The following is a 288358-nucleotide window of genomic DNA, read 5'->3' as shown; positions in this document are numbered from 1 at the left end:
TGTTTTCTTGGGTATTTTGTTGTCTTTAGATTCAACTGTTGCAATAGTTGAAGCCGAGGGTAAGTGCATTTGTACTGCGTAAACTGAGTTTTACCCCCTTGAAGTTTGTGAACAGTCCAGTGATATCTCGAGATGCCTGGTCTGACTAAGTTTGGAAGAATTTGTTGCTTTGGTTGTAATAGGGATCCCCGACTTGAGGACTCTTGTCCGATTCCTTCGGTTGGAACTCCCACATATGAGCTCTATTCAAAACATGGTATTGGCCCCATTGCCTTTAACGAGACATGGACCCAATACACGAAGAAAGATGGTGTTCTAAAATGGTCAGAAAATGGTAGTTTTGATCCTGATGTGCTAGATAATTTAGAAGCAGTTTTATTTAAAAGAAAAGCCCGGCTGGCAATGTTTGACTCTTTCCGCCTCTGGCGTAAGGAAGCCAAACAGAAAGAAATTAAGCAAGCAAAACGAGATAGAAAAGCACAGGGTATGACAATTATACAGGCTGCCCAACAGTTTAAAGACGATGAAATTGACAATGCGACTGAAATTTCAGAAAGACGGCATCGTATGGCGATAGATAAATGCTATCCGGTGTTGCCTGTTTCCCCTTCTGATAATAAGAAAGATATAGAAGGAGATCCCCTAATGTCCCACGTATTAAGGTTGCCTCCGCCCTATGCACAAAGTGCCAATGCACCTCAGCCGTTACAGCCTGTTCAGCCGCCAGCGGTACTTCCGCCCGTTCCGGCTCTTCCGCACTTGCCTCCTTCAGTATTACCGCCCTTGCCGGTTTTACCGTTAACTTCATCTCCTGATCTTAGATCTCCTTTGCCTTCTGCTCCTCCTGCAATTATCGGTTCTCCACCTGTCAGTTCTCCTAACACTTTGTCTCCAATTCTCATGTCTAATTCTCCGTGTGCGTAAGCGTCTCACAGACACAGTTACTGGTATTCTATCTCCTTTCTTCTGAGCTTTAAATGTGTCTCCGGCTTTTGCTCGAAGACAGTCTCGTAGTCAGTTCCCAGATTTTGAAGAACGAGAGAAGTTGGACTCTCTTGCACGTAAATGGATCAAAAAGTGTCCTCAATACAGTGTGCTTGATATCATGCCTACTTTCTCACAATGGAATGCGCCTACGCAAAGATATGTTTTTAATACAATGTGCGACACCCTCATTAAAGAATGGGAAGATGTAAGTTCGAGTCCGATCCCACAAGATCTGTTAGATGTTCAGACTGATTTTGATAAAGGACTTATTGTGGGTTCTAAAGTTGAGGAAGCTGTAAGGACACTTATTTCTTATAGATCCTCATTGTCCTCTCAGGCTTTCCTTAATTCTGATCCTTCAGTTAAACTGACACTGAAAAATGATCCTATGAGAGAGGTTCCTCCAGTATGGAAGGAAGAGGTTCCAGCAGCAGGCAACGTACCACTTATTCCTGCTCATTTTCAGCGTATATGGGTACATGTCCCTTGGAAGAGATCTGAAGTTTTGGCCCTTAAGCAGACTCTACCGGATCCTCGTAAAAACCCTGTAGGTTATTATAAAGAATTATCACAGACAGTTGATGCTTGCATCATGAACCTAGCAGATATTGACATGCTAATGGGAAATGTAGTCCCACAGACAATATGGGCTAAGATTCGTAGAGAGGATCACGCTCTGGAACTAGGTGCTACTTGGGATGTTATAATTACTACAGATAGAGACCAAGTGGGTGGTGCAAAGCCTGACGCTTTGATTTCGGAACTTCCTGGTAGGATTATTACCTTAATGAAAACTATGATGCCTGCATTGAGAGTTAATTGGGATAAACTAGCAGCATGCAAACAAAAGAAAGATGAAAGTGTCTCTGATTTCTTTACTCGTTTCGAGGAGACATTTATCGACCACAGTGGTCAAGATATGGCTACAGAGGGTGGACAGCGATTATTTGTGGACAAATTCGTATTCAATTTGCTTCCCAAGCTGTCACACAAATGAAAAGATTCTGAAAGTTCATGGGCAGTTTCTTCTTCTGCCCAGATATTGGCTACTGTGCAATATTATGAAAACAGAGATAAGGAGGAAAAAGAAAAGCACGAGAAAAAGACGAAAGAATTAAAAACGAAGGTTCTCTTGCAACAAGCCTATCCTCCACGCTATGCTCAGCCTCAATTTCAACAGCCTCCACAGTTTCAGAGGTTGTATCAAAAACCTGAGCCATACATTCCGCGACCTTTGTTAGGACCTAATCAATGTGCCTATTGTAGAGAGGAAGGTCATTTTAAGAATAGTTGTCCAGTTTTATTGCAACGCAATGGAGCATTATCTGCTCCACAAGGACGTGCTGGCCTCCAGTCAGCAAACAGAGGTAGAGGTCGAGGTGTGTTGACTCAAGAACAGTGTGCCCTTCCTTCTCCCAATTCCGTGAACTACTTTGATCAGCAAAATGTTAGGTCTGCACAGTATTACAATGAAGACCATTATATTGAAGGCGAGAATGAAAGTCTTCATGCTAACTAGGACAGCCATGGACAAAGTAAGGGAGTTGTGTTGATTCCAGTAGATCTGAATGGACCTTATGTTAACGTCACTACAATGGGTGTTTCAGAGCCATTTCTTCTAGATACTGGGGCAATGAGAAGCTCTATCATTTATTCTAAACTCCCTGGGGCACCTTTGTCTGGCTTAACAAATGTTTCTGTAGGGTTTTCTGGCGCCCCTGTTCGCAATCCAGTTTCTTGCCCCTTGTCTATTTCAGTTGGTCCTTATGATTTGGAAGCTCTACTTCTGTTGATGAATGGTTGCGGTGAGAATCTGTTGGGTCTAGACCTATTGAAAAGAATGCATGCTACAATATATTGTTCTCCTTCTGGTGTACATCTTACTTTAGGACAGAAATTGATCTCCCCAATGTATTTGTCCAGAGATCAGTTTCCACCTGAATAGCTTTCTCTTCCAGCAGCGCTTTGGGCCACAGGTCCGAACGATGTGGGTTGTCTTGAGATTCCACCTTATGTTGTCACTCTCAAGCCCAATGTTGAATTACCGCGTATCCCGCAGTATAGAATCTCTAATGAGGGTGAAAAAGCGCTTTTGGAAATCATTCATGACTTGATTCGGAAGGCTGTAGTTGAAGAAACAAGAGGTAATACATGCAATAGTCCTATTCTTCCTGTTCTCAAACGCACTGATCCTTCTCAACCACCTGTATATCGTTTCGTAATTGATCTGCGGGAGGTAAACAAAATTGTTGTCCCACAATTTCCTGTTGTTCCAGATATCACTGCTCTGTTGACAATGATACCTTCCACAGCGACTTGGTTCTCTGTTATCGATCTAAAGAATGCCTTCTTTAGTATTCCCATTGCAGAAGAGAGTAGAGGCATGTTTGGTTTCTCTCTTGGAGGCCGAAGCTTCCGGTTTAAGCGCGCACCTCAAGGCTATTGTGAAAGTCCCTCTATTTACAGTCAAGCTTTAAAATGTCACCTTGATACTTTTCATTTGCCGTCTGGTGCAGCTCTTATCCAGTATATGGATGACTTGTTAGTCGCTGCTGATTCAAAAGATATTTGCAAAGATGTCACTGTTGCATTATTACTAGGCCTTTGCTAAAATTTCATTCCGTTCGCGGAAATTGCGATAATTTGACATTTTCGCATTCCGCGGAGAGCGCGAAAATGTCAAAATTTCCGCTTTCCGCAGCTTGGCGATAATTTGTATCTTGCTCGCGCTGTAAAATAATACATTCTCGCGCACGCGCGATCGCCTTACCTGAAGCCCTGCGTTCGCCGACAAGTTTTCTTGATCCGGTCGCGTTCTCCATGAGATGTTGTATTGTTTTTAGCCATTTGCGCTGTCTCGCGACAGTTCGCGCCCGCAGTGACGTCATGCGTCGCGAGATCACGTCTTTCTTCACGCGATCATGCACCGCGAGACAACTCAAAACAAGATGGCCGCGCCCGCGAGCAACCAGATGGGTAAGTTGGCGACCCGCAACCATGCAGAAAATCTCGCGAACATGCGGGAAAAAAACTTCCGCATCTTCGCGATATTTCCGCTTGTTTGCGATAATTTTAAACATTTTTGCGATCATTTGCGGAAGTGGATTTCGCAAATTCCGCCCACCCCTAATTATTACGCCATTTGTTTAATCTGAATCACAAGGTTTCACCTTCCAAACTACAATATGTTTGTCGAGAGGTTACCTACTTGGGTCATCTCCTATCAAAGGAGGGACGACGATTGACACCAGAACTAATTCAGGCGATTACGCAAATGTCTGTACCATCCACACAAGGGGAAGTACGTGCCTTTCTGGGCATTACTTCTTATTGTAGACAGTGGATCCCTAACTTCTCTCTAATAGCCAAACCTTTGTTGGCACTCACTTTAAAAGATACGCCTCAGCCCCTTCCTTGGACTGATGAGTGCCAAAAGAGTTTCACTGATTTACGTACCGCTCTGTGTTCTGCTCCTGTACTAGGCACCCCTGATTACAATAAGACTTTTTCGCTCTATGTTCATGAGAGAGAAGGTTGTGCATTGTCAGTTTTAACACAGCAATTTGGGGACAAACAGCGGCCATGTGCCTATTTTTCAGCTACGTTAGATCCTGTAGCTAAAGCATTGCCCAGTTGTCTCAAAGCGACAGCAGCAATTTCTGCTGGAGTGGTGTTGGATAACACTATCATTGTCATGGTGCCACATGCAGTGGATACTTTACTAAACAGAACGAAAACGCAGCATCTTACGAGTGCGCATCTAACTGGATAAGAGCTGACACTTTTGTCTAGTCACGTACACATCAAACGATGTAATACCCTGAATCCAGCTACTCTGCTGCCCCTTCCAGATGAGGAAAATGTTAAAGAACAGCATGATTGTTTCTTCCGTACTGAGGAAGAGACAAAAGGAAGAATTGACTTGAAAGACACACCGCTAGAGAAACCGGATGGAACTCTATGGGTAGACGGTTCTTGTTTTAAAATGCCTAATGGAGATACAGTCTCAGCCTATGCTGGAACTACTTTACATACAGTTGTGGAAACTGCACGCATTAGACATAATTCAGCGCAAGCAGCAGAATTGATAGCCTTAACGAGAGCCTGTGTATTGTCGAAAGGGAAGAGAGTGAACGTGTACACTGACAGCCAATATACTGCTGGTGTAGCGATCAACTTCTGGCGCCTCTGGAAGGAAAGGAGTTTTCTCACTTCACACGGCACTAAAATACAACATGGTCAGTTAGTAACTGATCTTCTCGAATCACTTGCTTTACCCACCCAAATAGCAATCGTGAAGTGTAGTGCACACAAAAAGATTACGGATGATGTTGGTCGAGGAAATGCATTTGCGGATGAAATAGCGAAAAAGACAGCGAGAGATTCAACAAGTCGAATGTATGTGGCGGGTCCTGCGAATTGGGTCAGAGAGAGAGGAATGTATGAGGATACAGTGGAAAGTATAAAAGCGATTCAGAAAGAGGCTTCAGAGAGGGAGTTGAGCAAGTGGAAAGAAAGTACAGGAATGTTGAATGAGATGGGTTGTTGGGTAGAATTATCGGAACATCAACGTTAGCTGTTACCAGATGCCTATGTACTCCCAGTAGTTACTATGGCACATGGTCCAGCCCACTTAAGTGCAAAAGGTATTTGTAAACTTCTGGCTCCAGTGTGGCAGAATGAAGGTATCCCAAAATGCGCAGACAATGTAGTGAAACATTGTATTGTTTGTTTAATGTACAATCCAGGAAAGGGAACCCCAACTCCAGCAGGTCACTTTGCTCCTCCGACATATCCATTTGAGGTGTTGCAGATCGATTATATTCATATGGAGCGATGCAACAACCTCAAATACGTTCTGGTGGTTGTATGCGCCTTTTCAAGGTGGATAGAAGCATACCCCCTAAAAGATAACACAGCCTTATCCACAGCTAAAGTTCTACTAAACTAATTTTTCCCCAGGTTTGGTTTTGTCTGGAGTGACAATGGGAGCGAATTTGTTGGCCAAGTCATGCAAAAGGTTTGTGCAGGTCTTGGTATCAAGCAAAAGTTCCATGCGGCAAATCATCCACAGTCAGCGGGTTTAGTAGAATGTTACAATGGAACCTTGAAGTTAAAACTAGCAAAGGTTCAAGCGAAGCGAGTACAGGACTCAATTGGCCCGATGCTTTGCCATTAGCCTTGCTATCCACCAGAACTGCAGTACACTCTCGTTTGGGACTTAGCCCTTATGAAGTGGTTTTTGGACGCCCAGCTAATGTGTGGGGAGTCCCTTGCCCTAAGAAATACTCAGAATTGCCGTATCCAATATTGACTGACTATCTGCATGATCTTACGACTAAATTGCGTGTTCTCCATCAACAGGTTCAGAGTGCTCTGCCGAAGGCCTCCACAGACCCAGGTCATTCCATCCGACCAGGAGACTGGGTCTGTATTAAAAACTTCCAGAGGACAAGGAATTTGGAACCCAGATGGCGAGAGCCCCGGATGGTTTTATTAACTACGAGAACAGCAGTTGAAGTCGAAGGAAAGAAAAATTGGATTCACGGTGTGCATTGTAAGAAAGTGCCTTTGCCTTTGCCCTACGATCAATGGATACGCAGGGGTATTGGTGACTGTGAAAGTGAAAAGGTTCCACGATTCGTACCCTTTAGTGATGCACACCTGAATGGGACACTGTCTGAGAAAGAGGACGACGCCGTTTTGCAGGAAGCAATACCATCACATCGTCGCTTGGATATGACTAATCCACGAACATTGTTCCAAGACCAGAGCGTTCCTGGGAGGGAACGATACAATTTGAGACCTAGACCAAAGAACACTTAAGATTTCTCTCTTGTGTAGTATTCTGTCCCGGTTGCAGGGTCACGGTAGGAGTCTGAATTGCGACCTGAGTAGTGGCAATAGGCCTGCAGGATTTGCAGTGTCATAGGACGGCAGACAATCGTAATTGAGCGAGTGAGGAAGATTACCGTGAGCATCCATTAGAAAGATGGAAACTACACTAGGCAAAAGAGAGAGAAAAGAAGAAATAAAGAAAGATTCTTGTAAAATAATGTACAGCCGTTTCAGTATAACTTTATGTGTTATTATATTATTATGTATTGTTTTGGCATTTACAGGTTGGATTACTTATGCTCTGCAGCAAAAAGTTGTCTCTCTGTCTGCTTCTTCGTCTTCTTCAACTGTCTCTCCACATCTCTTTCATACTCTTCCTCAACATGAACTCATTAGAAGAACTGAATATTATAACAATTCCTTTATTCAGTTATTGCATCAACATCAGTTAGTGGTCAATACAACTAACTGTTGGGTGTGTGGACTTATGCCACACAGCACAGAGAAAGGAATGCCATATTTAGTTCTCCCGTTTTCTTATGAGGGTTCTGCTTGGGCTTATTTCGTCATCTTCTCCAATGCTTATCAAAGCAAATTTAGACGATCCGCTAGTTCACATGTTAGTGATCCGCATTTTAGTCATAGTTCTTTGATTAAGGGAATGGTAGCTATGGCTAAAATCATGGAAAATAGTAAAATCTCCATTGATGAAAGAAAAGCGTACACTAACTGGAACGTAACCCAATATATGTCTAGTCTTAGTGATAAAGTTAAGAAAGGAAAGTCTTCACCCATTTGGACTATACCACATCAGGGCAACTTCTGCTTACAGATAAACTATCGCTTTTCTAACACCATACAAAGGAATAACTGTTCCTACACATACGTTTATTCCTCTCAGAACTCGCCTCCTCTAGTGCCGTCTCAAGGCACCTATTTCATTTGCTATAATAGAGCTTATACATGGTTACCAACGGGTTTTTCCGGTACCTGTTATATAGCTTTTCTTCTTCCCCCTACTTACACCACTTCCGCAAATCATCATCGAACCAGATACGGCAGAGGGATTATTGATTCGAAGGACACAGCAGGACAAGAGGGAGGAGATTTCCTCAAAGGATTTCTTCCCTTCTGGGGTCCAATGGCCAACAGCAGAAATATAAGGCAACTGGTCCGTGTCGTAGAAACCACAATAGACATCACTGTAGGAGCCTTAAGTAACATCACGGCAGAACTACAGGCGGACCGTCTTATGACATTACAAAATCGAGTTGCCTTAGATTTTTTTCTTGCCGAACGTGGTGGAGTGTGCAAATTGATCGGGTCAAGTTGCTGTATTTTCATACCTAATGACGCTCCGACAGTATACCAAGCTATCTCCAAGTTGCACATAATCTCTGAGTCTATTCATCAAGACGAAGGAGATTGGTCTTTTACGGAGTGGTTTTGGAGACTACTGTCCAAATGGGGTTGGAAAGTATTGACATTTCTTGGTATAATTCTGACCATTATTTTCTCCTGTTGCCTTTGTATGCACTGTGGTCCCTCTATCTGTGACCTTTGTGCTACTATGTGCATCCCAAAACCCAAACCACAAGTAACAGAAAACATAAGAATGATGTTGCAGCAACAGCTCGATGACCTCATGGCTATCGATATTGACTCAGATTAGCATGAGTCTATTTTGCCTGAGTTCTGGCAAAAGGAGGGTCTGAGGAACTTCGATTTCTGATCGCGATCGAATCGACCCGCCATTTTGTGCTCCGCCGCCATTTTGTGTTGCCATCAATCAGGCAGCACGGCGAACAAAGTCTATTCTGCTTTTTCTGGAGCCTGGTGTCGAAATACGCTTTCTGCCTCTATTTGCAAAGCTGGTGTTAGGACTGGCCGAGTACACTAATCCCTGTCTGGCTTTCCTAATTCCCGTCTCAACTATCTGTTGATTCACACTATTCTTTCCTGACTTTATCTTATCATCTGGCCTTCACTGTCTTCTGCTAGCATTCTCTCGTTTCACAACTGTCCTCCAACCCACACAAACGTATCTCGCCACCTGCAAGTTAGTTACGAATCTGTTAATGAATTAGCTTGAGGGAGGGGTGACAAACATAGTTGGAGGAGAGGTTTCTTCGAGTCATTTGACACTTTTGTTTTCCAATTTCTTCTATTGGTTCTATCCTGTTTTCCAACTTTCCTCATTGGCTCTTTCTTGTGTGTTCTGAGAGTGCATTTGGTTAATGTATATGAACACTATATAGTATATAACCCTGTGCGCCACAGAGTGAAGTGGCAGTCTCCTGAGAACCTACTTTGTGTACTTCTGGGATAACTGTACTAGCTGCAGCTAAATAAATCTGATCTTCTAACGCCGACAGAGTGTCCTGTGTCTCTGTGTAGCTTGGCAGGAGAACTCCGGAGACTTGGGCGTACCCTGCGCCGCCAGGCCCAAAAGGTTCTGATTCTTCATGACCCTCCCATAGGTGGGTCCCCAGAGTTTGTCCCACCCGTTCAGGGTATAAAGTAGGAACCTCTGGCTACAGGACTTTAGATTTACCTGGACAAAACTCTGCTACAGAATCCCAGAACTTCAACTATCTACACAACGTTGGATGACCGAAGAATCTCCCTTGGAGTAAAGGAGTTACTCCCTTGTAAGGCAGGCTCCAAAGACGCATCTGTCTAGTTTGCAACTACGCAGCTCCTGAAGAACTCCGAAGACTTTGCAACACAGGAGGTGGGTTTCCAAACTTCCCCGAGGCCGATCCATGCTCTCAGCAAACCTGAGATCCAAAGCCTTTCTGAGGACCGTGCAACCCGAAACCCTGGACACTGTGCACATTTGCAGCAGCATATTCTTTTTGCCGATCCCTGAGGCTGTGCTTTGGGCTACTTGTAGTTCAGACCCCAAGCAGTGATTCCACTGAAGATTACTGGCCTACAATCCTCGAGTGTCCCGTAGGCTGGTATTTAGTGATTCCTCATGAGGTCCCTTTGCAATTCCTTGTCCATCAACTAGTGGGTCCCTGAGAAGGGTACTTTAACCTTCAATGGGCTTACCTTGTTGCTCCAGACGTGCCCTGACTTTTCATCACTTGGGGAGTCCACAGGACCTTGCTGGTCCACACCAAAGCCGTTTTACTCTCACCGCATGGGTTGCCGTTGCCAAGGCTTGTTGGTCTCCAATCCGGACACCGACCCCCCAGGACTCAACATCCTTTGTGGGACAGCTGGCCTGTGGACTGTGGTTGTCGTCGACATCTCCTGGTCCCCGTGGCAGTGGAGTCAAGCTTCACCTCTTCACCTCTTCGCACCTGAAACACTCAACATTGGTCGGCATTGGTCTACCATGCCCCTGGTCACCCTGAAGTGACCCAGACTCTGTTCCCTCTGCCTTCAGGTTCTTCACATCTCTGATAAAGGCTTGGATCACACTGGACACTTTTACTCTTCATGGCAGCAGCACTTTGCGGCAACTCTTCACTGGAAACGACGAAGATTCCCGACACCATTTGAAGCATATGCATCCCGCTTCCCTGGGCTAGGTAACACGAGTACTCCGGTGCTCACATGGGTGCTGGCCTTAGAACCTTCTAAATCTCCAAGGGTTTGCTCCAAGTCCTCTCCGAAGTGTCCTTAATCTTTAAAATTCCAACCGTGACTTTCCCATAGGATTGTATGGAGCTCGCGGCAGCCTTCTCACACTGCACGCGTCCCCCGTGGGTCCCCTGTGTCACTACCTTCGGTGGTTCCATGGGGTTCCAGCGATTCTACATGCTCTAGGCACTGTGTCTAGTCAAGTCGTGGTTCTTATACCACTTTCTTAATGTATGGTTTGGTCTCCCCCTTGGGCCCATTGTATATTGTGCTATTTACTGTCGTTCTAGTGCTTTAATATTGTGTATCTTGTTCTCTAATCTCCTAAAGAGGTTAGTAGAGAGTGTTTAGTAATAAATGCATATATTTTATATATATACCTTGTGTGGTTCTCATTTCATTTGGTCATTCAGGAGGTTATAATCTGGTAAACCAAGCTGCTTTAAATTCCTTCGAGACTTAGCCTGAAGGCTGCTCTCCATAGCTACCACTAGGATACCTTTCAATAAAGGATGTCTTAAACCTAATTATTGATAAGGGTTGTTTGGACTGTTGCAAGGTGCCCGCTGTAACTAGTGCACAGCATATACCAGGCCAACTACTCACAGGGTCACCCTTCAAAACTTGTTCCACAAGCTCCATGTGTTCTGTGATAGGTCCTGACTTCAATGGCGTGCCATCCAAGGCCAACACTTTTTCAGGTATCTCTCTATGCATGCTTTGTAAGCCCAATCGTTGAACCAACCCACAGTTGATAAAGTTCCCCGTGGCTCCGGAATCTATCAATACCCATACCTGGTGCATTTTCTGTCCTGTCGTAAGGATCATGGAAAGCACTACGTGTGATTCGGTACTTTTCACTTCGGTGATAGCTAAGGACGGCAGTTTCAGTTCTCTATCCTGAGGCTTCTCTTTCGGTGTGTCTGTCTTGCGTGGGTCCCCATTACCGGTGGAATCAACTGCCACCATCGCCACTTTTTTACTGGAATAGAAGGTATTCTTTTTCTTGGGCTTATGTGGGCATTCCCTCACGAAGTGGCCTTTCTTCCCACAATACATACTAAGACCTTGTGCTGTACGGCTCTCTCTCTTGGTATTAGATAATGGGGCCCTGATAGCTCCCACATCCATGGGTTCAGGTCCCTGTCCATTAGAGGAAAATGCTGTCCTGTTGTCTTTTTCTGAACAAAAGGAAGGCCTCTCTCCTTTCCTATGCTCCCCTCCCCTTTCAGCTAACCGATGATCCAACCATAAGGTAAGATCTATTAAGTCTGTGCACGTGGTGGGTTGTGAGTCTATTTGCGCTAGCACATCCTTCATGTCGTCCCTTAGTCCCTGATAATAAAGCAACATCTTCTTCTCCTCTGGCCAGGCGGTTTAGGCTATTAAGCGGTTAAAGGAAGTCAAATAGGTTCTCAAGTCTCTTTTTCCCTGTTTAACCTCAATAGCTTTCTATCAACGCTATAAGTGGTAGCCCAACGATCAAAAACCCTTTCGATTTTCCCTACGAAAGGCAGTCCAGTCAGAAAGTAAAGGATCATCATTTTTTACCAAAGGGACTGCCCAGTTGGCAGCGTCACGGATCAAGTATGAAATGTCAAAAGCCAGCCTTGAATGGTTATTAGGGAAGGAGGCCGGCTTGCTGGAGAAGTGCAAGGCTATCTGAGTTAAAAAGGTTTGTATCTTCAAAGAGTCTCCGGAATATCTCTCCGGGCAAGCCAAAGGAATGGGAGGAGATACCGACACCTGGATCTGGGGTGTTGCCGTGGAAGCGTCAAAAGGGTTCCTAGTCTATCTATCCACCCTCTCTCTGAGTGCGGCTGTTTCCGCTCTTGATGTAACTAATTCTTGTTGTACCGTTACCAGTGCTTGCAGCACATCGTCCAAGGACGCCATCTTTGCGAGTGGCCCAGACTGGGAGGAGTGAACTTCGTGGGTGCGTAATTCTATCACGTTCACAGGGACTCCTCAGGATCTGGGCGATGCACAAAGGGGTCCACCTCTTGACATCCCCAACTCTGACTTAATATGCACAGAGTATTGAGGCGATCAAGCGAGGGATAGGAATTAGGGTAGGAGCAGCGGGGGAATGTGATACCTGCAACAAAAAACACAGGGTTATTAATGTATTACAACACTGGCTACTCCCAAAGAGTCTCACTAGATGAACCAGTACCTGTTATCAAACTCTAGCAGCTGCATGGGTGTCTTCCTAATAAGATAAGATACCTCTCTCACCTGGAGGAATTTCTACCCTTCTTTCATTCCAACAAACCAAGAAAAGGAGGATAACAGAAAAGAAAGGATAATGTCTCCTTTAGTAGTTTCGTGTAGATGCTGGTAACCACTTAGTCCAATTGATTGGTCTCGTAGCCCAAAAACGAAGGCTGAACCCAAAAGAGCCAAAGAAACTGTGGCTCCGATTCTTCCTCCTTCCAAATAAATTGATGAATGTTAATGAGGCAAAAATACTGAATGCAAAAAGGTTGCCTCTCCGGAAGGAATCAAATGTCAAAGTACTTCATGCCAAAATAAAGTATTAGTGCACTGAAAGGTTTGACTCTCAGTAAGAAACCAATGTCAAAGTGCTTAGTACAAAGAAAAGTCTGCCTCCCACGTCGGGACACCAACCAAACGAAAAACAAATTGCTCCCCTGGGGAAACCAGCCGACAAGACAAGATAGATTGCCCAGGTCATCCATTGGAGGGCGCGGTGCGCATTACCCTTAGCGTGAGTATTATCGCTATAGGTTGGCATGTATAATAACAGTGATGTGAATAATTAAAATGATTTTTCTCAGCATTTGTTCTACAGCAAGGATTGCAGTGCCACCTAGAGGCTTGTTGAATTTTATGTGTTACAGATATATCACATAATATACAGGCTCTTTATGCAGTTAAACTTACCACTGCATTTTTGGGGGTGTAAAATGTGAAAAGGTAAACAGACGCATATTTGTTTTCCTTTGGTTTCTTTAAGAAAACATAATATATCTCTGACTATTTATTTTCATATTTTCACCTCCAAAATGTAATAATAAAAACTATGTAAAAAGAAAGTGTCACACAAGTAGTTAAATAAAAATGTGTTAAACTGTTCCCATTTGGAACTTACACGCATTAAATATAATAAGGTAACTCCCATGCTAACCAATGGATGAGGTAGCATTAGTGAAAAATGAATTTAAGAGATGGTCCTTACCAGGACATTTAAAACCTAAATGTACATGTCCTACTTTATTTAAAACATTGCACCCTGCCCTCTGGGCTTTCCAGGGCCGACCCTACGGGTGACTAATATATATTAAAGGGCCTGGGAAAAGATAGTGCCACTTTACAAGTGATGTGCAAGTAAGTTAAAGATGCCAATTGGGAATAAGTCAATTCTAGCATGTTTAAGGAGATAGCACAAGCACTTATTCATTGGTTAGAAGAGATAACGTGTGCAGAGTCCTAGCGTCAACAAAAATGAGTTCAGCAAAAAATAGGAACGGGAAGGAAACATGTCTGGGGTTGTCCCTGCAGAAAGGTCAACACCAACACTAACCATGTAATGTGGATGGAACCATTAACACATACAAAGAATACTCAATTACAAACACATTCAGAGTATACTGGGGAAAACACACACATATTAAAAGAACATACACAAACTTTTAGGCTGCGTCCTAGTTATCTGTGGCTCCCTGGCTGCTTCGCATGGTGCCGCCCACACTTTGAAGTTTCATAGGCTATGTTTTGGCATCCGACACACCCTCTTTCAGGAGCTTGACCTGGTACCACCGCCCACACTCCTTTCCTCACAAATTCCACAAGACACACTCCCAGCAGACTCTCCATTTGTCATCATATGCAGGTTCTCCAGGCTCTGTAAAACACATTTTGTAATGCGTCCCCACCTTCTACATATTTTTATCACACTAGGCAAAATCTGGGAGGCAAAATGAGACAACCCCTTTCCTGACTATAGGATTCTATGTCCAAGCGTCACTTTGACCCATTTACCAACCACACATCCAAGCCCCTTCAACATACCAGATTTTCTTGCCTTTCTTTTATTGCAGGGACCATGTTTTGCTGACTTTCAACTTTGCCTAAGTTCTGAATAAAAATTTCTTCCATACATAAGTTTGTAAGACATCTGTCCCATGGCCTCGTTCAGTGTAGTGCGATACACCCACACCAATTTCCTCATGGCCTTACACCAGTTTTTTACTCACATAAAGCCAGCTGTACACCTTCTTTCAACACTTACAGGCCAAACTAGTCCAGGAATTTCTTCATGTGATGAACACTAGTTGTACGCTATTGTCAATAATCAGTTCTGCAGGTATTCCTTTTCTCACAAACAACAGCTCCAAAAATTCTATATCATTTCTCCTTTCAACATGCTTGACAAACTTAAGTTTAGACCAACATGAATAATAGTCTAAAACTACCAGAGTGAACATGGATCCTGATCCCAACGTATGGAATGGTGCAATTTTATTCCATGGATTTATTTACTGTGGAAGATACATGGTTCTTTTTTAGTCTTCTCACTCTACATGAAAACCAAACAATGTCTCCCCATGGTCTTTACATCCTTCTTCAGCCCTGGCCAGCATATGCCCACTCTGATCCTCATTCCAACATGGCCCTTCTAAGCCATTGCCATGGTTCTCTTCCTCTATATCGGGAGAATCCCAAACACTTCCCTCTTCCAGAAAATCCCCATCTAGCCAAACAACTCTATTTTTAAATTGTCATTAAACATCTCTTGCTCACCATGGAGATTTATCCTAGCCCATGGTGTGTGCCCATACTCCCCAATATTTTTCAGCACTCCATCTTTCTTTTTTTCCACTCAACCATCACACAACCTCTTTGCAATGTGGGGTGTTGCTTTTCCAGTACCTTTCAAATTGAATTCATCAACTAACAGTCTGTGATCAGTCCGGACAAGAAAATCCACACTCTCACATACTGCCTAAAATATGCAATGCCCTGCCATCAGGCCAATGCTCATTTCTTCACCACTGAGTAACTTTGTTCTGCCAACCTCAATGGAGTAAACACATGGACCATTTTAACCTTCCAACCATCTCTCACTTGCACAAACACTGCACCCAGATTGCAGTCTCTAGCATCTGTAACAATGAACTTGTTAATATTTTGGCAGTACACATATCTCACATCCTTTTACAACACCATCAGCACAAGAAATGAGTGAATTTGCTCATTATTGCTTGCGATTCACTTGATGCCCTCACCAAACTTCCTTTCAGCCTGGTGCCCTCACAATGTATATGATGGCCTAAGTAATGTACACGTTTGATACCTGGCCTAAGTTTTCGATATTTAATTGTGAGAAAAATAGTAAAAACACACACCATTTTGAGCATCACTTTCTGAAATATTGCCAAAGTAGAGGCCAGACAGTAAGGCGCATAACAAAGCATAACAGTGCCTTCGTGTGCGATAAAAAAATGTCAGTGGTTTGGAATTATTTTCCATTGTGATCTGGTGGGAGGCAGAGGAGAGATCCAGCATTGGAAACACTGATGGTGCCTTAAATGTCCGTAACATTTCATTAATGTTTGGTAAGGAATGCAATCAACCCAGATGTCTTGGTTGAGGTCCCTTAGATTGACAAACTTTATTTTGCCTCTAGCCTTCCGTGCCAGAACCACCCTTGGGCTTCAATTGGCTCTTTGATACCATTGGTGCACAACCTATTGAGCCCTTCTTTGATTTCTACCCTCAGGTCGAATGGAACAGGTATTGTTCCCTCCTATAATATGATTCTATATTTAAATCCCTTCAGAGACCCATGCCACTAAAGATATTTTTCTCCATGCATTGTATACTTCCCTTGGTTCCTCCTAACACACACTCAACACCTGCTTGGTGTGACTGAGTTCTAAGACTGCTCCCATTTTTTTCTTTTGGGGTCATCCCAGTAAACATTGACCATCCTTATTCACATAAACTTTAGGGCAAACCATACACCCCTCATGTTCAATAGCTACACTACACCCAAGAACAGCTCTGGTTTTCCTACTGTAGGACATTAACTTGATAGATCAATCAATCAGGGGTTTGTTGAAGCGCGACTACTCAGCCGTAAGGGTCTCAAGGTGCTAGGGGTGGGGGGGTTGCAGGTTCCATTCCATCAAGGTGGGGGTCTGTCGAAGAGCCAGGTTTTGAGGTTTCTAGCGAAGATGGGGAGCGATGTTGTCTGCCTGAGGTGGAGCGGAAGGACGTTCCGTGCTTTGGCTACGAGGAAGGAGAAGGAGCGTACTTATCCAATCAAAGCATAACGAGGGTTGAAGTTGACCACAACTCGCACAACGTTGACATTCATCCTCACATAGCAATATGCGGCATCAGTGACTCCATAAACCTGCAAAATACCTTCTTCCTCTATCTTTCTTTCACTGTTATTTACTAAACGGCCCCTGGTTTGCGAATATTTGTATATTCCATAATTTCTTCCCCTTAGCCTCCAGTTCCCTGACACACTTATTCAAAACTTTCTATGGCCCTATCTACTATTAGATTTTTGGCCAATAGCAACTTATCTTGTGTTCTTTTACTAGCGATCATCTGCACTTGTTGGTCTTTTAGTGTTTTGCCACAGCAAGTCTACGCTAAGCAGCCACTCTAATGTTCTTCTCATCATACTTGAGACCCACTTCCTTTATGGCAGCCTCATATTCACCAAGCTCCTCTTGCTCGTCTGAAGGATTCAGGAGATGTTTCAAGATTTACTTTCCCTATGCACCTAAACAGTGCACAGGGTTGGACTGGCCTACAGGGTAAACGGGCAATGCCTGATTGGCTGGTCTGAGGGGCCACTTTGTGGGCTGGTTTTTAGGCTCAGACCTCCCTTTTCTCTGTCCAACCTCATTACTTCCAGTCGGACTCTGCTCTGCTTTCCCACCCATACCAACAAGACAAGCAAGCTGTCTATTTCTCAAAAGACAGTACTCAGTATTGGGTGCATGGCGTTTTGCAATACATAAAGGGGTAAAAGCACCATTTGTGCAAATACCACTCTCTCCATTATAGAGAGTGGGAGCATGTTCCAGAAATCTATTGAGGTCCTAAGTCCCCGCAAGACCTTGCAACATTACATTGCAAGTGCGTCATGGCGATACGAGTCACCCACACACCCAGTTGTTGAAACTCATTTTTGTTCTCATTGTATACTGTCATTTGGCAAATCCGATTGGAGAGTGTCTCCCAGTCACACCAAGGAGTATAATACAATCTTCTGTCTATTAATACAGAGTCCTGAGATCGCAGTGGAGAGATCAAGGTCCCGTAGGAGAATAGGGTTGGATCAAGGGACCGGGTCAGAAACACCAAAGTGTCATCAGCCTACATGAAGACAACATAGAAGGTGTCTCCCACTCTCATCCCCAGGGCTGCATCCTCTATTGAAGTCTTATAACTAGGGACCCCATTGCTAACACAAAGAGCAACGGGGGCAAGGAGCATCCCAGGTTTGCACCCAGGGCCAGCTCGAGGGTGGTGCGACCAGTGCCGCCGCACCGGGTGCTGGCTTCCTAGGGCACCGTGTTTGCAAGTTTATCATGTTTTTAAAGGACCGGCTGCCGCGCTCCTTTCCTCCAGCAATTACCAGGCATCACAAAAATGCCAAGATAACTCCTGTGATTAATGTTCTTCGTAGACGGAGATCGGAGTTCAGTATAGTTGTGGTTTTGACTTATGTGAAGGTAGTGCAGGGGGTTAATATGCCTGCTCCAAAGTACGTGTACCATGTAGTCTACAGATTGCATATAATGTAAATGGGTCAGCAGGTTACTGTTTTTAAAAGAGACATATTTTTGTTACTAGCAATTTATAACTTAAAGTCTAAATATGGAATAGTGAGCTATTAACTTTCATCATAGAACTGCATACACACTGCAAAGTATACATTAGAGCATAGATTAATGTTGCAAAAAGGGTTCATTTGGGTACAAATCAATTATTATTAAAGAAAACTCCCTACTATGCTGTTGCTTTATCGAATCTGAGTTTGTTTGTGCTTCTCCACACCGAGCACTCCTAAACTATACTGCCTACCAGTATGGATGACATGTGACTCCTACACTTTGGCTTATATCACAATTCCTATGCACAGATTTACACACATATGATTGAGTGTCTCTGTGTAATATGTGTGTGATGCAAAGTGGTCAGACATCCTTTACTGGTATGAGTGCCACTATATAACTAATTCAATGCATCTGAGAGAAAGTGATTATGGAGACTTGGTCACTGTTAAAGGGTGGTGGTAAGAGAATCCGTGGTGGAGGTGGTCATTGGGGGCGCCAACTAACATTGTCGCTCTGGGCACCACCAGTGCTAAGGACGGCTCTGTTTGCTTCCTTCTCTATGGTCCATTTCTGTGAGAGTATGCCACCTAATCTAACTCGTGCCATCGGTGCCCTTTGTAGGAAGTTAATTCAGTTTATCAGTTTAGGACCGAACCCATCTAGGTAACGATCTCAAGCATACATTCCAACTAAGGGAATCAAAGGCTTTTTAAATATCAAGCGCAATCAAGATACCTTCCACTGGTAAGTCCTCCATACAGGCTATAACGTGATGAATGCATCTCAGACTCATCAACATACTGATGCTTGGGATGAAGCCGCATTTGTCCTTGAGTACATGGGTCCCTATCTGAGTAAAAGTCTACTTATTAGTATTTTAGCGACCACTTTTGTATCCAGGTTTAGCATACAAAAGGGTCTACAATTGCCAGTTCCACTAGATCCGTCTCTGGTTTTCGTACCATAACAATGATGGGCTCCCACAATGTTTCCGGTCGGGTTGACTTTTGGTAGTCTTCCAGATAGACCTCTAATAATCTGTCTACTATTAGGTATGCATACATCTGGTAGAATTACAATAGAAGTCCATCTCACCCCAGGGCCCTCCCATGTGGCAGCTTGCTGATGGCCGCCAGTACTTCCTTCCTTGATATTTCCAGATCTAAGTCCATCCTTTCTACTTGGGATAATCTCAATATCTCTAGGCTGTCCAGGAAGTTCTCAGTCTGTAACGCCTCCCTCACCCCTGGTCTCTTATGTAGGTGCGTAAAGTAGTCTGCTGGCATTTTGTTTATGCTCACCTGAGTCACTGTTGCCATCCCATTTATTCGGTGAAAGTATCAGGGGGATTTCCCATTTTAAAAATGCAGGCCAACAAACAACCTGATTTATCCCTCTCCCTGTGCAGTTTCTGCAGGTATTCCTCCAGTGTAAGATTGTCTAGGGTATCAAATGTCGCTCCTATGTCACGGCTAATTTCTAGGAGTTTCTTCACTTGTGTTGGGTCTGTGCTCTCCTGTATCTTTGAGTATGTCTGTTTTGTCTCCTGTAGGTTCAGGGTTAAAGTAGGTGCATAAGATCCCATATGCCTAAAACATAATTTCCCCCCTTAGCACTGACTTTAGTGACTTCAACTCAGTCACTCACGTGTCTGTAGATCCCCAATTGTGCTTCATATATGTTTCTAGGGCTTCCTTAGTATCCCCAAAGAGCGATACATTACTCAGGGCCTCCGAGTTCAGCCTCCAAGTATGGTGCTGTTCAGGACAACCACTGCTCCCATAGCCTATCAGTGCGGTAGAGTGATCAGACAGTAGAAGAGTATTCAGACCAAAACCTATTTAAGTACTGCACTTTTTGGATTCTAGTCCAGATCTCTCTGGTCCCCAGAATTCGATCTATCCAGCTTTAAGTGTCATGTGTAGATGAGTGGCAAGAGTACTGTTTAGTTGTTGGGAGCTCTGTTCACCAGATTTTAATGCACCCCAGTCCTGCTCTGACCTTTGATATGGTGCAGATCATTCCTGGATTTGTGTGGAGTCCAGAACAGTGCCTATCCATATTCCCTTCTAAAATATAGTTGAATTACCCTGCCTAGATGAAAGGCAGGTCAACGTATCACCATACTTTCCCCTGCGTTTTCAAAGAGGAAGTGATGTTATGTTATGTTATGTTATTTGTACACTTCTATAGCGCACGGCCACTCCACTGGAGTATCCCGGCGCTTTAACGAAGACTCCCAACCGAAGATGGGGAAAAACATAACACCAAAAGGGCATACAAACACAGAAACAGCATCAAGATTACGGGAAGAGCAAAGTCTTAAGAGCCTTGCGGAAAGACAGAAGACTAGAAGTCTGTCTTAGAGATATTGGAAGATCATTCCAGGCATGAGGGGCTAAGTGACGAAAAGACCGTCCTCCTGCTCTTGCTCGTTTGATAGTGGGAACACTCATCTTTGATAAGGACGAGGATCTAAGAGATCTGGGAGGGGTATACCAAGACAGTCGTTTGGAGATATATTTGGGGCCTATGCCATGCAAGGCCTTGAAAGTCGTGGTCAGAGTTTTAAATAGAATCCTTTTTGCAACTGGGAGCCAATGCAATGTGGCAAGAAGATCCGTGGCTCTGACTTTCCTTGGAAGACCAAAAATGGCTCGGGCTGCAGAATTCTGGGCGATTTGCAGACGCCTGACCAAATATTTGGGAAGTCCCAGAAACAGAATGTTTGCATAATCCAGCCTGGAGCAGATCAGTGCCTGGACAATAATTTTTCTGTGCTGGATAGAGACTAGAGGGAGAAATTTGCGAAGCATCCGCAGGATGCCGAAACATTTCCCAGTAAGAGATGAAATTTGTGGTCTGAAAGATAGCTTGTTGTCAATCACCACTCCCAAATTTTTGGCTTTCACAGACGAGCTAGTGGGAGGAGACATATCTTTCGGCCACCAGGTTTTCCAATCGGGTTCAGATGTACAGCCAAAGAAGAGCAGCTCCGACTTGTCGGCGTTGCACTTCAGCCCATGGCGTCCAAACCACTCAAAGACAGCACTCAAACATCCGTTGACCTGGACACTATCAAACTGACCATCCCTGTTACTTACAAAGAGGAGCTGGGTATCGTCAGCATAGCTGACAATCCGGGCGCCAAAAGCCTCCGCTGTCACCGCCAGGGGGGCCATAAAGATGTTGAACAGGAGGGGGCTCAAGATGGAACCTTGAGGGACCCCCACTTCAAGTGGACCCCTTCCCTTTTGCGAGTGCATTACCACCCTCTTGAAGAGTGTGGTAATTTGCGAGTGTTTTGCGGCTGCAGTTGCGGTCGCAAAACATTCATACATGACTTTGGGGTCGCTATTAGGAAGGGTTTCCAGAAGTGCCCCGTAAAAGATTTTATCACCGGTGTTGGGCGCAGAGGAAGTTGACAGACATATTTCTACCCAATCCAGAAGACCTGTGCAGCAATACAAACTTACCCTTCATGTCACCATGAGTGAACCTATGCTGAAAAGGGACCCCTTGGGTCCATCCATATCATGGACTATAGTGCATAGGAGAAGAACGTAGAAGAAATCTTCAGCCCCCTCTACTTCTTTATCAGTTTTGCTGCCTCCTCTTCTGTCAGATGTGTCTCTTGCAAAATGATGAAAAGATCAAAAAAAAGGGGGGGAGGTAGAGGGAAAAAAACTAGGTCCACTCAGACAGAGAACCTAGCAGGAAATGATCACTCAAATGTTGGTGAAAATCAATGAGAAGAAGAAGGAAAAATGTCCTTTCTTGAGTCCCCTCAATTACCAGGGTTTCCCCACGGTGACATGCTTCATCATAGGAGCCATCTCAACCCGCTGCGGGTTGAGGCGAGCTGCAGAAATATGTAGGAGACTATGTGTGGTGTGGTGATGTGTTTGGAGTGGAGTGAGTTTAAAAATGTCTAACTAGTGGGCTAAATTACTTTTATTCCTGCTCCTAGTTGATATATTAAAAAGGGGTGAGTCCCTAGGGGGTCTGGCTGTAATGCGTCAGATGTCCCTAATGGGTGTCAACATGTTTCGAGCTTCCCTCAGCTCTTCTTCAGGACAGCTACAGGGTCCAGCCGTATGCCTTCCAATCCTTAAGTTACCTACATAGGATTAAAGATACGTGCTGCAACTAATAAGCATGCGCGTTAATACATACGATATCTTAACGTTGTATATTGGTTAGCGGTCAACAATGCACCTCATGGTGCTGGAGGGGGAGGGAGGATCTCGAGCGTTGTCGGAGAAATCCTCTCTGGCTTGCTTGCCTAGTGTGACCCTCGAGACCGCATATTGAAACCCTGGTGAGTGAGGGGACTCAAGAAAGGAAAGGACTTTTTTTCTTCTTCTTCTCATTGATTTTCACCAACATTTGAGTGATCATTTCCTGCTAGGTTCTCCATCTGAGAGTTCAGATTTTTTTGATTACATCTCTTGCAAAACGGACATTTTCATTTCATGACCCCTCAAATAAGTGCGAATGCTCGCTGTCTTTTGGTGTAATCATTAAGGGCCTGATTTAGACTTTGGCAAATGGGTAACTCTGTCACAATGTGATGGATATCACGCCTGCCATATTACAAGTGCCATAGGATATAATGCACATGGATGGGTTATCCGTCCCATCTGCCAGTCTCAAAATCAGGCCTTAGGTCTCCTACTGTTCCAGGAGGCTGTATGAAGTGTTCCTGCAGGGCTATCTGTCATCACTAAAAAGCCCTGTCAGGTGGACGTGGCCATGCTCCCGCCAGCTTTCAATAGGAGTGCAATCCAGCCCAGAACCAGACATTCGTGCATGTGATGTACCGTGTGCAAGTAAATCTCAAGTAAGTGTGAATCTCCATGTGCATAAGTAAATGAACAATCCTCTCCACCCTCGGGGTGCACCCCACAAACACATAACTTGCTTCTTTCCCATAATACTTTTCTAAGAAAACGAAGTGTGAACTAAATGGTTAATCGAGGGAAACTCCTATGATGTTAAACTCCTACTAGGTATACCATTGAGCAGGTGAGTAGTTGTTCGATCCTGTCGCCCGCTAACCAATTGGTCAGCAGTGTTCGTGGAGAGTGGGACCCCAGCGTTATGATTCACTACTCCTAATACAATCATTCTTTACAGGGTCTTTCACTGCCGAAGGGGATCGCCACCTGGATTAACATTCTACCCATTTAAGTTAACAGTAATTGTCGTGTAACTCCCCCCAACATTTTTGTAATACATCTTCTCTGTGTACATCTGTTAGCCTATGAGACACTACGGGCCAGATGTACGACCCTTGTATATTGGGCCTCGCAATTTGCGCTCGATTTCAAGTCACAAACTGCAAGGCGCAATTTACAATGTACCAGAGTGTCAGAGACACTGATTATGATTCCCAAATGAGTCGCAAAATGCGAGGCTCATGAATATTAATGAGCCACTCGCAATTTGCGACCCCATTGGGAATGGCAGGCCCTCCCAGGGATGGTGGCCTGCTGGGCTCAGCAGAGCACCATGTCTGGGACTGCTTTTAAATAAAGCTGTTTTTTTTTAATGCTGCCCGTTTTCCTTAAAGGTCCCTGGGACCTCTGCCTGCCTCTAAAAAATATTTTCCCCTGCATTTGCAAAGAGGAAGTCTTTTGCGAGTGCATTTCCACCCTCTTGAAGAGGGTGGTAATTTGCAAGTGTTTTGCGACTGCAATTGCGGTTGCAAAATATTCATACATGGCTTTGGGGTCGCTATTAGGAAGGGAACGCCGCTTCCTAATAGCGACTCGCAATTTCTAAATAGCGAGTTGCAAATAAATTGCGACTTGTTATTTAGGAATTGTACACGGCCCTGATACATTTTGCATGAGCAAACGGGTCGCTAACCTGTTAGCGCATGTCAAAATAGGGTCATACATTTGGCCCTATATGTTCATACATGACTCAGTATTCCATATGAAAACTGAACCTAGCTGTTATTTCAGTCTTCAGTTTAACGGGGCCTTTGTTTAGCGGTCTCATGCAAGAGAGACCGCCCCAGGTAGCCTTGTTATCCCTTAGGGTGCTATGGCATGTTCCAGTGAACTCTCCACCACGTTTTGCCAAGGTTTACCAGAAGCAGAAGGCTCCACGGCATCAATCCGTTTCTGAGGTACCATCCGACTGGACCCTGACTCGGGTGACAGTTCACTCCACCAACACGTTTCATCTACTCCTTTATGTTGAGTCACGGGGTCTGCTGCTCTTCTTGGGTTTTCTCTCCTCTGTCCTGGCTCCCTGTGTTCCCTGCTTTGCCAAACCATTCCCACACAACCTCTGGTTTTGTGAAGAAGTGTGTCAGTATCTTCATAGATTTCTCGCAACTTGGCAGGGAACAGGAGCCTTTGGCGTATGTTGAGTTATCACAGTTGCTGCTTCTCTGCCAGGTACGACTTTCTCTGGGCATGCACATTCTTTGTAGATGCAAGGTTTCTTTAACAATTTTCTTCCACAAGTTTTATTGCCACAAAAGTGAAAGTATGCCCAAGGCCAGAGAATCAGCCCAGCAATTGCCTCAATTAATGCTTATGACATGGTCAACGTTGAGCATATCAGGCCATACCACTGAACATCACATGGAAGATCCCACTATAATCCTGACGGCTCCCAGCAATACTCTGCAAACGCTGCATAGTTGTTGAGACTATGGGGAGATGAAATGAAGGGGCCATGAGCAAATTAAAGAAGGATAATGGTGAATAAAGGAGTTGTTTTTCAACTAGGGTACTGAGTGACATCATAGTTAACTGGAGCTCTGTACTCCTTGTGTATTTGATTTGACGTCAATGAAAAACACCCCCTTTATTCACAGTTGCACATCTATAATTATGTCTGTATGCTAATGTAATGGTATCAGGCAGTCCCTTTTATCTCTTTTTATTTTTACAGCATTTTTAAAAACAACTACAACTCCCATAATCCTACTCACCGAAGCAGAAAGTAGCAATAACAAATACAGGTAGAAAAAATAAACTAAGTGTGTGATGTGGGAGCTTGACTATTGGCTTGGAGCTTATTTGCTGTGTGGTTTTAGCGGGAAGGAACAATGTGCTTGGGTTATTATTTGACTTAGCTGGGTTGCCACTGGCGGCAGTTTAACTTGTAACTTCGCGGTTGTTTGTTTTCATTCAGACATTTCGCAGGTGCATAACTTCATACAATGTATTTCTGGATCAGGCAAACCTGCCCTTCAATAATGTCCCTTCCTGTTGTCAGTATCTATTCTGCTTCAGGCTACAAATTCTTGCTTGACAGAACAACTTGCTACGTTGTATTTCTGGAACAGGCACTGGAGGCCAGGCCTGCCTTAAGCCCTGTCATTGCCAGCTGCTAGGATGCAGCCTGCTTCACGCATCACACTTTGTTTTGATACAAATGTGCAAAGGGGGAGGGTGTGGCTTAGCTGTAAAGCCGTAAGCCTTCACACTCTTATTTGGGTTTGAGGTTTAATATAGCCTCGGCCCCTTGACAAAGGTATTATGCCTGGCAGAGGAAGCAAAAACCCCGCAGACCAGCTCAATCAAGAGCAATTTCCAAATGGGCCAGAGAGCAGTCAGCTTTTTGGGCAATGTGAGCGCAGGGCTGTCCTTTAAAAGATGGAAGGGGCTTCTGTTGACAATAGACACTAACTTGGGGCACTGTAGAGTATGTATGTATGTGTTTTTTTGTAAAGCGCACTGCTGCCAAGGCTTCGTGGTGCTGTAGACCACTGGGGAACCCGTCCTGGCTATCCCTGTGAGATGGTCCCTCCTGGGTATCTCCAAGGTGAAACCAGACATCCCCAGCGAATGTGGGGGGCTGTTGTGGAGATGAGGCAAGCTAATGCCCAGAGTTGCCAAGTGTGATCCCTGGTTAGAGTAGGCACCGAGGTGAGAATTATCGAGTCCGCTGGCCCTGGTCCACGACCCTGCCGCGTCGGGAATTGAACCCTGGTTCCGGGCCGTCCTCTGTTTCCGGGTCTGCCGCCTCTAACCAGTGAGCCACACTACTCCACAGAGTCAGAGGTCTTTGTGAAATCTGACGTTACACTCTTTGTGGACAGTTTAATTAGAGAAATTGGTTGTTATGTAGAGGCCTTGGCATCATTGGACGAAGCCCGTTCCTCACTGATGAAGGTGTCTGGTCGGGTTTTCCTTGGATTGCCAGATACAGGGACTGTTTTGCTGACCGTTCAAACTATAATATACCCAACTTCAGGTATATTTTATTTAGTAAAAAAGAAAAACAAGAAGTTCAGGCCAGTGATAAACCTAAGGTATATCCTGCTTCCTGGGGAAATAGATGATGAGTCTAGATGTAAAAGATGCCTTCCTAATGGTGCCAATATGTTACAGTCACAGAAAGTATCTCAGGTTTATTTGGCAAGGTCAGGTGTACAGGTTCAAATTCCTACCTATAGGTCCATCGTCCGTTCCTTGATGTTTTACCAAGCTATTCAAGCCGGTGTTAGCGGTCTTCTAGACCCAGGGGCTGAGGATGGAGATTTATCTGTATGAAATAATATTCATTGTTCAGCAAAGGGATTGTTTGTTGACGCAAGTGCAGGAGGCAGTAGATCTAATCCACAGGTTAGAGTTTACCATAAATGTAGAGAAGCTGGAAATGACACCAGCAAGGAGAATGGATTTTCTAGGGTTCTTTGTAGAGTCAGATAAAGGAATGCTCGTTCTCCCATATTCATAGCTAAAAATGATCAGTAAGGAATTGAGGATGACATTGAATTACTCACAGATTTCCCTGCAATCTTTGATATGAAAGGTGGGTCATGTTTTGTCTTTCCAGGTCCTCTTAATTATACGACGCTAACGCGGCTAAAGATAAGGCATTTCACAAAGGGTTTGCAATACTCAGAATAGGTTCCATCAGATGCAGAGGCAAGAGAAACTGTAAGTTGGTGCTTGTGTTACTTAGAAGTCTGGAATGGCCGGGACATTTTCCCTATGTACTCTGTAGAATTAAAGTCAGGTGCAAGTTCTCTGGAGAGGGAGATGCCAGTTGTGACTTGTGACACTTTCTTGACTAGAGGAAGACGGAGTCAGCAATTCACAAAAACGTTTTTAGAGATTCATGCAGGTTCCTTTCCAATCCAGATCTATGTAAAAGGCAGGGAAGATATTCAGTTATCCCTCACATGGGCAATCTGACTGCGGACATAAGCAAATTGGTTGGAACAAGGACATAGCTCCAAGCAGAGTTAGCCAAAGCACTGTGAAATTTTCAACTTCACTATGGAATTTCCATGACAGTAGACTATCTTTTTTTTTTTTTTTTTTTTTTTTGAAAACCTTTATTGACATTTCAATCAATTACACATATGGGCCTACAACCCCCGGGGCCGGCCGCTAAACAGTCAGAATAACAGAAAACAGGTCTATCACAGTCAGTACCTCGGGGAGCAAAATCTCGACGCTAGCATACTCTCAGTCTCTGAACAGCCCAAGTAGGAGACCAGGATAATAAAGGTTTACATTTTATAATAGAAAAGGATGGGAGGATCAGGTGCCAAACAGTTTCCCAGCAGCGAAAAATGGCAGGCAGAACGATGAACGTAAACAATACACAGCAGTCTATCTAAGCAATGGCGCTGAAACAGGAAGTTCAGGATGTGGAGGAATGACACGGCCATTTGCGCCTGCAACCCCCTGCCCCAAGACCCAGGAAACTCCACGGAAATTATGGCACTCCGGAAACAGCAGTGATTAACAACAAAGGAGTACTACCATGCTGATCCCAGAAAAAGACAAAGAAGAATAAGAGAAGAAAAGGAGGCCATAGGAAAAGGAGGTGAAAGACTAAAGGATCCCCCCCCCCAACCCCCCACCCTGCACCTCTGCAGATGAGTACGGCCCCCCCCCCCAGCAGTGTGCCTGTCGCCCCGGAACCAGACCCGAAATATAGAAGAAACAGAGAAAAGAAGTGGGAAAGGAGCCCCCACCAGACGGGGGGGGTAGAGAGAGTATTAATAAACTGGAGGAGGGCCTGCAAAACACGCCCCCGGTTTCTCCCTCCCGCACCATACGTTTTCCCATAAAGCATACAATAAAGAACACAAAATCGACCCTGTCAAAGAGGAGTAAGGAGGATTACGCACTTGGTACACTAACAGTTATGCCGTGAGAGCACACAACTCCCGAGCCCGCCCGCCGAGTAGGTGACCACCTCGGAAGGGCCAGCATCATCCTTGGCCACTCTTTGCAAACCCACCCATGCATACCCCTCGTCCCAGTGCCATGTCCAATGTTACCAGGAAAAGAAGTGTCCAATAAAACTCAGGAAGCGACACACACAGGTAGGGTAGAGGGCTCTGAAGATCGACACAGTCAGCTCTAGGGAGGATCGTCTTTCCCAGTGCCGAGCCAGGATTTACACTGCACACCAGGCCCAGGAAGGCGGAATCAGCCAGGGCGGGCGACCATTGCGTGGACGTTGCCTGGGCCGTCGGAGGCCGCGCACGGGACAAGGCCACCACCCCCCACTCAGGTCCGAAACCTCCGGAAGAGACCAGATCCACAGCCAGCTGATCGCACGTTAATATACTGTCCGGAGAGTCCAGGCGTGCACTATTCACAGGGGCGGCCACGACACTGTCCCCCCGTGCGCGGTGTGAGAAGTCCCAGTGTACCTGGGGATAGGCAGGCGGCAACTGTTCCGACGCTGATATCACTCCATCGAGCTTGCTCCCCAACACCCAGGCGCCGTGAATCAGGGTGGAGTGAAGGGCACCGAGAGCCTCGAGAAGGTCACCGTACCCCAGTACAGCTCCCGGCGCTCGCTCCGCTACGTTCCTCAGAGTCGCACCCTCCCGATCCTGCTGCGACCCGGTGTACAGGATGGTGGACTCTGGCATACCAAAATGGCCGCTGGGTAGGTCAATCCCAGATCGGGACCGGGGCTCAGACACAAGCGCCTCGGGTTCCATGGCACTGGTAACTGGGTTCCGAGGGCAGGCAAATAATGTGTTCGGTGTGTGGTCACGGGCCACAGTCGTCCCCACCACGGACCAGCACCCGCGAAAATCCGGGAGCAGCCCGCAAGAATCGGGACAAGTTACGGGCGGCGTCCGGGCAGCTCACCGGCGAAGGCTGAAGCAATCACCGGAGAGTCTTGGAGTTGCCACCCCGGGCACGCACTCGTTCAGCTACGCTTAGTGGTAGGAGCGACCACGGCGAAGCGCAGTCCGACATTCGCACCACTCCGACAGTCCGACCCCACCCAGTCACCAAAGGCCGTTGTTGTTGCACTGCCGCCCGGCCACGGCGTCCACTCGAGGTCCCGGCTCCAAGGCTGCACAGGCCGCAAACTTCAGACGGACATTTCTCCGGCGGTACCGCTGCCAGAAACTTCGGGGTCACACGGCCGGTTGCCGCTCGCGTTCACCAACACGGGTAGATAGCGCAGGCTAAGGATCTCGTTCAGGATATCTGTGCGGGGTGCGGAGGTTCACGGAGCCGGGAGCCTACGCTGCCGTCCCGGTCGCCATCTTGGCTCTTCCCTAGACTATCTTCTGGGGTTGTCCAACAGAGTGGCGGACTGTTTATCAAGGAATGTCTTTGACAGCAGTGAATTGAGTTTAGACTGCCAGTTTTTCAAAACTCCGAACAAAGTCTTTGATCCATATAATATAGATCTGACTGCATCCAGGGTGACAACTCAGCTGAAGAAATTCCTCAGCCTTCAGCTGCAGCCCAGATCAGGAGGCTTTAGTGTTAGATGCAAGGAGTGGTTTGGCGGGAATCATAATGCCATGCCACCCTTTGTCATCATTTTCTCAATCACGGTATCCTACTCTTTTGGGGTTGTCAGCAGATTGTCTAATTCATCTTTCAGTCTTTCTGCAGATTCTGAGGAGCTCTTCCTGCAAGAATCAAGATCTGTTACTACAGGCTAAGTAGAAGTTGGTAGCGTGGAACCTTTCAGGGCATTCACAAACATGCCAGGACTCTAGAAAGTCTGCTTTGGTGTACATCAGTGCTTCAAGGCACAGTCAAAGTCTATAGGTCAACCTAGTTTGGAGTGGCTGGTGTATGGCATAGGGTATGGATTCTATTTCATCAGGTGTCACAGGGGTACTAAATTCTTCTCCTTGGCTTGGGGCAGAAGTACTACAGGACAATCAACGGCTAAAGACAAGCAGTGTCAGCAGGGCAACAAAACGTTTCACAGAAACCAGTCGGGAGTACCTGCTAGCCTGTAAGTTGCTGAAAGGGATCAGATCCATGAATACCCCTAAATGTTCCACTATGTAGGATGTAAATTGGGTGTGCAGTTGTTCCAATCAATCAATCAGGGATTTATTAAGCGCTGCATATTATCCATGAGGGTCTAGAAGTGATGTAGAAGCTAACTGCTTCATAGCAATTTCGTAGCAATTTGTTAATTCGAGCAGCCAGGTCATGAGTTCCTTCCTCAATTCCCAGAGCAATGGTGCGGTCCTGAGATGCAGGGAAAGGTCATTTCAAGCTTCGGCCAACATGTGTGGGAAGGAGCGTCCTCCGCTGTTGCTTTGGTGGATCAGGGGGTGTCTGAGAGAAAGAGTGAGGAGGATCATAACTGTCTGGTTGGTTAGTGGAAGGTCATGCATTTGCTGATGTATGCTGGTCTTTCGTTGTACAGGACTTTGAATGCGGGGTCAGCATCTTGAATTGGCATTTCTTCTGGATCGGGAGTCAGTGCAGCTTCTTGTTGTAGGTCTGTCTGGGGGTGCGGAGGATGAGTCTTGCTGCTGACTTTTGGATTGTGTGTAGTTGTAGGAAGGTAGGATCCTTATGCTTGGTTACCTCAACTTTTAGCCTGGTTTTTGGCTAGTCTGACTGGGATCCTGCTAATTAGGACCCCAGTCTATCTGCTTTCTCCATAAACTGTTGTGTTCTGTACTTCTTCTCGACACTGTCACTGACACCATTTTCTTAATATATGGTTTGATTCTCTCCCTGAGATCCACTGTGTATTTCATGCTAATTACTGTATTTCTTGGTAAAGTATTATGTGCATTGTGTTTATCTCCATGTTGGAGATACTTAAACATTCTAGAGAGTATTATATAATAAAAACATCTTTTTATAAATACTTGGTGTCATTCTTTTCACTTAATCTATACTATAAGATTGCATTCTGGTGAAAAAGCTGCTTTACATTCCATTTGGACTAAGCCTGAAGGCTGCTCTCCCCAGCTACCACTTAGAGAGCTTTCTACGGTTGTTTAAGACCTCTTAAATCACCATAAGGGTTGCCTGGACAAGTGCAAGGTGTCCACTTACTTAAGTGTACATCATATACCAGGCCAGCTTCTCACATTGGTGGCAGCGGTGGGAATCGAACCCACGCCTTTGAATAGACTGGAAGAATTTGGGACTAAAGTCCCATTCTGGTAGCAACAAGTTACCTAGAATTAGAGAAACTTCTTTTGACCATAGGACCCTGAACAAGATAGTCCATCCCTACCATGTTGGGGATGACATCCACAAATGGATAACTGCTTTGGAAAGGGCCTGTAATGTTCAGAGGGTCCCCCAAGAGCAGTGGGCAGCATGCTGATAAAGGTAGAGATAAGCTCCTCACTGTTAGAGAAGAGGATGCTGATAATTACTCAGTTTTAAAAAGTGCTCTCATTGATGGATTTGGCGTAACCACTGAACAATATAGGATTAGGTTCAGAGACACCCAGAAATCACAGACCCAGGACTGGGTAGATTTTGTGGATAATGCCACAAAGGCTCTGGAAGGTTGGTGACATGGTAGCAAAATACATGACTAATTAGGATTGTACAATTTGATTATTAGGGAGCAGATCCTTAATAATTGTCAAAACCAGCGTTTGCATCGGTATCTGGTGGACTAAGATCTGACTTCTCCCCAAGAATTGGGAAAGATAGGAAGATAAATGGGTCAGAACCAGAGTAAAACAAAAGAATCAGGGTGGCTGTGGTGACCAGAAGAAAGATACTTCCAAAACCCCAGAGAAAGGTGGAGATACATCTAAAGAGAAGGCATCTGAATATCCCCAAAAGTCCTCTGGGGGTGGGTCCCAAACTCTTTCTTCCCTTGGAAAGAAACTGTATTGCTTTGTTTCTGAAAAGCAAGGCCACAGGAAAAATCATGCAAGTTGCCCCAAGGCCAGCAATAAGGAAAATATTCCTCCTACTACTACAGCACCCCGAAGTGCATCTGGTAGTACTCCACCAGGTAGTGGTAGCACACCCAAACATTTAGTTGGGTTCTCATGGGGTACTCAGGTGGATACTGGCCTAGCCAGATCCCTCGCACAAGCCACATTAGTCTGTGATGGTGGCATGGTGTTTGCCACTTTAATGTGAGTCCCAATATTTGGGTAAGTACAGACAGGAGCCTCTGATCAATGGTCAGAAAGCTGTAGCATATAGGGACACAGAGGCTAATGTCACCATGGTGACAGTAGACCTAGTGCCCCCAGTTCAGCTTTTACCTGAGTACAAGTATGAAGAACTGAAGGCCCATCTAGAGATGTTAGGCCTCCCTGGGCAAGTTGGTGTGACCCTTAGAGCCCCAGTCCAACCACAGGGAAGTTCAGGAGCAGTAGATCCTGAAAGAATGGCCCACTCTGCTCCACCAGAGAGGAAAGGGGATGAAGAAAAGTATCCCCCCCCAGACTATAGGTAAGGGTCAGCCTCCTCAGGGAACTGACCCTACCCCTTGTGAAGGAACTGCCCCTGAGGTGGTCAGGCCTGTCCTGGCAGAGCCACTGAGAGCTGAGGAACCTTCCAAGGATGTAGCCAGTCTGGAGCAGGTAACCTGCCCCTCTCTATCCAGCCCCAGTCAGCCTAGGGCTGCAGAGCTCAGGGATGTCAGTGGATCCCATATGGCCCAATGCCAAAAGGAACCCCCTCATCCACAGATTAGGGACCCCCAGCTTAGTAGTACCAGCAAGGGGTTGACCCCTGGGGATAGATACAGGGCAGTAATGAGGAGAAAGGCCTCCATGGTGGCCAGTGCTCTGAGGAAGATAAGACCAACCATGTGCGGGCCTCACTTCTGTAATCAGACACCCCACCAGCCTCTCTCTAGGCTCAAACACATTGCAAGTAGACACCACAAACTTTTGAAAGGATCCAAGACCCTACATTGAATGAACTTCTCAGTGGACCATAGGGTAGGGAGTATCCATGTAAATGTAGGATCTTCCTCATATCTCCCCTTAAGAAAACAAATGTCTCAACTGGGGAAGGTTAGCCTAATTTCCTTTCGTTTGGGGTGGGTGGGTAATGTAGGAAGATAGGATCCTACTGCATGGTTACTCTCACTCCTGCTAATCAGGACCCCAGTCTATCTGCTTTCTCCCTAAACTGTTACGTTCTGTACTTAGGTACATCCCAGATTGGATACTGGGGTACCCTTGTCAGTCCCTAGTATATGGTACTAAGATACCCAGGGCATAGGTACCCCAGAGGTCTCCCATGGGCTGACGTGGTATGCCACCCATGAGAGACCATACAAAATGGAACTATAGGCCTGCCATTGCAGCCTGTTTTAGTTGGGGCTAGTGCCATTTACTAAAGATATAGGTTTACTATATCTAGGGTCACTGCACTTAAAATCTATAATTCAAACCTCTAGCAGGCCTTTGCAATCCTGAAGGCAGTGTGCTTGGTTCTAAGTGAGAGGGTGCCCCTGCATGAGCAAGATACCCCTACAGCCTACGGAGTCCATTCTCCCGGGTTGTCAGTGAAGCAGCCGTATAGTATATAGAGGGGCACCGCGCAATGACCAGCAATGACCAGCAATGACGGCTGCAACGAATCCTATCATGTTTGGTAGCAAACATGCTGGAATCATACCCCCACACCGTGAATGGTGCAGGAGGTATGAAGAGCTCTCCTCTAGGCTCTCAGTGTTCCTGGTATCAGCCTTCTTGACCTGAACAGCACAAATTGTTGCTGCCGAAAAGAGACACATTTCTGCCCTACTGCTGCTGAGCCAAGCATGAGCAGGGGAAGGCAGAACAATAGGCATCCTGTCACAGGGAGGTGTGACCACCTCCCAGACAGGATTTAGTGTATTGGGATGGAGTGGGTGTCATTACCAGCATCATTCATTCTGTATGAGGGGCACATTCGGTATCTGTGTGCATAGTCCAGTTCAAACCAATCCTAGGATCCGTTGGCTTCCACTCTGGTGCAAAACTGGACAAAGGACATGGGAGTAACCTCCTCCATGTCCAGACTCTCCCCTGGTAGGGTCCCCTGACTCTTCCCAACCCTTTCTCTAGGGTACTTAAGGGATTACCTGGGTGTAAGTCCCTAGATTCATCATGAAATAAGATTCAGATCAGACACCACTGCACTTCTACCGTCTGGGCACTCTGGGTTTCGTTTCGGCCTGACTATGTCTCACTTCCAGTCTGCTGCATTGTCTGTGCCTGTGCATCATACAGGATCCTTCCAAGGCCTCTGAAGCATCAAAGACACTTGAAGAAATCTCCCTTGAAGTGAAGGAGTCACTCCCCTACATTTGCAGGCACCGCAACTAAGTCGACCGGTCTGCAGATCCTGAGCTCCTCCGGACTCTGTGGGGTCTGCAACACAGGTGGTGGTTTTCCACAGCTCACGAGGCCTGCCCTTTCACCAAGTTTGTGACCAGTTTCGCTCGTGGGGGTTGCAATAACTAAACCCCTGTGCAACTCATCCAACTTGCTGTTGCAAAGGCTTGTTGGCTTCCTTTCAAGAACATCTTCGAGCTCCAAGTAGCCCCATCTTTATGCACCTCCTGTGACCAGAATCTTCAGTCACACAGCATCGGGTGGATCGTGGCCTACATCTTTTGGTGAGCTGCTTGAGGTCCTCTCGCAACTCCAGTGCCTCCGGCCTGTGGGTCCTTTTGAGGGTCATACTTGTTTCTTTTGGGCTCCCCTCATTTCTTGGGGCCTGCCCGGCTTCCCTGCCCTTAGTGAGTCCCTTGGACTTTGCTGGTTCCGACGTTGCTCCTTCTTTGATTCCTGCGTGGCTTGCCTTTGCTAAGGCTTGTTGGTGCTCCCGCCAGACACCGACTCCTCAGCACTCGTCATCCTTCGTGGGACAGCTTGTGCATGGCTCCTGGTCCTCACAACTGCAGAGACAAGATCATTGTCATCCATCCTGCAACACCTGACATCGGAGGACATTGGTCTTGCAAGTCTCCTGGTCACCCCTGAGTGACATAGACTCTGTCCCCTCTGCTTTCATGTACCTCTCATCAAGTATCTACTTTTGGATTCCACTGGACACTATCTCCTCTTCCAGCAGCTGCACTTTCCTGAAGTCCTCCACTGGGTTCGATGGTGATTTCCAACACCACTTCACACGTATGCACCCAGCTTCCCTGCTGTAGGTAACTTGGGTACAAGGTGTCCATGGGTGGGGTGGCTCTCCAACCTTCTGTATTCCACAGAGTTTCTTCAGGGTCCACTGGGAAGGGTCCCTAATCTTTAAAAATCCAACCGCGACTTGCACATAGACTTGTACGGAACATGCACACTGCACACACTCTCCGTGGGGTCCCTATCCACTTACCTTGGGTGGTTCTGTGGGTCTCAACTCTGTCTTGATATGTGGTTCTTATACTACTTTCTAAATATATGGTTTGGGTCCCCCCCTGGGGTCCACTGTGTATTTCGTACTATTTACTGTATTTCTTGCTAAAGTATTGTGTGCATTGTGTTTATCTCCATGTTGGAGATACTTGAACATTCTAGAGAGTATTATATAATAAATACATATTTTTATAAATACTTGGTGTGGTTATTTTCACTTAATCTATACTATAAGATTGCAGTCTGGTAAAACAAGCTGCTTTACACTCCTGCTGGGTTAAGCCTGAAGGCTGCTCTCCACAGCTACCACTAAGAGAGCTTTCTAAAGTTGTCTAAGACCTCTTAAATCACCTTAAAGGTTGTCTGGCCTGGTGCAGGGTGTCCTCTTACCTAATTGTACTTCATATACTAGGCCAGCTTCTCACAGTAGTCTATTCAGAAGGTGTATGGTGATTCCTATGTAGAGTTTGTTCCTGTAATCCAGCCTGCTGGTGATAAGGGCCTGCACAATGGTGCTTCTGGCGTTGACAGGGATCCACCTGGGGATTTTCTGATCTCTCCAATCATGGGCTGATAATAAATTAATATTTAAGGTATTTTCTTCAAAATTGTTAACTCTGTTATGCTTGGTGTCCTATAGAAGGGTGTTTGATGTAAGTGTACTGTATATTTCTGATATGCGCTTTTCCCCTATTGGGGTTAATTTTGTTATCACAAGACGTATTACGAATGCTTACCCACAGGGAGGTCCCATCTTTCCTCTTTGTATCCCAAGTTGTTTGTGGTATGATAGCTCACAGAGCATGTTCATGTAACTCAGAAGTTGAAGTCATCTGGACCAGCTGGTTATAGCTTGACACAAGCATTTGCTCTGGTATCTTCTACTACATAGAGTAGATGGGTTAAAGGGACATTGGCAGGTGTAGACACAAGTCACTGTGGGAGACACTCATCTATAGGTTTCTAAGGCTTACTGGGATGGGGCAAGGTTCAGAAGCAGCCCATACAGGTAATAGCGGCAGGGCGGAGTGGGGAGGACTCTCCATGCCACTTGAGTCAAGCTATCCTGGCTGAAGAGGGGTGAAACCCCGAAACCGGTCCTAGGATGCTTGTTTCCAGTCCAGGGATGACATGGCATGGCAGTTTGGGCTGGACTGTTCCCATGGGGCACAGGGTCAAGACTGATTTGCATATGGCTGGGTTCAAATTGGAATGGCATGGTAAGCAAAAAAACAATGGATTTAGGCCCAGATCTCTGTACTGGGGTGAATGTATGACATTGTTCTGCATTCTGTCCATCAATTGTTGTTTTTGCATTTGTCACCCGAGTGGGACGGGTATGCTCATACGTGGGTCCCGTGCTCTCCGTGCCACTGTAGTCAAGCTATCCTGGCTGAAGAGGGGTGAAACCCCGAAACCGGTCCTAGGATGCTTGTTTCCAGTCCAGGGAGGACCTGGCCTGGCAGTTCGGGCTGGACTGTTCCCATAGCGCACAGGGTCAAGACTGATTTGCATATGGCTAGGTTCAAACTGGAATGGCATGGTGAGCAAAAAAACGATGGATTTAGGCCAAAATCTCTGCATTGGGGTGAATGTATGACATTGTTCTGCATTCTGTCAATCAATTGTTGTTTTTGCATTTGTCACCCCGGGTGGGACGGGTATGCCCAGACGTGGGTCCCGTGCTCTCCATGCCACTGGAGTCAAGCTATCCTGGCTGAAGAGGGGTGGAACCCGGAAACCGGTCCTAGGATGCTTGTGGCCAGTCCAGGGAGGACCTGGCCTGGCAGTTCAGACTGGACTGTTCCAATGGGGCACAGGATCAAGACTGATTTGTGATCAGCCGGTGTGGGTGCAGGTGTTGTAGCGGCGTCAGTCCTCATGGCGTTCGCGGGGCCCAGGGGGTCTGGCGCTGGGTGTGGACCGGGCGCGGACGGGCGCAGACAGGTTTGTCTTAGGCGTGCCTTAGGCGCGCCAGCTGTGCCGTCGCGCAGCGGCGGCCATAAGAAGGGGAGGTTGGAGGGAGGAGCAGCTGGGAGGTGGAAGCTGGACAAATGGGGGAGTGGGGGCAGGGCCGCAGGGGATGCAGCAGCGGGAACAGGAAAGCAGAGCGGGCGGAATTAGCAGAAGGGCACAATAATAGTACAAAAAGTAAGAAGGAGGAATAAAAACAGATTACAGCGCAGAACAGAGAGCAAATTCACAGCGGGCAGACAGGGAAAAAAAGCGGCAGTGCGAGCGCACAGAAACCTACTGCCTACCACTGGCCACCAGGGTTGAGGCGCAGGTGGTAGCCTGCGAGTGGAGGAGGGCCTCAAACTTACAGCAGATGCAGCAGCGAGCTCAGAGACACGGGCACAACAGGTGGTGCTGTGCGGCGTGAGGAGCGACCTGCCTGTCGGTTGAGGCGAAGGAGCGTTGCCCCACTAAAAAAATTGCTCCCAGCAATGGAAAAATAAAATAGTAATGAAGATGGCCAGCCTGACATGTTTATCTCAACCTCTCTAACCCAGCTGTCTTAGACAACTGAATAAGAGGCATCGTAAGGCTCCAGTGTCCGTGGGAGTGCCAAAGGGGGCGCTCTCTCCAATCCTGGTGCTTCTTTCTTACTGCATGAAAGCAGCCCTAGGGTTGGTTATTGCAATTTCCTGAGTCCTGCTGGAGCCTGCCTTCCAGGAGAAGACTGGAGTGAAAAGGACGATGCGTCATGAAGGTAAGTGGAATTAATTTTGATTTTATTTATGTTTTACTTTTATTTTTGTTCCCTTCCCCGCCCTACCACCCTCCTTATGTATCAGCCGCCACCGGCTCCACCATTCTTTTGCTAACATCATGCGGCAACTTAAGTTCCTCTGATAAAGCTTTTGGACGTTTATTACCCCACACTAGGTTGGCTACCTTACTCCATATCATTAAGGCATGCCTGCCAAGTATCACGCATCAGGTGTGACGCTCACGCATTTCAGTGTGGTGTTCCGCATCAACGCACTAAATGCGTTGTCACGTATTTAATGCCACTCGCCAGCGCGCGCCACCGGCGGCGCTTGTTCACCTGTGCGCCGGCTCTGCTGCTCCGAGAATTGCTGACAGCAGCTGCTTGCTGGGATCAGTAGTTCATAAATAGTTAAAAATTGTCTGCTGTCAGCACTGGAGTGGCTGAGAGTGCTACAATGTAGCAATTCATTACTCTGCCCGCCCTGTCTTGCCTGGCTCCAAGCTGCATGATTAATTCCTGCAGCACGCCACGCGGCTTTGACACAAGTGAAGTCTCTTAATGAATGCTTCGTGACTCCAGACCGGAGAGCTGCTGCCGGAGTCAAGTTTGAGCTGGCCAGCCCGAGGTACCATGTCTTGCTCTGCTAGACTGCAACTGACATTTATTTATTGATATTTATTTATTATTTATAATTTCTACATGAATCAATTAGATAATTATTAGGGTACAATATAGGAACTTGTCATTAGCAAAGATATCGGAGTGCATGATTCTTTGTAACGAAAAGCAAATAATTCCTGAAAATCATGTCAGAATGTAGTCTGCTTACCCCCGAGTCTTGTGACTGAAAACTCAGTTTAGGGCAGTCCTAGATGACGAGTGGAACGGAATATTGCCAGGACAAGAGTGATTCCCGCTCTAATGAAGTGGAGGCAGGATAATTACTAACAATCTGAATTGCATTTGCTCAGCCCTTCCTTGGTCTGGGAGGCGGCGTAGTATGATAACAGTCACTGTCCGCTCGAGTAACCTGAACACGAAGACACTGACTGAGCTTTGTAAACTTGAGCAGTGACACCGAGACTCGGAATGTGGCATGCGTTCTACAGGTAAACGCCAGTGAATCAATGCCGGTTTGCACGGAGCAACTGCAAAGGCATGGTGGACCATATTGTGAACTCATGACACAATGTAAATATGTAAACTCCTTTTAAAGTGCGTGTAGGTGGAGACAAAGCTACTACAGCATGATCATGTCTGTTACAGCTCTGCAGACTGCTTAGCTTTTTCTGTTGGATGCACTTGACTAGGCCTCACATTGTCCGGTGCCCATGAGCCACTACTTCAGTCCAGATCGGATTCAGTTAGAGGACTAGCAACTCTGGTACACACGGCATCATAAGCCCAGCCTCATTAGCAGTACACTGTGTGCTAGCCAGCCTAGAAAGGATCGGCGCCATTGACTGGCACCAGGAATGTTACATATATCTTTTACATGTTTTTCTCGTGCATGCATATTATTATTGATCAATTTCCTTTACCACGCATTTCTGAAATGTTAACCAGTGTTGATGGAGCAAATTTTCTTTTAACTATTGATTTATCCACAGCTTATCACCAGATTGAGTTACATGAAAAGAGCAAAGACTACACTGCATTCTTTACCTCTTTCGGGTGCTTCAGGTATAATAGAATGCCTTTTGGATTAGCCTCCGCCGCAGCTATTTTTCAACGGGTCATGCAGGATATTTTGAAGAATTGCAATAACGCAGTCTGTTTTCAAGACGACATCCTTGTTTTTGGAGGAGATGCCCAAGAACATTTAACAGCATTAGAAAATGTACTTAAAGTTCTTTCTGATCATGGTTTGACCATAAAACACTCCAAATACAAATTTGGAGTGAAATCTGTAACTTATCTAGGACATGAACTGTGTGAGGAAGGAATTAAACCCAAAACTAATTTGGTTGAGGCTATACAATCTGCTCCACAGCCTAAATCTAAGGATGATGTAAGGTCTTTTTTAGGTCTTACTGAGTTCTATTCAAGGTATGTACCAAATTTCTCTTGTCGTACATTTAATATTAGAGAATTAATTGAGATCAAGAACAAATTCATTTGGTCTATAGATTGTAAAACCAAATTTTTTGATGTCAAGAAAGCAATTTGTGCAGCTACTGCTCTTTCAGGTTTTGACCCGTCACTTTCTTGCATTGACGCTAGTTCAAAAGGTTTAGGGGCGGTTCTGGTGCAAAAGTCCAATTCTGGTAGGGAATGTATCATTGCTCATGCGTTAAGAGGGCTCACACCTGCAGAAGAGAAATATTCTACCATAGAAAGGCAGACTTTGGCATGCGTGTGGGCTTTTGAGCACTTTAGAGTATTTGTGTGGGGTAAAGAATGTTTGATTAGAAGTGACCATAAACCTTTAGTACGTTTATTAACCACAGAGGGCATGTTGAAAGCTTCAGCACGTATAGCACGCATGTCTCTGCGTCTTTAAGATTTTATTTACACTATTGTTTATGTACCTGGCAAAGAAAATGTAACTGCTGATTTTTTTTCTAGAATGCCTTTACTGCTCAAAGAAAGTACTCACAATGAGTGGGATGATTTTCAAATTCCTTTGGTACACATTGAAGACTCTATGCCCATTGACCAAAATGTATGACGTGAAGAATTTGCAAATGGTCCTTTATTAAAGGAAGTTGAAAAGTACAAGACACAGTATTGTTTCCCATGGTCACGAAGGTCATGGTGGTATTGTTAGGACCAAACAAAAGGTAAAAAATGGTTTCTGGTGGCCAGGTATGGATATTTTTATTGAACACATTGTTAGGAACTGCATCAAATGTGCAAATGTTGACAAGACTCTGGTCACTCTTAAACCTAATTTGGGTGATCATGTTATTCCTGATGATCCGTGGCATACCATCCCCATGGAAATCATGGGATCTGTAGGTCCAAATTCAAAGTATATTCTTGCAGCAATTGATGTATTCTCTAAATGGCCTGTCATCAAAATTGTAGAGAAAGTAGACACTGATATTGTTTTTTTTTTTTTTGGATGAAACTTTCACTGAGGAAGGGTTACCAGTACGTCTTATTACAGATAACGGTGTCCAATTTCTTTTTAACAAAGCAAAAGCGTACTTCAAAAGAGTTGGTTTAAATCATTGTACTACTTCTCTGTTTAATCCTAGTGGCAATGGTGTCATTGAAAGGTTTAATAGAGTTCTCAAGAGTGTGGTTCAAGTTGCTGGAGTTGACAATGATAAATGGGAATTACAGATTTTCAAAACAGTATGGATGTACAGAACCTCGACCAATGTCATGACTGGTTATTCTCCTTTTGAGATTATGAGGGGTAGACTTCCCAGAACTAAATGTAATCCTGCATGGTTAGCTCCCTCTACATTATCCAATATAGACATAGTGGCTGTAAAGGAAAGCCTTGTTCAAAATCATGCTATTAATAAAGAACGGTTTGACAAGAAAAAAAATTTGAAACAAGATCCTATTGTCAAAGTTGGTATGCTGGTTAAAGTTTAAAAAACCTTGGAAGGTTAAAAAAGGTGAGAGACAATTCATGGGTCCTTTTGAGATTAAAGAGGGCCTCAAGAATTCAGTCAGATTTACCAATAATAAAGTCTGGAATTTAAGCAGAATTGCTGTTCTCAAAGGTGACAAAAGTGTTTATTTTCATTCCGAGAATGAACCAAAGTCTATTGACAGTTTTGATGATGAAGACTTAGTTGAATTCCCAGTTCTTAGTCCTAATTTTGTCAATGTTTCTGATAATATTATTAATACTGAAGAACTTGGTAAACGTCAATGAAAGAAACCAGGTTGGATGTCTGATTTTGTCTCTTTTATCAGAAACAAATTTGTATATTAAATGTTTTTTTATTGTTTATTAAAGGGGGAAGATGTGTTACATATATCTTTTACATGTTTTTCTCATGCTTCCATGCACAAGCTTGTTTCCATGTTATTTTCTAAAGTCTTGATTCATGGCATGATCAGTATGTTCTAGAATAGAACTTCTGATCTGTCCTGAGAATCAAAACAGGCAGTTGTACGGAGCCAGCCGGAGCCTGAAGTCTTGTAACCGGTGGTGCTTTCTTTTATTTGGATTAAACTTCTATTTATATACTTCTGAGTCTACTAATCCTTCGTAACAAGGAAGTTTTGTATTTTAGTTCAGAATTCTGCCGGCCTGGCCCCCAGGAAAGCATCACTGTCACCTGGCCCGCCCGCGGGAAGAAATCAGAAGAAAACAGATGATCGAGTCGTGTCAACACCTGCAATCCTCAAGATGCTAATTTTGCAAAATCCTGCCAACTCGGGCCCCCTGTGTGGTGAAAGAGAAGTAAGCAGCAACCAGGCAAGTGCTGCCTGAGAGAGAGTGTGAGATGTCATGGCCAGACAATGGAAGCAATATAAATCTGTAGCATTTGTGCCAGAATTAGATATATAGAATATAGCTTTTAATTCTAAATACCAGCATAATGCATTAACACCATGTCACACTCTAAATTGCAAATACGCTGTATATAAAAGAAAGGGCCAAATGAAGCATGACTGAATTAAATCTAAATGCCGATAGGGACAACAACGTCCATGGTGAGTCTCTGCTAACACTTGGTGGAATAAGACAAGGGCAATATATTACGAGGCAAGTTGTTTCCTAATGAAAATAAACGCTAAGCACCGAAGCAGAGACGGTGCGCTGCAGCCACTTATAGACTACTGGAGCACCTCCAGCAAGCTCTCTTGACCACCTGCCCAAGTGCCAAATAAGCTCTCAGTCTCAGTCTGGCACTGTGCGGAGAACTTACTTCTCGTAGCAAAGATGAGTCCAGCAAGGGAGCACTTACTGATCTGTGCAATGGGGGCGATGTCTGTGAGTGTGTGGAAGCGGGGCTAAGATACTTCTAGAACTTAATTTCTCAAGAGGGATTAATTTCTGATATTAATGTCTTTCCGTGCATTTCATTGCTTGGTTTTACTCATGAGAAATTGCTCAAGTGCCACACGTTGGACAGTTGAATGTCACTTATAAGTGCACTGAAACCATACAATTTCATACCTATGGCATATTTGCAAGCAGTATGGCCTCTCACATCCTGTTTGGTACAGTGGGGTCTCAAAGTGCCCTTCCATTTCCGGTGCTTTGTGCTTAGTGTTTCTCGCTGCTCAAATGGGTGTAATTTCTGATATTTAAACGTTCCCTCGTCTTCATTGCTTGACTTTGCTTGCGAGAAGGTGTCACTCATAGTCATTGAATGTCACTCATAATTACACTGAAATTATGAAAATGTCACACATGAGCAGTCTGAAACCTTGGCAGCTATGTTAAGGACACTACATCTAATCCTAACTTTTCACCCTCAATTCACTGATTTCAGATATGCTGGTCTGATAGTTCAATCGAGGCAAAGCAATACTACGAGATAAAAAAAAACATGCATTAGGCTAGCAAACGAAAGTACAACACTGGAAACATAGCCGTCATGACTGGAGTGGAGGGAGGTAATAACTCCATCCTGCGCCTCATCCTCTCTCCTGGCTAACGACCCACTGTAGTAAGTGTGTATTTTATGTTATTGCTTTATTTAGTATGTGGTTACTTTAAGATGAAGAATTCATGTTAGTGTTCTGCGTGACTCCGTATGATTCTGGAATGTTACTGTGTGACTTCCAGATGAAGACTGAGTCGCGGATAGAGCACGTCGTGGGTCAATTGTTCCTGAAATAAACTTCTCCACATTTAAAGCCTTTCCGAGCATTTGGAGTGTTTACTGTCGTTTCAACTGAGAGACGCTTACTACATATTTTGGCGACGCTAGGATTTGTGCGGGAAGAGCACATTCAAATTACGGAGGCGTTTAACCGGATATCACTCCCAAGTGGATAAAGAAGAGAAAAAAAAAACCCACCGACCGATGCATCCTGTGTTTAATGGTACTTAATGAACTTGGCAAATGTGAGTACGCTTGTTTTCACTCACCGGTGGCTTTCAATCCAACGGCTTACTTGGTGCCGGTTGGCTGATGAGGCATGATTTGAATCGCTCTCTGGATTCCGTGCGCATGGTGCTGCGTGGTCTGCGCTGGTATTCTAACTCCAGCTGATCATTCGAAAGCCTGCTTACTTGTTTCACGTCCAACGTCAGGGACACGACAACGCGTGATTGCATCATCACGTTTGGGCGGCCATTTTGGTGGATTGGGATAGTTTCTATTAGAAAGTATTGGAGTCACGTCGTATTTTCGGATGGTTTTTTTTTCTTCTCGTTTTTTTTTTTTTCTCTCTTCAGAATATCGAGGACAGTCAAAGAAAGATAAAATTTAAAAAAAAAAAAAAACCAAGGGAAGAGTAAACTGCTTTATTTGTAAACTTTAATATTAACAATGCCTAATTCCAATGAGAGCATTGTGGCTCCACCAGCTTTTCTGAAGGTTGCAGGTAAGCCACCTACGCCTTGGCACAAGTGGTTAAGAGTGTTCACCAATTATTTGGAAGCAATTGATGCACTTGAGTACTCGTCTTCAAGGAAAAGGGCTATATTATTTAACCATCTTGGTGATGCGGGCAACAGTTGTTTGATAGTTTACCTTCTGTTCAACATCCAACCTCTGATGACTCTTGGAATGTTTATTCGGAAGCTTTAGCTCGCACGGGTAACCAATTCAAAGATGAGCCTTCCATAATGGTTGAAAGACATGTGTTTTTTAAACGGAAGCAGTTATCAGAAGAATCCATAGAGGATTATTTGGCAACGTTAAGGGTTTTGGCTGCAAAATGTGATTTTGGTTCCTATTTAGATACTGCACTCAGGGATCAATTAGTATTTAACTGTTTTAACAAAAAAATACAGGAACGCATTTTGACTTGTAAAAACCCAACCTTGGATGAAGTTATTATTATCGCAAAGAGTATCGAGTGCTCCGTTACATCGCAGAAAATTTTATCGGAGACTGCTTGTGCACCAAACAACACCAATGTTATGAGCTTATCGTCTGACAATAGTAACCAAATGGAGATTAATGCTGTTAAAAATCGTTTTAAGGATAAAAAAATGTTTGAGCGTAAACCTAACATTTTTTGTTACAGGTGTGGTTCAAAATTTCATGTGGGTAATTATCCCAATTGCCCAGCTCAAGGCAAACGGTGCAATAATTGTAAAAAAAATTGTCATTTTTTTACTATGTGTAGGGCACCTAAAGATAAAAACAGAGTGAATTATGTGTACACAGATGATGAAATTTGCGAGGCCTTAAATGTTTCTTCTTTATCAGTACATATTAATTCACTGGATGATAAAAAAGTTAGAGGTCCCAATTGCAAGGTTTTGATAGGTCAAATTGACATTTATGTAATGGCTGATTCGGGTTCGCCAATCACTATTCTAGATGAGAAGACATTTTACAGGTTATGGCCAAATACTGAATTGATTTTTACTGATGTGAATCCCAAAGCGTTTGGTGAATATGACATCATCATGCGCGGGTACTTTAATGACACCATTAATTTTAAAGGACGGGTTATTGACACAAAAATTTATGTTGCTTTGGATGGAAGGGACATTTTGGGTTGGCGTGACCAAGCAGGGTTAGGTATATTTTCGAAACCTGGTCATCCTGAACCTGTTGTTCTTGGGGATTTTCCTGTTCTATCTGTTGATGGTAATACAACACAGGATTCTATTCTTAGGGGATTGGTTGAAAAATACAGGTCTGTGTTTAGTTCAGAGATTGGCTTAGTCAAAAACTTTGAACACACTATAAAATTGAAGGAGCAGGTTTGTCCCGTTATGCAAAAGGTACGTCCTATTCCACTTTCAGTTAGAGATGATCTAAAGAAACATCTTGATGAGCTGTGTTCCCAAGATATTATTTGTCCTGTGGAGTCGTCTGAGTGGGTTTCGGCTGCGGTGGTGGCACGTAAGCACTCTGGTGATATTCGTTTATGTGCGGATTTGAAGGTTCTCAATCGCAACATTGTGGGGGATGCACATCCTTTACCCAAAATTCATGACATGCTTGCAAAGTTGGGTCGCAGCAAATTTTTTTCTACTATTGATTTGCGATCTGCGTACCATCAGATTCCTTTGTCAGCTAAGTCTCAGCCTCTAACTACTTTTGTAACTCCGTTTGGGGTTTATATGTATAAGAGACTTCCATTTGGGATAGCTTCAGCTGCTAGTGTATTTCAGAGATTGAGGGATAAAATTTTTGATAACTGTCCCGGTATTCAGGCTTTTCAGGATGATATATTAGTGCACTCTGAGTCGTTAGAGCAACATTACATTTTAATTGAGAAGGTGTTGAAGGATTTACAACACATGGCATGACTGTCAACAGGAAGAAGTGTAATTTTCTTGATCAGAATGTGGATTACTTAGGTCACAATTTATCTAGTGAGGGTATCAAGCCTAAAAATTCTTTATTAGATGCCATAAAAAATGCACCAGCTCCTTCTGATAAGGATTCTTTGCGAGCATTTCCTGGGTTAAGTGAGTATTATGCTCGTTTTGTACAGGGATATGCTCTTGTTGTGCAACCCCTTAGGAGTTTGTTGAAAAAACATGCAAAGTTTGACTGGTCTTCAGATGTTGACGAAGCTTTCACATCAGTTAAAAAGTTAATTGTTAATGCACCTGCAATTAAACCATTCACGTATGGAGTTCAGAGTATCATAACAGTTGATGCTAGCGCAAAAGGGCTTGGGGCTGTTTTGAGTCAGATTGTGAATGGTCAAGAGTCCACGATAGCTTTTGCTTCTCGTACGTTGACCTCTGCTGAGCTCAACTATAGCACCATTGAGCGTGAGGCATTAGCTTGTACTTGGTCAGTGGAAAAGTTTCGCATGTATATTTGGGGAACTAGGTTTCAGCTTTTTACTGATCATAAACCGTTAATGTACATGCTTGGTGGCAGTTCTAACAAAGCATCTTCTCGGCTGGTGAGGTTGTTAGCCAAACTTCAGGAGTTTAACTTTGAGATTAAATATATTCCTGGGGGCAAAAATGTTAGGGCTGATTGTCTCTCACGCATTCCTCTTCCTCACTGACAAACAACCATTGATTCTGATGATGAGCTTGAATGTGTCTTTTTGGTCGAAGATGTTGTCCAAAGTTACAAAATCACACAGGAGGATTGGATAAAGAGTTTTGAGCATGATGATTGCTTGCAGAATGTTAAAAAGTTTTTAGTTAAGGGTTGGCCTTCGGACAGGAGTCTATCTATGGAAGAAAGACATTTTTCACAAATCGCTTCCGAATTGTCCTTTTCTAATGATATTTTGATACGACAGGATAAATTTGTTCCTCCTAGGGGTATTCGGGACAAGATAATTTTTCTGGCACATGAGGGACATCCTGGTACCACTGCTACAGTTAACAAAATTAAGCAGATGTACTGGTGGCCTGGTATTGACAATCAAGTCAAAACTCATATTAATCAATGTCCTCAATGTCTCTGTTCTGACAAGCATTGGAAGTCTGCTAGCTCTCCCCTGTGTCCTGTTCAATGGCCTTCTGCAGCGTGGAAGAAAATTGGGTTAGATTATTCTGGTCCATTTTCTATTTTCAATTCGGATAAAAAGTATCTTATTGTTGCTGTGGATTATTTTTCGAAGTGGATTTATTTTTCTTTTGTCAAAAATGTAGATTCTGATACAGCCATTTTATTTTTGCAACGTTTGTTTTACACTGAAGGAACACCTGATGATGTTGTAACGGATAATGGTTCTCATTTTACTGCTCATGATTTTAATTTGTTCTTAAAAAATTTTGATGTTAAACATACTTTAGCTCCTTTGTACAGCCCAGCTACAAATGGTCTGGTTGAGCATACCAACAGGGTGTTGAAAGATGCTGATCAAACGGCCGCTAGTAATGGTCTAAACATTCCTTCTTTCTTGTTTCAGAGAGTATGGAATTATAATACCACACCACACACTACCACTGGTGTTTCACCGTTCATGTTGTTGAGAGGCAGCATACCTACCTCTAAACTTAATCCGTCATGGTTATTGGAGAAAACTTCTAATGTTCCTCTTGATGTAAACAAAATCAGAGAGAATGTAATCAAAAAACAAGAGAACTATAAGCAAAATTATGATACACGTATGCATGTTACTGATCAACCTTTATATCCTGGTGATTGGGTCTTGATCAGGAAACCAGTTAGAGTTTCTAAAGGTCATTCTAAATTTTCATCTCCGGTGCAGGTCTTAAAGGTTTCTCGTATGTGTGTTCTTTTGCAAGATAGGGGCTGGTGGAATAGAAATGCACTGATTAAAATAACGTGTAAACAAGCTGATATTATTCGTAGTAACAAACTTAACACTGATGTAACTGGAAATTTGAATTCTGATTGGTTTGGTGTCTGTGATGATATTGGTAGACGCTCACAGAGTCTCTCATCTCCTGGTGATTCAGGTCCATCTGATAGGGGGGGATTCTAATGTCACTTTATCTCATCAAATCTCACCTTCTTTTACACCTCAAAAAGGAGAGGGTGATGGTAGTGTGGGCACTTCTGTTGGCTGTGGAGTAAGGTCAGCTCCTGGCATTTCTGTTAGTTCGAGGGTTAGGTCAGCTCCTCTTCGTTTCCGTGATTATGTTATGACTTAGTTTACTTATTTATTCATTTAGTTATTTTTGTTCTCTTTGTGGATTATCTTTTATGGTTTATTTCCCAAGATAATTATGTTCTCATAGTTGATGTCTATTTCTATTTTGTTAAAGGGGAGGGTGTGTAGTAAGTGTGTATTTTATGTTATTGCTTTATTTAGTATGTGGTTACTTTAAGGTGAAGAATTCATGTTAGTGTTCTGCGTGACTCCGTATGATTTTGGAATGTTACTGTGTGACTTCCAGATGAAGACTGAGTCGCGGATAGAGCACGTCGTGGGTCAATTGTTCCTGAAATAAACTTCTCCACATTTAAAGCCTTTCCGAGCATTTGGAGTGTTTACTATCGTTTCAACTGAGAGACGCTTACTACACCCACCGGAGCGCTCTGCTTTCCTGGTGGGTCTGGTAGGCGCTACATAAAACTTTATAGAGCTAAATAAATAAGCAAGCGTTGCAATGTCACCTACGTTAGCTTTATATATATATATATATATATATATATATATATATATATATGTATATATATATATATATATATATATATATATATTCACTGAAAAAACCATAGGTTTCACACACGTTATAGTTAGGAATTAGCATTTAAAAAACCTTAGAAATTCAGTGAAAAAACCATAGGTTTCACACATGTTATAGTTAGCTGGACATTTTACTCGTAAAAAACCAATGAAATTGCCCCGTTATAGTTAGTTCAGCTAACTATAACTCGCGCGCCCGCAATGCACTGCTGATGACGTCACATATTACATCACTCATGACATGGTCAGTGACATCACTCATGACATCACTGATGACATCTCAAATGACATCACTGATGACCTCACTGATGACATCATCCTTGTGATAGAGTGGCAGACCTCCTCTCACCTTAATATAAGCTTTGATACACACATTCAAAAATAGAGACTAAAAATTTCAAAACAATGGACATACCAATACCAGTTACAACAACCTCTTCAGTAATTCTAAGATCCACATACACATCCACTCATTCACCAACAGTCCTATACAGTCACTCATACATGTACTCACTCATCATATGTACTCATACATCTATACATCCTGTTACACAATGCCACTCATCCATAGAGTTACTCACACACATAGTCACTCATGCTAATAAAGAATAAAACATACATTTACTTGCATATACAGTAATACACACACCACCATACTTACTTCTACGGAAACTTACACATACTTAGTCTTTTAAACAATCACTTATAGAAACACATACTTATTCATACAGGAACTCTTTCAATCTCTCCCTCTCACATATACTCACATATATACACCAATAGTCACATATACTAGTTAAAAACATATGTAGTTACTCCTGAAGACACTATTGAGACAGTCATTCACTCAATAACACACCCATACACACACTCATCCACACATACAGTCCTGCACACATGCTGTCTTCAACACATACAAACAGTGAGTCACTCATTCATACACCTATGCACTACGTAATACCCCCCACCGTACCATACAGACACTCAGACTGATACTCAAAAAAACAACTAATAACCTATATAGACACCCATGTAGCTACTCACCAACCCATGCAGCCACTTATACACAAAGTGAGAGATACACTTAATCAGTCAGTAACACAATCAATTTTTCAAAAACAAATCATCCATTTAGACACTTATATACCCATTTATTCTTCCATCGACCTTGAGATACACATATATAAAACATATTTAATTTTCAGAAAAACACACATTCACTGGATGATGTCATCAGTGATGTCATCAGTGATGTCATTTGAGATGTCATCAGTGATGTCATGAGTGATGTCACTGACCATGTCATGAGTGATGTAATATGTGACGTCATCAGCAGTGCATTGCGGGCGCGCGAGTTATAGTTAGCTGAACTAACTATAACGGGGCAATTTCATTGGTTTTTTACGAGTAAAATGTCCAGCTAACTATAACATGTGTGAAACCTATGGTTTTTTCACTGAATTTCTAAGGTTTTTTAAATGCTAATTCCTAACTATAACGTGTGTGAAACCTATGGTTTTTTCAGTGAATTTCTAAGGTTTTTTAAATGCTAATTCCTAACTATAACGTGTGTGAAACCCATGGTTTTTTCAGTGAATTTGCAAGGTTTTTTAAATGCTAATTCCTAACTATAACGTGTGTGAAACCCATGGTTTTTTCAGTGAATTTGCAAGGTTTTTTAAATGCTATTTTTTTTTTTTATTCTTCATTTTTTTCAAACATATTTTTAATTTAATTTTGTTATCTTTTATAAAGACTATGCTTAAATTTTTAAAATCCTTAAATATTTTTTTTATATATATATTTTAAAATAAACATGTAAAATTTATTTCCAGATTTTTTTTTTTTTTTTTTTTATAGTACGCGTACCGTAAGCTCACGGTAAGCGTACGGTTTACGCAACGTCCGTAATCTATCTACGCTGCTTACGCATAGTTACGTACTTTGCGTAGCCGCGCGTACTGCGCGTGGGACGCGTGCGCGCTTACGCCACACGCGCACGTTACGCGGAAGTGCCGGGGAGTGACTGTTATGCGCATGCGCGAAAGCGCGTGTCTTTTTTACGCGCACGCGTACTTTTTGCCGTAAGCGTACCGTAAGCGTACCGTAAGCGTACGGTAGGTCATGTGATCATGAAACACAACTTTTGATTGGTGGAAACTACTTTCAGTTCTAGAACTCTCCTACACCACACCCATTCCCCTCATTTCTGCTTGTGATCCCTTGGAAGAAGGAGCTGGTTTGTCTTTGGGATACGATGGCAGAACAGCAGAGCCCTTCTGAGAGTGAGGCTAGCACCAGCAGCACTGTCTTGAGGCAGAGAGCGAGGAAAGTAAAGCCTTCTTATGTTTGGGATTATTTTACTTTTCCAGAAGGCCAGCAAAAGGTGAATGCACCCTTAGTTACTTGCAGGCTGTGTCAGCGTGTACTTTCTAGAGGTAATCCTGACAGGAAGTATTCCTTTGGGAATCATACCATGATCAGACACCTCAAGGATGTACACAAAAGGACACATGGTCATCTTTTTGGAGGTAACTCTTCAGAAAGACGAGCCAGTACATCCACAGCAGCTCAGCCTGGACCATCATCTGCAGGGCAGACTCCTTCTTCTGCAGGTCAGGTGAGCCCTTCATCTGTGGGGGGAGAATCTCCTTTTGCTGGCCCTCTGGAAATGAACCCTCGGTTTGCGAGGGTTGAAGTACGGTGCGCCACTTGTCACGATCTAATTACTTATAGGGAGACCAGTATTTCCCTAGTGAACAATAAAATAGATCAGCACACTTGTCGTACCGTCTAATATTCCCAATCTTTCTTTCCTCTGTCCCTGCATGAACACAACGGCTCTTTTAAGAGCCAACCTTATCTTTCATCTTTTTTTTACATATGTTTTTAAAATCTTTTTTTTATTTTTTTTAACCGTACGCGTACGGTAAGCGTACCTTTTTTATTTTTTTTAAAAAAAAACACTAAAAATCATTTATCACATTACATTGACTTACCATACTCACTCAAAAAAATATTTATTCATTTGTTTTTTTTAAAAATAGTTTTTAAAATGGTTGTAGTTTTCGAAAATTTTCTATATCGATCTGAAAAAAAAGAAAAAAGTATTAATATTTTTATAACAATTTATAATACAGTACACATATTTACATTTTTTTCCCAAAAATATTTTTGCCTCTTTTAACAATTGGAAATCACTTTTACAGACTGACACATTATGAAACCACTATTTTTGATTTATTTAATTGCACGTGTCCAAGCTGTTTTTTTTTCAGACCACCACCATGTGCATTCTCTGTGACTGCCTACACTCCACCAAGGGCAACCAGCCTTAGTGATGCTGAATGTATTTGCATTACAGACTTAAACCTGAAAACCCCACTGGCTTGTAAATACTGTGCATGACTATACACGGCAAGGACATGGGTGTGTGCTAACCCTCTGCTTATTCCCCCAAAAATTCGCTCCCCCTTTCCATCTAATGCAACTGTGAAATCACCAGAGCAAGACGCAATAAATCTCTGCCTATAATTCTTCTATGCACACAGAGTCATATTTTCACATTAGTCCCAAAACGAAATTTCTTTGCCAATTTGAAAGCACACTTACTGCTCTTTTTTTTTTCAGGGGCAAGTGTAAATCACTTTTACACACTGACACATTATGAAACCACCATGTGTAACTACAACAAAAACAATTCCCATTTCTATTATTCATTTCTTAAGTTACCACATACATCCCCTCTCAAACTGTAAACTCACCTTTTAAATTAGTTAGTTGTGAAAGAAATGTGGCACTCAAACAGCAGATTATCAGAGCCAGGATCTCTGTTGTGTTCACCTCTCTCCTCTCAGCAGAACCAGATAATGGCAAACTTTCCCTCTATTTTTCCACACATATACATGTAAGTTTCAAATCTCAGTGCTTCCCCCTTTTTTTTCACATGTAATCACACATTTCTATTGGTTGAAAACCAACCCTTTTCCAACAGTACCCTTCCCCCAACTTGACTTCTGCCTAGTACCCTTCCCCCAACTTGACTTCTGCCTGCTACCATAGCAACAGCTCATGGAACACTGCTGTGTGCAGTTAGGTCAGAAGTTCGACACCCAATGTTTCAATTCCACAGAGCAAGAGTGCTTGACTTTTCAAACCTAACAGCAAATCCAAAGTACTGTTCTTTGGTTACACATTTTTTTGTACCAATAAAAAACATGTTTCTATTAATTTTCACATACAGCCTAGTTTTTATTCTGGAATGGTATGAAACAGCCAATCAGTTCTTTTTGTTTTGAAAAAAATATGTATGCCTCCATTTCCAAACTGTCTTTCTTTTCATATTGCCATTCTACTGAAAGACACCTCCTGAGTGCATCCAGTTCTCCTTTGAAGATGTTCACAGTGTGGATTGTAGGGCACAGCTATGTCTTCTGGAGTGAAAAGTTTGCAGAGAAAACAGATATGGTGAGAGACCTTGCTTTGCCAAATGTAGACATTAAATGGATTGGTCAGAGAGGGTTAAAGTGGCACCAATTGATGCCATTGGTGAAATCCTTCATTCAAATCCAACACCCTGACCTCATAATAGTGCACTGTGGTGGCAATGACCTAGGCACTTTGACTGGGGTAGGTCTGGAAATGCTTATGAAGGACACCTTTGCACAACTGTTTACACTTTTCCCTAAAACTGCCTTTGTGTTTTCCAACATATGCCAAAGGCAAAAATGGAACTGGTCCAATCATTTCTGTCCACAGATTGACAAAGCAAGAAAGCACGTCAACAAATCTGTTTCTGCTTTCCTCCGTGACTATGGTATGGGTGCCATTTACCACAACAACTTGCGTTACGACATGCAAGACATTTATAGAGGAGATGGTGTGCACTTCAATGATGAAGGGAACAGAGTCTTCCTCTTGAACCTTAGACTCTGCATCGGTACTTACTTGTAGGTACCACTAAAAAAATGACTCCATAAACACAACAGCTCTTTTTAGAGCTCCCTAATTTCTAAACTCTTAAATCTGATTTTCATTTATTTTTTATTTTTTTTTTTTACCGTACGCTTACCGTAAGCGTACCCCGTGATTTTTTTTAAAATCAATTAATGTTTTTTTTGTACTTTTCTGTCCTTCTTTGACCCCCTTACAAATGTTAGGGGGTCTGTAACTCTCCTCATTGCCCCCTTTTCTTCTTTTCACTCTTTTTTTTTTCAGAGTGAAACAGAAAATGGCGGCCGCCGCTTCCTGGTTTCGGCTGATTCGAATGTTTACTAAGATCTAAGAGCCAATCAGAATCGCGCTCGCGCACGCCACCGTACGCTTACCGTAAGCGTACGGTAAGCGCACCGTAAGCTGGCTCAGATATATATATTGATTTAAAGGCTATTTTCTCAGAATCTACTGAACAGATTTACACCAAACCTACAAAAGGCACTTCCTTGACCTAGGGACTACCTCTCTGCCAAATTTTGAGTAATTCTGTTCAGCCGTTCGGGCTGTAGCTCGTTCTAAAGGTCCTATGGAAAAATGCATGGGAAAAACGCGTTTTGGGACCCCCCTTTTATCTCAGCCCCCGCTTGACGGATCCCCCCGAGACTTTCAGGGTAGGAGCGGAGCGTAGCGCCCCACCTATTTTGAGAAATTCGCGAGGATTCGTCGACCGGCGCCAAAGTTATTCAAAATAGAATGTTGAGGTTTTCCTATGGAAACGTGGTCCTAACTATAACTACCTACTGGCGACCGCCAGTAGGTAATATATATATATAAAAAAAAAATACGCAAATGTATTATGAAATATGATGTGCATAATGCACCGTTTTCCACAAATACCCCCCAACCCCCATGCAGAGGGCGTGATCTGACAGAAAGTAAGAGAAGTTACACCTCGCTTTGACTCTCTGTCCGGTCAAGTGTAAACAAACACGCTGAGAAGCCGTCTCAAGACCAACTGCTAGTAAGGGCCCAGCATGGAGGCGTAGGGGGCGGGGCTCGGAGCTGGAGGCCGCCCCCAGCGCGAGAGATGCGAGTCCTAGCGCGGTGATAGGCCCAGGGTAGGAAAGGAGCGGAGCTCGGTTCGGAAGCGTTCTCCCCGCCTGCCGCTGTGAAAGGCCCTGGGCCCGTGGCATAGTGGCTAGAGAGGCGTGTCCTTGTGGAGGTGAGGCCTCTTCTCTCAGATGGGAAGGGCTGCAGGCTCTGGTATTGTTAAGCGCGGCCCCCAGAGCTCACACTGAGGAGCAGACTGCTCAAAGCACGCCACAGCCCGCGAGGAGAGGAGGCAGAATCCGTTAATACCCCGAGGCACCCAGTCCGACCTAGAGGTGAGGCCTCCCATACGCCGCTTGTGTCATTACCACGGTCTCTTGAGTGACAGACCTGAGCCCGACGTCTTCCAATATGCAGCGTTAGGCTGCCTGGTGAGTGGGTGGGCGCACTCGGCTAGATTTGGGGGACACAGGGATAAGGATGGACTCCCCGCGCCTTGGAAAATAACATGTTGGGGGTCTCTCTTCATGTAATTAAGCCACGGGTGTTAAGAGGGGAACACGGCGGGTTTAAAGCTGTTCCTGTCCGTCTGATATGTATTTCCAACGGTGTTTTGTTGGGCGTGATCCCTCTTACCACAGTGAAAATGCATGGAAGACAGTGTATGAATGTCTGTTTTTTTTTTGGGTGGAGTGCAGAAAAAAAGTAAAAAATATTATATTTACTAAATCAAATTGTACTGCTTGGCGAAATATGTAAAGACATGCTATACACTTAATGCATGAACTGTTCTTTATATTTTTTAAGGAGCCTAACTTCTGTGTGTCCAGGGTCTTTAATAATTTCATCATAATGGCACATATGCTGGTAGTAACATTCAAGACGTAGATCGTAATCGATCCAACCGCGAAGGTATTAATTAGATTTATAAATAGCTTCGACGTTGAGCGAAGATATAACGTTTTGCTTGTAAGCTGATCCTGAGAATGCATACACATCCACTCCAATGATCCCAGAGGCATGCAGGGCACAAGTCTTCAAAAGAGAAGTAGGGGAACTAGCCGAGTTAAGCAGTATGCAAGTGACATCAATGCGCGTGATAGCACTGTGGTAGACGACAGTGCATGACATTACACGTGGCGTCACTGAAAGTTACCTCACAAGAAGTGACATCCTTTATTAAGACCTCACACGCATGCTTAGCAGTTCTATCATGAACATTTAAGTGCTTTAGGAGATATTACAAATGAGGTTTTCCGTCTGGGTTGTGCTGAAAAAGTGGCGCATGCTTGGGGCAAAATCTGGGCCTCAACAAATATATTTGTGTTTTACAACTCTACCAAAAAGAAATTGCAACCAATTAAGCAGAACAGCTCAATTGCCATGTTTCTCCTCGTTGCCAAAGTCTACATTTTAATATATCTTATGAGGTTAAGGCACTTGTTGCAGAGATACTTGTGCGCCCAGTAAAGCTCACGGTAGGATAGTAATGGTAAGATAGCTTTGGAGGTTAACGTGTTTGTCTAGTCCCAGATTTGTATCCAAGTAGTATAGAAGGCCAATGTGTGTCCTGTAAAAACATATTTAAAATGCAGATGACTTATATTTTTATTTTATGTAGATTGGTAAATGGGTTACTCAGTGCTTAATTTGTGCCGGTGCTTTCTGGTGCCAAGCACTGGCACTTATTTCTCAGGGCAGGGTCTATAGAATTGAGAGCCATGGGTATGCTGCAGAGGAGTGTTGAAGGTGCTGACTTTTTAATGGTGGATGTTCTTCCGTTGCTTGTGCCAGTGAATTACCTGTACAGAAAACTCCTGATGTAGTCTGAGTCGGTTGAGGTCAATAACTTTAACTGGTGAAATAGGCTGCAAGCCAACCCTCCCTCATCAGCGGGAGGTGTGATTTACAACCAGTGCTTAGTTTGAGCAGTGGTCTCCAGTGCTTAAATCGGCACGTAATTCTCAGAACCAGGGCTTGTGACAGCTGCCACAAGGTGGCGCTGTCTGACTAATTTGGAGATTACCACAACAGGTAATTATTCATTCAATAAACATTAAAATGACTATTACCTGCCTCCCCAGCCATTCGTATAGGTTAAGGGGCCTGAAATAGTCAGAATCGTCACACTTGTGGGAGTGTGATGGTTACTTAGTACTTATGGTGTGTCTATCGTTGGCAGCATAGCAGGGGCTATTTGTGTTGCAAGCTGCAGTGGCCTCCTGACGAGAGCCCCAGCACTTATTATCTTACAAATTAAGCACACTGGGTTTACTGCTTGTTTAACTCAGAGACCCTTTTGTTTCCTGCATTTCACAAATTGTAATCTTTCTAATATAGCACTGAGAGCTATGAAGGGCATGTGACTCCTACACCTTGTAACTCTCACTGTCGTATGTAACACATCTTGTATGTTGATTTACACACATGCTTTATTGTTAATGTATATTGTGCATACTATGTACAGAGCTCGGACACCCTGCATTGGGATGAGTAGCACTGTAAAAGAAATAAAATAGTGGTTCAATTATTTGTGTAAACCTTGGACAGACCAGCACATCGGACATTCTTACAGTGCATGTATATCTCTTATATTCAGTGACTGAACTAAGTCAAAAGCAGGCTTCTTAAGTACCGTAAAGTAGTAACAAGCTGTTTTCCTTTATTTCCCCTCCATTGTATTTGCATCTAAGTGTTCGACTCAGACTCCACTCAGGCAGGATCATATTGGAACAAAAGAAGGCATGATGGCCCCTTAACTTTGGCCTTTATTTTTGGCCCAGCTGGAGGTGAAAATAAAAAGCCCCCACCCTGCCTGCAGGGTGGAAGGCAGACCACTTGTAGGCACTGGTGAATGTGTCCTGGTGTCTGAGAAATACACCAGGGAAACGTTCAACATATTTCTTAGGGTTGAACTTCTTGGCAAGGGAGATAGTGTCTACCCTGTGAAAATAGTGGGTGAACGCAGTCTACCTATGTGTACTCCCGACTTGTGCCTTGGAGACATGCATGCAGTCAATAAGCATGCCAACAAAGACGTACATTCACAAAGCATACATAGAGGTGAAGAGGATGTGGCGTTATGGACAGAGTCAACTTTGGAAATTAGGAACCAGGTTCAAGTCCAGCATCCTCTCAACATCCTAAGATTCTGAGCAAATCACTTAATCCCCCCAAAAAATACTATGCAAAAATTGCAACAAAAAAAGGCAAAATAGACAGGGGGTGGGCTGGGGTGATTCATGCGTAAACCGAAGCCCCTATGCAGTGAAATTACATTTTTCTTAAAGAGTGATTACTAGTCTGGCATTTCCTTAACAAATCCATCCTTTAAATGTGTGCAAGTCTTTAACTAGAAAAAGTCCCATCATGTAGTAATTAATAAACCTGAAGCAAAGCCTCTGCTATATTTGTTAACTTTAGTGTGTTGTGCTATTTATATATATTTACACAAAGTATAGATTTGGTGTTACATTTTTGACGTTTCAATGATAATGGCGAGTTTTATGCAAAATTATATGAATGCAATGTGATTTACAAATAGTGAATTCAAGGCATTCTGTAGAGAGAATTTTCTGATGCTAACATTTGCTAATGTAGGCCTTGATTTCAAAATGGTGATGGCGAGTTTTATGCATAATTATATGAATGCAATGTGATTTACAAATAGTGAATTCAAGTCATTCTGTAGAGAATTTTCTGATGCTAATGTAGGCCTTGATTTGAAAATGGTTAGTGCTGCTTGCATGTCTTACTATACAATCATTTTTGTTTCTGTCTCGCTCTGCACGCAGAGAATTCATGAATAAGCAGCCTTCTAAGCAATGAGATGTAACCTCCTTTTCCCAGGTACAGAATATTTCTTTTTTAGAATTCTGTAGCACAACGTTTCATTGAGAGTAATTCTTTCCTTGCCCTCAAACATGCGCTCCTGCTGTGCTCTCAGGAGTGAGTAAGCCAGACAAGTAATACATGTGAAAGCAATTCAGTTGTTGTATTGCGATTAGGACAAAACTGTGAGGATGCTGGGGTGCAGTGCCAGGTACTTGTAAGGGAGTGCTGGGGAAGGGTGCCAAACCTAAACTGGGTGTATAGTTTCCTGTCGTTGGTTATCTGAATAATATCTAGGTAGCTATTCGGGTATGTAACCAGTTTGAAGTCAATAAACTCCAAGGTTAGCTGTTTCCATGATGTATAACTGAATTCAGTCTGTGCTACCCAATCCCAATACTGTGATTTTCCAAGATCCTTATTTGGGAGCAATAACGGATCCGTGTTGTCCCAATGCTCCTGTTGCCCAGTGCAGCACCTAGCCTTAACTTGCCCACAGGTGTGTCCCAACAGACAGACAGCAAGCCGCAGTGACCAGTGACACTGGTCAGGGATGAGACCCAGGCCTTATGCCTCTCAGGGCCCTCAAACCCCTGTGGCATCAGAAGGTGGGGGGCAGTAGCCCCAGGTGCTGGGCACCCTTTGTCCACTTCCTTTCCTGTCAGGTCGGGTCTGACAACCTGGCACTGACCGACCAGCCCCGGGCCTGTATCCGGTGGCTGGACAGGAGGCTGGGGTAGGCTTTTCCATACCCAGTCCTCCTCTTCCTTGGGGCTCTGTACCCCCCCACCTGGAGCGGTACCCCCTTCTAGAATAGTCAGGGCACCTGCGGCAGGTGTCCTGCACCATTCACCCACCAGTTCAGGGGTTCTATCCTGCAACTGGGATCCCAGGTCAGGGGGGACACCCCGGACCTGGCCCTCCAACCTAGGGTCTACACCCTCCAGGTGAACCGGGGTCAGAGGCGAGGACTCCCTCCCTCTGCACCCCCTTCCAGAATTCTGCACCCTCCTACTCGGAGTGGTACACCTCCAAGACAAACTGGTAGAGACACTGCTTACAGATGTCCCTCCCTCCAGTTCAGGACCTCTCTCCAGCAACTGGTCTCCCAACCTAGGGTCTAAACCCTCCGGTTGCACACCTGCCTGGCATGCCAGGACTTCTGGGGACTCACACAGTATCTCCCCGAGGGTGACACATGACTCATGTGTCTCGTGACAGTCTGCCTGGCGCAGATCTCCCGGCCCCTGTCCACCGGACAGTGCGCGAAGATCCCCCAGGACAGAAGTGGTGTCACCATGGTCACTCCTAGGGGACTCAGCCCTTCTGGCTTGTCCCTGACACACTGGTTCTCTCACTGGGGAACACATCCCCCTCTCACCCCTCAGTCTGGACTTCTGCACCCTCCCAACTGGAGCGGTACCGCCAGACACCAGAACCACTGGAGCTCTGTTTACAGAGGCTCCAGGTTCTCCTGACACTAGGAGATCCTCCTCAAATGGCCTACTAGCACCGTCTAGGCCCCCAACCTGGTGTTCCCTTAAGAAACCCTCCAGGCCCTGAGACTGGGTTTCGGGCACCTTGGGACCCACAGTCCCACACTCACCCCTTCTCCACTGAGACAGGACGTGAGCCCCTACACCCCTCCCACTACACTGGGACCTAACCGGGCTACACTGAACCTCTTCCACCTCACAGGCCTGGAAGATATCTGGGCCACTCCTTTTGGGATCACTCCCCAATGCCTCTCCAGACCTTTTGGCATCCAACCAAAGGTCTGCCTCCAACGCAAGCTCTCTTGAACCAGAGAACTCACACTCCACCGGGTGTTGGCACAGCTCTGGAAAACAGGGACTTAAAATATGCTCTCCAACAAATGAATCACACAGCCCCCCACAATTGTTAACCAAGCTACCGTTTGCCTCACCCTCCAGTGCCTCACACAAGTACCCCACACCACTCTCCTGAGATTGGCAAGACAGTACCTGACTGTCTCTGTCACACAACTCACACTCTTCTGGGCGGTCTTCACACTCACACACCAAGGTTTCTACCATGGGGGAACCCCTCTCCCTGTACCTCTCATCTAGGGTCCGTAGATTGTCCCTCCCACTACTAGGAATATGGTCCCCTGTGCCAGTTCCCCAATCCACTTCAGGGACACTGCACTCCACTGGAACTACATCATAAACCTGAACCCCCTGGTGTATGTCAACCCCCTCCCTCAAGTTAGGCGCCACATCTCTGGGTGTTTGTACTTTTCTCTCAGCACTGGATATTACAATCTTGCTGCCACCATCTGAGCTGGACTCCACCTCCAACTCAGCAAAGCTCACTTCTTGAGCTAACCATTCTTCTTCAGCTGAGACACTCATGGCCTCAAGCCTCTCGAGCTCCAAATCAAGCTCCCTCATCCTCAACTCATGAGCCAGAAGCAATTTCTTCTCCTCCAAGGCACGGGCATTCCTGCTCTCCTCCGCCGCCTTGTCTACTTCCGATTGCTTCATTTTCATTTTCATTATTTCCAATTCATGGTTTCTCACCCTTTGATTCTCCTCCAACTCCTCTGGAGTGAGCCCCCTACTGGAATGGGAGCTGCCAGCCCTTGAGACTGCTCTGCCCACGGGCAGATCTTGGGGAATAAAACCATTCTCTTCATCTGCATCATCTTCCTCTTGGGCCTCCCAACAGGCCTTCAAGAATCTTTGTAGCACATCCTTTCTAGATCCGCTTTTCACAGGGCAACCACGGTCTTTGCAGAATTGCTTGAGATCTTCAACTTTGTATGAATATAAATCCGCAATGGAAAACTCCAATTCTGCCTTCTCGCTTGTTGCCACCTGAGACATGATGCTCTTGAAGAGTTACTCAAAAATAGAATCAAAAATATAGTATGTGGTTGTCTATTGGTCTGCACTTAAACTAGTGATGTACACCAATTACTGTGGGTCAAGTACAAATACAAGTTCAATCCCACCGCTGCCACCAATGTTAGATCTGGGGGTCTCTAGTTGGCAGGGTAGGTACCACTGTCCAAGTAGGGACCCTTGCTTCTAGTCAGGGAAAGGGGGATACACTGTTAAGATAACCCCTGCTCACCCTCTAGGTAGCTTGGCCTGAGCAGTCTAGGCTATCAAAGGCAATGTGTAAAGTATTTGTACCAACACTCACAGTAACACAGTGAAAACACCACAGATTTACTCCACACCAGTTTTAGAAAAATAATGTATCTTTACTAAAAACTTCACAAGACCACATATTACAGACAAACCAACATATAATTCAAAAAGGTTACTTTAAGGATAGTTCAAGAGTTTGCAGAAAGTACTCCAGGATGTCAAAGTCAGTGTCCTGCACAATGCGACTCTCAATGCACAAAATGCGACACTTTCGTGCCCAACAGTACCTGTAGTTGCGATAAGGTTCCCAAAAGCTATAACAAGGAAGATGGCAAAGGCGATGCGATGCTCCTGAGATCCTGGGGAGGCTTTGCAGCAGCCCTGCTTCACGCAGCAGAGGTGGATGCGCCGGCTCCGATCTGTAGGGGGAGGATGCGATACCTTTGGCTTTCGTTGCGTAGGTTTCTTAGGGGGAAGCTTCACGCACAGGTTCGATGCGACACTCTTCGATGTGGTGCGATGCGTGGCGCAGCGTTGCCTTCCGGCGCCGCAACTCTCGATGCGCCACGGAACGGGACTCTGCGTCGACGCACGCAGCGATTGGAGACTTTTCACGCACCGGCAGTGGTGCGGCCCGCAAACTGGTTCTGCGACAACCCTCGCAATGGCAGGAAGCTTCACGCTTCGGGACGATGCTCGACGCACTCGGCGATGCGGAGACCCTGCGTGTTGCGATGGTGCCGCGATGAAATTTTCCACGCACTCTCGTCTTGCGACACGCAATCGGATGATGCGCTGGGTACCAGTCACTCTTGTTCACGCTTCTGCTTCCCAGCTCCCTCAACACAGCAAAACGACCTCCTGAAGCCCCAAGACTGGGCAAGCACTCCAAGGCAGGTCAGAACTCTCTCAGCAGAGTTCCAGGGGAGCTGGTGGTGAAGTCCTTTTGTTCCTGGGACTTCTTAACAGGGAGCCAGCTCTTCTCAGGCCCTTGGAGATCAGAATCAAAAGAAGGGGACACAGCAAAGTCCTTCCCCTCTCCTTGGCAGCAAAGCAAAACAGCAAGCAGGCAGTCTTCTCCTCTTCAGTTTCTTCCAGCTTTCTCCTTGGCAGAGGTTTCTTCTTAGTTCCAGAGTGATCTAAAGTTTTAGGTGTCTGGGGTCCTCTTCTTATACCCCTCCAAGTCTTTGTCTCTTGTGTTTCAGTGGGGGGATTCCCCTGCTCAAACCGGTTCCTGGGTGTGCTCTGCTCTGGAGCACCTGGTTCCTTTCAGAGTGAGGGGCAGGGTCGTTAGACGCTCAGCAGGAGGTGGAGCCTTCTTTGTGCCAGCAGAGGCAGAGTCCTCAGCCTGGCCAGCAGGGGGTGGAGCCAGCTTTGTGTTTGTCAGGGGCAGCCCTATTCAGACCCAGGGACTACTCCTCCCACCCATCTAAAGCAGATCTCCCTATTCACCCTGCTGCTGACTCATCCAGGCTCCTGGAGCCACCTAGCACATCACCTGACACCAGTCAGCCAACCAGCACACAGGCACACAGGAAGGTTAAACAGGAGAATAGCTACTTTCTAAAAAGTGCTATTCTCACACAGTGAATTTAAAAACCATCTTGCTAAAAAGATGTATAATTAAATTCTGAACACAGAGATACCAAACTTGGATTTTCTATCTTGCCCTTATGGGAAGATAGGCATGTAAACAGCCTTCCCCATTCTATCCTATGGGCAAGATAGCCTCTCAGCAGTGAAAAACGAAAATGGCTGTAATTCACTACCAGGGCATGTTACACACCTCAGTACATGCCCTACCTTTCAGATACACTGCACCCAGCCCAGGGGGGTACCTAGGGCCACCATAGGGATGCCTGACATGTACAGAAAGGGAAGGATAAGGCCTGGTCAGTGGGTGCACTGGCCAGGTCGACATGGCAGTCCTGGACTGCACATAGGCACTGCAAGCAGGCCTAAGACATCATTTTAGCGCTACTCCTGTGGGTGGCACAATCAGTGCTGCAGCCCACTAGTAGCATTTGAATCACCAGCCCTGGCACACGCAGTGCACTTTACTAGGGGCTAACAGGTGAAACAAATATACCAATCATGGATAACCAATCAATATCACAATTTATACAGAGAGCATATGCACTTTAGCACTGATCAGCAGTGGTAAAGTGCCCAGAGTCTTATTGCCAACAACCACGGGTCAGAAAAAATGAAGGAGGAAGAAGCAAAAAGTTTGGGGATAACCCTGCAAAAAGGGCCGTTTCCAACACCCAATATCAGCCAGTAGGCGTTTCACGTTATTTATCCTGACTATCTTGTTGTATTTGTCCAGAGAGCTATCTTCCTTGAGAGCAATTCAGGAGTGCACCTGATTTACCGCAAGAATAAAAGCGGGCATAGGTTGGCCTTTTCTGCGATAGATTTCCTGCCCATGTCCAGTCTTAGGGGATGGAGAGGTGTGATCTGTGGTCGCAACACCTAACTCCTCAGGAACGAATTCTCGGATCTGGAGATGTCGTCCATTCTATCAAAGCCTCACAATTGGCCCTGTATAGTGCAGAGCTCAAAGATTTAGAATCGCAAATCTGGTGGGCAGCTGCAACAGGTTTGCTAAAGGAGGTGTGATGCTCTTTTCTCAGGGCCTCAACTATTTGCTTATGCTTCAAAGTCCTGTTGACCACATGTGGTTTCTAGGTCATATCTTCTGATAACTTTATGCCCAGATAATCAAAGGTACTGACCCTCTCTAGTGGGACACCACCTAGAGTCGGTCTCCCGCTGTATGATTTGTGAGGATTTATCATCAGGAATTTAGTTTTTGATGTGTTGATTTCTAGGCCTCACATTTCATATAAGTGTTTGTCTGAAATCAAATGGAGCCCCCCATATTTTTTTGACACTAGCAAGGTGTCGTCCGCAAACGAGTGTCACAATTTTTGCCCTCCCCCGCATAGGTGCAACCGTTGGAAACTGAGATAGACTCCACTACATTGTTCATAAAGAGAAAAAAAGTGCAGGTGCCATTATGCACCCATGGCGTACTCCCCTGTTGAAGTTGATTGGGTCGATGAGCTGGCCTTGCTCTACCCAGTACACAGAAAAAGTGTTTCATAGAGGCGAATAACTAAGGATAAGTACTCAGTAGGCAGTCCCATGTCTTTTAGCACTTGCCACAATTTTTTTATTGGGGCGAGATCAAAGGCTGTCTTCAGACCAATAAATGCTACACACAAGCTCCCCTGGCCAATAACCACGGTTTTCTAGAATATCAGAGGAAAGGGAACCCCTGATCTAGTGTTCCCGTCTTCTGTCTAAAACCAGCTTCATATGGGGTTAAAATATTGTTATCGCTAATCTAATCCTGAATCTTGGCCAAAAGGGTATGGCAAAACACTTTTTGAATAGTCAATGATACTAATAGGCTTGTAGTTGCAGGGTAGGTTCCTATCACCTTTCTTATATTTAGTATTCACCTATGCTCCCTTCCAGTAATCTGAGATTGGGGCTTCCCCTTCTATGGTGTTGTCAAGATGTAACTTGACCAGCTTTCCCAATCATGTAGAAAGAAATCGCCGGGATGCCATCAGGGCCCGGGGATTTTGTTTAGAAAATTGAATCCGCAGAGACCTGCATTTTGCTCCTGGTGAATAGGTTCTTGGAGGTAGTATGGGGCAGGTCAAGGGGGGGCCGATACGTGAAATAGGATGTTAAAATGATCATACCAAGCAGAGATTGGGATATTATTGGCTAGGGCAGGTAGCCTCGTTAAGTCCCCCCTTGTGACTAAGAGCCAGAACTTTTTAGGATCTTTGAGGGAACATTCTTACCCAATAAGCCTCCACCTATTCTCGTCCCACTCAGTTTAGCTCTAGATAGAGCTAATCTGTAGGACCTTCTCAATACTCTCACAGAGGCCATGTTCTTCACCCTAAGTGCTGTGGAAAGTTGCCTGCACTCTTGGTTGAACTATGCATGCTGCGATCTTCTGTTCGATCTGGATGAAGAAATCGCCGGGATGCCATCAGGGCCCGGGGATTTTGTTTAGAAAATTGAATCCGCAGAGACCTGCATTTCGCTCCTGGTGAATAGGTTCTTGGAGGTAGTATGGGGCAGGTCAAGGGGGGGGCGATACGTGAAATAGGATGTTAAAATGATCATACCAAGCAGAGATTGGGATATTATTGGCTAGGGCAGGTAGCCTCGTTAAGTCCCCCCTTGTGACTAAGAGCCAGAACTTTTTAGGATCTTTGAGGGAACATTCTTACCCAATAAGCCTCCACCTATTCTCGTCCCACTCAGTTTAGCTCTAGATAGAGCTAATCTGTAGGACCTTCTCAATACTCTCACAGAGGCCATGTTCTTCACCCTAAGTGCTGTGGAAAGTTGCCTGCCACTCTTGGTTGAACTATGCATGCTGCGATCTTCTGTTCGATCTGGATGAAGCAGGGGGCAATAACATGCTAGGCCAGCTGCTTGAAGTGACTGGATTGGATGTCCAAAATCTCATCCAATCCTCCTGGTTCCTAGATCTGGGCTGCAATCTCTGAAGTGCACGCTAATAAGTATTGTTTGATTAGGTGTAGCTTGCCTTTGTCCAGAATCATTTTGTGCCACTTGGGCTGGCAATTGTTGTTGGTTGGGTATAACTCCCTTGATGTTATTTGGACTTTAGGACTATTAAATGGGTTACCCCAAGGAGATGCAAGCTCAGACATATGGGGTTATGGTCGCTATCAACTCTGGTGCCCACAGTAATATCTATTATCGAGGGCCAGAGCCTTAAGTCTAGCAAAAAATAATCAATGCAGCTCGTGCCGATGGTTCTAATTAAAGTATTTGCTCCCACTTTGTCTAATTTAGTCCTCTCTTTTGTGGCCATCAACCCAGCGGCTCAAATGTCACATTGAAGTTGCCCGCTAGGATCAGGAGGTATGAGGCATCCATTTCGTCAGGAGCTCTTCAAGTTCTAGTAGGGTAGCTGATCCCCCCCCCCCCCACTACACTCCCGTTCCTCTGGCATAAACATTGTAAATATAAGAAGAAAAGGGAACATACATTATCAGTCCTGTGGCTATGTGTGTTGGATTTCTTAATATATGGTCTGAATGGCCTTCAAGTTGGATTCCTAGAATGTCTGGGCTATCCGAGGGGAGCTGGAGGATTTTGCAATACAGCACATTCCTAACCCATATCAACAGTCCTGTTGCGGGATGATAGTAAGATACAAAGCTTGGCATGGATGCTGGTGTTGTACGGAGGTGACATTTTCTTCCTCACCCCTGCCAGCTTGGGTAAGTCCTCGTGCAAATATGGAAATGAAAGGTTAGAGCCTGCCAGTAGGTCACCTACTGGGACATGAATGTTAGGAGAAAGGATGAATGCCTCTCCTCTAAGACACTCATCTGTTTCCTACTGGCCCCCCTTTTTGCCAGGTCTCCTTGACTAAAACTGGCCTCAGTGTTATCCTTTTCTGGCAGCCTATAATTTCAGCGAATTCGCTGGCCACTAGTGGGTAGGGCTAGATGAAACTCTGTTTCTGGGCGAGTGGCTCAACTCTGAACTCCATCGTTTAGGGCTAATATGGAGTCTTGACCAAGGTGGGTGGCAGGAGTGTGATCAACAGATATCTGTGGGCTTTGTACTTAAATTGGAGGTTGCAGGAGGTTGCAGGAGGGCAGGATCTTCATTCAAAGTAATTAAGTTATGGACAAGCCCCCCCACCCCCACCATCTGCCAGGCAAGATATCTTCCCTAATTACAGATCTGTAGCCTCTCACGTGGGAGATCCAGTGGATTGTTTTATTCCTAAGCAAATCCTCTCCTTTGTGTTGTTTGCTTCCCTAGGATGTTGCTAGCTAGAGATTGCTTGCCATGGGATTTTCCATGATATTCGGAAACTCCCTTGACTGCTTGCAGTTGCATGGTTTATTTCGCCAATGATTTCCTATTTGTGACTATTTCAGAGAAGCTTTGTTTGACTTCTGCATTTAGCAGCTCGAGTGGGAAAGTGGCAGTGCCCTGCGGGTACGAGAGATTTGTCAAAGTGGGTTGTTGTTCGGAGGGGGCAGTACTTTCGTTTGTGCGCTATCTCCCCAGCTTCTTGCTATGAGTTGGTTAACATGCCCTGTGAGGTCTCCTATTGTGGATCTGAGAGCATTGATTTCTTCTCTCTGGTCACATATGATCATGAGAACGTCTTGGTTGGGTGGGCTGGCCTCTTTGGCGTTGGAGTCTCTCCCCCTTCCCCCCCACACACTCCTTCTCAGTTGTGAATATAGTCGGACATATTTAAAAGGGGTGTGAATCTGTTGCTGCAAGTGATATCTGATTCAGGTGGGCCTTGAGCAACTGGAGTATCTAATTTTGCTGTTTCCATGTTAGTTGGCATACGTTATCAGTCCTGTGGCTATGTGTGTTGGATTTCTTAAACATGTTAGCGATGCATTTTTGTGTTGTAGAGCTTGCATGTGGAATTCCTTGTGAATGTGACTGGAGTCTGGCCCTGGCGGGTCTAAAATCTCCTCACATTCTACCAATAAGTTGTCAATGCAGCCAAGTACACAATTCCCACCAGCATGCTATAGGGCTTTTTTTAACTTGTTTGGTTTTACGAGCGCCACCCAAGCCCCGATGTCAGCGGCTTTCCTTTTTCCCCTCTCCCAGCCTAAGCTCTGAAGTTTGGGGGGAATGAACTGCAACCTGCTGCACATTGGAATACAATAAATTGAACAGTATACAGGTATTTAACAGTGAATATCCAGATGACCCAGTACCCTGAATGACCGAAGTACAAACCTTAGTGTGGTGGCCCATCCTTTTCCGGGCAATGACGAGTGCAGACGGGCCTGCCGTGGCCCGGGTTTTGCCTGAGCACATCCCGCGCAGCAATAGATCATTTGCTGGCTTTATGCGCCTACTGGCGTGATGAGGAAACGTTGGACGCCAAACTGCTGCGGGTAATGCTGGGGCTTATGGTGCAAGCCCCCCTCCTGCTGGAAGAAACAATTGGAGAGCTCTGAGAATCAGTGCAAGCTCCCTCCATTTGGATGACTGTCCAGTTTCTGTCAATGTTCATGCGTGCCAGTGTTTCAGAAGATCGCTTACTGCTGGCATCTGCCATGATCCCCTGAGGAATAGGAGGGCAGATGAGAACCCACCACCCCTTTGCTTAGGTTCTCAACCCCCAACTACTGCTTTAGTTTGAAATAAACCATTTGAGTCACCTGAACCTAGGTGTCCTAATCCTAAGAGCTGGGACCCCACAGGAGATGAGTATGAGCCACGAGGTGGTACAAATGAAGGTGAGGACACAGGACCAACAACAGAGATGCTGTCTTGTTCCCCTGCCCACAAAGTACCTCGCAGTGGCTTGGTGCAGGGAAAGCAGGAGAGAGAGACAAGTCATTAACCTCTGATGACATGCCGCTGAGTGGAAAACCTTGCCCTAGTGAATATGAATGTGGGCCCTGATGAAATTAAGCTGTTGAAGGAACGAAGAAGGACTTTTCTGTATTCAGGAGGTGTTGTAGGAAGAAAGAGGCACTTTTCTCTATTCAGGAGGAAACCATGGATCTCCAGGCTGCCACACACCCCCTGAACAGCTTGACTGGCCTTAGAAAAAGAAGTGTTACAGATTAGCCAATCTTCGATATTGGGAAACAACAACATTCCAAAGGAATTAAGGTTCGAACCAGAGGATCCAGAGTTTTTGTAAACACCAAAGGTGCTTACCAAAAGGTCAAATGCAGAATTGAAAGTTATGTCCCAATGTAGGGAATCTGAAAAATTTCTGGGAAGCAGGTTTAAAAGGAATGTGCAACTAGGCATCAATCGGATCTAATGAACATGCAAAATGCCAAGATGGGGGGAAAGGGCAGTAATTAACCTACAACAATGCTTCGGTCTGGATTGAAAGTCCAACTGTCATTCGCCTATTAATCTACACCAATATTATTCTACAGTTCTTTGCTTCCTTACAAATACATATCCATCCCCATGCTACTTTCTTGTTATGCTTCGCATTATTTTACATGGTATAGTCAGACCTATTGGCATTGCCAATATAGTTTTTTCTAAGCTTTCAAACAGGACCAGTTCTAGAGGGTAAGCCAACCCCACCCAAACATGACCCTTGGCCCTCTCAGTAACTGGATGAATGCCAATGGAAATTGCACACATGTGGTGTCTTGCTGACCTCACCAGCCTCATACGGGCTGTGTGTTCCAGATTCCAGGGCAGACAGTTTGGCCCAGGCTTTTCAGAAGAAGCTGATCTTATTCTCCCATGAAGAATAAAATATCTAACCTTTATTCCTGTGTGCTGTGATCCTTTGGAGCATACTTTATCACACTGGCAATGACTGGAAAACGTACCTGTAAGCCTGGACCCTTGCTGTGAGCAGACCCCGAGATCATCCAAGGTAAAAAGCGACTTCGCATCTTCCACTGAAGAGGTTGTCAACGATTATTTATCCTGACGAAAGTCGCTTCAAAATCTGAGGTTGTGCTGAGATTTAATTTAATTATTTGCGCTTTGCCGTTCTTTACTTCGACTCGCACATTGTTTATCTCGCGCTCCTCCTGGAATCTGCATGCACCATTACTCGCGCAGTGATCACGAACACGCTACCTTTAGTGCGCGTCAAAGAATTCTGATTACAAAAGCGGAAGCGTTTGTTTTATCGAAAGAAGCATGTGCGCGCATCACATGGCAAAGTAGAACGCTGATCTCCTTTATGTTAAATACAAGACCACTGACTTTCCCCAATTGTGGTCCAGCGTGTTGTTCATTGGCGTCTCGGCGATACGCACGGCAGAGTCACTTTCTTTAATATTAAGCAAGCGTGTTGCTGTTTTGATATCTCGGTGACACGCACGCCCATATTATTTACAATGCCAAGAATGAACATTCTTTTCTAGCATGTTACTATCTCAACATCTGGGCGACACATGCGCCTATATTTTCAATAATACCAAGTAAACAGCACGCCTATATTTTCTATAACACCAAGTTGAACAATCTCCTCCAATGCTGTACATCCTGTACCTGTTGTACTCATGCTTTGGTTTCATATATGCCAATATTGTGTTCATCATCACAAATTAGTGTTTTAATGCACCTGCACAATTTTTACCCTCTCCTGGTGAACCCATTCTAGAGTGGAAACAACGGAAAGAAGGTTTGGAGACATACACTGAAGGATCTAGGATATAGAACCGCACTTATTTAGCTTCTGGGAAATATAGTCACATTTGGTGTGTTGACCAAGGAGAACTAGACCCTTTTGGTTCCCTTTGTTGTGAAGGAGCCTTCCACAGCAGGCCATTACAAAAATATTTTGGTCTGCACACACGACAAGCAGTCTGTTTATTCAATGATAATTCACACAGTTGTATGTTCCTTCAATCTTTATTTTCAGATTACTCTTCTCAGTAGCCAGCGCGTTTCCTCCTGTTGAAGGACTTCTTCTGGTTCCGACGATCCACGAGAAGGTACTTCCTTTGGTGATCGCGCTCCTTCCAGCATGTCCCTTTTTCTGCACTTTATAAGGACTGTGACATATCTACTTTGAACGGCATCTTAATAGGTAGCCCAAGAAAATTATGTCTACAAACATAGGATTATACTTGCATAGCGATACAGAAGAGGGATCTGATTGTATTTCCTGTCGTCAAGAAGAAAGGCTCTCAGTGGGACAGATGCATGGATTGAGGAGCCCTGAAAAAGTCCTTCAACAGGACGAAACGTGTTGGCTACTGAGAAGAGTAATATGAAAATAAAGATTGAAGGAACATTCAACTGTGTGAATTATCATTGAATGAACGGACTGCTTGTCGTGTGTGCGGACCAAAATATTTTTATAATTGCATACATTGAAGCCATTGGTGGTGATGATTATACGGACAAGAGGAAACTTGCTATATTGAAACATTGTCTAGGCGCTGAAGGCAGGCGTATTTCAAGTCCTTTATCACCAATTACTATAAATCGCACATCGTCATCAGATGACGATATTGGTGTATTTGAGGAGGCTATTAAGCAGTTAGATAAACAATATGTAAAATAAGTCCATAAGGTTTTTGCACATCATAAATTTCTTAGCAGAGGTCAACTGGTTAATGAATCTATAGACGTTTTTGTCAATGACTTGAGAATCTTGGCATCCTAATGTAATTAATCTACGTTTTATGACCAGATGATACGTGACCAACTTTTACAAAAAGTTGCTGATGTCAAGCTTCAAGAAAAATTATTAGCTGCTGAAGCCTTAACACAAGCTAATGACATAGCTAATCGCTTTGAGTGTATGAAACTTGGATTAAAAGAACTTGCTGAACAGAAGGTCTCGGAGGTTAATTTAATCAAGAGGTCTAATCCTGATGAGGACACTTCCAGCAAATCCAAATCTAAAACTAATTTCAACCAAGAAAGAAAAGACTGTCTGTTTTAAATGCGGCATTCCAGGTAATTTGGCCAATGACAAAAGGTGTCCTGTCATTGGTCAAGTATGCAGATATTGTAAATTAAAAGGACAATATACTAGGATGTGTAAGAACAAGAACAAATCCAAGAATACAAATACTGACTATAAGACCCAAAATGCCGAGCAAGTAAAAGAGGTTAATTGTGATATCGAGGATGATGAATTTTTATTAGCTGTTTATGAAGTTAACAGCAATATGACAGATGCTCCTTTTTGCACTGTTCTAATTGGTGATAAGAATGTAAGAGTTATGGCAGACTCTGGTGCTAGACATACTCTCCTTGGTGACGAATGGTTAAAGGAATTTCCCAATGTATGTTTATCTCCTCCAGACATCAAACTGGTTGGTTACGGGACAAAACCCATAGATGTATTCGGATTTCGCACAACTACTCTTAGCTTTAAAGGGAAGTCCATTTCTTCCAAAGTATATGTTGTAAGGGAGGGTTCATGCCTTTTAGGGTGGCCTCAACAAAGAAATCTTATGATCACCCTTGACCCCAACCACCCTGACCAGGCACTTGGGTACTCTGATTTAATTCTTCATGTTGGAATCGATCCCGCATCCGAGTGGGAAAACGGTTTCCCAGTGTATTCTCCTCTTCTAGATTAGGTCTTCAGAAAAATTGTGTTCCAAAATTATTTTGAAACATGATGCTGTACCCAAAGTTCACAAGGTTAGGAATGTTCGATTACTTTTAAGAGAAGCTGTGAAGAAAGATCCAGAAAGATTATGTATTCTTGATGTTATTGAGGAGATTGAATCCTCAGAGTGGTTTCCTCCTGTTGTTGTTGCACACAAACCTAATGGCCAAGTCAGATTGTGTGTGGACTTAAGCGATCTTAACAGTGTATGGGTGGACAGACATCCCCTGCCCAATATTTGTGGGATGTTTACGAAACTCAAAGGTGCCTTAGTATTTTCGACTCTTCATTTGTCTAACGCATATCATCAAATCGCTCTCCATGAGGATAGCAAACATCTTACCTCATGAATTGCATCCGCTGGGGCTTTCAGGTACAAGAGAATGCCTTTTTGTTTAATATCTGCATCATCTGTTTTTCAAAGACTAATGCATAAATTGTTTAAGGACATCAAAAATGTATTATATTTTGCAGACGATATTCTGGTTTTTGCATACAATTCACAAGAACATACCGATATTCTCCACAAAGTCTTGTGTATATTACAGGGCAATGGTCTGACTTTAACTAAGGACAAATGTACGTTTGGTGTAACATCTTTTGATTACTTGGGTCATTCCATTAACAAACACAGTATTTCTCCCTAGCAAAATATTATCAGAGGCATTGAACAAGCAGCAGAACCTCAAAATAAGGACCAACTTGGATCTTTCTTAGGTCTTGCAGAATATTATGCTAAGTTTATTCCTGTGTTTTCTGATAAAACTTTACATATGAGAACCCAAATGAAGAAGAACAAGTCTTTTTTGTGGGATGACAATTGTGCTAGCGAATTTAAACAATTGAAAAATTAAATTTAATCGGCACATTCTTTAGCCACGTTTAAAACTGTGTACGACTCTGTAATTGTCTCTGATTCCAGCAATGTTAGTTTAAGTGCTGTCCGAATGCAAAATCAAAATGGTCGGTTAGTCACAATTGCCTTTGCATCTAGACCATTAAAAGGTGCTAAAAGCAAATACTCTACTCTAGATAAAGAAACTCTTGCATGTTGGTGCAGCATTGAGTATTTTAGAAAATATGTTTATAGCACTGTTTTCAAGGAAAGGACTGACCACCGTCCTCTTGTAGATTTGTTTACAACAAAAGATTGTGGTAGAGCTATGTGGTATTTCCCTTAGGCTGGGTGTCCCCTCCCTCTAGGTCAAGTACTATCCACACAGTTTGTTGGTTTTGGTGTTCGTTTATTTCTTTCAGGGTCTCTATGTTGGTATCACATAGGTATGCTATATAGCGGAGTTTCCGGGTCTCTAGGTGTTCTCGGGCGGGTTCTTCCACTTGGGTCTCTTCACACAGGTGTTCGTGGGGTTTAGTCACGTAGGGGAAATGAAAGAGAAGAAACCAGGCTTTAGCATACAGAACAGTACGGGTATGGGTTTATCAAGGAGGGTAGGGGCAAAGGTAGTGCTGACCGTCACCAGGGCCCTGTCGCCAGTGATTAGGTGCCTAGGGGAAAGGGATGTCAGGTGACTGTTTGTGGATGCCCCTCATGCGACCCCACAGCCCACGAAAGACTCCCAAATACCCGCTCGGCACTTGCCTGCTGCCGCGACCCTCCCCCGGGGCCGTGGTGATGGGAGACCCAGTCTCCTGGCTTTCTGGGAGATCAGCGGTCTCAGGGGCAGTGCTCCACGAGCTGTTGTCGTCCTGTTTCTCCTCCGTGTCGTTTTGCTCTCCACTCTTCCTCTTTCTCGATCGCTCTCCACTCTTCTGCCTCATCGTCGCTCGCTCTCCGCTCTTCTTCCTTCTCGAGCGCTCTCCACTCTTCTTCCTCTTTCTCGATCGCTCTCCACTCTTCTGCCTCCTCGTCGCTCGCTCTCCGCTCTTCTCCCTCCTCGTCGCTCAGTCTCGCCGGTAGACAACCTCTCGTCTCCTCCGGCCAGCCTCTTGTAGCGGAAGCACCCGCCTCTTCCTGGGAAGCGACTAGTCTGTCTCCCACACTTCCGAGAGTACTGACGGCGGCCATGTTGGGTCTGTCGCCGCCGGCGTTGCGATGGTCAGGGGGTCGCTCACCACCACACTGCCCTTCCCCCGGGAATGGACGTTTGGGCCATTCGAGCATCGGGACCCGGTAAAGATAGTCCACGTTCGTTTGGAGTTTACCCGGCATGTGAAGGGTTTCGAATGAAAGGCTGTAAAGAAAGAAACCACCGTAAGATCTTGGGATTGGAGTCTTTGTGGAGAGAAAGCCAGGTGAGAGGAGCATGGTCAGTGAGTAACAGGAAGGGGCGTCCCAAGAGGTAATACTGTAGGGCCTCCATCGCCCATTTAAGAGCAAGGCATTCTTTCTCGATTGTGGCATACTTGATTTCCCTGGGATATAGCTTTCTACTGAGGTAGAGAATGGGACGTAGGTCACCGGAGTCATCCGGTTGGGACAACACTGCTCCCAGGCCCCTCCCTGAGGCGTCGGTTTGGAGTACAAAGGTTTTCTGAAAGTCCGGACATATAAGGACGGGGGCTGAACAAAGAGCTCTTTTTAACTGATGGAAGCTCTCTTCTTGAGGTGTGGACCAAGGTATGCGTTTTCCACTATAGGCTTTCGTGAGGAGGTCGGAAAGGGGGCTAGCGATTTCCGAGAACCGGGGGATGAACCTCCTATAATACCCCACTAGTCCAAGGAAGGAGCGTATAGCTTTTCTATCCGCGGGTCGGGGTATGTTTGTGATAGCCTTGATTTTGTTGATTTGGGGTCTTATGCAACCGTCACGGATATCATAACCCAGATATTCTATATGGTTGTTACCGAACGTAGTTTTCTTAGGATTGAGCGTCAGACCGGCCTTCTCTAAGGTTTGTAGGATAGCCTCTAGATGAGTGAGATGGGTATTCCAGTCGGGACTATGCACAACTATGTCGTCTAGATAGGCAACCGCGTATTGTCGATGTTGGGTCAAGAGGGCATCCATCAACCGCTGAAAGGTAGCAGGGGCCCCGTGTAGGCCAAAGGGTAGTACTTTAAATTGAAATAACCCAGGGGGGGTTGAGAAGGCCGTTTTCTCTTTGGCTGTTGGGGAGAGAGGGATTTGCCAGTAACCTTTCGTTAGGTCGATTGTGGTCATTACTTTGGCCTCTCCTAGACGCTCGATTAGCTCGTCTACCCTTGGCATGAGATATGCATCGAATTTGGACACCGAGTTCACTTGGCGGAAATCAATGCAAAAACGAATGCTGCCATCAGGTTTTGGGACTAGGACCACGGGGGACGACCAAGCGCTATTGGAGGGCTCAATTATGTCTGCCTTTAACATGTCTTGAACTTCTTGGTCTACTGCTTGTCTTCTGGCCTCGGGGATGCGGTAGGGCCTTAGTTTAATGGGGTGGTTCGTGTTGGTGATGATGTCATGTTCCACTAGTGTCCTTCTCCCTGGGATTCCTGACAGGACAGAGGAGTATTTAGCACACAGTGTGAGCATTTGGTTTCTTTGGGTCTCGGTAAGTTGGGGTTCCCAGCTGTAGGGGTGGTCTTTCGTTCAGGTCTCTGGGTGGGAGGAGTACTTCTAGTGGCCTGTTCTCTGTAATGTAGCGGACGGCTGTCTCCGTGCTAGAGGTGTGGGCTGGGGGTTCCTCCCAGGCTTTTAAGAGGTTTATGTGGTATATTTGACCTACGTCCTTTTTGTGCGGGACGGCTATCCGGTAGGTGACAGGGGTTACCTTATTCACTACTTTGTAGGGCACTTGCCAGGTGGCTAAGAGTTTCTTTTCTGAGGTGGGTAAGAGGATAAGTACCTGATCTCCAGTAAAGAATTCCCGAAGACGCACATGTTGATCGTACTGTTTTCTCTGTCGGGTTTGTGCACTCTCCATGTTGGAGTGGACGTCCTCCCATAGGGAAGATAAAGTGTCTTTTAGTGAGGCAGAGTATTGAAGGAGGGGTTTTCCTTCGTCCTCGGTCCACTGTTCCACGGCCATATCCAAAAGAGTTTGTGGACTTCTTCCAAACAAGAGTTCGAAAGGCGAGAACCCTGTGGACTTTTGTGTATGCGTCCGGATAGCAAATAGCACGAGAGGTAGCTGCCGGTCCCAATCCCTTCCTGCTTTGTCTATGCTTTTCCTCAGGATGGTTTTTATCGTTCGATTATAGCGTTCCACCAGTCCATCCGTTTGAGGATGGTACACTGATGTACGTATTTGTCTCACCTTCAGAATGTCGCATATCTGCTTCATCAGGCGGGACACGAACGGGGTTCCTTGATCGGTTAACAGTTCAAGGGGGAACCCTACACGGGAAAAGAATGAGACCATAGCATGGGCAACCGCTGTTGTTGTTATGGATGACAGGGGTATGGCTTCTGGATACTTTGTGGCGTAATCTACCAATACTAAAATGTACTCGTGTCCCCTAGCAGATGGGATCAGGGGTCCTACCAGATCCATTCCCACCCTTTTAAACGGTACGTCTATGATGGGTAGGGGTTGGAGTGGGGCTTTAGGTATAGCAGGGACGTTAATCAATTGACAGCGGGGACAAGCCGCGCAGTACCGGGCGACTTCTTGGTATACCCCCGGCCAATAAAACCTAGGCAATAGGTATTTTAGTGTGTGTTCCTTGCCGTAGTGCCCTCCCCCTGTTTGGCTGTGGGCTAATGCTAGTACCTGTTCTCTAAAGGGGCGTGGGACTAACAACTGTTCTTTTCGTTTGTCCCCCTCCAGGGATATTCTGTATAATAACCCCCTTTTTATACAAAAGAAGGGTCCTACCTTGTCTGGTTGTTCTTCCTGGACCTGCTCCCAAGTGTTCTGTAAGGTGGTATCGTCTTTTTGGGCCGCTCTGAAGCTCCGTCCTGTTTCTGGGGATAAGTCTGAGGAGGTAAAGACAGGGGAGGGTAAGACAGCTCTGGTGGAAAGATACCTGATTTGGTCTTCCTTCTTTTCCCTTCGTGTTTTTGGTGTCTTGGGGGAAGCTCCCTGTAACTCTTCATTATAAAAAGGGGCATCACACAGCCATGTTACTGGGTTTGAAGAAAGGGTGGATGTCTGTAGATAGTCGTGGAATCTGGGGAGGTCTGTTCCTAGCAAGACTGCTTCAGGCAGGGCTGATACTACCCCCACCCTCCTAAATAGGGATTCTCCTTCTATATCGAGGAGGACTTCGGCTAAGGGATACAAATTCTTCTCACCGTGAATACAGGTCACCTGTATACAGTCGTTGCCTATGTATTGGGATTCACGTACTAGGGTTTTGTCTACAGCTGTGTGGTGACACCCCGTGTCTAGAAAGGCGAGAACGGGTTTGCCGTTTATATGTATTGTTTTTCTATACCGGTCAGGTGCTGTTCCTGTGACAAGTATACGTCCCCGAGTATACCCTACCTCCATGGGCTCTTGTTGGGAAGGTCGGGAAGGACAGTGTCGGGCAATGTGTCCCCACTCAGCACAGTGGAAACACTGGGGTCCGGACGGGATTTGTCCGGAGGGAGTAGTTTTGACTGGAGCCCGAGGGACCGCTTGCCCTCTCTGTTCAACGTAGGGGTTGACGGGTTTACTTGGAGGTTTTTGGGGACCTACATGGGTTCGGGTCAGAGGAACTTTGAATTCAGGGGAACGGTGGTAGGCACAGGCGAGGTCCACAGCTACCGTAAGCGAGAGGTTGGGGTGTTGTTTGACCCATGCTCTGGTGGTATAGGCCTCGAGATACTGCTCGAGGTACACTTTCTCGGTAAGTTCGTCAACAGAGGAAGTGGTGGGTTGCAACCACCGATTTCCCAGATCCCGTATACGATAATATAGGGCCCTTGGGTTGTCACCTGTAGACCATTTCTCTTTCCTGAATCGGGACCTATAATATTCCTGGTCGCAACCCAACCTTTCCAGGATGGCCCTTTTGACATCGGCATAACTGGTGACCCCGGCTGGGTTGGCTGCTTGATACGCAGCCTGTAGCTCTCCCGACAAGAGAGGCGCTATGTATAATCCCCATCGTTCGGGTGGCCATGCGGCAGTAGATGCTACCCTCTCAAAGTTTACAAAGAAGTAATCAGGGTCATCTCCTGGTTGGAACTTCTGCAACACCGACCCCGGAACATTTGGGTGTACCCTGGCGCTTGCTATAGTGTCTGTAAGGCGTTGGATAGCTGTATCTTGCACTTGTTGGTTGGCTGTCAGGAGGGTTGCTTGATCTTTTACGGCGGTCTGCAGAGCCGCTCTGTCACGCTGTGCTAGTTTGGCTTGTTCTTCGAACACAAGCTGCAGATGGCGTTGCCCTTCTGCCAACTGGGTAATTATGGTCTCCATGGTGGGTTTCTATCTTTTCCCAGACAGAGTGAATCCCACTTCTGACACCACTTGTGGTATTTCCCTTAGGCTGGGTGTCCCCTCCCTCTAGGTCAAGTACTATCCACACAGTTTGTTGGTTTTGGTGTTCGTTTATTTCTTTCAGGGTCTCTATGTTGGTATGACATAGGTATGCTATATAGCGGAGTTTCCGGGTCTCTAGGTGTTCTCGGGCGGGTTCTTCCACTTGGGCCTCTTCCAGGTACCCCGGTCTCTTCACACAGGTGTTCGTGGGGTTTAGTCACGTAGGGGAAATGAAAGAGAAGAAACCAGGCTTTAGCGTACAGAACAGTACGGGTTTATCAAGGAGGGGAGGGGCAAAGGTAGTGCTGACCGTCACCAGGGCCCTGTCGCCAGTGATTAGGTGCCTAGGGGAAAGGGATGTCAGGTGACTGTTTGTGGATGCCCCTCATGCGACCCCACAGCCCACGAAAGACTCCCAAATACCCGCTCGGCACTTGCCTGCTGCCACGACCCTCCCCCGGGGCCGTGGTGATGGGAGACCCAGTCTCCTGGCTTTCTGGGAGATCAGCAGTCTCGGGGGCAGTGCTCCACGAGCTGTTGTCGTCCTGTTTCTCCTCCGCGTCGTTCGCTCTCCACTCTTCCTCTTTCTCGATCGCTCTCCACTCTTCTGCCTCCTCGTCGCTCGCTCTCCGCTCTTCTTCCTTCTCGAGCGCTCTCCACTCTTCCTGGATCGCTCTCCACTCTTCTGCCTCCTCGTCGCTCGCTCTCCGCTCTTCTTCCTTCTCGAGCGCTCTCCACTCTTCCTGGATCGCTCTCCACTCTTCTGCCTCCTCGTCGCTCGCTCTCCGCTCTTCTCCCTCCTCGTCGCTTGGTCTTGCCGGTAGACAACCTCTCGTCTCCTCCGGCCAGCCTCTTGTAGCGGAAGCACCCGCCTCTTCCGGGGAAGCGACTAGTCCGTCTCCTACACTTCCGGGAGTACCGACGGCGGCCATGTTGGGTCGGTCACCGCCGGCGTTGCGATGGTCAGGGGGTCGCTCACCACCACAAGCCACTTCAAGGATTGCCAGATGACAGTACAAGTTGCAAGATTTCCATTTCAAAGTTGAGCATTTCCCTGGGGTAAAAAACATTCTCGCTGATTGTCTATCAAGACTACCAGTGGATGATTACAGTGTTGTTGAAGAGGATGAGTATTTAGAAAAAGTAATTTCGATATGTGAAGTATCCAAATGTTGTATCCAAGAGAATCAGTGGAGATTAACGTGTGACAAGGATATGGTTCTTAAAGAGGTCATTGGTTACATTAATTCTTCATAGTCTAGGAAGACTGACATTGCAGGAAGTCTTCTTCCTTTCTTTTATGTAACTCACGAGATATCTTAAAAAAATTATGTGTTAATGAGAGGTTTGCAACTTGTTGTGCCTCTAGATTTACAACAAACCATTCTTCATCTGGCGCATGAAGGGCACCCTGGTATGACCAGTATGAAAAGAAGGATTAAAAGTGAATTTTGGTGGCCAGCAATGGATAAGTGTATTGAACGCAAGATCAGGTGTTGCATTCAATGTTGCACTAGTGATAAATCTAAAAAAACTGTTTCTTATGAACGTCTTCCCATTTCTAGACCGTCCCGTGTGGGAATATGTTTTGCTTGATATTGCTGGTCCAATGTGTCTGGGCCACAATCCTGTCTATGCCATAGTTCTTATTGATCAACTATCTTAGTGGCGTGATATTAGATTAGTTCCCAACATTACCTCGAAAGTGGTGATTCAATTTTTAAATGATGTATTTGAAAGAGAAGGGTTTCCTGAATCCCTTCTAACCGACAATGGGGCGCAATTAACATCCACTGAGATGAAATATTTTCTTGACGGTCATGGCATTGTTCACAAACTTTCATCTGTTTATTATCCCCAGAGCAATGAAATTGCTGAGAGGTGGATCAAGGTGTTCAAGGAGGGGTTACAACTGGCTATTTCTAATGGAAAATAATTGTAATAAAGCCATCAAAGAAATTCTTTGGAGTTACAGAAATACTCCTAGATGTATTGGTGATCTTTCTCCATTTGAAAAAAATGAGGGGAAGGAGTGTGCGCAACATGTGTCGGGCATGGATGAGGGATTTGCAAAAACAACACATCTGTGTCTGTTCAAGATTCTCTGTGTAGAGATGCCATTTCTCCCGTCAAGATTAATGATTGGGTACGAGTTAAGAAAGGTAGATTTGTTAAATCTGGTGAGTCTCGGTTTTCCCTTCCTTTGAATGTGGTCAGAGTGTGTTGTCCGGTTGTAGAGTTATCTGATGGGAATGTTTGGAGTTTGTCCAAGGTAGTGAAAGTTCCTCCGTGGTTGTGGCCTGCTGAAAAGATCACTGATTCTTCTGTTGCGATGTCTTCCAAGCTTTCATGCAATGGGACAAATTGGAGGAAAGCAGTTTCCCAACAAGCTGGAAATCCAGATCGATACCATGTGCAAAGACAACGTCCTCATCCTGTCTGGTGTAAGGATTATCATTTGAACAAGTGATTTTCTTTGCACTTTATTATTATTGATATGTTATTCCTGTATGCATTACAATGTTTTCTTTATACATCTTTTTTTTGTTTATTTTCTTCTTATTGTGTTTTCTTCTTTTGTTGTTGGTCTGCTAACGAAGGGGGATGTGTGGTGTGTTGCTGACCTCACCTGGAATCTGGAATACGGGTTATGTGTTCCAGATTCCAGGGCAGACGGTTTGGCCCAGGCTTTTCAGAAGAAGCTGATCTTAGTCTCCCATGAAGAATAAAACATCTAACCTTCATTACTGTGTGCTGTGATCCTTTGGAGCATACTTTATCACAACACTCTAAATTAAAAGGTTCATCTGAACGTTCCATTCCTTCCTCCGAGTCACCTGTTCCAGGAGTTGCGTGATTGGGCCGGGGTCTCTGTCTCAAAGGAACCCCAATCACGCTTCTTCTTTTAAATAGGTGGGCTTTGTCCCTGCCCAAAAGTACAGGTTCAATAGTGGCATGGTGAAGGCGGCTAATCCTTTCCTTTGGCTCCGTAACAAATTCTTCCTGCCACCCTGCTGCGTGGATCACACTTTGACTGTTTAGCGCTGGAGAAAAGAAGTTTATCCTGATACAGCTACACCATGCATGACATCTGCAGTAGCTGCTTTCAGATCGCTCTGCGAGGCAGAGTTTGACATTAACTTTCCAAGCAAATACCAGAATGTTGTGGGAGTGTGTGGCCATTTGTTCATGTTTTTGAAATTCTTCAAAAGCACTACCATGACACATACTTCCTGTATGCTTCATTTAAAATCATTCTGTTTTTGTTTAAGTAGCAGTCGGGTCATAAGGGAAATTGTAGAACATATTTTCAAATGATTGATAATTATATTTATTATTTTTAATTTATGTATGAAGGGAACACTGTATGGCCTTAGGTGATTTTACTAATGGTTTTATTGAGATTAATGAATTTGGAGGGGGATGGGGGCTGATAAGGTGCTTGGGCCCAAGGACCGCTGTTAGATAAGTCAAACAAAAGAGGAATGGTTGAAAAGTGGATGATCTAGGTTGGAAGGGAGTGCGCTGCAGAGTCCGGGGTCAGGTGGAGATAGTAATGGAGAAGGATTCTTTCCAAAGGCTGGCACACTTGATGAGTGTTACCATTTAGAAGGAGCCTTAGTAAATAGTGTATCTTAATAGGCCTTTTATAGCTTAGGAGAGACAAAGAAGGGACCTGAGGCAGGCCAGGCTAGATGCATAGGCCCAGCTCTAGAGGTGGGCGAACCAATAAATTAACAGGAAGATCTGAGGCAGAGGTGATCCAGGTGTTTGGCTGGGTTTAAAGAGCCTGGCAACAAGCTGACCCCTGAAAATGTCTGCAGTGTAAATTGTACAAAACACCTCATGTAAAACTAATATAAAATCTAATAGGCAAAAAAAAATGCTTTTCTTTAACTTGCAGGAGTGATTCTCCATAGTACATCAGGTTATATCACTGCATTGATAGACATTTATGAAAAAAGATTTTTTTTTAATCAACAAACATTCGTGCCTGCATAATACCCTTTTAGTAAACCAAAAGGTAAGTCAGTTTTCTTGTGCGCCCTACTTGAGGCTTCGAAGCTTATTGCAGAAGAAGCACCATTATATTAGACTAAATCAAACCGAAAAAGATTTTTTACAATGCACATCCTAAACACATGCATTTGAAGGTGCACTCATGTGCTGATCCAAAAAATGTGGTCACGCAGGGAAGCCAGGATCCCAGATTTTTTAACTTCACTTTGTTCAACTCATCCACTAGATAGGTATCTCCTTATAGATATCTACTTTTGTTTTGCATGGAATATTAATGCTTGTCTTTAACTCTTGGTGTATGACGTTTCGCCCTGGGCAGCAGATAGAAGCCAATTGAAAGCTCAGCTTGTTTTGGGCTCGAGAGTCCTAGAGGACATTGACTTGAACCAAGCAAGGCATCTGTCTCTAGCCTTCATTGGCTCACCCACCTCTATCCAGCTCTTATTAGAGGCTGCCCAGGGCCTTCAGAAGCGGGCTTCTATTGGTCCCACATCCGCCAAGTCCCCCACGCCTCTTTGTGGTGAAATGCCAAAAGAGCTAAATGGCAAATCTGTCCCTGCGACCACGTACAGAAGTAGGGAGTTAACCCTTATCTCCTCTAGTCGTCAGGAATCCCCTGCGTTTCAGAGCAGGCCAGCAAAAGGGCTGGCATTAATGCCTATCCGCTCTCTCCAGGCACCCATGTGTGTGCTGCCACTGTCCATGTCCTAGGCAGTCAACTGGAATTGGATCGGGAAAACTTTAACGAAAAGTATAAGCATATAGACAGCCTTACTGCACTGCAAGATCCTTAAACACAAAACAGCTTTGACTGGTATTATCAAATTCTTGTTAAGTTATTGAACATACATAAGCAGACTCCGAGCCCCCACACAGAAGCATATATAATTGAAGTGCAGAGGGACCCTCACAGCCTCAGTGAGGCTGCATTATACTAATGAGATAGTGGCAGTGCATTCCTCATTAGATGAGCAGGCATGAGGAAATTTTACATCTGTTTCCCGGTGCCCCTCGTACAGCAGTTCCATTCACTCTGAGCTGCAGTTTTCATCAGAAAAAGGTCTGCTAGGGTGAACAACTGTCATGGGTGCAAATTCAGGACGGTGAGTGTAAAATTTCAGGACAGAGGATCAAAATTAAGGGCAAAAACTCAGGACAGGAGGTCAAAATTCAGGACTATCGGTAAGTGGTAGTGCAATAGTATATAGGTAAGTAAATAGAAAACCACTTGAGTACAAGTGAAAAGAAGTTTATATTGGGTTAAGACAATTGTGCAGTCCATGGTTTTTCAGTATGCACGCAGCTTTGAGCAAATGTGCAGGTCTTCTTGTGATAACAATCCCCCCCCCCACCTTTCCAGCCTCCCAGGGAAACGCCCGATGCACGGTATGGCCAGTCCGGCCTGGCTACCACCCTCCAATGGTGACCCTCCTCTTCACATAGACCCTGTCTCAGGTGTATTTAATTTTTTTATGCTGCTACTCATCCCAAGTAAGTAGGACAGGGTGTCGGAGTGTGTTACATCACACACATATTTAGAGACAATGACTCCTATAAATGTGAAATCAATCTATAGGGAATGTACTTAAGATAATGCGGGGTTACAAGGTGTAATCATTCTATCATCCATCATTCAGTCTTTCATCATTCATTCTATCCTTCCATCTGTGTGCCCATCCATCTCAATATTCAACCTTTTTCAAACCTATTCATCATCTATTATTCTGTCCATCCATAATTCCACTTATCCATCCCTCCTTTCATCCTTTCACCTTATCCATCCGTACACTCATCCATCCACTCTTCAACTCATCCATTTACTCATCCATCCAACTATCTACCTTTTCACCCATCCAGCCATCCTTATTCTTACTCGTTCAGCCACCCAGTCACTCATCCTTCCACCCATTCACCCATCCATCCTTTCTCCATCCCTCTTTCATTTAGCCATCCATCCTTCCATTTACTCATCCCTTCATTGACCATATCACTCATCCATCCTTTCACTCATCCATCCTTTCTCTCATCCATCCACCCTTTCACTCATCCATCCACCCTTTCACTCATCCTTTCTCTCATCCAGCCACCCTTTCACTTTTAACTCATCTATCCACCCTTCTGTCCATCCACCCTCCTTTTCACACACCCATCCACCCTTTCACTCATCCATCCATCCATTCACCCTTTCACTTATCAATTCATAAATCAATACATCAGTTCACTCATCCATCCACCCATTCACTCGCCTGTCAACCACCCTTTCACTCACTCATCCATCCATCCATCCTTCTTCCCGTCCATCTACCCTTCCACCCATATAGCCATCTATTTACCCTTTTTCTCACCCATCCTTCAACTCACTCATCTGTCTGTCTTTTCTCATTATCCATCTATTCACACGTTCATTCATCCCTTCGCTAATCCATTCAGAAATCCACCCCTCCCTTTACTTATACACCTTTTCACATTAATTATGAGCTGAGCCTTTGTCTGCTGAGTTGCAGACAGAAGAGGCCCATCAAGGACTTCATCCCTGCTGTAGTTCCTAAAGCAAGGGGTGGGGCGGGGGAGGGCTCACTATGCCCCTGTACATAGGCAATCCGAAAAAGTGGATGTCCTGCATTATGCACAGTGCCACACTGATATGGTGTTGCTTCCAGGTCTTTAAGTGGGAAGGAAAAACTAGGGGGTCTCTCCAAGGGGGTATTCGATTTAATTAAGGGCATGGCTTAAAATACCTAAGCTAAAACTGTGTGCTTAGCATAGTGAGCCGCCCAATTAGTAATTTTCTGCTTCTGTCATTGCATCCGATATATAACACAAGTAGTGTTACACCTACAAGCCCAAACTATTGCCTTTGTCAATGGTTGCTAGTTGCATACAATAAATAAAAAAAGCAGCAACCATGGCTTTGTTGAATATAACATTGAAAATGCGTCCGTATTAAAATGATGAGACTGTGAAAGACCGATAACATGTTTTTTTTTTTTTTTAAACTTGTTTCACCACCTTTTCATGTACTGGATTGTCGCCTAGCAGCATGGACGGTTTTGTTCATTTCTTCCACCTGACTGAATGTCCTGCCCTAGACCGAGGCAGGAGGAGGGCCACCACATGCAGTAAGAGCACAGACTCGCCAATTGTCATTCCGTTTGCACATATCTACTCCCCACCTACCATCCCTTTCTGGTATTCCCTTTCAGGTTGGCTAGCTCTGCCCTCTAGTGCTCAGTCATTCTTATACTTTTCCCACATGGTCCAGACTTTCTCCCATTTTTTGGGGGCATCCCCTACTCTCATGGACTACTTTATCAGCCTGCTGACACCAATCCAAGTCTCGCTTCCATGCACCCACTGTTGGCAGTTCCACCGCCCCCACACTCTTGCTATGTTCCTTTTAGCCACCCCCGAAGCCAGCGCCAGCCATATTTTTACTTATTTAGGCCAAACAATCTCTCCCGTCACACTTGGCAGATGCCATCTTGCCTCGACCGGGACCCGTGAATCAACCACTATGGCCATCACTCGAGACACCCCTTCCCAGTATCTCTAAATCACGGGGTAGGCCCACAGAATGTGGAAAAAGGTGCCTGCATCCCCTAACTGATTGACTAGATTCACATCGCCCCAGTTTCTGCTGCAGGTAGCGCGCCAAGAAAGATCTATGCAAAATCATAAGTTGCACTAACCGAAACCTGGCACGCATGGCCAATTCCCTAGGGCTTTGTATGGCTTCTGCCCAGTCATCATCTTCCAGTAGACACACATCTGTTTCCCACGCTTCTCGTAAGGGACCCAGCGGGTCCGCTAGATTGTTCATGAGCTTACAGTATATTAGCAATACTGCCTTGCCCACCATCGGGTTCAGCAACACTCTATCTTCAACGGCGAGTAGTCCGGAACTTGTACTTCTCCCTTTACATGACATTTCAGCACATGTCGCAGCTGTAGGTACCGGAGCCTCTCCCCCTCTGCTAACTTATACTCTGACTAAAGATTCTCAAACGTACACATCTCACCATTGCGCCAGACATCACCAAGCTTTTCAATCCTGGGAAGAGGTGTGGCGCCGCGGCCAGGGCGACTGACTCTGGAATCTGGGGATCATTGTTCGATCGCCGGCGCCAGATTAGCCCAGCACCATGTGACTCTGGACAATAGCTTGCTTAATCTTCCCGAATGCCCCCAGCGCCTAGAGACCCTTACGGGTGATTGTTCGCGCTTTACAAATGTGGATTATTATTACTAATCCCACTGAGGTTTCATCTACGGAATCCCTCCAGTCGTCCAACCTCTGTCAATTGATCACAGTCCTACAATGGGGACTGTCCAGTCAGCCATGCCTCCCACCCCAGTAACGCCAACTAGATTAAAACAACACCCGGCCAATAAGTATCTGGCCATACAAGTAAGGCGCCTGATGGGGGAGAGGGGCAACTTTCCCAGCCGTGGAAACGACCGGGCTAGACCCCTGTGCAGTTTGGGGCGGGCAGAGACCCTCCTGGCCGAATTATACAGGGGCAGACTCGGGCCTACAAACAGAATTACAGGCCTGCAGCAATGTTATAGAAGAGACAAGCCATACCCCGGGGGGAGTGACCCCATTTGAAATCACAAATAGCAACCAATATGAAGAAGGGAACTGAAAGACCACCCCATAGAAAATGCATACCATTTGATATAGGACACCATGGATCGGTAGCAGCACCGCAAGGAGCAGACGGTATACTTCTCCATTCAGTGTGGTCATGTGAGGTCCTGAATAGATTCTGGGGAAGGGTCCTGAGCTGTCTCACAGACGTTCCAGGGTGGGACTTTCCTAAGTCTCGTAAGCTAGTTCTATTACAAAGCACAGATGAGATGGGAGGAAACCAGTACAAACGCCACCTCCTTATTTTTAGGCCTCGCACTAGCAAAACTGGGCATAGCTCAATTATGGACAACGGAAACCTCTCCACATATAGGGACATGGAAAAAAGGGATGGACTTTTGTATGGTAATGGAAGAGGCAGTCTTTAAAGCATGGTGCTGCCCCCAGAAACACAGGAAGATCTGGCAAAGATGGGCAGAATACAGAGGGCTCATTCTTAGATCCCTGATCTACCAGAAAGACACAAAGACGGAGAAATAAGGTCATACACATAAAGAATGCATATACCCCAAAAAGGCAACATCAGAATATACGGACGATACTTGGAACAAATAGAAGAGACGTACTACACCGCAGCAAAGTTGCAGTTGCATTGGCTATAGTTTGTTACACTGTATGAAAAGTACCATGATACCTTCTGTTTATCTCTATGACAATGTGAACTGTCTTATGGTACGAAATGTAATACAAATATGTTGGAAAAAAACAAATACAACAGTAAACCATGTTCAGTGAACACCTGATGCCACTGTACCTCCTGCACCAATAGAATTTACGCCTTGCACACTGTTTCTCCCACTCATCATTTCACCTTTGGGACCTCCTTTACTATCATTGACTACACATCACTGACCTTTGTGATGTTTTCCTATTACTTTGTGTTTTTAAGAACGTTTTTCTGCAGAGCTGTCAACGGAGCAGGCTCATAATTATGTGTCAACACCTCTACTGGGATGGGGGAGGGGACGGAGGTGGGGGGAGTAGGGAGGGGGGGCTGTGTGTGTCTGTGTGTGTGTGTGTGTGTGTGTCTGCCTGCCTGCCTGCCTGCTCCCTAGAGGCCCTGGGAGTGTTAACCAGCAGCCGAGCCGCTGTATTTTGAACAGTCTGAAGCTTTTTTAACCCGTTCGACGCGCATGACGGAACGGTTCCGTCATGCACGTCGGTTGGGCTGTGCTTATGACGGAACCGTTCCGTCATGGCCCCGCCCGCGCACGGAACCTTCAGCGTGGCGCGGAAATCCGCGCCGCGCTGAAGGGGTTAAATGTTGCTGCTGTATGTTCAAATAGAGCCCATTACAGTAGTCCAATTTTTACTGAATAAGTGATGTTATCACTGTCTTCCTAGTGTCTACGAGGATTTAAGGAAAGATCTTCCTTATTTTCTTAATGATACCATACAGGGATGGATGCAGCTCAATAAGCTTTCAGAATGCGGGAGAGAGTTGAAATGAGATCCATGTATTGTGAATTCAGTTCATTGCATATGCTGCATTGCAGACTTATTTGGGGATTCATAATTCAAGGCTCTTATTTTAAATGCAATTAGGAACTCATGGCAGATTTTCCTCAACCAGAAAGAGCAGAGTCTCTACTTTATATCCATATAATTTCATGAAAACAATGCTATCCATGGCTGCCATGTTTTTGCTGCATGTTAAAGACACACACACACTCCAGGGTGTTTTTTAAGCTTTGTAATTATTGTATGGGCACTATTATAAAAAATTTTGTCGCACTCTTTTTAAGGTGTGTTGAAAAACGGGGCAGCATCTGTGAGGCCTGCACAAATAACATGACTACATTTGTCCTTCACTGGGAACCAAACACCCAATTTAGCACCTGACTCTCGGAGGGTAGTGTTGCAGAGCAGTCTGAGGCTTACTTAAGGGAGGTGGTGTGGGCTAGTAATCGCCATTTGCAGGTGCACAAAAATAAAACTCAATATTTGATTGTCCAGTCTGTACTTTGCTTTATAAAAGTAAGAGTAAATTTACTAAACACACACACTACTCAATACTATGCACCAATTTACAAATATACATAAGCTGTTGGAATTACTTTGTGACATTGCATAACATCTCCACCCCTCCCGCAAATTGGGGGTGGGGTCTAGTACCACCACTCCCATGTATGCACATCCACTTACCCCCAATGCAAATAGTTGAACATAACCTGGAGCGAGGGCCCTGCGCACTGGCACCATCCCAGTGGCGACCCACCCCATTACCTCAACAAGCATTAAAAAGGGGTAAACCTGCCTTGGTGACACATGACCCTGACTGAGCATCTCCTACTGACCATAAAGTATGTACCTCTATATCTTAAGGGCTAGCAGTCTGGGGTCTTCACCTAAGCGCAGCAGCAAGAATCCATGTTTACGCACCCTTTAGAATGACAGTACTCATCACCTTGGTTGATCATTTGAATGCATTGCAATTACAGCCCCTAAGGGCATCACAGATTAAATCACAGGATTGCGCATATACAGCCAGACACCCTAGCAGAACTGTCTGGCTACATAGCCCCACTTGGCTTATGACATCTCCTTACACATGTGACTTTCAGTCTCTTCAAAAGAAGTACTCCTGGCAACTACACTTCTCCTGCAGTGCGCCTCTTCACTTTAAAAGGAATCACAGGTAAAAGCATGGGATTACGTAAATACAGCCAGACCCCCTAGAAGGAAGGCCCAGCAACATAACTCCATTTAGCTGAACATCACCTTACACAGGTACTTCACTTTACACATGTGACTTCCAGTCCACCTAAAAAAAAATAACCAATAGTAAATGCATTTCGGTGTAATTACACCACTTCACCTCCAGGTGATGCCCTTCTCCAGACATCCCCAACTCAGTCCTTCACTCCATGATGCACTTTATAGTACACCCTCCGCTGTAGAACATAAGTTCCAGCCTAGAAGGTGTTAAAGGCTGGCTGAGCCCTTGAGGGGTTATTCTTTCAGATGCCCCGTGAAACGTATGGGTGGACTGTTCTTCTTTATGCTTGGGGAGGCTGCTGTGCTCCTGCAGCCCCCCTGCACCCCTTTTGCCACATATGGGTGACCCCCTCCTCTGGGGACACCAGGCGCCAAAACATAAGATTTCTTCGTGCTGGGGGGGAGGGGGGGAGGGAAAGACTGTGCTTCTCCAGCAGCTCCCCCAGCACCTTTTCACAAGTGAGTGTGAACCCCCTCCGCTGTGGGCCACAAAGCACCAAAACAGCAGATTTCCAAATGCCTGGCGAGGCATTATGGGGCGCTTCATGCTCCTATTTACCAGCCCCAGCCACTGCCACTGGGAACACTCTCCTCTGCCCTCTGGGTCTCTGAGAGGGTAGATTCAGCAGTGTGCTGTCTTCACTGGCTCCCTGCGCCAGCCTTTCGCCAGGATCTCCTTCTGGGCCTCTCTTCTCCCTGCGCAGAGGCCCCTGCTTCTGTGCACCAGTCCTGGGCTCTTCTTCTGGTGCTGATAGGGTTCTGGGGGCAGTCAGGGGGTCTCTCCTTCCAACTGCCCAGTGCGCCAGGCTCCAGCACCTTAAGTCTCAGCCGACCACACCCCAGAGAGCTTCTCTTCCTGTGCAAGCACTTTTTAAAAGTTGAGTAGGGGGCTGGCAGGAAGTCTCTGTTGGTCCTATCAAACAGCGACACATCACGTCCCTGCCCCTGCTCCCTCCTTCTTGTCCAGCCTCTGGGCTTGTTCAAAATGGTGTCGTCCAGGGTTTCTGGCCACATGTCTGAAGCCTCATCCCCCACGCTGCCTTCCCTCCTTGGTGCAGTCTGGTGCCTGGCACCCAGTGACAGCAGTTGATGGATTGGCCTGTAGCCCCTCCCATCTTCTCTTCGTGGAGAGGAGGCCCTAGCTTGTGGAAGAAAGGTTATCAATCCATCCAGCTGAGGTCAGCCCTCAGCCTGGGTCTGGTCATGGCTGGCTCAGAGAAATATGACAGTTCTGGATGACCCAAAAGCAGTACAAATATGACTTTGGACTCTGCAGAATACTTCTTTTCACATTTGCTACATTGGACTTAAGTGCGTGTCTGGAATCTGTAGGCCTAATGGAAGTTAATCTAGCCCCTGGCTCCACATTCCTATAGGAGAATAATGAAGTGAAAAAACAGTAAGACACACTGACATTCCCGGCATGTTTCTTTCCAGGGTATAAAGCCTATTCCACGTCACCACCCAATACTACATAAGTCCTGCCACACCATTCACTTTGTAGCTGGTCCTGGACTGCGCATGCTAGGAATCTCCCCTGCGCAGCCCGTACATGTGTGCACACGCGTGTACACATGTGTCTGCATGTAACCAGCCTGGTGTCCCTTACTCCAGCTGCTGCGCAGTGGCCTGGTCAAGCCAGGGGCGCACCAGTAAAATCCCCATGCAGTCTCTTACATCCTGAGTTCACTGTGGGTGAGTCCCAACTTATGAGGCTCCCCCACACTAAAAGCTCCACAATTAGGTGTTCAAAAAGCAAAAAATCCGGGCGGCCCATAGTGTCGGAACCACCTTCTAACAAGGTGTTTGACATGTAATATTTTGATCTGACATTTAAGGAAAAATGTTTACTATTTTTTTTTTTCCAGTTGCCGCTAGGCTTAGGACAGATATCTGGGCTGGTGTTATTATAAGAGGTTCTTTAAACGCCACTTACAATTCCTTGTGTTAAAATGCAAGTCCAGTACCAGCATCTGCCATGAAAGGTGAAAAAGGGAAATGTCTGCGCAGATAAATCTTGAAACTGCTTTGAATACAATACTTAGTTGACAAACAAAAGCATCAAGGTTGTCTCCGCAGCAATGCTACTTGTCTGAATAGGGATAAACCATCCCATCCACTTGTTACATCTTATCTACGCAGTAGGTTGGGTGACCCTGAGAGGGCATTTATCTCCTACTGGTACAAAACCCGACCTTGGCTGCTGTACTCTTAGTTTCGATACTGGCTTTTGTTTTCCATGCTGTGTGATTACTACAGTTTTTACTGTAACTGGTTTGCATAACTGGAAAAGTGCCCTGTCATCCGATACAGGTTTTGCCAAACATGTGGCCAGTCAAAAACATACACTTGAAAAAATATGAAAAGCTAGCCGAAATGATACACGTGGTTTCCCCTAAATGCAAAACTAAGTAATAGATACGTTAACTGGTATGATTCGCTCATAAATCAAAAAGTAGTACAAAAGTTATGATTCAAAGTTTTTATATTAAAAGCAATTTCACCCGTGATGAGTGTAGTATTGAAAATCTGTCCCTCATGGTGCATTATGTGAAGAGCATTTAATTAGTCTCTTACATATGGAAGAATTAAATGCTGAATATATAGCTGATCTGATTTTAAGACGCTTGATTGGCAGTGATTTCAAACCAGAAGTAATTTTAAGTCACTGCTAAGATGGAGCATCCGTAATGATTGAACACAATGGGTGCACTCAGGCTGTGATACAGAGAAGATTAAATAAATATATTCCTTACATACACTGTTAAAATTATCAGCTATGTCTTGTTGTCATACATGCCATTCAGAGTGAACCAAAGGGAAAGCGATTAGTTGATCTTGGTAAAATGCTGTAAAAATTCTTCATTGTCATTATGTGAGTCAACAATATAATGTACTGACTCTCAATGTAGTCTTGAAATTCGATGGACTAGCCGTTACAGGATGTGTGGTTGAAAACAATACAATTTCTGATCTTATACCAGACATCTGTCATGATGATAATGCTATGTCTAAGTTTGAGGTGGGGGTTTATGGATTATTATCTTGTATTCAAAGACAAAGTGTTCATGGTACATTTTTTTACCAGATCTACTCTAAGCTTTAAAGCCTGCTATGCTGTGTTTCAGACATAGCACACAAATTGGTATTTTGCAGTAGAAGTTGTACAGTTCACATTGTGCTGTGAAAGCAGTCCTTTCAGATCCAATGTTTTCGGCCAAGTACAGCTCTTCTGTTGATCTGTCGGATGAAATCACGTGTTAATCATGAACCGAAAAGTAAGAGGAATCTCACCCACCATTTGCAGATTTAGTGGTACTTTCAACAGTTGGACAATCTGCAGATGACACTTTCTTTTATCAACAGCAAGTGCTCAGGAAGTCCCTCTTGGACATTCTGGAAAGATTAATAGCTGAAAAGGAGACCCGATTCTCCCAGAAGAACATTGAACGTATCAATGTCATTTCTATCTTGGTTCCCTCATCGCCTAATTTTCTTGATGTGAATAGGTGTGCAGCCTTTCTAGACCTAAAGAATGTAAAGCTACTCTGCTACTCTTGCAGCAGAACTAGCTGTTGCAAAATCTGTGGTATTTAAAAAAAAAAAAACATTTTTAAGTCACAGATGGTGGAGATGTTGCTACAATACGTGAACTGGCGTTTGCTTATGCTGAAGCACTTCATGAAATCATTCTTACAGGGGTCTCAACCGCAGCTTGTGAGAACTCCATTTGAACCCTATCCCGTGTCCTCACACCTTTCCACCGCATAGCAGTTCTTGAGCGCAAACAGAATTTGACTATTTTAGCACATGTGAAGGCGCTTACGGCAATCCTACGTCAGTAGGCGAGTTTCCAAAGATCAACAGAAGGTTACCTCTTACACTGTAATTGCTAGTTTTGCAATTGTGAGGCATGAGAAAGGTTTTAAAAAATACTCCTTTCTTTTTTCCAAATGTGTTGCTAAAAATCTATGAAAGTACAATGCAAAAGAATGACTAGAAAATATAAAGTTCATATTGTGCAGAGAGATAAGCTATGGCCAAATTGCAATGAATACATAGCCAGCCTTTCTGGTGCAATGATGTCATGGCTTTTGTGCGGGTATGGGGACCTTCTTAAGCTTTAACTACTATTATGATATGCTTGGTATCCCAGTGCTTGTGTTGGAGCCTGCTGGAATTTGAGGGTTTACTCTTTAAGTACAGACATTGTGCTTAGTTTCAAGTAACTCTCTACATGCTCTGTGTAGGAAGGTAGGATCCTTTTGCATGGTTACCACCACTTTTTGCCTGGTGTAAAGCTGTTTTGACTAGTCTGACTGAGATCCTGATAAACAGTACCCCAGTCTCTCCCCTTTCTACCTTAAATTGTCATGTTCAGTACTTGGGTACATCTCAGGTTGGATACTAGGGTATCCTTATCAGTCCCTAGTATATGGTAGTAAGGTACCCAGAGCATAGGTACCCAAGAGGTTCCCCATGGGTGAAGCATGTATTATGCCACCCATGGGAGACCATTCAAACTGTAAGTACAGGCCTACCATTACAGCCTGTGTAAGCTGGTGCTGGAACCACTTACTATAGATGTAGGGTTCCTATATCTAGGGTCACTGCACCTAAAACATATGTCCCCCCTTATAGCAGACCTTTCCAAACCTGAAGGCAGGGTGCTCGGTTCTAAGTGTGATTGTGCCCCTGCATGAGTAGGACACCCCTACAGTCTACGGAGTCCATTTTCCAGGATTGTAAGTGAAGCACCATATACCATATAGAGGGGCACTACGTAATTACGCAATGACCATCTCGAAAACTGCTGCAACAAATCCTATACTGTTTGGTATCAAACATGTTGAAATCATACCCCCACCAGGCACGCGAAGAGTCCTCCCATAGGCTGTCAGTGTTACCGGCGTTAACCTTCTATACCTGGACAGCACAAAATGGTTGCTGCCGACCAGAGACACAATTCTGCCCTCCTGCTGCTGAGCCAAGCTCGAGCAGGGGATGGCAGAACAATAGGCGTCCTGTCGCAGGGGGGATATTACCACTCCGAGACTAGATTTAGTGTAATGGGGCAGAGTGTTTGCGCTTGTCAGCACCACTCAGTCTAAGGGGAGGGACTCAACCCATACACTAAGAAAATGGTATAAGAACCACGACTGGAGTCAAGACAATGTCGAGAGGACGTAGAGGTGCTGGGGCCCAAGGAACCAACCACGGTGAGTAAGTAGGACCCCCATGGAGAGTGTGTACAGTGTGAATACACAACCGCGTGCTCTGTGGAAGTCTACTTTTAAGTCGGAGGTGGATTTTTAAAGATTGAGGACCTTTCCCAGTGGGACCTGAATAAACCCTGTGGAAGACAGAAGGTTGGAGAGCCATCCCACCCATGGATACCCTAGATGAGTAGTACTTGCAAGCAGAGGGCACATAGTCTTATGTCACTCAGTAGTGACTAGGAGACTTGTAAGACGAATGCCCTCCGATGTCTGGTGTTGCAGGAGAGTTGATAAGGACCTTGACTCTGCAGCTGCGACGACCAGACAACACTGAGAAAGACTAGGAGCCATGCACGAGCTGTCCCATGAAGGATATAGAGTGCTGAGGGGTTGGTGTCCAGCGGCAGGTCCAACAAGCCTTGGCAAATGCAAGCAAAGCTGGAGCTGAAGAAGGAGCAACATTATGACCAGCAAGGTACAGGGGACTCAACTCAAGTAGGGGAGTCGGGGCAGGGCCCGAGCAATCAGTGGAGCTCAAAAGAAACAATGCTGACCCTCAAATGGACCCAAAGGCTGGAGGCACTGGAGTCGCAAGAGGACCTTTAGCAGCTCACCAAAAGATGCTGGCCAAGATGCGTTGTGGCTGAAGATTCTGGTCACCGGAGATGCTCGAGGATCTGGCTACTTGAAACTTGAAGATCTTAAGGGAAGGAAGCTAACAAACCTTTGCAACTGCAAGTTGACGCGGTGCACAGGGGTCCGGTTATTGCAACCCCCACGAGGGATGCTGGCCTCAAACTTGGTGAGAGGGTAGAGTTGGCCTCGGGGCTGTGGAATACAACCACCTGTGTTGCAGAGCCGTACGGAGTCCGGAGGAGCTAAGGATCAGCAGACAGGTTGTCTTCGGTGCAGTGCCTGCAATTGGAGGGGAGTGACTCCTTCACTCCAAGGGAGATTTCTTCAGGTGTCTTTGATGCTTCACGGGCCTTGGAAGGTTCCTGTATGGTGCACAGGCACAGTCAATGCAGCAGACTGGAAATGAGACCAAGTTGGGGCCATACGAAGTCCAGCGAAGTCCGGAGTGCCCAGACGGTAGAAGTGCAGTGGTGTCTGATCTTAATCTTAGCCTATAACAAATCTAGGGACCTACTCCCAAGGAAGCCCTTAAGTACCCTAGGGAGAGGGTTGGGAAGATTCAGGGAACCCTCCTAGGGGAGGGTCTGGAAAGGCGGGAGATTACTTCCATGTCATTTGTCCAGTTTCATGCCAGAACGGCTCCCAGCACTGGTTTGAACTGGACTATGCACAGGAATACGAAATGTGCCCCTCATACAGACTTTCTGGCGCTGACGAGCATACCCACCCGGTCCCAATACAGTAAATCCTGTCTGGGAGGTGGTCATACCTCCCTGTGACAGGATGCAAATTGTTCTGCCTTCCCCTGCTCGGCTCAGCAGCAGGAGTGCAGAATCGTGTTGCTGGTCAGCATCAACCATTTTGTGCTGTCCGGTTCTAGAAATTTGGCACCGGTAACACTAGGAGTTCAACTGAGGGCTCTTCCAGTGCTTAGTGAGGGTATGATTCCAACATGTTTGATACCAAACATGATAGGATTAGTTGCACCTGTTTTCAAGATGGTCTTTGCATAATTACGCGGTGCCCCTCCATATAGTATGTGGCTGCTACATTGACAAGCCAGGATAATGGACTCCGTAGGCTGCAGGAGTGTCCTGCTCATGCAGGTGCACCCTCACTTTTAGAACCAAGCACCCGGCCTTCAGGATTGAAAAGGCCTGTTAGAGGGGTGACTTATAGGTTTAAGTGCAGTGACCCTAGATATAGGAAACCTATATATTTAGTAAGTGGTGAAAGCACCAGCTTACACAGGCTGCAATGGCAGGCCTGTAGTTCCATTTTGAATGGTCTCTCATGGGTCGCATAACACATGCTACAGCCCATGCGAGACCTCTGGGGTACCTATGCCCTGGGTACATGGGTACCATATACTAGGGACTTATAGGGGGACCCCAGTATCCAATCTTGGGTGAACCCAAGTACTGAACATAATAATTTAGGGAGAAAGCAGATAGACTTGGGTCCTGTTTAGCTGGATCCTAGACACACTAGTCAATAACAACTTAGCACCAGGCAAAAAATGGCAGTAACCATAAAAGCAGATCCTACTTTCCTACAAGTAATCTCTCCCCTATGCAAACCCTCTCTTGGGAGGGTCCCCTGAATCGTCTCAACCCTTTCCTAAGGGTACTAATGGGCTTACCTGTGGATGGGTCCCTAGATTCGTCGTGGGATAAGATTCAGATCCGACACCACTTCTTCTCTACTGTCTGGACACTCTGGACTTCGTTTGGGCTCAACCTCATCTCCCTTCCAATCTGTTGCATTGGCTGTGCCTGTTCATCATAGAAGAAGCTTCCAAGGCCTGTGGGCATTAAAGACACCTGAAGGAATCTCCCTTAAGTGAAGGCGTTGCATCCTTGCATTCGTAGGCACCGCAACCAAGTAGACCAGTCTGCTGATTCTGAGCTCCTCTGCAATACAGGTGGTCGTTCTCCAAAACTCCTGAGGAATGCTGTGCCCTCTCACCAGGTTTGAGGCCAGTATCCATCTTGGGGCCTGCAATAACTGAACCCCTGTGCACAACATCAACTTGCAGTTGCAACAGCTTGTTGGCTTCCTTCAAAGAAGATCTACGGGCTACAAGTTGCCCAACCTCGAGTATCTCCAGTATCCAAATCTTCTGCAACATCGCATCGTGTATATCGTGGCCTGTATCTTTTGGTGAGCTGCGTCAGGTCCTTTTGCGACTCCAGTGCCTCCGGCCTGTGGGTCCATTTGAGGGTCACCTTTACTTTTGTTGGGCTCTCCTGTTTGCTCGAGTCCTGCCCTGACTCCCCTGCTTGTGGTGAGTCCTCTGGACCTTGCTGGTCCCGCCACTGCACCTTCTTTGACTTCTGCAGGGGGTTGCATTTGCCAAGGCTTGTTTGTGCTCCCGCTAGACACCGACCCCTCAGCATTTGGCATCCGATGTGGGATGGCTCGTGCACGGCTCCTGGTCATCCTCACCGCCGCCATGTCCTCACAGCCAGCAGCTGCCCTTCCCTGAAGTCCTCCATTGGGTTCAACTGCTGTTTCCGACCCCACTACACACCTTTGCACCTGGCTGCCTTGTTGTAGGTAACATGAGCACACCGTTATCCACGGTTGGGGTGGCTCTTCAAACTTCAGTCTTCCACGGGGTTACTTCAGGGTCCACTGGGAAGGGTCCTTAATCTTTAAAAACCCGCCACGATTTACACGTTGACTTGTACGGAGAATGCCGTTTGTGTTACCGCACTGCACACTATCTCCGTGGTGTTCCTACTTACTCTCCTTGGGTGGTTCCTTGGGGGCCCGGCACGTCATCGTCCTCTAGACCATGTCTTGATCCGAGTTGTGGTTCTTATACCACATTCTTAGTATATGGTTTGGTACCTCTTCCCCCCCCCCCCCCCCCTGGTTTCACTTTTTATTGGTGTTATTGACTGTATTTCTATGCAAAGTATTGTGTACATTGTACATATTTCTGGGTAGGCGATGTCTAAATGTATAAGAGTATTATATAATAAATACATATTTTTATAAATACCTTGTGTGGTTCTTTTTCACTTAATCTATACCTATAAGATTGCGTTCTGGTAAAACAAGCTTCTTTACACTCTGGACTCAGCCTGAAAGCTGCTCTCCACAGCTACCACTTAGAGAGCTTTCTATGGTTGTCTAGGACCTCTTAAGTCACCATAAGGGTTGTCTGGTCTGGTGCAGGGTGTCCACTTACAAAAGTGTACATCATATACCAGGCCAGCTTCTCACACTGTATATACACAGAATCTATCTTTTGTATCATGGTGCCTCTTAGGAAGTCGATATGATGTGATCTAGAGTTTGTAGGCTACCTCCAGGTGTGAAAAATTGGGCCCTCTGTGGCCCACCCAAATGCACCCTTGGCCAATCCAAATAAAACTTCCTGGAGCCGTGCCTGTTTACTCCCCAGTGTTTCCCAGCCTTTGTAATTAGAACAATTCAAATGGAACAAAACTGTTTTGCCCCATTTAAATCATGCTTTGAAGAGAGATCTGTAGCCCCTTGAGATTTATGGGGTGCCTTTACACATTTACTTGTAGTTTTTATAGCGTTTTAACTTTCTTTGAATTTTAGAGCTGTTTTTTTCAAAACATTCCAACGGCAATGTTATTCCCAGTTCTGGCCTTTTTATAAAAGTGAATCCTCCTGAATGGCTGGAGTTTAGTGTGTTCTTCTAGCCCAGTCCGAATTTTGGTTGTGTTGGTCAAACCTGTGCGCCATTTCCGATGGAGGCCTTCGGAACAGCAGACAGTCCTAGAATAGACCTGACACCATAGCTTCTCTTGGCATGTGAACATATGGCATCTATTCAGCTGGCAAGATTCCCCACTCCATCTGCCCTCCAGATTAGATAGGGGGCGGAGGCCCAGAACAGCACAATGCTGTTCCACCACCGAGCGTTCTGCGACCGCTTTAGGCACCTCCCAAGACTACAGGCGACTGCTTGTGAAATAATCAGTATAATGTTACATAACTGGCACCAGTGTTACAATATAAAACATTTTTTTTTGTTGTAGATTTATGTAGCGCGAACTCGACCCATAGGTATTGGAGCGCTTTACATGAGTGCCAGTTACTTTACACAAGAACACATTATTTTTTTTATTTTTTTTCAGTAGACACGGGGAGATTAAGTGATTTGCACAGAAAAACAGGATGTGGAATTGGTCCTGGGGCTCAAACCTTGGTTTCCCAGCTCCAAAGTCGGCAGTGTAGCCGTGAGACCACATCCTCATCCTTGACTTCTAGTCACAGTGCCATCTTTTGGTGGGCCTCTTTCCCAGTTTTCATAAGGATGTCGTCTTTATAGTGTCTTGAAGGCCCAGCACGAATCCATCATAGTCCATGTCTAAAGCACTTATTGGAAGTAATAAGCAAAAAAGCGAAGAGGTAAACAGACTTGTTGATGTTCTTGCTCTCCAGCAGATTTAGCTTGGTGTGCTACTGGTCTGCATACCCTTAGTGCGCCTCAAGCTCGTAGAGTTTGGCTGTCACCCTGTCTACCCTGTGCCTGCTCCTCTCACAGAGCATGTATGGCTCCAAGCTTCTACATTTCTCTCAGTACTGTTGGCTTACGTGTGCTCCAGTACAACAAGCTGTAAACGATGGATGATGGTTACAAGTATGTAACTTTTTTAATTTATGGTTTATTCCCCGGTTTCTTTCAAATTCTTAACCTTGTTTTGCTCCAGTCTGTTGATGCTAAATTAGGCATCGGGTGCTACCCCTCTATGAGCCTGTGAGTGCTGTTATACACCCAAAAAAATATTTGAAATCCCTAATAGGAGTTGAAAACTGATACATTCAGCCCCTGTATTACGTGAGAAAAGCGACCATCCCGCAGGTACCCCGGGGCACCTTGAAATACTAGAAAACCACCTATGAAACTTCCGCCGAAACTGACCAGATTCCGAGGTATGTAACTGTTAACGTTACCTGCAAGAAACCATTTTCACTTCACTTATGTGCTCCTTTAACCCCTTCAGTGCCCGCGCCTTTCCCCGCCCTGTGCCGGCCGTTACATTAGCGGGCGGGGTTTATGACGAGCTGGACTCGTCATGGGCACAGCGCAACCGCGGCCCATGACGAGTCCAGCTCGTCATGGGCACCGAAGAGGTTAAGTGTACAGGCACTCTTTTTACTAGATATGGTTTGTGCATCAACAAAGAGCAGCAATATCTTTTCTACGGTCTTGCTTGACTACGCAGCTGTCGCCAGACAATCATGTGAGCAACTAGAGAGAGGGCCTTTTACTCCGCCCATGTGCTGGGAGCCAAACGTTGTGTGCTTCCACAAAAAAGTGCTTGTCGTCTGCACAGCTGTGACCTCTGTTTATTTATCTAGCTCACTTTCAGGGGCACGCACATAAAATTATAATACTATTAAAGTGTCTTAGATAACTGATTTATGATGTTATCTGGCAGCCGCATGGATGGGAGAAGTGCAGTCATTAATATTTATAGATGTTTAGGTCTCGCTTGAATTTGCAACTGTCACTTCAATTGTTAACCTTTCTCAATATTATTCCACACGTCTTTGCTTCCAATCAAATGCATATCCGTTCTCATTATATTTACTTGTAATGATTCACATTCCCATACAACATGCAAGTAAAGTCAGACCTATTGACATTGCCAGTGCTTGTTTATGATCTGACCTGACAGCACAGCAGTCGCCAGATAATTATGTGAGAATCGATGGACGGACTTTGACTCCTCCCACACGTTTATAGTTCTGCTTACAGGAGTTGATTGGGTAGACGTTGTGTACTTCCTGAGAAAGGGTGCTTGTGTTGCACTCCTATGGGATCTTGAAGGGCTTCTCTTCACCTAATATGGCCTCTGCACTGAAACATGATGCAGCGGCATGCAAGGAAACCCTCCTTAACAATCGCTGCAGCTCCTAGCAGGCGCTGTGTCCCTACCTTTCTGGGTCATGCCACCTCTTAAACAGAAAGAAAGGGCAACTATGGTATAAATGTCGCATATAACCACCTTTGAAGCCTAGTGAATACAATACTTTTGGTGCACCAACACTACTATCACATCTGTTGCCGAGATGAGCGTATGGCTAGATCCCAGATACAGTCCGTTGACCCCAGACCAAACTGTATCAAAAGATTAATAGTGGATCACTCGGTGTGCAAATCAACAAATTATAGAACAGGCACCCTATTAGATATATATACAACAGTTGGACAGTTATTTCTTTTATATTTCTTCCACAGAAAGTCAATACTTCAGGTATTGTGGTGGACAATTTTTATTTCCTACTGATAGTCACAGTCAATACAGTTGTTCCAGTATATTAAACAGATGATACAGTTCAGTTATGACATATAACAGATGATTCAGCCGACATGTGTTATGTTCAATATGACAACAAAAAGTGAAACAAAACCTGCATCTAAGCCCTATACTCATTTAATTGGGCATATCCCTTTTATAGGACGAAATCCCTCACTCACCAAAGGTGACATGCTTCATCATTTGGGATTCTACTCCCAGAGGAAACTCCTAGTTCCTCTGGGGGCTACAACCCCCTCACTGAGAGGGAGGAGCTCAGGGATGTTTTAAATGTAATGTTGGATATGCTAAATCCACGAATGTAAAGCTAAAAGTATGGGCGAGGGCGCAGCTCAGAAAAAAATGTGTAAAGGTAAGTGAAGTTAAAACTAGCTCAGGAACGTAAAGAGGGTTGCTTATATTGTATTATGAAACGTTCTTGGCCAGGATTAAGAAACGTGCACCAGCAGTCATAAGTTTTTTAATTTGCGGTGATGGAATGATTGGTCGACATGTTTCAGCCATATAGCCTATAAGAAGACTTAGCTTTCATCAGGACCTATAATACTGCTGCGTACAAGTGAGAATGTGAAGTTAACACAAGAAAGGATACAAGGACAAACACTCTTTCAATGTGTCCATAGGTGCTGGGCATTACCTAAAAATAAAAAAAAAAGAATACAATAATATTGAATCATGTACACTTACCCGTAACCACTGGGTAAGACACCACACCTCTACCTGGCAACCGCTCAGGAAAGGAGCACCGCTCTAGAAAAGAGGGTGGTAACCTATTGTTAATATAACATGTCTTAAGGATAAAGAAAAAAAAGGGGGGAAGTAATAGTAATTTATATTTCTTTAAAACCCCTTTATAAGCATGTTTCGAAAAGGAGCCAACACTAATAACGAAAGGCTGACGTCATCCCGTCAGAAAATAAATATGGAAAGGACCATATGTTTAAACTTAGAACATGTAGTTATTAATGACAGTGCATTAAACACTGTCTTCATAAATGGGCAAACCAGTATGTAATGCAAGCAAACCATAATCAAAAGTAAATATTACAGGCTATAAAGTAGTTGTAAAATACAACATTCTATGTCAATCATATATGACAAAAAAGATCTATGTCAAAAAAAGGGGTTTTTCAATTCAAAACCACAAACAACGTCTCAACGCTGTTATAGCAAAGAGACGAGATCACACAGAGATAATAGGGTAAATATCAAACAGGAAAAAGTTATCATGGCTTACCTGTCCGTCGGTACCCCGACGCGTTGTAGAGCCTGAAGCCGGAGGTACCGGGACAGCAAAATCACTTCCTATAAAACCCCCTCCTCAATGATGGAATAGCCAATCACGGCACCCGGTAAATCATTGGTATTATCATTACGCATGTCTATATCCTTCAACACTGTTTCGTTGGGCATGCGTGCTTTAAAGCTAATTAAGCCGAATCACGTGATATGGTTGTACGTGAAGCAAGCGTGGTAACCGCTTGGTGCTCATAGAGCGCATGTCTGTAGCCGGAAGCACTATTCGGCCAGACATGCGCATCGCGGCCCCACACGGAGCATAGCGATGCACAAGAATTGTTTTTTTTACTATTACAGCCATTATATCTGTAACATTTTAAATAAATACGTAGCCACGCCAGGGGGCAAAATAAACATAAAAGAAAATCATTGTGTAATACTTCTTTTTATAGAGAGCAGCCTTTGAATGTAATTTTTTTTTATTTATATATATATATATATATATATATATATATATATATATATATATATATATATATATATATATATATATATATATATACTGGCGGTCGCCAGTAGCTAGTTATAGTTCGGACCGAGTTCCCATAGGAAATCTGAAAATTCTATTTTGAATAACTTTGGCGCCGGTTGACTTATCTTCGTGAAATTTTCAAAACTAATGGGGCGCTCCGCTCAGCTCCTACCCTTAAAGTCTCGGGGTGATTCGTCAAGCGGGGGCTGAGAAAAGTGGTGTAAATCCGTTCAGTAGTTCCTGAGAAAATCAAAAGTAAAATCACATATATATCTGGGCGGAGCCTAACCACACATCTCATCGTGCGATCTGATTGGCTGTCAGCACTTCATCCAAGAAGTGTTGGCTGCCATCCTGGGACCAATATACATGATAGCACCTCATTAAAAAGCATTGCAGTTAATAGAAGGTTTTAAGACATTAATTACATTATAAATCATTTGTTGATGGTACCTTACTCATTTTAGGAATTGTGGTGTGTTTTAAGGTGATTTTACCATGTGAAAAAGCCTTCTGTTGTGATATCATGAATCATGTTTGAGAGAAAACTATTTTCTCATGCTTTTCCCACAGAGGTTTGGAAGGTGATCTATAAGCTAACTGAGAGCATATTTTCTGTAAATTCCCAATATCTTTCTCGGTCATGTGAGAATAAAATCTGACATTCTCAGTAAAACATGTACATCCAACAAGGGCAGAGACTGTCAGTTGATTCCTTTGTTTTCTACTGCAGCTTCCCAGAGTGTTCTAAAGAACAACTAGAGCGCTAACAGTCTTACTTATGACAAAAGTATGGCACACCTGAAGCCATCTTGAATGGAATAAAGTTGTAACACTTAAAACATTTAATTTACAAAGGAACACAATGAGGAGGTTCATTTTGCCATAGAAATTATGATTAGTGCTGAAGAAAGAAAAATTAGGGCACATTTTGAGTGACTTCTCAAATCCTCTTCTATTTCATTAAAAAATTCTGACATGCAGATTGAAACATGCACTTTTAATACCAGCAGCAGACTTCCGTGGTTAGCAGTAGCTTTACTACAGTGATCTAATGAGCAACTAGAGTGCTAACATTCAGAATTTATGGCAAATGTGTGACGTATCTGAATACCTTCTTGATGGAATCAAAGTAAAAAACTGAAAGCATTTCCTACTGAGGAGACTGCAGTAAATGAGGAAATTAGGAAACTTCATAACAAATAAATCTCCCAAGATGGCCACCAGACACAAAAGAGCCTAAATGCAGCCCAAATATCACCCAGATGTAGCCCACATGTAGCCCAATGACAGAACTGTGCAAAACACTTATTTTTTGTGTATTTGCAGTTTTATATAGTGCAGACTTGTCAGGTATTGGAATGCTTTACGTGAGCATTGGTTACATCACACAAGATCAAATTGATTTTGGTTGTAGACCTGGGGAGATTGAGTGATTTGACCACAATCACAGAATGTTGAGCTGAAGCAGAAACTCCAACCTGGTTCCCCAGTTGCAAAGTCTGCAGCTCTGGAAGTAACACCACATCCTCTCGCCAAGGTGCAACATTTAATCAAGTGGTCAATTGGATAAAAAAACAAAGATTACAAATAATTTAAAAGTTCTTTGTCGCTATTTGAAAACTCAGAAAATATGTCCTCATTTTAGTTTTTTAGAGCACGAACCATAATTTTGATGCAATTAAGACCCTCTCATATATGTAATTTCTAAAGGAAATAATCTAGGTATTACAGTTTTGATTACATCAAGATGACGTCAGGCGTTCCACACTTTTGTAATAAATATAGAATGTTAGCAATCTAGTTTTTCATTGGGATACTGTTGAGAGGCAGAGGCCAGGGGCACGGACTCTGAAAATTAAAGGCAGGTAGGAGAGTGCAGAGGCAACAATTTGACCACACTGGGCAGGCAGGAAGGGCAGTGGCAGCACAACAGACTATGGAGGGCAGTGGAAAGGGGGGCAGGGGCAACAATACAGGACTGGCAAGAGAGGCTGTGGCAATATAATAGACCATTGTGGGCAGAAGGAAGAGGCAGTGGTAGTACAACCATACATGCCAACAGACCCGTTTCAGCCAGGAACTGTCCAATGTTTTTAAGCTCAAATGGGCTTTATTTGATCTGTCTCCTGTCTACAATCTCCTCTTTTTCAATGTAACTCAAAGGGGAAAATTAATACCCCACTTTTTTTTCAAAATCTCCCTCTTACCAAGTTCAAAATGTTCGCAAGTATGGTACATTCAATCATGGTAGGCAGGAGGAATTGGGGTAGGGACATGGACTCGGATAACAGAGGACAGGAGGGACATGGAGAGGTGCACCAAACTGACCCTACAGGGCAGGCATCAGGGTTTGCAGCAGCACAATACACCACACTGCGCATGCGGGACGGGAGTGCAGCACAACAATCCATAGAAAGCTATAGGGAGGGTACAGGACCATGCACATGGAGAACAGATGGAAATGAGGCAATGGTAGCTAGCTGACCATAATGGACAGACAGGAGAGAAAGCTGCAGCATAACAGACCATAAAGGGCAGGAGGGACGGATCAGGGGCATTACAATGGAACAGACAAGCCAGGAGGGAGGGAATAGGGGGTCTGCACATGGAAACAGAGGGCTGGGGGCAAGGTGGCAGGGCAGGAGCAGCAAGATGACCATGGAGGTCAGGCAGGATGGGCACTAGAAACAAGACACACCATGGAGAGCAACAATGAGACTATGGTGGCATACACACAGACCATGGAGGGAAGGTGGGAGGGGGTCAGGGGCAGCTAGCTGACCACACAGGGAAGGTGGGAGGGGCCATAGCAGCACAGAAGACCATGCATGGCAAGCGGGAGGGTTAGTGGCAGCACAATGGCTATGATGGGCAAGAAGAAGGGTGCAGGGGCATGGTGGATAGAAGGGAGGGTCAGGACCTGGGCTCAGGCAAGAGAGGTGACGTGTGCAAACACGCCCTGTGGCGCGTTTTAAGAGGTAGTTTTAATCCCCTGCCCTATTATATACTAGGGGCTTACAGAGGAGGTCATGCTGCTCACAGGGGGACCCCAACGCATAGTGTTCCCTAGTGTATGTAGGTGTTTTCACTGCATTCTGAGTGTCTTTTAACATAGCACTTTGTCTAGGACTGGTTAGTCAGACTCAGTTACCACCAGTATCCGTCTAAAAAAGTTGAGGGTACAGGATGATTTTGCAACAAGGCTTCTTTCTGCTCTTCTGTTTGTTCTTTCTGCACGTTATCCTTCTTCCTGCACTTTTCAGCGTCTCTGAGGACTTCTGTTGCTTCTTTCTGCATTTCTTTTTTTTCTTTCTGTGCTTTTTTTCTTCTTTCTTCACATGTCCTATCTCTGTAGGCATAGTTAGAAATTAGCATTTAAAAAGCTTAGAAATTCACCGAAAAAACCATAGGTTTCAGGGGCGTTATAGTTAGCTGGACTTTTCACTCGTACAAACCATTGAAATTCCCCCGTTATAGTTAGTTCAGCTAACTATAACTCGCGCGCCCGCAATGCACTGCTGATGATGTCACATATTACATCACTCATGACATGGTCAGTGACATCACTCATGACATCACTGATGACATCTCAAATGACATCACTCATGACATCACTCATGACATCATCCTTGTGATAGAGTGGCAGACCTCCTCTTCCCCTAATATAACCTTTGATACACATATTCAAAAATAGAAACTACAATATTCAAAACAATGGACATACCAATACCAGTTACAACAACCTATTCAGTAATTCTAAGATCCACATACACATGCACTCATTCACCAACAGTCCTATACAGTCACTCATACATGTACTCACTCATCATATGTACTCACACACCTAAACATCCTGTTACACAACGCCACTCATCCATAGTTACTCACACACATAGTCACTCATGCTAATAAAGAACCAAACATCCATTTACTTGCATATACAGTTATACACACACCACCACACTTACTTCTACCAAAACTTACACATACTTAGTCTTTTAAACAATCACTTATAGAAACACATACTTATTCATACATGAACTCTTTCAATCTCTCACTCTCACATATACTCACTTATATACACCAATAGTCACATATACTAGTTAAAACATATGTAGTTACTCATAAAGACACTATTGAGACAGTCTATCACTCACTAACACACCCATGCACACACTCATCCACCCATACAGTCCTGCACACATGCTGTCTTCAACACATACAAACAGTGAGTCACTCATTCATGCACCTATGCACTACATAATACCCCCCACCGAACCATACACACACACTCAGACACTCATACTGATACTCAAAAAACCAACTAATAACCTATATAGACACTCATGTAGCTACTCACCAACCCATGCAGCCACTTATACACAAAGTGAGAGACTGATACAGATATTTACACATTTAAACATTACTCACTAAGCCATGTATTCACTAAGATACACTTAATCAGTCAGTTATACAATCAATTTTTCAAGAACAAATCATCCATTTAGACACTTATATACCCATTTATTCTTCCATCGACCTTGAGATATACATATATAAAACATATGTAATTTTCAGAAAAATACACATTCACTGGATGATGTCATCAGTGATGTCATTTGAGATGTCATCAGTGATGTCATGAGTGATGTCACTGACCATGTCATGAGTGATGTAATATGTGACTTCATCAGCAGTGCATTGCGGGCGTGCGAGTTATAGTTAGCTGAACTAACTATAACGGGGGAATTTCAATGGTTTTGTACGAGTGAAAAGTCCAGCTAACTACATCGCCCCTGAAACCTATAGTTTTTTCAGTGGATTTCTAAGGTTTTTTAAATGCTAATTCCTAACTATAACGTGCCTGAAACCTATGTTTTTTTCAGTGAATATATATATATATATATATATATATATATATATATATATATATATATATAATATATTTTAAAAGAAGAAGCAAAAACAATTGTGTATGTGATGCACAAAAAGGTCTGTGGGTTGATTTACTTGTGCACTACAAATAATAATGTGTGTGGTACACCAATGTCTAGGACTCTGTGTGTGCAAAAGCACACTAGTAGTAATACTCAGTAAGTATATCAAAATTGAATAAATAAAGTAGTCCTCATAACCCAAAGATGTCATAAGGGAAACAAGACTGTATACATCTAGAGGCAGGTACCTATAGTAGCAACCAGGGATAGTCATGATTGAGCCCCCTAGTGTCTGACTGTAACTTATGTACCACCATTGTTCTCTCCTAAACAAGAATGCAGCTATGGCTGTGAGGTGAGGCGGGATAAATGGTTTCTCTAGAACAGTCCACTTGAAGTCACTAGGACTATGTTTGATTGTAAGAAAATGGTTGGTCAGTTTTGTTGAAGCCCGCCCACAACGGATAGTACTTTTATGTTCAAGAATACGAGTTTTCACCCGCCGGGTAGTCATCCCGATATATCGTAACGGGCAAGGGCATGTGATCATATAGATCAAGTTGTCGCTGTTGCAGTTGGTATGACATTTGAGAACCCAAGGTCTAGGTGAACCTATGTCTATCTCTGTTGTAATAGACGGATGGGAGCAAGCTGCACATGAGCCACAAGGGTAGTGTCCTTCTACCGGAGAAAGACCCCATAAGGTGTTCTGTGAGCCTTTCTTCTGAACCTGGGACAAGTATGTACCAGGCGGTCCCTTAGATTGCTGCTCCGTTTGAATGCAAAAAGAGGTCGTGGGAGTGCAACTTCACCTATATTAAGAATTCTCCAATTAGAATGCTTTTTTTGATTTGGTTGGAGAATTTACAAAAGGTGTGAACACAAGTCAGTCTGTTCATGGCCTCTTTAGGAATATTAGGTTCAAGTAGAGCATCCTGATTGTTGTTAAGGGCACTTTTGAAAGACCTTTTCACTAGTTTTTAGGATATTGCCTGGCTTGTAGTTGTTTCGACAAGTTAGAAGCATGTTCCTGATATTTCTCAGTGGAGGAACAATGGGCGAGGGCCTGTGTCGTTCAACTGACCAGACTACGAAAACGGCTAGGCCTCAGAGTACATTTAAACTAATCTGGTTATTCGGTTCTGACATTGTTCTTGTCTGCGGCAGGATGGCTCAGTGAGCTGTCTGCTGCTCTCAAACTACCGTTTGTTGTATAGGGGACGGGATTCAAACATTGTAAGACTGAACACGACTTCCATCCTTCGCGGGTTGGGAAATTAACTACTGACAGTTTAGAAGTGGCAGAATTGCAGTATCAGATGCTGTACAAAAAAGCAAGTTATGGTTTTTATTTTTCGACTTCAGAATGCGCAAAGCAACACTATGTTCATAGGTGCCCAATTGGCTGCAGATAGGTTTGCGCCATCTTGTTCTAACCCTCTTATAGGCGGGGCAAGCAAACATAAGATGGGCCACACTCTGTCGGTGCCTTACAGCAGGGGCAGAGACGTTCTGTATGCGTTGTAGACGTTTCAGGAGTTTGGCCAAGGCTCCTGCATAGAGGGCGTTTCTGTAGTCCAGCCTGCAGCTGACGAGGGCCTGGGTGACGGTTCTTCTTGTTTCAGTGGGGATCCACTTGTAGATCTTGCGGAGCATGCGGAGGGTGTTGAAGCATGAGGAAGATACGGCGTTGACTTGCTTGGTCATGGAGAGTGAGTCGAGGATGAACTCCAAGTTGCGTGCGTGGTCGGTGCCGCTCCCAGTGCGGTCGGCCTCCAGGAGTGTTCCCAGGCTGAAGGGGTGGGACCGAGGATGAGGACCTCCGTTTTGTCAGTGATCAGCTTCAGGCGGCTGTTCTTCTTCCACTCGGCGACGTCTGTCATTCCTTTGCGGAGGTTGGTTTTGGTGGTGAGGGGGTCCTTGGTAAGTGAGAGTATCAGCTGGGTGTCGTAAGTGTATGAGTTGATGTTGAGGCCGTGCTGTCGGGCGACGTGGGCGAGCGGAGCCATGTAGACGTTGAACAGTGTTGGATGAGGGATGATCCTTTGGGTTCGCCGCAGATTATCTCGGAGGCTTTGGAACAGAAAGGGGGAGGCGGGTGCTCTGGGTTCTGCCAGAGAGGAAGGAGGTGGTCCAGTCCAGAGCCTTGTCTTGGGTCCCTGCGTTGTTGAGGCGTGTGCGTAGGGTGCGGTGGCAGACTGTGTCGAAGGCGGCTGATAGGTCTAGGAGGATGAGGGCCGCAGTTTCGCTGTTGTCCAGCAGGGCCCAGATGTCATTGGTGGCAGCAATGATTGCAATCTCGGTGCTGTGGTTGCTGCGGAACCCGGACTGGGACGGGTCCAGGATGTTGTACTCCTCGAGGTAGCGGGTCAGCTGTCTGTTGACTGTTTTCTCGATGACCTTTGCTGGGAACGGGAGCAGGGAGATCGGCCGGAAGTTCTTGAGGTCCCTTGGATCCACCTTGGGTTTGTTGAGTAAGGCGTTGATCTCGGCGTGATTGTAGCTCTCCGGGAAGGTCGTGGTCTTGAAGGAGATGTTGATGGTTTTGCGGAGATGGGGTGTGATGGTAGCGCTAGCTTTGTTGAAGATGTGGTGCTGGCATGGGTCTGACAGAGAGCAGTAGTGGATGGTGTTCATGATTTTGATGGGGTCGTCGTAGTTTATGTTGGTCCAGGTGAGCAGGGGGTTGATGTGGGGGTTGGCCGTGGGATCTGAGGTGTCGGTGGCTGTCGGGGCTGTCAGGTTGTTGAAGCTGTCGTGGATGTCTGCGATCTTGCAATGGAAGAAGGTGGCAAGAGAGTCGCACAGGTCTTGCGATGGTGGGATGTCGTCGGTGTTGGAGCTGGGGTTGGAGAGTTCCTTCACGATGTTGAAGAACTCTTTGCTGTTGTGTGCGTTGTTTTTGAGGCGGTCCTTGAAGGAGGCCCTTTTGGCAGATCTGATGAGGCGATGGTGTCTGCAGATGGCATTCTTGTGGGCTGCGTAGCTGTCTGGTGTGTGTTCACGGTTCCATTTCTTATCTAGTTTTCAGCAGGTTTGCTTGGAGGCCATAAGGTCCGCGGTGAACCAGCTGGCTTTCTTGTTAGTGCTTCTGTTGGAGGGTTACTTGATCGGGCGAGAGTGTTGGCGCAGTCGTCAATCCAGCGCCTGAGGTTGCTGGTGGCGGTGTCAGTCGGTGGGGTCGGCGGGTGGACTTCGGGCGAGGGTGGAGTTTAGCTGGTCTTCGGGGATTTTGCTCCATCTGCGGCGGGGGATCTGTTGAGTGCGGTAGTGTGTGGTGGGTTTCCGGAAGGTAAAGTGGATGCATCGATGGTCGGTCCAGTGGAGTTCGGTGGTGTGGCTGAAGGAGATGTGGGGGCTTGCGGAGAAGATGGGGTCAAGCGTGTGGCCGGCGGAGCGGGTGGGTGTTGTGACGAGCTGTCTGAGACCGAGGTTGTCAATCAGGGTGGTGGAGTTGGTGTCGTTGTTCTCGAGGTGGAAGTTCAGATCTCTGAGGAGGATGTAGTCTGTGGAGGCAGGGGCGTGCGTGCTGACAAAGTCGGCGATGGATTCGCTGAACTGAGGCCGGGGTCCAGGAGGTCTGTAGACGAGAGTCCCTCTGAGGGTGGTGTTGGGATCATTGTGGACATGGAAGTGCAGGTGTTGGGCGGTGCTGATGGTGTCGTCGGTGCTGGTCGAGACCCTGAGGGTGTTCTTGTGGATGATGGCGATTCCACCTCCTACTCTGTTGATGCGGACCCTGCGGGTGATCTTGTAGCCGTCTGGGATGGCTATGACTAGGGCTGTGGCTATGTCGGGTGCCGAGGAAGCGTTCATCCAGGTCTCTGTCAGGAAGGCGATGTCCGGGGGGATGTGTCGAGCAGCTCCCAGACTTCGACGGCGTGTTTGCTTACGGAGCAGGCGTCTAGTAGTATGCATCTGAGGTGGTTGCTTCCTGTCACAGTGGGTGGTTTAGCGGCTCGGAGGCTAGTGAAGCTTCAGCTCCAGCAGTAGAAGGGTCCTTTAGAGTGTTTCAGGCCAGCCAGGAAGCAGGTGTGCTGTCGTCCAGTGTTGAGTGCGTAGAGGGTGCTGGCGGTGTAGTGGCGGCGTTAGGTGTGGCGTCTGTGGGGACCAGGGAGTCTGGTGCTGGGCACGGCCCAGGAGCGGAAGGGCGCAGACAGGCTTGTGTTAGACGTGCCTTCGGCACGCCAGTGGCGTGGCCACACAGCGGCCGCCATATGAGGGGAGGTGGGAGGGAGGAGCAAACTAATGTATTGCTTAAAACCTTCTATGTTTTTCTTTGAGAGACTTAGACACAAATGTGTTGTGTAGATAGAAATAGTTTTACCATGTGCTTCCGTTTGTATGTTATATTTTCAACAAAGGTTGCACTGCCACGTTAAATGGGCGGGGCTTATTTGCGATCAATTTTAGTTGGATAGGGCAGTGACTTCACTCTGACTTAATTTAGTGTTATGTCATTTCTCATTGTGGATATTGCATACTGACGTGTGCCTTCATATAGAATTGTTAGGTCTCGTAATACTGTATTTAGACACTTATTTACCCATGTCTTCTTCCATTAATTTTTAGCTATACATATATTACAAATATTTTTTTTTCATAAAGACACATATGTCATCAGTGTGTGAAACCTATGGTTTTTTCAGTGAATTTGTACGGTTTTTTTAAATGCTAAGTTATGTATTTATTTATTTATTGTTTAAGGTTTTTCACCGTGCGCGCACCGTGAGCGCACCGTGCGCGCTCGGTGCGCTTCGCACACCGTGCGCACGCGGTGGACGCGCAGTGCGCTTCGCGCGCCCACGTTACGTAGTTCGCGGAAGTTTTCCTTTTCTGTCGTACGCGCACGCTACGCGCACTCCGCGATTTTTCGGAAAAAAAATAAAATACATTTTTGCCCTTGGGGGTCCTTCTTCGAACCCCTGACCAAGGCTAGGGGGTCAGGAACTGTCCACCCTGCCCCCTTTTCACGTTTTCCACCTTTGTTTTTCACCCTATCAGACTGCGAGAGACAAAATGGCGGCCGACACTACCTGCCTTTGACCGATTTGAATGTTTACTAAGATCTAACAACCAATCAGAATCGCACTCGCGCACGGCAGCGTGCGCGTACGGTAAGGATTACCGTACGCGCACGGTGCGCGCCTATAGATATATATATATATTGATTTAAATGCTATTTTCTCAGGAAATACTGAACAGATTTACACCAGACCTGCAAAAGGCGCCAAAGTTATTCAAAATAGAATGTTGCGGATTTCCTATGGAAGCACGAAAAATGTAATGTATGTATAGCTAAAGATGAATGGAAGAAGACCTGGGTAAATAAGTGTCTAAATACAGTGATGTAATATCTGACGTCATCAGCAGCGGATTGCGGTCGCGTGAGTTATAGTTGCCTGCACTAACTATAACGGGGGAATTTCATTGGTTTTTTACAAGGGAAATGCCCAGCTAACTATAACATGTGTGAAACCTATGGTTTTTTAAGTGAATTTGCAAGGTTTTTTAAATGCTAATTCCTAACTATAACGTGTGTGAAACCTATGGTTTTTTCAGTGAATATATATATATATATATATATATATATATATATTCCACACTTGCAGTTTCCAAACAGATTCCGTTTCCAACGAAGAATGGACACCACGCAAATCCAAGTAAGGCACAATAGTTGTTAATTTATTTTAAAGCCGAGTTTTCACAAATCTGACGCGTTTCGGGCATCCGCCCTTGCTCACAGACAATCAGAAAAATAAAATGAGCCCATTTTATACATTGAGGCTTTCAATTGGCTGCATTTTTTTTCACCATTTTTTTACACCATGTGACATTTGAAAAGTGAAGACACACTACTCACAGAAAACAGACTTATATAGTCTGTTTACCAAACAATTACATTTCAAATCACAATGTATGTAATTAATAACTAAATAAATAACAGGTTAAAATCCAAAATTAACAAGCTTAAGACCAATACTCAAGTTATATCAATTCTAATAGGACAAATTCATAAAATACAATTGGTCCATAGTCTTTAACATAATGGCATCCATTCCCAATTGATTGTGCAAATTACGCAATAAAGTGCAAAAATTTCAAATTAAAATTCATTATCACTTCATTTGTAGAAAACTTTTTTTCTTCAATTGTTCAAATTACGCAAATATGTAAACACAGAAAATGTGCAAATTATGCAATTTTATCAATTTTCAAGTTTTGTTAGGTATGGATGTCAAACTATAGAAGATATATATATATATATATATATATATATATATTCACTTAAATATCTGACGTCATCAGCAGTGGATTGCGGTCACGTGAGTTATAGTTACCTGAACTAACTATAACGGGGGAATTTCATTGGTTTTTTACGAGTGAAATGTCCAGCTAACTATAACGTCTGAAACCTATGGTTTTTTTAAGTGAATTTGCAAGGTTTTTTAAATGCTAATTCATAACTATAACGTGTGTGAAACCTATGTTTTTTTTAGTGAATTTCAAAGGTTTTTTAAATGCTAATTTATGTATGTATTTTTTTTTATTTTTATTCTTTTTTGAATTTGGATAAATTTGAACAGCATAGTTAACATCTTCTTTAAAATTATAAACATTTTACATTTTTTTTTTTGTGGGGGGTTTTCACCGTGCGCGCACGGTGCTCGCACGGTGCGCGCACCCTGCAATTAAAAAAATTAAAAAAAAAAAAAGAATTTTCACCCTTCGGGGTCCCTCAGGGACCCCCTGACAAAGTCTAGGGGGTCAGGAACTGTCCACCCTGCCCCCTTTTCACGTTCTTCACCTTTGTTTTTCACTGTCTCAGACTGCGAGAGACAAAATGGCGGCCGATACTTCCTGATTTCGACCGATTCGAATGTTTACTGACATCTATCCACCAATCAGAATTACGCTCGCGCAATATACTCAGGAAATACTGAACAGATTGACTCCAGACATGCAAAAGGCACTTCCTTGACCTGAGGACTACCTCTTTGCCGAATTTCACGTAATTCTGTTCAGCCGTACGGGCTGTACCTTCGACTAAAGGTCCTATGGGAAAATGCATGGGGAAAACGCGTTCTGGGACCCCCCTTTTTTCTCGGCCCCCACTTGACGAATCACCCCGAGACTTTCAGGGTAGGAGCTGAGCAGAGCGACCCAATAGTTTTGAAAATTTCGCGAAGATTCGTCATCCGGCGCCAAAGTTATTCAAAATAGAATTTTGAGATTTCCTATGGATCCTAACTATAACTATCTACTGGCGACCGCCAGTAGATAATATATATATATATATATATATATATATATATATATGTGTGTGTATATTATTTCACACATGCTATAGTTAGGAATTAGCATTTAAAAAACCTTGCAAATTCACTTAAAAAACCATAGGGACCTTTAGTCGAACGGCTGAACAGAATTACTTGAAATTTGGCAGAGAGGTAGTCCTCAGGTCAAGGAAGTGCCTTTTGCATATATGGTGTAAATCCATTCAGTAGTTCCTGAGAAAATCAAAAGTAAAATCATATACATATCTGGGCGGAGCCTAACCTCACATCTCATCGTGAGATCTGATTGGCTGTCAGCACTTCATCCAAGAAGTGTTGGCAGCCATCTTTGGACCAATATACATGATAGCACCTCATTAAAAAGCATTGCAGTTAATAGAAGGTTTTAAGACTGTAGTTACATTATAAATCATTTGTTAATGGTACCATACTCATTTTAGGAATTGTGGTGTGTTCTAAGGTGATTTTACCATGTGAAAAAGCCTTGTGCTGTGATATCATGAATCATGTTTGAGAGAGAACTATTTTCTCATGCTTTTCCCACAGAGGTTTGGAAGGTGATCTATAAGCTAAACTGAGAGCATATTTTCTGTAAATTCACATTATCTTTCTCAGTCATGGGAGAATGAAGTCTGACATTCTCAGTAAAACATGTACATCCAACAAGGGCAGAGACTGTCAGTTGATTCCTTTGTGTTCTACTGCAGCTTCCCAGAGTGTTCTAAAGAACAACTAGAGCGCTAACAGTCCTACTTATGACAAACGTATGGAACACCTGAAGCCATCTTGGTTGGAATAAAGTGGTAACTCTTAAAACATTTAATTTAAAAAGGAACAAAATGACGGGGTCCATTTTGCCATAGAAAGTATGATTAGTGCTGCAGAAAGAAAAATGAGGGCACATTTTGAGTGACTTCTCAAATTCTCTTCTATTTCATTAAAAAATTCTGACATGCAGACTGAAACATGCGCTTTCAATACCAGCAGCAGACTTCCCTGGTGAGCAGTAGCTTTACTACAGTGATCTAATGAGCAACTGGAGTGCTAACATTCAGAATTTATGGCAAATGTGTGATATATCTGAATACCTTCTTGATGGAATCAAAGTAAAAAACTGAAAGTATTTCCTACTCAGGAGACTGCAGTAAATGAGGAAATTAGGAAACTTCATAACAAATAAATCTCCAAAGATGGCCACCAGAGACAAAAGAGCCCAAATGCAGCACAAATATCACCCAGATGTAGCCCACATGTAGCCCAATGACAGAACTGTGCAAAACACTTATTTTTTGTGTATTTGCAGTTTTATATAGTGCAGACTTGTCAGGTATTGGAGTGCTTTACATGAGCATTGGTTACATCATACAAGATCAAATTCATTTTGGTTTTAGACATGGGGAGATTGAGTGATTTGACCACAATCACAGAATGTTGAGCTGAAGCAGAAACTCCAACCTGGTTCCCCAGTTGCAAAGTCTGCAGCTCTGGAAGTAACACCACATCCTCTCGCCAAGGTGCAACATTTAATCAAGTGGTCAACTGGATAAAAAAACAAAGATTACAAATAATTTAAAAGTTCTTTGTCGCTATTTGAAAACTCAGAAAATATGTCCTCATTTTAGTTTTTTAGAGCGCTAACCATAATTTTGATGCAAATAAGACCCTCTCATATATGTAATTTCTAAAGGAAATGCTCTAGGTATTACAGTTTTAATTACATCAAGATGACGTCAGGCGTTCCACACTTTTGTAATAAATATAGAATGTTAGCAATCTAGTTGTTCATTGGGATACTGTTGAGAGGGAGAGGCCAGGGGCACGTACTCAGAAAATTGTAGGCAGGTAGGAGAGTGCAGAGGCAACAATTTAACCACACTGGGCAGGCCGGAAGGGCAGTGGCAGTACAACAGACTATGGAGGGCAGTGGAAAGGGGGCAGGGGCAACAAACCAACAATACAGGACTGGCAAGAGAGGCTGTGGCAATATAATAGACCATTGTGGGCAGAAGGAAGAGGCAGTGGTAGTACAACCATACATGCCAACAGACCCATTTCAGCCAGAAAACGTCCAATGTTTTTAAGCTCAAATGGGCTTTACTTGATCTGTCTCCTGTCTACTATCTCCTCTTTTTTAATGTAACTCAAAGGGGAAAATCAATACCCCAGTTTTTTTTCAAAATCTCCCTCTTGCCAAGTTCAAAATGTTTGCAAGTATGGTACATTGGATCATGGTAGGCAGGAGGAATTTGGGTTGGGACATGGACTCGGATAACCGAGGACAGGAGGGACATGGAGAGGTGCACCAAACTGACCCTACAGGGCAGGCATCGGGGAGTGCAGCACAACAATCCATGGAAAGCAATAGGGAGGGGACAGGACCATGCACATGGACAACAGAGAACAGAGGGGAAAGAGGCAATGGTAGCTAGCTGACTATAATGGACAGACCGGAGAGAAAGCTGCAGCATAACAGACCATGAAGGGCAGGAGGGACGGATCAGGGGCATTACAATGTAACAGGCAAGCCAGGAGGGAGGGAAAAGGGGTCTGCACATGGAAACAGAGGGCTGGGGGCAAGGGGGCAGGGCAGGAGCAGCAAGATGACCATGGAGGTCAGGCAGGATGGGCACTAGAAACAAGACACACCATGGAGAGCAACAATGAGACTATGATGTCATGCGCACAGACCATGGAGGGAAGGTGGGAGGGGCCATGGCAGCACAGAAAACCATGTATGGCAAGCAGGAGGGTTAGTGGTACTGGAGGTACCTAGTGGTCTAGTTGGACCTTAGGGACCCTCAGGATTCAAGGGGACCTAATCTCCCAACTTACAACGGCCACAGGGCGTGTTTACACAGTGGGGAAGTGAGGGGAAGGGGCCTGAAGTGACGTGTGCAAACACGCCCTGTGGCGCGTTTTAAGAGGTAGTTTAATCACCTGCCCTATTATATACTAGGGGCTTACAGAGGAGGTCATGCTGATCACAGGGGGACCCCAACGCATAGTGTTCCCTAGGGTATGTAGGTGTTTTTACTGTATTCTGAGTGTCTTTTAACATAGCACTGGCTCTAGGACTGGTTAGTCAGACTCAGTTAACACCAGTATCCGTAGTTGAGGGTACAGGATGATTTTGCGACAAGGCTTCTTTCTGTTCTTCTGTTTGTTCTTTCTGCACGTTATCCTTCTTCCTGCACTTTTCTTCGTCTTTGAGGACTTCTGTTGCTTCTTTCTGCATTTCTTTTTTTTCTTTCTGTGCGTTTTTTCTTCTTTCTTCACATGTCCTATCTCTGTAGCCATAGTTAGAAATTAGCATTTAAAAAACCTTTGAAATTCACTGAAAATATCATAGGTTTCAGGCACGTTATAGTTAGGAATTAGCATTTAAAAAAACCTTAGAAATTCACTGAAAAAACCATAGGTTTCAGGGGCGTTAAAGTTAGCTGGACTTTTCACTCGTACAAAACCATTGAATTTCCCCCGTGATAGTTAGTTCAGCTAACTATAACTCGCGCGCTCGCAATGCACTGCTGATGACGTCACATATTACATCACTCATGACATGGTCCGTGACATCACTCATGACATCTCAAATGACCTCATTGATGACATCACTGATGACATCATCCAGTGAATGTGTGTGTTTTTCTGAAAATTACATATGTTTTATATATGTATATCTCAAGGTCGATGGAAGAATAAATGGGTATATAAGTGTCTAAATGGATGATTTGTTTTTGAAAAATAGAGTGTATAACTGATTAAGTGTATCTTAGTCAATACATGGCTTAGTGAGTAATGTTTAAATATGTAAATATCTGTATCAGTCTCTCACTTTGTGTATAAGTGGCTGCATGGGTTGGTGAGTAGTCTATATAGGTTATTAGTTGTTTTTTTTGAGTATCAGTATGAGTGTCTGTATGGTTCGGTGGGGGGTATTACGTAGTGCATAAGTGCATGAATGAGTGACTCACTGTTTGTATGTGTTGAAGACAGCATGTGTGCAGGACTGTATGGGTGGATGAGTGTGTGCATGGGTGTGTTAGTGAGTGAATGACTGTCTCAATAGTGTCTTTATGAGTAACTACATATGTTTTAAACTAGTATATGTGACTATTGGTGTATATAAGTGAGTATATGTGATAATGAGATATTGAAAGAGTTCCTGTTTGAATAAGTATGTGTTTCTATAAGTGATTGTTTAAAAGACTAAGGTGCCGATCACGATTCGGCAAAAACCGGGTACGAACCGTCAGACGGAGCATATTCTCCGTCCGACGCGTACCCGGTCGTACCAAACTACAAACATGGAAGTACGATTCGTACGGACGCTACAGTTCCGTACGATTCGTACAAAAGCCCGACCGACTAAAAAAACCATACAAATGTGATCCGGGAAAGCGCCGACGCGACGTCGGGACGCACGCAGCCTGCCATTCACGAACCAGGAATCACGATTCGCACCGACGTCATCCCGCACGCTGAATATTTTCCGACAGCCTAAAACTCCCGGGAAATCAGGACGACGCGAACAAGGCGCACCTGTACGCGACGGACAGACATGGACCCGAACCTACGTGTCCTCCCGGCCCTCATAGCAGTCGACCTCCTCTACAGGTTACGACGCAGACGCCGCAGAAGGTCAGAACAACAAAGGAAGGGGGTAAATGGGGGGGGGGGGCAGGAGCATGGGCAGGCCACAAAACCCCCACCCAAGTCACACAGCACACATGCCCTGGACATACCTGACCCCCAAGCCCTGGTCACTACGAGGGGGTGGGGGCGTGTATAGCAAAGCCAGCGGACGCCACAACGGAAGTGCCTGACGACGCGAAAGGCAACACAACCATACAGGTACGTCCCGTACCCACGCCTTAAGAGCGTGGGTACGTGTCGTACCCCGCCCACGCCATCCCAACTATGGCTGGACGGCCGTACCCACGTGGTAAAGGCCTGGGTACGGCCCGCACAAGCATCGCATAGCGTGGGGACGCATATGTACGGACCGTACCCCCACCCCAACAGTGTAAGTACGACACGTACCCCCACGCCAACAGTGTAAGTACGACTCGTACCCTCACCCGCGTATGCATGGAGCGTACCCCCACCCCAACAGTGTAAGTACGACACGTACCCCCACCCACGGTCGTATGGAGCATACCCCCACGCCAACAGTGTAAGTACGACTTGTACCCTCACCCGCATATGCATGGAGCGTACCCCCACCCCAACAGTGTAATTACGACACGTACCCCCACCCGCCGTCGTATGGGGCGTACCCCCACGCCAACAGTGTAAGTACGACTCGTACCCTCTCCCGCGTATGCATGGAGCGTACCCCCACCCCAACAGTGTAATTACCACACGTACTCCCACCCGCGGTCGTATGGAGTGTTCCCCCACCCCAACAGTGTATGTACGCACCGTACCCCCACCCCAACTGTGTATGTACGACACGTACCCTCACCCGCGTATGCATGGAGCGTACCCCCACCCCAACAGTGTATGTACGCACCGTACCCCCACCCCAACCGTGTATGCACGACACGTACCCTCACCCGCGTATGCATGGAGCGTACCCCCACCCCAACAGTGTAAGTACGACTCGTACCCTCACCCGCATATGCATGGAGCGTACCCCCACCCCAACAGTGTAAGTACGACACGTACCCTCACCCGCGTATGCATGGAGCGTACCACCACCCGTGTATGTTCCAAGCGTACATATCCTGAAATAGGAGGTGTGTGTGCAGAGTCCACCCAGCAGTGCCCAGAGACAGGAGGGGTGTGTGCAGAGTCCTCCCAGCAGTGCCCAGACACAGGACGGGTGTGTGCAGAGTCCTCCCAGCAGTGCCCAGAGACAGGAGGGGTGTGTGCAGAGTCCTCCCAGCAGTGCCCAGACATGAGAGGGGTGTGTGCAGAGTCCTCCCAGCAGTGCCCAGAGACAGGAGGGGTGTGTGCAGAGTCCTCCCAGCAGTGCCCAGACACAGGAGGGGTGTGTGCCTATCACTCCCAGCAGTGCCCAGACATGAGAGGGGTGTGTGCAGAGTCCACCCAGCAGTGCCCAGAGACCGGAGGGGTGTGTGCAGAGTCCTCCCAGCAGTGCCCAGACATGAGAGGGGTGTGTGCAGAGTCCTCCCAGCAGTGCCCAGAGACAGTAGGGGTGTGTGCAGAGTCCTCCCAGCAGTGCCCAGAGACAGTAGGGGTGTGTGCAGAGTCCTCCCAGCAGTGCCCAGACATGAGAGGCGTGTGTGCAGAGTCCTTCCAGCAGTGCCCAGACACAGGAGTGGTGTGTGCAGAGTCCACCCAGCAGTGCCCAGAGACAGAAATAGGCTCGAGTACCCACAGATCCAATTGACACAATTGTTAGTCAGGTGCACAAAGACCCTGCAGTACATGTAACACATGTGTGCGATGCTGTGAGTACACACATGCATACAGCCGAAAAGGGAACATGTCCACATGAAGTCATGTCGAGGGACTACATACACAAGTACAGTGATCACCAAGGATGCCACGAATGATGCAGGTGGAGACATCGCCCTGCATGCATGGCCAAAGTTGAAGGTGTCCGTCACACACCCAGCCAATGTAGACACAGCTCTGCGCTAAATATCGGGAACACCCTGCAGGGAAGATATCCGGGTACACAGAGGAAGGAATACACCTTGGGACAATTTCACCATCCAGCAACTACCCACATGAACAAAGAAAGTTAGCTAACACCTTGTGATGGCACACAGATCCCAGGGTCCCCCCAATGAGCAGCACACTACTACATTTCCCACACACCCAACACATGAACACCACCCAAAACCATGTAGCAGCCCCACCAACACCAATACCAGCAAAGCTGGAGTGTACCAAGGGAAAATAATAAATTGCTTTATTCAGCATGATGTAAAAAAACGTGTATGTAGCAAGGTCAATATTTACAAAGCCCATAGGGCAGTCCAGAAGTCACAGCTGGATGGGGGACACAGTGGGATGTGTGTCCCCTAGCTTGCCTGCACAGTTACATTCCGTCCTCTTCCACAGGGGTGAGGGCATCATGTGTGGTGGAAGGACCAGGCACCGCAGGGACATGAGGGCGAAGGGTAGGTGACCTGGGTGCAGGGATGGAGAACTCCACCACAGGGGGTGGGGCAGGGCCAAAGGCGGAGGCCAGTATCTCGCTGCACACCTTAGCAAGGTCCTCCAGGGAATCCCCTGCACCCGAAGGAACCACAGGCCCCAAGGAGGGGGGGGGGGGGAGTCAGAGGGATGGGTCGCAGCGCCACTGGGGGAGGGTGTGGACAGGGGGGGGGACTCAACCACCCTGACCGGGGACTTCCTTGACCGCTTGCGGGGTGGTGTCACTGTGGGGCTCAGGGACAGAGCGGCCATGAAGGATTCTTTGGGTGAGATGTGGGCAGGAGAGCTGAGGGGAGGGGATTTGGAGGGAGTGGATTTGGTGGAATGCGGACTCCCACTCTGGCTGCGTGTCACACGTTTGCCCCCCGACCCAGTGGGTGTGCCTACTTCACCCTGTGTGTGCGTGTCAAGAGGTGTGCGGCGGACCTTCCCTGCTGGTGTGGTGCCTGTGTCTGTTGTGGTGGGTGCATGCTGACGTCTGGGTGTACGTGGGACAGGCATGGGAGTAGGAAGTGTGGAAGGGGCAGGGGTAGGGGGTGGGACGTAGCGCTGCAGGAGACCCACTGCTGCAGTCAGTGTAGAGTCTATGGACCTCAGCAAGTTGCGTTGGTCAGCCTGCGATGAATGAATGCCCTCCAAGTATGCCTCCATGTTGTTGAGGACCTGGCTGTGGCTATGGAGGACATTAAGGATCGCAGCCTGACCAATCTGCAACTGCCGCTGGATGTCCACAGACTCGGCATTGGCGGCAGCAGTGGAGACAGGGGCAGGGGGTGCGGTGCCTGGCATGAAGGAGACATGCGGTGACTGGGCACGCTGGGAAGGGACACGAGCAAGTGGGAGGCGGCTGATGGCAATGGAGGGGGCGGGGCGAGATGTAGTGCCGCCATCAGCTGCTGGTGCAGCCTCCGCCCACTCGGAGAGATCATCCTCGGACCCGTCAGCTTCATACTCTATTGTGCCAGTCGACAGGTCCCCGGCTTCACTCTCCTCTGCCTCAGTCCCACTCGATGTGCCAGCCACGATGTCACCGCTGGCACTGGTGCTCGGTCCCTCTGCTCCGTCTGTGCCCATGTCTCCCTCCGTGTCCCCCGACGATGCTGTGGGCAGGGTGAAGAGACAGAAATTAATCATACACCTGTATACATATGTCACATGAGTCCAATCTACATAGGTTACAGTGCATAGCCTGAAACAAAAGAAGAGTTACATCTACAAAACAAGGTACATATGTAGGGCATGCAAGACACAGTAGTTTGACCCACCATGACACTGAAAAACTATGGAGAGCATGACACAATAGCAAATGAGATGAAATGGAATTTTGACTGAGGAGCAAGGCCCTGGGGACAATCCAGCACTGCATCTGCACCACACAGCGTGCCAGGAAATAGGGATGAGCAGGGACCATATCCAGGAACAAGAGGCACATGCAGCATAGGTCATACTGAAAACATGGCCACCCTGACTGGCTCACTGCACATTGAGTGTATGTCCAGACAAACATCACACACTGCCCAGTCCTAGCAAGGAGATATCAGGTTATGACATGTAGGCCATGCCTGCACCACCCACCCCCTACATGAGACAATTCTTTGGAGACACAGGAAGCACTTACATCTCTTAGTCTGGGTGAAATACACATGGGATTCAAAATTTCAAGATTGCACACAAAATACCCAAGGTGCGCCTGTCCAAATAATCATGTACAAATGGGCATCATCAGATGATTGTACCAAGACACACAGGCAATGGCCACCGTGAGTATGAACAAGGAAAATCAGGCCAGGCTGTACAGTGGACACTTGTACTACATTTCACGTCAATATACATTGGGCCATGGGACAATGGCACAGGGCACAACCTATGCTGTAGACACAGAGATTGTCGACATAGTCGGATTACACACATGATACCTAGGAAAATATGCCCCTGGGGACAGTAGTGGCCACACAACTCCATGCTCCTGAATGGGAATGACTGCAACACACGCTACCATCCCCGCACTATGCGTACCGCACACTCATGCACATCATGTCACAGGCCACCACATTGGACATGCGTGCTGTAAGGCCTCACACTTGAGAGACTAACTCCCATGTCTGGACTCCGCATTAGTGCCAACTGACATGGAACCCACAAGACCGGAACTGGACAGGGCACAGGCAAGGTCCCAAAACCTGTTACACACCACCCCCACACATGATGCTGCAGGCATTGTACACGTGGAGAAGGTGCCAGGCTACATAACCTTGTGACGGAGTGACTATACACAGACCAGGGAACACATTGCAAGGAGGGGAAGGGAGGCAGGAGAGCACTGCTATACTGTGGGTGACAGGATCTGCACAGCACCATTAAACCCTGGCAGTGTTTCCATGGAACAGTGCACATACAAATGCTGGTGAAACACAACAAACACACATGTACCTACCCCCTTCCTGCTGCTGCATCTCCTGTAAGCGCCTGTCCAAGTCTGGAAAGACCACCGTCCGCACACGCTTGTGGATGTGGGAGAGACGGCGGCGCCCGCGGTTCTTATGGCTCTCAGGTGAGTCCCCCAGCAGGACCCGTGCGATCCTCCGCGTCCAGCACCGGATATCCTGCCAGCGTTTCCTCACCTGGGACAGTCTCCGCTTGCGACCATCCGCACTCCTCACGGCACTGACGGCGGTCAGCCAGATCTGCTCCTTGGCAGTGGCGCCTACCTGTTAGGATGAACAAGTGACACTACATCAATACACCTGCAACATGTCACAGAGACACATGTGAGAACAAATTATCTGGTTACTACAAGGCATGTCATGCATCCAACGCATTGCACCTTTGCCACAGGGACATTCTCCTCTGGGGAAGGGCAAAAGCAGTACGTGCCAGTGAAAGCACACCGGTGGAATGAGGGCAAATACACAATCAATGAACAAGGCTCACACTGTGCAGCACACCCACCCCTTCTGTCTCTGGGCACTGCTGGGAGGACTCTGCACACACCCCTCTCATGTCTGGGCACTGCTGGGAGGACTCTGCACCCACCCCTCCTGTCTCTGGGCACTGCTGGGAGGACTCTGCACACACCCCTCCTGTCTCTGGGCACTGCTGGGAGGACTCTGCACACACCCCTCCTGTCTCTGGGCACTGCTGGGAGGACTCTGCACACACCCCTCTCATGTCTGGGCACTGCTGGGAGGACTCTGCACACACCCCTCTCATGTCTGGGCACTGCTGGGAGGACTCTGCACCCACCCCTCCTGTCTCTGGGCACTGCTGGGAGGACTCTGCACACACCCCTCTCATGTCTGGGCACTGCTGGGAGGACTCTGCACCCACCCCTCCTGTCTCTGGGCACTGCTGGGAGGACTCTGCACCCACCCCTCCTGTCTCTGGGCACTGCTGGGAGGACTCTGCACACACCCCTCTCATGTCTGGGCACTGCTGGGAGGACTCTGCACACACCCCTCATGTCTGGGCACTGCTGGGAGGACTCTGCACCCACCCCTCCTGTCTCTGGGCACTGCTGGGAGGACTCTGCACCCACCCCTCCTGTCTCTGGGCACTGCTGGGAGGACTCTGCACCCACCCCTCCTGTCTCTGGGCAGCACCTCGAAGCAGTCACATGCCACAGGCCACTGACGCCACCTCAGCAGAGTACACAGACACACACAGTCACAGGACATTCACCTGCCATTGCCAAATGCAGCGACATACCTCACTCTGCACATGTGCCACTAGACGGGGGGGCTCACAGGTGTGGGGCTGGCTCTGCACGTCAGACACACAGCACTGCTCACATCAGATGGCCAGGTAATATCCATCCCTCATGCAGCCCAGGTGCTACACTCAACATCTGCACTCACCCACATGACAGGGGACTTACACACACACACCAATGTCCAGGCGACAAACACATCATTTGGACACTCTCAGCACATGTACACTACACAAACACACATGTGTGGGTACTGCCACCTGTCACACTGGGTGGGACACAGATTCACATGAGGACTGTAGTAAGAACATTACCAGGCGGATTACACAGGCTGAATGTGTGATGCCACATGCAGTGATTGTCACAGTACACACAATACAAGTGAGGAGAGCAGACATGCACCACAGCATGCACTGGCTGGGAGACATCAGGCATTCCCCCCCCCTGGGACCCCCCCTACAGTACATAGCATGTGTGTCACACCTGGACACAATGGCAGAAGTCACAGTCACAAAAAAGGGACACAGTCTGTGCTAGTAGCCTCTGCACTCACCTGATAACCTGGTCGCCCATACAGCATGGGGTACTGTGGGAGGATCACATCCAGCAATGCCAGGTTCTCCTCCAGGGTGAATGGCTGTGACCTCTCCACAGACCTTGACATGGTTCCAGGGAATCAGGAGCAGCAGCAGTGTAGTCGAATCCAAAGATGTGCAGGCAAGTGCTCCCTCATGGGACCTGGCTGCCTTATATCTGCATTGCTGGCCTGTTTCATGCACAGGAGTACAGAGTGATTGGCCACTCACATTTGCATCCTATGTTTCCTCCAATCCCTTCAAACCTAGCACACTCATTTGTATTTCATACTGTTTTTTTCTTCAGCATGATGTCAACTCCAGAACCACATTGCAACAAAGTAGATTCATTCAAACTGACTTCTGCTGTGCACCTTCCAGAAGGAATTCAAACTTTAAAATTGGTCTCCATGACAACCAGCATGCATGTAGGCATTTATACTTGTCCCTCATGTGTCCCCTATGTAATATGGAGTTTCACACACAGGTACGGTGCGTACCGGTGCCCTAGGGTACCCCAAATGTATGGCAACGGCCCGTACGCGCGTGTGCATGGGCCGTATCACTATGGGTACGCTCGCGTATGCAAGCTCATAGTGGTACGGACCGTACACACGCGTGTACGCTCACTATCACAACGAGTACGTATACGCGTGGACACCCATAGCGGTACGGACCGTACACACGCGTTCACGCTCACTATCACTATGGGTGTCCTCGCGTATGCGTGCTCATAGTGGTACAGACCGCACACACACGTGTATGCTCACTATCACAACGAGTACGCATACGCGAGGACACCCATAGTGGTACGGACCGTACACACGCGTGTACGCTCACTATCACTACGAGTACGCATACGCGTGGACACCCATAGCGGTACGGACCGTACACACGCGTGTACGCTCACTATCACTATGGGTGTCCTCGCGTATGCGTGCTCATAGTGGTACAGACCGTACACACGCGTGTACGCTCACTATCACAATGAGTACACATATGCGAGGATACCCATAGTGGTACGGACCGTACACACGCGTGTACGCTCACTATCACTATGGGTGTCCTCGCGTATGCGTGCTCATAGTGGTACAGACCGTACACATGCGTGTACGCTCACTATCACTACGAGTACGCATATGCGTCGACACCCATAGCGGTACGGACCGTACACACGCGTGTACGCTCACTATCACTACGAGTACGCATACGCGTGGACACCCATAGCGGTACGGACCGTACACACGCGTGTACGCTCACTTATCACTATGGGTGTCCTCGCGTATGCGTGCTCGTTGTGACAGTGAGCGTACACGCGTGTGTACGGTCCGTATCACTATGGGTACACATACGGCAGCACTCCCATTGTGATAGGGAACGTACACAGGCCCTCTTAGCGGATGTACGGTGCCTTTCACACATCACAGTGGTGACAGGCAGCACACAGGAAGGAATAGGGCTGCCATGGATGGACATCAAGGCATTGTCTGGGCAGTACTACATGTGTGGGGCACAGGTGTGAATGGCTGTGATGTGGCACATTACTCCAGAGTCGAGAAGGCACCAGATGTATGATGTGATATGTACAGGTGGTATGTGTGACGGTGAATGTGTGCCAGGCATGCCCTTGACTCCTTTGACATGTGTGCGTGTCGTACTGCACACTTGGGATGAGCGTCACTGGCATGGCACGGTCAACAACACACGCAAGTGTCCCCTGATGGCCGCTACAGGGGTTACCACACCAGACATGTCACTACCCACGGTGCACGATGTGACTATGTCATGTATGTGTCGGGGGTTCCCATTAGCTTGATGTTGGAGCTCCCTCAACAGCATCAGCTGTTGCAGCAACCAACATGTGTCTGTGTGTAGATGGACATGGCACACTGTTACGCACACCAGGCCACATGCGTTATCAGATGTGAGGTGCCTATGTATGCATGGGACACGGAGTGGCGTAACAAGGACAAGTCTGCGTCCTCTCTATGAATGTGTGGTGAGTCATTACATGTACACCTTCATGGCAAGGTGTGTGGGCTGTCCTAGTGTAATGTCATGTGACCTGTAGCTCTAGTGTTCCGCTACCAGTCTCTGCAATCGACATCCTACTTCTGCTGATGTGTGGATGTATGTCACTCCTGTGTTGCGTCTGGCTGTTAACTTACACTGGGACACAGCTAATCCCATGCCATGGAGGTTCACAATCTCCGTGTGTAGCTGGGTCTTGGTAGGAGTGTCACCTGGCAGCCATACGTGTCCAGGGCATGTGGCACATACCTGTATGTCGCATATGTGTATTGACAGATTAACATGTGCTCAGCACCAAGAAATTGTTGTTGTAGTGCACTCACTCTTCCTTGTCTCTTCCAAATTACTGCAGAGCGCCGCCTCTTCCCAGAGCAATTCCGGACTTGGCTGACATGCGGGAGAATGACTGCATCCGGTGCTACTGCTTCCCCCAACTGTTGATTGAGGAGTTGACGGCGAGGCTGGCACCACACCTGCAACCGCTGCACAGGTATCCTACGGCACTGACACCCAAGCTGAAGGTAATGGCAGCCCTACATTTTCTTGCCACGGGTTCCTTCCAAAATACCATAGCTCATGTTGGTGGCATGCCCCAGAGCATGTTCAGCCGTGTGCTGCATGATTTCTTAGAGGCCATGTTGCTTCACCTGGATGAGTTCATCCATTTCCCAACCCCTGAAATGTTGACTGTTGTCAAGCGTGGCTTCTATGCCCTGGGAGGGATGCCCCATGTCATTGGGTCCATAGATGGGACACATGTGGCTTTGGTACCACCACAGGCACAGGAGGTAGCGTACAGGAATCGCAAACACTACCACTCCATCAATGCCCTTGTGGTGTCTGTCCAACATGGTGATTTCACATGTCTGTGCTCGTTTTCCAGGATCAGCACACGATGCCTACATCATGAGGCGTAGTAGGGTGCCTGATATGATGACGCAGCTGCGCAACGAACGAGCATGTGTTGTTGGTGGGTACACTCTTGCTGTCCTGTATTTTGCGTAGACTTCCAGCACGACCGCTTCTCCTGTCCTACTTATGTCCATGTGCTTTCCATGTAGAGGACGCTGGGTATCCCAACATGTCATGGCTGATCACACCTCTCCGCAACCCCATCACGCCGGCCCAGCTCCGCTACAACACCGCCCATGGCCGGACAAGGCGAGTGATAGAGAGGACATTTGGCCTCCTGAAGAGCCGATTCCGATGCCTCCACAAGACCGGCGGCGCCCTCCCATATGCCCCGGCGAAGGTCTGCAAAATCTTCATGGTGTGCTGCATGCTGCACAACATGGCAGTTGAGAAAGCTGTGCCACTCATCCTGGATCAAGATGATCAGGACCATCCACCCGTGGAGGACGAAGGTCTTGGCAATGGAGCAAGTGATGTGGAGGATGTGGATCCGCAAGAGGACTCGGCTCATACGGGACTTCCTTGCTTAGTGGTGAGTACCAGTGTCTGTGTGTGCACGCATTGGTCCCCCCGTGTGGCATGTGTTGCGATGTGTGTGTCCATCTGCATGTATGCCACGTGAGTCAGAGGTGTGTGTGGATGTGTCACTGGAGTGATGGTACCAGTGATGTGAATTTCCCCAGTCATAATTGTGACCTAGCATGTTGTCATCCTTACATGTGTCGAGTACATGCACTTGCAAGTGGCTGTGCTTTTTGTGGCTGACTTCTTGTGTGTCTCCCTTCCCCAGGTACTTGTGCATGCCGTCTGCTGGTTGCATTGTTGTGGCACTGCTATTCCTCATGGACACGTCATCGTGTGCTGACTCAGCGTTACACGTACGGACAAGTTTGGAAGTCTCCTTAGGGTAAGGGATGCATCAGGGGTGTATTGGGTGTGGCAGTTGTTTACGATGTATGCACACTACCCCTGTCGATGTTTGGTTCCTTTGCAGACATGTTGCATCTCCATGGTACACATGACATGCAGCTGGGTACACCAGAATAGATGGTCAGACTTGTTGAAAGTCATCAGTGATGTGATTGTGGAATGTGATGATGGCATCAATGTGTGTTACACTGCCCTCGGACACATACGGTTTGCATTGGCTTGACAAGGTGTGGGACTTCCACATCAGCGGATCAATGGTGTATGGCAGTCTCTCCGTGAGCAGCAGGGGTTGTTTAGCTGTTAGCCGATACTTGTGTGCCAGTTCCATGGCTATCACGCATTTGTGGTGCAGAAGGGGGGTGCCAGTGTTGGACCCACATGTTACTCCACATGACACGTTCATGTGTACTCCGAGTTGCCTCTGCAATCCCGAATACATGACTAATAAAGGTGTCCCTATGCCTCAAAGGTGCCTCTTCTCAGTCAATGCTGGTGTGTTGCCACGGTGCATCCGGCATGTCTGGCATGGTTTTCCGTGATAGTGGCTATGTGTCCATGTGTCGAGTAGCAAGATGCGAGCTGTTTGTGTGGTATTAGACTGTGTATTGTGCATGATGTCCATGACTGTGTGGGTATTGTGACATGTGCCATCCCCATGCATCCAACGTTGGCCAGCCCACCATTCTCTGCATCCACCTGACTCAAGCTTGCAGGACATGGTTCTGCCACCTGTCCACACATTCCTGTGTGCCCCCCAGGCCACTCCACATGATCCCTGACCTCTGCGCATGGCTGTCGCTGTACTCAATATGTCTGTCTGCACGGTTGTGCGGCCACCCCCTCAGCTGCTTGGGCCCATCACGGGTGTGTATGGTGCTCCATGTCTGTCTTGCCTAATACAATGTGACCCATGTGTTTTTTCTGTGCCAGACTCTGGCCCCAGGGTGTGGATGGCTGAAGTCAAATGAGAACTCAGGCATGGTTACAATTTACAAGACACATGTAAGGTAAGAATGCAATCAGTAGGCATCTTCTCTTTATGGTGTGATTTTTTTATTTTGTTTGGGGTGGGGGGGGGGGGGGGGGGGGTTTGACATGAGGGGCTTTCCGGGTGTGTGGAATCCAAAGTTCACTAGGGGAGTTGGTGTCCTTGCCATTTGAAATCGTCTGAGTCCATGCCACAGTCTTTGTCCACATTGTTCAGACAGTGACCAGCAAGTCCATGTGGCAGAGAATGTCGTTTGCTGCTGTGCTGCTGTTGCTCCAGTGGGCCAGGTGCCAGGCCAGGTGTCCTGGAGATGGTGCTGTAGCACCGACCCTCACGGTCGTTTCCGTGGACGACCCGCCCTCCTGCGGGAACCCTCGGAAGCAGGCCGTGACGATGCTTGGGAAGCTCCGTCGGATGTTTCCTCCTCCTCCTCCTGATCCCTCCCTGTGGGTGGTGATCTACGCCTGATGGCACAGGGAGGGTTGCCCATGTTGTCGGCTATCCGACGGAGTGTACTGTGAATTCCCGTGAACACCGTCATGAGCTCAGCCTGTCTGTCCTCCATCCGACTTTGGTGTCGCAGTAGACAGGCATGTTGCTCCGCATGTTGCTGGGTCTGCTGGGTCTTCATCTCCTCGAGGGTCCCCTTGATCTCATTGAGGGTGGTCCCAACCTGGCTCATGCCAGTGGTGTCCTGCCGGTATGTGTCCATGATGCCTCTGACATTGGGCATATACCGGTTCCGCAGCCAACTGGTCAGGCTTGCGCCTCCGCCGTCCTCCACTCCCACCACCCCTGCCCACTTGCACCTGGCCTGCCCTTGTGGGCACATCGGGTCTCCGGGACCCCTGAGGGGTGGCATTTGCATTGTCGCCTGCCTCCTCCTGGGTGCCCGGTACACCGGGTCCCTCCTGGTCAGCCTGGCTGCGTTGTGGTGATGGGGCAGGAATCCTGGGTGTCTCCTGGGATGTGGCAGGAGGGGGGGTGGTGGTTGGCCCAGTTGTACCTGACGCAGGTGCTGCAGGTGGTTGGACACCAGAGGGGCCAGGTTGGTCGGGGTCGTCCACAGCGTGGTGAGAGTCGTCACTGCCGGTGGGGTCGTCATCCTGCAGAGCCGGGTCCTGTGAGTCTTCCCCCCCACTGTTGGGGGGTGATCCACCACGTTGACCTGTGTGTGTGAGAGACAATGTTATTATTGTTCCATGCAACATCCATGTTTAATTCGTTTCACAGTTAGCACATTTCCTCTGGGTATTTGGATATGTCTTGCATTCTACTCACAGTGCACTTGTGCATGAATATGTCCCTTGTCCACAGCTTTTGAGACTTTACCTATGTGTGACACAGTCTTACTTGCTGCGTCAATTGTGACAGCAGTCAGCAGTGGAGTGGGCAGGTGTGGCATGCCATGCATTGGCGCCTTTCGTGTTGCACTGTACGTGGGCACATGGAGTTGTTCCACACACTTATGTAATGCAGGTAGCTGTCTTTGTGCTCGTGCACAGGTTGAGACATGACCCAGTGTTTTGCCATGGAGAAGAGAGGGGGATTCATGCACTGGCCACCCTTGTCTACATGCACGCAGTCCACCTGCTGACGAGCAGACATTCCCACACCACCCAGGGCTGGATTCTTCTCCCTGTGTTTCCCTTTCTCCCTCCCTCTGTGTCCCCCTCTCCCTCCCTCCCTGTGTCAGGCTCCTCCCTCTGTCCGTCTCCCTGTGTCTCCCTCCCTCTGTGTCCCCCTCTCCCTCCCTCCCTGTGTCAGGCTCCTCCCTCTATCCGTCTCCCTGTGTCTCCCTCCCTCTGTGTCCCCCTCTCCCTCCCTGTGTCAGCCTCCTCCCTCTATCCGTCTCCCTGTGTCTCCCTCCCTCTGTGTCCCCCTCTCCATCCCTCCCTGTGTCAGCCTCCTCCCTCTATCCGTCTCCCTGTGTCTCCCTCCCTCTGTGTCCCCCTCTCCCTCTCTCCCTGTGTCAGGCTCCTCCCTCTGTCCGTCTCCCTGTGTCTCCCTCCCTCTGTGTCCCCCTCTCCCTCCCTCCCTGTGTCGGCCTCCTCCCTCTATCCGTCTCCCTGTGTCTCCCTCCCTCTGTGTCCCCCTCTCCCTCCCTCCCTGTGTCGGCCTCCTCCCTCTATCCGTCTCCCTGTGTCTCCCTCCCTCTGTGTCCCCCTCTCCCTCCCTCCCTGTGTCAGCCTCCTCCCTCTATCCGTCTCCCTGTGTCTCCCTCTGTGTCCCCCTCTCCCTCCCTCCCTGTGCCTGGCTCCTCCCTCTGTCCATCTCCCTGTGTCTCCCTCCCTCTGTGTCCCCCTCTCCCTCCCTCCCTGTGTCAGCCTCCTCCCTCTATCCGTCTCCCTGTGTCTCCCTCTGTGTCCCCCTCTCCCTCCCTCCCTGTGTCAGGCTCCTCCCTCAGTCCGTCTCCCTGTGTCTCCCTCCCTCTGTGTCCCCCTCTCCCTCCCTCCCTGTGTCAGCCTTCTCCCTCTATCCGTCTCCCTTTGTCTCCCTCCCTCTGTGTCCCCCTCTCCCTCCCTCCCTCTGTCCGTCTCCCTCCCTCTCTCTCCCCCTCTTACTCCCTCTGTGTCACCCTCTGTCACCTCAGCCCAGCTTCCTAGGCACACACTTTTTGCAGATCTTTGAATGGCCCTTGGCTTGTTCATGTGGGTGTGTTTGTGATCTCCAGGCACCCATTGGGTGTAGTGTCTGTGTCTGCGCTGCTGCTGTGGTGGTGTGTGCTGCCACTCTTTCACAGTGTTGGCTGTTCATTAGCTGCTGTCATGTTTGAAAAGTGCCTTCACCCCCATGTCTTCATGCAAGGCGTGCGCCATTTGCAGGCAAGTCTTTCCTGTGTGGGGACACACTGTTTGTCTGGCTGTGACCTAGGCCATATGGGCAGAGGGCATTGTTGTCTGTTTCTGAGTTGCACTATGTTATTTTTGAGGCCCACACTCCCACCATCCGGGTTCCCGTGTCTTGTGTTGGTGTTTTCAGTGGCCTGTGACTTGGGATTGTCCAGCTGGGTGCATGTGGCATGGTGGCGCGAGTGGCATGTGCGTGTTTCTGGGGTGTGGTTGAGTAATGCGATAGCTTTGGGGTGGTTGCGTGCATGATTGCGAGTTGGGTTGTGGATGAGGTTCCCCCCATGTGAGGTGAGTTGTTTGTGTACTCACCAGGCTCTCGGAGTCCTTCTACTCCGTCGACTGCCACCACCGGCAGTATGGCCATCACCCTCTCCTCCCAGGGCTGGTATTGTACGCGTCTGCGGGGCGGCCCTCCTCCAGTGATGTTGGCGTTGTTGTGTTTGTCGGTCATTTTGGCTTGGACCCTCCTCCGCAGATCGTACCACCTGGCTTGGCATTCATGCCTGGTCCTTCTGGTGGCCGCAACAGCATTCACAGCATCGACGATCCTCCGCCACATGGCTGTTTTGTCGGCCATGCTGGTCTGTCTGACCAATTTTCCAAAGAGGTGTGGCTCGACTCTGAGGATTTCATCGACGAGGACCTCCAACTCTCGGCTAGTGAACTTTGGATTCTTGTTAGTGGGCATGGTGAGGGGTGTGGGTGTGGATGGTTGTGGGGGGTGTGGGTGTGGATGGTTGTGGGTGTGTGGGTGTGGTTGTTTGTGTGTGTGTGAATGTGATGAGGGGGTGTTTGTGAAGGTGTGTGTGTGAAGGTGTTCAAGTGTAAGGTGTAGTAAAGGTTCAAGTCTGGTGCTGTAGGTTGTCTGTGGGGTCTGGCAGCAGTGAGTCTGTTGCAAAGGCTCATGGTTTGTGTGTGTGGGCTCTTTTTATTGGTCCATTGGTGGGTGTGGCTGTATTTGAACTTTGGGTGGGTGTGTTATAAGGAGTGGTTGTGTTTTGGGCCTCTGTTTGGGATTTTGGCAGTTGCAGGTCAGTGAATGTGTTGTCTTTGTGCTTGTTGGACATGTTTTGTGGCTTTGTGCCATTCGAATAGTGTATTCTTGTGTTGTTGTGCTTTGTCCTGGTTGTGTACGTGCGTTTTTTGCGTGTGTAGGGTGTGTTCTCAGGCTATTTTGTGGTACAGTGCTGTCCTTGTGTTTGGCTTGGTACGACTCGTACATGCGCTATGATGTGTGGAGGTGCTGGTGTTGAGGCCTGGGGTGCGCTCAGTACTTAGAATGTTGGGGTGGTGGTACGCTCCATGCATACGCGGGTGAGGGTACGTGTCGTACGTCCACGGTTGGGGTGGGGGTACGCTCCATACATACGCGGGTGAGGGTACGTGTCGTACATACACGGTTGGGGGGGGTGTACGGTGCGTACATACATGGGTGGGGGTACGGTGCGTACATGCAGGGGGGGGTACGGTGCGTACATACACGGTGGGGGTGGGGGTACGGGTCGTACATCCACGGTTGGGGTAGGGGTACGGTGCGTACATACACGGTGGGGGTGGGGGTACGCTCCGTACATACATGGTGGGGGTACGCTCCATGCATACGCGGGTGAGGGCACGTGTCGTACATCCACGGTAGGGGTAGGTGTACGCTCCATACATACGCGGGTGAGGGTACGTGTCGTACATCCACGGTTGGGGTGGGGGGTACGCTCCATGCATAAGCGGGTGAGGGTACGTGTCGTACATACACGGTTGGGGTGGGGGTACGGTGCGCACATACACGGGTGGGGGTACGGTGCGTACATGCAGGGGGGGGTACGGTGCGTACATACACGGTGGGGGTGGGGGTACGGGTTGTACATCCACGGTTGGGGTGGGGGTACGGTGCGTACATACACGGTGGGGGTACGCACCGTACATACACAGGTGGGGGTACGACTCGAACGTACAGGGGGTGTACATACACGGGGGGTTCGACACGTACAGTTCGACACGTACAGGGGTGTACATACACGGGGGGTTGGACATGTACAGTTCGACACGTACACGGGTGTACATTCACGGGGGGTTCGACACGTACAGTTCAAGACGTACACGGGTGTACATACACGGGGGGGTTCGACACGTACAGGGGTGTACATACACGGGGGTTCGACATGTACAGTTCGACACGTACACGGGTGTACATTCACGGGGGGTTCGACACGTACACAGGTGTACATACACGGGGGGGTACGACTCGAACATACGGGGGCAGGGGGGGTCGACTCGAACGTACGGGGGCTGGGGGGGGTTTGACTCGTACGTACGGGGACTGGGGGGGGGGGGGTTCGGCGCGTACCGGGCACCTGTTTGGACGTCTCCATGGTTGCTATTGGAGTTCGCTCCGGACGGTCTTTTTACCATACGGTTGTAATATCGGACGCCCGGGTCGGATCGTACTTGCACGGTCGGACTTCGCTTTTCACGTTTGTACGGTAAATCGTCTGAGGACGTGTCAGACACTTTTTCCGACCCGAGGACATGTGGGGAATAATTCCCAATGCGATTCGTATGGACTTTTTCCCATGCGAATCGTACTTGCCAGTTTGTACGGCACTTGTACAATTCGTACGGGAAAAAGACCGGATACGAGTCGTACGGGAATTTTTTTTACCGGATCGTAATCGGCACCTAAGTATGTGTAAGTTTCTGTAGAAGTAAGTGTGGTGGTGTGTGTATAACTGTATATGCAAGTAAATGGATGTTTGATTCTTTATTAGCATGAGTGACTGTGTGTGAGTAACTTTATGGATGAGTGGCGTTGTGTAACAGGATGTATAGGTGTATGAGTACATATGATGAGTGAGTACATGTATGAGTGACTGTATAGGACTGTTGGTGAATGAGTGGATGTGTATGTGAATCTTAGAATTACTGAATAGGTTGTTGTAACTGATATTGGTATGTCCATTGTTTTGAAAATTGTATTTTCTATTTTTGAATGTGTGTATCAAAGATTATATTAGGGGGAGAGGAGGTCTGCCACTCTATCACAAAGATGATGTCATCAGTAATGTCATTTGAGATGTCATCAGTGATGTCATGAGTGATGTCACTGACCATGTCATGAGTGATGTAATATGTGACGTCATCAGCAGTGCATTGCGGGCGCGCAAGTTATAGTTAGCTGAACTAACTATAACAGGGGAATTTCAATGGTTTTGTACGAGTGAAAAGTCCAGCTAACTATAACGTCCCTGAAACCTATGGTTTTTCCAGTGAATATATATATGTGTGTGTGTGTATGTATATATATATATATATATATCTACATATCTATATAAATGCATGCATACATATGCATGCATGCATGCATACATATACATACATGCATGCATACATATGCATGTTATGTACATGGAAGTTTGAAAAACACTAATAAAAGCAAAGCTAAAAAGCCACCTAATTACAAACAGAATTGCTTTAACTTAAACGAGGGCGAGACCTATTGCATTTTCAATGCTTGTTTAAAGACTTGTGACTGCTAATGTGTGACTATTGGACTGGTGTCCTCGTCAGGAGGCACCTTTAGAGCTCAAGCAGACCCTTTTAGGCACCGAGTGTTTAGAGAGAAGCAAAGAATGGCTTCAAGGCCATGAGAAGATGTCTGTGATAGTGCATTTAGCTGACAGGCCCTCTCAGTCGAGAGGCGGGGGACTCCGTATTCCTGTGCCTTGAGTAGTGTGGGGGGTTTGATTTGCAGAGTGTAGGTTTTTCCAAGGTTGGAAGTTGATGAGGGGTTCGGGGTTGGTGAGGAGTAGGCAGCCCTTTATCGCAACTCGGGTAAAATAAAATTATCATAAGATAAGCCCCTGAGTGATCCGTTGTAGGGGTGGAGCTCGTACTAACCATATATTTATTATGAGCATTTGAAGGAAGTCCATGGGTGAGACGTGGCTAGTGATACATTTGCACATAAAGGGATTAAAATCAGGTTTTGCGGGGGCGTGGCTAGGCAGGATGGCCGAACGGACGTGATCCGTCTTGGCTCCTGCTCCACGCTGGCACCTTGAGTATTAAGCGTCCCGTTTGAAAGTGCCAAACTTGCTCCTACCATGCCCGATCGATCCCTGCACTGATAGCGGGGGCCCGGGGCTTTACCACGCTGCAGCTGCGGAGCAGCAGACCGATTTAGAGACCGCTGGCCTGTACCGCGCACCTTCACAACATGTCGGCCACGTGAGGATTCCAACAGCGGTGACCGGCGGTGGGAGCTGTGCCACGGGAGACTGTGCCTGTCCCCGCGACCCTATCAGCAGAGCCGCATATGTGCCGCATCCCCCGTCCTGGGAGGCGACGAGAGTGCCACTGCTGCAATCAACCATAGCCTATGCTCGGTCAGTCCCGTGAGCGGCGGTGGGGAAATGTGCTAATGCTAGGCCAATGATTGTAGGGAGATGTATTCCTTACACGAAGATCACGGAGGGAATCCACCTCGTGCACTCAAGTTAGCAGTGATTCCTGTAACCTACAAGAGACTCTCAGCACTCCACGGTACCCGCGCCTGACCCTAAGATGGCGCCTCATGCCCGAACAGTTAGTTGAATGACGAAGGGCGCAAACAACTGAGGGCTCTCTGTGCCAGCTGAAAAGAGACTGCATCTCCCCAGTACGGCGACCCATTCATAAGGGCACTCCCCCACACCCCCCCGGGGACAGGCCTACATCCAGCAGTGGCCCTACACTGATGACCCTCCCCTCATTGGGGTCCTCTAACCTCTGCTGCATACCAGGAGACGCCGCCTACCTTAAATAAAAAGGCACACGATCCTACGCTGGTCCCCGACCTAACCTCTATCTGGCCACTGCGGGAGTGCACTCCTGCACCACAGGGACAAAACACTGCTTCCCTGAACAATGCGGACTGACGAGCAATGACTGTAAGCACTAGGGTAAGGAGCACCCGCACAACTCTTAATGCTTATGTGAAGATGGCAAACTTTTTTGTTGAACACCTGAGGGGGGGCGTGGAGGGGATTTGTGGCCCCGACCTCCACCAACAAGCCCAAAGGGGCAATATTGTTGGTAGTCAGTGCGTAACACCTATCTGACTCTCTCTAATGTTACTACTGTTGGGGTTTTTTCTTTTTGCCTATTTGGGGTTTTTGGAGAGGGGGGAGGAGGTTTACCGTACTGGTGGTTGATGCAATCTGGAAATTGGACTTGTCCATGTATGTGTATCCGGTGCGAGCTCGCACATGAGCTGCTACATAGACTAGGGGGAGGGGTCGCCAGCCTTTGGAGTTACGAGGAAGCGCCGACATGGTGCAGCTTTGAGCTAGGGGAAAGACGGGGGACCATGTAATCATGGTACTCTCAGTAACCTCCTGGAACATTAAAGGGGTTGAACTCTCCACTTAATCGCCAAAAGATATGTAAATGTATTACTGATCACCATTTTGACATTGTGGCCCTTCAAGAGACACATCTGAAAAGAGTTGACGAAATGCGGCTGCGGTTCAAACAATACCCCCTTATCTACAGATCCTCGGCGGGGACAAAACAATGGGGGGTTGCCTTGCTTTTCCATACAACCACTAGATTTCAACCAGAGGTGGTTTACGCCGACAAAGATGGTCGCCTAGTTATGGTAAAGGGCACCCTGAAGGGGAAGTTATGTACATTTTTGTCAGCCTATCCCCCAGCACGGGCCAACCCGCTTTCTTAACCACCCCACTAAACAAACTCTGGGAATTTGCAGAAGGTCCGACTATCCTTATGGGGGACTTCAACCTCATCTGGCAGGCAGATCTAGATAGTACACACACTCCTAGAGCAATGACCAGATCCTTCCCTCCAGCAATCAAACAAACAATACACGACCTGGGATTCAGATGCTTGGCGCACACTATTTCCCACGACCAAAGACTATACCTTCTTTTCTCACGTGCATCGCACCTATTCCAGACTAGACTATATCTTTACTAGTCAAAGTCTATTGGGTTCACTTCAAGAAGCAAATATTTTCCCACTTTCCATTTCAGACCTCTGCCCAGTCTCCATATGCCTCAGATGGAGCGGCACGGCGCCCAAGACCCCTAAATGGTATTTCCCGGCCTCCCTTGCTAGAGATAAGCTGATGAGAGATACCCTAACAAGCTCAATCACTGAGTTTTTTTTACTCTTAACTCCCCCCACGATACATCCATGTTTAATAATTGAGACGTTTTCAAAGCGGTTCTAAGGGGCAAATGCCTGGAACTTAATGCCACCTTGAATAGACAGAACCAAGGAGAGAGTAAACCTGGAGGGAGAATTAGAAACAGCGGAGAAAGCACACAAGGATACCCCTACCAGGAAAACACAACGCGCACTTACCGCCTTGAGGGGGAAGCTTAAAGCGATCTATAACAATAAAGCGGAATACACCCTGTTGCGTCTCCATCAAATTTCCTATACGCAGGGAAACACAATTGGCACACACTTAGCAAGGCAACTAAGGGAAAAAAGGGAACGGGAGTTCATTGGGAACATACAAAACAACGAGGGCACTATGGAATCATCCGATGTAGGGAAGGCCGCCACTTTCAAAAGATTTTATGAACACTTCTACTCGGGGGAATAGTCTAGACTCCACAGCCCAACATAACTATTTGCAGGCGCTGAACTGCCCAAAAGTAACTCCGAACCATAATGACACTCTCACAGCCCCCATCACGCACGAGGAGGTGGGAAAAGCGATCACAGCGCTTAGACCCAACAAAGCACCAGGGCCCGATGGCCTGACTGCCACTTTTTATAAAACCTTTGCAACCAAACTCGTACCCCATCTCACGCTACTCTACAATAAAATTGCGGAGGAGGCTCAGGTCACCCCTACTATGCCGGAGGCAGTCATCACAGTACTCCCTAAGCCCAGCAAAAAGACCCATCTATATGCTTCCTATCGCCCCATAGCTCTTTTAAACCTGGACGCAAAACTTTAGTTAGACGTATTGGCCAAACGCCTGAATGACCTACTGCCAGACCTCATACACCCAGATCAATCCGGTTTTATAAAGGGCAGGCAAACCCACGATAACATCAGACTGACTGTCCACCTGATTGAGAAGGCGTCCAAATGTAACATACCAGTGGTGGTAATGGACCTAGATGCCGAAAAAGCCTTTGATAGGGGAGACTGGCCCTTCCCTTTTAACACCATCAAACACTTTGACTTTGCGGACAAATTCATCAACATGCTCAAGGCCAATTACACAGAGCCCCACTCCAGATTACAAGTTAATGGCCCACTGTCTGATTTATTCCCGCTAACTAGGGGGACAAGGAAAAGGGTGCCCGTTGTCACCCCTATTATTCGCCTTAAGTATCGAACCTCTTCGCAATGTATATACGGAAGAATCCCGAAATAACTGGTCTTTCCTTTGGAGGAGATGATCACAAGCTATCGCTCTTTGCGAACGATATCCTTCTATATCTAACTCACCTGGAATCTCCGCTCCCGGCTCTGCACCGCGAACTGTCCAGATTTGAGCAAGTAGCTGGGTTTAAAATTAACGTAGACAAATATTATATTCTAAATCTTACACTGCCGAGCCATGAGGTGGAATCATTGAAGAAACTCACTCCCTTCCAATGGACAAAACGATCCCTTCAATACTTGGGCATTCAGCTGACTCCAAGAGTGGAAGGTTTCTAAGAGGCCAACTTCCCTCCTCTCCTCCATTAACTCCAGGGCGACCTTAAGCGTTGGAAACCTATGTTCATCTCATGGCTAGGCCGCATACATGCCATCAAAATGACGGTGCTCCCAAAACTTCTATATTTATTTAAAGCGATGCCTATACAACTGGATAGAGACCTCCGTCCCAAACTACGGTCCGTAATCGCCCAGTTCATCTGGCAGGACGGACGAGCTCACCTGCCGTTTCACGTGCTGCGGCGATGACGTGCCGATGGAGGCGCGGGCTGCCCGATTTTGGCCTACACTACAAGGCCGCACAACTTAGGATAGCGACAGAGTGGTCCAAACAGGATTCGGCAAAAACATTGGTTGCACATGGATAGGGCCATTGCGGGGAGGTCGATATGGAACCTATTATGGAAGCCCAAGATTGACAGGCCAGCCAATGCCTACATCAGCACCCCCACATGTACTGTGTTGAAGGTTTGGGACTCTGTCTTGGGGGAGACTGACTGGACCACATTCCCTTCACCGCACACACCGATGCACTACAATCCGGCTATCCTGTCAGCCCTACTGGAGGGGCCCTTTGACACCTTGAAAGAGGGGGGGTGCCTCATGCCACAAGATCTAGTCCACAACTTTGATATCTTAACCTTCGAGACCTGCAAAAGAGAATTTCACTTAGGCCCAGAGGAACAATATCATTATCTGCAGCACAAACACTGGGCTTTCACACCCCAGGTGCGCGATGCGGCCACATGAGGGAAGACCACCTTTGAAAAATTCATTCAAACAGCTGTATCTATGAAGGGGTCAATATCCTATCTCTATAAGCTTCTCCTAGCAACTACTCCACGACCTTGATATATGGCCATGTGGGAGGGAATAGCTCTGAGGGATATAACTGAGAGGGAGTGGGCCGGGTTGTGGTCTGATACAACTAAATTCAATCACTCCCTGGGACTGTGAGAGACCCGCATGAAAACCATGACAGATTGGTATCTTTACTCAACAAAACTTACAAAAATATTTCCAAACATGTCTGATATGTGCTGGAGGGTAAACAACCAAAATATAGAATCCAAAATATAGACAGGACAGAATATCGATTCTAAAATATAGATAGGACAGAATTTCGAATTATCAAAATATAGATAGGTCAGAATATCGAAATTGTGGTATGAAATATCAATTTCCATAATATCGAATTTAAAAATATAGATTACCATAATATCGAATTAAAAAATATAGATATCTATAATATCGAAAAAAAAAAAATGTGTTATTATATGGTAGTATATGTGTTAAAATTATGTATTTTTGTAATGTAGGTTTAATTTTTTTAAACTAATGAATGTTATGTAATTTAATTTTTGCGTAATTTAATTCCGTAGCGGGTTGTGGGTTTATAGGGGAATAGGGTGGGAAGTAATTTAATTATGGTTAATTAAATATTAATTATATTTATGTTTTGATAATTGATTGATAATTAATAATTGGTAATTCATTTTTATTAATTGGTAAATTATATTGATTAATTGATAATTATGTTGTATTTTTTATTAGGAACGGGTTGTGGGTTTATAGGGGAATTGGGTGGGAAGTAATTTAATTTTAATAAAGTAAATATTATTTTTTTTATTTGTGTATTGATTAATTGATTCATTATTTGGTAATTTGTATTTGGTAATTAATTTGTATTAATTGGTAATTAATTTGTATTAATTGGTAATTAATTTTTATTAATTGCTAAATAGTTTTTATTTGATTAATTGATAATAATGTTAATTGTATTTTTTATTATTGGGAGTGGGTTGTGGGTTTATAGGGGAATTGGGTGAGAAGTAAATTGTAAAAGTAAATATTAATTTTTATTTATATGTATTGATAATTGATAATTAATTGTTAGTTGGTAATACATTTTTTATTAATTGGTTATTAATTTTTTTCAATGGTAATTCATTTTGATTAATTATTAATTATTTTTAATTAACTTTTTATTGGTATTGATAATTAATGTAATCTTATTTTAAAATTAAATCATTACTTTCCCTACTTTTGCACTCTCAGGAGTGGGAATAGTATTTTTTACCCTCCCGCTATCCAACTCTTTCCCTACTGTTGCACTCACTGGAGTAGGAATAGTAATTTTTCCCTTCCCGCTATCCAACGCTTTTCCTACTGTTGCTCTCACTGGAGTGGGAATAGTAAATTTTATCCTTCCGCTATCCAACGCTTTCCCTACTATTTCACTTTCTGGAGTGGGAATAGTAATTTTTACCCCTACGCTATCCAACGCTTTCCCTACTGTTGCACTTTCCGGAGTGGGAATAGTAATTTTTACCCCTACGCTATCCAACGCTTTCCGTACTGTTGCACTTTCTGGAGTGGGAATAGTAATTTTTACCCCTATGATATCCAACGTTTTCCCTACTGTTGCACTCACTGGAGTGGGATCAGTAATTTTTACGCTCTCGCTATCCAACAAAATCTCTACTTTTTTTACATTACTTTTATTATGATGACATGTTAAGCTTTTATATATTATCTATGTTTTATTTAATTGTTTTTAATATTTAATTACTTTTTATATTATTTTTAATACATTTAAAAAATTCGATATTTTAGCTAACTATATTTTAACATTCTAAATTTTGGAATCGATATTTTAGTACTTACCTGTTTGTAGATAGGGAGTCAATATTCTGTCCTTCTATATTTTGGCGTCGATATTTTAGGCATTCTATATTATGTCCCTCGATATTTAGTCACTGAACCGTGCTTGAGAGGATGTGGCCTCCTTGGAGATTTTCAACATATTTGGTGGGACTGCCCCATACTGCGGCCCTTCTGGGAGGAGATCCTAGCCCATATTAAAACTATGTTGGGCTATCCCATTCCAACCACTATTGAGGTAGTGCTCCTGGTCATCAGGGACCCATCCTTGACACGCCAGACCAGGGCAGACAAGGCCATTCTATGGTCATGCCTAAGGGCAGCCAAAATCTCCATTGCGGCGGCTTGGAAGAAAACAACACCTCACACCATTTCGATGTGGCAAGCACGGCTCTGGAGAATACTATGTCTGGAGAGGGTGATGGATATGTTCAGGTACGACTACAAAAACTTTGAATACAAATGGGGTCCGCTGGTGTCCTATCTGACTTGGGGGTCGGGGGGGGCGAGGGGGGTGGCTACCTCTGGCGGTATGCCCACCCTCCATCAGGGACATGCATCTCTTTCAGTTCTAGTCCCCGTAATGTCATCTGTAGAAAAAAGCTCTAAGGGGCACATTTAAATGGCTCTATGGGAAAATAGCCCCCCTCTCCACACAGAGACTTGTACAATTCTTCTCATTACGCAAGCTTATCCAATGAAGCACACACCTGAAACACCACCATCATTATATTTTCTCTTCTCCAGGGGGAAGGGAAGGGGTCCTCTTGGTTTGGGATTTGTTACCCTCCACGTTGGTAGGGTTTAGTTTTCTGATGGCCACAGGCGAAGAAGTGGCTGAATGCTTGCGTTAAGCACACGAGTTCTATACTGGGCCTTTTTGTTAATGAAAGTTGCACATACACTGTTACACCTCAATCACAGAAAGACACAGTGTGCTGTGGGATGAGACACAGTTACCTCTTCCAGTAAAAGCAGGAGGTATATTCGGTTGACCAGATAACTGATTAGGTTTTGTTGTAATACTTCAGAACTTATATTGTCACTTTCCACTTCTGAGCCTGATATAGACCAAATTTAGACTTGCAGATAATACGAGAACGCTATTACTCCTCTCATTACGGATGGACCTCTTGAACATTTGTGTAACTCCTAACTAGCTACATATATAAACTATATCTGATGAATAATGGAAAATGTATTATCTTGCTTGTGCTTTATTACTATGCAAACAAAATGTAATAAATATACATTTGAAAAAAAAAAATCAGGTTTTGCATTTTAAATGAGGATCACTTGTGAGTCACCATTAAATACCTATAAAGACCATTATCAAGCATTGTACCTGGAAGAGCAAGCACCGTGGAGTATTTTTGGCACTTTAAAATCACTTATTTGGTTGGTGTAGCTGTCTTTGAGGCACTTTAAAATAAAAATTTTGGATCACGTATTTGGCTGTTTGACTAGTACTTTAGTTTTTTAGAACTATAAAGAAAAATGTGCCTGAAATAAAATAAAGCGGTTTTCAGGTCTGCTGAAACAAATATTCTGCTTGTGTGAAGTCAACCATTTTAGGTGCTGGTTCCTTTCCTTTTATTTTTAGAACTATTTTTACATCCCAGCCCCTCCCGCCTCCCAAGCGCCTGCTAATAAGAAATTCTACGATGCTGTCTTTATTTGTGAAACTAGTGTGCTGACGCAGTCTTTGTGGTGTGAAATTGTGTTAGGACAAAGAGGGATAGATCTTGTCAGGATGGGCCATCTTGCCCCAGAATGAGGGGAGGGAGCTGTCAACTAACGGGGTTAATACACAAAGACCAACTGCCATCTACACCTATTCATGTGACCCAGGATGCAGGCTGCGGACACCAAATGGCTAGGAGAGAATATTTCAAATTTCAAAGCAGTGTTTGCTGCCCAGCGCGTGAGTTGATTTCTTTCCCATCTACTGCTTTAAATGGGCTACACTATTTAAGCAAACCGACAAGAGCTTCATGTGATTACAGGATATCAAACCGGACTCCTGCCTGCGTTTATGGCCTTCATCCCGTTCTGGCAGGAATGGGAGCCTTACATAAAACTGCAAGGACTTTGCAATGCAGTGCTATTCTAAACAGATTTGGCAGCTCCCAGGATAATGTGCTGCTTGGCTAAATACCTGTAAGTTCCCAAAGGCGAGACCAATTGCATTGGCAAATGCTTGTTTTTTCCCCCAGCTGACCTCCTCGTGTACTCCCCTCCCTCCGTCATTTCAAATAACCCTCCGTTGTCTGTGTGCTGGTCATGCACCCCTCCAGCACACCCTCTAATGTTTGTGTGCTTGCCCTATACCTTCCTGCTCACCTGCGTCCCCATTTGTCCACCCTGTCTGCCCACTCGTGTGCACAGCTTAAAAAACACGCATAAGCGCTGGCAGCCTCATGTCGTTTTCTGTTTTTTATTGTTATTGATTTTGTTCGTTTTAACCATGGTTCACATCTCCCCATCTTCCATGGCAGACCGAACAGTAGTTAAGCTGCTATAACATGATTTAAATTGGACTGTGCCGAGAACACGGGCATCTCTGGAAACACAAGTGCACACATCGGCTGGTGCCCTGGTGCATTTACTTTATAAAATAAAGTACTTATACCATTAGAACTGGGAAGGAATGAGTTTCACATCAAGTACAATCTTTAAATGAGGCCTATACCTAGGGTCACTGAAATTGTGATTGTGTGGCCATGGCTTTTTTTGTATAATTATATATTTCCCACACAACGCATCTGCTGCATAATCTGCAGAGATTAACAAAAAAATTGTTTCTAGCGGAAATGGGTGGAAGGTTACTAAAAACGCAGTGACACATGCTGCTGAGTGGTTGAAAGCGCTTTGCAAAGGTTGACCCTTTATGCTGCATATTTCAATATTTGGTGTAAAGCTAGTACTAATGAGGTGCAACCAACGCCCACACAGTATTAACAAGTGTGAAAATGACAATTATGAATTATTATCATTGCAAAATGCACAGACTAAACCGCATATTTTGCCTTTTCTGGCTACACAATTTACTCAACTCTGCTGTATATTTTGACCCCGATGTAGAGAACCATCCGGGCTCTCTCATACAATGTTGCATTTACACACGCATTCATGCACCCCTCGGGGCGGGCTTGTCCCGTGGGTATAAATGAGGTCGAAGACCGCTCGGGGCCTTCCGGCCACGAGGAGTGAATGGTGGTCCTGTGTCCGTTATTCTGCGTTGTTACCGCTAAATGCGACACAGGCCTCGCCGCGCTACATTGGCGACGAGGCCAGTCGCGCCCTCACGCGTGCATTCCGGTCTCTACTGCTCCCTCCGGAGAGCGTGCGGAGCCCACCCGCATTGCCTACTCTCCCGCTGCCTTCCTGCTCTTCCTCCTGGAGCTCGCGGAGCCCACCCGCACTGCTCCGCTCGGGCCGCCTGGACTGCGTGGCAGACCCGCTTACTGTTCCCGGTGCTTCCCCGGCCCGATCGCACTGCACCTGCCCACACGTCTCCCTCACCTATGGGAGCACGTTCAGCTGGTGTCGTTTCTGCTTGCTGTGTGGAGTAAGTGGAATGGCCACGAGCGCTGCAGCAGATCAGCGCGTGAAGTGCCCGCTCCTGCTCCGCCTAGCGCTGGCTCCCAGCCTGCATCGGCCGGTGTGCTGTGGGGGCCTCAGCAAGGCTGCCCTCTCTGCTGCCTGAAAAAGAAAAAGAAAAGAGAAACAAAGAAGAAAAAAAAGGGGGAGAAGGTCAATCCAGGAACACTAACGTGGGCCCAGTGTCAAAGAGACACGTCCAGACAAGCAAGCACTGGGTAATTACTCCGCGCAAACACGCATTGGCCCATTTTAAACATACACCGTTAGCCTCAATCCAAAGGGCAGTGTGGGCTAGCCAGGGGCAGCAGGCATCACCTGCAGGACTACGCCACGTGGGCGTCTTTGACCAGGCGAAAGGACAGAGCACACGCCCCAGAGCTACACGGTGACGTGCAAGCCGCGCTCTTGTACCGACGCGCCCCTGCTTGGCTACGATAAACACCGCACCTGCCGCAGCCACGGCCGCCCAGCAAGATGGAGGGCGAAATCCAGCCGCTGGTGCCAACCCACCACCACCAGTGGTCACCCACACCACAGTCGCACCGCTACCCCCGTTCAGCGAGGCTTCGGATCCCGCCACTGCTGTGCCAAGATGGAAGGCCTGGGTAGGACGGCTAAATCATTATTTCAAGGGGACAGGTGAAACCGATGGAACAGTAAAACGATCACTCCTTATGTACTATGGAGGAGCAGAGATTTACGACCTGTTTGAGCACTCCCCAACACAGGGAATGATGATGACTACGATGCGGCAGTCGCAGCGCTCAACAGACACTTCGACCCACAGCTCAACCCCAACTTCGAAAAATTCAAGTTCCGGAGGGCGTGGCAGACCGAAACCGAATCGGTTGACATGTTCTATGCGTGGCTATGCCGGCTGGCTAGCACGTGCCCCTTCACAGACCAGAGGGAGGAAATCCAGGACCAGATCATCTTAGGCTGCCGCTCAAAGCTCCTGCAAAAGCTGATCCTCCGACAGCCCGGAATCTCGCTGGACGAGATCCTGGTCCTAGCTCGCTCTCGTGAACTATCGGACGCCCAGGCAGAAGAGATGGAAGCGCCCTTATACACTCCGGTTGCCACGGGGTCGGTGCCGAGGATCCCGCACATCAAAGAAGAACAGGTGGAGGCCATCCAGAGGCGTCCTGCAGTGCCTCGCCAGGCATCCAAACCACCACCAGGTGGGTCGTGTGGGTACTGTGGCGAAGATCACCCGGCTGCGGGGCGAAAGTAAAAACGTGCTCCCGCTGTGGAAGGCTAAACCACTATGCCAGAGTGTGCCGCGGCGGGCGGTTCCGGCAGCCATCGTCAAGACCCAGGTTCGGGCCACAGCAGGTTCGCCAGATCTCTCTCGTTGACCCGCCGCCAATCTCAGAAGACCAGCCACAGGCACGACACCCGGTATACGAGGACGAAGACGATGATGTGTTCGTAGTGTCGTATGTCAGCCGGACAGGCTTCTGGTGAAGACCACCTCCTATGTGCTCCGTTTCAGTTGAGGGCACGCATGTACAGGCCCTCATTGACACCGGTGCATCTGTCAATGTGATGGACTCCGATCAGTATGACCGTCTGTCACCGCGGCCCCCCCTTGCACTGTCCACGGCGTGAATATACACGTATGGAGGCACTGATCCTCTCCCTCTTCGGGGTGTCATTCGAGCCACCATCGCTAGTGGGAGGTACTCTACCAAGGCACAGTTCCACATCACCGAAGGCAAGAAAGGAACTCTACTCAGCTGCCACACAGCAGAGGACTGGTCTTCTTTGCCAACCAGGTCCACGACTCGCATGCGGAAGCAATACTGAAGGAATTCCCAGCACTCTTCACCGGCCTGGGCAAACTCAAGGTCAAGAGGTTCCAGCTCCACATAGACCCTTCAGTACGGCCGGTAGCTCTCAGACACCGGAGGGTGCCCTTCAACTTACGCCCGCAAGTGGAGGAGGAGCTGTGAAAGCTCGAAGAGCTGGATGTAATTGAGAAGGACTCGGGCCCCACTCCCTGGGTGTTCCCGCTGGTCGTGGCACCCAAGCCCAAACAACCGGGGGCCATTAGAATCTGTGTCGACATGCGACTGCCCAACACCACGGTGAAGAGGGAACGTCACATCACCCCCAAGATGGACAACATCGTGGCAGACCTTAACGGGGCGAAGTGGTTCTCTAAGCTGGACCTGAATGCCTGCTACCACCAGCTGGAACTGGACCCGGAAAACAGGTACATCACCACCTTTTGAACCCATATTGGCCTCCGGAGGTACAAAAGGCTACGCTTCGGGGTATCATCAGACGCTGAGGTCTTCCAAAATGCTATCCGCGAAGCACTGTCAGGGCTGCAAGGGGTGATTAACCTCAGTGACTATATTCTGGTGTTCTCCACGACACTCGAGGAACATCACTCCCACCTCCGGGCCACGCTCAAGAGGCTGGCGGATTGTGGACTGACTCCACAAATCCAAGTGCTCCTTTTATCAAGAAAGCGTAGATTTCTTTGAGTACACGTTCACTCGTGAAGGACTCCTGGTAGACCCGATGAAGGCTGAAGCTATCGGGGCAGCCAGCACACCTCAGAGTCCCACCGAAGTGAGGTGCTTCCTCGGCATGGCCACTAACTGTGGACGGTTCATCCCCAATCTTGAGGATCATGTCTGAGCTGATACGCGCCCTCACGCGTCACGACCACAAGTGGGAATGGACGCCAGCTACCAACAAGGCGTTCCAAGACATCAAAGCAGGGCTACTAGACAAGATGGTCATGGCGTACTTCCACCCCAGACGGCGAACAGAACTAGTCATTGATGCCAGCCCGGTAGGCCTAGGAGCGGTCCTCCTGCAGGAACATGGCCCAGAAGTGTGGAAGCCCGTCGCATATGCCAGCAAAGCTCTCACCGATACAGAGACGAGGTATGCCCAAATCGAAAGGGAGGCGCTGGCCTTCAAATGGGCCTGTAAATATTTCCACCTGTATCTGTGTGGACAAGAATTTCATGTCGTGACTGACCACAAACCGTTGCTCCCGCTGTTTGCTGCCTCATCTAGGCTAGCGCCTCCGAAGATCGAAAGATGGGCGGTGCAGTTGCAAGCCTACAACTTCAAAGTAATCTACCGTCCTGGGGCTCACAACCCAGCGGATTATCTGTCCCGTCACCCGGAGTCGGCGGTGCCATCTGCACCGTCGGGGGACACCTGCAGCACTGAAGCGTTCGTCAACATGGTGTCGCAAGGGGCGTCTCCCAGGGCCATGACGCTGGAAGAGATTGGTCAAGCAACTCGAGAGGACCCCACTCTCTCTCGAGTTCGAAGAGCACTGGAGAATAATGGATGGAACCCGTGCCCTACGGCAAGAGGTCAGCCATGCTCGCCAACAATTGTGGCACGTCCGGAGCGAACTCAGCGTGGGGGAAGAAGGAGTCTTCTTGAGGGGACACCTCATAGTGGTTTCAGAAAGCCTACAGAGAAGAATCCTTGCGCTGACACACGTGGGCCATCAAGGGATGGCCAAAACCAAAGCCAGGCTGCGCAACAAAGTCTGGTTCCCGGCGATGGACTCCAAAGTACACGAGATGGTCCGACAATGCCACGCCTGTGCAATCACCGGAGGGGACCCTGCGCCAGCCCCAGTAATCACCGAAGAACCAAGCAGGACTCCGTGGACGCATCTCAGTGTGGACTTTGGGAGTTTTCCAGACGGTCGTCACATGCTGGTCATGGTCGACTCGTTCTCGAAGTACCCTATCGTTGAAGTGATCGCGTCGACAGCGTTCACTCATGTGAAGAAGGTCCTGGACCGAGTGTTCGCATTGATGGGGTTGCCCGAAGAGGTCAGGTCGGACAATGGACCCCCCTTCCAGGGGCGAGAGTTCCAGGAATACCTTGAATGTCTGCCACAGGAAGATTACCCCACTATGCCCCAAGCAAACGGGGAAGTGGAACGACTAATGAGAACAATTAACCGAGCTCTGCGCATCGCCGTGGAGAATGGAGAAGACCCGGAAGCAGCTCTTGATCAGTTCCTAGGTGCTTACTGCCAGACTCCACACAGCACCACGAAGAGTGCTCCGGCTCACCTTCTATTCAAAAGAGCCCCACGGGACAGTGTTCCATCAGATCCGGTGTGGGTACCTGCTGAGCGGGATGACGCTGCCATCCAAGCGAGGAGAGAAACAACCAATCGGAAGGCCAGTGAGTCCCGAAGGGCCCAAGAACCGCAGCTGAGAGTGGGAGATCGCGTGGTGATCAAGAACCGACACCCTGGGTGGAAGTTCCGGACCCCCTATGAGCCTGAGGTGTGGACCGAGGTCTGTGTTCAAGGGACCATGGTCACGGCTAAAAGGGGACAGCAATCCATCACAAGGAACGTATCGAGCTTCAAGAAGATCTCGGAGGCAGATACGGATCGAGATGGATCTGGGTATGAAGAATCACCTTTGAACCTCTCTTCCCCTGCGTCTTCCAGTGAGAGGAACACCTCACCGATCATCCCTCAGCGAGTCAGTCAGGGCCACGCTGACAAGGTACGGCCAACCTGCAAGGACACTGCCGCCGAGTCGTCCGGGAGTGTCCCGTTGGGCACTTCCCCAGAGCCCTGTGCCCGGAGCCAGAAGTATGGTCTCCGGCCGAACCCAGTCCCGAGTCAGAGGCTGAAGGACTTTGTATATACGTCTCCAAGACCGGGGAGAACTTGATAGTCCTGGACTGAAAGAAAGGAGGGATGTAGAGAGCCATCCGGGCTCTCTCATACAATGTTGCATTTACACACACATTCATGCACCCCTCGGGGCGGGCTCGTCCCGAGGGTATAAATAAACGAGGTCGAAGACCGCTCTGGGTCTTCCGGCCATGAGGAGTGAATGATGGTCCTGTGTCCGTTATTCTGCGTTGTTACCGCTAACTGCGACACAGGCTCCGCCGCGCTACACCCTCCTTGCCACCTAATTCCATTGGCCCTTCTAATGCCACTAGTTTCGCGACCCACAGTTTTGGGAACTCTGCTATAGACACATAGAATATTGGTCCGCCCACATCTGCCCCTCCCTCCAGCTCTCCTCTTCCACGTGCTCATAGGCATAATATAATATGCTGAAGCAATAAAACACACTAAAGAGAAGGAGTGCTTTTATCATTGGAATATGTGACACGTCATGACAAGCCTCTCGTCGGGTGGCTCAAACTTGAAAATATCCTCCATATTGTAGACAACATTTCCAAGCTGTTCTTGTCTTTTCTTGGAAGGACTTTGTTGGTTACTACATTGATTTTATATTGGTTGTATGATTATCTCTGGTGCCTGCTCAGGTGTAGGTCTGTGGCAGTCGTCTGAACGCCTCAAGAGTATAACACTGTTTTGTGCCGCACGTGTAGGTAATTTAATAGATGGGTACTGAGCTGGCAAAACAGGTTGTTGTTTTTAATGCTGAACGAGACAACAATTGAATTGAGTCCAATAGGATTCCTGGTATCCCTTCTTTCATCATTTTAAAATGAAAACATTGACAGAAGCCTCAAGCGCCAGCATTTATTTGTATGGGTCCTGCTTCATCTCGTACATTTCAGATAACCCCAGTATCAGATTTTTGTTTTCAGATAGCTCGTTATAAGGCAGTTGCTAGTATTTGGTTGTACCCCTACTTTTTCGCATACATTTTTTTAATAAAAGGTTTTATTAGTAATACCTTGAACCCTAATCCTACTTCTAACTCTTACCCTAACTGTTGATCTGAGCCAAAACCCTAACCGTATTCCATGCACCTTATTCTAACCTTTATTCTTAGTCCCTGTTGGAACTGGCACGTTTTAGTTGGCTGAGGCTAGGCCCTAGCCAGGAAGAAACTACCACTCCCATCGGTTTTGGCGGATTACACTCACCAAATAACCTGCACTCGCTCTTGGGTAGTTTGGCACTGAGCAATCACGCTTATCACAGAGGCAATGTGTAAAGAATTGGCACAGCATCTCACACAATAAATACACTGAGCATCACAAAAGGGTCTTCATACGTGTGTATGTAAATAAAGTAAATATTCAACACATATTCGCAAACACAACATGAACATTCATGTATTTCTGAGTATAAATTACATTCAGAAATACCACTAACAGTTCTAGGCCCAACTGTGCTAAAATGACATCCGTAATATGCACACTTGAGTCATATGTATCCGCTACGCCTGGGTGGAGGAGTCGGGGTGGGATGGACGAGTCGGGCTATGGCATCCAACTTGAGAATATGTCTTGCTTTAAATTTATGCCCTGGAAGCCACTGGCGATTTACAGCCTCGTACCTCTCTTGCATACTATGGATATACAGTCGAAACCTTACCATGTATAAACACAAGTGCTTTTTGTAAACTATGGTCTTTTGAGAAAAATTAATAAAAAGTAATGTAAAAAAAATTAAAAAGTAATATGCACACCGTGGAATGATCCTATTTTACACCCCCACGCTCTTATGCAGTGTGAAAAGTTGTCGGAATGAGGCTCACCCTGCCAATTATTATAATTCAATACCACACAGATATAGGGAGCACCCCAGGTCTCAACGATATCTGATAATTACAACACACAGATAATCCATAACACTTTTAATCAGCACCACAGTGGTAAGTCCAAACATGGTGTAAAGAAACAAAAAAACAATGTCAAACCTTGTGTTTTTTGGCAAGAAATCAACGTGCAAAGCAAAGCCGCTGTGCAGCAGTCACTCCCACACATATTCCGCACCAATACGCGGTGCCCTAGATATCGGGGAGAGACACATCCACACCCACACCGCACCACACCACACCACACCCCCCCCCCCCCCCCCCGATATTTGGCAGGTCAGTTGGTAATGCACATGCAGGCCCCGTAGCCCAATCCCTCCTCCACCCTTCAGCTAACCCGACTAACCTACACCCACTGGCTAGAGATAAAGACCCCCCCGCGCCCCCATTGTAGGCCAATTGCGTCCAGAGTCTCACTGAGTCAGGGTCCCAGGGAAGAAGGTGGGGGTAGGTAACCGAACTAATTAGGCAGCAATCAACAAATGGAGGTTTGGCCACTACTCGGGAAGTACACCCATGGTATGCGGAGCAGAAGCATGCATATGGCGAATCATAGGATTCCACCCTGTGCTCTCTGGCACTAGCCCAGCTCTGCAAAGCACAGGGGAAGAGGGGAGGAGAGTCACGCAGTCTCTTGACTCGCTTTCCATCGCTCTCGAAAGCGTTCCTTAGCCCAGTCAATTACTCTCACCTTCCCTGACAATACTACCTGGCAACACTGAGTCATCAGGCCGGGTGAGGAGAGGGCAGTTGACCCACCGCACTGAGGACACAAAAGGAATAATCGATGACTGGGGGATGAGGCAGAGGAGCCTCTCAGATGAAGGAGGAACCCAGTCAACTACACAAGATGATCAAAACTAGCACCAAGGCAATCCGAGCACCCCAGAACACAAATCCTCTCCTCTGCACCTATCTGAAAATGAGGCACAACATCTGGTGTGCGTTGATGAGAGCCACACCAGACCATTCCAGTTGCACAAAATGAAGAGTTACGAATTCTGTACCTCCCTGGAAATAAAGCACAACGTCTGGTGCGTACTGATACGAGTTGCACCAGACAGTTCTGGTCACACACACTGGTGCAAGATCAGCAGTGCCGCACAAGGTAGAATGATGATGTCTGAGCCCACGTCCCCACATGTGTATCTCTGACCTACTGAAGTATTGCACCGGTAGTTCTAATGTAGTGTGCCTTTGAAGATGGGGGTAGTTCATTGTGCTCTCTTTGAACCACAGATTTCTATCCTAAATTTCAGTTCTGTCTGCCAAGGAGCTGTGGAATTCAGATCTCAATCTTTATTGGGACCAAGATCTGGCTTTCCAGAGGCAAACTGTCCAAACCTTTAACTCCAATCTATCCAGCCAGGCCCTCAAATGGCAGAGGTCTGTTCTAGTTGCATGCCCAATATTTATAGCTGTCTTTGGGGGATGCACAGATGTGCGCCTACAGTCTAGACTGTAGTCAAACTAAATGGCACGCAAAGAGTTTTAGAGCAGAGAAATGCCCACTTTCTAGAAGTGGTATTTCTACACTATAATTGAGAAATACATCTTTACCACAGGAGAGGGTGTATCATTTTGAATCTAATGATGGGGAAACATTGAGGCTGCTCCACTGTAAGCCACTATTACAGCTTGAAGGTATTTCAACCATTCCCCCATGTTAACATATGGTAAGAGCAAACCTGATGGGTAGTGAAAACATACATTGGTATTATTCGCTACCTTTGCATGAAACATAGTTGTGTACCTGCACTGCCTTGCACCTACACTTGTTTCACCCCTTAAGACTTACCCCAAGGGTAACCAAATGATAGTGAAAGCTCCCCACAGGATTGGCCAGTGGTTTAGAACAGCCATCCTGAGCATAAGTGCAATTGCACAGCCACAGGCCTGCCGAGGCAGGCTTGAGGCATGTTTAAAAACATCAGATAAGCACCACTTCCTAATATGTAGGTAGGGTGCACGCACTTTCACACTCCAATTACAGTGGGAAAGTGCACAAGGCCCTAAGGCCACTAAAAGTGAATCGGCAAAACCCCAGTGTTGTCCCATGGGAAGAGCCGACCTCCTAGGTAGGGAATACCTACATCTGGGTACTTCACTACCTGGGAAAGGAACACCCATTTGTCCCTGCCCTGCCTTTCGCCTACCACTTGCTCCACACCTCAGGGCTTACCTTAGGGGTGCTCAAGTGGTTGTGGAAGACCCACTCTGGGTTGGCTAATAAGTTAGAAATGCCATACTGAGCATAGGCGCAACTGCTCGTCCTCAGGCCTGTAATGGCAGGCTTGATACATGTTTGAAAGGCTATGCTAGTGGGTGGCACAACCAGTGATGCGTCACATCATTAACCAGTGCAGTACCTGCCCTGGGTATGTGGTTTACCTTTCTGCAGGGCACTCACAAGTACAACACCTAAAACAATCAAGTAAGCACCCCTTCCCTGCATGGGTAGGAAGAGAGTGCACACTTTCACATTGCATTACAGTGAGAAAGTGCCCAGTGTCCGAAGGTCACAAAAAGATTGGCAAAATCCAGGAGGAAAAAAGTAAAATGTTTTAGGATAATGCCTTAAGAAGGGCCATGTCCAACACTCAAACCACAGCTTTAACTGTGAAACTTACCCTTAAGGTAACTATTTTTTTAATATAGCGCACCAGACTGTACTAATACAGTTTATACGCGGTGCAAGTAACAGATAAATTGAATACCATTGTAAAAAAACAAGTATCCAGGGATAGAAGGGAGCACCCGGTGCTTGGAGGGTCAGTAGCGTCACTCCCTCATATTTGTTATGTTTTTTTGTTGGTAATGGTGATCTATGATGTCTAGTGGGCTTTCTACCTCCCTGTAGCTGGAGATAAATCGTCCAATTTGACTCCATCCCTGGTAGGGGTCAGAGAGACTGTTTGAGCTCTAGAGAGGGGAGTGTGGCCAGATGTCAGAATGGGGCAGCTTCTACTCCTATTCTTTAGATTGAGCTTTCGACCTCTTGTATATACTTTTAGACTACTTTTTTGGCTTACTGCCTGTCCACTGATTTCATTTGTTTGTTTCAGTTTCCTTTAAAAATCTTTGCTTGCATTTTTGCTCCAGAAAGTGTCAGTCATTTCTGTATACATCTTCTTTGCATGAGTTGCTGGGTGGCCGTGCTCTGCAATATCTTTGCTATTTGACAAATAAAATCTGTTTAAAAAAAAAAAAAATTCTTTGCTTGCAAGTGGTCAATCCTTCCTCTTGATATATATAACAAAAAAAGAAGGGGGGACCCAGGAGCTGTTAAAGGTCCAGTGTCCACACTTCTTATGTCAACGTTTAAACCAAAAAAGAGGACACTGTTCCTATCGCAGGGTGCAAACAGTCACCCAAGCGTAAGGGTGCAAGCTGTCACCCGTGCTATTCTAAAAAGAGAGAAAGGTGGAAAGATCAAAAAGAGGAAATCCTAGGTTAAAGATGACCCACTAAAAAGATGGAAGATCACTTTTTGTCCTCTGATGCCCTCACACACCCGAAAGGGTGTCATGGTTCATGATCGGGCAGTTGCTCCTAGCAGGTCCGGCACTGCAATCCCCTACGGGTCCCCCGAAGGGTCACTTTAGTGGAGATCTTTTCAAGGACTGCCGGATGGTGCATGCGGGTGTGTTGATCCAAAGAGGAATAGAACAGTGCGTGCAAGAAAGTGAAAACGTTAAATAGGGGTGAACATGCAGCGAAAGATAAAATGTCTACCCCCAATGAACAAAAAAATTAAGAATGCCCCAAAGGCACATTATGCCTAGGTGTCAAAACGTCATAGGTCGGCATGTCTCGCGCCTGTGTCGCCATAAGGGTTGTTGGCGATTCTTCAGGACCAGAGAATTAAAAATAAAGTGCACGTGAAAACAAAGTAAACTGAATTAAAATACCCTCCTATATCAATCAGGGCGGGCAGTAACCTGTATACCCTCGGTGTGGCTACAGCTGCATGAGGTTAACCGCCCCTGATTATATCCTAGGAAAGAACAAACAAGAAATATGAGCATCAGTATAACTTGATTCCTCATAGTGTGCCACTACTGTGTGCACATCAATTACATGAAAAATAAGTAAAAATACACAGGCATACGACACATGTAAAGCGATATAGGTGCCAAATGGACCCCTGACCCTATGCAAATTAACTCTCCGAGTCTACCAAGAATCTTGCCATTCTGAGTGAAATTCCAGGGTTTGGGGGGAGGGTTGTATGTATTCAAGAACCTCCCCACATGATGGATGCCCCACACGGAAAGGACCCACTGCAATATTGCGGCAGGGTACACACTCAAGATAAACTATACTAAGATAGTGCTTACCTAGCATTGCTAAAGGAGGACCTCCAATAACAAAGACCGTGGAAGCCCGCATATTACCGAGTATTTAGGCAGGGTGCTCCCTCCTCAGAGCCTACCCGTCCACGCGTCTGCCAGTAAGAAAAGATCCTTCCTCTTGTCGTTCCTTCTTAGGTCTCGGGACCATCCGGTCTACCGAAGGCAGAACCGGAAGTCCGGAGATTTAATGTTTCTTAGAGTGGCTATTTAGCCCGCCTCTCTTTTTAGCTCTCCTCCATTGGCTGGCTTCCTAAACGAAGGCCAGCCATTGGAGGAGAGAGCCGTCCCTCCAAATAGGCTCCGTCTTTTTCAGATTCTGGGGCATGTTCCGTGCTGTTCTTTCCACTTTTTAGCCAAGCCCTTTTTCGAACAGCAGGAACACGCCCTCGAATCCGAAAAAGTTTGGAAGCTTCCATCCGCCATTTTTTAGCAATCACGCGAAGCTCCGAGGGCGTTGCGGGCGGCGCCGGGCTCGGAAATCCTGTGCACAGCTCCCAGGTGCAGCCTGCTCCATGCCCGGCTGCCCTGTGCGCATCACAGACCGACAGCCTCCTCCCGAGGATCCCGGTGGCTGCGCTCCACCCTCAGCCCGGCCGCTATCTTCCAGTGCCGTCCGCACCGCGGCACCAGCAGCAAACAGCTCTGGGATCGTGCACAACCGGGAGCCCCGTGAGCTCCCCCAGAGAAACTATGACTGTCGGAGACAGCCGAAAGAGCACGGAAGAGCCGAAGATCCAGGCCACAGACACCCGAAGCTCTTCGGCTAACCTCGGAATGGAGGGAGAGGCGCAAGTACGATGTAAGAGGTGCCTCCCCTGCCCGGGCTCTTTAGCCTAGACTCTATTTCTTTCACAGTCTTCTTCACAGCGCCCCCCTTTCGGACAGCCCGGACCCTCCATCCCCTCAGTTCCTGAGCTATCCTGGCCCCCGGGCTCCGGCAGGGAAAGGGGGGGGGGGGGGTCGGGCATTGCAGTGTTTACCCTTGCTGTGGTGCACGGTGAGGAGTCTCTCCGGTCTCTCCTGGGGCTGACCTCGTTGTAAGGGGGGGGTCCCTGTCTCACAGTCTGCATCACTCGCAGGCGGTCCTGGGGTCTCGGGGGTGCTGTGGGCCTTTTTCTGCCCCATCGCTCTCACACGCTCCTTCACACCTCTCACCTCCTGACAGCCCGGACCCTCCATCCTCTCAGCTCCTGTCCTCTGTATCAGGCTCTGCTGCTCTGTCCCAGGCCTCTCCTTCAGGGCCTCTCTCCTGTCCGGGCTCTCCCTCCCCAGCAGCTTCAATCCCCCTGACTCCGCATCTTCTCCTCCTCGCTTTGTGTCTTCGTGAAGCCCTGAGCCCCCTTTCTCCCTCCTGTCTCCCTTACCGTGCATGAGCCCCTCTTCTCCCTGTCCCTCTGACCCAGACCCCTCCTTCAGAGCGTCTCTCCTCTCCGGGCTCTCCCTCCCCAGCAGCTTCTTACCCCCTGACTCCGCATCTTCTCCTCCTCTCTCTGTGTCTTCGTGAAGCCCTGAGCCACCGTTCTCCCTCCTGTCTCCCTTACCCTGCATGAGCCCCTCTTCTCCCTTTCCCTCTGACCCAGACCCCTCCTTCAGAGCGTCTCTCCTGTCCGGACTCTCCATCCCCAGCAGCTTCTCACCCCCTGACTCCGCATCTTCTCCTCTTCTTTCTGTGTCTTCGTGAAGCCCCAGCTCTGAATCCCTCCTAACCCTCCTGTCTCCATCCCCTCTCTGCCCCCCTGAGCCAGCTCCATCCACACCCCCTGGCCTCGGTCCTGAGCTATCCTGGCCCCCGGGCTCCGGCAGGGACAGGGTGGGGTCGGGCATTGGAGGGTGTACCCTTGCTGGGGTGCACGGTGAGGAGTCTCTCCGGTCTCTCCTGGGGCCGGCCTCTTTGTAAGGGGGGGTCCCTGTCTCACAGTCTGCATCACTCTCAGCCGGTCCTGGGGTCTTGGGGGTGGGCTGGGCTTTTTTGTTCTCTATCGCATCCACAATCTTCTGCACAGCGCTCTTTTTCTGACAGCCCGGACCCTCCATCCTCTCAGTCTCTGGTAGAAGTCAAGCTGCTGCTCTTTCCTGCTGTAAACGTCTCTCTCCTGATGTCACCGGTGTGTTCAGAGCACCCTCCGCCCGATGCCCTCGGCCGCCAGGTAGAGATGGGCCCGGCTCACCTGGCATCGGACGCCCTTTCCTTGACACTGCTGATAAGACACACCCAGCGCCAGATACCCTGAGCTGAGCTGGTGATAAAACTGCACCTCCTCGTTAATTACTTTACAACGTATCTGTGAGAGGGAGGGGGCGGGGGTCACTTGATTCAGCTCCCCCCCCCCCCCCCCCCCTACGGACCACCTCTATCCAGCGCTGAAACTGGAACACATGTACTCCAGGAACCCATGCATTGGGGGCAGGGGGTGAAGCCACAAGGGGCGGGGGGTCACTTGATTCACCCCCCCCCCCCCCACGACCCACCTCTATCCAGCGCTGAAACTGGAAACCATGTACTCCGGGAACCCATGCACTGGGGGCAGAGGGTGAAGCCACGAGGGGCGGGGTTCACTTGAGTCACCCCCTACGGACCACCTCTATCCAGCGCTGAAACTGGAACACATGTACTCCGGGAACCCATGCATTGGAGCCAGGGGGTGAAGTCACGAGGGGCGGGGCTTGGAACGCAGAGGCTGACGACCACTTCCACTTTTATTAAAAAAGACTTTGGCACCAAGGCCTATATGTGCAGGGCCGGACTGGAGACCACATGAGGCCCGGGCACTGAAAGAATAGGGGGCCATACTCGCGGATAAGGGCCTAATGAAACGCTGCTTGGGAACGGGGGTCATCGTGGGAGAAATCTCTGATAATGAATCTCCGAGCTCGTGGGGTCGGGAGCCTCGGAGCACCCCTGCAGCTCACCCACAGCGCTGCTCGCCTGATCTTCAGGCCTGAACATTTCCTCACGTCAGGTGCCTGACTGTATCAGTCACCTGTTGGCCCCTTAGCCTGTGCCGCCCCCACTACAGACCCCTGTATGTCCTGCATTGTATCAGGCATGAGTCAGAGAGACACGCGCATCCTCCGCGTCACCCTGGACCCTCCTCGCTCCTCCACCTTTCCTTTCTTCCTCCCTTCATTTCCTTTCCTTTCTTCCTCCCTTCATTTCCTTACCTCTTCCAATATTTTAGTCATTCTCCCCCCTCTGCTCTCTCACTTCTCCATTTCTCTTTCTCCACATTGCGCTCCTCTCTCGACCCCTCTTGCTACTTTCCTGCCACGTGTTATTTTGACCCAGACTGCACGTTCTCCACTTTAGAACACAATTAAAAAGTAAATGTAAGTACTGTTCGACTTATTTGTATTCGTGAATGAGCTCAGAGCAAATGCACTTCCAACTACTTCTCTCTCTAAAAAGATCACTACCTCACTCTATATCACAACTTCACTCTCTCTCTAACTCACTACATCACTCACTCTCTATCTCTCTACTTCACTCTTTCTATCTCACTAACTCACTTTCACTGTCTCTTTCACTACCTCTCTCTATCTGACTACATCACAACACCACTCTGCTTACATCTCACTACCTCACAACATCCCTGTCCCTCACTACATTACTGTTTCACTACCTCACTCTCTCTCACTATATAACTCTCTACCTCACTACTCCACTCTATCTCACTACCTCACTATCTCACAACTTCTCTCTCTCAAAACATCACTACCTCACTCTCTAGCTCACAACCTCACAACTTCACTCTCTCACTCACTACCTCAATCACTCTCTATCTCTCTACCTCACTCTTACTATCTCACTAACTCACTTTCACTCTCTTTCACTACCTCTCTCTCTATCTCACTACATCACAACATCACTCTATGCTTATATATCACTACCTCACAACATCCCTCTCCCTCACTACCTCACTCTCTCTCACTACCTCACTCTCTATTTCAATACCTCACTCTCTCTCTCTCTCTATCTCACTACCTCACTCTCTCTCTGCTAATGCAATAGGTATCACATATGCAAAAAAAAGCTAATGCCAATAGAAATGACAATGCCATTTATTTATGGATACAAAAATGATAAAAAAAATAATGAGCAATACCAATAGCTCTACCTATAATATTGCCGAGACCATTGCATTGTAAATGCTTTTGTCTTTGGTTTCCTCCGATGGAGCATGAACTAACTATAGTATCCTTACTCTTTTGTTTGGGGGTTATTTTGGCACCCGTAACTTCTTTCATATTAATGCAGCATTTGCCAAGGAATAGAGTGCGGTGCTTTCTTTTAGCCCCAGCCCTGCCTTCACCTGTGTGGGCCTTTTTTGTTATCATCACGTGGAATTTAGATCGGGGTATTGTAAAGAAGATCGTGACTTCCTAACCATTTGCCTGACTGTAACATGGCCACCTATCATTACATGCCCTACATTGCCTGATGTTGGGATGTCTTTGATCGGCCTTTAACTGTGCCATAGGTGCTCCTGAAGACGTCCTGATGGTAAACAAAAGTTCCGGTGGCGTGTTGTGGTGCCAACTTGTCTGTTCTGGGGAGGGCTCCGGTCTGGTAGGGGGTGTGTGTTTGTTTCCTGTCAGACTGTGTTGGCGTAGCACTAGATCAGTCCTAAACAAGGCAGTGTGGATGACAGCAGTGTCGGCATCTTCAGGTGCAGCGGGGAGCGCGCGTGAGCCTTGATGGCGTCCATTACTTCTCTACTCGGTGGGCCTGTACCATACTTTTCAGTCCTTGGGAGTGCATCTGTTTACGGGCTGCCAACCTCATTTACACTACCATGCTGCGCTTCTCCCCCAGACAGTCCCGTGCTTCTACAGCACCAGTCACTTGCCTCTACATTCATTCCGTTTTTAGCCACCAGCCTTTCACCACAATTTGTTCTTTATTCTTGCTATGACGTTTATTTTATACGCATTATTTTTGCGCTCCTGAGTCATTCACACTCTCAGGTGTTTACCTCAAGTCATCCTTCTCTCCTTTTGCACTCGCTCCACGCGCTGTAGCTTCGGATTCCGTTGTTCATTTCCCATAAACCTTAATGGCTTTGCTTTCATTGTTTTTGAGCTACGAGTACTGGATAAAACGTACTTTTCACCGATGCAGCACAATAGCAATTCACTGATAATTTATCATTAACAATTACGCCTCTTATTACTAAGGCGTATGTGCTTGTTTTATTCACCATGATGCCCAATGTATTTTAGATAAGAAAACACACATTTCTACTTAACGCTGATATACTGAGGTTGTGGATCACTTTCCAACATTTTAGTAATTGTAAAGCGAACACATTTGCAGATTTTTTTTTTTTTGTTCTATGAATATAGGCTCAGTGAATGATTGGTTTAAATCGCATGGCGTGAAATATATGTTTTGCAGGATGGTCATTCTCTATTCAACCATTGAGAAATGGAAATACCAAGTTAAACGGAAAGGAACGAATGTTTTTCCTGACTGGTTCCATTTTACGATTGTCCTGTAAAGATTGCGGAATAGAGTAAAGGCAGTCTGGGGAATCTTCAGAAGAGGCTCCTTTTACAGTTTGTAACAGCTAGACATTGAAACCTCCAGTTATCAGTACAGCAGTCTTGGGAACTGTCAGCCTAAAGCTGCAGGGACAATAGCTATATATATATATATATATATATATATATATCTATCTATATCTCCCTCTCCCTCTCCCTCTCCCCCTCCCTCTGTGTATATACATATTCATTATTAAAAGTAAACTTAAAAAAAATATATATATATATATAGCTAGATAGTATTTTATTTTCATTGTTCGCTTAGAGCTCAGTGTTAAGTTTAATATTAATATCCCTGCACTCAACATATTTACACTGCACAAATATCCACTCAGTTCCAAAACACATAATTACATTCCACCCAAAATCTCAACTTCGCAACATGCCACATAATTCCACACCATGGTATACTATTCCACACCATGCCACATAATTCCACAGAACACAATTCAATGCCACACAATTCTGCACCATACGACATATTTACACTCAACATAATACTACTCAGTACCACATAATTAAACTACACAAAATTACATTCTACCCAATACAACATAAATGCACCCCACATAAATGCACTCTGTACCTCATACCAACAACACACACAAATACATTCCACACCATAACACATAATTGCAATAAACGTAATTTTGCTCAGCACCACACATTTCCACGTCCCACATTTCAAATACACAACACCTTTCCACATCCCATATTTCAAATACACAACACATTTCAATGCCACATCACATATTTCAAATACACAACACATTTCTACGCCACATCATATATTTAAAATGCACAATACATTTCCACGCCACACCACCTATTTCAAATACACAACACATTTCCACAACACACCACATATTTCAAATACAGAACACAGTACCACAACAGAATTCCACATTACACCACATATTTCAGATACACAACACACCACATATTTCAAATACACACCACAGATTTCAACATCATCTTACGAAATTTAACAGCACACCACACAAACCAAATCCACAACGTGCAACTCAACAATACCATTCTTAATTAACTCCTTGGCACACATTCTAACGCTACATAATTCCAATACAATTAATACAATTTAATTACTATCCAAATAATTCCACCGCTATTCCACATATTTCCACTATACAATTCCACACCACACAATTCCACTACAAACAATTCCAATCCAACACATCTTTCCCTTGCACTTCCACCAACCCTGACAACTCAACCCCACACACCCACTTCCCTCTCATCTCACAATCCCACTGCACCTTCTCATCCCTCCATGACACTCCTCATCTCTATACTGTCTGCTCACACATTCTACCTTCGTGTACCTCCTCACACTGTGCACAGCCCCCCCTCTCCCGATGCCTCTCTGATTCGTCCCTTTCAAACTTCTCTCTCGCTCTCTCAAGCACTATTCCTGTCTCTCATATTGGTTTACTTTAGGTCTTCCTCCACAGTTTCTATCCCTTGCCTGTTCAAGGTTTCTGTCCCTCAAACCCACGCTCTCCTCCACTTAGGGTGTTTTCTATGTACACAGACACTCCCTCTTTATGCGTCTATGGTCTGATCACCCTTCTTTCTGTCTCCCACACTCTTTCTGCTCCTCTTTCTTTTGTTCATTCACCACTTTGTGCACAAACTAGCTATCCATCTCTATCTTCCTTTCTATCTATTCTGTGCAGCTGTCACCCCTATCTATGTACCATGCCACATAATTCCACTGCACAAATATGTTCCACACCACAAAATCCCATCTAACACAATTCCACAACTAACAATTCCAATAAAAACCCACATAATACCCCTCCACAACACATATATACACTACACTCCAAACCAAAATACACAGGTAAAAGATATTGTCGTTTACAATGCTAATGGCTCTATTATGATGTAATATGTAATTGGTAAAATGTACTATCCTGTGTGGGGACTTTGACACCTCATAGGACTTCTTTTGAGATAAATGCTGGTGGTGGGATCCTGGGCACATCAAAAGCGGCTATATCCGGAGGAGAAGCTGACCAGATCTCTGCTTCCAGGCTTTACCTCATGTGCTGGACTGCCTGGTAGCGTCCAGGTAGGAGGGCGCTGTGTCAAAAACGGTTATTTGGACTAGAGAGCTCGGTGTCTGTTAAGGATCATCAGAACCTACATTTTTAAAGTGTTATACCATAAAAAATATTTAAATTTTTTATATATATATATATTTTCCGTCAGCTCACAGATCTTCACATCCTGTAAGTACGAGCCACACGAATCCAGTAGATTTAGAATCTTTAATGTTTACGGGCAAACAAAAATGACGCGTTTCGAGCAAACGTGCTCTTGGTCACATGACCATAGGTTCCGAGTTCAGTGTATTTAAAGTCATACAGGAACATAAACAACAGACTTTACAATTCATACATTTAGAAGAAAAATAACAATGGTATTTTTATAAATCATCAAGCTGCTGCGCAACGGTAATCAAAGATATGCAAAGAATGTAATTTGAAGAATTTAAGAAAAAATCATAAAGGAACACCATTGGTTTGCTAGTGCGTCTCCTGTGAACAATCACATATAAAAGGTGGACAAGCAGAATTTACATACTTCATTGTATTATATTTATGTGAATACATATAGAACTTATAGTAAGTCAAATTCAACATACATTTTGCCGCCGCCAGGATATGCAAAGAAAATAGTAAATGATTCATTAGTCTAAGTTTTCACCCGAAATCAAGGTATAGTACCCTGTCAAACTAAAGAAAAGTGTGTTTCAGGCTATTTTCATTATATACTATGGTGGAAATCACGGTGACCCTTAAGGAGATGGTGCTAATAAATAGTCACCAATTGCTCCGTGCTCGTATCTGATAACAGTAACGGTGGTGTCTGTGAATTTCCGGGTCCCATCTAGATGTGAAAGACAAGAATAAAATTTATATTAGAGCACATAGTACAGTGTCATTTGAAACACACAATTACAATCTAGTATATCTGGTTTTTCACCTACCGAATGAAAAAAGATTTTAAATACAAAGGCATATCTACAGCAGGGGTCATAAATTCAACCAAGAAAAATTCTGCAGTCATGAATGGAGGCCTATTACACAGAGTGCATGGGTTTTCTAATACAAAAAGTTTAATGCATAATACCATGCATTGCAGCTAAAAAGACGATCTACAGTGAACTCATATAACTTGGAACAGGAGTTACTGAATTACTTGAGGCTAAAACTGCATCTATCAACAATTTACAAATGCACATGCATCTCTTCGTCATTATTCATCCCGAATGGGGCTACACTTCCTGCTTGTAAGATAAACTTGGATTCTGCTCTACGTAGGGCCTGAATTCTGTTCCCTCCTCGAGGGTCTTTAGTTATGGTATCTAAGGCAAAAAACTTCGCCTTGGTCCAATCTCCATTATGTTCTTTATGGAAGTGTCTGGCTGTACTGTAACTAAAGTCTTTGTTGGTTATGGCACGCACATGTTCCAGTATTCTCTTCTTCACTGGAAACATGGTAGAACCTATGTACCACTTGCCACACGGGCAAGTGATTACATAGATTACGAAATCAGTGCTGCATTGTATATTCTTGCGAATATACCACTTTCTCTTGGTTCTCTCCAGGATTACTTCTTTTACATTAGCGCTGTGGCTGCACGCTTAACATTTTCCACAGCGATGGAACCCTCCTATTCTGTCTAGCCATGTGGGTTTGGTGTTACTAAAGTGGCTTCTCACAATCATATCTTTGATCGAGGTACCCTTTCTGTAGGTGATCGCTGGATATGGGCCTAACTTTTGTTTGAGTATCTTATGTGTCAGGATATCCCATCTTTTCTTTACAATCTGCTGGAAATGATTAGATTGTGAATTAAAGGTGGTGATCAACCTAATAGGAGCCTCTGTTTCATCTTGTTTGCTCCTAGGTGCCTTATACAGTGCCTCACTTCTAGTAATAGCATCTGCTCTTTTCTCACCTTTCTTCAGCATCATGTACGGGTATCCTCTGGCAAGGAATCTCTCTGACATCTCTTTTTTGTTTCTTGTATATGATTCCTCTGTGCTACAATTTCTTTTCGCACGGAGGAATTCACCAAAAGGTATGCTCCACCTAAAATTATGAGGATGGCAGCTTGTTGCGTGAAGAACAGAGTTCCCCGCTGTGCTCTTTCTAAATAAATCAGTCTCTAATTTATTGTCTCGCACTGTCACCCTGATGTCTAGGAAGTCAACAGTTTTTTGGCTACATTGCATTGTGAATTTTAAGTTTAGGGCATTCTCATTCAGTTCTGATAAAAACAACACTAGTTCATCTTCTCCACCTTCCCAAACAAAAAATATATCATCAATGAACCTAAGCCAGATACTGACTCTGTTGGTCCAATGTTCCATTCCTTCACCCCAGAGCACCTGCTTCTCCCACCAGCCGACCAAAAGATTGGCATAGCTCGGAGCGAAGCAGGTGCCCATAGAAGTTCCTTGTATTTGTTTATAGAATGAGCCATTAAAAGTAAACACATTTTCCACAAGGCAAAATTCGATCATTTGAAGTAACATTGTGGTATGTTTGGTCAAATGTATACTTCTGGAGTCAAGGAAGTGTTTGCAAGCTTTAAGTCCATCGGTGTGCCTAATACTTGTATAAAGGCTCTCTACGTCCAAACACACAAGCCAATAGTTTGTATCCCAATGTATGTTCTCTATTGTTTGTAAAAAAATCTTTTGTATCCCTGATGTACGATGTTAAATCTCTCACATATTCAGATAAAAAGAAATCAACATACATAGAAACATTTTCCAATAAACTGTTTTTGGAGGAAACTATAGGCCTACCCGGAGGTTGTGTAGGATTTTTGTGAACTTTAGGGAGGAGATAAAAAGTTGGAACAGTGGGTGTCTCATTCTTTAGAAATTTTGACTCGTCCCAGTTTAAAAGTTTCTCATTCGTCCAATCATCAATGAGGCTAAAGAGCCTAACCTGTAGTTTATCAATATAGGTTTTGTCAACTTTGGTGTAGCAAGTTAAATTATTCAATTGCCTCATGGCCTCCTGTATGTAATTCGTTTTATTCCACAAAACGATATTACCTCCTTTGTCGGATGGCTTTATTACTACATTATTGTCGTTTTGTAGATTGCGTAGTGCTTCCCTTTGTGCTCTATTCAAATTAGAATTAATCGTAGGTTTGCTGACAAGTTGTAAAATGTCATGGTTGACCAATTCTAGGAAGATATCTATGTTATCTTTGGGAGTCTGGGGTCTATATTTGGATTTTCTCCTAAATGGTGTGATGATCCCTGTATCTATCCCTGAACCTTCCGTAGACTCGTTAGCCTCAATGACTGGATCTGACAAATCAGAGGCTTGGGAGTTAGCTAGTAAATGTTCCTCATTAAGACTAAACAGTGTTCGCAAAATCTCATTATCCTCATCTACACTAGTTTGTGAGGGAGTGGCCACAGTTATTGCTGGTAGATTAGTATTGCTATTTTTTAGTTGGTGGATTTTAAATAGTTTAAATTATATATATATATATATATATAAGGACCTTTATTCTAAGGGAATTTTCTTCCTTTGCTCAGGGGTGAGTGCTATGTCTGTTTTTTTTATTGAGACCTATGTTCTCAGTCTTACAGCACGCTATTCATTTGTCTATATTACATGGCTGACTGTGGAGAATAATTTTTCTTTCCCCTTTCCTAAAATGACTTGCATATTAAGCATGCTTATTTGAATATCCTGATGGGCATACGTTTACCGTCCATTGTTGCGGTGCCTAAAAGCGACTTTCACTGAATTAGGATTAAATCCTGTTCTATCCTTCTTCGCAGCCACTCCCTAGGTAAAATCGTTCATCTCCTTGTGAGGTCCCTTCCTGCTGCACCTTCTCTTCTGGACAATTTTAAGTATTAAAAAGTTAGCCACACTTGGGCTAGTAAACAAAATGTTAGGAACTGCCTGAAACCAGCTCAAGAGATGAATCTCTAGAAAATGCATCTTCGTCTGCAAAAGTTACCACTGGGCAGAAACGCAGGTCTGTGTGGTGGTAATCTCATTGACCAGTCTGTTCCAGGATCGACACAGAGGTGTACCAAGACTTACTTCTGATCTGGTGCCAAGATTTTGATGTTGGCTTGGTGGGTATTTTTGGAGTCTGCCTGGTAAGGATGAACTGTCTGATGGAGAAAGGGTATAGCTAGCTGGTCTATATCCGTGTTATGAGGGTTTGCCTTGTGGTGTTAGCCAAGCTGCCTGGTGCCTAAGGAGCTGTGATGTGGGTCCTACCAGAGCTGGAAAAAGCGGCATCTGCCATCGAGGAACTGCCTGAAATCGGCTGTGATGAGAGTACAAGAAGTCTGCTCTTCCAGAGGACACTGTAGAAAAGGAGAAACTAGTAGTGCAGCTAGAGCAAAGAACTGCAGTCAAACCGGTCTTGTGGTCAGGAGACCCCTGAAAGGTGGTACTGGTTGGTGGTGCCGCACACCAGGAACAGAAGGCTGAAAACCTTATGTAAAACCATGCTTCGAAGCTTACATTTATCCTGTTTTCACTTACCAACTTATGCATGGCATTTCTAACAATCGTGTGCTATCCAGTTGTGGCTCTGTGAAGTATATGTGACCTTCCTTTACCATTGCAGCCCGTTTTTGCTGGAGGGGTGCTTGGAACTAGGCTTGGAACCACATCTTGCAGAATGTCATAGATAAAGCATGTAGACTTGGGTTATTCACGGTTAACGATACCTCAAAGGCATTAGGCCTTGAGAATTCATTGTGACTAACCTTGCAAAGTCTGTAGGCCTTTCCTTTCTTTGGTTATCTGTGAGGTCTCTTCTCGCAGGGTTTGTTATTGTTATTTCCACCAAGGACTTGCATACTATATAGTGTTCAGTAAAGCAGTTTTCCATTTTAAAAGTAAAAGCACTGCCTGAGAAATGGTTTACTGGTGTTATTTTGTGTGCTCTTGGTAAGCCACATTGTCTCCCGGAAATAGCCTTGGACTTACCCAAACTTGAGCTCCAGTTGAATGTCATGCCGCTGTAAATTCTGGAGTCTGACAAAAATCAAAAAAGTTACTTTTGTGACCATGATTCTTCAATCCGAACGCCAGGGCCAGAAGTAGTAAGACAATAAGAGGGCACTAGTGCACACCTGGAATCACTGCACAGATACGGATGGTTTAGCCCTAGTATGCCAGCAGATGAGTCTCCTGAAGAAATGCCTACAAGACTTAGAGGGTGTAGAAGAAACGTCAGTGCTATTTTACAGGTATTTCACTTATTTTCGCGTCCTACCAGGAGCACAGAACTATTTTCAGCCTTTCTCTCCCACCCACTCTACCAGTCCACTCACATTCCATGGATCACTCACCACCAAGGCCCAACGGAGGCAGAGGTTCATTGTCAAGCGCTGTGATCAGTGTAGAACACCTTGCATTCCCAGAGAGGCCTCTATGGACTCTGAACAGCAGAGGAGGTAGTGGAAGAGAATTTATTTGATCATTAGGGACTCTTTTTGGAGTCTTTGTAGGAACAGAAAAATACTGTAGATGTGCACAGAGGGAATGAAGGAAGAACAGCTAAGCAATGAGTGGCGACTAGAGGGCAGGCTCCTTGGTGGGTTGAGGGATGGATGTCATGTAGGCCAAATTAGTGACTGTCTTTATTCTCTTGTAAAACCATTTTCTGTATCCCTGGTATTAAGCACAAACACTTTGTTTTGGTTTAGCTCTTTTTTTCGTGCTTCCACAACTTTATAATTTTGTGTTAAAGTACTGAATGTTGCAAGGATCTTAAAAGTCAACAGCGATAGCCCCTGAACAGACCTTGCAAATGGGTACTTAAGTGTAGCATGGGTCTGCTATCGCATACCGTCATTAACCAAAACCTAAGAGACCACCGTCTTTAATTATTTTTGCGACCGCACTGCACTACTTTTTATGTCTTGATTTATCACTGCAGATGGGTTTGCGGCGAGCACTGTGATTCCCCGGATAGTTTTCAACAAACAGTCTAGTTAGGGGAGTGTGGGGGTTTAATTTGGTTTCTGAAATGGACCTTGAATAAAATGTAGACCGGTGTATCGCAGAAAAGAGATCTTGAAAGCAGTAGTGATTTTTTTTCTTTAGTTGCAGGTGAGTTCTAATGCAGGTAGAGCGATCTGTCCTCTGTTGATTATTAAACGGTTGTTTTCGTGGACCGGGTCCAAAAGTTCAGAAACAAGTTGTTTGTAAATCCATATAGATTATTCAGCCTACAATTAAGTTTGATTGTCGGATTCCTTTGGGACGTGATTGAAGACATAATATCTGGCAACAGACGTGGCAGGAGAAGGGAGGTGAGAGAAAGGAAGCAGCAAAAACCAAAGCGAAGTCAAGTGAGTTAGAGTGACAAAAACTGGCGAATGTAACATCCACCCACCTGGCACCTTTCTGCGTCATTGGTGCTGGAGGTTGTTTTCTATATCATGTTCAGCTGCCTACAGGGGATGGCTACTCCCTGTGCCATCTAGAAAAATATAAGCAGTGCCGGCGGCCATCTGTCCTGCTGCAGAAAATCCAAGCACTTGTCTCAACGAGGTAGAAGTATCTTTGCGATGGCAGCATATTGTGCTTAAAATGTGCATACTACAGGTTCGTCTCCTTCGTTGGAGCGGAGGAGCGTCGCCCCAATTAAAAGCCCCAGAGATCAAAAATAAAATGGCAATTTATAGCCATTTCATTTGCCCCGTCCCGAACAGCATCAAGATGGGGTTGGGGCCACTGCTGAGTGAGAGCAGCAGGGAGGGGGCTGTGCTGGCTGTGCACAAGTTAAAGTGTGCATGTCTTTTTGGTCAGCCATCCATACATACGCACTTTAAACCTCTCTAACCCAGATGTCTTAAGATAGCTGGGTTAGAGCAAACCAAAACCTCCATAGTGCTATGTAGCGCCGAGTGAGGCCGCTCCCACCAATCCTAGCGCTGCTGTCATGCTGGAAAGCAGTGCCAGAATTGGCCACGGGTGTTGCTGCATCCAGTTTCAGCAAAAGAGGTCCGGCCCAGAGGAGGTGTTCGTTTAAGTGTGTGTGTTTTTTTTTTTTTTTTTTATATATATTATTTGTGTGTGTTTTTGTTATAATTTGTTTTTAATATATTTGCATGACCTCCAAATCGCCCCGCCCCCGTAGACGTCAGCTACCACTGGCTTACTAATGCCATGTTTATCAGCTTATCTGAGATTGCCATTCGCATCCTAGCAGTCTAGCAATTGTGGACAGAAAAGAGTGAACGCAGAGCCAGGCCTACAATCTCATGAGCCAGACTGGATCCGGAGATTTTTCTCAACATTGCTCACGCTTTCTAGTAGTTGGTGTTGTGTGGTTCCATGTCAACATCGTCCCATCCTGTAAGTAATACTGGAGCCCCATATTTACACACCCTTGCACACTGACATCAACTACTTTCTTTCTGTGCCTTTTGACGCAGATCCAGAGCTTGCTACCCTCAACTTGCTACCCTCACACTTGGATGTGATCCATGGGTGTTTCAATTTAAGCTCCTGTGTCACTAATGGACATGCCATTTGATTGCACCGGTCTCTTCAGAGACCAAGCTTGATCTGCCCTGCAGGGCCAAAGTGTGCTTGTGTGGCATTATCACTACCTTTCTTTCCACCCACAGTGTGTATTTCCCCTACACGAGTGGCAGTTGGAAGACCATTTGTTTATCCGGCAATAGGAAGTCAAAGCTTCTTTTCACACAGGAGCAGGCGAAAAGGTTCCGTCATCAGACATTGGGGCTGTTTGTTACTTTTATTTCCTGGTGCCGAAGAAGGGTTGATGCCTTTATCCTATTTTTGATCTTTACCCTCGCCTTTTCTTCCTGAAAAAAGACAAATTGAAGATTGGCCCAATTTCTGTCCACCCTGGATCCAGCAGACTAGATGGTTGCATTGAACTTGCAGGACACCTGCTAACACATTTTCCTCCCCCGCCCTCTCACCCTGCAGTCCCACAGGCGTTATCTGCTTTTCAAGGTGGACCAGGAGCATTTTCAGTCCTATGTGCTCCCATTCAGCCTTACCAGTGCCCCTCAGGTGTTTACGAAAGTGATGGTGGTGGTTGCAACACATCTTCTGAGGTTAGGGATACCTATCTTCATCTACCTTGACGACTGGCTGTTGTCTGGAGGTGGTCTACGCCTAAGATGGTGTACCTTCCAGCATCGTTTGAGCTTCTGATCAACTTTCTTAAATTACACTTTACTCCTTTGCAGAGACTTTCATTCATCAGAGCCATTCTGAATGTGGTGCAGTTTTGAGCCTACTCTCCAGATCACTAAGTCCAGGACATTCAGGCTATGATCCTGATGAAACAGCCTGGTTCTCGTGAGAGTAGTTCAGAGACTTCTTGGTTACCTACATCTTCCTGCTAGATAATGCCAGATGGTACACATAGGCTCTTCAGTCTGATCTATAGTCGCAGTAGGGTCCGCACCTAGACAACCGGTTGGATCCCATCTAGGTTTCGGAGAACACCGAAAGATCTGTAGTGGTGGGTGCTTGACTTCAATTGGACCGGTGGCACTCCCTTCGTCCTACCCCACCCAGAGCTGACTGTAACGACGACTGTTGATGCCAAGACAAGTTTGCGTCCTGTTGCAATTTCACCCTACACAGACCCATTACAAGAAAAGTTGTCCGATGTTCTACTGTTTGTGATCTCTTTTCAGTCCAACAACTGACTTTGCTTGAGCCTGTCCCCAACTGGCTCTGCCTGAGCCTGTCCCCAACTGGCTCTGCCTGAGCCTGTCCCCAACTGGCTGTGCCTGAGCCTGTCCCCAACTGGCTGTGCCTGAACCTGTCCCCAACTGGCTGTGCCTGAACCTGTCCCTAACTGGCTGTGCCTGAGCCGGTTCCACACTGGCTGTGCCTGAGCCGGTTCCCAACTGGCTGTGCCTGAGCCGGTTCCCAACTGATATAATGAAGTACTACACTACGAAGGTGAGTGTTAAGTCCTTTATTCCTCACTTCTCTCTCCATCAATGCTCCCTGTCATCAACATTCTAAAGTCCCCTTCAGGGACTTGGAACAAATCATATACTGTGGGGGTGGTCCAGGAATGTACCAACTATAGGTCATGTACCTATGGTAAATAACCTGGTGTCATTAACATGGCGTTAACATGGCATATATTAGACACGTCGTAACACATCTTCCCCCTTTAATGTAAATGAACGAAATTAAACAATACATAACTGGTTACATTTCTCTACTTGTACTTAATAAAGTCTTTGTGCCACCCTGGAGCTCTGCATGTTCTTCGTGTGACAGGTAACCCCTCTATGTCTGGGTTATGTGGCACCTCTGCTTGGTCATGTTGGTTGTGTGTGCTTTGCGGTTTCACTAACCTGTCCATGCTCCACATTTGGTCATTATCTAATATGGCTGTGTTGTTTCTTACACCCTTGATGCGCATTGGTCCTGAAAACTTGGTTTCACCCTCGCACCTCCTCGGCACCCTAACACATTTCCCACTGTGGCGCTTTGGTCCCATGTTTGGTGTCATATTGAGCTTTGTATCTGCTTTGATATGCATTAATTTTGTCCCTGAAAGCGTGCATGTCCCTTGTGTCCTTGGACCCCCCTCCTAACCAATACGGGAAGAATTTGGTACCTGGTTTCCTCCCTCTCAGCGCTGAAAAAGGAGAAACTCCTGTGACCGAATTAGGAGTGGTGTGATAAGCCCACAACATTTCCTGTAAAGCTTGTTCAGTGGGTATCCTGTTTGCCACCTCCAATTGTATGCCCCCTTTAACCATGCGGTTCATTCTTTCTACTAACCCATTTGCCCTGGGACAGTATAGTGCTGTTCTTAAGTGTGCTATGTTAAGTTTACTCAAGAAGTCTGTCATGGCATGGGACGTGAATTGGACCCCATTATCCGTTATCATTGAGGACGGTATGCCCTCTTGTGCAAACGTGTCCTTCAGAAACTGAATTACGGACATGGTCATAATTTGATGGACCATTCTGACCACCGTCCAGTGGGAGTGGAAATCCACCAGAACCAGTGCAAACTGTTTCCCCACCCCCTTGAGGTTGAGGGGACCTACGATGTCTAACGCAACCTTCTCCCATGGTTTATCCGGCACAGCTACAGGGGACAAGGCTGGCTTCCTGGTCATTCTAGACTTGTCACTGTTAGCACATGTGACACAATTTTTAACTTTGGCCTCCACTAACGAGTCCATCTTGGGGAACCAATACCTTTCCCGTAGCCTCGCCTTCGTTAAGGTCCTGCCCAAGTGGCCCTCATGTACCAGGTCAATTATCTTGCCCCTCATAGCCTCTGGTGGAACTATTTTATCATTTCTGAACAGGATACCTTGATCCACGTTCAGCTCCAGACGTACCTCCCAGAACGGTTTTAATTCTGAACCCACCTGATCAGAAGAATTAGGCCAGCCCTTTACTGTATGATCAATGATTTGCATCATGTAGGTGTCTGCATTCATGCATTCTATCCATTCCTGTGTGGTGATGGTGTCTACACTGAGCTGGAAGACCGGATACTCGGGAGTCTCAAATTGCTCCTCTTTGTCAATGGGGCTTCTCGATAAGAAGTCAGCCGCTGAATTTTAGATTCCCGGGACATATCTAATTGTCAAACAGAAACCCTCCAAACCCAGCAGCCACCTAGCTATGCGGGGTGTATTACAAGAGTTATTCTTCGGGTTGAACATGAAAATGAGAGGCTTATGATCTGTGCGTAAACCAAATTGAATGCCCCACAGAAAAAACTTGAAGTGTTTCACTCCCCAAAAACAAGCCAATGCTTCCCTTTCCACCACCTAATAGTTCTTTTCAGCTTTAGTAAGAGATCTTGAAGCGAACGCGACGATCCTCTCCTTGCCCTCTTTAATTTGAGAGAGCGTTGCTCCTAATCCTTTCCCACTAGCGTCCGTAGTTAGAAAGGTTCTGCGGTTGTGTTCAAAGTTACACAAAAATGGAGCTGACAGTATGCCTTCCTTCACTCTTTGAAATGATGTTTCATGTTCCTCTGCCCATTGGAATTGCGTGTTCTTCTTCTTGAGGTTCCTTAGGTTGTCAGTTAGATCCGCAAAGTGGTCTACATATTTTGCCATGTATTCGGCCAACCCTAAAAATGATATAAGTTCCTCTTTATTCGTGGGTGCAGGCGCGTCTCTTACCGCCTCCACTAGGCAATGTTTAGGTTTGAAACCATCCTTAGAAATGCAATGTCCCAAGTATTCCACCGACTCCACGCCAAACTGACACTTCTCTCTCTTCAGCGTAAGTCCTGCATCTCTGAACCTGGACAGGACTTGTCTTAAAATGCTGTCATGTTCTTCGACACTGGCCCCATACACTAGGACATCGTCTTGGAAACAAAGCATCTTCGGCACCCCTTTTAAAATATGTTGCATGATCCTTTGAAAGACCCCTGCCACAGAGGCCAAACCTAACGGCATGCGACAGAACATGAAGGTGCCCATGGGTGTGGTGAAGGCAGTTAGCTTTTTAGAGTCTGGATGTAACTCCACTTGATGGTATGCCATGGAGAGATCCAGAACGCTGAAGCATCTAGCCTCACCCATGGTGCTCAAAATCTCGTGGATGCGGGGTAATGGATGCCTCTCCACTAATATGTTATTTAGATCCCGTAGATCGATGCACATGCGAATGTCCTGACCATGACCCTTTTTGGCAATGAAAATCGGTGCGACCCATTCTGAACAAGCCACTGGTTGGATGATGTTAAGTTCCTCCAATCTGTCTAGTTCCGTCCTCAGTGGTTCCCACATAAGATGTGGAATTGGCCTCGTCTTGTGAACCACCGGTGTAGCGTTTTGTTTCAACAGATTTTGTGCTGGAAATTCCTAAGCAATCCTAAGGTCTCTGAAAACACTTCTGGAAACTCACTTGCAAAGTTCCCACTCTGCCCTGAAGGATTTACTACCAACACTTGTTCCGGATTGTTTGGGTCTAATTTGATTCCCAGCTCTCTTTGATGTTGCCATCCCAGTAGGTTTGACCCATTCTCCACTACATAAACCTTTCCTACTATACGACGGCCTTTAAACGAAATCAGCGCTTTAAACATTCCTTTCATAAGTATAGGATCCCTATTATATCCGCTAGGAGCAATATCCGCTTCATCCAGCTTGTCTTGCCCCTTTTTTAAAACAGCTTGGAAATCCGCGAAGTTCACCAGGGTGAACGGCGAGCATGAATCAGCAAACATTTTAACACTGTTTCCATCGACAGACACCTCATATACAGGGTACCCCCGCTGCTCTTGATCATTCACCTCCTTGACCTGTAATACAATTTTCTTGACTTGCGTTGGCGATGCGATGACTTGGCTCGTCATTTTCTTTGGAAAGCACCCACAAACTCTAGCAAGATGCCCCTTTTTGTTGCATTTCCTACACCAAGCATGTCTGGCTTGACAGTTGAGATCATTTGCCATGTGATTGCTGCTGCCACAATGATAGCATTTCAATGTTCCACTCTCCGCGTCCACTGCATGGCTTCGCCAATTGTCATTTCTCTTTAGCGGTTCATTTTTGACCTTGTACACCTCAGATTCCTCCTCCAGATTGGCTATTTCTGATACTCTTTCGTTATTCTCCGTTGAATTTATTTCTTTCATACATACTGCCGTGTGTTCAATGGATTTCGCAATTTAACTGCTTCCAGAAGATCCGGTTGTTTCTCCAATAACTTCCTTTGTATTTCTTTGTTGTTTGTACAGCGTACTAATTGATCTCTGATTAGTGAGTCATTGAGCTCATTGAACGCACAAAGTTTGCTCAAACCTCTGAGAACTGCAATATAAGTGGAAACATTTTCTTGCTTGCCCTGCGTCCGACTGAAGAATTTGTGTCTTTCCAAGACTATATTAATTTTGTCCCCAAAGTGACTTCGCAATTTAGACAACGTTGTTTCATAAGCATCTTCATCCTCCTCTTCTACCTCAGGTTCCGGTAGTGACTCAAAGATTTTCCTTCCACATGAACCTAAGTTGTGGAGCAATATGTGCTGTTTCCTGAAAGCACTGAACTTTTCCCCTCCTATTGCCACTAGATAAGATTCAAACACCTTCTCCCTATCTTCCCACGGAATGGTTGGTTCCCCCATTTCGTTCAAGAATGGCGTTGGTTGTAGCATGCTGGCCGCCGCCATTGTTGAAGTCAGGGGAAATACGTGATGACCCTAATACTGTGAAAAGACACTGAAGTTGCGCAAATGTAAGGTCTATATGGGCTATCGTTGGGCAAAGTGACTAGTAACCAGACCCCAAGGTAACCCGCAAGATTATACATGTTCAAGCCTAATATATTACACAATGAATCCACATTAAATTTCCATGTAACATATTGTGCATCAACAGTGCAGCTAGAGTACCTTGGAACATCCCCAACAGGTTAATAGGTTGTAAGCATTTCCTAGCTGAGGGCGACAGTGTTAGTGCGTCAATACTCATCACTTTTACATGACAAAGATTATAGAGGTATAATGCATGCTATGCGCGAATCGTGGTTCTAAACACTTTTAACTGGCTGTGTAGATTTAAATCTGCCTTCCTCTACTTGCCTTATCAAGATTATATTGACGATGTCAAGCTAATTCTTTTCCTCTTTAATGATTCTGGCTTTACGTGAGATATACGCCTTGCAGGAATCCGATACTGCAAATAATGAGGTGGATCCCACGTTTCTGATGGCAATCTCAGTGAGTACTGACTGTGCGTGTCACTGACACTGCCTCGACACGCAATGGAGTGCGTGTCTCCGCAGAATACCCTCCAGTTAGCGTGAATGATATGGACGTAACTGCGCTACCTTGGGGAATATTTAGACATAAGATAATTTTCCCTTGCCGCTGCACTGGTGTGCGTGTCACAGAAAGGCTGCCTCGACACGCAATGGAGTGTCTCCGTAGACCACTATTTTATGTTCACTAGGCATACGGCATTAAGCTCTCTCATAGTTAATGGTGTGCGTGTCACCGAAAAGTTACGGAGACACGCCAAGGAGTGCGTGTCTCCGAAGTTCACCTTACCGGCACCAGGGCAACGGGTTGACTCGCTTCACGTCGGCGTCCCAGAAAGCTTGCTGAAGTAACCAGGCAACCGGGTCAGACGGAGACTAGTGTCTCGCAGTTGCTGGTGCGTAGACAGATTCGTTCCCTCCTTCCCTTGCAAGAAGATTTGGCGCGTCTCCAGCTGACTGGAACAGAACACGGTGCGCCACAGCAAGGAGAGCCGGCGCGTCTCTGTCCGACTGGAACTGAACACGGCGTGCCCAGCAGGATTCTCCCCAGTCATCGACGACCACCTCGAAGTTCGTGACAGGAATCTGCCTCTCAGGACGACGACACGCTACGCAGCAGGGATGAAGTCACTCCGGCCGCCTCTTGGTGACAATACAGCATCGCGGTCCCACAGAAGATGAAATCACCTTGACCAGCTCCTCGGTGGCAGGCACCAATAATCGTCGCTCGTGAATAAGTACTTCACGCAAGGCACCGCGGCCCAAGCTTGTGTAGTATTTTCCTTGGGCAAGGACCATAGGTCACTGCGCAGGATCATCAACCAGTCCTTTTAGTCACAGGATTCGATGTCCAGAAATGCCCACAGGAACAGCTGATGGAGTACACGCAGAAGGGGAGAAGCAAGGCACATCTGTCCCCTTACACAGATCGTTGCCAGTGATATAATGAAGTACCACACTACGAAGGTGAGTGTTAAGTCCTTTATTCCTCACTTCTCTCTCCATCAATGCTCCCTGTCATCAACATTCTAAAGTCCCCTTCAGGGACTTGGAACAAACCATAAACTGTGGGGGTGGTCCAGGAATGTACCAACTATAGGTCATGTACCTATGGTAAATAACATAGTGTCATTAACATGGCGTTAACATGGCATATATTAGACACGTCTGAGCCGGTTCCCAACTGGCTGTGCCTGAGCCGGTTCCCAACTGGCTGTGCCTGAGCCGGGTCCCAACTGGCTGTGCCTGAGCCGGGTCCCAACTGGCTGTGCCTGAGCCGGTTCCCAACTGGCTGTGCCTGAGCCGGTTCCCAACTGGCTGTGCCTGACACTCTTCCTGACTGACTTAGCTTAGAACGTCGCCCCAATAGATTTCATCCTACATCGTTGACTCAACTCTCCCACCTCACTACGGTACTCAAACCGTCTATCTTTTTGTCTCAACTTGGCAATTGAATTTTTCCTTCCATCATTTGAGAGTCTAACATTCATTTATGTTTTTTGAAAAAATAGAGTATTGTACCTTTCCTATGCACTCTTAGGAAGAACTAGTGTTTTATTGTTTGGGGTTCCCAAGACCACTGAGAGCACCCTCTGCATTTTATTATTTAATGCTTTGTGTTTTTAGAGCAAGGGGCTCCGCTTTCAGGAATGTCACAGGCGATACATGCTAGCCTGCAAAGAGGTTTGCTTGTGGTAAACTAGCACAGATCTGTTTTGTTAGTATGCTTGAGAAAGAGATACAAATCTTAGCAAAGCAATCTTGGTTCCCATTTCAATCTCCTTGGGAGACCTCAGTAGCCTGTGCTTTTAGATGCAATAATTCACGCACATTCATCATACGTCCATGGTTTTCTTCAGCAAACTCGGTGGTGCATTTGTCAGGTGACAGGTTCACAGTCTTATAAAGGTGACCTTGTAAAATAGGTGATCACGTCCTAAGGAGTGTCTAGATAGGTCTGGTGCAGGGGTGATTACTCTGGTATGGCGGAGGAGCATTTCCCCACTGCTGTTACCCAGCAGAGGCAACAGTGAAAAATAAAATGATAATAAAATGATTTTATTATCATTGCCTCTGCGGGGTAGCAGAGTTGCGGGGCAGAACCGGTCCATACTGAAGGAGGAGTTGCGGCCACAACTAAGTGCGCATGACGGTTTGGCTGGTCATCTTAGGCTGGCCAAACTGTGATGCACACTTAGCATTTCTCATCCTGGTGGAAAAAAACAGGCTTCAAGGTACTGTCTGAGTAGCAAAACAGGCCAGGAAGGAACATGTGCGTTACAAATACGCAAATGTTATATCGCAGTCCTCTTCAGAAGATATGGTGCATCGTGTACTCTAACTTAAAATACCTAGTGGCATGCCTCTCCCTCACTTGAAAACACAACCTTCTAAATTCAGTACATACCCTACAGCGCATATCTGTTCCCCCGCATGCTTGTTTTCCCTTTTTACTCTTCCTACAATGCATACCAAATATCTTTTATCCATCGATTTCACACCTAGTATTCCATTCATTAAACTGCATACCTGTGTACTGCACCTCATTTATTCACATTTAGTATTCCACTCTGTGCAACACATACCTGTCCTCCTGCACCCCTTTAGTCACACCTTGTCTTCTACTTCTTACAACACACACACACATACGATTGTGCACTTCCTTCATTCTACACCTTCTCTTCCGCTTCTGTGAAAACTGCATATCTTTGAAACTGGTGAGATCTATGCTTGCGAGCTAGCCCCTTTTATTCTAGATATGGGGAGGAGACATTTTTATGAAAAAGTAAAGTGGTTAGATAGTGCATTTTTAAAGCACAATGTTCACATATATTTGCTAAAAAGCCATAGGCCCTGATGGTACTTTCATGATGTGATAAGCCACTGAAACATAGCGCTTCCCATAAGTTGACCCAATTATTTTCAGAATGTGTTGTGGGTGATACCCATGTGTCCATAATGCCGCCATTATGCCAGGTGCTGCATTGTCATGGGTGCCAGCGCATGCCAAGAATAAGTACAATGTGTTTGTGCCAGAATTTTGTCATTCATGGTGGCCAGTTGCCATGGGTCACCCATATGCCAAAGAATTACTTCGGTATACCAGAGTCAGCATTTTGTTGTGGTTGATTGCCCCACCCTCAAAGTCCCACATTATTGTCCTTCCTTATGCTAGGGATTTCAGCCTGGAAACATACAATGGTCCTTCCTCTACTAAAAAAAGCCAACTCCAACCCTGAGATTCTCTCTAATTTCCACCCTATTTCCCTGCTTCCCGTCTTCTCTAAGATCTTGTGAAAAGCACATCAACCTCCAATTGGCCAAGTTTGTTGAGGCTCAAAATATCTTACATCCTTCTCGATCGGGCTTTAGAGCCGGCTTTTCCACAGAATCGACATTACTGGGTGTTACCGAAAATATTTGTCAATCAGTTGACAAAGGAGAGACGGTAGCACTTATCCTGCTGGATTTAAGTGCAGCATTTGATACCGTTTTCCACTCCTCACTCCTAAAGATTGTCGATACTAAGGGCATCGGCGGTAAGGCACTTATGTGGCTGTCCAGCTTTCTATCAAACAGGACCTTTCAGGTCTTCTCTTCTACAGCTCATTCCCAGACTCGGGTGTCCTCGTATGGAGTCCCCCAGGGCTCCATTCTCAGCCCGTTGCTTTTTAACATATATGTCAGCCCGTTGGCTACGATAGCAGAGCAAGCAGGCCTAACTATTTACTCCTATGCTGATGACACCCAGTTTATCTTCTCGCTTTCCTCCAAGGAAACTTTAAAGTCACCCTCTCTTCAACCAGGGTTTTTAAAGATAGCTGACTGGATGCACGCTAATAAACTTAAGCTAAATGGAGGAAAAACCGAACTCCTCATCTTTGGTAACAAAAAATCTCTTTAGGGCCCCCATCATTGGCCTCCACAGATGGGTGATCGTCTCCTCCCATCACAATCGGCACGCAACCCTGGCATCGTTATTGACGATCAACTGACAATGAAGCAGCAAGTGATTAAAGTTGCTTCAACTTGCTTTGCTATTCTAAAGTGCTTCCCGCTGCCACTCAAACTGTTGTCCAGGCCTTGGTGGTATCCAGACTGGACTATGGTAACGTGCTCTATCTGGGTGCTGGCAAGGAAGTGCTCCGCAGACTTAATGTGGTCCAGAATTCCGCTGCTAGACTGCTCTGCCAACTTCCCAGAACGGCCCCCACCTCTGGTGCACTCCGTGAACATCACTGGCTGAGAACTGACAATCACGCCAAATTCAAAGCCCTCTGCTATATGCATAGAATAAACATGGGCTCAGCTCCCCACTATCTTAGAGCCTTGGTCCAACATTATCGCCCTTCACGCTCACTTCGATCCTCGAATCAATTCAAATTTCAGGTGCCTAGAATCAAACGAGCCAGAATGGGAGGACGCTCTTTTGCCTTTATAGCTCCCTCCCTCTGGATCTCCCTTCCTATGCACCTATGTCATGAAAGGTAGTACCTCAAATTTCGGAAAGATCTGAAAACATGGCTGTTTAATCAGTAAAACCCTGTGAATACTCCTGTTTGCCCATGCCTCTTGTCTTGCATTGCCCCCAGGCGCCGGGAAACCTCCGGGTAGCTGTGCGCCATACAAATTTAATAATAATAATAATTGTCTCCAATACGCCAGTTGCAGTATTTCGCCATGAGTGCAATATCCAAGAGTTATTTTCAGTATGCCATTATTTTGCTGTGGATGATCCATATGTCAGGTATTACTTGCACTGTGCCAAGGCCAGAGGCAAACTGTGTCTTACCACAATCGCACGAATACACTCACTCATCCTCACTTGCATTCAGTCACTATCACTCATTCCCATTAAATTTTCCTCTCACCCCCTCACATTTTCTTACACACTGTTGTGCTTATTCTGACTCTTTCATGACTTACTCATCTGTCTTATTAGAACTCCCTCATCTTTCACCCATCTTCACTTATTCTCACTGCCAATAAGTCTCCCTGTCTCTCACTTTGACACGCACACGGTCACACATACCACTTCTCACCACATGTGCATATATTTTTTTATTTTTTAACACTAACCGCAGGTGCCTGTGCCTATCTGCTTCTTCTTCTGAGCTGCCAATGTAGCATAGACCCTCGGTGTAGGTACACTTCTCCCCCTCTCCATCAAACTCAAGTAGAAATCTAAAACCTGGGCACTGTGTAGGCTCCACCTTTCAACTAGATACCATGGAAACTGTCATGCACAACTAGTCATAGGGTGGGGGTCGGTGAGGTTCACTGATCCACCTGACTTGCTAGGAGGCTGCAGTGAGGTTAGCTGATCCACCCTGATGACGTAGGGTGCTGCATTGAGGTTAGCTGATCCACCCTGATGAGGTAGGGTGCTGCAGTGAGGTTAGCTGATCCACCCTGACGAAGTAGGAATCTGCAGTGTGGTTATCTGATCCACCCTAACTAGGTAGGAAGCTGCAGTGAGAGGAGTTTAGCTGATCCACCCTGACGAGGTAGGAGGCTGAGTGATGTGTAGACCTAGCCACTAAAGTTCTGATGCCCAAAGTGACTGCGGCTAGCAGTCACGGCGGCATGACTCTGAGGTGGGGTTTGGGGAGGAGGGTGTAATTTTTAATTAAAAAAGTGCCTTCGAGGTCAGGTCCTGCGTTGCGTCGTCCTTGCAGGAATTAGCCGCAGGCAGCTTCCCTCCCCTCCCCTAAGCCAATCGCAACGCTGCAATGGCAGTGTTGTGATTGGCTGGGAGGCCGACTGCACAGGTGTCTATGGGTAGGCCGTTTTCTTAATGCAGTCTGCATGCAGCCTACATGGAGAAACCGGGGGAGTGTGCATGATTGGTTTGGTCGGCCCTGGGGTCTACCAAACAGTCAGCGCCCACAACATTGGGCTGGCCACAGCTCCCTGACCTGCCCTCCCCCAACCAACCCTTCTTCTGCTTTCTTGCAGTGCAAGAAGCTGAAACATAAAATAGTATTTATACCATTGTATTTTTCTGCTTCTCACACTGCGAGAAAGCAGTGGGGTGATGCTCTGCCGCCCACATGCAGGAGCCGCCCATGGCAGCTAGATTTACTAATGATGCTGCCGCGGGTCACACATGGGTAGGCTCTGAGGTATGGCATGCCCGTGAGGCCAGGGATGGGACTCTTGCCGTCTTGGGCACTCTGCCTGGTTGAGGGGAGAGGTTCTGGAGACTCTTGTAGGCTGGACACGAAGCCTAGGGAACGAGAAGGGGGGGTGGGAGCATGGCTAGTGGACCGATTGAGAAGCTGTCTTGGTCCATGCCATAATGTAAAACAAGACTCTATCTTTGGGGGAAGTGTAGGCAGGGGAGAGACATGTTTGTAGTTTATCAGGGACATTTCTACAAGAGAGAAAGCAAAGAAGGGAAGCAAGCAGGGCTGGGCTTGCCATTAACCTTGTAGGGCAATTCCACGGTAGGCTGGTTTTGAGGTTCCAATGGTAGCTCTGGTACTCCTAAGTTTATTTCTGCAGACACAGTACGGTGTAATCCATGAGACAGTGAGAGATGGAAAAGATAGAGGAGGATGGAGAGAGAGCAAAGAGTGTGAGGTAAGAGACGATGGGCGGGTGGGTGGGTAGATGGGAGGAAATGTAAGGATTCAAACAGCAGCTGTTTTTAGTTCGCAGTCCTTTATTTATTACAGCACGTTTAAGGCAGAGATCCTATGAGAGCGAAGGACAGTACCTGGGTCATGTCCATTATGTGGCCTAGGAAGCAAGTGGACATCTCCTTCCCACTGGCACCTGCTCCCCAGGGCTAGTTTCTGTTTCCAGTCCGGCCGTGATTAAAGGTAGGATATTGCTGGGCCTTTCACAGATGTATAACCTTTTTTACCTCCCTTTCTAGCTGTGTCTGTTTTTATCAGAAGGCTAAGGCTGATTAGAGCCAGAAAACCATCTCAACTCATCGTCATGTACAGTTCCCCGTTAGGTATGCATTAACTACTGGTGACAGCCAGTAGGTAGTTCTAGTTCAGACCAACTTTTCCCATACACAAAGCGTTTTTTGTTTTGCAAATAACTTTTTTGCAGTTTTACGAATCTTCATGTCATTTTCTGCTAAAAGTGTCCTACGTTGCCTAGATCTGCATGGAAAGTTTCGTAGTGATCCGTCAATCAGGGCCTGAGAAAAAAAGGGGTCCCAAAACGTTTCTCCCCCCCATGCAATGTCTATGGTGATTTTACATTTTTTGAACCAAAGTACAAGCTGATCAGATTTACACCAAGTTTAGCAGAAAGTTAGATCTTTGTCCAGTAGCCTCTGTTTTTGTAATTTGGTGAAAATCTGTTCAGTAGTTTCAGAGTTATTAAAGAAAAAATAAATCTAGATATCTCGGTGAGCCTCCACACAGATCTCATGGTGAGATCTGATTAGCTGCTTTGGTTTTGCTAATAACTTTGGCGTTGTTTGACAAATCTTCACAAAAGTTTCAAAACTAGTACGCCCATCACTTCAGCTGCTGTCTGGAAAGCTTTGGGTTGATTCGTCAAGAGGAGACAGAGAAAAAAGGGGCTCCCAGAACCCTTTTCCCCCCATATGTCTATGAGGATATTGCATTATTTGAACACACGTACAGCCTAAACTTGTGAAAGCATTTACACCAACTATGGTATAAAGATACCTCCCTCATGCACGGCTGAAGGACATGCGCTGCTGTGGTTGCATTAACGTACAGTAATTATATATCACTTTACGTTAAAACCATTGAATTTCACTGAAAAAAACAAAAGGTTACTGGCACATTATACTTAAGTTGATATTTTACTCACACAAAACCATAGAAATTCAGCAATTCTAGTTATAGTTCTACTTATCTGAAGAAACTAACTTATGCTTTTAAGTAACATTGGGCCATGAGTTGTATATGCTTAACATAGGTACAACTATAACTGCTGAAATTCTATGGTTTTGTCTTGATAAAACGTAAACCTCACTATAACGTCCCTGTAACCTTTGTTTTTTCAGAATATGTATGTATACTACAACAATGGTCTCTCTGGACGTGTTTCGGCTTCCGCCTTCTTCAACTTCAATAAAAGCCATTTTGGAAACTATTTATATTCCCATACATGTTCATGGGCATGACTTCATTATAGAAAGGGATGAGATGCAAGTGTAATGCCCAAGTGGGCCTAGAGGTTACCCATTTCATAAAGTCAATTTTCCCCAGCAGGATCCAGACCACAAATAAAAATTACTTTTTTTTTTTTTAATTAAAATAAAGCATGTTGCATTTCAAACATACAGTATTGGGTGATCAAGGCCTCACTATAATTACACAAAGTTAACTTAATGGGTTGGATACGTTTAAGTATTACTATACCCATGATATTGTTTGTAGACTTCACGCCCCAGTGGGCTAGTAGTCCTATTTGTGGTTCTCACAGTTCTTCCAGGTCGACTCTGAATTTAAATGCAATCCTTCTATCCTGCAATAGAATAAAAATAAAATAAGATATTAGCCATCTGGTCTCATGTAAGCAAACAAATTAACATCAATTTTGGTTCACACTGCCTGCTGGCAGAATAGGTAAAGTCACTATTCTTTCTTAGATTACATGTACATCAAATACTGTACTTTCACATTACAGAGCACTTACAAGTGCACATACAATTCTTCATCTGCATTGGCACTCGATATTAAAGAGCTAAGAGGGCTCAAGCTGTACCTAGATTCCAAAATCCTAAGTATTTTCTCTGTCGCCACCTCTTTCATCCATCCTAATGCCTGTCAATCATACTAAACTTCACCTCTTTCTTGTGTGTGTGTGTGTGTGTGTGTGTGTGTGTGTGTATATGTGTATATATATATATATATATATATATATATATATTCACTGAAAAAACCATAGGTTTCACACACGTTATAGTTAGGAATTAGCATTTAAAAAACCTTTCAAATCCACTTAAAAAAACATAGGTTTCACACATGTTATAGTTAGCTGGACATTTCACTCGTGAAAAACCATTGAAATTCCCCCGTTATAGTTAGTGCAGGCAACTATAACTCATGCGACCACAATCCTCTGCTGATGACGTCAGATATTACATCACTGTATTTAGACACTTATTTACCCATTTATTCTTCCATTTACCTTTAGCTATACATATATTACAAATATTTATTTTACAGAAAGACACATGTCATCAGTGGCCTACATATTGTTTTTTACAGCTTTGCCGTTGGCACTGAATCATATAAATAATGCATGTTGAGCGACATGTAAGATGCTGCCTTATTGCATAGGTCCTTCTCGTAACAGAACTAGTTACAGATTATGTTTGTAAAAGATATTCACACGTGATGCACCTTTTAGAGTCACAGCAATAATCCCCTGCATTTGTTACAGCTTGCTTGAGTTCAGCTCTCACAATAAGAGATCGTAAATTTGGAGCTCTGCGGTAAGCAATGACTGGTGGTTTTGGAAAAACCTTTTGCAATTTTTCACAAGTGGACAGTAAGGGAAATGTTCTTTGCATTATATTTCTGTAGTTAGGAGCTGATGGATGAAAGTCAACTACAAATGGAGTTCTGTCACTTTTGTTTCTGCCGTTGGTATTCCAAATAAGTGCTTCTCTGGGTAACTGCAAAGACTTGTCAATTTGTTGCTGTATGACATGCAGAGGATAGCCTCGCCTTTTAAATAATGTAGCAAGCTCCTGTAGATGGTCTTTACAGGTTTCCTCAGTGCTGCAGATGCGTCTTATTCTGAGTGCTTGGCTGTAGATGATGCTCAGTTTAGTGTGGTGTGAGTTGTAATTTTGTGTTCATGAATTGTGAGTAGCACATCCAGAAAAGGGAGATGAGGCTTCTGTTTAGTATTGCTGCTGGTAAATTTGATGGTAGGATGGATATTGTTGATATAAGCTGTAAATTGTTCCAATGTTCTACTTCCTGCATTCCATATTATAAATATGTCATCAATGTATCGTAGCCATCCCAGTGGTTTGATGCTAGAAGTAGCAAGTATACAGTTCTCTAGTTTGCCCATGAAGATATTTGCATAGGATGGAGCCATCCGAGTGCCCATGGAAGTCCCTTGTATCTGCAGATAGTGTTTACCATTGAATGTAAAATTGTTGGATTTAAGGATAACTCTTGCAAAGTTGGTAAGCACATTTGTTGATGGCTTTTTCACAGTTCTTTTATCAAGAGCTTCAGATAATGCCATAAGCCCATCCTCATGTGGTATATTGGTGTATAATGATGTAACATCAAATGTAGCCAGAAGAGTATCATCATCAAATGTGTAGGTTTGGTTTAATTTTTCAATAATCTGAAGGAAGTGACTGGTATCTTTAACAAATGATGGAAGTTCCTGTACAATGGGCTGGAGGTGCAGGTCGACAAATAAAGATAGTCTCTCAGTGGCTGTGTCATTGCCAGAGATGATGGGACGGCCAGGATTGTTCATTTTGTGAATTTTGGGAAGCATATAAAATCTCCCAGGTCTTGGTTTGGGATGAACAAGTATATCTGCTGTTGTATCCTCAATAAGGTTTAAGCTCCTGTATCTTACAACCATGTTCTTAATTTCTTTGTTCAAGTCTTCTGTGGGATCAGTTTCTAAAGGTTTGTAAGTGTTGATATCCATTAGTTGTCTCATTCCTCATTCTTTATGTCACCCACACCACACTAAACTGAGCATCATCTACAGCCAAGCACTCAGAATAAGACGCATCTGCAGCAATGAGGAAACCTGTAAAGACCATCTACAGGAGCTTGCTACATTATTTAAAAGGCGAGGCTATCCTCTGCATGTCATACAGCAACAAATTGACAAGTCTTTGCAGTTACCCAGAGAAGCACTTATTTGGAATACCAACGGCAGAAACAAAAGTGACAGAACTCCATTTGTAGTTGACTTTCATCCATCAGCTCCTAACTACAGAAATATAATGCAAAGAACATTTCCCTTACTGTCCACTTGTGAAAAATTGCAAAAGGTTTTTCCAAAACCACCAGTCATTGCTTACCGCAGAGCTCCAAATTTACGATCTCTTATTGTGAGAGCTGAACTCAAGCAAGCTGTAACAAATGCAGGGGTTTATTGCTGTGACTCTAAAAGGTGCATCACGTGTGAATATCTTTTACAAACATCATCTGTAACTAGTTCTGTTACGAGAAGGACCTATGCAATAAGGCAGCATCTTACATGTCGCTCAACATGCATTATTTATGTGATTCAGTGCCAACGGCAAAGCTGTAAAAAACAATATGTAGGCCAAACAGTGAATGACCTCCGTACACGATTCAGGAACCACAAATCTGCAATAATTAATAAAACAATTGACCAGCCTGTAGCCAATCATTTCAACCTTGTGGATCATTCGCTATCAGATTTGAAGATTTTCCCCGTGGAAAATGTTTCCAAGGAAGAACTACTGGACTCCAAGGAAAACTTCTGGATGTACCGTTTAAAATCACTGCATCCAGATGGACTGAACATTACTGACAACACAACCTGATTACTGCATATCTCAAGAGCTCTCAGGACTGCATTGATTCCACATTCTAAATGGAATCTTCACTCATGATGCTTTTTGAAAATTCAGCTGTCATCTGTACAGCCACAGAGCAAACCATCTTGTACTACCTGAGGAAGGCGGAAGCTGAAACGTTGTAGTGGAAATATATTTTTGTTCTTTGGTGAATCTATCTGTTTGAGTCACTTCTTTCTTGGATATTTTATTTCTTTGTGACTCATTGTATCCTTTGGGATCCAGATTTTTGCCCTGGCTGGCTGTTGTTTTCTTGTGATCCTTCATCTTCAAGTATGTATGTATATGTATGTGTGTGTGTGTATATATATATATATATATATATAACCTACTGGCGGTCGCCAGTAGGTAGTTATAGTTAGGACCTATTATCCATAGGAAATCCGCAACATTCTATTTGAAATAAATTTGGCGCCAGTTGACCAATCTTCACGAAATTTTCAAAACTCGTGGCCCACTCCGGTCCGCTCCTATCCTGAAAGTCTCGGGGTAATTCGCCAAGCGGGCGGCCGAGAAAGAAGGGGGGTCCCAAAACGTGTTTTTTCCCATGCAAACGCGCCCTGTGGCGCGTTTTAAGTTGGGGGATTAACTCTCTTTTAATACTGAGGGTCCCTGAGGGCCAACTAGCCCAACAGGTATCCCCAGTATGCGCCAGGGAGCTGCGTTGCAGACAGGTGTATAGAGGCCACGCCCCTTTGTACACCTCTCTGGAACGCAGCTCTGTGGCGCTTACTGGAGGTACCTAGTGAGCTAGTTTGACCCTAGGGACCCTTAGGATTCAAGGGGACTTCATCTCTCAACTTAGAACGGCCACAAGGCGGGTTTACACAGTGGTGAAGGGAGGGAACGGGGCCTGAGGTGACGTGTGCAAACACGCCCTGTGGTGCGTTTTAAGTTGGGGAAATAATTCCCCTTCAATCCTAAGGGACCCTGGGAGGCCAACTAGCCCACCAGGTGCTTCCAGTAAGTGTCACTGCACTGCGTTGCAGAGAGGTGGTGCAGGCCGTGCCCATTTTCTCTGCAATGCAGCTCTGTGGTGCTAACTAGAGATACCTGATGGGCTAGTTGTACCAAAGGGACACTCAGGATTCAAGGGGACGTTATCCCCCAAATTAAAACATCCATAGGGCGTGTTTGCACACGTCAGCTCAGCCCCCCCCCCCCCCTCCCTTCACCAGTGTGCAAACGCGCCCTGTGGCACGTTTTTAGAGGTAGTTTTAATACCCCTGCCCTATTGTATACTAGGGACTTACAGAGGAGGTCATGCTAATAACAGGGGTACCCCAACGCATAGTGTTCCCTAGTGTATGTAGGTGTTTTAACTGTATTCTAAGTGTCTTTTAGAATAGCACTGGCTCTAGGACTGGTTAGTCAGAGTCAGTTACCACCAGTACCCATCTCAAAAAGTTGAGAATAAAGGATGATTTTGCAACAAAGACTCTTTGTCCTCCTCTGTTTGTTCTTTTTGCACGTGTTCCTTCTTCCAGCAATTTTCTTTGTCTTTGAGGACTTCTGTAGCTTCTTTCTGCATTTCTTTTTCTTCTTTCTGTGTGTTTTTCTTCTTTTTTCACATGTCCTACCTCTGTAGGCATAGTTAGAAACTAGCATTTAAAAAAGCTTTGAAATTCACTTAAAAAAACCATAGGTTTCAGTTACGTTAAAGTTAGAAATTAGCATTTAAAGAACCTTTGAAATTCACTTTAAAAACCATAGGTTTCAGGCACGTTATAGTTAGGAATTGCCATTTAAAAAACCTTAGAAATTCACAGACAACCATAGGTTTCAGGGGTGTTATAGTAAGCTGGACATTTCACTCGTACAAAACCATTGAAATTCACCCGTAATAGTTAGTTCAGCTAACTATAACTCGTGCCCCCGCAATGCACTGCTGATGACGTCACATGTAACATCACTCATGACATGATCAGTGACATCACTAATGACATCTCAAATGAGATCACTGATGACATCACTGATGACATCATCCATGTGATAATTCGATGCATCTTCTCACACCCTAATATAACCTTTGATACGCCCACTCTAAATTACAGACTGCCATTCTCAAAACCATAGACACTCCAACACCAATAACTACATACCCACTTACTGATTCTCATGTCTACACACCCATCCACTCACTCATCCGTACAGTCACTCATACTTATGGTCACTCAGTACAGGACTATCATATGCACTCATACACCTATATGGACACTCACACACCGCTACTCATCCACAGAGGTACTCACACACCTACTCAGTCATGCGAATAATTAATCACACTGCCATTTACTCACCCATACAGTTATACACACACCAGCTCAATTACTCATACAAATACTAGCACATTCTTACGCTCTTATACAATCACTGATACAAGCACACACTCATCCATACAGCCACTCTCACAAGCACACACTCACTTACAGCCATTTATATACTCCAACACACATATATACTGCCTTTCACATATGTAGTTACTCACTGTTAGACCTGTCAGCCCTTTGGGTGGTCCCTCCTCATCATTATTTATTTTGTCCCACTTTTGCCTCAAACCCTGTTTGAATTTTTCCTTTTTGGGAACCACCAGACTTTTTCGTGTTGCTACAGATTCAGGGAGCCATTTTAGCTACCCCTGAAACTTCTGTCTGAGGGCCTGGAGCACAAGATGGTGGCCACCTGTGACATCACCAGCATCCACTGGAACCTACCAGCACCTTCCAGAACATTCCAGGAGATTCCAGAACTCTGTGACAGTTGGAAACCGTTTAGAATGTTGGGAGGATAAGAGAGGCAGTTGGCAGTTGGAGCTGGCAGTTGGCACCTGACTGGTGAAGAGAGAGGAGCACAACAGTGAAGGAGGAAGGAGTGAAGCAGCAGGGGTGGAAACTTGTGCCTGGAGTGGGGTCCATAAACCCACCCTTGATACTTGTCCCTACTGATGGATCCCAGCCTATAGCCCTGTGTGGGAAGAAGACAGAAAAACTCATCCTAAGGACCTGAACAGCAGGAACAGGCCTTAGAAGCAGAAAGCAGCAAGATCCTGACCTGAGAACTGGTTTCCCTGGAGTCCGGCGTCGAGTAGCCTGAAGACCTGGAGCCCGAGGTGGAGAAGCGGCGCTGACTGAAGTAGCAGACGTCGTACCCGGAGCCGCCTGAGGTCGTGAGAGGGCGCCGACGGGGGTCGAGAGGAATACCAGAGGTCGAGGAGGAAGTGAACCGAGGTCGAGCGAGCGGCGTCATCGGAGGAGTGAAGTCCGCCCTCCGGAGTCGTCGGAGACCGAGGTAGAGGTGAACCGGAGGTCGGGAGTGAGGATCGCACTCCGGAGTCGCCCGGAACCTGAGAGGAGGAGCACCGGCGGTCGGGGGTGAGGATCGCACCCCGGAGTCGCCGGAAGTCGACATCGAGGCCAGGCCGGCCGACGTCATCGGAGCCGAGAGCGCCATCGGACCGGAGCCGCCCGAAGTCGACATCGTGAAGAGTCTGCCTGACGCCGTCGAATCGGAGGTCGAGATCGAACCGAGGCCACCGACATCGGACCGGAACCGCCTGCCGGCGTCGTCAAAGAACTGACATTGTGCCGAGGCCGCCGAGACCGAACCGGAACCGCCTCACGGCGTCGACACGACTCCAGCGGCGTCGGAACATCAGAAAAAGGGCAGTAAGTGGAGTAGAGGGCGCCTAAGGCCCTGTGGAGACCTGAGAGACTGCTCTAAGGGGCTAGGGAGGTGCTGAAACCCACCTGACTGTGCCTGGGGTGAACTGGGACTGACCTAGAGAGGTTGTGTGGAGTAGGGAAGCCAGGGCATTGGTGTTCCCCCCTTTGATCTACCTCAGTTTAGGCCTCAGCCTTGTCCCAGCCAGGGAGTAGCCTCCCCCCTCAAGCCTTCCACAACCCTACAAGCTGTGCCTGGGCCAAATCAGCCCTTAAGAAGTGAAGTGTCATCTGATTATATGAGGGGTGCTGTATACTTTTAATTATTTATTGGGGATACTGTATTTATTGAGTTTTTACCTATTTATTGCTGCACTATATTTATAGGTCCACAGGACTTGTTGGTGTACAATATTTATTGGTACAGTATTTATTGCCTCAAAGTATTTAATTGTCTGTATATATTGCACTTGTATTTATGCCCTGTTATTTATGATCACCCCTATTTATTTCATTCAACAGCCAATATTTATTTGACCTGCACTAATTGAAACTTGTATATTGTGATTGACCTATTTATTTTCCCAATCAGCAACTAGGAGAAAAAGATAAAGAAAGAATATTTTCATAATTTTTACGGTGTAGAGTCGTTTTTGGAACGGATGCACGCATGGTTATTGTATGGGTATATTGTATGCTTAGCACTGTGCCTGTTTCCTGACCACTCGAGCCAAGCTACCCCATTGTGTTGGGAAGGTCCACCACCACCCTGCGGAGTGGGAGTGGGGCTGTTTCCAACATAAATTGGTGTTCAGTGGTGGGATAGAGCTGTGCCTACATATACTCAACAATAACTGTGGGTAGTCCATAGGCCTACACCGGGAGTTTTCTCACAGCGGCCTTCCAAATTGTGGGTTTTTGTTTTTTCCAAATTTACTCTGGTGGTGGGAGGAGGTATTACTAAAGGTACCCCCCTGCATTGTTACTGCACAAAACCTGTCCTCTAACCTGAGTGGGCAAGATGGAGTTTGTACTGGAAGATTTAGAAACGTACACTGTGGCCCAACTCAGGGAGTTTTGCCAGCGGGAGGGGGTGTACTGTCCCCCAGGAGCAAAGAAGGGTGCACTCCAAACCAGCTTAAGGGCTTGGGGGGAGGCACGCCGAGAAAGCAAGGCTGAGGAGGAAGACAGGGATGGAGAGCCTAACCACGAGGGGGCTGAGATGTACCAACCTGAGGTGGGGAACCTGTCAGCAGGGCCCAGGACACTTTCTAGGAAGGGCAGCACTGTCTCTAGTGGGGGCTTATCCAGCGTGGAGTTAGCAGATCGGAGAGAGAAAAGACAGCTCACATGGGATTTAGCAAAGCTGGAGAAGGAGAAGGAGGAACAGAGGTTGGCTCATGAGACGGAGAAAGAGAGGATGGCTCATGAGATAAGACTGAAAGAGATAGAGCTTCAGATCCTAAGAATAGGGGCACAACCTGTTCCTAATGGTGGCAGCCAAAACCAAGAGGTCACCAGGGAATCCAAACCTTACCTGCCAAAGGACATAGTAGCTAGCTATGGGGCGGGTGACGACATCGCCAAGTGGCTAGCAGCCTATGAGGTCTCGTTGAGGGCCCATGGGGTTCCAGTGAAGTACTGGGGAGGGGGATTGTATAAGTACATGCCTCCAGCTGGTAGGGATGCTTTATTGGCCCTCGAAGAGGATGAGCAGACCCACTACCCCACCATGAAACTGGCGCTCATCAGAAAGTTTGGACTAACACCTGAAAAGTACAGACAGAAGTTCAGGGGTAGTCACAAGCTGGGCACACAGAATTGGGTGGACTTCCTGGACTATGCAAAGAAGGCACTGGAAGGTTGGATTCAGGGCAGTGAAGTAAGGAACTACGAGGAGCTGTTTGACCTAGTACTGAAGGAACACCTACTCGAGAAATGTTTCCCTGAACTGCGGCAACACCTGGTGGATAGCAAGCTGACCAGCCCCCGGAAGCTTGCTGAGGAGGCGGACATTTGGGCTAGTACCCGGGTGTCCACAAGGGGGACTGGAGGGGATACTCAAAAGGCCGGACAGGGCGCCCCCCAGAAGAAAGAAGGAGGGGAAAAGAAAAAGGAGTTCTCCAAAGGCCCCCAAAATAACTTCCAAGGGAAGGGAACAGGATTCACCTCTAAGGCTAACCCACCCAGAAACCCTAATCCTGGCCAGAGTCAGCAGCCAAGGGTTGTCCATTGCTACGAGTGCGGTGGCGTTGGACACTATAAAGGAGATCCGAAGTGTCAGAAACGATCACCCCCTCCCACTGGAGGAAAGCCCCCCGGAGTAGCTAGTGTAGTGCTCGGGGAGGAGATGCCCTTAACTAAGGGAAGGGAGTGGGCGGGTGTCACTTTAGTGTCCCTGGGAGAACGGGAGATGGTTCCTAAGATCCAGGTGCCCGCAAATACCGCAAAGTATGGGCAGTGGATCACCATCAACGACCAAAGAGGGGAGGCTCTGAGAGACACAGGAGCCAGTATGACTATGGTGCGTAGCCAACTGGTGTCTCCAGAGCAGGTAATTCCCGATGTACTCCACCCAGCCGCGATGGCTGACGGCAGAACAGGTCACTATCCAGTGGCCGAGGTTCCCTTTGAATGGGGGGGGGTTGCAGGTTCACTTCGAGTTGCCGTAAGCCCTGCCGTGCCAGTCGATTGTCTGCTGGGCAATGACATGGAGCACAACGCTTGGAAGGAGGTGGAATACCGGACTCACACCGAGATGCTGGGTACACCTGACTGGGCCTGTGTTAGCACAAGGTCCGAGACTACCCGAAGAGGGAGTTCATTCCGGCTGGAGCCTGGAACAAAGGCCCAGCCAGCTGCCAGTCAAGGGAAGAACCGAGGACAGGAGGAGCCTGCCTCGGCGTCTCCACCCCGTAGGACGGATAGGCCACCGGAGGTGGTGGACCAGGAGTCTGCGGAGGGGGACGTTACCAACCTGGAGGACCTACCCATCCCGGCCGAGTGGCACGTGGAGGGAGGCCCGTCCAGGGAGGAATTCTGCCAGGGCCAGAGGGAGTGCCCTACCCTTGAGGGGCTGAGGCGACAGGCGAAGCCCAGGCAGCAGGGAACGTTGAAGGGAACTACAGTGTTTACTGGGAGGATGGCCTCCTCTACAGTGAACCCAAGGCACCCCTACATGGATCGTCACGAGCCTTGGTAGTTCCTCAACGTTATCGAGCCTTCCTTTTAGAGTTGGCTCACGAGATACCATTGGCAGGACACCTGGGGCAAGACAAGACCTTCGCCCGTCTTGTCCCACACTTTTATTGGCCTCAGATGAAAGTGTCGTCCGATACCTACTGCCGGACATGTGTGTCTTGCCAAGCCAGTGGGAAAACAGGAGTGAAGCTGAAAGCTCCCCTGGAACCACTTCCTGTCGTTAGCACCCCCTTTGAAAGGGTGGGCATCGACATTGTGGGTCCATTAGATCCACCAACTACAGCTGGTCACAGGTTTATCCTGGTTCTGGTGGATCATGCCACACGGTACCCAGAGGCAATACCTCTGAGGACCATAACAGCACCTGTTGTGGCTAGGGCCCTGATGGGAATCTTTACCCGAGTGGGTTTTCCCAAGGAAGTTGTGTCCGACAGGGGGACCAACTTCATGTCAGCATATATGCGGGCAATGTGGAAGGAGTGTGGAGTGACCTACCGGTTCACCACTCCTTACCACCCCCAGACAAATGGTCTGGTGGAAAGGTTTAACAAAACCTTGAAGGGCATGATCAGAAGTCTGCCTGAAAGCCTGCGGAGGAAATGGGACGTCCTCCTACCCTGTTTACTTTTTTCCTACAGGGAAGTGCCACAGAAGGGAGTGGGCTTCAGCCCCTTCGAGCTTCTGTATGGGCACCCTGTACGTGGACCTCTTAACCTGGTGAGAGACGGATGGGAAAGAACTCCCAGAAAGCTCCCCCAGGATGTGGTGAGCTACATGCTGGCCTTCCGGAGCCAAATGGCTAAGTTGTGGAAGCAAGCTTCTGACAACTTGGAAGCCAGCCAAGCAGTGATGAAGGCGTGGTATGACCACAACGCTCACCCGGTGGAGTTGGAGCCTGGCCAGAAGGTGTGGGTGATCGAACCAGGAGAGCTTAGTGCCCTTCAGGATCGCTGGTCAGGACCCTTTGAGGTGTTGGAGAAGAAGGGTAAGGCTACCTACTTGGTGGACCTGAAGACCCCTCGTCAGCCCCTGCGGGTGCTGCATGCCAACCGCCTCAAACCCCACCACGAGAGGCCCGAAGTCATCTTGATGATGGTGACTGACGGAGGAGAGGACGTGGAAAGCGAGCCTCTCCCTGATCTGTTTGCGTCTCAGGAAAAGGATGGGTCGGTGGAGGGAGTGATTCTCTCCCCATCTCTAACTCCTGAACAGCAGGAGGACTGTCACCAGGTCCTGGGGCAGTACTCTTCGTTGTTCTCCCTTGTCCCGGGTAGGACTCACCTGTGCGTCCATGACGTGGACACAGGAGACAGCCCACCTGTGAAGTCCAAGATCTACCGGATGTCAGACAAGGTGAAGGCCAGCATTCATAGTGAGGTCACTAAGATGCTGGAGCTAGGAGTGATTGAACCTTCTAGCAGCCCCTGGTCCAGTCCGGTGGTGTTAGTACCGAAAGCTGCACCACCGGGTGCCCAACCAGAACTGAGGTTCTGTGTGGACTACCGGGGACTGAATTTAGTGACAAAGACTGATGCACATCCGATCCCTAGGGCGGATGAATTGATTGACCGGCTGGGAGCTGCCCAATATCTAAGTACCTTTGACCTTACTTCAGGGTACTGGCAGATCTCGTTGACTGATGGAGCAAGGGAAAGGTCAGCCTTCTCCACGCCCAATGGCCACTACCAGTTCTGTGTGATGCCCTTTGGGCTCAAGAACGCACCTGCCACGTTTCAGCGCCTGGTAAACCAGATCCTCACCGGAATGGAGAGTTTCTCTGCTGCTTATCTGGATGACATAGCCGTCTTCAGTAACAGCTGGGAGGATCACTTGCGTCACCTGCAAGCTGTTCTCCAGGCCCTGAGACAAGCTGGATTGACGATCAAGGCCAGCAAGTGCCAGATCGGGCAGGGGTCGGTAGTGTACCTTGGACACTTGGTGGGTAGGGGAACGGTGCAACCCCTCCAGGCGAAGATCGAGGCCATCATGGCCTGGGAACCCCCCAAGACACAGACTGAGGTCCGAGCATTTTTGGGCCTCACGGGATACTATCGCCGCTTCGTGAAGGGGTACGGTACCATCGTAGCCCCTCTCACGGAGCTCACGTCCAAGAAACAACCTCGACGGGTAGTCTGGACGGAGGCTTGTCAGCAAGCCTTTGAGAAATTGAAGAAAGCCATGTGCGAGGCCCCGGTCTTAAGGGCCCCAGACTTTTCCAAGGAGTTCATTGTCCAGACAGATGCATCAGAACATGGCATTGGGGCAGTGTTATCGCAACTCAACGAAGAGGGTCTGGATCAACCCGTGGTCTTCCTATCCCGGAGACTACTTCCCAGGGAACAGAAGTGGAGTGCAATAGAGCGTGAAGCCTTTGCAGTGGTATGGGCTCTGAAGAAGTTGCGGCCATACCTGTTTGGATCGCACTTCCTCGTTCAGACCGACCACAGACCCCTTCGTTGGCTGATGCAAATGAAGGGGGAGAATCCCAAGTTGTTGAGGTGGTCTATTTCCCTACAGGGGATGGACTTTCAGGTGGAACATCGGCCTGGAGTGGACCACGCCAATGCAGACGGTCTCTCAAGGTACTTCCGCCTTAGTGATGAGAATTCCCAAGGGGTTGGGTAGCTCTCCCCACTTTCAGCTGGGGGGGACGCGTGTTAGACCTGTCAGCCCTTTGGGTGGTCCCTCCTCATCATTATTTATTTTGTCCCACTTTTGCCTCAAACCCTGTTTGAATTTTTCCTTTTTGGGAACCACCAGACTTTTTCGTGTTGCTACAGATTCAGGGAGCCATTTTAGCTACCCCTGAAACTTCTGTCTGAGGGCCTGGAGCACAAGATGGTGGCCACCTGTGACATCACCAGCATCCACTGGAACCTACCAGCACCTTCCAGAACATTCCAGGAGATTCCAGAACTCTGTGACAGTTGGAAACCGTTTAGAATGTTGGGAGGATAAGAGAGGCAGTTGGCAGTTGGAGCTGGCAGTTGGCACCTGACTGGTGAAGAGAGAGGAGCACAACAGTGAAGGAGGAAGGAGTGAAGCAGCAGGGGTGGAAACTTGTGCCTGGAGTGGGGTCCATAAACCCACCCTTGATACTTGTCCCTACTGATGGATCCCAGCCTATAGCCCTGTGTGGGAAGAAGACAGAAAAACTCATCCTAAGGACCTGAACAGCAGGAACAGGCCTTAGAAGCAGAAAGCAGCAAGATCCTGACCTGAGAACTGGTTTCCCTGGAGTCCGGCGTCGAGTAGCCTGAAGACCTGGAGCCCGAGGTGGAGAAGCGGCGCTGACTGAAGTAGCAGACGTCGTACCCGGAGCCGCCTGAGGTCGTGAGAGGGCGCCGACGGGGGTCGAGAGGAATACCAGAGGTCGAGGAGGAAGTGAACCGAGGTCGAGCGAGCGGCGTCATCGGAGGAGTGAAGTCCGCCCTCCGGAGTCGTCGGAGACCGAGGTAGAGGTGAACCGGAGGTCGGGAGTGAGGATCGCACTCCGGAGTCGCCCGGAACCTGAGAGGAGGAGCACCGGAGGTCGGGGGTGAGGATCGCACCCCGGAGTCGCCGGAAGTCGACATCGAGGCCAGGCCGGCCGACGTCATCGGAGCCGAGAGCGCCATCGGACCGGAGCCGCCCGAAGTCGACATCGTGAAGAGTCTGCCTGACGCCGTCGAATCGGAGGTCGAGATCGAACCGAGGCCACCGACATCGGACCGGAACCGCCTGCCGGCGTCGTCAAAGAACTGACATTGTGCCGAGGCCGCCGAGACCGAACCGGAACCGCCTCACGGCGTCGACACGACTCCAGCGGCGTCGGAACATCAGAAAAAGGGCAGTAAGTGGAGTAGAGGGCGCCTAAGGCCCTGTGGAGACCTGAGAGACTGCTCTAAGGGGCTAGGGAGGTGCTGAAACCCACCTGACTGTGCCTGGGGTGAACTGGGACTGACCTAGAGAGGTTGTGTGGAGTAGGGAAGCCAGGGCATTGGTGTTCCCCCCTTTGATCTACCTCAGTTTAGGCCTCAGCCTTGTCCCAGCCAGGGAGTAGCCTCCCCCCTCAAGCCTTCCACAACCCTACAAGCTGTGCCTGGGCCAAATCAGCCCTTAAGAAGTGAAGTGTCATCTGATTATATGAGGGGTGCTGTATACTTTTAATTATTTATTGGGGATACTGTATTTATTGAGTTTTTACCTATTTATTGCTGCACTATATTTATAGGTCCACAGGACTTGTTGGTGTACAATATTTATTGGTACAGTATTTATTGCCTCAAAGTATTTAATTGTCTGTATATATTGCACTTGTATTTATGCCCTGTTATTTATGATCACCCCTATTTATTTCATTCAACAGCCAATATTTATTTGACCTGCACTAATTGAAACTTGTATATTGTGATTGACCTATTTATTTTCCCAATCAGCAACTAGGAGAAAAAGATAAAGAAAGAATATTTTCATAATTTTTACGGTGTAGAGTCGTTTTTGGAATGGATGCACGCATGGTTATTGTATGGGTATATTGTATGCTTAGCACTGTGCCTGTTTCCTGACCACTCGAGCCAAGCTACCCCATTGTGTTGGGAAGGTCCACCACCACCCTGCGGAGTGGGAGTGGGGCTGTTTCCAACACTCACACTCACTAACACACCCATACACACACTCACTCACCCATACAGTCCATCACAGATGCACTCTTGAAACCATGCACCCATTGAATCACCCACTTGTATATCTATGCACAGTCTCACACACACCCCACCCACACACTCAGGAACCCATACAGATACTCAGAGAACCTATCAATAACTCATAGACACTCATGTAGCTATTCACAAACCCATGCAGCCGCTTAGACACCAACAGACAGACGGATACAGACATTCACACAGTTTAGTCACTAACCCATTCATTCAGTAAGCTACGTTTAATCACTCACTTATAGAGTCAGTCACGCACCTACAAAATCATCCATTCACACACTTGTACATCCACTCATTCTTCAATATGCCTTTCCCTATATATAATAAACCTATTTAAACTTTACAGAAACACACAGACACTGGGTGATGTCATCAGTGAAGTCATTTGAGATGTCATCAGTGATGCCACTGACCATGTCATGAGTGATGTAATATGTGATGTCATCAGCAGTGCATTGCGGTGGTGCGAGTTATAGTTAGCTGAACTAACTATAATGGGGGAATTTCAATGGTTTTGTATGAGTGAAATGTCCAGCTAACTATAATTTTCTCTAAAACCTATGTTTTTTCAGTGAATTTTTAAGGTTTTTTAAATGCTAATTTCTAACTATGCCTGCAGAGGTTGGACATCTGAAGAAAGAAGAAAAAACGCACAGAAAGAAGCAAAAGAAATGCAGACCGAGGCAACAGAAGTCCACAAAGATGAAGAAAAGTGCAGGAAGAAGCAAAACATGTGCAGAAAGAACCAGCAGAGAAGCAGAAAGAGACCTTGTTGCAAAATCATCCTGTGCCCACAACTTTTTCAGACGAGTACTGGTGGTAACCGACTGACTAACCAAGCCTAGAGCCAGTGCTATGCTAAAAGACACTTAGAATACAGTGAAAACACCTACATACACTAGGGAACACTATGCGTTGAGGTCCCTAGTACATAATAGGGCAGGGGATTAAAACTACCTCTTAAAATGCATTATGGGGCGTGAAGGGAGGGGGGGGCCTGAGGTGACATGTGTGCAAACACGCCCCGTGGCGCGTTTTAAGTTGGGGGGATAAAGTCCCCGTTAATCATGAGGGTCCCTGGGATCCAACTAGCCCACCAGGTACCTCCAGTACGCGCTACAGAGCTACGTTGCAGAGGGGTATAAACAAGGGCATGACCTGGACCACCTCTCGGCAACACAACGCAGCACAGAGGTGTTTACTGGAAGCACCTGGTGGGCTAGTTGGCCCCAGGGTCCCTCAGGATTGAAACCAAATTAATTCCCCAACTTTAAACGCACCATAGGGCGTGTTTGCACACATGGCACCTTAGGTCCCGCCCCCTCCCTTTACCACTGTGCAAACGTGCCCCTTGGTGCATTTTAAGATGGGAGATTAAGTCCCCTTGAATCCTGAGTGTACCTGGGCTCCAACTATCCCACGAGGTACCTCCAGTAAGCGCCACAGAGCTGCTTTGAAGAGAGGTGTAAAAAGGGGTGTGGTCTCTGAACACCTCTCTGCAACGCAGCTCCCTGGCGTATACTGGAGGTACCTGGTGGGCTAGTTGACCCCCAGGGACCCTCAGTATTCAAGGGGAATTAATTCCCCAACTTACAACGCGCCAGGAGGCGTGTTTGCACATTGGTGAAGGGAGAGAGTGGGCCTGAGGTGACGTGTGCAAACACGCCCCGTGGCACGTTTTAAGTTGGGGGATTAATTCCTCTTCAATCCTGAGGGTCCCTGGGATCCAACTAGCCCACCACGTACCTCCAGTAAGCGCCACAGGGCTGTGTTGCAGAGAGGTGTCCCAGGCCATGCCTCTTTTTACACCACTCTTCAACACAACTCTGTGGCACTTACTGGTGGGCACCCTGGGGCACTGCAGGAGCTGGCCCTATAGGGTGGCGGTCCCCAGGGCCATCACTGGCTCCAGGAGGGGGGCTGCACGGCCCCCCTCCCAACATTGTCAAAGCCCCAGGGAGGTGGTGGTCCCTGGGGCTCGGGGTTCAGTAACGGACCCCAAATGTGCATAGTTAGTGCCCCGGGGAGGGGGAGGTGCCGGTCCCCGGGGTGTGTGGGTGGGCCATGTGCACCCGCAAATATTTTGGAAAAGCCCCAGGGGGTGGCGGTCCCCGGGGCTGGGGGGCCCCTTTGAGCCCCCATTACAATATAAGCATTGCCCTCGGGACTTAACCCACCCGGGGTCTTCAATTAAACGAAGCGTGGAAGCCCGCGCTTTGTTTTTTTAAAATTTTCAGCCGAAATTTGCGCTGGGTACGTGAATCTCGCCGATTAATGCTTTTTTTTTTTTTTGGCTCTGGGGGCCTTGTGGGACACCCTGAGCAGGCCTAGGGCGTCAGGGTGTTTCTACCCTGCCCCCTTTTCCTGTTTTGCAAGTTTCTTTTTCTGTTACCTTGTGCCTCAGTTCTACCGAGGCACAAGATGTCTGCCAACACTTCCTGGTTTGGAGTGTTGACAGCTAATTAGCATGAAGCTCGTAATCGCGAGGGTGCGTGGATTCTTAGCGGCCATAGATATCACTATCTTTATTTCTTAATTTCTCAAATACTATTGAACGGATTTACACAATTTTTAAAAAGGTCGCTTTCTGAGCCAAGCCATACCTTTTTGCCAAATTTTGTGTAATTCCGTTCAGCAGTTCGGGCTGAAGCCGTGTCTAAAATTTCCTATGGGAAATAACATAGGGATAATGCGTTTGGGACCCCCTTTTTTCTCTGCCCCCGCTTGACGAATCCCGCCCAAACTTTCAGGATAGAAGCTGACAGGAGCACCCCACCAGTTTTGAAAATTTTGCAAAGATTCGTCAACCGGCGCTAAAGTTATTGGAAAAAGAATGTTACGATTTTCCTATGGTAACTAGGTCCTAACTATAACTACCTACTGGCGACGGCAGTAGGTAATATATATGTGTGGGTATGTATATATATATGTATATATATATATAATCTACTGGCGGTCGCCAGTAGATAGTTATAGTTAGGACCTATTTTCCTTAGGAAATCCGTAACATTCTATTGGGAATATCTTTGGCGCTGATGGATGAATCTTCGCAAAATTTTCCAAACTTTTGGCCAGCTCCGCTCGGCTCCTACCCTGAAAGTTTCGCGTTGATTCGTCAAGCGGGGGCCGAGAAAAAAGGGGGGTCCCAAAACATGTTTTCCCCATGCAATTTCCCATAGGATCTGTTGTCGCAGCTACAGCCCGAACCGCTGAACGGAATGAAAAATTTGGCAAAGAGTTAGTCCTCAGTTCAGACTCGTGCCTTTTGCATAAATGGTGTGAATCTGTTCAGTAGTTCCTGAGAAAATTAAGGTAAAAAGTTAGTGATATCCATGGCCGCGGAGGAGCTGTGGATCCTCCACGCACCCTCCCCGAACCCTCCCGAGCACGAGCTGAATGGCTGCCAACACTCTGAATCAGGAAGTGTTGGCAGCCATCTTGTGCCTGGGTAGAACCGAGGCACAAGAAAGCACAAAAACAAAGACCCAAAACGCAACAAGGGGGCAGGGTAGGCCTGCTCAGGGGGTCCCACAAGGACCACAAAGGCCCCCCCCCCAAAAATTTTTACGAAAAAAAATGAAGCGCGGGCTACCGCGCTTCGTTTAGATTTAGCCCCCAGAGGGCCCACCACCCCCCGGGGCTTTTTTTTTTTTTTTTTCTTTTTTAAACCCTGTGTGGGGGGGCTCGAGCCCCCCAGCACGCCCCGGGGACCGCCACCTCCCCGGGGCACTAATTATGTAAAATAGGGGGTCCGTTATGGACCCCCAAGCCCCGGGGACCACCACCCCCCGGGGCTTTAACTAAAGTGGGGGGGGCGCGTGGTCCCCCCCTGGAGCCAATGATGGCGCTGGGGACCACCACCCCCCAGGGCCGGCTCCTGCAGTGTCCCGGGGTGCCCACCCCCGGGACACTGCTGTTTGCTATGGCAGGGTGGGAGCCGCGCGGCTCCCGCCCTGCCATAGCAAACTGCTTTGGTATTTGGAAGAGAGCAGGAAGCCTGCTCTCTCTTCCAAATACCAAAGACGATTGCTTTTCCACACGGGAGCAGCATGTTAGCTGCTCCCCATGTGAAAAAGCAATGCCGGCTCCCGCAGGACGCAGGGAGGCGGCGGGGCCGTGGGGGGATTGGGGACCCCCCCACGGCCCCCAACGGAGGTCAGGCCCTGGAGGATGGGTCCCCGGGGCCATATGTGGCCCGGGAGGGGGGCCACGCGGCCCCCCTCCCCAACATTATTTTTTTAAATAGCCCCGGGGGATGGGGTCCCCGGGGCCATAGGTGGCACAGGAGGGGGGCTATGCAGCCCCCCTCCATTAAAAAAAATAATTTTTTAAAAAGGGGCCATGCCCCGGGGGATGGGGTCCTCGGGGCAAATTATGGCCTGGGGAGGGGGGCCACGCGGCCCCCTTCCTGTTTATAATAAAAAAAAAATCCAAATTGGGGGCAGGCCCTGGGGGATGGGGACCGCCACCCCCCAGGGCCGGCTCCTGCAGTGTCCCGGGGTGCCCACCCCCGGGACACTGCTGTTTGCTATGGCAGGGTGGGAGCCTCGCGGCTCCCGCCCTGCCATAGCAAACTGCTTTGGTATTTGGAAGAGAGCAGGAAACCTGCTCTCTCTTCCAAATACCAAAGACGATTTCTTTTCCACACGGGGAGCAGCATGTTAGCTGCTCCCCATGTGAAAAAGCAATGCCGGCTCCCGCAGGGAGGCGGCGGGGCCGTGGGGGGATTGGGGACCCCCCAACGGAGGTCAGGCCCTGGAGGATGGGGTCCCCGGGGCCATAAGTGGCCCGGGAGGGGGGCCACGCGGTCCCCCTCCCCAACATTTTTTTAAAAAAATAGCCCCGGGGGATGGGGTCCCCGGGGCCATAGGTGGCACAGGAGGGGGGCTATGCAGCCCCCCTCCATTAAAAAAAATAATTTTTTAAAAAGGGGCCATGCCCCGGGGGATGGGGTCCTCGGGGCAAATTATGGCCTGGAGAGGGGGGCCACGCGGCCCCCTTCCTGTTTATAATAAAAAAAAATAAAAAAAATCCAAATTGGGGGCAGGCCCTGGGGGATGGGGTCCCCAGGGCCAAAGAAAAAAAAGGGGGGCTACACAGCCCCCCTTCTAAAAAACAGAGGGGGTGAAAAAAAAAGGATCGGGTCGGAGGCCATGCCCCCTCCTTAAACCATTCTGCAAACGCGCCCCCTGTTGCCTTTGCAGAGGGGGAACGAATTCCCCTTCAATACTGGGGCTCCCTGGGGGCCAACTAGCCCACCAGGAATCTCCAGTATGCGCCAGGGGGCTGCGTTGCAGAGAGGTGTAATGAGGCCATGCCCCTTTTTACACATCTCTGCAACGCAGCTCCCTGGCTCTTACTGGAGGTACCTGGTGGGCTAGTTGGCCCCCCGGGACACCCAGTATTGAAGGGGAATTCGTCCCCCCAGGGACCTCAGGATTCAAGGGGACGTAATCTCCCAACTTAAAACACCCCACGGGGCTCGTTTGCACAGTGGTGAAGGTAGGGGGCGGGGCCTGAGTTGACATGTGTGCAAACACGCTCTGTGGCGCTTTTTAAGTTGGGGAATTAATTCCTCTTCAATCCTGAGGGTCCCTGGGGACCAACTAGCCCACCAGGTATCTCCAGTAAGCGCCACGGAGCTGTGTTGCAGAGTGTTGTAAAATGGGGAGTGGCCTCTGAATACCTCTCTGCAATGCAGCTCCCTGGCGCATACTGGAGGTACCTGATGGGCTAGTTGGCCCCCAGGGGACCTCAGGATTGAAGAGGAATTAATTTCCCAACTTAAAACGCGCCACAGGGCGTGTTTGCACACGTCACCTCAGGCCCCTCCCCCTTCCTTCACCATTCACAAATATTCCTCTAAAATCAGCCGAACTACAAATTCCTATTTACTCACCTGTAATCAGGAGAGAACCCAGTGCTGCATCTTTTAGCCCAGCACTGACCCTGAAAAATAATTCTACGCGTACTTACCAGTAATTTGTATTTCCTTCCATAGGAATCCATTGTGTGGTTTTCACCAGAAAATTTTCAGTGTCCATTTTTGAAACGTACAAATATTCCTCTAAAATTAGCCGAACTACGAATTCCGATTTACTCACCTGTTATAAGGAGAGAACCCAGGGCTGCATCTTTTAGCCCAGCACTGACCCTGAAAAGTAATTCTAAGCGTACTTACCAGTAACTTGTATTTCCTTCCATAGGAATCCATTGTGTGGTTTTCACCAGAATATTTTCAGTGTCCATTTTTGAAACGTACAAATATTCCTCTAAAATCAGCCGAACTACGAATTCCGATTTACTCACCTGTTATCAGGAGAGAACCCAGGGCTGCATCATTTAGCTCACCACTGACCCTGAAAAGTAATTCTAAGCGTACTTACCAGTAACTTGTATTTCCTTCCATAGGAATCCATTGTGCGGTTTTCACCAGAAAAGTTTCCAAGTGTCTATTTTCACAAACTAAAAATATTCCTAAAAAATCGTCTGTGTGACTTAAACACATTCTTTCAACTGTTTGCAGGATTCAGGATCCACCACTGAGTAAGAAAAAGTAACGATAACACTACTTACCTGCTAAGTGAATTTTCTGCCACAGGATAACATTGGTGATTCTATGGGAAAAAGTTTCTAAGTGTCAACTTTTAAAATACAATAATATTCCTTAAAAATCACTATTGTAACCAAAGCGCTTTTACTCAACTGTTTACAGGAGATATCCAAGGACTGAATCTAGGATCCAGTCTTGTGGTTAGAAAAGTAATCCATAAAGTAACTAATTGCATTTAACTAGAAATTCACATTGAGCTCAATGTTGCTTTGTGTTTTATATTGTGTTGCCCATTGCAACAACTGTAACTACTGTACTTAAGTCTGTTGCCCATTTGCCAAGTATTTAAACTAAAGTAATTCATTATGAGAGTCTATTTTGTATTGTAATGTATAATGTAATTATAATGTAATTAAAAAAAATATATCTAAAAATAAATAGTTTAAAAAATGTAGTAAATCAGTATCAAAAAAATCAGTATAACAGTTAATACATTCAAAATTGTCATTTAGAAAACCTTGGAAATTCACTGAAAAAACCATAGGTTTCAGGCCTGATATAGTTAGGAATTAGCATTTAAAAAAACCTTGAAATTCACTGAAAAAACCATAGGTTTCAGGGGCGTTATAGTTAGCAATTGGCATTTAAAAAACCTTAGAAATTCACTGAAAAAACCATAGGTTTCAGGGGCGTTATAGTTAGCTGGACATTTCCCTCATACAAAACCCTAGAAATTCCCCTGTTCTAGTTAGCTGAACTAACTAAAACTCGCGCCCCGCAATGCACTGCTGATGACGTCCCATATTACATCACTCATGACATGGTCAGGGACATCACTCATGACATCACTCATGACATCTGAAATGACATCACTGATTACTTCACTGATGACGTCATCCATGTGATAAATTAGTGCATCTTCTCACACCCTTTGATATACTCAATCAAAATTTCAGATGTTCATTCTCAAAACCAAAATTTCAGACGTCCATTCTCAAAACCATAGATACTCCAATACCAATAACTACATACCCACTCATTGACTCTTAGATCTACACACACATCCACTCATTCACCTGTACAGTCATTCATACTAACAGTCACTCAGTACAGGACTATCCTATGCATTTATACACCTACATAGACACTCACACACCAACAATCATCCATAGAGGTACTCTCACACCTAGTCAGTCATGCAAATAATTAATCACACTCCCATTTACTCACCTATGCAGTTATACACACACAAGTTCACTTACTCATAAAAATAGTACCACATTCTTACGCTCTTATACAATCACTGATACAAGCACACACTCATCCATACAGCCACTCTCACAATCACACACTCTCACATATACCCACTTATATACTCTTACACACATATACACTGCCTTTCACATATGTAGTTACTCACACATGTACCACTGAGATATACATTAAATCACTAACACATCCATACATACACTCACCCAACCATACAGTCTATCACAGATGCACTCTTAAAACCATGCACCCATAGAATCACCCACTCACACATGTATGCACAGTCACACACACCCCACCCACACAAACACTCAGGCACCCAAACAGATACTCAGACAACCAATCAATAACCCATAGAGACACTCCTATAGCTATTCACAAAGCCATGCAGCCGCTTATACACCAACAGACAGATACAAAAATTCACACAGTTTAGTCACTAGTCTGCAGTAAGATACGTTTAATGACTCACTTATACAGTCAGTCACGCACCTACTAAATCATCCATTCACAGACTTATACACCCACTCATTCTTCCATAGATTTTTCCCTATAGATATATATATATTAAACATATTTAAAATTTACAGAAACACACACTCACTGGATGACGTCATCAGTGATGTCATTTCAGATGTCATCAGTGATGTCATGAGTGATGTCACTGACCATGTCATGAGTGATGTAATATGTGACGTCATCAGCAGTGCATTGCGGGGGCACGAGTTATAGTTAGCTGAACTAACTAGAACAGGGGAATTTCTAGGGTTTTGTATGAGGGAAATGTCCAACTAACTATAACGTCCCTGAAACCTATGGTTTTTTCAGTGAATATATATATATATAATATCACCAGTAGGAAGTTCTCGTGAGGAACTAGTGTCCATAAGAACTTTGGGACTCACTATAGCTGCTGTCTGTAAAGTTATGGGGTGATTTATCGAGCGTAAGCCTCGAAAAAGGGGGAAGGGTCCCTAAACATGTTTTCCACGTGCAATTTTCCATAGGGATTTTAGACACGACTATTGCCCAGACTGCTTAACTATATTACACCAAATCTGTCAAAGCTTGATCTTGGTCCAGAAAGAGTGCTTTTTGTAATTTGGTGTAATTCCGTTCAGTAGTTTTGGAGTTAATAAAACATTTTATGTATATCTAGAGACGCAGATGGTCCGCGGATCTGACGCCTCATGCTGCGATCTAATTGGCTGCCACCACATCAGCAGGAAATGGTGGTATCAATCCTGGGAATAAGGACTAGACTTGAGTCACAAGGAAAAAGTAAAAAAAATCAAGGAGGCAGGGTAGGAATACCCTGGGCCTTGTGGTGGGTTCCCGCGGGGCCCCAAAATGTTTTGTTTTGTTTTACATTTTTCTACTTATTCTTCGAAGATCCATGACAAAAAAGAAAAAGAAAACGTGTGAGCTCCAGTGCCTGTTTTTTTTTTTTTTAAACCCCTTTGAGGACAGCTCCTTGGGGAATTGTTTAGATTATGAGCGGTGCACAGAACCTACCATCCCCAGGCCGATTTTGGCTCTGGGACACCATCCCCCAGGGCCCGGCTGATATTGAGAAGGGGAGGGGGGCACCAAGCCCCCTCCCCGGGCCAATTTGGGCCACAGGGACCTCTTCCCCCTCCACCCCCCCGGGGTCTAGCCGCAATAACAAAGGGGAGTGGGGCTGTGGAGCCCCCACTTCTGGAGCCACAATTGGCACTGAGGGCCTTAATCCCTAGGGCCAACTCCTGCTATGTCCCGGGGTGCCCACCCCTAAAACATAGCACTAGTACGGGCAGGGAATCCTGTGTCCGCTCCCATCTTGCAGGAGCTTCAAAAATGCTCACTCCAGCTGGGAGTGGACTTCAGACCTGCTTCCATGCCCGCATGTGAGCAGGGCAATGGGCTTGAATATTGCTCCCACCCACAAGAAGAAGCATTTTTAGCTGCCCCCTGCGTGTAGGGCAATGCTGACTCCCGCTGGTTGCGGATAGTGGTCAGGGGCCTCGGGGGGCCTTGGGGCACCCGCCACAGCTTCCAACTAGGATATTGTGGGTGCCCTTTGATGGGGACTAGTGCACCCACCCTATGTTGGGGATTGGGTCCCCCGGGGCCAAATTTGGTCCGGAGAGGCGGACCCCATGGCTCCTCTCCCCTTTAGTTATTGGCCAGGGGATGGAGTCCCTAAAGCTAAAATGAAACCGGTGGGGGAGGGGGGGCGTCTACCATCTTAACCCTTTAAAAATGTCCTTGGCCCCAGTGGTTAGGAGGGGGCCTGTGTGATACCCTACCGTAAAAAAAAAAAAAAAATTGCTGGGCCCTGGGGGATGCAGTCCCTAGGGCCAAAATTATCCCAGGGATGGGGACATGTGTCTCCCTCCCAAACAAAATCAGCCGGACCTTAGGGGATTGGTACCGTGGGGCTCAAATTACCTGGGGCTGCGTGCCCCGCCTTCCCTTAAATAGGTTTCTAGACCCCGGGGAATAGGGGCCCCAGGGTCAAAAGTGGGAGGGGGAGGCTTGTGTCACACCCCCCCAAAAATGCACAGGGCGATTGGGGACGGGGTCTGCAGGACCAAAAGCGACCCGTGGAGGGGTCCATCGTGTGGCTGCCTTATGGAGAGGTTGACCACAGGGCCTGACCGTCATGCGTGGCGCAGTGTTGGTCATGGCCAGGCCCGGCAGCTGTTGGATTAATGTATGGCAATTAAATATTTCTTAACTTAAGAAAAATAACCTTGGAAAGTAATTTAAAAAACAAAGGTTGTAGGGATGTTGTAGTTTGGGCAATACATTTAAAGAAAACCTTAGAAATTCACTAAAAAAAGCAAAGGTTGCAGAGAAGTAATACTTTGGTTCAGATTGTACACGCACACAACCATAGAAATTCAGCAGTTATAGTTCTAGATATCTCAAGTAACTACAACTCGTGCCCGGAGTCCAGCAGTAGTACCCAGCACGTTATTATTGAAAGATATTGAATGAGGATGGATATGAAAGCAGTTACAAAATGCGGGTGGTCTGCCGTCTTTAGCGCTATTTGTTTCTATGAATTATGCCCGCTTCCAAAGGTGAAACAGCACAGTTTGTTATTGCGCATGCATGCATTGAAATAGAATCACAGCGCAATTTGTGATAAAGCAATTGCATTAGCGCACTGTGCTTACTTAATCATGCAATACGCAAGACTAATGATGGAATAATTTACCCCTGTTAAAATGGTGCTCATATTGGCCAATGTAATAGAGATGATAGTCCTACCCCAATGTTTACTCACTATCAGAAGTGTAGAGTCATGTTTTTTGTGTCTGCCCCCTAAACAGACTAAGTAGACGGCGGTCTCCAAAACGCGTTGAGTTTTGGCATTTGTCTAATAAGCAGTATTGCAAAGCATTTAGAGTTCGTGGTGTGCTTGGGCTTTGAGCGGCGCAGAACTTTGGATGAGGTGCCCTAAGGTAACTATGACTTACGCCTTCACCATGCATTGCTAATAACCCCAAATATTACATCACTCATGACTTCTATGTGATCATTGATAACATCACTGCAACATTTGCTGTAAAATTATTGATGCGAAAACTGTATCGTGAGGGTGCGAGTTATAGTTACCTTGGGGCATGACTTAGAGTAACTTGAGATAACTAGAACTGCTGAATTGCTAAGTTTTTATGTGTGAAAAAGCTGAATGAACTGCAATGTCCTCTGTGACCTTTGTGTTTCTTTGGGAACTTCTAAGGTTTTTTACATTTTTGTTTTCAACTATAATGTCCCTAGAAACATTGGTTTCCTCAGTGAATGATATATATATATATATATATATATATATATATATATATATATATATATATATATACATATATATATATATATTCCAAACGACACGCTCTCCACCTTCGGAACAGCACTCGAGCCCACCAGCCAGTATTACTTCAATATTCTTTTATTTGAATATGCCCATGGATAAAACAACCTCCGCTACGCGTTTCGACACCTTCCGGTCTTAATCATGCGGTAACACTGCGTGGTTTAGTACGTTTGTTTAAATATTCAGGTAATTAGTGAACACTATGGAAGGACTTCTGCACGGATCGGGTCGACACCTGCTATTCTTAAAGTTATAGTAACTATTTGGTGGTTAGGTATTTGTATATTCAGTGACAGTTTTGATTAATAGTACCTGGTCTTCAGTAGACCACTTGTATATTGCTTTAGTAGCACACTTTAAAAGTCATCATCACTGAAAGTCTTTTACCAATTGTAATATGCGGACTACAATATCCATAATGCTTTGCAATTATTCACCCAGTGTGATTTACTGCCATCCATAATTGTCACTTTTCTTTATTTCAATGTTCTTTTTATGAAACTCACTGTTCGTTATCCATCACGTTCACACAGCATATTTGTTTAACTTGAGAGCTGGCATTTCCCATCCATGGACAACTTCGAGTTTAAAAGTTACCAAAGACTGGCTGCGCAGAGAACACTTTCCCCGCGAACCCTGGCTGCTTTACCTTTTTCAGTTAATTAGTACGTGACAGGCCTCTCGTTTCCTTGCCAGTGGCCTTACTTCACATTCTTCTTTCCCTCAAAGTTAGCAGCCGGCGGACATCCTTTTGTACAAAAATCCAAATACAACTTTGACGCTGAAGGACGCCCAGCCTGTCGGGTCGGGGCTCGTCGGCAGGCGCCACTGCCCATATATTCCAAACGACACGCTCTCCACCTTCGGAACAGCACTCGAGCCCACCAGCCAGTATTACTTCAATATTCTTTTATTTGAATATGCCCATGGATAAAACAACCTCCGCTACGCGTTTCGACACCTTCCGGTCTTAATCATGCGGTAACACTGCGTGGTTTAGTACGTTTGTTTAAATATTCAGGTAATTAGTGAACACTATGGAAGGACTTCTGCACGGATCGGGTCGACACCTGCTACATATATATATATATATAGCTATCGAAGGAATACAGACAAAATTAGGTAGATACTGCTGCTGTCCCACCCATGGCTCTACTGAAATGCATCATACTGTGGCAAAAGAGGTTTCAGGCTTAGAGGGGCTTTAAGTGCAGTTTAGTCTTACCGTGTTCAAAATAGACAACTTCTCGAGAAAGTGTTAGATTTGGATTTGGAACTGTCTGCAGACTGCCAAGCTGCATTGATTTCCACCTGATAGACATATTTGTGGGCAATTTTTAAAATCCTCTGGATGAACAGCTATACAGCTAGAATTGTGATATATAAATCCAAAACCCTTCCTTTGTGCTTGCATGCGTATGTTCTGATTCCTCGAGATGCTTTTGATCCTAGTTCTTGGGGGGGAGGGGGAGGAGGGAGGGGGGGGCATCCAAGCCATGTTTTGGCCTCCAAGCCATGTTTTGGCCTCCATCTTCTAGTCCCTCTACAGTTTTACTTCCTGTGTGTGATGCTCTCTGTATCATCATCTATAGCACAACCAACTTCATTTTCATATGTGTGAGATCTGTGCACCAATTACATCTACTATTACTACTCCAGTAAAGGTGTCACTTATCTTAACACCTGAAACGGACCTCCCACTTAGCCATCCCCTCCAATCAGCCCCACATCAGACTGCCCACAGAGGAGAACCGATGCAGCCAAGCCTTTCTATAAAGTCACTGGATTCTAGACTGACCTGTCAGTATTTAACTATCTTGCATCAATCCTTCCAAAGCCCAATTCCAAAGCTTTTCTGCCAGAGTCCGACTTTAAACCTCTGTTGCATCAGTGTCCTTTGTACACCTTGACTTAGGCCAATGTGCTGCAAAGCCACCTGCCTACCCTGAAGAGCAGCCTCCATCCAGCAGGGTGACTGAATAAGGACTGACGTCTTGGACCCAAACATCTCACCCTCACAATTGCACTGATCAAGTCACGTGGCAGCACCCTGTCCACAATGTCTGCTTGCAGACCTTATATTCATAAATCCCCTCATACCAAATCGAGTTCTTGTGGTGCAGCAACATCACCAGTTTGAAAATGACAAAGTGCAAGAAAGGGAGGACGGTATGACGAGCCTGTTGTGCACCACATATCTGTATCCTATTCCTGTCGTATGCCAGTAAACCCCATTCTTCACATATGAAGGAAACCGAAACCTCATTTCTTCAAGTAACATTTCTTGTCCCCAAAAACTACACTTCTGCTGAAGAAGCAATAATAACCCTGCTCCTCCCACATCCCCATAATTCCTCCTGTAACTCCTTGGCCTTCCACTTCAGCATCCTACTAGAATCCACTCCCTTCTACCTCGGAACACTTCCTGCAAACCCTTTCTCTATACTACTTAACGACACCCATTTTCTTTACTTCTCTATACAGCATCACATTATATAGGGCTTGGGCTCCCCACCAACGGGTTTCCTGGCGCTATTGATGTTACCCACCTCAGTAACTCGCATGCTCAATGTCTAAGGACCATGAGTGACGAGACCTGTTGAGACGTGACTTGGAGACCAACGGGCCGAACACAGATCTTTGCACTGGTCACATTAGTCCACTGGGCCAGCAGACCCACAAGTATGCTGTTGCTTGTAGCTAGCTTTGTACTAAAAGTTCCCCCCGAAAAAAGCATAACTATTCCTGGGGAGAAGGGAAGAATTTGGAGAAGCCGTGGCCAGTGATGCGTAAAGCTGCGTCGTTCGCTTTTGCACTAATGTTACTCTGTTCCAAGTTAGATATACAATTAGTTCCCCTTTGCGTTTAGTTATTTAAATTGCTTTTGCACAATGCTCAAAGGGTGTGAATATTTTTGGGTTCAACATTTGCTGATTCCTCAGACCCACTTTTATCTATTGTCTACTTGGATATTTCTTCTGCTGGTGAGCCACATTCTCACTTCCCGCAAATTGTAAGCCTTACCAACCCCTTCAATTCACCTGATTGACCGTCCCCTTCGGTGATTGGCTCGTAAGTGGGGCCCCACTGGTTCAGTGATGAGGTAATGTCTACATGAAAGGCCAAATAACAATTTCTGCCATGGGAAAGTAGACGTTGAGCTGATTCCCATGGGAGAGTGGGGTCTGGGTGTACGTGGTGCTGAAGGGGCATTCTTGTTTACGTGACGTGCTTAGATACCTCAGCTGGATTATGTCTACTGGCCCGAGAAACAATACCATAGTGTTAGACCAAAACAGCGATTGTAAGAAGAGATGTCTCAGGTGTGAGCAGTAGGTGTTCACCTGGGATCCCTATCATTGGGCAGATGCTCACCAGATGTGCGTCAGTAGGTGAACCTGTATTGTAGACATGAGACTTGTGTCCATGTGTTTAAGTGGTTTTATGACAAAGCTTGAGAACTATTAAGGCTGCAGGAATCATCAGTGGTGTTTAGTCAAGCTCAAACCCAGGGAGGCGAAGCTACTTTCTTGTTGGAATAAATGGGTCCCCAACATCTGCCATGTTGGTATACGAAGGTGCACAGTCCAACCTTCGCACCTGTGTTCTCGCCAAAATGTGCTGTGCCAATGTAGTCTGTGGAGCCAGCATCTTGTAACTTGCTGGCCCACTGGTGTGTCACACATGGCTTCACATGAATTTTGTGGGTGGAGCAGGCCTTGGGTAGCTTTCACCCTGTTGGCTTTCACCTTGTGATCTCAATTGTGGTCTGTGTCTACCCTTAGATTCCAGTGGAGGGCAGGCATTTTATAACCAGGCCATACCGTAATCTATTAAACTGGGTGTAGGTGGTGTGGTGAGTCTCAGATTTCCCAGCAGTAACTGCATTTTACCGAACTAAAAACAAGCCTAGGTAAAGTTTGTAGGACTGGAATCTAGCTAGACTTATGATTTTGTGTATGTTTAATGCAAAATAAAATTACTCCATGGGCAAACAAAGGGATGTTTCCATTAGTGCAATCAGTTGTTATTTGTGTACGCGTCGGTCATTCATTCATCTATTGACTCCTCCTTCCCATCACCACCTAGCCCTCCCCAAATACTACAGACACCAACAATGAATGGGTAGTCCCTTCCACTTGTAAGTGGAACCTGTTGGCTTTAGCAATGCTTTGTTGTATGAAGGTTCATTAAGTAACAGTGTCCTCAGCTTTCGTCTGCATATTACCCAAACGATCCGAAACCTGTGTCAGGAATCACACCATTTCATCAACCAGGCAAGCAAGGACTTCAAATTCATTTTCTTGTTTTCAGAAGAAAATATTTTTCTTCGACAGATGCTAGGTTTTACAAGTGACATTCAAGGAATGAGGACCGCTCCTTTGGGTCACATTATTAATTCACGTTGCTCATACTCCCAAATTCAGATGGTTGCTGGTTCTGAAAGATGAGGTAGCTGAGGCGGAGAGAGACTATTTTCTCCTGTCATATGATAAAGCCTGCACTCTGGTGTGATGGTCCCCATTGAACTCCCTCGAGAGGCCTGTGGCTTCCATGGTAGATTGGTTGTAGCTCAAACGAATCAAAAAGTTACTAAAAACGCGCAACACGCGTTGATGAGCAGTGGAAGGCACTCTGCAAAGGGTGACTGGTCACCACTCTGTTGCTTTTTACTGTGCTTGAGTGTCAGACCGGTACTAATGAGGTCAACCCCTGGCTCAGATAGTTTTAACAGGGGGAACAATGACAAAATAATTCGTTTTTACTATCACAAAATGTGCCGCATTATGCTGAATAATGTGCCTTTACTTGCTGCATAATTTAGAAAAACCCGCCGCATAATTTGACCCTCACCTGCCCCATTATTCCAACACGATGTGGAGATATATTTAAAAGGGAGTAACTCTCGGAGCAAGTAGAGAACTGCACAGTCAGCGTCTCATTAATTTTCTATGCAAAAATCATGTTTCACTTCTTTAACTTGAAGTGTCACTAAAATGGGTAAATATTTTGCTCTATCAGGATACGTAAGGGGTTAACAGCAAAGGTTTTGACCTGTGTAGACCCTATGCACAAAGGGCCTTGGGATCGGCCAATCAAACGAACTTAAGTTATTGCGCGAAGGAGCAAGGAATGGCGTAGTTGTCTCTGCCGCTAGGGGCACTGGTGACCTTCTGAGTCATTGTGCGAGATAAGTTGGCCACTGAAATCAACTTTTAGAAAGGTTCATCGTGTCTCAGACACGTAATTTCTATTGAAGAACCATTAAATCATTTTAAACATTGTTTTTTTTGCGCTTTCTGTCGTTTCTAGGAGCTTTGGATAACCGATCTTGTCATTGGTACTTAAATTATAGACTAGTTATCATCCGGCTCAGTGGCACTCACTGCCCAGTTATTACCAGTGCATGATCACTAAGGAAATAGTTGGAGAATTAATCTAAATCTGAAAATCACAAATGACGACACAGGAAGGTGAGTCACAAGAAGTGTTTGAATGCTCTTATAATTGACCAATTAATTAAGGCCGAAGGCCTACTTCACAAAAAAACAAATTAACATTATCACAAAGAAACATTAATTACAACCAAAACCTTTTCTTTTCATAAGTCACTTGTATTTTTCCATAATTCAAAGGTGCAACACAGCTTGGAACTGGCTGATAGTGACAATACATTTTAAGTAGCCATGTGGAGCGTTTACATTTCACTTTGTTAAACTGCTTTGAGTTAACAGTGTGCTGGGTATATGTTTTTAAACATTACATTTGCTGAGAATTCGCGTTTTTTTCCTGTTAATAGAGTTTATCTACCTTCAAGCACAAAAGTGCTTCATATTTCCAGTTCATTGAGCAATAGGAGGGTTAATGATATCAAGTACTTTGTTATCCAAATAAGGGATTTAAACATAACCCCCTCCACTGTGACATTCCCTCTATAAAGGGAATATTGCCTAGTGGTATGGCAGCTTAAAAACATCCAGAGGGCATGTTACAGGCTTACAATGTTTACAATTACAAGCATCTGCAGTGGTGAGGCAGAAGTTGACCCCTCTATACCTACGGGTTAACCCTTTCACCGCGGCGGGAATTCCGCCGCGGTGCTGGGGGGTGCGGGGGGGCAGCGCGGTGGCGCTGTACTCATGACGGAGCCGCTCCGTCATGAGCCACGGTTGGGCTGTGCTCATGACGGAACGGTTCCGTCATGACTCCGCCCATTTGCGTTGTCTCCCCGCACAGGCGGGGAAACAGCGCCGCGCAGGCGGAGCGGCCGCCAACGGGCGTGTCATGACGGAACCGTTCCGTCATGAGCACACGGCAACCGTGGCTCATGACGGAACGGTTCCGTCATGAGCAGGGAAGGGGTTAAAGGGAACGGAGTTCCCTTTTGAAAGAGCCAAATGGATTTCGCCTATGCGAGATTTATTGGCTTTGTCACTGTTTTTAATATGTGACACAATAGCACGAGCTACTGTGCAACATGGCCTAAAGTTAAACCACATTTTTTAAAAGTCGCTCAGTGCTGGGCGCATCAGCACATTTTTTTATTTTATTTAACTCTGAGTCATGTTGGCTGTAAAGTATGTTAAAAAACAAACAAACAATATGTAGTAGTTGGCCTTCATGAGCAACAGACTACCACTTGTCACAGCCATGCACTGAGTACTAAATCGCACCAGGGGTGGCGAGTATGCATTTCAAATAAAAAGCTACAGAAAACTGCATTCAATGCCTAATTTCACAAAAGCACACACTACGATTATCGCTAACATAATTGCATAATAGGAGGATGGGTGGGGTTGGTGTTCTGCAGATGACACCCAACTCATCCTCTGACCTCGTCAGTGCTGGTCGCTCTACCCGCCGCGTGGCCCCTCCAGGAAGTCACCGGCTCCCTGCTGCTGCCACCGCCGCTCACATCGATGCCCCGATTGTGCCCCCACTGTGGTCTGTACTTTCGCCCTGATTTGTTTCATTTGTTTTGTGCTGTTGTCCTGATTGTCCTGTTCAGCCTGCCCCGTGTACTGCCCTGCCCCCGTTCGCCGTAGTGTTGCCCTGTTGGTATTGTGCCCTGTTGTTATTGTCTCTGTTCTGTTCCCCTAGCGCTTCCGTCCCCGCTGCTCCCCCGTGGCCCCGCCCCCACTCCTGTTGGTTCCCTCGACCCTCCCCACTCGCCACCCCGCTCACGCTTCCTAGCTGCTCCTCCCTCCCACGGTGTACTTAGGGGAGAGACCGGGCGACGGGGAGCTGTGACCCAGTCTGACCTCCTCAGTGCTGGTCGCTCTACCTGCCGCGTGGCCCCTCCAGGAAGTCACCGGCTCCCTGCTGCTGCCGCCGCCGCTCACATCGCTGCCCTGATTGTGCCCCCACTGTGGTCTGTACTTTCGCCCTGATTTGTTTAATTTGTTTTGTGCTGTTGTCCTGATTGTCCTGTTCAGCCTGCCCCGTGTACTGCCCTGCCCCCGTTCGCCGTAGTGTTGCCCTGTTGGTATTGTGCGCTGTTGTTGTTGTCTCTGTTCTGTTCCCCTAGCGCTTCCTTCCCCGCTGCTCCCCCGCGGCCCCGCCCCCACTCCTGCTGGTTCCCTCGACCCTCCCCACTCGCCACCCCGCTCCCACCTCACAGCTGCTCCTCCCTCGCTCCGCCCCTCCCACTACGCCATTTATGGCGGAGTCCACGCGTACGCCAAAGGCAAGCCCGTCTGCGCCCGCACCGCACCCAGCGCCAGACCCCCTGGCCCCCGCAGAAGCCAGCCTACCCGCCGGACCTACGACGCAGCCACCCTCAACGCACTGAACACCGGCTGGATCCCCGGCTGCCACCGAGCCACCCCAGGACGCACCTACGGACCCTGCACCTGCCAATCCTGCAAGTTCGCCTGCATCCGGACCTGTACCGCACCCGCCAAGACGAGCACCAGCAACAACCACCTGAAGTGCATCCTGCTCAACACCCACTCCGTCCACAGACACGCCGTGGAACTCTGGAACCTGCTCGACACCACAGCTCCAGACGGCGCCTTCCTCACGGAAACCTGGATGAACGCCTCCTCAGCGCCCGACATCTCCATCGCCATCCAGGACGGATACAAGATCACCCGGAGGGACCGCGCCAACCAGATGGGCAGGAGGTATCGCCATCGTCCACAAGAACACCATCCGCATCACGAACAACTCCGACGACACCCTCACAGCCGCCGAACACCTACACTTCCAAATCCACACACACCGACCCCAAGACTACACTCAGAGGCACCCTCATCTACAGACCTCCGGGACCACGCACACAATTCAGCGAAGACTTCGCCGACTTCATCAGCCCGCACGCCCTCCCCTCCGCTGACTACATCCTCCTCGGGGACCTCAACTTCCACCTGGAGAACAACAACGACCGCAACACCACCACCCTGCTCGACAACCTCTCCAATCTCGGACTCAAGCAACTGGTGACCACCCCCACCCACTACGCCGGCCACACGCTCGACCCAGTCTTCTCCTCCAGCAAGGACATCTCCTTCAGCCACGCCGCAAGGACTCCACTGGACGGACCACAGCTGCGTCCACTTCAGCTTCAAAAGGACCACGCTCCACCCCCACCAGCAACAGGGCCCCCGCAGAAGCTGGAACAAGATTACAGCCGACCAGCTCGCCGCATCCCTGAGCCAGAACCCTCCCGCCAGCTCAGCGAACCCCAACCAAGCCGCCAACAACCTCATGAGGTGGATCAGTAACTGCGCAGACGACCTCGCCCCACTGAAGACCCCTCCCAGCAGACCCGGCAACAAGAAAGCATCCTGGTTCACCGAAGAACTCAAGTGCTCCAAGAAGACCTGCCGAGCCCTCGAGAAAGCCTGGCGCAGAGACCCAACACCAGACAACATGACCACCCTCAAGCTCGCCACTCAAACACCTCCAACTGATCCACGCCACCAAGAAAACCGCATTCAAGGAACGACTGGACAACAACGCCCACAACAGCAAGGAACTCTTCAACGTCGTCGAAGAGCTCTCCAACCCCAGCGCCGGAAACAACGACATCACCCCATCGCAAGACCTCTGCAACTCGCTCGCCTCGTTCTTCCACAGCAAGATCGCAGACATCCATAACAGCTTCAGCACACAGCCGACGCACCCTACGACCGCACCAGCGCCCCCCACCACCACCCTCCGCGCCTGGACCCCGATCAACACCAAAGACACCATCCGCACGATGAACTCCATCCACTCCGGATCACCAACCGACCCCTGCCTCACCACGTCTTCAACAAGGCCGACTCCGCCATCGCTCCCCATCTACGGGACATCAACGCCTCCTTCCACACCGCCACCTTCCCAGAGAGCTGGAAGCATGCCGAACTCAGCGCCCTTCTGAAGAAACCATCAGCGGACCCCACCGACCTCAAACTACCGCCCCATCTCGCTCCTCCCGTTCCCGGCCAAAGTCATCGCACGCCAACACAACCTCAACATCCTCTCCTACGCAGACGACACCCAGCTGATCCTCTCCCTCACCAACGACCCCGCCACCGCCAGAACCAACCTACACGAAGGGATGAAAGACGTAGCCGAGTGGATGATGAACAGCCGCCTGAAACTGAACTCAGACAAGACAGAAGTCCTTATCCTGGGATCGTCGCCCGCCGCCTGGCACGACTCCTGGTGGCCCCCTGCCCTTGCCAGCGCACCCAAACCTACAGACCACGCACGCAACCTGGGCTTCATCCTGGACTCCTCCCTCTCCATGACCAGACAAGTCAACACCGTCTCTTCGTCATGCTTCAACATCCTACGCATGCTACGTAAGATCTTCCGGTGGATCCCCACCGAAACCAGGAAGACGGTCACCCAGGCCCTCGTCACCAGCCGACTGGACTATGGCAACTCCCTCTACACCGGAACCACCGCAAAACTCCAGAAAAGACTCCAGCGCATTCAGAACGCCTCAGCACGACTCATCCTGGACATCCCCCGACACAGCCACATCTCCGCACACCTGAGAAACCTGCACTGGCTCCCCGTCAGCAAGAGAATCACGTTCCGACTCTTCACCCACGCACACAAAGCTCTCCACAACCAAGGCCCAAGATACCTCAACGACCGCCTGAACTTCTACACTCTCACCCGCCGGCTTTGCTCGACCAGCCACGCCCTCGCCGCCGTCCCCCGCATCCGAAGAGCCACAACGGGAGGAAGATCCTTCTCCTACCTGGCCGCCAAGACGTGGAACTCCCTCCCCACCCACCTCCGCCTGACCCAAGACCACCTCGCCTTCAGGAAGCAACTCAAGACCTGGCTGTTCGAGCAGTAGCGGACCCCCCTACCCCAAGCGCCTTGAGACCCTCCGGGTGAGTAGCGCGCTATACAAATGCTTGATTGATTGATTGATCAATGACATCACCAGAACCAATCTTCCACAGATGCATACCAAACACCACCGATTTGAATGAAGAACAACTGCCTGCATGTGAACACAAACAAGACGGAAGTACTGATCTTTGTCAACAGCAGCAATACATAGAACGACTCCTGGTGGCCGTCGGACCTAGGATCTGCACCCACTCCCTACAACCACGCCGGAAACCTCAGACTCAAAATTGACAACAAGCTTACCATGAAATCACAGATAAACCCCATCCCCTCCACCTGCTTCCTCACTCTCGCATGCTACATTCGATCTACAAGTGGCTACCCTTACACACGAAATGCACTGCGACAAAAGCCCTCACTTCCAGTCAACTGGACTACAGTAGTGCCCTCTACGTGGGAATTGCCAGACACCTCCTACAGAGTGTGCAAACCATACTGAATGTCGTGCCTAAACTCATCCTCTGCCTTCCCCAATGAACCCACATCCCACCCCACTTCAGGAAACTCAACTGATTCCCCTCCAGAAGAGACACCAATTCAAGCTGCTGACCCATGCACACAAGGCTCTACACAACCAAGGACTCCCCTATTTTAACCACCACCTAAACTTCCTCAACCATCGGAGGCTATTCTTCACTTCCCTCTCACTTGCCCATACTCCACGCATCTACTTAGAGGACGCTCCTTCTCCCACTTCACAGCAAAGACCTGGAACTGCCTCCCCACGCACCTCTTAATGACCTCACTTTCAGAATTCCAAATGGCCCTCAAGACCTGGCTGTTTGAACAATCCTCTGGGGCCTGCAAGCGCCTGGATACCCTATTGTGTGATTAGCCGCACCTTATAACTGCTGAATGATTGTGGGGGGGAGATTTATTTCCCCACTACAAGAGATTTCACAAGCACAGCGCAAGAATTGTGCTGGCGAAAGGAAGGCGATGGAAGGTTAGATTTTTCTAACACGAAGTTGTTAGTGTTTAGGAAATGACGTAATTTCAGCTTCACTGTTGTTTTTACCCAGCCATCTTGTTAAATCATTTCCCTGTTTCCTAGTGTGTTGACAATTTAAAACAACCCCAGAAAGAAATTAAAGTATGTCTTTTACTTTCTTCATTAATATGGTGTGATTTTATATGTGCCCTGATATTGCATAGTTTTGCAGTCGATTTTTTTAAATTGAAAAGGCATTGATGGGACCAGGGTTGGATTCTAGTAATTCAAGAGGAAGCTTCTGTGCACCATTTCACATGTAGCTCTGCAGTTTTTCAATCTGTTGAGGACTTTTACCTCAGCCTATGTTTTTTGGCAGGCAGGGACTCACACTAGAAGTGGAAACTCCCTAGGAGGTTCCTTTCTGTGTAGAATGAAATAATGCAGCCCTGGGGCTTAGGGTATGGTAGCTGAGGCGGTAATAGTTTAATTAGTTTTGACTCTGACAAATGCATGCAAAACAAAGCACTGTAATAGAGTGCTAGACTATAAACTTAAAAAAAAAAGTAAATGTGCAGGCGAGCATGTACAAAAGGAAACATTTCTTGGTCCAAGCTCCATGGCAGGTCACACACACAGCCACAGGAGGAAGCCAGAGAGAGGAGGAGGTGCTGCCTAATAAGAAGTAAGGAAACAATAGTGTCATGTTAGCCAACCAATGGTAAGTTAAGGTAATTACTAGGGTCTAAGCCCTTTTTAAGATTTTGTTAGGTCTCGCCTAGGCAGTGCTTGCGTTGGTTGTCTCTTCGAGACCTTCTATATTCAGGATGTGGTCACTAAGCAACACCCATCTTCCTAATTGGCTCTTTTTGTTACTATCCTTTGTAAATGGCTGCTTTTTATTGGTTAATATGGTCACTAGTCTCTCCTTTTTTAGGTCGTGCCGAGACAGCGCATGCGCTGTCGCAAGACCTGTAGTATTCAGTAAACTGAGGTAGCTCCCACCTGCGGCTTAGTATTTGTTCTTTGCTGCTGTCTAATTGGTTAGGCAGTCAACGTCCCTACCGTTTTTTGTCCATGTAGCACCGACCAAGTGCAGGTTTGTTACGCTTATACAGCCTAACTTTTATTCAGACAATTTGTTTTGTGTGTGTATTTTGCACAGCTGTGTCCTCCCCACCGCCCCCCCCTGCACCGCCTCCCGTCCTCTGTGTGCCCCCCGTGCCACCAGCCCGTCGCTCCCTGTTTAGTTTCACTGTGCAGTGTTTTCGTAGTTCAGCATGGCGCCCACTTCATTGGCGTCTTGCTTTCACTTTGGTATCTCTGCACCACACGCTTCATGGACGCGGGACGCTGTGCAGTTAGTAAAATGCTATTAACTCTGTCACCGCCTGTCGACCATTACCTCTGATCATTCCCTCTCCCACAGCAGTCGGCTTGAAGTGAGTACTGTGGATGGCAGACCATGCTGTACGTAAGCTTACAGTGAGGGCAGCAGCAAACTGTAAATACATGCCACGTCTGTGCCGTCCCCTCAGCTATGCACTTTTTTAGGTGCTTTGCGACAGAAATGCAGCTGAGCCCAGAGCGTGGCCAGCAATTTAAAGCTTAAATGCTCAGCCCTGGGGCGTTTAGAGCAGGCAGCACGCAAGGCTAGGGGCCTTGTGTACATCACCACTTCCGAGCAGACAGCCTAGCTGACAACCAGGCCAAATAATTTTTCATTCTTCCCCCCCCCCCCCCCCCCCTCTCCCTCCCACCTTGTTTCACAATGCAGAGTTTTTTGTGACTCCGTACGGTGTCCATGGGCGTTGCGCTTTCACATCTCTGCAGCACACCCTTCACTGAGGGTGTGCTTCAAGCATAGTTAATAAAATGTCTAACTCTGAGTCACTGCCAAGAAGTGATTCATACTCGTTCTTTAATTTAACTGTTGCTTCTCATGTGTTTCTCACGAATGCATTAAAGCTGTGCTTTTTCTCTAACAAGCATTCTATAAAACAGATGTCCCTTTATAATAAATGCTGGTAAAAGTGCGAGGCAAGTTCCCAGCAGGCTACTCCTGTTCACTCTCCGCCCTCCCCCTTTAGAAGCCAAGGCATTCTTTCAACTCAGCTCAGCTCTCTTCACTCCCCTCCCCTGCGAGTAAGCTCCTGGGGTGAGGGGGGGGGGGGATAAAACAAAATATGGAGGCTGGCTAACTAACAAAACAAGCATTTACAATGCAATAGGTCTCGCATTTACGTGAGCTTGAGCTATTGGGATTGTAAATGACAATGCCTTTTATTTATGTTTTGTTTTTTTGAAACATAAATAAAAGGCATTGTTGTTTACAAAGCCAATAGCTTAAACTCGTGTAAATGCGAGACCTATTGCATTGCAAATGCTTGTTTCTTTTGTAACCTCCCATGAGGACTGCCCCTCTTTCATGTGGTCTTACTCATCATGTTATTTATTACTATCTGAGCACTCTTTTTTTCAGTTTAGGCTCAGGAACTCATTCGCGCAAATGCTTGCTCGCCTCTCCTCATAATTATGGACGCTGCTCTCTATCTGCTAATGCTCGCTTCCTCCTCCTTGTTAGTGGTGGCACCGTTTTTTATATTTGACAATTTATATTTCTAACCACATTTCAGAGTTTATGATCCCGTTTCCTTCATCCAAAATTGTACAGACTGTCTAGAAAGTAGAAAGGTGGGTCTGGCTGTTATTTTATCCTTTGTTTGCCTTTCTTCTTCTTTTCCTTTACAGCTTCGTTTCAGAATCTCGTTTTCAGACACCTACAATGTATACACTATTACATGGGGAGTAAAGTGCTGTACTTGCTGGTTCGCCACGAGTGAAATGGGTGGGCACTATATTCGTTGGTTATTGGAGCACACCTCACATTCGTGTGAGGCTCACTGTGCTGCAGACACCCGTCCAGCTTGTTCTTCTGTCACTGGAGTTGTACTACGAAGACTACAAGCACAAACTGCATTGTTTGTTTCTGGCTTTGCCAGTGGTTCACGTCACGGAACAGCAGTGTAAAATGTTTGCAAACCAAAAAATGTAACAAAAATGTTTTACAACGCCAATAACTCTGACTTTCACAAATGTGAGATCTATTGAATTGCAAAAGCTTGTTTTTCATTACCAGAAATTTGAAAAGCACAGTGCACGCGCTGTGCAGGGGAAACCTAATGATGATGGTAAGCCGCCTACCTGCGTCCACCCCTGACATGTGCCCTGGGTATTGCCCAGCTCGATGACGCTCATTATACAGTTATTACCCCGTTTAGTGGCACTCCTTAACTGTTATGGCACAGCTCGTTAATACTCATTTTATCGCAGTTGGAGTGTAAGATGGTATTCAGACAATAAGTAATGTGAACAAGTGACCCTTAACTCGGTATCTGGTTGCACAGCCTGAATTTAACTATTCACATCATCAAAATTATGCACGAGTATAAACAATGCATCAAACAAATTTGTGTTGGATGCATTTCGGGATATCCAATCTCTTCTTCAGGGGCCTCTGCATTGGGCAATATTGATTATTGGATGAATTTTGTTATTCATAATAATGTTCTGTTTATGTTACATATATTTTGTGGAACATATTGAACAACATCATCAATGATAGTATAATTTCACACAATTAAACATATCCAAATGAAACAATTAATTTCCTATGACATTAAAGAACGAGTGATTTACAACAGTAGAAAATTGTTTGATGCATTTTTTTATACTTGTGCATAATTTTGATGATGTGAATAGTTAAATTCAGGCTGTGCAGCCAGATACCGAGTGAAGGGTCACTTGTTCACATTACTCTATATAAGGGGCAGGCAACCTCTTTCTGGTTTGCATGCATACAAGTTAAATTAGTCTAAACAATCTTACATGTTGACATAATACAGGTGTGCGCAAAAACATTTATTAATTCTGAGAGTAAGACCAGTTACACAAAGTACTCTTATGCATGGGTGTAATAATGAAGACTCTGAAGGATCACAGCACGCAGAAATAAAGGTATGAAGCTTTATTCTCTCAGGAGATATAGATCAGCTCCTACTCGTAAGCCTGTGCCAAACCGTCAGCCCTGGAATCTGGAACGCAGCTGGTATTCCAGATTCCAGGTGAGGTCAGCAGGGCACCACACATCCCCCTTCTTTAACAGTTCAACAACAGTATAAAACAAAAAAAAAGAAACATTTAACAAAAGAAAAGGATAGGAAAACAATGTGTGCATACATGAATTACAGATCAATAATGATAAAATTACAAAGAAACTTCACTTGTCCAAATGATAATCCTTACACCAGACCAAACGATGACGTTGTCTTTGCACATGTTACCTATCTGGATTGCCAGCCTGTAGGGAAACTGACTTCCTCCAATTTGTTCCATTGCATGAAAGCTTGGGAGACAACGTAACAGAAGAATCAACAGTCTTTTCAGTTGGCCATAACCACTGAGGAACTCTCACCACCTTGGGAAAACTCCAAACATTCCCGTCAGACAACCTGGCGACCCAATCAAACCACTTTCAAAAGGATGGGAAAACCGAGACTCACCAGTGTGAGAAGTTGGCCTGGTATATGATGTTCACTAGTTAAAGTGACCACCTTGTACCATGCCAAGCAACCCTTATGGTGTGGTTGTAAGTCAACCTTTTCGGACTAGCTGCCCTAGTGGTAGCGTAGGCTAAGCAGTCTTTGAGGCTAAACTCGTGAAACGTGTTAAGCAGGCTGTTTTACCAAATGTAACCCCCTTTTATACCAATGAAAGGACACCACACAGATATATATTCAAAATATATATGTATTTATTTCTCAAAGTAACCCCTAGTCTCTTTATGAGCACAGGAGCACAAATCGTCAAACAAGATTACAGTAGAATACACAGAAGTTGCACTTTATATGGATAGGCCCTGGTGGCCGCTGAAACCATATACTAAAATAGTGGTATAAGTACCACGAACAGAAAAGGGAAAAGGCCTAGGGCCTCTAGAATCGCTGGGCCTACAAGGAGCTAACTTCAGTTAGTGACCAGGAGGTCCACGGGGTGCGTGTGCAGAGCAAATAGTCACACGCGGGCTCCCATAGGTTTCAATGGGTGCGTAAAAAGTACAAAGTTACTGCAAAAAGGATCTTCCGGATGGACTAGGAACTTAAGATTGGAAACACAGACACTAGAGATGATACTCTACACTTGGGCACCGGAGTGCCAGCTTTACCTCACCCACAGGAAGCGGGTGCGTAGGTGTCGAAGTGCGTCGGGTTTCTTCTATCTGTTCACTGGAGCCTGAAGACAAAGATGCTGCAGGCGGTCGGTCCGGAAGAGATGCGGTGGATCCAAGAGTGGATCGGAGTTGTAGAAGACCTGTAAGCAGAGGGGACAGTGTTCACAGTCACTAGCCAGTGACCAGCGTGGCACCAGGTGGGTACCAGGCGATGTCGGGTGCAAACAGGAAGAAAGGTGTAGCTTGTCTCTGCAGCCACGTGGTCCCTGAAGGTCGACGACGTCCAGGAGTCGGTTCACGAGCTGTCCCACGCAGGCTCTCGCTGTCGGCGGTGTCGGCGACTTGATCGAAGCAAACAAGCCTTGGCAAAAGCAATTGTTGTGGAAGATGAAATAAGCTGATGGTTCTGACCAGCAAGGTCAGAGGGACTGCTCCTTTGGAGGGGAGCAAGGGCCAGTCTGGAGCAACCAGACCAGCGGTGTATTTCTTGAAGTTCGTCGCCAAGATGGCCACTAACCAGCGGGCCAGCAACCGGTTAGGCGCGTCGAGTGGCAAAATGCAGAAGGGCCCCACGCAGATCGTGGAGATGCTGGAGGGCTCACCTTTGGTGCAGATGCTGCTCGGGTGTTGGGCTTCTCAGATCCCAAAGCACAACTTGGAGGGAGCCTCGGTTGTTGCGCTTGCAGCTTGTCGTGGTCTTTTCAAGATGGCTGGCTCCACGTGTCTCGGCGCCTCCACGGGTCTCCTCTTTTCAGGGACTGTGGATCGGGCGGTGAGAGGTCTGGAGGTCCAGGTCTTGTTAGTCTCTGGGCTCGGGCTCCGGCGGAAGGCGGCGGCAAAGCAGACGTTGATTCGCTGGATGGTGCTTGCGTTAGCAAGGTGGTCACTCCCGGACTACAGGGGAGATTGGCTTCAGTCCTCTGTGCGGCAGAGCGTCGAAGTTCCCGTCTTCTTCTTAGTTTCAAGTTGATTTCAGGATGTCTCAAGTCTTAGGACACAGCTCCTACCTTTAAGCGGATTCTAGGTGCCGGACTACCTGCTAGGTCCCTCCCTAAGGGTGGGACCAGGAAGGGGGGTGGTTACACCCCCAATCCTTTGTCCAGCTAGCCCCAGGCCCGGGACTGGTGTGCCCCAGGACCGGTTTGGACTGGCATATGCACCGAGGCTCCTTGTGAGCCTCAGGCATGTCTGGTTTCTTTCAAGCCCTACCTGACCAATACACAAAATCCTGTCTGGGGTGGTGCACGCACCTCCCCTGGCAGGAAACCCTTTGTCCACACCTCCCAAGCTGGAAGGACTCCCAGCAGCAGGAGGGCAGACTTGTGTCTGTGGTGGCAGCATCCATTTTGTGGAGCTGAGGCTATGTCTGATTTTACCCGGGTTTCAGGTACTGTACATGTCGTGTCCCTCTAGAAGGGTGGAATGCTAACCCCGTCGGCAGAATTGGCGAGGGGTTAGTATTCCAATTCGTATGACACCTTACTCGACATGTTTTGATAAAGCCAAACCAAAGTTAGCATTTAACCGCGAGGTTCGTAATGCACTTCAGAGTATATGGTATGACGATATCTGGAAACAGTAGAAGGAAGGGGTTCCGACCACTGCAGACAGGCTCAGCTCATGCCAGAGCACCATCTCACATGGAACCAAGCACTCTGCCTCCAGGATTGTCAAGGCCTGCCATAGGAGTGACTTATAGGTTACCAGGTGTCCCATTTAAGGTTAGGTATAGGTATACTACACCTAAGTAAGAGGTGTTTACACCAACTTACCCCAGCTGAGTGATCAGCCAGTTGTGTCAAATTTGTTAGGCCAGGCCAGGGGTAGCATAATACATGCTTCAGACCCTGGTAGGCCTTAGATACACCAATGCCCTGGGTACCTAGTGTACACTGGTACAGGGGCTCACAGCGTGATCTATTTCCAATGGGTTATGCACCTAGGGTGCATGGAGTCCATTTTAGAGTGAGAGCAGACAGGCTGAGACCCTGAATGGCAGGATCTTAGGCCTACTAAGTCGAAAAACCAGCTAGACACTAGGCAAAAATTTGGGGGTAGCCATAGTCAGATATCCACCTTCCTATACAACCCACCCCCAAACGAAGGGAGATAAGGCTGACCTTGACCAGGTAAGCCTATATTGCCCAAGTGGCCATATAAGGAGGAACCAGCACTGGCATGGTTACCCCCTGTCTCATGGTCCACTAAGCAATCCCTCACCCTAAGGGTATCAGAGGGTCTCCACCATAGGGAATCTCTACCTTTTGGTGTGTCTTGGCAAAGTAAAAGGCTGGTGTTGAGATGGAGTACTGAAGTGAGTGTCCTCAAAGTGAGGCCTCCGCTTCCTCCAATCATCCTCCACCATGGATGCCTTTCTTTCCTTAACTGAGTTGCACTGTGCTCTCAGGGTCAGCCTCTGGCTACCTAAAGCTGGAGGCTGGGTCCCTTTTGTGGGCTTACTGGAGGGACAGGTCAGGTTTGGGGCCCTAAGGTCCCATGTATGCCTGTGCCCAACAGAATCCCTCTGGGGGAGGTCCCTAACTACCTGTAAAGGAGATCCCTCAGGAATGTTTTTACCCATCACCTGACTAGGGCTACTAGCCAGGCAATCCTCATTCTTTTGATGGGGGGGTTCTTGTGGACAGGGGCCCTCTGGGGGTCCACTGGCCTCCCTGACCTCTGCAGCCCTGGGCTGACTGAGGTAGGGTAGAGAGAGGCAGGCTACCTGCACCAGACTGGGTCCCACCTTGGAAGGGGCCACTGACATCAGAGGCTCTGCCAGGCCAGGCCTGGCTACCTCTGGGGCAGTTCCTTCACAAGGGGTGAGGTCAGCTCCCTGAGGAGGCTGACTTTTTCCTAATGTCTGGGGAGAGGGAGACTTTTCTTCCTCCCCACTACTCTCTGTTTGTGTGGAGTGATCCATAGTTTCAGGCTTCACTACACCTATGTCAGTCTGAGTATAGGCTGAGACCATCACAGCCTTGCCAACCTTTTCAGGGGGGCACTCAGTTTGTGTTTGAGCTGTGACTGTCACAGCTCTGCCAGTCTCTACAGGGAAGTCTGTCTTTGCCTGGGCTGTGGCTACTACTGCCTTTCCAACCTTTCCAGGGAGGAAATCTATTTGGACAGGGGTTGTGAATGGCACAACCCCACTACCCTTTTGTGAACGGCCTACCATTTTAGAATGGGTGTCTTGTTCAACTCCAGCCCAAGCTGAGAGTTCTAAGTCATTCCCCAGTAAGCAGTCTACAGGCAAGGTTGGGGACACTGCCACCCTTTTAGGGCCAGTGACACCTCCCCAGCTGAGACATACCTCTGCCATGGGATGACTGTTCTGTTTGCCATCAATGTTAGTCACCTGGTAGGAGAAACCAGGCAAAAGCTGCTCAGAGGGAACTAGCCAATAGGCCACCATAGTGATGCTAGCTCCAGTGTCTCTGTAGGCCTCAGCTTTTGTACCATTGATGTAGGGCTCCTGTCTGTACCTACCCAAAGTGTTGGCACAGGCAGTGAAGTTGGCAAACCCCATGCCACCATCACAGACAAGAGTCTGCCCTCCTGCTGCTGGGAGTCCTTCCAGCTTGGGAGGTGTGGACAAAGGGTTTCCTGCCAGGGGAGGTGCGTGCACCACCCCAGACAGGATTTTGTGTATTGGTCAGGTAGGGCTTGAAAGAAACCAGACATGCCTGAGGCTCACAAGGAGCCTCGGTGAATATGCTAGTCCAAACCGGTCCTGGGGCACACCAGTCCCGGGCCTGGGGCGAGCTGGACAAAGGATTGGGGGTGTAACCACCCCCCTTCCTGGTCCCACCCTTAGGGAGGGACCTAGCAGGTAGTCCGGCCCCTAGAATCCGCTTAAAGGTAGGAGCTGTGTCCTAAGACTTGAGACATCCTGAAATCAACTTGAAACTAAGAAGAAGACGGGAACTTCGACGCTCTGCCGCACAGAGGACTGAAGCCAATCTCCCCTGTGGTCAGGGAGTGACCACCTTGCTAACGCAAGCACCATCCAGCGAATCAACGTCTGCTTTGCCGCCGCCTCCCGCCGGAGCCCGAGCCCAGAGACTGACAAGACCTGGACCTCCAGACCTCTCACCGCCCGATCCACATTCCCTGAAAAGAGGAGACCGTGGAGGCGCCGAGACACGTGGAGCCAGCCATCTTGAAAAGACCACGACAAGCTGCAAGCGCAACAACCGAGGCTCCCTCCAAGTTGTGCTTTGGGATCTGAGAAGCCCAACACCCGAGCAGCATCTGCACCAAAGGTGAGCCCTCCAGCATCTCCACGATCTGCGTGGGGCCCTTCTGCATTTTGCCACTCGACGCGCCTAACCGGTTGCTGGCCCGCGGGCTAGTGGCCATCTTGGCGACGAACTTCAAGAAATACACCGCTGGTCTGGTTGCTCCAGACTGGCTCTTGCTCCCCTCCAAAGGAGCAGTCCCTCTGACCTTGCTGGTCAGAACCATCAGCTTATTTCATCTTCCACAACAATTGCTTTTGCCAAGGCTTGTTTGCTTTGATCAAGTCGCCGACACCGCCGACAGCGAGAGCCTGCGTGGGACAGCTCATGAACCGACTCCTGGACGTCGTCGACCTTCAGGGACCACGTGGCTGCAGAGACAAGCTACACCTTTCTTCCTGTTTGCACTCGACATCGCCTGGTACCCACCTGGTGCCACGCTGGTCACTGGCTAGTGACTGTGAACACTGTCCCCTCTGCTTACAGGTCTTCTACAACTCCGATCCACTCTTGGATCCACCGCATCTCTTCCAGACCGACCGCCTGCAGCATCTTTGTCTTCAGGCTCCAGTGAACAGATAGAAGAAACCCGACGCACTTCGACACCTACGCACCCGCTTCCTGTGGGTGAGGTAAAGCTGGCACTCCGGTGCCCAAGTGTAGAGTATCATCTCTAGTGTCTGTGTTTCCAATCTTAAGTTCCTAGTTCATCCGGAAGATCCTTTTTGCAGTAACTTTGTACTTTTTACGCACCCATTGAAACCTATGGGAGCCCGCGTGTGACTATTTGCTCTGCACACGCACCCCGTGGACCTCCTGGTCACTAACTGAAGTTAGCTCCTTGTAGGCCCAGCGATTCTAAGATTTAACAATTCTTCCTTTCTTGACTCGTACCCAATCATTAATCTTCACAGGAGAAATAACATCTCTATCCTGACAGTCTTGAACAGACACAGAATTGTCGTTTTTACTACACAATAAATCTCTCATTCATGCTTGACTCATGTTGCACACACTCTTCCTTCCCCTCATTTTTTCAAATGTAGAAAGATCACCCATGCTTCTAGGAGTATTTCTGTAAATCCAAAGAATTTCTTTGATGGCTTGATTACAATTTTTCCCATAAGAAATAGCCAGTTGTAACCGCTCCTTGAACCCTTTGATCCACCTCTCCACAATTCCATTGCTTTGGGGATAATAAACAGATGACCGTTGGTGAACAAAGCCATGACTACGTTTCATCTCAGTGGATGTTAACTGCACCCCATTGTCTGTAAGAAGGATTCAGGAAATCTTTCTCTTTCAAATACATCATTTAAAAACTGAATCACAACTTTCAAGGGAATGTTGGGAACTAATCTAATAGGCCACTGAGAAAGTTGATCAATAAGAACTATTGCATAGAGAGGATTATGGCCCATACACATCGGACCAGCAATGTCTAGGGAAACACACTGCCACACACGGGATGATCTAGAGATGGGAAAATGTTCATAAACAGTTTTTTAAGATTTATCACTAATGCAACATTCAATGCAAACCCTGACCTTGGGTTCAATAGAGTTATCCATTGCTGGCAACCAAAATTCTTCTAATCCTTCTTTTCATACTGGTCATGCCTGGTTGTCCTTCATGTGCCATATCTAGACTGGAAAACTATCCTGTAAGCCTGGAGCCCTGCGGTGGGCAGCTCCTGAGACCATCCAATATTTCCAGTAACTTCGTGTTTTCTGATATCTTCCGCTTGAGAGGTGGTCAACGATTTGTTAGTCTCAACCCACTGAGCTATATCATTGAAAATGCCCTCTCAGCGAAGTAGTCCGCTTGGGGCCCAAGTATTCAGCTCTGCGGCCTGACTGATCTTGGTCCAAAAAAGGAATACATTGGGGGTGCAGGGCACATGCTGTTCTGGAAATGAGTATCGACTGGTTCCAATCCAGTGCAGCATACTGGAAATATATCTAAACGGTTACATAACGCGCAAAAACCATACCTTTTTGCCACTTCTCTGATTGGCTGTCTCTTCTCCTATAACCTTACTCCTTTGGCAGAACCGCGGCTTTTTTCTTACGGTTCTGATAATGCGTATCAGCCATCAGCAGGTGACACTCTTTTTAATTTTTTTTATCTCCTTGCCAATCTCGCACGCTAATCAAACTTGTGTAATTGTGAATTCCATTACATATACATGGCATTGACAAACCACTCTAACCTTCTAGTCCCGTGGGTCTTAACGTGTGGTCCGGGGACACCTGGCGGTCCACAAAGCCTACCCAAGAGATCCACCACTGCTTAGAAAATTGATTAATTTAACAGATTAATAAACTGAATATAAATTAAAAAGCTAAATTAAAAATGTTAAAACGGTATGTAAATTGGAATGAATTTGAATTTGGAGGCTAAAAATTAAGTTGGTATCCATAGATTAACTCGTGAGAGAGTGCAAATGCATCAAACAGAACACAGTTTGGATGGTGGGTTCCTTATTTGAATTTAGAAGCTCCTAATTTACACTTAAATTGTGATTTTCACTTTATGTATTATGAAATAATTTGTGCATTGTTTTGTGGTTCAAATCATCGAAATTGCTTCGGCCGTGGACCCCATATCCAGTAATAACTCATTTCCAATAACTTGTTGCATTTAGCAAGATGGTTCAAGAAATATAGAATTTTTAAAGTAGCTGTTAGCCTTGGCTGTGTTGCCACTGTAGGTGAACCAAGGCGTGTAGTTAACAATGACAGTGCGGCAACCCTTGATTGTGGGTTCAAGGTGAACAGTCAATCTTGTTGTTCAAGGTATACATTTGCATATACCTTTCGATCTCCCATGAACATATTTTTGGAAGTTTGACAATTGAGACGACTTTGAAGGAAAAAACATCTAGTTGGTGATTTTATTTCCTAGATAAAATCCCAGCTATATCTTTCGGCTGTAGGAGAATTGCAGATTTCTTTCAAATGTAAGTGTTAAACAAAAGTGTGAGGTCCATCCAGTGAAAAACACAGTGAATGGAGAGCACTTCATTTTACCCCTGGGGTGCCTTCAGCCTCATAAAGCCGTTATTAGGAGATGAAAAGTACCCTGAGCATTTGGTGACACCACGGTCTGCTTACCTGAAGCTGGAATTCAGAGGATGGTGTACTGCAGACACTGTCCATCCTCTGTTACAGCTGTACCCGTTCCCGGAGGAGGACCCAGCCAGCGCCATCTCGAGAGGGCACCCCTCATTTGCATAAGGTTCCGACGTCCTGCAAATGATATTTTTCATATGGCTGGGTCCAATCTGGGTGGCATAGTGAGCAAAAGAATGATGGATTTACCCCAGATGTTTGATTCATTCAGAAGTCCGTCCATTTGTTGCTGCAGCACTTTTCGCCCTCTGTGGGATGAGTATGCGCAGACATGGGTCCCTTGCTTTCTGTGCTGTTGCTTTGCCTCTACGCCTGCGCCATGTTATGGATGTGGGTGCAAAGCCAAAATAAAGCAGTCGGGAGGCGCACTGAGAGTGCTCCTGAGGGTCGCCCACTGGAGGAGACAAAGGGGGCACGTCCCTTGTACTTGCACCAGATCCGGCCCGCGAGTGTCTGGGCCTGGTCACAATTGCATCTCTGCTCTCCCCCATCCCCCCCCCCCCCCCACCCGCCTCCAGCAACCCACAGCTGACGGCCCGGCGTGTATTGGCCGTGAATCATAGCCCTCTCCCTTAGGTTGGTAACCCGAAGACTGATCACGGCAGTGTAGATGCGCAGCGGGCGAGGGCCGGCCTACTGCATATAAAGCATTGAAACGGCTATCTGGGGGCGGCGGCAGGCACAAAAACGGGCAAGACATGCAGGGCAATGTTTATATACCAACTCCCCCGAACTCTGGGTCAAACTGGAATCTGCGCTACCTGACTTCAAAATGGCACCTGCAGAGGACATAATTCCTCGTGATAACTCCGGGCCATCTCAAACAACCAGTCCCTCGCCAGGGTATCCTTTCCTAGGCGGCGTCCCCTCTCTGACTCTACTCAATGGAATCCTGCCCTCTGTGTTCTTCTTCTGGATTCTTGACTTTGGTGACTTTTGTGCATCCCACCATTATTTTTATTTGGAGATGGTCCCCTTCTATACCAATGACCCGGACCCGCCATTTTGTCTGACCTTTGTTCCGTTCCTTTTTCCCTCACGACTCCTGATGACCCTTGATCATTTTTCTCTTTTTGCTGGACTGCCTTGGATGTGCATATATATTTGTATATGTGTGTGTATATGTATATATGTATATATATATATATATATATATATATATATTCACTGAAAAAACCATAGGTTTCACACATGTTATAGTTAGCGGAAATTTTACTGATAAAAAACCAACGAAATTCCCCCGTTCTAGTTAGTGCAGGAAACTATAACTCACGCGACCGCAATCCTCTGCTGATGCTAATACTGTATTTAGACACTTATTTGCCCATGTCTTCTTCCATAAATTTTTAGCTATACATATATTACAAATATTTTTTTTTCATAAAGACACATATGTCATCCGCAGAAGATTGCGGTCGCGTGAGTTATAGTTTCCTGCACTAACTATAACGGGGGAATTTCATTGGTTTTTTATCAGTAAAATTTCCGCTAACTATAACATGTGTGAAACCTATGGTTTTTTCAGTGAATTTGTACGGTTTTTTAAATGCTAAGTTACTTTACGCCATTCGTGGCGTGCGCGCCCACTTAACGCAGTTCGTTCCGTGCGCGCACGGTGAGCACGCGGTGCGCTTCGCGCACCGCGCGCCCACTTTACGCAGTTAGTGCCATGCACGCACGGTGGGCACGCGGTGCGCTACGCGCACTGCATGCCCACGTTACGCTAGATGGGCCATGTACGCACGATGCGCTTCGCGCACCGTGCGCACATGGAGGACATATAATGCGCTTCGTTGTGAAAGGTTATATTTTATTTTTTTAAAGTGTTTATAAGCCATGCCCAAATGGTGCTCTTCGGGCACCATTTGCACACGGGGTGGGGAGGGTGTGGATATTTTTTTTTTTTCAATAAATTTTTACCGTACGCGTACGGTAAGCGTAATCTGCGAAATTAGCGAAAAAATTAAAATTCCGTTTTTGGCCTTGGGGGATCTTTGGGGACTCCCTCAACATGGCTAGGTGCTTTGGAGCTGGCTAAACAGCTCCTTTACATGTTTTTGTCCTTTGTTTTTTAATCCACACTGTGAGTGCGAGAGAGAAAATGGCGGCCGCCGCTTCCTGTTTTCGACCGATTCGAATGTTTACTAAGATATAACAGCCAATCAGAATCGCGCTCGCGCACGCCACCGTACGCGTACGGTAAGTGCACCGTAAGCTGGCTCAGATATATATATTGATTTAAAGGCTATTTTCTCAGAATCTACTGAACAGATTTACACCAAACCTACAAAAGGCACTTCCTTGACCTGAGGACTACCTCTCTGCCAAATTTCTAGTAATTCTGTTCAGCCGTTCGGGCTGTAGCTGTGTCTAAAGGTCCTATGGAAAAATGCATGGGAAAAACGCGTTTTGGGCCCCCCTTTTATCTCAGCCCCCGCTTGACGAATCCCCCCGAGACTTTCAGGGTAGGAGCGGAGCGTAGCGCCCCACCTATTTTGAAAAATTCACGAGGATTCGTCAACCGGCGCCAAAGTTATTCAAAATAGAATGTTGCGGATTTCCTATGGAAACGTGGTCCTAACTATAACTACCTACTGGCGACCGCCAGTAGGTAATATATAATTGTCCAAGCCAAATTGCTGTTAAAATGCAATCCTGTGTGAATTTACTATTTGTATATATAGAACTCTAACCACTAGTATATGTAGTAGACCTTTGTACTTACTACCATTCCTATGTGATTTTAGAGTTTTTCTGTTTGTATCTCTTCCTTGAGTGAATTTACAACTTGTAAATTTGCAATTTTTTCTGTTTGTATCTCTCATGCAACTCATGTAATCCAAAGTCCTTGTGTAAAGCAACTGGTTCTTTTGTAAAGCGCTCTGACACTTTTGGGTAATGTTCGCGCTATATAAAATCGCATAAAATAAATAAATAAAAATACACCCCCTCCCCCAGGACATCCACCTTCAAGCGGGTGCGGTCAATCACGGCACCGGCCTGCTAGGGGATCTTTGTCCTGGCTCTAAAATGCAGGCCGTTGCTGCGTGCACAGTGAAATATGGAGAGGCTGATTGAAGCTGCTGCTCCATATTACACTGAATCCACTGCCCTGTGGACATCGCTTTCATTGTAATCTGGCGCACTGTTCATGTGTGCGCCTAGCGCATCTGTCTAAAAGTGCGTTGTGACACAGAATGAACAGTTTGCCTGATATATAATAAGGGCCCTGGTAGTTAAATGGTTTTTTATTTTCTCTAGCCTTACCTCTCAACTTCAGGGCAATCAAGATGTAGTATTTATATAACTTCTCCATTTATTTGTGCCTTTTTACATAGCACAGGTATTAGCCAAAGGTTAGAGTGTTTTACAATAGAAAAAGGAGTATTCCATAAGGTATATGATTATCATTATCAGTGCATTATTATCATTACACTCATAACATAGGAATATCACATAAGGTGCATTACGCAAAGATTTTTTCTCACTATACGAAACAAGAACTATTCACTTAGTCAATACCTGTTTTAATTGTTTTTTTCTTCAGCAAGAAAAACATGACCCGGGTCCAAATGAGTGGTGTTGGTGTTCTGCTGGCCGTGTCTGCTGTGCTTCTGGGCCTGTTTGGTTCAGGTAAGGACTACAAAGTTACAGTACTGCTCCTGAGAACGGTCTCACTGTGAGTTTTACAATGCAGGCTCTTTTATTGCACTGCCTAAGGTATCCCAGCCTGCCCTTCGGTCATGAGATTACTAAGCATCCAGCTATTTAAAGACCGGATTGTTGTATGACATGGTGAGTGGATCGTGGGCCAAGTATGACTGTTAGAGTCAGTGACTCCTTACGCCCGGTGCCGGAGCTGGTCTTCACAACTAGTTTAGGACATCCAGAGGCATCCCAGAATTGGCCGGAGCTGGCAGGGATAGCATGGTATAGCTGTATGAAGGGATCAATGATTAGCACACTATATTACTGAAAAGGAGAAACTTTTAAATAATCAGATATCCAAGTTTAGCACAGGCCCAGTTGTAGAGCCCAGGGTAGAAATGAGGGATGAGAGGGTCAGGCGGATTATTACCTCCCAAGGCCATTCACGTCGACAGCCGCCCTGCTGTTTTTAGGTCGAGCCTCGGCAGTGCCTGCGCTGTCTGCAAACCTGTTGTATCTCTTCTGTGGGCTTTTGGTCCATCTCCCGATTGCCATTGGTTGTTATCTGTGGCATTCAGAAATGGTGACTTTTTGGTGTTTATCTGTTGGTCAATTCTTTTTGTGTCTGTTCTGCCCCATGGTGATTTCACTAATGGTTTATTTTGATCGGCGGCAACACTTCTTCCCATTGCGCAATGGCCACTCCTCCCGTCTGGGTAGGACTATCCTGTTTTGTGTCGAGCCATCATATCAGACTCATCTCACCTTCCAGGCACACCTAGTAACAGCATGTGGTACTGCACCCTTTTCTTTGTGAAAGGAATTTCTTTGTTTATTTATAAAAAAAATTTTTAAATGTCTTTATTAAGATTTTATCCCCCATTACAACCATGAGAGATCAGTGCAGGCACATAATATCATACAGCATACAAATATCCACAAAAAAATGTGTTACTTGAGGCAAATAGCAGATCTTAAAAAACAAAAAAGCGTGCAAGTAACAGCAAGAAAAAACAGGAAGAGGGAACAGAAGAGAAAGAAAACACAAAAGGCACTCCTATGAAACATTAAAGAAAACCTGATACACAATTCTTATCAACCATCATAAACTTCCCAAACAAAATAGGTAAAATTATATTGATTCCTTCCATTTTATTAAAGGTGCCCAAATATTTTTACCCAATAATTTCGCTTTTTTTCCCTTCCTTTCATAAATTGCACTTTCTATTATATATATATATAGAAAGTAAACGAGCTAACCATTGTTGAAATGTAGGGGGAAGGGGATCTAACCAGGCAGAGGCAATGTTTATCCTTAACACCGCCATAGCAACAAAAATAAATTGATAAGCCGTCTTATCCTGATTTGAGGAACTTAATCCTAACAAAATAGTTTCATGGGTTAGTATTGTTTTTACCCCAAGTATATGATCTAAGAATTCCATAATTGAATCCACCAATGCTTGCAACCGCGGACAAGAAGCAAACATGTGCACCAGATCCGCTTCCAGTCCCCCACACCGTGGGCATGAAGTCCCTGTAGAGCCGCCCCATTGTGCTATTTTGGCTAGGGTATAATATAAAGAAAAAACAGTTTTAAAATGTTGTGCCTGAAACCCAGCCAAAAATAGAACTGACTGAGCCATCTTTAAAGATTTCACAACTGTTCCGGGGGCAGCCCCCACTCGCTCACCCCACTTACCCTCGTGTTTAATTAAATCGTCTTGTTTCAAATTAATCAATTCTGCATAGATTAACTTAATCGTCCCCTTAGCACCCCTTTGCATTATATCAATTATGCAATTACTAGCGAACCCCCATGCCCCACCAATTTTCTTACAAAAAAAACTACGAAGTTGTAAATACTTAAAAAAATTGCAATTTTCCAACCCAAAGTCCTTCTGTATATCTTTAAATTGACGAAAACCTTGTTTTTCTATCATATCCCCAGCCTTACAAATCCTATCTTTTTCTTTAGCCCCCCCCAAATCTTAAAAGCAGCTATCAACGTCTTAAATTTTGTGTGTTTGTAATAACTGGGTTCGGTAAATTTAAAAAAACAATATTCAGCATTTTGGCCCAATAATAGTCTATAAACGTCCAGGAGATCGTTTTCCCTTTCCGTTTCCCCGGAGCACGACCCTACCAATATCCTCATATATTGCAGAGCTGCTGCCCAATAATAACTACGAAAATCCGGCACCGAAAATCCTCCTTTCTCCCGTGATAAACACATAAACCGAAGAGCCCGCCTAGTTTTGCCATGTGCCCAAATAAATCTATTAACTAAACCTTCTAAGATAATAAACCAAGATTTTTGAAATTCTAAGGGAATTGACCTAAACAGATACAATACTTTTGGTAAAAATAACATCTTAATAAGATTACACCGTCCCACAAGAGAGAGATGGAGTTTATTTAATCTATCAAAATCCGCCCTCGCTTTACTGATTACTGGCTCCATATTAACGGCAACCAATTTCCCAAGATCTGAGGTGACTCGTATCCCCAAATACACTGCTGAATCAACAGCACGGGTATCTTCAAAGTTAATAAAACGATTCTTAATAACTTGAGTCTTAGTTTTATTTAATGCATATCCTGTAAAAGTACCAAACTCACTTGAGATTGACTCGACCCTTTCCAGAGCCCATTGCGGATCCGTAGTAATAATAGCACGACATCAGCGTATGCAAGAACTTTAGTTTCTATCCCCTGGCACACAACTGGTCGAATTCCACTATTAGCCTCAAATAATCGTAGCAGGGGATCAATATAGATGGCAAACAGCAATGGAGAAGAGGGACAACCCTGCCGGGTCCCCCTCTGTATATAAAATGGGGATGTATAGTTGCCATTAATCTTCAGCCGAGCTGTTGGGGCCAAATATAATACTTGAACAGATTTAATAAATCCTTCTCCCAACCCGATCCACCTCATGGCCTCCCAAAGAAAATCCCAGGAGACCCTATCGAATGCCTTTTCAGCATCTAATAACACAGACATAGGGTCCCCTGAGATCTCTGTTGCATCAAAAAGGGTGATCATTCGCCTTTATATGTTGCGTAGTTCCCCGGCCCATAATAAACCCATGTTGACACGGATGGATAGTTTTTTCCAAAATATCATTTAATCTCATGGCCAAAATTTTTGAGAAGATTTTAACATCACTATTCATTAAAGTGATTGGGCGATAAGAGCCGGGATCCTTGGCTGGTTTATCCTTTTTCAGAAATATAACGACATCTGCCCCCGCCCAAGACTCGGGGGTAGGATCTCCCCTTTGAGCTGATAGCATAACCTCCACCAGATCCTGTCCTAACGAATCAATAAAAATTTGATAAAATTCCAACGGAATCTGATCTGGACCGACAGCTTTACCAGACGGTAGACCTTGTAAAGCACCAATTATTTCTTCCTCGGAGAAAACCCTCTCGAGTTCCTCCATATCTATAGGATCGACCTTGTGACTGGGTATATTATCTAAGTATTCACAAATACTACCAGGTATAGCAGCAGGTCCACCGGAGTATAATTGCTGATAGAATAACCTAAAAACTTCCCGAATACCTGCTGCATCAGTAATAACCTTTCTATTGGTGTCATAAATTTCAGATATCGTCTCGGCTGAGGTTTTCTGCCTAGCTCTTACTGCCAACGTGTGACCTATTCTCTCATTAAATTCATGGCAATGCTGTTTTTTAGCCAAAAAAATCTCTGCTGCTTTTTTAGCCAAATGATCACCTATCTCTGCCTTTTTAATAGCCAACTGTGAAAGTATTCTATCTATTCCTTCACCGGTACTAATGGCTGTAGCTAAGATTCCCTCAAGGTTATTTAGTTCCTCCCTTATCTCTCTTTCTCTTAGTCTTTCCATCTTTTGCCGACGCAAGCTGAAACTTAAGGTTTCCCCTCTAACCCCTGCCTTAAAGGCATCCCAAACGACTCCAACCCGTGTACCTCCTCGATTAAACTCCCAAAATTCTTTAACTCACCCCTTCATGTTGACAATATAGTCTGGATCATATAATAACCTCCTTTCAAAGGTCCAGCCAACATTCTTTTTTTCCATCAAACTAATATTAATTGTCAAAACTAATGGATTATGATCTGATATAATACGTGGATACTTCTCAATACCCAAATTAGTAAGAAGTTGATTGGAAACAAAAAAGTAATCCAAACGGGAAATAACTTTGTGGAGCTGAAAAAAAGGTACCCCCTAAATCAGTAGATTTTAAATGAGCCCAAGCATCTGTCAAACCATTGTTATAAGCTAAATTATATAGGGCGGTGCTAGCTTTCTTCTTTTTTCCTAAGTAGTTATTTCCTTGACTATCCCATTGTACCCCATGACCATTAATCTTAAAATCTCCGCATAAGACAACTGGGACAGACCATCATGCCAATCTCCCATCTAAGTACTCTAACAATTCTGGATCATCACCGGTTGAGCCATACAGTGAGTAAAGTGTAAATTTAAAGTTGTTAACCAAGCATTCAATTATTACCCACTGACCCCATTGATCAACTGAATTATCAAGAACCCTTATATCACTTCTCCGAGTAAGGATTGCTACCCCACGAGTTCGGGCACCTTGTGTAGTATAAGCAATCAATTTAAAACCAAGTGGCTCCATTAAATAAGCTCTATCACCCGCCATATGGGTTTCTTGAATGCATAATAAATCTATATGTAAAGGTTTCAACCAAGTCGCTACCTTATTACTCTTTTTCTGATCGTTCAGCCCACAAATATTTATTGTCAAAATCCGGAGATTCATGTCTTAAAATTAAGGGTTTCTCTCTTTACAATCGCACAATAAACCATTTCAGCTGCTAGTCCTTCAAACCTTGCCTTGCCATTCATACTAATTTTCCAAACCTTACCAAGTAGCCTAACCAAGACGCATTTAGCACCACACTGCTGCCTCTTTATTTGCCTAATAATATGAAACACCTTGACCTGCGCTGATCCCCCCCCCTCACCCCCAACAACCTGACCCCTGAGCCAGCCACCCACCCCGCTCCCCCCCCTTACCTCCCTTACAGGCAATTAGGTCACCCAAGACCTAAATATGGCCGAGACATCTTCCATAAAGGCAGCACCCGTCCCCCACCTCCCAACAAGTAAACAAATATAACCCCCAAAAATAATATGTATCATCCCCAAATAGGTACACCAATGTGGAAGAGAAATCTCAACATATAATCAGCATTTGAAAATCACATCAAACTTTTCCTTGATCACCCTTATTGCTTTCACCCGTGCTAGACAGTGCCCTCCGCCCTCGTGTTTCGATTAAATCAGTGAGAAACTCTTGGACTTTAATCTCTGAAAAAAAATTCTAACTCGACCTCTGTAAATAACCTTAAGTCTTGCGGGGAACAGCAGACAGGCATCACAACCTGCCCCTTTAAATACAGAAATCAACTGGCGCAGCCTCCACCTCCGCTCGACCGTAGTGTGGCAGAAATCCGGCCGAGCGAAGAAGGTATGCCCCTCCACTGTTATCTTAGAATCAGGTCTAGCACGGTCCAAAATTGCCTGTCTCAACAAAATAATTTCCAATAAGAATCGCTCTAGGATGATCTCGTTGATTATTAGACTGATTTTTCTTGAACATTGGGAAACGGTGTGCCCTCTGCACTTCCATCTCCCAGTTCCAATGAGCCAAATCTGGAAACGCTGCCTTCAAGATCTTCACCACAAAACTCAAAATGTTCTCCCCTTCCACTTTTTCCTCCAAGCCAAGAAGTCGGATATTATTCTGGTGCTGCCGATTTTCGAAAACCTCAAGTTTCCAATCCACATCCTGTGAGCGCTTTTCCTGAGCACCTTTACCCACAAGTAGTTTCTCCACATCTTCCTCTACAGCAACTGTCCGAGCTTCAACCTGGGTTATCCGCTCAGACATATCAGAGCATAATTTATTTGTTTTGCGAATTGCCCCTTGTAACTTATTGGTAGCAAGTTGAGATCTCTTGCTCTCCTGCCGGGCCTCACTCTGCATTTGCTTTAATGTTGCAGACAGTAACTCCAACGTTGGTGATGAGGGCGCACTACCTGACTTGTTGGTTCCTTCTGTTCCACTGCCACCCTGAGGCCTGCTGCCTGAGCAAGCTGTGAGGGTTGAGGCAGAGTTGTCCCACTCAAGCCGTCTGCTGGTTGAATCCGAAGATTGGCCTCTACCCCTGCTCCGACGCTAAATAGTATTAGACTTCAGCTTAGACTGGGTGGTGAATTTCTTTGTTTATTATGCTACAGCTGGCATAATTTTAAACGAAATGAAATAGCATTTGCAACTCATTAACTCACATTTTCACTAATGGGAGACATACTGCATTGCAAATGGTTGTTTTGTAATGCCTGAATCTTTAAGGGACTCTAAGAAATGGCTGGCCATTGTTGCAGGTGTGTAACCATCTGATTTCAAGCACAAATGAACAGTAGAGGTGTACGCAACACTCCCACTACAGCTGAGAAAGCACGCTAATTATATATCAAAACCAGTGACCCAATGGAAACGATCCTGAAAGGATTTTGGCTTCCCACGAACAGGAAATTAACCTGTACACACCTTAAGAAAGTGTGGTTTGGTTATTCTTCCTACTTTGAGGTAATTCCTCAGGTGCTGTACAATATTAAAAACTAGTTAAATGAAAATAACTCGTTTTTATTTCTAGTGATAAATACCCCACGTCTAAGTGGAAGGCAACATTGATTAACTCACTTGTTATTAACAACCTGGTCTACTTCAAAAGTGACTTTGACCTTCCCTGTAATCCTCTCTACAATATAGTAAACTCTTTCCTTACTTTTCAGTCTAACCAGATACACACATATTTCATACGTTCGGCATCAAGCCTGTTGTTAACGTTGTTACTCAAAACCATTGTATTGATCTGCCAATGCATCCCACTACCCCCTCTCATCTCTCAATTTCACTGACCCCTCTCATCCCTCCCACTTCCTGTCTCCTCTCTATACTGCCTGCTCACACATGCTACCTTCCTGTAACTCCTCGCACTGGTCCACCTCTCTTCATTCACTGCCTATTTTGTAAAGAAGAGATTTATCACAACCTTAGATTTGGTTATGTGGAAAGTACAGACAGAGAAATAGGGTACTGTGGAAGAGTTAAAATAATATCGTGCCTGTTAGACCTGGCACCTTGGCGTGAGTCTCCCTTCCACTTTTTTTCGCTGTGCCTCATGTGTTTTGCTGGTGTTAGCTGCTCAGAGCACTGTGCCACTGCCAACCAGTGCCACTGTGCAAGTGCTCCCTATTTAAAATGTATATGTTGGTTGGATTCCATGATTGGCTTATCTGGTTTACTGTCAGAACCCCCCCCCCCCCAGTAAAGTGCACCAGGAGTGCCCAGGGCTTGTAAATACAAATGCTGCTGGTGGGCTTTCAGCACTGGTTGTGCCACCCACAGAAGCGGCCTAGTAAAATGTGTCTAAGCCTCCATTGCAGAACCTGCGTGCAGTCTGGTACTGTCATGCTGACTGGTCAAGTGCACCCACTTCCCAGTCCCTAAACCTTCCCTTAACTTCATATTAGTCACCCCTATGGTAGGCCCATGGGCAGGGTGCATTGTAAGCATAAGGTAGGGCAAGCCCTGATGTGTGGGGCATGTCCTAATAGTGAATTACAGCCATTTTCGTTTTTCACTATTGTAAGGCTACCTGTTCCCATAGGCCAGAATGGGCTGTTAGAATTGTTACATCCTATGATCCTAACAGACCCAGGGAACATGGTGGAAAATCGAGTTTAGTATGCCTGAACTCAGAATAATAAAATACATCTTTTACTAAAGTTTATTTTAATATTCTGTGTTTGCAAATACCACTTTTAGAAAGTTGGTATTTGCTTGCCTAACAATTTCAGCCCACCTCTGCTATGATGTGTATCTGCCTGTCTGGTTTGTGTGAGTGACAGGGCTGGGGAAACCCAGAGGGGCAGGGCTAGGTAGCCTGGTGGTGAATAGAGAGATTGACATCCAGATGGGTGGGAGAAGTGCACCTGGACTCTGAATATGGCTGTGCTCTGCCACCACAATGCTGGCTCCACCTCCTGTGGAGCGGCTGATGTCTCTGCCCTGTACCCTGAATAGAAAGGCAGAGTCATGTCAACAAAGCGCTCAAGAACTGGTTTGGACTGGGCAAAGGCCCCTCTACCCCAGAGGAACAAAGGAATTAGGGGTATAAGTATTGGGACCCTGCTCCCAAGAAATTAGATCCTGCTTGACAAGAAGAACCTCTGCCTGAGGAGAAGGAACCGGGAAAGCTGTAAGGAGGAGTTCTGTCCCTGAACTGGGGGATTGGCCTGCAGTGGTTGCCTTGCTGCTGAAAGGAGAGGAGAAAGACTACAAAGACTTTATTTCAACTTGTGCTTAAAAGATCTCCAGGGGATTGTGCTGAGCTTGCTCCCTGAACGAAGTCCCAGGACCAGTGGACTTCACCCCCCAGCTCCCCAGAGTTCTTTGGAAGTGCCTGCTGCTGTTGTTGGGCCTTCTGAGGGACTGCGTGTCGCAAGGAGCTGGGAGCGCGACTCAAGAAGCGTGCCGCCGTCGGAACTGCTGTCGGCGCATCACGTAAAGGGTGTCGCCGCTGCAGCATCGCATCGAGCGGAAGCGTCTCGCAACGTCCAGGAAGTGTCTCGCAACGCCGAAGAAGCGTGTCTCCATCGCAGCCATCGTAGCTGACGCATCGCACCGCATCAAGAAAAGCGCCTCGCATCCACGGAGAAGCGTGCCGCCGTCGGAGCTGCTGTCGTCGCATTGCGTAAAGGGGTGTCGCCGCTGCAGCATCGCATCGAGCAGAAGCGTCTCGCAAACGTCCGAGAAGAGTGCTGCTGCCAAGGCGCTGTCGTCGCATCGCGTAAAGGGTGACGCCGCTGTAGCTGACGCGTCGAGTCTTCTCGCAACATCGGAGAAGTGTAACGCATCTGGAAGATCTTCACGTCTTTATTTCTTTGCACCAAAAACTTCATCGCATCAGCATCGTTGCAACACTTTCGTTGCCCTGCGTGTCGCATCTAAGGTACATTGACTTAAAGGGTCGCATTTAAGAACTTAAGAGAACTAAGCAAAATTTCTACCATCTAAAGTAACAGTATTGTGTATTTTTGTCGTTTAATGGTCTTGTGGTAACTCTATATAAAGAATCGTTATTTTTAATATAAAAACCTGTGTGGTGTCCATTTGTAGTGTTGTCACTTGGTTACTGTATGTGTTCACAAATCATTAACCTATAACGCTCTGAGATCAGCCTTGTCTGCTCCCGCCAAGCTACCTAGTGGGTGAGCAGGGGTTATTTTAAGAGTGTAACCCCTTACCCTGACTGGAGGAAAGGTTCCCTGCTTGTCCCATATACCTACCTGTGCCAACCAGAGAACCCGGATTCTAACAGTGCCCTACCAATTTCATTAGGATTTTAGACCTACAAGATGGCAGTGTCATGTTTCAAAGGGAGGAATAACAGCTATACAACAGTATTTTCCACAGCAAGCTTGTGTCTCCAGCCCTCCATTGGATTCCATGTACTTCCTGAGAAGTGGGTAAAGAAGGCTGCTGGGCTTCAATAATGCTGGCAGGGAGATGTACTGGCTTCCAAAAAGCCTTTGCACATATAAGGCTGCACTGGTGTTTGGAAAACTAGACATGAAGAAAGCTGCATTGGGCTCCCTAGGCTCAAGTGCATGAGACTGTTCCCTTTTACAAAGGACAGGGAAACCTCAACACTGATAATTTGGATAGGTTCTTGAAATCTTTTCTAGAGAAGAGTGTTATGTTTCATATAGGTACCACAATATAGGCTCAGGTAGCAACTTAACCTTTCACCTATATTCTCCCCTACCATTACACTACATAATGGTTAAAGGAGAAAAGGACTTCCATGCTGACACAAGACGCTGAGTTTCCTGCATACAAACACTCCAGCTCGCAGTGGTCTGACATTCCTTGCGGGGTGTCCATCTCAAGACCAAGACAGGGTCCCACAGTCTCTCACTTCTGGTAATGGGGTTGACTTTATTCTAGAGGGATTCTTGGCTTTTACACCTACCTACATACATGCTAGGTACACTTGGGTACATCTACTTGCGGTCGCATCATGGGAGTACGCATTCTACTGTTATGTATTTTTTATACTTGCCTTTATTCATTGTTTTAGCACAATGGTATAAATCTACCATCCTTTTGCTCTGTTAGTGCTTATAATCATTTATATCTGTTACTGTCTAGTGGTTGTTTCAGCACACCTATTTGACACTAGAATGACGCTTGTTCAATAAGTGCTTATTGAAAAACGTCGAAGTGAGCACGAGTGACTGAGCCAAAAGTAAAACCCTGTTTCCACGATCCTGAGGAATCGGGGTTGTCGTGTTCGATGGTTGCCAAGAACTATTCTGTCCTTGGTTAGAAGGGTTTCTAATGGCTAGCATACCCGGGAGGGGTTTCTAGAATCAGTCTGACACCAATCCTACAGCGTAAGTTGTCTAAACGCGCAGATCCTATATGGGTTTATAGGAACTACATGACAAGAGAGGTGGGATACATTCTCGGAGAGCAGCAACCAGTCTCTGAGTAACCACAGAAAAATATTTTATTTGACAACAGAAATAGCTTGTAAAGAACTGATAGAGAAACTGTACGTTTATAGCAGTCGTGTGATACCATTAAAGAACTGTTTCTTACCTAGTAGCATAGTATGTTATACAGATATATAGTCTTGAAGTGAGTGTAAGAAAGTGAATTATTAATTTGGGTGGATACAAGGCCACCTCAAGTAATAGTCACTAACATGTTCGGCCCAGTCAAGTTTCAGTAATTTAAACCGGAGCGCAATCCTTGGTATTCTTGGCACAAAATGAGACAAACCAAATGACACCACAGCAACATATTTGGGAAACCAGAGGTATGAATTTTAATACTTTTTAGGTTTAAAGTGCCAAGAAAAAGTAAATCCCCAATGACAGACTATGGTCGTAGTTAACCAGGACCTAAGTACAATTTCTGGATGGTGCTCTGCTCAGCTACACTAAGCAGATTCATCCCAGTCTGAGATGTTGTCTTTGCACTTGGTCTCTGAAATGGATGTTGACTGTTTCCATGAGACTGGATACCTTCTTGCCAAGGGCCCGCTGAAACAGGTTTGCTGATGCCTAGAGGCTTCCAGTGAAAGAACCCGGTGTCTCCAACCGAGCACGGTCGTACCTTGGCTGGATCGGCTTGAGTGTAATCCCACAGTCTTGCACAGAGATTGTACGTGTAATCCAGTTAGACACAGGCAAGAGTCCCAGGGCCTCTGGGACAGCACTTGGGGATCAAGACTCACTTCTGCAGCGGGGTCCAGTCCAGATCCAGTTGCAACTGGTCGGGTGAACACTTCTGGTAAAAGGACTCTTGCAGTTGGTGCGTCCCTGTACCCACGTCGGAGGTCTGCCAGCTGAAACTTGGAGTTCACTTATTTGTCCTAGGTACAAGTGGGAGCAGGTCAAGCCCTTGAGGTCTCCTTACAAGACTCAAACAGGAGGTGCAGTTCTCCATCTGTTCTTCATTAAATACATAAAAACAACCACATTCTGACTTGGTCATGGTTATTAATAGTCTGTTGTTACTGTTTGTTTTCACAGCAACACGCCATATGTTGACCCTCATTCCGTACACTCTTTCCATACTGGGAGCTGTAGTCCTCTAATCTCTAAGGGCACAGGTCATTCTTTTTGTGCCATTTGGTAATTCTTTTAACCACACTGCTAATGCTGAGTTGGAACATTTTTAATTTCTTGAGGTTCTATTCATAGAGTCCATGTTATTAAGGTTTGATATCACTAAATCTACTTTATAGTTTGCCAATTTTTCTGGTGCATCATTGGTATTAACTTTTACTGTCGTGGTAATTGTTTACGCATTTGACCACCTGTTTTTTTTTCTTATTGTGAACTTCACATGTCAGCACCTGAGTCATTTTACGTAAATTCTGGTGAAATGGACCGAGTGCACTAATCGCCAATGCTCACCTTTTTAAAAGAAGATCTGCATATGCACAGCCAGGGCAATTTGCAAGGGGTTTGTTACACATGGACATGTGAGCACATGCATGCGTTTGCAGGCTGCCTGTGTGAGATTGCTGTCATGTGCTGTAGAATGTCTGCACACAGATAGCCTGTTGCAAAAGGGGCCTATCTAGGACTGATGCTGACCTAGGGTAGGCCTTCTAATATGAGTGGGCATTTATAGTCTAGGTCTGTAGTGCTTACTGAAAGTATTTGGTGCTTAACTGAATTACACATTGCATGTAAAATCTGCACCAAAGTACAGTTTTACTCCACTTATGCATACAGGGTCCATTGAGGTATCCATCTTAGAGAAAACATTTATCCAGAGTGTAGACTCAGTCACTTTTGTCAAATCTACACTCTTATAACACTTTTATAATGTTCATATTTTTCTGGGCCAGACCTAATCGGATTTCATGCCTTTGCCACTCTACTGGGCCAGGATAATTCCTCTGCTGTTCAGCAGGAGGATCATAAGACTCTTCACAAAAACTCATTAACAGTGCTTTACCCAGTTCCTGGGCAAGGCTGGGGTGGGCAGGAAATCTGCATCTGCTAATTAACCGATCACACTACACCTGTCCTGGGAAAACCCAAGCTTACAGAAACAAAGGAGAAAGTCCATAGACAAACACAAGAGGCCTCGCCATTAAAATGTTGGTGGGTGGGATTCAGGCATTTGTCTCGGTTTCAAGCACAGCTGAGGTTCCCAAGAGAGGTCTTTCCATTGAGCACTTAAAGTCCCCATGTTGAAATGACCTAAAATTCTGTGCTAGAGGGCTGGGCCAGGGCTGGATCGATGATATGGCACCATATACATGGGGCCCCCCTCCTCGAGCTCTCTTGGCCCTGGGGACCAAACCAACGCAGGGAACACATTCCCAGTGAACCCAATCTCCCTTAGGCAGGAAAGAAGAAAAACCACTTAGCTATGATGTCTTAGTTGTGATATCTCCCACTCTGTACCTGTGTCATGGTGGAACGGGGAGGCACAGCCCTGCAGCAGTCAGCCCTCTAGGACAATGGCGGGGGAATGAGCATGTTGGCTACTGTACCAGCATTTGATAATGTCAGCTGGGCTGGAAGTGAGTCAAGCAACCCAGCGTGAGCTTCATGTGTGCCCCATAGCCCCAACAAAGCAGGCATATGGGTGCTCCTGGTGGGACCTGGGCATCCACGATAAGATAAGAGTGTGGCAAGACCTCATCCATAAAAAAAAAAAAGGAAACTGCCTCGAAAGAGTGTAGATGCCATTCATATGAAATTAATTTCTGAGGCAATGGAGCGGCCTTTAAGTCCCTGTGATGGGCACTAAAATTTGAATTACTTTTGTATGTGGTGCTCCGGAGTGTTGTGGGCGTTGCAGGCAGTACAGCAGCTCTTCAGGAGAACTTATAAACGTAACTCCAAATCTACCAATGGAATGAATCCCTGATCCCGGTAGAGGCTTTGCATGTTAATCTAGCACTTCTGACGTTGGAGCCTTTTCTTCTAGTCTTTGGTGAGCTGGAACCCCTGTTGGCTGACACTATGGCTACAGTTGCAGCAAGTTAAAAAGTAAAAATGACTCTGGGACACGTATTGGTCACTGTAATTATTTAATAGCAATGGTAATAAGTTTTATATTTCAATGAATACTTTGAATGTTTGGACTATCCTTTGAGGAAAAGGGCTTTTTGCAGGTTTCCCCTTACTTTTGAACTCCATTTGGACTAGTAGCTGCTAGTTTGTTATCTCGGAGTGCACTGAGGCCTTCTATCCAGAGCTCAGTACCCTACATTGACATAAGCACACTTATAAGCCCCTAGTAGATGGTCGCAAGGATATCCAAGACATGTAAGACAGTGTGTCCACCCAGGGCTTCAGCACTGATTGTACCATCCTGTGTGTGACAAAGAACAAAATGGCTCCCAGTTTGCCACTGCAATATGGAAGAGCAGTTTTAAAACTACTAGTTCGACTTTGCCATGTAAGCCAATGGCAGAGCCCCCTCTTCCCTTCACAGTATATGCAAGTCTCCCCTTAGAGAGGCCCATGGAACCCTGTGGCAGGGAGCTGTATATTATTGAATTGAACATATGCTTTTAATATGCTATAACAACAAAACATCCAAATTGTCATTTTTTGCAATGGAAAATCTAGTAGTGTAATTTGCTAACGCAGAGTTACTGGCTGACCTCTGTCTGGTTAACTTTTAAATAGGGCTAACACAATGGTTGCTTGAAGGTATCAAATTACTTGTGCCATTAAACCCGACTTGATGTCCAAGTCAAATTTAATGTCCATTTTAAGGACACTCTGAAGCTGTTTGTCCAGACAGTCTTCTGCCCTCCTGGAGAGTAGTGTGAATGTCTACCAGGCTCAGGAACACTAGAAGCCTGCTACAGGGAGAGGAAGAGACTCTCTGTTGGCCCAGAAGGCACTCTTCAAAGTTGAAGCTGCCTTTAGTTGGCAAATGGCGATCACACTCCTAAAAGGCTTCCTCTTTGTTCAGGTAGACAGGCTGGCAGTGGGAACAGAAAGAGGAGGCCAGTGTTTAAACCAATTTTCTCATGGGCGTGTAGCCCACCGGTAGCTATATCTCTAGGGTGGGCTGCAAAACTCTTAACATCCAAGGAAGGGTTTAGACATCTTGGGAGTGAACAGAATAGTGCACTCTGGGATTATTAGATTCCCCACCTAGCCTGAAGTCTATACAGGGCAGGAGGGTTCATGGTAGCCCATTGGCTAGTGACCCCATCATCCCACCTAGTGCACTTTCCGGCACCCTGAACCTCGGATCATGACAGAACTGGAGAAAGGGCCAAAAAAGGACAGTCCTGCTGGCCCCTGGACCTGGCAAAAGCGGCTGCACTGTCTGCTGGACTGCACATGCTGCACCTTGAGCTAGCAATGAGAGGACTGTATCTGTTGCCCCTTGCTCATGCAAAAGTCACTCCCGGGCCCCAGACCAAAGAAGTTACTCAAAGGGTCAGTCGGCTGAGCCCCTAGGACCTGTACCGGGGCTGTCAAAGCTAAAGTAGCTCATTTTGACAAATCAGTAGCCACTTTTTCAAACCGCCACTGGCAACCCAAGCAACCAATTCGCAGCAGCCAAAAGTTGCACACAAGTCTGCTTGATGTAGGAGTGTAGTCTTGAGCCTAGATTAGTTTCCAAAGAGGGACACCAGCCTTCACCACAGGACACGCTGTGTACAGAGATCAGTAGCCCAGCTTTAGCTGGCCTTCTACTGGCTCAAAGATTTCAGGTGACATAGACTCTGTTAGCTAAAGTCATCCCACCTTCACCAAAAAATAACCATAATGACACCTATCGACCACACAGCACCCAGAGCATCTTTCGGCATCCTGCACCACCAGCATCAGGACCACCCCGTTGAAGTCTATAGCAGTCTTGACATACAATGTGAAACTGGACTTGAGTCTGCCTTGCCAATGCTTGTTTGCGCTTTGGACTAAATTGTTGAGATTTATGTTTTACTTGAGAATCTGTATCTCCGATACTCTCCTGTGGATTTTGCTCATCTTGGTGTCCAAAACTCATAAAAATATAATCAAATTTTTATAAATTGGTGTCTGATTTCTTTCTTGTGTGATTTTATTATTTCAATGTCTGGTGCTTCTAAATGCTTAAAGCTAGTTCCTTTTTGTCTAAGCTTTGCTGCTCGAACCCACAGCTACCCAAGTTTGAGCAAAAAGTTTTACAAAACAGCCTGACTGGACCCAAGACAGTTTTGCAAGTATATTACACGCTAAAGTTGCATAACCATACCATATAATACACCACAATCCTCCAATATCCCCATTGATTTTAGTAGTGGTGCAATGGTGAATTATAAAAATTTTCTATTTTTATTGACCAGACGACACCTGACGAAGGCAGCAGTTTGCCTTATTGATAATAACCCACACTTATACTATGTTATTGCATCTAGTATATATGGGGGTTTTGTCGTTATAGAGTTCGGGTATCCACTAGGGCTGTAACGTGTTATAATGGGGTCACTAAAAGTATCTCTATCTACCTGATTGTGTATATTTTGAATTAATGCATAGTATTTAGTAGTGTGTGAATAATTAAAGTTCCTTTCCTTTTTATAAGATAAAGCAGTGACTGGGCAAAGATGGAATGAGTGTTGTTCCGTACCAATGAGCTTGTACACCGCCTCCACTGAGAGGGCCCAGGACTGCTTTACTTTGCTACTCTGAGAGTCAAGTGCTTCATTGGGATACTTGGTTCCCAATAAAGAAAAAGTTGCAGAATTATTACTTGTGAAGGACTGCTCTCCCAAACTAATGACCCAATTTCTTACAAGATCCATTCTAAAAAGGTGATGTCATTATTATTTTATAAATCCCACTGACCTTTACAATGGTTTATTGTTAATTCTTTCTCCTTTTGTTTTAAGGATACGCACTGAGATGTTTCAACTGCGGCTCTTTGAGCGATAAAGTATGTATAGCCAATGCAACATGCCCACAGACAGACGATGCCTGCCTCCTGGTTAAAGCTGGTATGTAACCTTAATCAAGATTAAGAGGTCTGTGATAAATTATCAGGCTAGGTGCTTCCATTCTGGATAATGAAACAAAAGCCTGATATACTTCTAAATTATAAGGAATCTATGGGGAAAAAACACAGCGATACAGCACATGGTGGCTTACGTTTAGTATTTTTTTAAAAAGGACTATACCCCATTCAGTGCATGCTGAATTGGGAAAATAATGTGCTATAGCAAGTACAGCTTTTGTTGCTTACAGATTCTTTTGTACTGTTATTAAGTGATCTGAGTAGGATTCAGAAAAACTGTGAATTTTCAAACTGATTTCAAGGTTGAAAATCCAGCAATATGGTGTGTTGCATTGCCTACTTGCTGTGTGGATGTTATTGAGTTTAGTGAATTGAGTGGTTGGTATATTCATTAGAAAATATTTGTGGTCCCTAGGGGAAGTTTTATTTTTCAACTATTTGCTGAAGAGAAAGCTTGCCAAAGTGAAACATGCCAAATACATATTTGGCGACCTGCATAAGCATTAAATCACCTGTTTGTAATTGATTAGTCATGATATATAGTCTCTGTTTGGCAACTTTCTGAAAGACATGTACGGTCCAGCTTTCAGTCAATCGAAGAAAAAAAGGGCTCTGCAAAGTCAGAAGTGTGTTATGCAAGTGACAAGTAACATAAGATCATTAAGAGCCAAGAACCCACCTTCATGCTTTGCCAAAAATTGGAGCTAGGCCCTTATTGAGCACCAACCTTCTATGTAAGTCGATGGGTAAAGAACAAAAGGTTTTGTATTCTTTCTAGTGGTTGCGACCATTCATTCGGTATAAGTGTGGGCCTTCAAAGCCCTTTTCCTGCTCTCAAGGGCTATCAACACACTCGGCCCAAATTCATGTTCTTTCTCTCCATGCACTAGTTGTCAATGGCTACTGACAGCCTAGTCCACCTTCTTTCTGTGTTCTGGGAGAGTGGGAGCATCTATGTCCAGCATCTGCTGCTGATGGCTACCACATTTCACTCCCACATTCCTGCATAAATGCACCAATTGTTCACATCCACTTCATTGTCATGCCATTTTCTCGTGGTCATTTCCTTGTGGACTACAGTTTCATTCTAGAACCTCTTATTGTTGGTCATAGCATAGCCAGTTATTCAGTGAAAAACAATAAGTAATTAGCCTGGCAGTTCAGGCTGAACTGTGCCCATGAAAAGCAGGGTCAAGATTGATTTGCATATGGCTGCGTCCAAATTCGGGTGTCATGGTGAGCAAAAAACGATTTAGGCTCCGCTCTGACTGGGGGTGAGTGTTTAACATTATTCAGCATTCCATTCATCAATTGCTCTTTTTAGGTCTCACCTAGCGTTGCAGCGCGAATGCGCTGCCATCGCTTTGCGAGGCATGCAGTATATACTGTAGTGTGGAAGCCCCGCCTACTCTCTGCCCATTGGCTTTTGCCTTAAATGCTGCCTTCCCTCCTCATTCATCATTTTTATCCTTCCACGGCTATTGGCCCCTTTACTCCTAACACTTTTTTCTTCCCTGTCTCCCCACCCCACCGCCCCCTCTGTCTGTGACTTCTCACCCTCCCCCAACTCCCGTTCGTGTTTTCTTGCCTGCCGGCACTTCCGTTTTCATCTTTATTATTGCCACCTTGAAATATTCCAGTTCAAGATGCGTGCTGTACAAAAACTTCTCGTGTTTAATGAACTAGATTCTAATGTTACTCTAAATATAATAAGACTCTAGGCAACATTCGTGGTATGCATGGCAACTGACGCCTCTTAGTTCACAAATGGCATTGTTGTCAGGCGGGAGGAGCGGCAGTGTTTTAACTCCTGCTTAAAATCAGCACTTTTAATAATTTCTTCACAATTCAGTGCTATAATCTTGTGTACTGAGGTGATGCGCTAAAGAAATGCACTTTTTTAAATTCTGAAGCGACATTAGCGCACATTTACATCATGTTTATTGTATGATTAACATGCCGATCTTTTTCACGGCTCGCACACTGGCTTGTATACTCTTAGCTTGTCTCCGGCTGGCTCTACCGGCTAATTAATATATTGGCTCGCGCACCTCTAACAAAGAGAGATGAATGGATACATGACGGTGAGCACGGTATATGGTAGAGAAATACTCTGGTGCAGACAAACAGACAAAGTCAGTCTCCATTGCCTCACGTCAGAATCATCACTTTCAATAACCTGGAAATCTGCCGGCAACTCCCGCATGCCCCAACCTCATCCCCCTCACCTATTCTTAGCAGAAGCAGCAGATGCTGAGCTGTGCCCTGCTGGTGCAGAGGAGCACGGCAGAGTCTGTAGAAGAGCTGGGATCCCTAGCCTCTCCGGGCGGGCACCTAAGCCTTCCAGGTGCCTTCACACTCAGGATAAATGATTACATTTTGTTCTGTGCTTTAGTCACCCCTCTGTGAGCACTGTCTGGTAGATGGAGCTCTGTGTTAATAAACCCATTCAGAGAGGTGTTTGTGTACAAACAAACAGCCACAATACCGTACGTTTTGAACGTGTAGGTAAATACCTGCTCATCGAGTACCTCATGGCTGATGATTCTATGGCGCTACCAAAATTTCATTTGGATACATTTGCTCAACTGTAAAACACTCCCTTCTATGGGTCATTTAACAACTTACGGTTTTGGGGTTAGGTAACCTACTTTGTTGCTGTGTAAAAGAGTAAATGCAAAAATTAATGCAATGAAACTAAGCAACCAGTACTGTCTAAAACACTGTGAAAACTGACACGCATTCTGGCATTTTGTTTAGTTAATGTCTATTTTCTCATAGATGCGAGTAAAGTACTCTTAATATCTTAATGAAATCTACACACTTTTAACTAATAGCACCGGGTGACCTTTGACAACTAGGCAATGAATACATTGTCGTGTACCCCTGAAGCCCCCCTACCCCCTTGGCAAACTTCATTGCCTCCCAGTGTTTCGGGGAGAACTAATACGCAGGAGAGTGAGTCAAATAGTCTAGAAAATGAAAGGGAAGCCGGGATTCAGATTCACATTCTCCGATCCTGATCACGTTGGTTAGTCTGTAAGTACTACTTTTATTAATGAGTTTCACATTAGTAAAGCACCACAGTGTGTATGTGTGGGTACACTTCACCGATGTGGTACATGCCAATCAATTGGTGACACAATCCACACTTTGCGTCTTTTTCAATATACATTTACGTTCTGCACCTGGTTTTGTCTTTTTAAAGCGAACAAAAATATTGCAGGTAAAGGCATTACTAGAATTGTTGTGAGTGTGTATAAAAACAATGCTTGTTATATAGCAAGGGAAAAAAATACCAAGGAGTGCGCAGTAAAAAAAAAAAAATTATTATTACAACAGAAACATCTGGGCAAAGTTCTTGATCAACATACACTCGGGTTTCTCACTATAGATACAAGGTCAGGCAGGCTTCCACAGAAGGAGGCCACATGCCCCCAGATGTTGGCAGGGTTGCAGACAAACAATGTAACACGTGTGAAGTAGATTCACATGCTCTGCATAACCCTGCCATCTATTGTTGGGCGCAGACGTTTGCAGACTGCGTTCCTTCTAAGTTGTTTTCGAGTTACAAGACCTGTTCTCCCTCCACAATGGACCTGGACGAAGTCTCTGCTTCTAATTGTTTTTTTCTGTCATCAGGTTTGGACGTTAGAGTGCCATCTCTGGGGTAGACCGTGTTTCTTTGTTGGGGACCCTCCGTGCCAGTCTTCAGGACTAATACCCCTCCAAAGGACTCCTCTTTGAGCTGTGTCAAAGACGTTTTTTTCTAGGATTCTTGTTTTATTTTGACAGTGACTCGGGTTATGACTTCTGCCTCAAGTTTAAAGGCAACCCTGTGCAGGTCCTAGCATGCTTGAGCACAGACCCCAGGATAAAGCCCTCATCCAGGACCCCCTTTTCATCTCCAGTGCCTGAGATTCAACCCCACAGGGTTCAAGGTCAAAAACTATCGGATTGAGGCAGAACCCCATTTCCAAGAGCATTGGACATGGAGCCCAGAGCCTAGCCTGAAAATGCACTGACCCTCCTATTCCACTCATGTGGCCTGCACCTCTGGACACCAAGCAAGCCCCACCATGGGGCATCACATAACACTACCCACTGTAACCACTGTGAACATGAGACCTAGAAAAACTTGTGTCGTAGCAAAAAATCTACCTCGAAGTTGATACTGAGACCTGCCCTCAGGATGGCTCCGAAAGAACCCTTGACTGAAGCGTTCTCCCTATTGTTTTCCCTGAGGGGCCTAATGTCAGGCAGAAAAAGATCTTTATCCATCCCTCCATGGGGAAGATCTTGACTAGCTTCCCTCACCTCTCTCAAGAGTAACCACACACTCCCCTGATCCTTAAAATGAGAAGACTCACTTTTGTACTACACCAGGGACAACGCAAATTATCCAGTATTAGGGTATCTTTCATAGATTCACATGCCTGAATCATTCCCTGTAATCGGGATGGGAGTCCCCGGTAAATAAACAAATTTACCGGGGACTCTATATGTCTCAGTAGACATATAGAGTAAGAGGCCCAAAAAAGCCTATCTTAGTAACATATCCACGTCCTTATGTAAAAAGGACCAAAGTTTTGCGATTAGCCAATCAGCTAGCACCACCCTCGAGAACCTTCCTGGAAGGAGCTCTAGACCCTCAGATTTTCTACTGCACGTCGTGCTAAGGGAGTCTCCACTGAGCTCTGCTCACTTCTACTGGATTTCCAGTGTTTCTTGCTTCAACATTTGTATTTTCTGTGAGGATTTCTTGATTCTTCATAGCTGACACCCCGAAGAAGGGTCTTTTCAGGTCTTGTGCTTCCTGTGGCAAAAAGAGGCTTCATGTGGACGACCAACATAAGGACTGTCTTTATCCTAGCCACTCTTCTAAGGATTGTAAGGTATGTCGTACCTTCTCCTCCAAGACCCTTAAAGACCGGGAAGGACGCCTCTTAATCTGGCTGCAGAGGCTTAAGGACAAGGATACTGTATTGTCCTCTGAGGAAAGTGAGGGCTCTTCCATCTCCTCTCAGTCCTCTCAGAAGAGACCAAGGGTGGCATCCGGGCCCTTCGTCGCAGCCACCTCAAAAGAAGCCGCACAAAAAGTCTTCAGAGGTCCCGGATAAGACTCTGCCAGGGACAGTTTCTCCTCAAGGAGTTCCACATGCCTTTACAAAGCCTACTTCCACCCCATCGACGACGACGACCTCGTCGACGGTGGCTTCATCGAAGAGGAGATCTCCATCTACGGCAGTCCATGTTACCTCGTCGACGACAACAGTGTCTACTTCTATCGCATCACATTCCTTGACTACATCGACGACAACTCCATCATCGTCGACGGCGGGTAAATCTGTCTTGTCGACGCTGAAAATTAAAGACATCGTCGTCAGCCAAGCTGCCATAGACACTGCGATCGCCGACGACATCATCGACGAAAGCTACCTCGTCGACGTCGACATCATCGTCGACGAGGACACCGTCGACGACAGCTCCGTCGATGAAGCCTTCATCGTCGACAACGTAGTCGACGAAACATTCATCATCGACGACGACACCGTCGACGGTGGCCTCGACGACGGCGTCACAACTTTCAATGATGCCGGTCCCCACTACATCGTCGACGACTCTACCGTCGACGGCTATGGACTCCGATGTACAAAGTACATATGTGCACCTCAAGATTACCAAACGTGCACTGATGCCGGCCCTGACTTCACCTAGTAGGGTCCAACTCTTGCCTCCGGCTCAACTTTTGGAGGAGGAAGACTCTCACGACGGAAGTATGTTCCGTACAGCGACAAGTCCGTCGCAGCTCCATGTAAAATATCAAGATAGCTCTGACTATGAGGATAACGGACAGGAATATCAGGATGTTGCACCTGAGGACTATACGCAACCTCCACCTTCCATGGTTTTTTACCTGCGTCTCTGGTCTCTGATCTCCAGTTCCTTATATCCGACTACAAGCAGCGGTTTCCAACGCAGGCTCCTTCTCCGATACCGGTTGTGCCTCAAACACCAAGGCCACGGCCGCCTCTATTGGTTTTACAGTCTGAGCCTATCATATCACCGCCTCGTCTCCCTACAGATGACGATTATGATGAGGAGCATGAGGAAGGAGAGCTTCTGGATGCCCAATCTCATCAGGATGAATGGGATGACAACGTTCTTCCCTGTCCTGCTTCTCCCGTTCCTACCACAGCCAACTCGCCTCCAGAGGACATTGGAGGCTTTCATAATATCGTAGAGAGAGCTGCCCAGCGCTTTCAAATACCTATGCCCTCGCACCAACAGGATTGTTTCCTCTACGATTTTAAAGAGCCTTTCAAAAAGTCGGTTCGCTCGATCCCTATGGTAGACTACATTTGGGAATAAGGCATAAAGATTATGCAGAACCCTTCCTCGGTCCCTCCAGTCTTGCCTCGGCTGGATAAGAGATATAAAGCGCCAGATACCGCTACAGCTTGCCTCACAGGCCATCCGAAACTGGACTCCATCATTACCCAAGCCGCGCAGAGAAAGTCAAAAAATCCATCTGCTTTGTTGACTGCTCCACCGGATAAAGAGGGTAGGCGACTGGATAACATTGGTAAGCGCTTTTCGTCTGTCGGCTTTGACAGTGTGTGCTTCCAACTCCTTAGCACTGTTGGGACGTTACAATCGGCAGATGTGGGCAGATATTGCGCCATACCTAGCGAACTTACCTGAAGAGTCGAAAGAGGAGGCAAAGAAGATCTTCTGGAGGGGAAGAGATCTGTCTCTGAAATAATAGATTGCGCAATGGATATTGCTTCAACAGGATTTCGCCAACTAGCGGGCGCAGCTGTGTTACGACGCCAGGGTTGGTTGAAAGCCACTTCCTTCAGGCCGGAAGTACAAACCAAGGTACTAGACATGCCATATGATGTCCAACTTCTCTTTGGCACGCATATTGATGAGGCATTACAAGGTATTAAGAAGGATACCGACACCGCTAGGGCTTTGGGTACCCTACAATTCCAGAACCCTTCTTTTCGAGGCTCAAGAGGGAGAGGTTCGACATCGACTCAAGGAGATTTCCAACACCAATCTGCCTTCCCTTACTCTCAGCAATACCGTTCGCAGTATCAGCAGCGTCAACAACCCTCCTCCTACACTAAATCTTCCTTTTGTGGCAAGGGAGGGAGACCGAAGGACGCCGCTCGCTGGCAAGGACTTTCAACTACCGCCGGTCTCCAACTCCTCTCTGCCCTCCAAAGTTGGAGGAAGAATTTCCCATTTTCTCAAATTTCACAAATTGGCAAAAAGTAGCTACGGACCGTTGGGTTCTACAATTAGTTCAATTCGGACATTCTCTAGCGTTCATCCAGATTCCTCCCCAAACCCCCCCCACCCCCTCCCTATGCTCCACAAAAATGTGCGTGCTTTACTCCTGGAGGTGGCACTCATGCTCCAGAAGGGAGCTATCAAGAGGGTCCCCCCAGATCAAAGGGGAAAGGTGTTTTACTCCCGTTTTTTCCTCATTCGAAAAAAGGAGAAGAAATGGAGACCGATATTGGACTTGAGGGATCTAAACATGTTTCGTATGGTCACCATTCAGGAAGTGTTACACCTTCTCAATGCAGATGATTACATGGTGTCTTTAGACCTGCAAGACGCCTATTTTCATATTCCAATACACCGCAACCACAAGAAATATCTGAGATTCATGGTGGCGGGCAGACATTACCAGTTTCGGGTTCTGCCGTTTGGACTCAAATCGGCGCCACGCATTTTAACCAAATGTCTAGCTCCAGTGGCTGCGTACCTACGACAACATCACCATCAAGTCTTCCCATATCTGGACGACTGGCTCGTCAAATCACCCTCTCTAGAAGGCGCATCCAGGTATTCCAGCGCCTGTCTGAGGCTCTTCGATTGTCTGGGGCTGACACTCAATCGGGACAAGTCCGTCCTTCAGCCTTCCCAGCACACAAGTTTTCTGGGTGCTACCCTAGACACAATGCAGAGGAGGGTGTTTCCATCACAGGAACGCAAAGAAAAACTTCATTCATTGGCGCTCCGTATAAGGTCCAAGAAGACGCTGTCAGTGCGTCTCTTCAAGTCCCTACTCGGGATGATGTCTTCTTGCATCCTGTTAGTTTCACACTGTTGCCTTCGCATGCAGCTTCTTCAGGAAGCGTTGTCGGATCAATGGGTCCAGTGTATGGGGTCCTTCGACGTCATCCAGGTGACCCCTGCGATCAAAAAGGCTCTGCGGTGGTGGACTTGCACCCAGAACCTTTCTCACGGCTTGCCTTTCTTGCTTCCTGCTGCTCCACATATCATCACCACGTACGCCTCCTTAGAAGGCTGGGGAGCTTTCCTTCAAGAACTGCAGGTAAGCGGAAAGTGGTCCCCTTCTGAGAAGGCACTTCACATAAATCTTCTGGAGCTGCGCGCAGTGTATCTCGCTCTGGTGGCACGAATCAAAAACTCCCTAGTGTTTGTCCGAACCGACATTACCACGACAATGCACTATTTGAACAAACAGGGTGGGACTCGTTCTCTGACGCTCTCTCACGAGTCACAGAAAATTTGGAACTGGCTGCTCAGTCACAACATCTCTCTCCGAGCACAGTATGTTCCAGGCGCCCACAACGTGTTGGCGGATTCTCTGAGCAGAAGGCAGGCGGAATGCCACGAGTGGGAGTTGGATCAACCGGTCCTCAACAGCATATTCGCACGATGGGGCACCCCTCTTCTGGACCTCTTCGCTACCCAACCGAACACCAAATGGCAACACTTTGCAAGCTGGCATCCCCAGCAAGGGTCTCTGGGGAATGCATTTTCGATCGCATGGTGCAACGTCTTTGCGTACGCCTTTCCGCCAATTCCCCTGATTCCCAGGGTTCTCCGGAAGTTGATAGCGGAGCCCTGCACACTCATCTTGATAGCTCCAGCTTGGCCACGCCAACATTGGTTTTCAGAGCTTCACCTTCTCTCCCTGGAACCGCCGATCAGGTTGAAACCGTTTCCATCTCTTCTAACGCTCCACAACCAACAAGTCCAGCATCCGGATCCGGCATCTCTCAAATTATCAACTTGGCTCATGAGTTCAGAGAGTTTCAGGGTTTAGACATTCCTCCTGATTGTAGGCAAGTTCTAGCTCGGGCCCGAGCAGATAGTACAAACAGAACGTATTCATTAAAATGGAAGAGGTTTTGTATCTGGTGCAAATCAAACAAAATACACCCTCTCTCTTCCACACCGGAACAAATATTGCCGTACCTTCTACATCTGGCAAAATCTGGTCTAGCGCATGCCTCCGTTAAAGTTCACATGGCAGCAATCTCGCATTTCAGGAGATCCTCTACAGGTCCTTCTCTGTGGTCTCATAGGCTTATTAAGCAATTCCTTAAAGGACTGTTTAGAACATTCCCTCCAGTAAAACCTGTACCTCCGGCTTGGCATCTCAACACGGTTCTGGCTCAACTCATGAAACACCCGTTTGAGACAATACACAGAGCAGATCTTCAGTATCTCTCCTGGAAGACTGCGCTCCTTCTGGCCCTTACCTCGGCAAGGCGAGTGGGGGAACTCCAGGCTTTCTCAATCCAAGACCCTTTCCTTCAATTCAAACAGGATAGGGTCATTCTTCGAACAAATCCGAAGTTTATCCCTAAAGTTCCCTCACAGTTCCATCTTAATGAGCCGATTGTGCTGCGGTCATTCTTTTCAAATCCGCAGACAGCGGCAGAGAAAACCCTGCATTCCTTGGACCTTAAGCGCTGCCTAAAGTTTTACATTGACAGAACGAAACCATTTCGTAAATCTAACCAACTCTTCATAGCGTACAGTAGGCCTAGAAAAGGACTACCACTAACCAAACAAAGTATCTCTCGCTGGATCTCTTCAGCCATTACCTTCTGCCACCAGCAAGCAGGGCGTCCACTACTCTCAACAGTTCGTGCCCATTCCACAAGGGCAATGTCTACTTCCATGGCACTGTTTGCAGGAGTGCCCATTGTGGACATTTGTAGAGCGGCCACATGGAAGACGCCGCATACATTCACCAAGCATTACTGCCTGGATACAGAACTTATGAAGGATGCGGCAGTGGGTCAAGCGGTGCTCCGTCATCTATTTCATTAGAGGTGAGCCCTTTCTTTCATCCCACCATCCTTTCCTTGTTACGCACATTTCTCTTCTGTGGTTTTTGCCTCTGCTATGTCATTGCTTCTTGGTACTTTCTAATTTTTCACATGGATATGTGATTATCTGTGAATGTTTATATGCTGTACCTTGCGAAATGTGCTTTCCATTGCTTACTATTCTGATTCAGGCATGTGAATCTATGAAAGATACCCTAATACTGGATAAGGAACGCGTTACTTACCTGTAACTGCGGTTATCCAGTATTGGTATCTTTCATAGAATCACATGCAACCCACCCACCTCCCCTGGAAGGGCTCTCTTGGATCTCTAAGTGATACAACTACTTAGCACTGTGCTTACGAAAATCTGAGGGACTAGAGCTCCTTCCAGGAATGTTCTAGAGGGTGGTGCTAGCTGATTGGCTAATTGCAAAACTTTGGTCCTTTTTACATAAGGACGTGGATATGTTACTAAGATAGGCCTTTTTGGGCCTCTTACTCTATATGTCTACTGAGACATTGCTTTGTTTATTTACCGGGGACTCCCATCCCGACGACGGGGAATGATTCAGGCATGTGAATCTATGAAAGATACCAATACTGGATAACCGCAGTTACAGGTAAGTAACGCGTTCCTTCCCCCCCCATTGAAATGTTAGGGATAGGGTAATTATTCTCTCATCGCACCCCCTTACTCGGAGTCAGCCTCCACCACTGTAGCCCTGCATCCCCGCCCACCCCTACACATCCCCCGCCTGCTCACACACCAAGTTCTTCCTCACATTCAGGCCAAACTCACTCGTGCCAGGGTAGCTCATATGGCCCCATGAAGCTATTTGTTCAAGCCTCTCCCACCAAAAATATATTTTTGCCGCATAATTCAGTCCTCCCTTTTGACACAGTCCCAGTGGCCCTGACAAAGAAATACCTCTATATAGTGGCCCGGAGGCAGGAGTTTTTATGATGAAGCACATGTTTCAAGGGTACCTATGATATTTTTTCCATATTGCACGATCCCCTGTAAATTATTTATTTTCAACCACTGCGTTTTATGCAATGAAAGCAATTGAGCATTTAATGTGTGTCATTTATATATTTTTATGGCCACATGGTTTACATTTTAATGAGTTTGTGTCAAATTATTATTCACTGCTATAGTGAGTGAAATAGAATAATCCAGCTTTCTTCCACCCTTGGTACCAAAGTTATCCAAGAAGTAGTAGAACAACGCAGCCACAGCTTTCCCTTGTAAAAACATGTGAACTTAAGAAAACTGATTAAAACCATTAACATGGTACAAAGTACAGTGCTGGATCACAGATACAACGTGCCTCTTGTTTCGGACAATACACAGTATATTTTTCTGTGGCATGAAACGGGCTTCCTGTCGTTTGTAGCGCCACTCCGCCTGATGGTGCGTTTTAGGTCTCGTACCTAGCGTTGCAGTGCGTAGCACTGCTCGCGCAGCGCAAGACCTCATGTAGGGGGTTCTGAAAGCTAACCACACGCTCGTGCGTGTGGTTTTGCTTTCGCCGGCATCAATTAGGTTTTAGGGTGGGTGTGCTGCAGTTAATATTGCATACATCTCTGAAGTTCTAGGTATTGCGAAAAGTCAAAGCATCACACAAAAATGAAATGTAATAGATGAGATGACCCTCATGAAAGTGGTATGGGTGTGGTGTCTGACTGGTAGTGCATGGTGTGGTAGCGCACTGTCAGTTAGAGACAGCACATTTTCCTTTGACATGACAGCTACATTTGAACTGACATGCAGTTTTACGGATAAAACTATACAGCGCACTAATGATAATTTGTGGAATCGGACTCCAATCAGTGGCGTAGCTAGTGTGTCATGGTCCTGAGTGCAAGGAAGGAAACTCTGGGTTCAGGGGTCCCTTCATGACTCTGTGCCACTGCACCTGCTGCACCAATGGAAGTTAGGCACACATTACAAATAAATTGGTACAGCAAATGTACCACCAACCTATATTTCTCATACGTTCATTCGTACATAATATCACTATATTTTATCCTAATAAAAGCACACACAATTCCACTTTATAGACTTTCCTCCACTTCACTCAACTCAACACCACTTCACGCTAAACTACTCAACTCCACTACACTCTATAATAATTTCCTCTACTCTATACTACACCACTTCACTGTACCACACTACACTCTATAGGTCTACATTACCAAAATTCGAGCTAGTAATGTTGCATTAATATTTGCTATGCTAAAAACTTAAACTTTTACTAATGCGAGACCTATTGCATTGCAAATGCTTGTTATTAATTCCGGTCTCGTGAAACGCCAACACGTGGCTCTGTGAGTTAGTCAATTTATGACATGCCTTCGTGTCGAAAAGTAATCCTGCAGTGGAAAAATGCAATAAAGAAACTGTATTACAATGGAAACTGTCCAGTTACCAGAGATCCAATAAGGTCTGTACAAAACCAGAAGCTATTGTATTGCACTTCTCATAGCAATTATATATACAACATTAACTATTGAAAATGTATTTAATTATGGACAGCATATCATGCCATACTTTTACAGTTTGTAAGCTCTGTGATGACAGATTTACAATTACCAGTCCGAGTTGCACTGAAACTACTAATCACACATCTGAGGAAATCTGAGTTGACCGTAAACAAGATTCGAACTCTACCTCCGATCACTGCATGTGTCAGCAGCGAGCATCAATTCATTAAGGTGTCCTCCATAACCGGACTGGTGTTTTATATGTGTAGAACATTTGCTCACCTGCTAGCAAAGAGTACTATGAAAGACACACATGATCAAATGTCTGTGGTGGTCCACTGCACCCGTCACTACATGGCCATAGCAATCTGCAGAGGTGCCATACAAAATATAACCCTGTAATAAAGATTATAAATAAGTAGAAATACAAATTAACAAGATTTGCTATGCATATTGTTTGTATAGGTATTCTATATATATAAAGAAATGCTCCATAAGGGCTTAATGAGCAACTGTTTAATAAGGTCCTATGTTGCCATTGAGGATTTCTCCTGACGTCATGAACCATGAGGAGTGATTTGTAAATGTCACTTCCAAACCACAATGAGAGTTTTGGACCATGCTACCTGCGCCTATGTGTTTCTTTAAATTGCATGTTTATTTCGGGGCATCAAACTTGAAAACTTGTGGGGTTTTTTCAAACAGGGAAATGTTTATTCTAATTTGTAAGTTAAACCCTGGTCTATACTGTTTGCATTACTTTAGAAACCAAGCATTTGCAATGCAATAGGTCTCACATTTACTAGTTTAAGCTATTCAGATTGAAAATGACAATGTCTTTCATTTATGTTTTAAAAACCAAAACATAAGTAAAAGGCGCATTGTCATTCGCAATGCCAATAGCTCAAACTTGCGTAAATGCGCGACCAATTGTATTGCAAATGCTTGTTTCTTCTACTTTGTATTTGCTGCGCACAATTCACTAAGTGCTAAACACCACAGTATAAACATACACTTTACAAATTTTCTATGATTTATTCCTGTGTACAAATCAATTATCAACTCAATCATTTTCATTGTGCATAACGTTTTTTCAAAAACATTTGTACATAGTCTCTAAATATACATTATCCTCATGTGCTTAGGACTCAATATAACTTTTACAAAATCATGCACTGATGGATGCTCATGCCCAATGCATTTCGGAACTTAAGCAGTTCCTTCCTCAGGGGAAAATCTGCAATTGAAACATATAATAATTTACATTCAATGACAGTCCATGTTTGGCTCGTAAATCACAATTCAACTGCTTTTAATATATAAAAACCACTTTATTGCCTATGATTGTTATGTTAATTGGTTTTCTAACGCGCACAGCTACTCCAAGGAGTGTCCCGGCGCGACCACAGAGGAACTGAGAACATAACCAGACTTAAACAAAAAGATGAGTTTTTAGCAGTTTTTTAAAAACCACTGGATTTTCGCTACTGCGGAGCGCAAACGGCAGGGTGTTCCAGGCCTGGGCCGCCAAAACGGCGAGGGAACCGCCACCTAACCTATGCCGATGAAAATGAGGAACCTTTGCCGAGCGGAGGAGCGCAATAGTCTCCCTGGAACATAAAAGGAGAACCGTTTCTGCAGATAAATTGGCCCAAGGCCATGTAGAGCACGATGGGCAATGGTGATAGATTTAAATTTCACCCGGGTCACCATCGGAAGCCAATAAAGAGAGCGCAGATAGCCTCGCACGCTACTTCTTAAAGGCATCTCTCCCAAAAGCCGATCCGCCGCATTTTGCACCACTTGAAGTTTATTAAGGGACTATGCCAGAATCCCCACATACAGCGAATTAGCATAATCCAGGTGGGAGAGAATGAGCGCGCGGACCACTGACTCTTTCGCCGCCTGAGGAAGGAGTGGGAGAAATCTTCTCAAGATTTTAAGGAGGCCAAAGCAGCACCCTGAAAGTCTCTTTACTTGAGTTGCAAAGGATAGATTATGCTCAAACCAAACTTCCAGGTTCTTAGCAGTACAACTGCTAGAGGATGGTGGTGGGAACTCAGATGGCCATATCAGATCTCTAAAGCCAGGGGAGAAGTTACCATACAAGAGTATCTCCGACTTTTCTTCATTGCATTTTAGTTGGGCGCTCGCAAGCCACTTAAATACCGAAGACAGGTAGAATTGAACAGACGTCACGGATTCCTCATCTTTATTCCAGGTGAAAAGTAGCTGGGTATCGTCAGCATATGCGATCACCTTAGCCCCCAAATCCTCATCCTCAGTTTTGGAACATCTGTTACAACATCATTGGTTTAGGACAGTTTGAGTATTCATAGAGTGGTATTGACAATTGGTTTCTTCAGTTTTTTTATCAGGACTACAGGCATATGAAATAAAGGTGCAGTGAAAGGTAGGAAATAAAAACACAAATTATATCACACAAAATCACATCGGGTGGTAGATAATACACACCACATAACATTACCAGGTGTGAGCATAATCATAGGCAATAAAGTGTTTTTCATATATTAAAATCAGTTGAATTGTGATTTACGAGCCAAACATGTACTGTCATTGAATGTAAATTATTATATGTTTCAATTGCAGATTTTTCCCTGAGGAAGGAACTGCTTAAGTTCTGAAATGCATTGGGCATGAGCATCCATCAGTGCATGATTTTGTAAAAGTTATATTGAGTCCTAAGCACATGATGATGTATATTTAGAGACTCTATGTACAAATGTTTTTGAAAAAACGTTATGCACAATGAAAATGATTTATTGAGTTGATAATTGATTTGTACACAGGAATAAATCATAGAAAATTTGTAAAGTGTATGTTTATACTGTGGTGTTTAGCACTTAGTGAATTGGGCGCAGCAAATACAAGTCCCAGTACTTATTACAAACATGGTATTCTACTTAGCAAGTGTTGACAGCTCTTGCTTGCTGCAGCACCCCATATCAAAAAGGAATTAAATGGTATACTACAGGAGTGCACCCCCTATATCATAAAGTTATATGTTTCTTCTACCTGCCACAGCATGTGACCCTCTCGGGCAGCCCACTTCAGCCGTTGGCCGACTTCACTATCAGTGACACCATTCTGCCTTTGCCCAAAGATGTATCCCATGCTTTTAGGTCCTTTAAGTGCCAGTGACCACTATGAAAATTCATGTAATATTCTTCGACAAAAATACATTTTTGATTCTCACCAGTGATTTTCTTTTTAAATTGAGAGCTCAGTAGCTTGAAAAGCAATGAGGTGTTGCAAAAACCACAACAAAACAAGCATTGATAAAGCACCAGACCTTTGTGGTTTTGGCAATGCTTTTTTTTTTTTTTTTGGTGTTTGCTAATACTGTTGAGATGACTCACTCTGTGGGCCTGACTTGCATTCAATTTGCCAACTATTGACGCCCTGGGAAGAATATCAAGATAAATAATAAGCATTGTTAATAATATTAGCAAAGAATGCCGCCTCGGGTGATGTCCGCCCATGTTAAATGCGAGATCTCACCTACATTGTCATTTCTGTGCCATCCGCAGCTGCTGTTTGTAGACCACTTTAAAAGTAGTTTAAGCAAGCGTACATTCTAAACCAAGAGTTTTGTATTTTATTTAAAATCTGACTGTAGGAGTATTAATTCATGTTTCTTTTTTTCCAGCTAACTCCAGACTTTCCTCCTGCATACCGTATAACTCCTGCAACAACGAGTTTATTGCAAAGAAATATAGCCTCAACAACTTTTCCTATGAATGCTGCCAAAAGGATCTGTGCAACAGCGGTGGGATGACTGTCGTCAACAAGGCCATTTTCAGCCTCGTCACAATGCTTGCGCTGGTGTGGATCTGCTTCTAAACCAGCTGCAGAAACTGCACAGGATCATGCGATCGGTCCTTCTCAGGTGGTCCTGCCATGTCCATTGTAAAGAGTTAGAGCCTGATGTAGAGTTTGGTGAACAGGTTCCTCTCTCACGTGACCACTATCGCGTCCGCGGTATTACAAGTGCATTATATCCTATTGTCCTTATTATAAGGCAGGCGGGATATCCATAGAGTTGTGATGGAGTAACCAGTCCACCACACTCTAAATCAGGCCTATGGTCTTCAACCTGCATCTTGTTCTAGTTCTGTTACTTGTAAACTTTTCCATTACAAATGCAAGTCTGCAAGTTTTAGAATATAAAGCAAAAAATAGAGTTAAAAGTGCTGCTTTCTCCTGGCTCACGGCCACTCGAGATCTCTGGTTCTTGGAAGATAGTGACAAAATGATCAAATTATTAAAAATGCGCTGGCTGGTAGTTGTTGAAGCTTTGATCAAAATAGGGCTCTGCTCTGTCATCCAATCTCTGTAGATTAATGGTGTCCAAATTTGGGTCCAGGGTTTGTGCATACGTCAGGCCTCCATTGACCCACTTAGACTGCTCTGTTACAGAAAATGTAAACGTTCTATGAAAACTGGAACAAACCCATCTTGAAAAGACACCCATTTTGAAAGTGGTGAAGGTAAATTTGGGTAGAAGTGTTTTGTGTGCTAAATTGGGGAGCCAGGGGGGGCAATATTAGCCTGGTACATTTTATACTTTAACAAAGACGATCAAGCGGGCTAAACCTTAGACCAGAAATGTTGTATATGTGCTTTGTGCATTAATAATGACTATGGGTTTCCCTTTAAGCGAAGAAAGCCTCGCAGGAATAGCTTTGGTTTCATACAGTGAACCGGAAGAGCTTTTCTGTTTCTTCCTTTGCGTACTCTAGAAAGTGATGGACTTCTTGTATGTTCCAACTCGCACCAGGTTATTGAAAATATTACCTTTCCTCAATAGGAAATGATCGACAGATACTGGTGCAGGCCCTTTAAGATGGGCTGTAGAAATGCTTATTTTATAATTTGGTAAAAAGTGTGTTTTCATTGTTATGAAAGAAAGATTCTTTATTTTAGGCTTTCAGCAGATGTTAGTGGGCTTGTATCACAGAAAAGGAGGCGGTTAAGGTGCAGCAGCGCTTGAAACGAACATTTGAAATCCACAAGTGCTACATGTCCTCACAAACCAAGGTTGAGATCTGTGCCTCGTAATCCATACGTTCAGACTGTCTGCATCTGTGGTCACGTGAGAAAGTAGCAAGCCATTGAAATGTATGTGAATATATTTAAGTCCGTCAAACCTGAAGATGATGAATTTTAGGCTGCATCATAGTTTCTGATATTAAATATGCATGCTAAATAGTGTCAGTTTTGAGAATTTCAGAATCAAAGCCTCTATACAGTATCTTTACTTTCCTAATGCAACTGTAACAAAAAGCAAATATCTGATGAATCCTAGATATACTACATGCATAGTGGCACATTTAACCTGATAGAATAGACTATGTTTTATGGCTCCCTCACATTGCTGTAACATTGTGAATTAAATGTAATCAACATGAGCACAAAGCAGCAATGTGTCCACTTGGGGCAGAAATTTGTTATGTCTTTTGTAAAAGAGCTGGTGGCACTGCAAACTACGGCACTTGTGTTTTTCCTAGCAATTAGAGCACAAAGGGTGTGTAACTCTCTAGGTTTGATTCCCACTCACCAAATGACACAGTTTCACAATTAGCATGCTGCCAAGAGCACATTAAGCTTACATTGTAAGTAGTAATATTGAGTTTCCAAAGACGGTCACTGACCCAACCACACCATCCAGTATCCAGCTGAGCGTTACCTATGGAGTAGACTCCATAAGCACTTGTAAATTAGTCGTGCAAGCAAGAACCAGATAAATCTTTTTGAGTGCTTCTCCTGTTTTACGTAATCTGCTATCTGAACATCTCCTGATGACTTAGTACATCTGCACCTAAAACACACCTATATCAAAATATCTGAATGCCGCCATTCTGTTCTCTCGCTTTATTAATTTGTGCCTAGTCTGATTTCATAGCCCGCTCTTCTGTGTGAGCTTTTTTTTGTGGACTTGGTGGGCACCTGAACAAAATTAAAACATTTGTAATCCCACATTGATCTTTTTCTAGAGATTTCTCTGGTTACAAATAAAATCATGTATAAACAAATCCAAAGTTATGGTGTATTTTATATTTTGCAAGATCAAACCTTTTACAGACAACCACAAATAAAACCTAGTTCTTGATCAATCAATCAGGATTTACCAAGCATGGCAAATCAACTGTGAGGGTCTCACGGCACTGGAGATGCGAGCTGCTTCGTGGTACTCTGTTCATTTGAACAGTCAGGTCTTGAGAACTTTCCTGAATTCCTGGAGTGATGATGCGGTTCTGGTGTGCAGGGGAGGGTCATTCCAGGCTTCGTTCTCCAGGTGAAAGAAGCGTCCTATGCTGTTGGCTCGGCAGATAGAGGGGGTGTCTGTGAGGAAGAGGTAGGAGGATCGCAGGTTTCTGGTCAGTTGGTTGAAGGTCATTTGTTTTATGTAGGATTGTCCTTTGTTGAGCAGGGCTTCGTATGCTTGGGTTAACATCTTGAACTAGCAACTCTTCTGTTTCAGGAGCCAGTGTAGCTTCTTGAAGTGTGTAGTGATGCAAGTCCGTCTTGGGAGGCAGAGGATGAGTCTTGCCACTGAGTTTGGTGTTATCTGTAGTCTGTTCAGGAGGCGTCTCACGATTCCTTAGTAGAGAGTGTTCTTGTAGTCTAGCCTGCTTGTGATGAGAACCTGGGTGACAGTTCTTCTGGTGTTCATTGGGAGCCACTGGAAGATCTTACAGAGCATGGGTAGTGCGCGGATGTAAGCATATAAGACTGCATTTACCTTTTTCTGCATAGATAACTTGCTTTCCAAGATGATGCCAAAGTTGCAAGTGTGCTTGTCTGGGCAGGGGAAGGAATGAATTCCATGGGGAGGTGGTGTTCCAATAGATGAGGACTTCTGTCTTGTCGGTGTTGAGCTTGAGACAGTTTTCCTTCATCCAGTGGGCAACATTCATCATTCATCTGTGGAAGGGGTATTGACAGCGAGGGAATGAACTGGGTGTTGTAAGCATAGAAGATGATGTTGAGTCTGTGTGATCTGATCGTGTTGGCCAAGGGGGTCATGTACGTGTGGAGGAGGGTGGGGCTTAGGGATGATCCTTGTGGGACACTGCAGATGATCTTATTGGGTTCTGAGGTGAGCGGTGGCAGACTGAATCTCTGGCAACTTGGCTCTTACCCTTAGACCAATCCATACCAGTCAAAAAACCCTGCTCCACTTTATGCTTGATTTGAAACTATATGGTCTCCTCCAAAACCACATCTGTGATCACAATCTACATATCCCAGGGCAGATTTCTTCCCATAAGTGAAAGTAACCACTGTTGCAGTTCTATCGATCTCCACCCTCTTTTGCTCCAACACTATTTCCTTGGTTACTAAATAAAGACCATCTTTAAGTTTAAGCCAACCCAAAACCTCCCATCCACCATTGAGGATAGTGTCAAGACTTCTCTCAAAGATGACTCCGTTACCCCTCTTATCACAATATATTATGTTCCTTGCTTCAAGACTGTACCTCATATCCATAGAATCTCCCACACGTTGTGCTCCAAGAACTTGAAATAATTACTTTTAGAATACCAAGCTCAAAGAAAGAAACCTTCACTTCAACAAGCTATTTTAAAATTATTTATTCATTTTCATAGGCTGAGGGACCTATAATACAAAAACAATAAAACAAAAATAAAAAATAAGATTAAGGTTTTTAAAGAAATCTGCCTATAAAAAAATATACCTGATTGCCTCATTGAGACCTGGTAATTCACTTATTAAAGTAATGGCATCTTTGACATCTAGCAATATATTCTTAAAATAATACTCAAATATAGCAAAGTTGAAGTACTAACATCCATACTGAATCCAAGTACATCTTCTAAGCATATAGTACATATAATTACATCAGTACATTTCATTGAACCAGTAAATAGCCCAACTTGAATGCAGTCTTGTTCTCTATCATAAAGCTCTCTTCCTTGCATAAGAATCTGGGCGAAGCTCTAAATGTGTAATCTTTACTCTCATTCGCAAAGCAGCACATGATAAACTATCATATTCTTTTAGTTCCAGATAAGCTATATCTGTCTCTGTGTTTAATCTTAAATATATGTAATGCTGGTTTTCTACAGTTTACTTCTAACTGCGTAACCCTCTCCCCAACAGCACCCAAATCCTGACCTTTTACATGGCTGAACCACTCCTCCCAACCAATAATAGACCTCCTCATTCCTCTGAGTTATTAGTTCTTCACCTTGATCAGGAAGGCAAAATGTAATAAGTTGTAGCATTCAACGTTATACACTAAGATCTTTAGGCTCCAATGTGAATAATTCTCCATAGAATTTCGGTCGGTAGAACCGAAAACGTCCAACTCCAGTCATGCAAAATTCCACATCATCTACCACCCTACAAGTAATAGCTTCCAGTTCACTGAATAACTTAAGGAACATATTGTGAAATTTTCCACCAATTCTTTTGACAAAACCCAGACTACAATCTCCACTAGTCAGATCTCAACACCTTCATCTCTGTACTTGTATTCTTCCTCGTCAACAGGAATCATCTGCTGCTATGTAATTCTTCCACTCACTCTCCAAATGTGTTAACCCTGTTAGACTCAAATGTGTCGGAGACTATATTGAAATGGACACTCCTTCTATAGAGGCAAACATTCTACCCGCAAGATGTGCCAGGTGAAACAGATTTAAATGGGATTACCACTTATTATAACAACACCATGTCTGATTATTGATCACGTCACCCCACGCAGAGACAAAATACAAAAAAAATATAATATATATATATATATATATATATAATCTACTGGCGGTCGCCAGTAGATAGTTATAGTTAGGACAGTGTTTCCATAGGACATCTGCAACATTCTATTTGGAATAACTTTGGCGCCGGTTGACGAATCCTCGCAAAATTTTCAAAATAGGTGGGGCGCTCCGCTCCGCTCCTACCCTGAAAGTCTCGGGGTGATTCGTCAAGCGGGGGCCGAGAAAAAAGTGGGGTCCCAAAACGTGTTTTCCCCATGCATTTTTCCATAGGACCTTTAGTCGAAGGTACAGCCCGAACGGCTGAACAGAATTACTTCAAATTTGGCAGAGAGGTAGTCCTCAGGTCAGGGAAGTGCCCTTTGCAGGTCTGGTGTCAATCTGTTCAGTAGTTCCTGAGAAAATCAAAAGTTAAATCATATATATATATGTGGGCGGAGCCTAACCACACATCTCATCCTGAGATCTGATTGGCTGTCAGCACTTCATCCAAGAAGTGTTGGCAGCCATCTTGGGACCAATATACATGATAGCACCTCGTTAAAAAGCATTGCAGTTAATAGAAGGTTTTAAGACTTTAGTTACATTATAAATCATTTGTTGATGGTACCATACTCATTTTAGGAATTGTGGTATGTTCTAAGGTGATTTCACCATGTGAAAAAGCCGTCTGCTGGGATATCATGATTGAGAAAAAAATATTTTCTCATGCTTTTCCCACAGAGGTTTGGAAGGTGATCTATAAGCTAAACTGAGAGCTTATTTTCTGTAAATTCACATTATCTTTCTCAGTCATGTGAGAATGAAGTCTGACATTCTCAGTAAAACATGTACATCCAACAAGGGCAGAGACTGTCAGTTGATTCCTTTGTGTTCTACTGCAACTTCCCAGAGTGTTCCAAAGAACAACTAGAGCGCTAACAGTCCTACTTATGATAAACGTATGGCACACCTGAAGCCATCTTGCTTGGATTAAAGTGGTAACTCTTAAAACATTTAATTTAAAAAGGAACAAAATGAGGGGGTTCATTTTTCCATAAAAAGTATGATTAGTGCTGCAGAAAGAAAAATTAGGGCACATTTTGAGTGACTTCTCAAATCCTCTTCTATTTCATTAAAAAATTCTGACATGCAGACTGAAACATGCACTTTTAATAACAGGAGCAGACTTCCATGGTGAACAGTAGTTTTACTACAGTGATCTAATGAACAACTAGAGTGCTAACATTCAGAATTTATGGCAAATGTGTGACATATCTGAATACCTTCATGATGGAATCAAAGTAAAAAACTGAAAGCATTTCCTACTGAGGAGACTGCAGTACATGAGGAAATTAGGAAACTTCATAACAAATAAATCTCCCAAGATGGCCACCGGAGACAAAAGAGCCCAAATGTAGCCCAAATATAGCCCAATGACAGAAGTGTGCAAAACACTTATTATTTTGTGTTTTTGCAGTGTTATATAGTGCAGACTTGTCAGGTATTGGAGTGCTTTACATGAGCATTGGTTACATCACACAAGAACAAATTCATATTGGTTGTAGACATGGGGAGACTAAGTGATTTGACCAGAATCACAGAATGTCGAGCTGAAGCAGAAACTCCAACCTGGTTCCCCAGTTGCAAAGTCTGCAGTTCTGGAAGTAACACCACATCCTCTCCCCTAAGTGCAACATTTAATCAAGTGGTCAACTGGATAAAAAAACATAAAGATAACAAATAATTTAAAAGTGCTTTGTCGCTATTTGAAAACTCAGAAAATATGTCCTTATTTTAGTCTTTTAGAGCACTAACCATAATTTTGATGCCAATAAGACCCTCTCATATATGTAATTTCTAAAGGAAATGCTCTAGGTATTACAGTTTTGATTGCATCAAGATGACGTCAGGCGTTCCACACTTTTGTAATACATATAGAATGTTAGCAATCTAGTTGTTCATTAGGATACTGTTGAGAGGCAGAGGCCAGGGGCACGGACTCTGAAAATTGAAGGCAGGTAGGAGGGTGCAAAGGCAACAATTTAACCACACTGAGCAGGCAGGAAGGGCCGTGGCAGCACAACAGACTATGGAGGGCAGTGGAAAGGGGGGCAGGGGCAACAAACCAACAATACAGGACTTGTGAGAGAGGCTGTGGCAATGTAATAGACCATTGTGGGCAGAAGGAAGAGGCAATGGTAGTACAACCATACATGCCAACAGACCCGATTCAGCCAGGAAACGTCCAATGTTTTTAAGCTCAAATGGGATTTATTTGATCTGTCTCCTGTCTACAATCTCCTCTTTTTCAATGTAACTCAAAGGGGAAAATCAATACCCCATTTTTTTTTCAAAATCTCCCTCTTACCAAGTTCAAAATGTTCGCAAGTATGGTACATTGGATCATGGAAGGAAATGGGGTAGGTACATGGACTTGGATAACAGAGGACAGGAGGGACATGGAGAGGTGCACCAAACCGACCCTGCAGGGCAGGCATCAGGGTTTGCAGCAGCACAAGACACCACACAGGGCATGCGGGACGGGAGTGCAGCACAACAATCCATAGAAAACAAGAGGGAGGGGACAGGACAATGCACATGGACAACAGAGAACAGAGGGGCAAGAGGCAATGGTAGCTAGCTGACCATAATGGACAGACAGGAGAGAAAGCTGCAGCATAACAGACCATAAAGGGCAGGAGGGACGGATCAGGGGCATTACAATGGAACAGACAAGCCAGGAGGGAGGGAGTAGGGGTCTGCACATGTAAACAGAGGGCTGGGGGCAAGGGGGCAGGGCAGGAGCAGCAAGATAGCCATGGAGGTCAGGCAGGATGGGCACTAGAAGCAAGACACACCATGAAGAGCAACAGTGAGACTGTGATGGCATACACACAGACCATGGAGGGAAGGTGGGAGGGGGTCAGGGGCAGCTAACTGACCACACAGGGAAGGTGGGAGGGGCCATGGCAGCACAGAAGACCATGCATGGCAAGTGGGAGGGTTAGTGACAGCACAATGGCTATGATGGGCAAGAAGGAGGGTGCAGGGGCATGCACAAAGGACGATGGAGGATAGAAGGGAGGGTCAGGACCTGTGCACAGACAAGAAAGTTCAGGGGAAGGGGCCTCACAACAGACCGCACGGGGCAGGCAGGAGGAGCAGTTGCAGCACAACAGACCAGGGAGGGCAGAAGGGTGTGGCAGTACAATGGACCATGTAGGACAGGAGGAAGAGGATAGGGTCATGGCATGTGGACAGGCAGGGTGGAGGTGGCAGGGACAGGTTACAGTCATCTGACAATGCTAGGCAGGTGGGAGGGGAGTGGCAGCTCAACAGAACACTCAGAGTAGATAGGAGTGGCAGGTCCATGGAACATGGTGGGCAAAAAGGATGGAGCAGGGGCATGCACAAAGACATCGGAGGGCAGGGGGAAGGAGAATAGGGGCAGCAAGCTAAGCACAGAGTTTAAGCAGGAGGTCAATAATGGGGCATAGAATTGGGCAATGGAGGGCAGGAAGAGTGGACTAGTACATCATACTAAATTGAGGGCAGTGGCAGCACATCAGACCATGCATGGCAGGAGGGAGGAGGCTAGGCCATGGATTCACACAACAGAGGATAGGGAGGAGGGGGATGGGGCAGCAAGCTAACTGTTCAGAGAAGGCGGGTATTAGGAACTTTTTGTTTTTAAAACGTGTGTCTGTGCGAACTACTTAAAATATGAACAAGTATGCAGCATAATCTCACTTTTATTCAGGAAGAAGAGGACGTTTGGGGCTGTGACTCCGGGCTCACTTGGCAGAAACACCCCCTGACCCTCCACCCCCTATCGCAAAATGTAATGCCCGTGAAAAGGGTAGGTGAACACAGTGTTATATAAAACATAGTCCTGAGAGCACGATTGAAAATGAAAACTAGATATAGTGTATGGTATAAACTATGCACCAAAAAGTGTGATATAAGATGAACCGGGCGTGAAATATAATATGCAATACATTGTACGCAATGACAGATTCATTGGAGAGAGCGAGATAGCACAGGCACTAGCGCGTGCTATGCGATATGCGCCTTGGAGTGTAATATGCACAGGGCAGTGTTGTGTAACCTAACTAGTCTCTAAAGTTGTAATATAAAATATGTGCTGGGGAGTGTAACGTTGCATATGCACTGTGACAAAGATATGGATCCCAGATTGTAATATGTATGGCATAGCACTGTGCGTTATAACATAGGCATCGAGGAAGGCACGTTAGATGGGGCAATATAACCCGTGCGAAGACAAGTGTGGCATGACATATTCACGGGGTGGTGTTACAGTGCACATGGACTAGAGAGTGTCATAGCATATGCCCTAGCTAGTGGAATACAACACAGAGGTGTGGCACTCAGCAGGCAATGGTGGGTGTAACACAGCATTGGGCTCTGCCAGGAGCGCGCTGTGACTCTCAAGTGATGTTCGTCCCCTTTCCAGAGAGTAAAATAAAAAGTATTACACATCCGGCAGTGGATGTGTGTTTTATTAACCGTGAGGGGGGTTTCTTGCAAAGTTTTGGTCGAATTTTTGTCGAATCCCCTTTGAATGGCTTGGTGTGCATGTGTATTAAATGTGTCCGTCAATAGCTACCCATGTTTGTATAAATAAACGACAAGAGTGTCTACCGGGATTAGGCACGGTAGGGCATCAGACATGTCAGAGCTTCACTAGTGGTGTGAATACATTCCACGTAGATTCATTGTATGCATAGTCGCCTTTTAATGACTATCACGCAAATCGTCATAGGTACGTACGGTTTGTCCAGCATGTCCTAGGTGTGTCTATAAATATATATTTTTTAAAAATAATAAAAAACAGTGGCCGGCCCTGGGGATTGGTGTCAAAAAAATATAATTAGGAGACAGGCCCTGGGGGATAGGGTCATCAGGGCCAATAAATTAGAATAAGAAGGGGAACCACACAGCCCCCCTTCTTAAAAAATTAAAATAAATAAAAGACTGGCATCGTGCCGGAGGCCGTGCCCCCTCCTTGCAGCACTCTGCAAACGAGCCCCCTGGCGAGCTGTAAGTTGGGGAATTAATTCCTCT

The 288358-nt window shown here is 46.1% G+C and overlaps 1 protein-coding gene across 4 annotated transcripts; it reads left to right on the top strand.

Annotated features, from left to right (window-relative positions):
• Positions 1-55940: 55940 nt before the first annotated feature.
• LOC146859824 (CD59 glycoprotein-like) lies at positions 55941-280582 on the top strand. Of its 4 annotated transcripts, XM_085643568.1 has the most exons (5): positions 55941-56034; positions 59494-59548; positions 245229-245314; positions 261806-261910; positions 278197-280582. In XM_085643568.1, exons 3-5 carry the CDS (start codon positions 245239-245241, stop codon positions 278388-278390), a joined length of 375 nt encoding a protein of 124 aa, XP_085499694.1. In that variant the 5' UTR covers positions 55941-56034; positions 59494-59548; positions 245229-245238; the 3' UTR covers positions 278391-280582. The 4 variants fall into 4 exon arrangements, with proteins under 4 accessions (XP_085499694.1, XP_085499693.1, XP_085499695.1 ...); XM_085643567.1 differs by lacking the exon at positions 59494-59548; XM_085643569.1 differs by lacking the exon at positions 59494-59548 and having other exon boundaries at positions 55941-56130.
• The last annotated feature ends 7776 nt before the right edge of the window (positions 280583-288358 follow it).

Source organism: Triturus cristatus, chromosome 3_1, assembly GCF_964204655.1.
Source record: "Triturus cristatus chromosome 3_1, aTriCri1.1, whole genome shotgun sequence".
Taxonomy (NCBI): Eukaryota; Metazoa; Chordata; class Amphibia; order Caudata; family Salamandridae; genus Triturus; species Triturus cristatus.
Note: the sequence above shows the minus strand (reverse complement) of the source record. Positions and strands in the feature narration are given on the sequence as shown.

Excerpts from the sequence above, each read along its gene's own strand:
- LOC146859824 (XM_085643567.1), top strand. The coding sequence starts at position 245,239 with ATGACCCGGGTCCAAATGAGTGGTGTTGGTGTTCTGCTGGCCGTGTCT. Across the intron at positions 245,315-261,805 it reads TCTGGGCCTGTTTGGTTCAG|GATACGCACTGAGATGTTTC; the intron begins GTAAGGACTACA and ends TTTTGTTTTAAG. Across the intron at positions 261,911-278,196 it reads CTGCCTCCTGGTTAAAGCTG|CTAACTCCAGACTTTCCTCC; the intron begins GTATGTAACCTT and ends CTTTTTTTCCAG.